Source organism: Chlamydotis macqueenii, chromosome 1 (assembly GCF_036417535.1).
Source record: "Chlamydotis macqueenii isolate bChlMac1 chromosome 1, bChlMac1.mat, whole genome shotgun sequence".
In the NCBI taxonomy this organism is placed as follows: Eukaryota; Metazoa; Chordata; class Aves; order Otidiformes; family Otididae; genus Chlamydotis; species Chlamydotis macqueenii.
The window spans coordinates 11751022-12039379 of NC_141556.1; the positions used below are offsets into that span (position 1 = coordinate 11751022).

The 288358-nt window shown below is 39.0% G+C and overlaps 2 protein-coding genes across 3 annotated transcripts; one reads left to right on the plus strand and one right to left on the minus strand.

Annotated features, from left to right (window-relative positions):
- Positions 1–71841: 71841 nt before the first annotated feature.
- Positions 71842–197257, plus strand: SEMA3C (semaphorin 3C). The gene is made up of 18 exons (XM_086745740.1): positions 71842–72213; positions 75315–75455; positions 140708–140868; positions 143310–143372; positions 148954–149073; positions 152810–152900; positions 156726–156845; positions 159208–159350; positions 161395–161509; positions 164526–164595; positions 167369–167513; positions 173071–173293; positions 182936–183024; positions 185196–185237; positions 186493–186650; positions 189584–189651; positions 192800–192930; positions 195350–197257. Exons 2-18 carry the CDS (start codon positions 75353–75355, stop codon positions 195761–195763), a joined length of 2256 nt encoding a protein of 751 aa, XP_086601866.1. The 5' UTR covers positions 71842–72213; positions 75315–75352; the 3' UTR covers positions 195764–197257.
- A 22394-nt stretch (positions 197258–219651) lies between these two features.
- On the minus strand, positions 219652–251198 carry CD36 (CD36 molecule (CD36 blood group)). 2 transcript variants are annotated; one of them, XM_086745720.1, is made up of 14 exons: positions 251042–251198; positions 246878–247096; positions 238194–238354; positions 235379–235523; positions 232526–232705; positions 232285–232376; positions 231801–231847; positions 228247–228316; positions 226384–226571; positions 225464–225582; positions 224065–224138; positions 223246–223300; positions 222885–223049; positions 219652–222137 (listed from the first exon to the last, which is right to left on the minus strand). In XM_086745720.1, the coding sequence occupies exons 2-13, from the start codon at positions 246995–246997 to the stop codon at positions 222885–222887; spliced, it is 1416 nt and encodes a 471-aa protein (XP_086601846.1). In that variant the 5' UTR covers positions 246998–247096; positions 251042–251198; the 3' UTR covers positions 219652–222137. The 2 variants fall into 2 exon arrangements, with proteins under 2 accessions (XP_086601846.1, XP_086601855.1); XM_086745729.1 differs by lacking the exon at positions 251042–251198 and adding an exon at positions 247254–247393.
- Between the last annotated feature and the right edge of the window lie 37160 nt (positions 251199–288358).

The following is a 288358-nucleotide window of genomic DNA, read 5'->3' on the forward strand; positions in this document are numbered from 1 at the left end:
GTACTTAGTGGCATGTGGCTTCAGTTCTTTCACTGGATTACCAGAAGCTTCAAAATTGTCTTAATCTTCTTTGAAAGGCAATTTAATTCTGTGGAAAAGCAGACTTTCTGATGCTGAGTTTCATACAGTAAAAACGCAGAATAATACAATGTTTTCATTGTAGAAGTGGAAAAGGAGAGAATACTTCTGATCTAGCTAAGCTACATTTTCATCCAAGGCAAAAATCAAATGTAGACTTCCCATTAGATATATGTCCAAAATAAGAAATTCAGATTTGAAACCTAGACTTCATCTATTAAATGCCAAGGCTTTCAGGACTATATCTAAATCTCCCAGACATTAGGGAGAAAAAATTAGATTTTTACTTGGGTCTATCTCCTTCTTGCAGAGCTTTTGGGGAAAAACAAATTAGCCTTTTCTTCTTTGTCTGTTGTTTCTTCAATTTTTTCCTTTTTTTTTTTTTTTTGCATATCTTCGCATTTGCTGCAGTAAGGACTGGAGAATGAGAACATGGAGGCCTGGAATCATACCGTGGATGCAATCTCTTTCCGTGGGATTTCCAGACCAAAGGAAAAATGTTATTTCTTCTAACTGAGCCCTCAAACTCATTAAGCTTTTACTTAGTTTCAAAACATTTCAATTAGTTCTCAACAGAGAATGAGAAATCATATTGCATTTCAGATCTTGCATTGCAGAAGATCTCAAGGACAGATCACATCTAGGTAGAACAGGAAATTAAAGTAGGTGAAATCTCTACGGAACACGTCTGTTTTAGGCACAGCCCAAGTTATTTAAGTTTTCTTACTTTCTAAGCATACATACTAATTTCCTTCACTCCACTTCATTCTTTTGGTGTTTGACTCTTTTACAGTAAAGCCCTTTATAAGAGACAGAAATAGCCATATAATCAGTTTCTGAAGGGGACTTATCTGCCAAGCCCAGCTTCTGTTAGCTGCTGCTCATTTGTTTCCACTTTTTCCTCTTTTCTGTCTTGTTTATTTAAATATATTAATGAGCTTGATTTTAGGATCTACATACTGCCATGTGTGGCAATAAGCTAGAATTACTCCTCAGGTCATGCACCAAAGAGTTTGGACTACAGAGTATGGTGGTTAATGTCTCTGAAATCTAACTCCACTTTTGTTCTGTCAAGTCTTGCATGGCTGACAGCAACTCAGCAGTAACGAAAGGTCAATTTGGAAGTCAAAGACTTACAACCTCTAAATCTCATTTGTCTGGAGACCACGGAAGTCTTATTTCTTTCCCAACACTTAAAAATGAGAAGGTCTATTCAAGAACCACCTGCTTTACAAAAGACCCATATTCATTTCCCTGTAAAAATACAATTTTGAATAAAAATAGAAATAAATTAAATGGGCTCAAGAGATAAGTTAGAGCTAACAGCCAAAACTTTTGCTACTGTGAGCAGACACAATGTCTTCCAGGATAGCGCTCAATGGAGTTAGATCAGTACTCAATAGCCTTTCCATGGCTTGACGTGAATTCCTTTACATTGCACTGCACTAGTGGTGGTCTATGTGCTTATTTTGCCTTAGAGAAATAAACTTACTGTATCATTCCTGCTCTGAACTGCATTAACAGGAAATTACAGCGCTTTTAGTCACTGGCTTCATTTTGGTAGCGAGTGCCTTTTGAGATGGAGTTGAGACTCCTCTCATTCCCCATCTTTTTCACCCATTTGCTTGAACAGAAATTGTAGGGTCAGAGAAACCTGAAAAATAATATATTGGGATGGGTATGTGACAGAAACAGATGTAAGAGCCATTGTTTCTCATTACACTCATATATATGAACATAATTCACCTCCCTATACAATTTAGGACAGTATCAGCTTTTCTGAAACTAGATGTTATCCTAGTTTGCACCAATAGATATTTGGGGGATTTTGATAGGTTTTAGACTTTGTACTTTAATCCTGAGGATTCATAAATCTCTATGGAGAACCAGTGAGATAAAACAAGGGATGAACATGTTCCTCCTGCTGATTACCCTGGAAGCTGTGCACACACCTGAGGACAGATATTGCACAGCGATTGTTTCTGTAGGGTCTTTCATAACAGGTTTGTTTTCTCTGCAGTATATGGAAGCTGGCTTTAATTCCCAAGATTTATTACAAAAGGTTTTGTATCTGCACTCCGGGTTTTGGCAGAACAACATATTTCTAAATAGCTTGAAATAAACAAATAGATAAAATAGATGGCCTTGTATTTTGCTGTTACTCTGTTGTTTGCACAGAATACTCAGAACAATACATCCTTTCCCATTTTCATTTATATTTCTTTCACACTATATTTTAAAGCATGAGGGAGGGAAAGAATAGAAGTTTGAAAACTGAAACAGCTGCACTAGAATCAGGACAATGCCATGGTTCATTTCTGTCTTTCTTTCAGAAAAAAAATACTAACACTCTTCCCCTCCTCTTATGGCTGTTTAATTTGGAAATTATTTAATTTAATTATTATAAATGATCCTGTCAAATAGAGAAAATCACCATGGCCCAAACAAGTAATGATGGCATTACAGATTCTTAATTAGAACAAATCACTAATCTCCATTAAAAATGAATGTCTGTATCAAGAATCAAACAAGATTTTAATCCTCCTCATCTTTACATTTGGGAATGCATCTGGTCTGTTTTAAATGCATTTTCAGTGCTAAAAAGGGTGGAATCTTGTTATTAAGGTCTTTAAGTTCTCAGTCTGACAGTATTTCGCTACAGGCTCTGACACAAGCCATGATCCTGTAGCGAACTTCATGGGAGAAGACTCCTACAGAGGTGCCATTAAAGGAATAGGCAAGGGACAGACATCCACAGAGTGGGTGCAAGGATGCTGCCAAAATAAGAACATGCTGTGTCCATTACACTACTTTGCAATGAGAAGACCCTGCAGCTCTTCTCACCTTGCTAGATTTGGCCTCAGGTTTGTGTGCTACGAGGCCATTTATAAGACAATTTCCTTTCAATCCGTTCAGCGCAGAAGAGCCTTATGGCTTGCCAGAAGTACACTTGAAGCAGATAGGATTTTTTTTTAGCACAGGACATAATTTGAATGCTTCTTCTGCTTCTTCTGAAGCAGAAGACTGTAAAGAAAATTAAGGCCTCAGAAAGAATCTTTTAACAGCTAAGAACCTTAAGGTGGTGAAAAGATGCCACACAATCATAGTAACAGGGATTTTGAGGCAGCTGACAGATATGGACAATGAAGTATTTTCCTGAAAGAACATGACTAAACTGAAGATAACATGTGAAAACAACCTGACATTGCATGAGTGTGTTTTCGAAGTCGAGTAAGGCAATTACTCTATGACAACATATATTTATACCTCCTCTAACAACAAAAGAGTCTTAAAAACTGAGGTAATAGGAGCAGAGGGAGAGAGCTTGTGACTGAATAGCAACACACAGGGGTGGTACATTTACAGAAGGAAGAGAAGAAACAACAAGAAGCAGACAAAGTCACGTAGTGGAAGCTGACTAAGTACAAAATTAGGGCAAAAGAAACCGCGCCGAACCCTCTCCCTTTTTTGAGTGGGAAACTATCTGTCAAAAGGCTTAAAAGTATGGGAGTGGATAGATACTTTCATACATACATACACAGACAAAGAGGTAGGCAGATGGAATGCCTCTATTCTTTTATTTTCAATCACTACGAATACTTCTTCAATAAGGAACTCATGGAGTAATTTTTTTCATGGGAAACTATATGCGTGTAAAATGGAACAGACTAATTTACATTAAAAGAGATGCAATGATGTTTATTTAACTAAAATAGAAAAAATGTGTCATTTTATTCCTGAAAGATATGGACTTTCCTGAATAAAACTTCATTAAATCCTTCCCTTGAGGTAATCAGTATAAACTACAAGTCCTCATATAAATACACAAAGGTTTACCACAAATCGTTCCCCTCAAATATTTTAAACTAAATGGTTCTTCTACTAGAAACACTCATTCATCTATTCCTAGTTTGATCCTAAACTCCAGTAGGGAAGACTTTATGGCTAAAAGCAAAGCTTACCTAGTTAAATAGGAAAGAGGTCATACTATATCTAATCTATATCGTATTTGGAGTAACCAGAGGAAAAAAAAAATCTGTATAATGTAAACAATGGGCAGAAAGAAGAAATATGCAAGAAATATGCAAGAAATATGCAGGAAATATGCAGGACCACACACATGAATAAAATGAACAGATTAATCCTTGATATTTTAAGTGATATACCTTTGTTCTAGGCCACACAGCTTGATCACTTGTCTTTTTAAAGGTGGCTCTGATCATCCAAAGCAGCCTGGGCCAACTGCTTACAAACCTTATTGCAACAAAGGAGGCATGGTGGAAAGAAAGATGTGTAAGGAACGCTAATCCTGAAATGTTACGTTACTTATTCAGAGTTTGCATATACTCTTATAGACAAATATAATTTGAGAGTCAAAGCTATAGATTCCATCCAATTAAGTAGCAAGATAGGACTGTGCCTTTAGTGCTTTGTTACTTTTTACCAACAGGTTAAAATTGGGAAGCCATTAGAAATTGAGGGGGAAAAAATACAGAAATGTAAAATGAGAATTTAATATATTAAGGGAGGTTCTTACATTTTCCTGTGCATAAAACTCTCTCGGAAAATAGACTTATTAAAATTGTACTTTAGCTAGTTGAAGTGTTATGCATCTATTGCATCTATAATTCTTATACTGACAGCTAAAGTTCATCCTACCCTGAGGATAGTATGGGTTTTTGGAAGTTTTGAAAAGTGCAGGACATTCAGTGGACCTCATTTCCCTTACCAAAGATTATGCATATATTTATAGATCTATTTATATTTCATTGCAGAACTCTACTATGTCTACAAATTCCAAATGCTCAATGACAAAGCAAAAAAAACTGTATGTACTGCCTTCTGTATACAGACAACTTCTACCAGTATCTTGTAGGCAATTGAGGAAAATATGTATCAGCTATGATGATAAAAAAAAGTTTTTTTTCTCATTGGCTGACATATACTGGAGGTTATAATTTGATCTAGAATCAGAAATCATCAGCTCTCTTAAAATCTTTAATCAATTCTTTCCTTATTGGAATGCCTGGATCTGATTTTAACTAGTTTCCTTTCTGATATATTCTACCATAAAAATTAATCTCCTTTCAAATTATACACTCAGTCTCTGCCATGAATAGGTCCATTTTGCTTAAACATTCAGTGGGCTCATAGTGCTGGGGAAGGAATAAATTACTTTTTGTGCTTTGCTTCTCAATGTGGAGGCTGAGAGGGCCATACTCTGACCTCTCACTAAACTATTACTTAAGAAATTAATGAGCTGTTTTCCAGGGCTTTTAGGTCCAAGGTCCTTCTAACATGAAAGCAAGCTGAGTAGGGAGTTGCATTCGGACCACGTACTGTGTGCGGCTGAGCCCCCTCCATCTCCCAGAAGTCAGGCTCTGGAAACCTTATGTAGCAGCTGAACTTAATCTAAAACACTTTCATATTCAGGGGCATCGCACGTGAATATGAGTCAACATACAACTAGCCTTACATCTCACCTTTACAGCCACTGCACGCTAGGGCACAGAGCTTACCCTGGCAAATGTCTGCAAAACAGGCAGAAAATTGTGAGATAGACATGACTGTGGGCAGAGCATCAGGCTCGCTGGAAAAGTTAAACCAGGTTGCACTGAATAAGAGAGATGTCCGGAAAGTTCATGCATTGGCCTTGAAACTGCAGGGTTTCTTTGCCCTTTGTCCACTTTCTGTGCTATAGCTTTCCCTGGTAAATAATGATACCTGCTTTAACAAGTGCCACAGTCAATCGCCGCAACATCAAGCAGATCAATAGCTATGTTGTAACTTTCTGTATCTTCTACAGATGTGCTCATAACCACTTGCAATGCATTGCTTGCATTGTATCACAGATAATAATCAGCTGTTAACCCTTCATAAACAACATATGAAAATAATATAAAGCATGAGGGATTTTTTAATAATAAACATAATCTAAAACAGAACAAGATCAGAATGCAACTGTGGAGATACGCAATTATTCCCATTCAGGGTAAGGATTCGGGGGTCTCTCTGAAGCTTTCAGATAACCAAACACTTCAAAATGAACCACCAACAGAAGCAAAGTACCACTTATTTAGATGGTTGCTTTGATCCCAACAGTCTCTGTTATTTTACCATCCTGAGCTTATTCCTCATCCTGAGCTTCATTTGAAGTAATTGGTTGAGGCTTATTGACTTCTTGATATAAATACTTTAATTTAGGCACTGCAGATCTCAACATATCAATTATCAGACCAACTTAGATAAAGCTCACACATTGTACTAAACTGGGGGTTGAGACCAGAGTTTGCTTTGGCATGATGGTTCAGAGTCAGCGTTGCCACGTACGTGGTGAACCACAAAGCTGAGCTGGGTTACGCTTGTCTTCTTTTCAATGTTTGATTACACAGAGCAGGACACATCGTGGTAGGTCTACGCGAGGAAGATTGGCAATGTGGAAAGAATGAAAAAACCCATCTTTACCCATGGTTCAGGATGTGTTCAGAAACTATTCATAGGCATAACAGAGTGTAATCTAAAGGGATACATCTATTATCAAAGGAAAGAAAAAAAACAAACAGTCAGAATCCTTAAATCCAGTGCATTCCAGTCCCTGAATCCCAGTCATATACGTCAACTCATGAGGACTTTCGGCCTTAGCCCAAGGAGTGAGGCTCCCAGAGTGGTGGTGCAGCACACAGAGTCCCTGACGGCTTTGCAGCCCTGGAGCTCAGACACATCCATAAGGGAGACTGTCAAATCTCATATACTGACTGTTCAGACCCCTCCTTGTGCTTCTTGCCAGTATGATACACTTTCATAGCAGGGTCAATCACTTTTCTGTCGCTCACGAACACAAATCTTACGTATGATCTTGGTCTAACAATCTCCTCGTCGTTCAGATGAGATACATGAGGTCAGGAAGTAAAACGGGGATGCAGCTTCCTCCAGCAAAGGCTGTGCCAAAGTCGGGCTCCATATCCAATTCCTCTGGGTGTATGGCTCCCAGCTGTATCCACCACATGAAGAGTCAAACTGCAAGCATTGTCCAATTTATGGCCTTTTTACTGGGAAAGCAGATACTCGTGAAAGGCACTTGTGCCTGAGTTGTTCTCAAAAGGCAGAAAGTCAAGAGACAGAACTGCATCAGTGCTCTGGTGACTGCATGACTGCATGTACATCGGGGAGCACAGCTTTAGGGGTGCTAACAGCAGGTCCCAGGGGCAGACGCTCCCAAGCATCACTGGCAGCTTTGAGGCGAAAGCTTTGCAGTGGCTTTGAAGAGGCACCCCCTGAAGGGATGCCCAGAGGCTGAAGGCAGATCTTTAGAAGCAGCTACAGGTAAATTAAAAATCCACCAGTTTGGGGCTGCAGTGTGGAGGAAAAAAAGTTTCCTTGAAGCTAAATCTCAATTTGGTTCTGGAAAATTGTGAAATCTCAAGGCAAGTTACACCTTTTAAGTCTGTTTTGGGGCAGCAGGCAGGAAGAAAAAATTACACTAAAGATAAAAAATGATCTGGAGGAAGAAAAGAACAGACAATCAGTACTGAAGAAATCCTTATAAAAGGTCATTTATTAGAGAGAGAGGGAAGAGTTGAGATCAGAAGCATGATCTTAACAAGATCCAGTCCAGGGTGGTATTTCTTAATGGAAAACTTCTGACAGATCGCAGGCGGAAACAGTCTGAAAACTCTGCTTCCCAAAGGCCCTCATGTGATTTTGATTTGAGAGCATGAACAGTGCTGAACCCAAATGGCAGGACATCTGCTGACTAAAACCTTAGAGAGTGCTTTCAGTTTCCAGTCATTTCTTAGTTGAAATTGATTTCTCCATAGTTTATATTGTTTCTGTTAACTGCCTCTTCTCCATTCTCTAAATATACTTGTTAATGTAAAGTTTTAGGAAAAAATTTCCTTTACTACAGGTGCCTATTTTTTACTAGATAATTGCAGCTTTTGCAGCATCTTGTATCCAGGTTAGCAGTGTTGTGAAGCAATGTCTACATCCTGATAACTTACAAAATGCCTCACATTTCTGTGACAAAATTTGCTATTTCCTTACATCATGTACAGCATAAAAATATGTGCTGACAGGTGACCAGGCAGTTAAATTTTATTCAGTATTGTGGTTCCAGAAGTGATGAAATGAAGTAGGCTGTCACGTTCATTTCAGCATTTAACTTGTGCTTTAGCCCAGGCACAAAAGGAAACTTGAAGGAAAATTAAAGGAAAGAAACCCAGCATTAATCTTCACCTTTGGTATCTTCTGATGAACTTAAAACTGAGGAACGGCAGCATTCCTCCTCACTGCAAACTTGGGCAGATCTGAGACATCTACCAACAGGTGGTTTTGCTCTGCAGACCCATGGTACTTGTACAGACCCCCTCTTCTGTCCCTGTGCTGTCCCTCCCCGTCACTGCATCCTCTGCTTTTATTACTTTGGGACCAGACACCTACAGAAATGACAATTCACAAAGGTATCATTTAACAAGAGAAACAAACAGTGTGTGTCTGTGAAGCCAACAGATGGATCTTATTTGCACTGGCATAAATCAGTGATGTGCCACGAGGTGAGTGGAGAAAGTGGGAACATAGGAAGCCACAGGAGAACCCAGCTCAGTGTATCCGTGGCTGTGTTTGCTTAACAGCCAACGACTGGTGACTACCAGAGACTGTAAATTTTCTGAGACAATCTAATTAAGGCAAGCCTGGATAAGGTCCATGAAAAAACAAATCAAACAACAACCCCTCCACCTCCAACCTTCTCCCCCTCCAAATAACAAGGTGTGGGGAGGGAGAAAGGGAGTGAAAAAGACTCAGACTTGCTGCCCATCCATCTCTAGAGAAAGCCCATACGTGTGCAGCTTCACCATCTTCCTGAAAGGCAGTTTGGTATATGTAGTTAAACACCTTCTGAACTAAATGTGGAGCTGATTCTGAGTGATGGGAGCCCATTCTGCATCTTTCCAGGAGGGCAAAAGCAGCTTTTGCAGCAGACATTGTGATTTCCTTGCAAAAATTGCAAAAGTATGCCTGTCTCCTGGTCAGATGCACATAACTGGTAGGAAGGAGTACTCACAGGACCTGCTTGGTGCTTCGGGGAATTACTGCAACATAAATCATAAAGGACACTTTTCCTACAGGGTTGTTACAAAAACCCACAATAATGACTACTGTAGCAATGGTGGAGTGGTGCAGCTCAGATAAATCTTTTGCACATTTTGAGTTCATTATTTTTATATGTTTTCAACTTATTATTAACTATAGTAATATATTTTTTTTCTGCTTAAAAGTTTCAAACAGAAAAATAAAGAAAATACAAGGCTGTGTTTATCAGAATTCTTGCATCAACCACAATCAAGGCATTTGGCCTGATTTATTCTAAACCATCAACTTACAAGAAAGCATCTGTTTACCAGCTGACTTGGTAGCTCTGCCCAAACTAATCAGAATGACCTCAGCTGAAACAGGCTGACCTCCATCAAGTTGAAGAGTCAATTCTTCCTGTGCATACGGATTCTGCAGTGGTTTTGAACTACAGCCTAGAAACCCGTCTTCTGCCTTCTGTCCCATATTAGTTCCATACATTATTTAGGAATGTTGCTACTTTTCTTTCTTTTTAAGCCTACATTTTTAGGCACAGTAAAATTGGCTATTTTTCTTGTTGGGAAAGTCATGTTCCTATAACATGTTCCTCTGTGGAGGGGGAAAAAAAAAAAAGCATCTAACCTTATCCTTCACTTACTATTGCCACAGTATATAGATCTTTTAATTATAGCAATAAACATGATACTAGTGGCAAGGGAGAGAGAAGCTTTCACGGCATCTGCCTTGGGATTTATAACAGTTGTGTTTTGTTCTGTCTAACTGCTCTTTGAGTAGCAGGGGAGGTTTGCATTCCAGGTGTAGGTTATTTCCTCCTTGACAGAGAAATGAATGGAAATGAAAACAGGACAATGTCCACCTTTGTGCTAATGTATAAATTCCTGCATTCTTGTACAGCGATAATAAATGGGAAAAGAGTGACTGGGAAATTTAGAGTTTTAAGTATGTTTAAGACTCTAACTTCAGCTCCTATTCAGGCACTTTCTTCATGGTGGCTGCTTCCAGACACTAATCCAATTACTCACAGTTGTGAAAACTTTCGGTCTTAAAGACATGTTAGCACAGGGCCCTTTATCCTGAAAACACTGCCCAAATATTTTATTAGGTTCTGGGGGCTGATCCAGTTATGAGTAACCTCATAACTCCCTCTTTCTCCCTCCATTGCACATGTGATTGGGTGTTTTGCAATGGTAAATGACCTCAAAAGTCACAGAGTCACTATTTCCCTTCATACACGTGAAGTGTACATGAAGTTAAAAAATTGCAAATTTGCCTTCCAGTTCCTTTAGACACTTGCCTCAGTGGAAAAAATTACAAAAGTCACTACAAAAAAAAAAATGCTGCAAATCAGAATTACAATAGTTTCAACCCATTTTAGACAGGCAACTCTTACTCTACAAGGTGTAAAAGAGAGAAGAGTCCCACAATGTGCTCGTTTCAGTTAGCACCATGATGTGGAAACTGCTGCAATATGTAAGACAGTCAAATGCAGACCACTTGGGTTTGGTTTGTGGTGGGTTTTTTAATTTTTCTTTTGGGTTTTGCTGTTGCTGTTTTTTACATGGAAGGGTTAGAAGAATGGAGTGATGGAAGGAAGGGGGGGGGGAGGAAGAGGAGAGAAGAAGAAAGGAAGAGGGAGAGAGACAAGGAAGAAGAGAAGGAGACAAGGAAAGGTAAGGCAAAGCTAGTTTCAAGGAATATGTCTTGTTTCAAACAGTGCCTACTTTATTAGCTGGAAACAAACTACAACAGTTAAAAGCATCCTGCAACAGGAGATTCAAATAAGATAAGTAACCCAAAATGCAGAAAATGAAAACCAGAAGAAAGTTCAGCACTAAAACCTTTGTTGGCTTTAGCTGGACATGAAGTGATTTCTTACATTTGTTCTTTCAGCTAATCCTGACTCCCCAAAGATTCAGTAGGCTTCACGGGATAGAGGTTCAGCCACTCAATGACTTAATACTGAATCCTGCAGTATGTTGTCATGGTTAGAAAATCTCCACTAGTGGAAAATGCTTCTAAACAAGGGCAACTCCTTTTTTATTTATTGTTTGAATCTAATCATATGGTTTTCTGCCTTGCACATCTGGTCTTAGATAGTCAGATCTGGAAACGATAGCTTTTTACATTGTTAACCCCACCCTGTAGTGTTAGTAAGGTCTTGATCCAAATCCCAGTCAGAGTCTTTTCTACTGACTACAGTGGAACTGGATCAGGCCCCCACTGAATTGCTGCCTCCAGTGAATTGGAGATTAAGAAGAAAAGATTTAGGGAAAAAGATTGTGCTTTCTTGTGCCGGTAAGAAACCAGACATTCTTTAGTTGAAGCAATAGTACTACTATTTCTGTGTCACAGAAATCTCCATTTGTCTCTTGGTATTCATTAACCTATCTCGGCATACTGAGGTTCTCATTTGCTGTTAAAATATGATTAATTTAGGTTATAAACAATAGACTTGGTGCTTTTATTATGTAGCATTCTGTATTTAACTTGTTTGTCTCATGCACAGATTTATCTTATCAATGTATTCCCTTTTAAAATACTCCAAAGTCTCGTCATAGTTAAGTGAGTTTCTTAAAGGGAAAAAAACAAGAATCATGATTCTTGATGCTATCAGTTGTAGAAAATGACTGTAATAATATAGTATTATTTTAGGATAGATTTAGATTGAGACCCTGAGTCTATGTTCATTCAGAAGAAGAGTGAGAGCTGCAGAGTGCTACAGTTTCCATTTGTTCCTCTGTCGTGACACCACGAGCAATGTCCCGTGGTGGTTAAGGGATCAGGATTGGCTGGATTTCTGGGTAATTTATTTTCCTAGGACCAGTATATTCAGGATTTCGTAAAGGAATAAGGGAGAGAAAGTGCTGCATCCCTCTAGAATTTTGTTCATGAACAACAGATACAGGCAACATCCCTGAATGAATATAAGCACAGGGTAGGAGACAAGCATGAGGTTAGCACTATTCCCCAGTCATCTAAATAGAAAGAAAAAAAAAAAGATGAAAAAAGTTGAATTTTCTTGTGCAATAATTTGACCCAGTTTTTTTTTTTTAAAAAAAAAAGTTCTATGTTTTTATATTGCAGAGACCACATATGTCCCATTTGTAAACCATTCAGCATGGCAGTATCTTGTACTATGGAACAAAAATTATTTTAATGTTTACCTGGGCTATGTTTCAACAAGACACAAAATATGGCTTTGAGGCTCTTTCTATCAGATCCAAAACTCTGTGGCCACATGCCACAAAGCACTGATCCAGTATAAACCCATTCTGCTGGTTCAGATTTGTTCAAAATATTTTGAAGTGTTACCCGGGGGGCTGTGCACTGGACCAGGGAGCATCTGTTCTCAAACAGCCAGTAAAAAACTGCCATAAAAGCATAAAATGCCAGCTAATGCAGTTCTAGCTGGTTTGGTTCACACATGTTCTGGATTATGTTTGTGTGTGGAGTGCACTAGCATTGTCCCACAGCGCAATCAGGGATTGTGGTGTCGGAGTAGTGAACAAGCTTATCACTACATGGCACTGTTATCTCTGAACAGCTTTGCTTCTTCACCACCACCACCAAGTTATACTCTGTATTCCCTCTCCAACAAACACCTCATGCAGACAAAGTGTATCAGAAGTGGGACAACCAGTTCATAATGGCATTTGACCAAATGCTCCCCAAAGACATATAGCAAGGGAGATGACACCTCTAAGACTTCTGAGATTTGTGACTTCATAAATTTACTTTTTTTCTACTTTAAGGATGTCTATCACTTGATCCTGATAACTGAATTGTAAATATTTGGAATAATTCATATACTCCTTTATCCCCAGTCCATATTAAAAAATTCAGTCCCATCATTTGCCACATATCCACCCACCTCTTATCTTTGACTTGAATGAAGAGGTACAATTTTCTTCTATGTTAAAAGAACGAGAAATATGGGATACTTTCCAAAACTCACTTAAATCACCAAACATCTTCTTACTGATGTTAGTGAGCTTAGCTTACAGAGGCTGGCAGCTAGTGAACAGAGAGGAGTACCCAATACCTTCCACATATAAATCTCAAATGGAAGGGATGTTAGCAAATGTAAACTCAACCCACTGTGCCTGTGAGGGACCAGTAAAGGGGGAAATGGGTTTAATTGCATGAGATTAGTTTGTTTTGCTGAGATTTTTCTTTTTTTTTTCTTTTTTTTAAAAAAAAACTCTTCAGGATTATTAAAATTCCTTCTTGGGAACCCAGAAAGAATGTTCAGTTGTTTTTGTAACAGTATTCAAGACTTCACAGAAACTACTGACTCACATTTACACCAGTAAAATGTTTTTAAATATTTCACCAGGGGATAAGCAGGAAAAATATGTTGTACTTCTGGTGATTCAACATAGGATTTCATAGCTACACATCATTAACACTATAAAATGATCTGTTTCATTTATTTTTTCATTTCTATTTCTCTCATGTCTCCTTTGTGGGATCTCCAGAGATTTTTCTTACTATTCCCTTGTATTCTTAAAGCTGGAAAAAGATTTTGTAGTTATTACTTTATTCACCTGAATGCAAGTTTTAGTACTTTGAAAAGTGAAAAATTTTAAGTGAGCTTTTTTCCCCTCATGCTTATCTCAATCTATTTTCTGGAAAAAAAAAATCATAGTTATTTAGTAATACTAATATTAATGCTAATATTAATATTAATAATGGTTATTGTTATTATTCCTGTTGAGAACAAGATGACTGTTGTGGAGGAAAACTAAGCAATTCTGAATCAACACTGTAACACCATAAGTAATGCATAAAAGAGGTTGAAAATTATATGGACTCTTTAACATGCCAAAATTTTATTTCAGTACCCAGCTCTTATTATTTTACAGGCTTTCCTTTATTCTTACAATTCATATGCATATTTACTACATAAAATGGTGTGTTACAGAGAAAGTATTATCATAGCAGCTCTCAAACAAGAAGTAATGTACATGTGACACTGTTTCTATGATAACAACAGCCAGAGTTTATTCATTCAGGAAAAGCATTCCTCTCATGTGGTACTACTATTTTGGGACTAAGCTGAGATTGTTCTGGGATACACAGTGTGGTGTCTGTTCCTTTTGCCCTACTGACTTGATTTGTTTGGGTGTCTCTGGAGCACACTGCATGTGCCCAGAGCAGAAATTTCAAGTTATATTAGCAGGTAAACCGAGATTCTTCAATATATTTTATCCAGAAGAAAAACATATGTGGAACACAGAGCCCCCATGTAAGCAATTACCCTAGATTCCCACTCTCTTTAAAGAGAAAAAAAAAAAAAAGTAGTTTTCCACATAATTTTTTTTCCGTGTAGGTCACACAGGTTCCTGTTTCCTCATCTGCTTTCATGCGCTGTTACAGTTTTCCCTTTACCATCTCTTCTTCTCCAAGGAAATTCTTGGAAACTGAGTGATTCCAAGTGATTTGTTTAGGCTCACAGCTCTACTGATGATGCAGAAGTCTCTACTCTGTTGAGCATCTGAAGTGCAAGGAAAATATATATAACACCATTGTCTTTGCAAAACAGCATTTTTTACTATCGTAATGTTAGCTACTACTGTCTCCTCTCTGTATATTTGTCCATTAGAGCATTGATCTTAAAGCAACAAGCACCTCTCTGTGTGGAAGTTGCACTATGTAAACAGGAGTTGCAGGACGTCCAATAACAAAATCATCCAGTGTGGTCAAATCAGCTCAATGGTAATTTCCAAAAGCCTGAACTGTAACTGCTTTACAGCTTGGGAACCAGGCACTTCCTTTGAAGAGACTATTGGAGCTCTTGTGTACTTAGTTGGAAAATGTCTATCTTGCTCATTTTAGGTAAATAGAGATCCACTTAATAACCTCTGGTTATTGTTTCATGATGGCTTTGGAGACAAAATCATTGTAAGCCCCTCTCTTTTCTACCTCCAGATGCTTGTTCCCATTTTCAAATCACACCCTTCCAGCTGATCCAGCTGATGCAACTGTTTGTATGGCTGTGCTGGAATTTGGATTACTTAAATAATCCAGGTTAAAAATAACTCCAGCCTGAATAAAGAACTACTTTAAACTTTCTTTGCTGCTGAAGCCAGACTATTATGAAAATACGTCTTTTGTGAGCAATAGCTTGACCTTTATGCTTTCCATAGAGGCCACACGAAGTCCAACCTGTTTCTGAATTACTTTTTTCTGCTTAAGGAAATACATTAATAACTCACTTTTTCAATACTCTGAACTTTAATACCCTCAGAGTCTTGGAAAGAAAAACAACAACCTTGTGGAGAAACAATTTGGTTCACATTGATACCACTGTAGACCACATAAGAGTCAGAGGATCATGAGGAATAAGCATACATCCATATTCCACCTTCTTTGAAAAAGTAGCTTATTGTCTACAAGCCCTCCATAAATCATGATCAGAAAAAGACTCATTAGTGAATAGATTGCAAAACAAATATGCAGGGTAGGCTGCCTTTGAATACACGCCAGAGTGAACATGCCCTTCTGGGGACATAGAGTGCTGAAGCTTCAGTCACTGCCTGTGGTACGGTGAGGCTGGTAACCAGCATCTTGGTTAGCACGGCTGAGACTGCACAGGCCAAGAAGGGAGACCACAGACCTGTTACCCAGCACCTAGGACTTCATCATCAGGGACGGTATGCTGTTGTTCTGTCTGTTTAAAAGGTTAAAGTTGAAAAATCAGTGCTAGAAACCGTTATGCACTTCTACAGTGGCTGACAAATGGAGAGCAAAGGGTCCCGATCATTGTGTTCCTCGAGTCTGCAATCTGCTGCGTGGATTCAGCCATATGACTGATTTTGTGCATGTTACATGCAGCACCTGCTGCTCTCTGTAGTAATCTGGAGAAAGCCAGGCACAATGAATACACATTTTTTCCTCATGACTTCATATTAACTAAAAGCCTGTGACATACAAAACTTCATGTTGTTACAAGCACTGCTTCTGAGTAATGACCTCTCCCTCCCTCAAGGGGGGATAAAAGTTTGAGCTGGAAACTTGGGCTCCAAATATCTCCTAATCTGTTTTTTTTTTTTTCACAGACCTATGCAGAAAGTAATGTCTGTTTGCAGTATATCAGAATTGCTACATTAATGCGTGGAAATTTTTTTTTCATATCAGCAACTATACGTTGCTCAACACTTAGGGTAGCATCTAGAAATAGTGGCTGGAAATACTCCTCATAACAGCAAACATTTTGACAATCTCTAAGTGTTCTGCAGATAATAATTATGTTTAATTTTTATTTTGTTTATGCTGACAAAATTAATAATAACAGGAAATAAATAAAGTAATAAATCATGCCTTTGTTATATAGACAAGAAAGAACATTATAGTTTTATTATCTGGCCTTTCAAAGACAAGCGTAATACTGTTTGCAATCAGAAACATGTGTCTCATCAGCATCTTTGCAGTCAGATTAGAAAAGTTGCAATGTCCAATTTGTAAAGCCACAAATCAGCATGCATAAATATTCTAGCGCAAAAAAAAAAACCAGCTGCAGTAGTAAAGCTTAAGGAAAAATTATCCTCTTGGATTCACAAAGCCTATGTGGACATCCATTTTTCTTTCTTTTTCTTATACATACATAAAAACTAGTTTTCATCAACAGAGGTTAAACAAATCGTCAGAAGGCTAAGCTGCTACAGTCTCATGAATAAAGAGAAAAAATATTTTATTCCCCTTCTCTTCCTTTCTGGCCAAAGCATATGGCTACTCCTGCTGATCTCTGCAGCTGTGTATGTATAGTTTTATATACACGCTCTCAAGTCTTGAAGTTATGGAGTTTCAAATGAGTGTATGGGTATGATGGGGGAGAAAGACAGATGATGAACCACCAAGTCATTACAAGTTCAATGCGACAACTGGATGTAAGAGTGTGCAATAAATCTACTAAGTCAGGAATCAGAAAAAATGCATGGATTTGCCCTTTGACAAAAAGTAAATGTGTTAAGTGACTAATTTATAGGTATCTGAAATTATGAAAGCCCTGTTGTCCTTTAGCAAGCCTCAAAAAAAAGTAAACAACTTTCTAAAACAAACCCATATTGTCAAGGAGATAGGTTGGATAACTCAGCTAGCGTTTTATACGACCTTATACGACCACGGCAGAGCAACTGTGCAATATGGGGCCAAAGGTTCACTTAACAAGCAGTGGACACCATAAAGGTATAAGAAAAGGGCATTCATGTAACAGCGCTCCAATACAGTGCCATAGACGGTCTCTTTGTGTTTAATAATAAAAATACCATTGTATACCTAATCATTTTGAACTCTCAAATAGTTTTGGGTTCCTCTGCACTTTGCCTGCTAACGTCAAACTGTCATGGAAGAGCAGCTCTTTTGGACTGCACCTCCATTAGCTTTCATAAACTATGAAAGCCACTGACTCGGCTATGGTTTGAGTTCATTTCTCTCATGAGAACTTTTGCTAAAATGCCCTTCTGTCAGTGAGCCTGGAGCGTAGCCTGGGCAGGGGTGTGATGGGGCCCTTTTCTAGCTAATGGCAGTGGTCCATGCTCTCCCCACGTCTGGGGACAGGAGCCTGGACAGTTCCAGTGCTAGAATCCCAGTAAAGTTCTACCTACTAGATATGTGTAGGTAGGCCACTGACTCTGCCCCAGGCAACCTGCATGCAGCATCACTGAAATGAGGCAGTACCCCTTCCATCTGTGTTAGTAACACTGCTCCTTCTCACAGCAGAATTAGTAAGAAGTCTGAGTCTGGATTAACAGCATGGTACATCACATAAATTGCAATATTTGACTCCAAGAAATTACAACCAAATGCATAACAAAATGCAACGAGGTTACAACAGATGTTCAGGTATCACTAAGTAATTCCTCAGGATAACAAATCCAGTGGCCAGAATATCCTGCCTGGCTGTCAGCTTCTTCTCCCTCTTCTTAAATTCTGCACCGCATTTCTAATTGTACTGCCCTACATCTCTGCATACACAACAATCACCATTACAAAGTCAGCGTTTCTCAGTAATGCCACCCAAGAGTATCTGATATATCATCTTCCTGTCTGTGAGAGGATATAATTGCTGAATCTCTAAACTAAAGATTTTTTTTTATGGCAGCTACTGCAATTTGAATTCTATCCTTGATGTGGTTTAAAAGGCCTAGTACAGACAAGTATTTTATGTGTTAAACATATTTTTTAATTTACCAAGTTAATAGTAAGTCTAATTTATAGGAGAGATAATTGAAGTATTGCATCCAAGAGACTAATAAAATCTCCGTATTTGTTTTCTAAACTACAGTATTTACACCAAAATACCCTTCAATGAAAACAGACAACTCCAGATAAAAACATGTTTCTGTGCATACAGTTAACCAGTGCCTTTCTTTGGAGTGCTGCTCTACGTTGAACTGGCCATAATGCAGGTTCTTTGTGCCATCCACAAAAATATTTGTCTCAAAAAGGATTCACCATACAGTTTTATGCCTAGGCAGTTTCAGTTTCAGAGGGATTGGTATTGGGACTGGCCCTGTTTAACATCTTTTTCAGCAATATGGACAGTGGCATTGAGTGCAAGTGGCATTGTCAGCAAGTTTGCTGACAACACCAAGCTGTGTGGTGTGGTGGACACGCTGGAGGGAAGGGATACCATCCAGAGGGACCTTGACAGGCTGAAGAGGTGGGCCCATCAGAGCCTCTTGAAGTTCAGCCAGGCCAAGTGCAAGGTCCTGCACCTGCGTCAGGGCAATCCGAGGCACAAATACAGGCTGGGCGGGGAATGGATCAAGAGCAGCCCCAAGGAGAAGGACTTGTGAGTGCTGGTGGGCAAGACGCTCAACATGAGCTGGCAATGTGCGCTTGCAGCCCAGAGAGCCAACTGCATCCTGGGCTGCATCAAGAGGAGCGTGGCCAGCAGGTCGAGGGAGGTGATTCTCCCCCTCTACTCTGCCCTGGTGAGACCCCATCTGGAGTACTGTGTCCAGTTCTGGAGCCCCCAACATAAGAAGGATGTGGACCTGTTGGAGTGAATCCAGAGGAGGGCCACGAAGATGATAAGAGGGCTGGAGCACTTTTCCTATGAGGACAGGCTGAGAGAGTTGGAGCTGTTCAGCCTGGAGAAGAGGAGGCTCCGGGGAGACCTTATAGCGGTCTTCCAGTACCTCAAGGGGGCCTACAGGAAAGATGGGGAAAAACTCTTCAGTAGGGCCTGTTGTAGTAAAACAAGGGGTAATGGCTTTTAAAACAGAGGGAGGTAGATTTAGATTGGATATCGGGAAAAAAAATTTGCAATGAGTGTGGTAGAACACTGGAACAGGTTGCCCAGAGAGGTGGTGGATGCTCTATCCCTGGAAACATTCAAGGCCAGATTGGATGGTGCTCTGAGCAATCTGATTTAGTTGGAGATGTTCCTGGTCCTTGCAGGGAGGTTGGACTAGATGACCTTTGAAGGTCCCTTCCAACCCAAACCATTCTATGATTCTATGATTCTAAGACAGTTCCTCTAACACACACACAAAAAAAAATTAATGCTTTGGAGCAAATAATCACATCTAAAACTATGTTCAAAACTTATTTATTATGAAAGACTCTATCAAAAGGTTGGTAATTCAGCTATTACGTGTAAGCACAGTTGTCGTAGTTCAGCCCTGATCGGGACCAGACTATGCAGTCTCTCTCTCACTCCCCCCACCTTCCGAGAGAACAGGGAGAGAAAATATAAGGAAAAGCGGCTCGAGGTTTGAGATAAGGACAGGGAGAAATCCTTAAAGTTACCGTCACGGGCAAAACAGACTCGACTTGGGGAAAACTATTCGTTTATTACTACAAACAGCAGGATAATGAGACAGAGAACAAGATAACCTCCCCTCACCCCTCCCTCTTCCCAAGCTTAACATCTCTACTACCTTCCCCTCCCTGAGCGGCACAGGGGGGAAGAGGGAATGGGGGTTGCGGTCAGTTCATCATATGTTGTTTCATGCCGCTGCTTCATGGTTTGGGGAAGAACTCCTCACATTCCTCCCCTGTTCCGTTGTGGGGTCCCACCCCTACGCCACAGTCCTTTGTGGAACTGCTCCGGTGTGGGTCATCTCTTCCACGGAGTTCAGTCCCTTCATTACAGCTGTCCCAGCGGGCCCTCCACGAGCCACAGCTGCCTTCAGGCATCCACCTCCCCCGGTACGGGGTCCTTCACGGGCTCCAAGTGGATCTCTGCTCCTCTGTGGACCTCCATGGGCTGCAGGGGGACAACCTGCTCCACCATGGTCGTCACCACAGGCTGCAGGGGAATCTTGGCCAGGAGCCGCATTACTCCTCCCCCTCCTTCTGAACTGACCTTGGCGTCTGCAGCCGTTCCTCACAACAGGCTGGTAGATGTCTCTCAGGATCTTTTTTACATCTTATTCACTTCTCATCTCCTTTCCACTTCTTGCAGCTGGGCTGGACCGAGTCGGGCCCAGTCGGCTGCCTGGCGAGAGGCCAGAGGGTGAGGCCTGCAAGGCCCATGAGGCCTGCGCCTCCCCCTCTGCACCTCTGCCCCCGCTCAGCTTCTTCACATCTTCTCTCCTCTTTTTTTTTTCTGTTTTCCCCTTCTTAAATATGTTATCGCAGAGGCGTTATCACGGAACATTCTGCTACCAATCGGCTCGGCCTTGGCCAGCAGCAGGTCCGCCCTAGGCCCGGCCGAGTCCACTGGACAAAGGGGAGCGACTTCTAGCAGTTTCCTACAAAAGCTACCACCTTAGGCCCCCCCCACTAAACAAAACCACGACAACAGTTTTCAAAAGTTTATGTATTTTAATGATAGATTTGGACTTCAAAACATTTAGGGAAGAAATATCAGATTGGAAAATCTTTTCTAGACCCCTTGGTGCTCCCCTGGTTATACAGCCCACACAAACAAGAAAATAATATTATTTTTAAAAGTTTTTAATATATAGGCTGTCGTTTTGATTTGTAAGAATAAATAAGTAATAAATAATTTAAAGATACAGAAGCTGAAACCTGCAAGACATCCTTTGTCCACCTCTGAGTAAAAAGCAAGACTTAACTCTAAATGTTAAGTCTAACATCAGGAGAAGAAAAAAACCCCAAGATAGTTACATGAAATCTACATAGAAAGCCCTACACTTGCATGGAAAGGCCTCACAAATTGGTGCAGATGCCTCAGGATGAAATGATTAATTGCACAATCATATGCAAAAATAGATTACAGGCAAATGTCCTGATGGTTTACCCAAAAAGGCCTGCTCCCCAGGGAAATAATTTTATTTGTTCAGTGTCACTTTATATGACCCATCCATCATTTGGTCATCAATTTCAGCTATTCACTCAGTGCCAAATCTATTTCCAAGTTTCCACATTCCTTCTGTGTCATTGCATCTTCCCTTTCTCCTGCAATGTGCTGGCTCTGCGTCTGCTGTCTCTCCAGGCTGGATAGAATGTGCAGTGTGGTTGGGGTCTTGAGAGCATGTTTTGGTTTCTTGGGGTATTTTTCACCCATATTTTTCTACCTTTTGTGCTTGCATAGCTGCTTTGTTAGTTCACCCAAGAAAAGCTGGTGTTATTGAACAGCAGTGTGGAGAAATATCTGTGTAGACCTTGGGTCCTTGGGTGGGATGGTACTAAATAATGTTACCTTCTCCCGGTTTATTTCCTTACAGTAGGGTACAAGTATTATTTCTTTTTTTTCCATTAAAAGGAAATATTTTCTGTCCTACAGTTTCTGATAACCTCTGGCCAAAATCTTGTTCCAAAGTACTGTCATATGAATCTGGATTTTTTCCACTGAGTTGAAACAAAATGTAACTTTCTGCTCTGCTCTCCTCAGAAAGCTCCGTTTCAAAATTCTGTGCAATATTATTATAGCTGGGGTGCTATTTTCTGGGAGAGTAATTTGTGTTGTGTTACCTGCAGGAGAAGCACAATGTAAATTTACTTTTTAAAGGTAACATTCAGAACTGGGCTTACATCTACTTTTCCTACTGACCAGCTATACCCATTTCACAGAGTTCTTCAAATGTTTTTTCCTGTGCAATTGGGGAACACACAGCACACTTTCTGTTCACTGAGTGCCGCCTTAACTGCTTCTGTGCTTTTCTTTCTACTTTCTCATGGCTTGGTATCCTAAGAATATGATAACCAGAAATGAGGTGGTATTAAAAATTGTATCAAAAAGTTGTCCCAGTCCAGTTGCACTAGAAAAGAGGTTTTCCATAGCTCAGATAAGTGCCAGGGCATACATCTAAGCTTTGCATTCTTACCCCAGCTGTGGCCGCAGGACATATATTTATAGGTCCAGTCATCATTCTCAGTAATCTTGGTTGAAAAAAGGTACATAGGTAAATAAATACTATTGGAGGGGAGAAAAGCTTTATTTTGATTTATTTTATTTGTTTGTTTACTCTCTAGTAAATTCAGCTCCTTATCAGCCTTATTCAGTGCAGCGGTCAATCTTTCAGAAACAGAATTGTCCCCCACTAACTAATGCTCCCTTTAAAGGAGCATTTTCAAAAGGAACTGAGATCCAGGGCATAGTAAGTTATTTATTAAGAATGAGTAAGAAAACTGTGGTTTTTCCAGAAAATTAACTGTTGAAAGTTAAAAAAAAAAAAAAAATCAATCGGTGCTTTATCACTTCTGTGCCCATACCCAAGCCATTGTCAGCAGGATGACCTTCAGCCACCAGAAAAAGCATCTTCTCTGCACTGCTCATCTAGGATCCCTATTCTGGTGATTCTCACCACTAAACCAAATGAAAATAAAGATGATTCTGACTTCATTTAGTAGAACAATTTTAGCATGAAAGCACAGCTCTGTTGTGTCATCATCTGTATTACTGACTTATTACCCCTGACTTGGTTTTCGCCTGGACCAATTAGCATAATGACTTACACTCTAAGTGCAAGTTTTGAAGATTATTTTGTATCAATAGCATGCCCAAAAGGCAGCTTTGATGAAGCTACCATGACTTTGGTAATAAGAGTTTAACACATAAATGCAGTCTATGTCATGACAATCAGTCTCAGAGCGAGAACAGTCATTCATTTGATTTATTAGTAAAGGAACTGTCAAAAGAAATTATAACTCACCAGAAAACAACCAAGACTGCTCCATTTCTTGCCACAGTATTTGGATGTTTCCTCTTCAGACTTTGACTACATGAAGAATATGCCATGTCTTAGGAAAAGTTGTCTCTCAGACTCCTACAAAAATTCTGAAAATAAAACCCAAGGTTCAAAACTCTTCTGGATACAGAGTCAGGCAGTAAACCGGGAGTGGGCATCAGCCCTCACTTGGAGGACAGTGCACCTTAGAGAAGTAAATTTGTCTGTGTGAATGTGTGTAGCACATGTGTATATAAGTGTGTATAGGGGGTTGGTGGGAGATGGGCAAATTCTTTGATTTCTGGTAAAAAACAATCTGACATCACAGTCCTTGGTGTAGTTGCTGGCCCAGAAAGATGTGTCCTTTTGTTTGATCACTGTTTTGCTAAACCATTTCTTCTAATGTCTTAGTTCTTCCATATTATTATGTATATTTCTATGATATATAGGAAGGATTCAATAATAGCACTTGAATGTAACTCTTAATAATATTATTGATACCTGTGGTTTAGTGAAACAGATTTCTTTCAGATCTTTTATACCGAGAAAGAAGAAATCCTTTTAGTTTTAGTTGGCTGATTAGGATTTTTACTGGCTTTATTCCCTGCAATGCTCCCTATAAACTCTGCTTCCAGATACAAACTTTTATCTCCCTTCTTTTATCTCGGATAAAAAAAATAAATCAGACATAACAAGGAACACACAATAGAAACATATGAAGAAGGATCTCACAGAACTCGAAACACTGGAAGGCTTGATTGCTTCCCAGGCAAAGACCAGTCATCTTGATTTCTTAGAACTTGAGTAATTGTCTTCTGGAGGCAGAGTCAATAAGAAGTGAAAGCAAATGCCTACATTATCTAATTTCACTATATTTATATTTAGTACAAAAGAGCTGATATATACTGAATTTCTTAAAAGGGTGGGTCTCTGAAATGGAATGCTGCTTCTTTATCTATTCAGTGGAAAAGTGAATCCAGAGCTTTTCCTTATTTGCCAAGACAGTCTTACACAGATCTTGACACACTTTTTTTTTTTTTTTTCTCTCTTCTGCACCAGTTGGGTGGATTTTTTTTTTTTTTTTTTTTTGGAATCACATAGCAATTTTTTTTCTGAGCCCACTTCCTGTTGGCTTTTTAAAAGAGATACATTTGGCAATTGTGTTGTGACATTTTGTTATTCCTAGTATTTGGTGGAAAAGAAACAAGATTCAAGTACTTCCCTCAATGAAACTTCAGCAATGATGGTGTTTTCATTATTGTTTCCACTGACAGCAGAAACATAAAATTTTAACTGCAACATACAGTCCTGGCTCAGTGTTTCACATCAGCATCAGTAAAAATGTACTACTGTCCCACAGGATTTTTTTTTAATCCTTATGGTATTAACATGCAATTTTGTGGCTTGGCAAAACGACCAGGAGAAGGTGTTGGCTGCAGCAACAAGCAAGCAGCTGAAATCATGCTGCCCATGTGCCTGGCCAAGCTCACTGCTTGCTTTTTCTTCTTCCCTTCTTGCCAGAGCTGAAGAGAAGCAACCAAATCAGTTATAACAATACAGCCACAGCTATACCTGTATCACTGTAGGGCTAGCACTCAGGAAACAGGTGCAGAGGAGAAAACAGATTGCCTTCACTTTATCCACTTTTTCCTTATGCCTGGGGTACTCCCAGACAGCCTCTTCTCCCAGAAACCAGGGAAACATAAAGCCTAGTTTTTCCCTGCCTAAGGAACTGTGTGATTTCTCTTTGCCTGAAGGCTGCTCTGGGAATATATAACCATTGGAATATGGATCCATATGAGGGATGTTTGTGTTTTTTTTTTTTCTTGAACTGAAGAGAAGTAATATGGCTTCCTGATAACTGTGCTATTGATCTTGTTCCTGTGTCAATTATACTTCTATAAACAAGTTGCCTCAATTGCCCTGTTACCAGCTTTCACACTTGCCCCTTTACTCTGCAACTTGTCTTAAGTTGGACCACAACTGGCTCTAGTCTCTGGGCTAAATCTAGATGATTTTAGTAAAAAAAACCCTCTTTCTGTTTTCAAAAGTAAATAATCAGAACCAACCAACTAACAAGTCCCATTGCTTGGGCTCATTCTCTCAATTCTGATCCTTGCTACCATCGTCTGGTTCTCTCCTTCACTTCTCTGATCTTTATGTCTTTCTCTATGGGTCACTTGTCTCCTGACTTTCTTTTTATCTTCTTCACTCAACACCTTTACCCTACTACCTGTTGTTAATTTTATGTTCAGAGCATTGCAACCATTTATTTCAATTTCTAACCATAATAAAACCTTTCCATCCAAATTAATCTGGATGCTTTTGAACAACTGCAATCCACAATGACAGGCAACATTAATTAAGCCATTAAGCTATCCTAGAAACTTACTACCCAAAGAAATTAAGCTGCTATGAGCATTGACTTCCACCTCCCTAAATGTCAACGCTACATTTATTTATTTTCTTTTTTTTTCTATTTATTAATGGAGAAGATATTAAATACAAAACATTCATTTATTACCTCTGCTCTACTTGAGTCATTGTACAAAAACACTTCACCTGTTTGATACTTCCATCCATCATTTGGACAGTGAGGAATAACCCCTCAACCCCTAAGGTGGTTGTTGAACACAACTGGAATTCACAATGTAGGGAATGTTCATTGTCTCAACCAGCCCTGATCTGGTTTACAATATTGCCAACAGTTTCTGCTGTATTTATTGAGTGCATGTGAGAAGCAACTGATGGTCAACAAAAGGGAAGGAATATGCAATTTTTTATAGCTGATTCATTGAATCATACAATCCAGGAAAAAAAAAAAAAGGAAAAACTATCAAACCCAACAACTGAATGTTGCTTTATGTTGCATATGGGCTGATTCAATCCTCACTGACCTTAGATGGGAGGAGAAAATTTCTGCTCTATAGCCTGCACTACGTACAACCACAATCCTCAACTGCACTAATTTAGGCAAATGTGAAGTTTAAAGTAGAGCTTCAGTAATGCTCTGTAGCTTGGATAAAACTTATTTTTGTTCTGACAGCCAAATTAAGAAAGCTCCAGTTCGATCAGTGAGTTTTCAAGATCTGTTCTTTCCAATGTCAAGAAACAGAAACAGCAGGATAGGCTGAATACTAATTTGAAATTTGTGCCTGTATAAATTCAGAGCAGAAATTACAGCACTTATTTTAATGCCCAAATATAAAGTCAGGTTTGGTAAGAATGAGAAAAAAAAACACCACTAGGGTAAGCTTGACTGAAATGGAGGAGTGATTCAACGTTAATTTCAGACTTTACTTTCTGTCTTTCATTTTTTCCAGGTATTACTTTTCTTTTTTAACATCTTTGTGTGTATCTCCTGAATTTCTCTATCCTCCTCTCCTTCCCCCTCTATTTCTCTAAGATTTGATGATGAAGAAGCCACATAAAGTTAATGAAATGTATAATTTTCATTATTTTTGCCATGCTGGTCCAGAACTCATGTTGTAACCCTAGAAATTTGTGTTGTCATTTCACTCTTTATTCATTTTTTACAAACTTTGAACACAATTTTTATTCTGGATTTCTGATATAAAAACTGAAAAAAAAATATGTATGTACATATGTTTTTACAAGAAAATTTGTATTAGATCTAATTTTTGAGACATTCTGGAGAAAAATAATGAAGCACAAGAGAGTATGCTTTTGAAACAAGGACCACTGATGTAGCACAGAGAAAGAAGAGTAAGGCAACAGTGAAAGCAGATGGCATACAGTCCACAGACCAAAATCATAATTTGTTAACCCATAATTCAGGAAGAAGATGAAGAAAGGAATAAAATACGTGGTTCATGACTAGCAGTCTATGTGAGTCAAGAGGCAGCTGAGTACATCCTTACGCAATAAATGCCATATTTATCAATTCTGTGCAGGTATAAGACTTTTTTTTCTCCTTTATTTTTCCCCTCCAGTAGGCAAATTGAATAAGCACAAGCAGATCATTGCTAGTGAGTCTATTACCTCTTCTGTATATTTATAAAACTGCTATTCTAATCTTCACAGTTGTATTTATTGTTTAGTATAACATGATCCATACGTAGGGAAATAGCACTTTCTCATATGTACATCATTGGCAGACTTCATCCACCTAAAGCTGTTTCCAACACAAATAAGGAAAATGCTATATTAGAGATGCATTTGTTTTCAGTTTCTTTCAAAAGTACCTGAAGATTAAATTTGAAATCACACTGTTTATTTTCTATTTGTTAGTTTATAACAAATTATATTTTCAAATACTTTTGCAATGAAAAAATAACCCTGGAGATAATAGATTCTATGTGCCACAACAGAAAAGATAATAAAATTAATTTTAACTGCAGGCTTAGGAGTGGAAATTTAAAACACAACATTTTTTTTAAAGTAGGTTAATATATCAAAATTTGATTGTAACGGCATACAAATGTATCATATGAGGTATTTCCACTACTTGGGAAAATGTCCAAAGGCTTATTACCAGGAAAGCAAATTCTTTCCTGGACCAACCCACACCTCGGGGGAAATGTTACACAAACAGAGATCATCTGCCTAAACATCATCTCCAGAGCACCTTGAATCCTCTCTGTAAAAAAAAAAAAGTATTTTTCTGTGGCATTCATCCATCTTTGAAAAATCAATATTGCAACCAGATAATCTACAACCAAGGGTAAAAATAATGTTTTTTACCTATTCTCTGATTAAATCAGAGAAGATCAGCCAGTCAAGAAGCAAGAATCAATATTTAACTTAACCAGAAACCCCTCAAATCAGGCAACACAAAAGCACCAAAAAGAAGCTCTAAGAAAAGAAATGTGCGAAAAGAAATACATAATAAAATCATAGTGAACTAATATTTTTTTCACAGAAGATGGAGCAAAGATCTTAATGCCTGTGATGGTCTTTTTGCATTTTCAAGCTCAAAAAATTGAATCTCTATTACTCCGTTTTATATTTTTTTTTCTTTTGATGCTTATATTTTCATGTGGCAAAGGCAATAACCATTCTGTGTTTAAGATCACACAAGATTTTTATTGGTGCCTCAATTTTTTGAAACCATTTATTACATTCAGATAATAATTAATAAATTAATAAATTAATAAATTAAATTTAATTTTTAAAAATCTTTCAATTTTACATGATTGTGAAAATCAGGAAAATAGTAAAAAAATAAAATTGAAAACCTATAGATAAATATAAGTATTTCAGAAGGGTGTTTGTGGTTTTGTTGTTGTTGTTGTTTTCTGTATGCATTTATGGACTAATGGGCCAATCATGATTTTAGAAGAGGAAAATAATTTTTACAACTGAAAGTGATAATGCTGGTTAAATTCATAAGCATGGAATTGGATCAGTCTGTGTGAATCTTATTGCAGGATTATGATCTAGAGTTTGTCTATAGAGAGAAGTTAAAGTAGAATACCTACTCCTTATTAACCCCTCTATTTAGACACACACTGGTTCTGTGATAAAGATGTCATATTTAGGACTAGCTTAATCTACTGAGATGGCCATTACAAGGAAACCTACAAACAAGTCTCTTTTCTGGGCTTATGAGATAGAGCCTTCTTCAATGCCTCACCCTCAGTGGTGATCCAGTTTTCTGGGCAGAACATAAGCTAATGGAATTAATTTAGGTTTTTATTATTTCTTTGAATAAATGTTTTTTTCTGGACAGTAAACAACCAAAAGAAGTAACAATGACAACTGTTATTACTTTTACTAGTCACTACGGTTATATTGTATATGAAATCTGTTTCTAATTCATGCTTAGGGATCTGGGAGACATAGCGAGAGGTGCTTAAGAAAATTATTTATAAATAAGTGTTCTTAATCTTCCAAGCAAATTCACTGATAATAGAAAGATATATAAACCAATGCAACAGGCAATCAAAAGAATACTGCTGCAAATGCCGTTTTCAAAGACTTTTGGGCTTTGTTGCCTTGAGAATTCTTTTTATAATACCATTGTATATAATACCAATTAGTAAGCATTTTTTTATTTTTATATAAAAAACAATTATCATTACAGTCTGTGTAATTATTCCTTTCCCTTACCAATTAACCTTGGAAGTCCCTATGAAGAGACTGTTACAGGTCTTTTTCCTACTGAACTGCCTTATTTGCCCCTGCCTTCTGTGCACCTGTGATGCCATAAATTAGTCACAGATGTCCTGCAAAGATATAACCACTGTCATTTGTCATGAACTTGATAGCTGTATCAATTTCTCTTGCTCTGCAGAATCTGCTTCTTGACAGGTCAAAATTTCTACCTCTATAAATTCTATTAAGAAAAAAAAAAATTAAGGGTCAAGCCCAGACAGGACTCCAGCCCCTTGAAATGGAGTAACAAACCTCATTTTAGATCCTAGAATCTCTCTGTGCTAGATGTGGAGATTTTGATACCACACAGTGAGAGCCAAAACAGTGAGCACCATGACATCTCCAACTTAATGCTGTCTTGGAGTTACCTAGAGAAAAGTAAAAGACAAAAGAGGGAGTATTTTTTAGATCACAGAGCCACAGTGAAGTGTCTCTTTCCCCCCACTGTCCCTACTTGCAGATTTACTTTAACAGCAGTCAGATGAAGCTTGGTACCAGAAACCAGGGACAGGTCTTTCAAGAGTGCAACAGCTAACTTTTGGTTGCTCACTTCAGAATATTTCCCAGGGAGGAATGTCTGAAAATCATAAAACTTTAAAATCTGAGCCTAGATGCCTTGGTTTTCACTGCTAGATCATGCTCGTGTGTGTTAGTTTTATTTCGTGGGGGGGGGGGAGGGTGACGGCAACAGCATCTGTAAGAAGCTGCTAGAAGTTTCCCCTTTGTCCAGTGGACTCAGACAGGCCTAGGGCGGACCTGCTGCTGGCCAGGGCTGAGCAGAATGTTCCCTGATAACACCTCTGCCATAGCGTATTTAAGAAGGGGAAAACCAGAAAAAAAATAAAGAAGAGAGGATGTTAAGCTGGAGTGGGGGCAGAGGGGAGGAGGTGTGAGCCTTGTGGACCTTGCAGGCCTCGCCCTCTGGCCTCCTGCCGGGCAGCCGACCGGGTCTGACTCGGCCCAGCCCGGCTGCAAGAAGTGGAGATGAGATGTGGAGAGAACCTGAGAGGTATCTGCCTAAGCCAGTTGTGAAGAATTTCTTGTGAGAGGAGTGGCTGCAGACACCAAGGCCAGTGAAGAAGGAGGGGGAGGAGTAATGCTGCTCCTGGCCGAGATTCCCCTGCAGCCTGTGGTGCAGCCCATGGTGGAGCAGGTTGTCCCCCTGCAGCTCATGGAGGCCCACGGAGGAACAGAGATCCATCTGGAGCCCGTGGAGGACCCCATGCCGGTGCAGCCTGAAGGCAGCCTGAAGGAGGCTGTGGCCTGTGGAGGGCCTGTGCTGGGGCAGCCATTCCAGAGGGAATGCACCCTGTGGAAGAAATGACCCACGTTCGAGCAGTTCATGAAGGACTGTAGCCCATGGGAGGGAACCCACGCTGGAGCAGGGGAGGAATGTGAAGAGTTCCTTCCCCGAGAAGGAAGCATCAATGTAAAGCGATGAGTGATGAACTGACCATAACTTCCATTCCCTTTTCCCTCCTTGCAGCTTGGGACGAGAGAAGGAGGTAGAGATAATGTTAAGCCCGGGAAGAGGGAGGGGTCGGGGGAAGTTATCTTGTTCTCTTTCTCATTATCGTGCTTTGGTTTTAATAATAAACAAATAGTTTTCTCCAAGTCGAGTCTGTTTTGCCTGTAATGGGATCTTTAAGCATCTCTCCTTGTCCTTATCTCAAACCTTGAGCCTTTTTTTCTTATATTATCTCTCCCTATTCTCTCGGAGGGTGAGGAGAGTGAGAGAAAGACTGCTTAGTTTGGCCCCAAGTGAGGCTAAACCGTGACATTGTGCTGTTACCTTTGCCTCTCAATGCTGAATCTCAAATGCTTTAGAAAAAAAGTTGCAATATATTCACCTATGAGCCAAATCAAATAAACTACATCCAAATAAATGAGAACTTGACCTGAAACCAGTACAAAATTGACATAAGGAGGTTGTGGGACCTGAAGATGTCACACTTTGTCCTTGTGAAGTCTAACATTAACGCAAAAGAATTGATAGCAGCTGGTGCTTATTTACAAGCAGCTTGTTCTATGGGTGGTACTGTGTTATGTAGCTGAAGAAAGGTCACTTCATGATTCCCCTACAGTAACCTCTACTGAAACATTTCTGTTTTTTCATGAAAATTTTAATTGTTTGAAAATGTTTTGCTTTGCTACAGTTATACTTTGTACAAACACACATATTTTCCTAAACTAAAGGAAGGAAGCCAGATTCCTGTGCACTGTATCAGTGTCCAAACCACTGTCAAGTAACAAAATAATTATGTTACATATTTCTGTGTTCTACTGAGTATTTAAATACTTGATACAAAAAAAAAACCAAAAAACAAAAATTCTGTCAGCTCCACTGCTGTATACACTGTGATATGGTGAAAAGAGACCTTCCTCAGAAAATGGAAGCTATTTGTCTGTGGAAATACTTTCAGACAAATTTAGGAATGTTGTGACCATTCTGAAGTCTGACTTAGAGAATAAAGAGGATTTTCTTCCTTTCCTAGCTCGCTCTTTCCCTCTTCTCCTTCTCTCCATCTTTTCCTACACAAAACTATTTGGAAGTGTTAGTTTGTGAATAGGGCTGAACTGTTTTAAATCATATTTTACAGCAAATTACCTTCAGAGTGACCAAATTCACACAACTCTTAAGAACAATCTTGTTGCAGTTGAGTTTGTTGGTAACAAATTACAGTTCTGTTCCAGGACATGGACCCAGTGTCAGCCCAGTGTTGTGCTCCTCTTAGATTCTACCTTTATTGTGCATGTAGAAAGATTCTTGTCTATTACTTATATCTTGCTGTAGCTTTGTCTTCTTAGGAGTTTATTGGCCTGTTCCCAGAGCCATGACTTCAAACAAAACAGTGATGATTCATTTTGATGAGGTTCCAAGTAGGTGAATTTAAATGTAATTTTTTTTTGTCAGCATAAACTGAAGTAGAACAAACAGAAATATGAACGCATTTAATCACAGAGCACTGTCGTGCTGCTGAGGAAAGTCATAAACAGTCGATTCCAAGCTGGGAACACTGTGCCAAACATTTGTATCTGGGACAGGACTGTATGTTCCACCAGTGTGCTGCAACAGGGAGAGTATTAACACAGGGAGTTCAGTACAAGTAGAAAACCTTTCAAAAATGAAGGAGGTCAGGGTAGAGGGGTGGAAAGTACCTAGTGGGTGTTGTACGTCCAGAAAAGAAGAAAGGATTATGTCTCCTAATCTGGGACAACACTGAGTACAATTATTTCCTATACAATCCATTCAGAAAAGCAGCAAGGCAAAGAATTCCCAAGGGACATTTATTTTTTCATGATGCTTAAAATAAGTAATTTTGAGTGACAGACAACGGAGTTCACTACAATTAGCACACATCTTCCATACTGGCAACAAAACCAAACTGAGGGCTGTATGAAGACTGTATATCCATCACGTTACTGAAAGTTTTGCTAAGCATAGGAAGGAAATGATACTGCTTGGATGTTACTTTTGGCTTTCAAACTCAGGACTTGAATGAAAAAAGACTGTAATAATATTTTAACCTTTTTATACGGATTCAAACCCATATCTCTTAGCAGAGTGCCCTAATCACTCTGTGGTTCAGGGAAGGAAGCACACTTCACATGCCTACTGCTGAAATTGCTCCAGGATTCACTGGTGGAGGGAGAAGAGGTCAGAGAGGCAGATGGGAAACAGATTGTATGCCCGTGGTAAGGCATTAACCTTGGAGAAGCACAGTCCCTCTCCTAATGTTTGCGCTATGGCAGGATGCGGGTGGAATGCACATCCCCCTCCAGGCTGCAGTCCCAACATCTGGGATCGCAGCCCAGATCAGTTCAGTACCATAACTATGAAAGTTTTGTATTGAGTTAAACTACCAAGTTCAGCACCTTAAACACCAAGTACAGAGTCACACTTTCTTGTAGGCTGTCTGTCTGTCACTACATTTTGATCTTTCACTTTCCCCAGGTGGGATGAAGTCTGTTCTAAACATTGCCTTTACCATATAAGCTATCAGAAGATTTGGGCCCCTCTGTGCTGAGCAGACAGAAAAGTCTGGATCTGGATCTCCAGAGATGAACCAAGAGTGCAGATGCAGCTCTGCACTTAATACATTTTTGCTTAAGTGCAAGTTTTGGGTCATCTTACTGGTATTTCTAATATTCTCATGTGGTGACTGGAGAGTCAGTGAGCTTTATTCAGGATTTTGGCTTGTTTTGGGGCCAGGCTGACACTCTTCAGGGCACCATGCTGTCTTACTCGTAGATGCCTGCATCTGTGCCCTATGCCTTGTGCTTTAGTTCAGCACAGCATTTATGTATAATTCCCGATTAAACAGTTCCTGTGTCATGAACTTCATTTTTCTCTAGTCTGCAGGTCTTCACGGGTTCATTTGTACTACTAAAGTTCATCTTATTTCTAGCTCTACAACAGGACTTTCCCTCTCTTGAGTTGCTTCTGCTGCTATTCTGGTCTTTGGCCAACTCCTAGTCAAATATGCTTAAATTTATGCAGGTGGCTTAAAATCTATTTAAATTAGTAAATGAATGAAAAGTAAAGCAAAATCAACAGACACTTCCCCTTAGCATACGGTATACTTTCTGTTATCAGACTGTTTAAATTATAGAATGTCTGGTCTATGTCTTCTTCTATTCCTTGAACAGCATTTAGTTCAAGTAAACAGGGGCATTCAGCAAAAACTAATCTAAACAGACCACTCCTTGATTTACTCCAAAACTACAAATTAGAATAAAGACAAGTCTATATTTTCTTAAGTCTCTGTTTTGACTGGTAAACAATGACTCTGTGGGCCAAATTCCCCTTCCTTCAATTAGAGATGCATATTGTTTTTGCATTCAGATGACCACACACAAATTGCTCTGGTCTAGTGCCCAGATAGTACATAGATTTCTTGTAGCAATTCCTTTAAGAAATTTAATGTCTACATTTTCTATCATGCCTGTTATTTAAAAAATTAGCTATGCCTTTTCTTTATGTAGAATGCATTTTTCTAAGGGGATAATCTTACTTCAAACTTCTACATAAAAAGATATTTCTTTTGCTTTTGTTTGCCTTAAGGGCTATTTAATATAATCCTGTACTTTCAGTGTCTCAGATTTTTGGTTGTTGGATTTTTTTCACCAAAACTTTGTCCTCTTTGAGACCAAACCTCTAGATAGCTGAACACTACCATTCATCAACATGAGCAGGAGCAAGAATCCTAAAATTAATGTCAAATCAGGTACCTTTTGTGATCATTTCAAATTTACCCAGTTAGAAAACTGCCTGCTAAATACCTACCAGTACATTCAAAATCCCATCTATTTTAACTTCAGCCAATCTATGTTACGTGAATTTAAAAGTCTAATAGTTTTGCTTGGAAAAATGGCACCACTTCATAGGTAATCTATAGGTCAATGTACAGTAGTGTAAGGCTTCCATTTCTTTGTATGTTAACATTTGCATATACTCTAGGACACAACACCCTTAATCCTCAACACTGGTTCTGTTTTGTCCCTGACTGTATGATGCTGACCTAGACATCCCATGGCTTTTAGCCACATTTCTTTGTTTATAATTCCTCTTCTTTGCTTGGTTACTCCCTAGCTGGTTCATCAGCCAACACAGTTAGAATTGCCATTCTAGTTTAGTGCAAATGATAAAGTAAATGGTAATTTATCCATCCAAATAAATGAGAAAAAAACATCCTTACAATTTATTGGTACAGGTTTGTAGTATATGTTTACATGTCTTCTTGCTGTTGTTTGATTTTCATCTTGTTAGTTCTTAGAAACCCTATATAACTCACATGTGACTCTAAAAAATGGGGGATGTTGCCTAGGATTTGCAGGGTAAATAATTCTTAATCTACACAGTGTTTTTCCCTGCTGTACATACCCTGTAACTTAACTATATCCCAAATATGCTACAGTCATTCGAAGAACATGTGTCTCGGCTTTCATTCAACAACTTTTTTGGCTTGATTTTATTATACATCTGTAAATCTGAATTAGAACCACTTTTTACCTATTTTATTGAGACAATAGGGGAGACAGCATGGCAACAATTATTTAATGCTACCCTTGCTGACCTCAGTGGAATCAGTGGGAGTTTTCTCACTGACTTCATGCAGCCAAGCTTCTGACCTGTGTTAAGTCCAGCTGCTGAAGAGAACAGAGTGAGCAGCACCCACAGTTTCTTTTACTGACTGGGTGTGTTAGGATATGGGGAAAATCAATATTTTTCCCAAAATAAAAGCTCATCTATGGCATCCTTCTTTAGGTACCCTTATAATTCACATAGAAAAAGATACCAGAATTACCCCCAAAACAATGTAAGGAATGAGATACAGAAATAGTTACAGCAGTCTGGTGTGTTTTACTTCATTTAATGTCACTCACAACTGAACCACGATGAGAAATACCACTCATCACCCTGTGGAATTATTAGCTTCCAAAACAAAGTGATGCAGAGGACCTTTTCTGCAAGATTTTCTGTATATTTCTTTCTGTGTCTTCCTGAAAGAAACCACCATGATGTAGACAACAAAATGATATAATTATGCCAACAAAGTCCACTGAAGTTGGTGGCTGTGATTTCAGTTCATTCCCACAGGGTGTGGTACACACTGCTATGAATGATGGTTAATGCCCAAGAGCAAATTTTAGAGGATAAAATGCAAAATAAAATCACATTGAATATTTTAAAATATTTTCTCCTCCCTCACCCTTTCTCCTCTCTCTTTCTGTACAACAAGACAAGTCTAATGGCTTTATTATCTTTCCCTTCTGCTCCACTGGTACCAACTGCCTTTCTATCCCATTGAATAAAGTAATTAAATAAAACCCAGATCAATCATTCTCTACACATATCTATGTGCATATATATACATATGTATATATACATATACGTATGTGTATATATGGACACGTACATATTTGAAACTATTTTTACATATATATATGCATGCTTATGCAGCAAAGTGCCACTACTGTTGTGTAAAGCAATACATATGTCCTCTGTTGTTGAGCATGAAAACATGTTTTCTGCAAAGGAGAAAACAAAGGCCTGGGCATATTATCTTTCCTCCATTAGCACACATTGTGTACAAGTGAATCTGTTTACAAATACCAATTTGTAGCTTGAACTCAGAATGTCATTGAAAGTTTGAGAAACTACTCAAATCACAGGCTGGAGATGGAATATTGTTTGCTAAGCACAATTCTACAAAACAAAGTAATTTCATTTTTTAATTTATTTAAATTCCCCTTTTCAATGCTTAACCCTGTGACTTATCTGTACTTCGTAGCTTTTAGTTGTGCAGCATGAACGAGACACAGAAGCTCCAGTAACTCACTTGAAATTTCAAATTGAAAACAAAACCACCTCAACGATATTGGCAACACTTCATTTCCCCCTTACGTTGTTAAAGACGTAGTATGCGTGTCCATTACCTACTATCATTAGAAGGAATCTATGGCCAACCTTGTCTGTATTCTAGCTGTGTGAACCAACCACCTTTCGCCTCCCTGGACTTTTATAGCTCTACTATTGTGGAAAGTATTTCCCTTTCCTCTCTTCTCACTTAGAGTGTGCATCCATGTGTTACTTTCACACTTTTCTATACAGCAAGAAGACATGAAATTATATTGGTATTCCACATCTATTTCTTAAGTGGATAATGAAACTCTTCACAAAAGGCATCTGTAAGGTTTACAATGTACCGTGGATGTGAACTACAGTATTCTGCCAAAAATAATTTTTGCTGTGAAACTGAGGTGTCCATACATGGGAGGCTGGAAAAGAGCTGCTGTTTCACTGTAACATCCCACATAACCTTGAAAACATTGAACTCTTGAAGTCTATTCCAATGATGAGGTCCTCCAGCCTGAGGTCACAATTAAGCAGTGTTTCAAATAGGCTTTCCATATCACACTGGCATGGATTAAAACCCTGTTACTCTTCTTGAGCTGTACCAAGTATTTAATACTTCACATCTTGGCATGTTATTTGCAGGATTTACTTTTAATGTCTCTGTTGTTTGCTTTCCTCTGAGTATAACATAGAACTTGTAATACTCTCCTCCACGGCCAAGTCTATAGGCAGCTTCTGCAGAGTTGTATGGACCACTGAACAAAGAATGTGTAGTGTAAAATGATAGTTTTCTTCCTGTAACAACTTATGTTTTTACTCCTCTTCACCTTCTTAACTCTGTCATCCCCTGGTACATAAATACACATTTTGAGGTCTGGAAATCTCATATTTGTCTCAAATTCTAGATGCTTTGACCAAATTTGGAAGATCTTTTAGCTGGCATTGAGCCTATAGGTTTCCCAACTGCTTTCATACTCAGTTCAGCAGGAATGCTCTTCTCCTTTAACATATTTTCATATGTCTCTCATTAATTTATTGGAAGACAAAAATCTAAGAATTTGGAATTGAGATTCAGCTAAAAAAAACAGAGTTTGGGTTCAGTTTGGTTTTATACCCAAAATTATCCCTATTTGAATCTAAATTGACAATGACAACCTACCACAGCTTTTAGTTATAATAGTAAAATTAGTATATCCATTCAAATGAATTACTATATTTAAGGGGGAAAAGGAAAATTAAGTTTTGCTTCTTGAACTCTTTGAGTAAAGCAGATATTCTGTAACTATGCTCAGACCAAAGAAACTGAAAATCTGTAACTCAGACTTCAAGGTTGTATTCTTTATTCCACCACTTAAACACTTAAGACAAAACTCATAGTCCTAATCTTTTACTGCATCAGAGATTTAGGAAGCCCAGGAGTAAAGTATTTTACATTAGACTCTTCAAGTTAAGTATGAGACACAGTCTAGCTTAGCTTCACCACACCAAGTAGTTCTGGGATACTGCTCATCATATCAGGTTTTTCAGGAGATAACCTCACAACTATGTTCTCCATTTTTTGTACCAAGTAAAAGTACTTCAGACTTCTCTGATGTAGGCTTTTCTCAAGTCTGGATTCAAATTTGGATCTAAAGTTGAACTGTATGGAACCATTGATGCAAGGGAACATAGATATTATTATTTTCAAAATCCCAAATACAGTAAATATGTTCAGAGAAGTGAAAATAAAAAATAGTGCCTGGAAATCCAACAGTATAATGAACAGAGCAATGGAAAATTAATAATTTAAAATGACATTCATCTTATTTGCCAATGTAAACCAAAACTAAATTTTTAAAAATTCATGTCATTTTTCTTTTTTATTTTAATGTATTTTTTCATTGCTAGCCAGAAGTTGCAGTATAGTTAACATTTCTAAGTTTTGGAAATTACATTATACGTTTCTCTCTTTGGAAAACTTCTAAGAGGCTTTTGCAGATGCAAAAGACTCAAAGAGTTCTAATAGAGTGCTAAAAGCCATCTTAACTTTGAGAATTTTTTTTTTATTAAAAAACTGTAAAGTTTTGTCTCTTACCAATGATATTGGAAAGAACTGTACCAACTGCAAGAAAACACTATTAAACTTCTTTGTTCTTTTAAAGAAGGAAGATGCAATCAAGAAATGAAATCCTTTCCCTTTTGGCAATGCAATGCCTTTCTTGCAATCTCTCATTTATTAAAAATTAATGAAGGCTTGCAGCCTTGTGATTTCTAATAACACTTACAGAGAGGTATGTCACTATGCCGAACTGACACTCCAGTTCTGCACTCCAGTTCATTCAGAGTGGTGAAGCATCTGGAAAAAAACAACTAAGGGTCCATTTACCAGCCATTCCCCTTCCTTCTCTATTTCAAAAACAAACACATGAAACTTTATAAAAGCTTGGAATGTTCTTAATTTCCTTTAAAATATATATAATTTTGCCTATTTCCACCTCTGAAAGATCTATAAGAAAACAACTGGAAAAACAGCCTGAAGAAAGACATGTTTGAGGTATTTTTGGTTCAGCTGTAGGCAACAAAGAGCTGAAAATCTAAGATGCATGGGAGATAAGGACAAGGTCAAGGACAAGGACAGTGATACTCATCCCACATATCCTTGGAGGTATATAATATGGTCTACATCTGATCTAGTCATCCTTCCCACAGGATGGGAAACAGGTAGGATGCAGGCCATCTGACTTACATTATCTTTTTACTTTATGAGGAGATTAATTGTTCCCTAAGTTTCTGGTCTTCAAAAACTACAAACAGACCTTAGTTAGCAATCTCAAGTGTTGGGTAGGAAGGCGCAGCTATTAAGATGAATCCCATTCAGGCTATCTACATTACTAGCTCAAGCACCAACATATGTGTTGGCTTCTATGTCGCTGTAGCAAGACTGAGCCTACTAACTTAATGACAGCTTTGAAATTACATTGCTCTGCAATGTATAATATGTATAAACAATTTCCAAGCTGTGCTGTATAGTTTAAATCAGCTTCAGTTTGAGTATTCTGTCTTTATTGGATGAAACTTGATCCCAATGATATATTTTCACTGACTTTAGGGAACTGAAGATGCCACCCATAACTCTCCTGAGCAATTTTTTAATATATTCCTATTGAACAGTAGCTTGCAAGTGTAATTAAGGAAAAAAAAAAAAAAGAAATCAGTAAGTTGCAGCAGACTGTAAGCAAATACCAAAATCAATCATCCCAGTTTTCACGTGGGTTAAACCTAAACAGACCAATGTTTATCTTTCCAACCTCTCTCAATAAGATCTTTCCCTTCAGATGGATTGTGCAATTGTTGCTTTTTTCTGTCAACTGACAATCCAGTCCTCTCGCTCCTTTAAAATTAAGTCTGAAACAGGATTACTTTTGTTTGTTTAAAAGGAGAGGGAGAGGTAAAGCTTGAGCTGAAATAAATATTTCACTTGGATCTCCATTACGTTTACAAGGGTGACTCAGACTAATTTTTTCTTTTGAGTGCTGAGCTACATTTCCTACCTTCCAGGAAAGTGCCACAACAGTTAGATCACAGGTATTCTGTCATTCAGTGTTGTTAATGTCTTCTTCTAACATGTTTTCTCTTGTACAAATTATGAAATATTTAGAAAGATAAACCATTTTTAGGGAATGCAGTAACATTTAAGCCAACAAAAAATTCTTATTGGTTTTGCATTTTGTTGAAAATCAAACAGCGGAAACATGAGAAGCAGAAGAAGAAGCAGCTCAAGAAAATCAGTAGCATAAAGGATAAGGGATTTTTTCTGAAAGACTGAAAATTCCTGTTCTAATTTCTGTAGGAGAGTGGAAGTACCTGTAAGTGGTGGATGAATGGCTTGTGCAGACAATAAAAGTGAAAGCATGCAATGCACTGCTTCCATAACCTCACTTCCAAATCTGGCCCTGACTTTTTCCAGAAGAAAACAGTTAGTAAACTCGAGGTCTGAATAGCTTTGGGACTAATGGCATTACATTTTTCAAGGAATAAAGTATTTACAGATCCATAGATGTGTGTTCACATTTCTACATACTGTTTCCAGCTTTCATTTGATATTCAGTTGCTGAAATGTGCTACTTCTTAGGCAGATGCTTGACATCCAAAGCTTCCCTTGAGACCTATATTTCATAGTACCTCGGTTTTTGGCTGGGTCAACTGAGATTTCAGAGACTCTGTTCTGAAGTGTAGAGCTCCCTTTCTAAATACAGGTAGCCAGAGTGGAGTAACCTGAATTAAAGGTGTTTTTTACAACTCCATCTTAAATATATTACTGCTGTACTTGCTGTGCTAAATGCTTCTGCCAGGCAGCGGTCCCTGATTCTCCAAGTCAAATGAAGCTGAGTGGCTTGTGAACGTGCTAATACTTTCCTTAAAGCACACTGGTGAAACCACACTACACAGCACTGGAGAGACACTTGAATCTCTGGCTCCATATGTTCCTTCTGTTCTCTCAATACATAGTTACTATATGTGTGTGTTTTTTTCAGTACAGAGTGTGTGAAATGACATTAGAGCTGTGCTGGTGGAAGCATGTAGGGATGGAGGCTTGCTGGGGTAGTAAGAAAAGTCTACATAGCATAAAGGGATCCAAATCTGGCATAGTTATATCTATGTCATTTATTGGAACAGCCCTGGAGCATGTCCTCTTCAGAATAAAGGAGGAAAATTAACTGACAGCCTTACAGACTTACCTCAGTTTCCTGTCCCAAATCATAACTTTGGGGGAATTACTTTGCTTTATCTGGTACTGTGGATCAAGATAGTTCATTCTTTCAACTTAAATTTATTTAGGATGATATATAGATGATGCACATTTTTATTGGGGTTTTTTTTTGTAACAAAAAAAAACCCAACTATGTGACTTCAGGAATCTTATACAAATTCACATTCTTCCCCATCTTACTCCACATACATCTTTCAACAAGATGTCATCTGACTGTTATCTGGCACTCCTAGGCACTATTGATATAATTACAGTACAATTAGTTCCTCTTTCTAATGGTATGCTTTTGTCTGACATCTATTCTTTCTACGCTTATTAATCTCCGAAGTAGGGGGGCTTAAATACAGCATCAAATACCACACTGTAGGGACCCACCTAAAGCATAGCTGTTGATATCTGCACTAAACATCTGAACTGCCATATAGATCCATGAGACACATCCTGAATAATCTAAAGGAGCTTTATTAAATTTGTCTGTTCTACGTTGTTAGTTGTTAAAGACGATATCAATGTCAAATGAAATAAAACACAGTTTTCCATTGATTAAATAAGTACCGTGGTCCTTAATCTCTCTTATAGCCATTTTAGGGCTAGCTTAACCCTTCACTGCTTGAAGTTCAAATAGTAGGGAAATGAAAGTATGCATAGGAGGCTTCCCTTCATTTCCATTTTTTTTTCCCCTTGTGCAACAGTGGGATAAAGATGTAGACACAGATTGGAAGTACATCCATACACACTCTATGGAGATTATGATTTGGCCAGACTCAACCCTTATCTAATCTCTGAAACTATGAAGATGCATGAGAGTGTCATTGCACCTCAGCGATAACTGCAGAGTCTCAGCAGAGCTCAGCAGGTTCAGTACAGCACTGTGCTAACATAGCCAGCTCAGTGACAGATTGGAGCTGGCTCACATCCACCTACCCTGGAGTACAGACAAAACAAGTTCAAGTCTATCTGCACGTGTTCATAAAAGCAAACGCACAGCTGCACAGCCTAAAAGAGGAAGGGAGTGGCTCTGGCTAGAAGCTCACCCCACTTCCTACACATTCACTGCCTAAAAAAGGAAAGGAAACTGAATATTTGGAGGAGAAAAAAAAAAAAAAAACAAAAAAAAAACCCCTCTGTCTTGGCTTGTTTAATGAAACAATACACAGAAAGTTGTGCAAGAAGTTTGCCTTTCAGAGTGGTATGGAGCTGCGCTTCCCCGTGCGGAGAGCCAGTGCTAAATGGCACTGTTAATCCTTCAGGGTACAATTCCTACACTAGCCTTTGAGTCTCCATCAGGTCAGCCAGCTGGGAGAAGAAGGAGAAAATATTTGGCGGGAGGGGAAAGAAAAGCAAGGCAATGTGCATATGTATTTGACTCCACATTTCACCCACATGGACACTACAATTTAATTTCTTTCAGGTAGGAAGGAAAATCTGTTAACAATTTAGCTTTGTGTGCTTCAACTTTGTGAATCCATTTTCATTCCCTGTAATAGCAGAATTTATAATAAACATGTTTTAATGAATTTCAGGTCACCTTCTTCATTTCAGCTTAAAATTTTCCAGCCAATTTAAACTAAATTAATGGGGAAAAAAAAATGTTATCAATATTTCCAAGACAAAGACAAACAAAATCATATATTTGGAAGAAACATATACTAAATTATTCTTGCTTGGCTTATGTAAAAGTTATGCTAGTTTTAGTAAGTGTGAATGCACAGAAATTTTATGAAGATCATCTTCTGAAGGACCAAAAATTACTGGAAGAGCCTAATGTTTATCAAAGCATCCAAAAGTTTGTCATCTTTGCAATTAAAATATAATCACACAGAAAGATAGAAATATTAGAATAGTAGACAGATAACATGGAATAAATCTTTATGTTTTCACTCTGATTTCATGTTTAGCATTTCTTACCTTATGTTCTCACAACATCAGTACACATGAACAGTAATCTCCTCCAAAACTTGCCTGAGCCAAATGCCAAATGCATACTAGGAACCACATATTTTTCTAATGGTGTAGTAATTCTTGTAGCCAGCTGAGATACATGGTACCTGCATGGTACCTGTATGGGACAAGACTTCTCTTACTGGAAAGATCAATGCAAACTGTTTATAATTTAGGCAAATGTATTAAAATGCATATGATGTTATTAGTTGCCCCTTGCCTCACCTATTTTGTCATTTTACAACACTAAAATTATCATTTTGGAGAACAAAAATCGTATTTAGCAAGAGAACTAAGGACTAATTTCTCCTGCATGTGCATTTATAATTTTTCAGTAATACAAACTAGATTTGCATTAGTCTGCTGGATTAAAATTGGTCAAATTTAAAATTAGAATAATTCTTTCCTCCTCAGAGTTTTCTTTTAACATAAAAATGTGACCATAGTCAAAGCCATTTTAAGTAAAATATTTTCTTGAAAAAATTATCTTGAAATCTATGTGTTATTGTTTCACAAAGGATGAAACAAACCCCAAACCACCACCAAAAAATCCTGTAACCGAGAAAAGTTTCCCAGTCCATAAAATTGTAACTAAAACCATCTCACCTTTTTTCCAAGTTCAGAATTTTAAAAAGCTGTGTGAAAATGCCAGGATTAGCAAAGTCAGAAGTCACCTGCAGATGGTCAGAGAAAGTATCTGTTTTCAAAGGCAGAGAAGCTAAATATAAAAGTAATGTTTCCCTTCTGCTCGCAGTGGTGGAGGTAAGATGAAAAATCTATTCTTGCCTAAAACCAGAAACTTAAACCTCCCCTGAATTAAGTAATTCACTTTCCATTACCTTTTGGAAGTACCACTAGACAAAAATGCCACCTGGGCTGACTGGAAAAGATGGATTCATCTTTGTGTTGAGCCAGCAGGCCTGGAAAAAATTTAGAAGATAATTTGCTATTTAGCTCAGAGGTGGATGTAACTTCACCCATTACTTCAAAAGGGTAATAAGGAGGACTCTGGGAACAACCAGCCAGTCAGCCTTACCTCAGTGCCCAGAAAGATCATGGAACAGATCCTCCTGGAAGTTATGTTGAAGCACATGGAACGCAGGGAGGTGATTAGAGACAGCCAACATGGCTTCATAAAGTACAAATAATGCCTGACTGATCTAGAGGCCTTCTACAATGGGCTGTACTGCATCAGGGGACAAGGGAAGAGCAAATCATGTCTACCTGGACTTCTGAAAGGCCTTTGATATGTTCTCTCACAACATTCTTACTTCTAAATTGAGAAGATATGTGTTTGATGAATGGATGGAAAAGAATGGATGTAAGACAGAAGAATGGATGGATAAGGAATTAGGTGGATGGCCATATCCAAGGAGTTGCAGTCAATGGCTCTGTGTCCAAATGCAGTAAAAAGTGGTATCCCTCAAAGGTCCATACTGGGACCAAAACTATTTAATATCTTCATCTGTGACATAGACAGTGGGATCGAGTGCACCCTCAGCAAATTTGCAGATGACACTGAGCTGAGTGATGCAGCTGACACACTTCAAGGAAGGGATGCCATCCAGAGGGATCTTGACAGGCTTCAGGAGTGGGCCTCATGAAGTCCAAGACCAAAAGAAAGGTCGTGCACCTGGGTCAGAGCACTATGCAGGCAGAAAAGGACTTGGGGATGCTCATGGGTGAAAAAATTTGACATAAGCTAGCAATGTCCACTTGCAGCCCAGAAAGCCAACTGCATCCTGCATAAAATAAAAATAGATGACCAGCAGGTCAAGTGAGGTGACCTGTTCTCGTGAGACCCCATCTAGAGTACTACATCCAGTTGTGGAGTCCCCAGTACGAGAAAGACTTGGACCTGTTGGAGCAGGTCCAGACAAGGGCCACAAAAATGACCAAAGTGCTGGAGCACCTCTCCTATGAGGACAGGCTGAGAGAGTTGGGGCTGTTCAGCCTGGAGAAGTGAAGGAGGGAAGCCTTTAATGCAGCTTTTAAGAAAGATGGAGAGAGACTTTTTACCAGGGTCTGTAGTGGCAGAACAAGGCACAATAGTTTTTAATGGAAAAAGGATAGATTTAGATTGGACATAAGGAACATATTTTTTACAATGAGGATGGTGAAGTACTAGAGCAGGTTGCCCAGAGAGACTGTGGGTCCATCACTGGAAACACTCAAGGTCAGGTTGGATGGGGCTTTCAGCAGCCTGACCTAGTGAAAGATGTCCCTCCCCATGGCAGGGGGGGTTGGACTAGATGACCTTTAAAGTTCCCTTCCAACCCTAACCATTCTATGATTCTACGATAAATGTAGCTCATTGTGGGCTGACTTAATACAGCAGCTCTTGCTCTTCAGTGCAGGTTTTGCTCTCAGGAACAGGCAATTAAAATTGTTGTCTTGCCAGGTTTGCAAGTATGCATCATTAGAACTATATAGAATCATAGAATCATAGAATGGTTAGGGTTGGAAGGGACCTTCAAAGGTCATCTAGTCCAAACCCCCAGCAAGCAGCAGGGACATCCCTGACTAGATCAGGTTGCTCAGAGCCTCATCCAGCCTGGCCTTGAATGTTTCCAGGGATGGGGCCTCCACCACCTTTCTGGGCAACCTGTTCCAGTGTTCTATAACTTGCATCGTAAAAAATTTTTTCCTAATTTCTAATCTAAATCTACCCCCCTCTATTTTAAAACCATTACCTCTCGTCCTATTGCAACAGGCCCTACTAAACAGCCTTTCCCCATCTTTCTTGTAGGCCCCCTTGAGGTACTGGAAGACCGCTATCAGGTCTCCCCGGAGCCTCCTCTTCTGCAGGCTGAACAGCCCCAACTCTCTCAGCCTGTCCTCATAAGAGAGGTGCTCCAGCCCTTTTATCATCTTCGTGGCCCTCCTCTGGACCTTCTCCAACTGGTCCATGTCCTTCTTGTGTTGGGGGCTCCAGAACTGGACACAGTACTCCAGGTGGGGTCTCACCAGGGCAGAGTAGAGGGGGAGAATCACCTCCCTCGACCTGCTGGCCATGCTCCTCTTGATGCAGCCCAGGATGCGGTTGGCCTTCTGGGCCGCAAGGGTGCATTGCCTGCTCATGTTAAGCTTCTTGTCCACCAGCACTCCCAAGTCCTTCTCCTCAGGGCTGCTCTCAATCCATTCCCCGCCCAGCCCCAGCCTGTATTTGTGCCTGGGATTGCCCTGACCCAGGTGCAGGACCTTGCACTTGGCCTGGTTGAACTTCATGAGGTTGGCACGGGCCCACCTCTCCAGCCTGTCAAGGTCCCTCTGGATGGCATCCCTCCCTTCCAGCATGTCGACGGCACCACACAACTTGGTGTCATCGGCGAACTTGCTGAGGGTGCACTGTATCCCACTGTCCATGTCACCGACAAAGATGTTGAACAGGGCCGGGCCCAGCACGGACCCCTGAGGGACGCCACTCGTGACCGGTCTTCACATGGACACTGAGCCGTTGACCACCACTCTCTGAGTGCGGCCATCCAGCCAACTCCTTATTCACCGAGTGGTCCATCCATCAAACCCATGTCTCTCTAGTTTAGAGAGAAGGATGTCATGCGGGACAGTGTCAAAAGCTTTGCACAAGTCCAGGTAGATGATGTCAGTTGCTTGTCCCTTGTCCACCGATGCTGTCACCCCATCATAGAAGGCCACCAAATTGGTCAGGCACGATCTGCCCTTGGTGAAGCCATGTTGGCTGTCACCAACCACCTCCTTGCTCTCCATGTGCCTTAGCATGGTTTCCAGGAGAATCTGCTCCATGACCTTGCCAGGCACAGAGGTGAGGCTGACCGGCCTGTAGTTACCTGGGTCTTCTTTATTCCCCTTTTTAAAAATTGGGGTTATGTTCCCTCTCTTCCAGTCATCGGGGACCTCACCAGACCACCACGACTTCTCAAATACGATAGCCAGTGGCTTGGCAAGTTCATCCACCAGTTCCCTCAGGACCTGCAGATGGATCTCATCAGGTCCCATGGACTTGTGCACCTTTAGGTTCCTCAGATGATCCCGAACCTGCTCTTCGAGTACAATGGGCAGTTCTTCATTCTCGCAGTCCCTGCTTGCACCTTCTGCAGCTTGGGTGATGGGACAGGAACTCTTGTCGGTGAAGACTGAGACAAAAAAGTCATTGAGAACCTCAGCCTTCTCCATGTCCTGGGTAACCAGGACACCAGTTCCCTTTCGGAGGGGGCCTACATTTTCCCTGGACTTTCTTTTGTCCCCTACGTACCTATAAAAGCTCTTCTTGTTACATTTTATATCCCTGGCCAGATTCAGTTCTGCCAGGGCTTTGGCCTTCCTTACCTTATCCCTGGCCACTCGCGCAGCCTCTTTGTAGTCCTCCCAGGCTACCTGTCCCCACTTCCACCCTCTATAGGCTTCCTTTTTCACTTTCAGTTGGTCCAGGAGCTCCTTGCTCATCCACGCCGGCCTCCTGGCCTTTTTGCCTGACTTGTTTTTCATCGGGATGCACCTCTGCTGAGCTTGGAGGAGGTGCTCCTTGAATATAGACCAACTTTCCTGGGCCCCTCTTCCCTCCAGGGCCGCCTCCCATGGCACTTGGCCCATCAGGTCCCTGAAGAGGCCGAAGTCCGCCTTCCTGAAGTCTAGGGCAGAGAGCTTGCCATGTAGTTTCCTTGCTGCCCCGTGGATCTTGAACTCCACCATGTCATAGTCGCTGCAGCCAAGGCTGTCCTTTAGTTTCACATCCCCCACCAGCCCCTCCCTGTTGGTGAGCACAAGGTTGAGCATGGCACCCCTCCTTGTTGGCTCCTCTATCGCCTGCAGGAGGAAGTTGTCATCCACGCATTCCAGGAACCTCCTGGACTGCCTGTGCCCTGCCGTGTTGTCTCTCCAACAGATGTCAGGGTGGTTGAAGTCCCCCAATGTATATACTATACATTGTATAAAGGAGCATTTATAAAAAGTGGAATCAACACTACTTCTCTTTTGTCACTCCCGGAGGAAAAAGCTTAAATATCCATCAAAGGCACAGAGCATATCTAAAAGACTTCTTTGTCAGAACAGTTTCTAAAGGCAATTTCTTAAGAAAAAAAAAAATTAGCCACTCACAACCTTGTGTAAAAGGGTAATGATAAATCTAAAAAGTCATTTTCAAAGACACTGGTTACACAAAGAGTTGCCTGTTATTTCTTGTTATGTCTGTGATCATCAAGGCAGGTTTTGCTTCTTGTTTTTGGTTAAGATTTCAATCAGCTATTTTTTTATTGTATATATCATACACACAATTATAATAAGCTCCAGACCTCTGACTTGGCAATAGTTTTCTACACAACACAAACAAAAGACAACACCATTGCAAAACACTTAGTAAGTCTGGAATTATTTAGATCCAGCTACTCTACTGAACTATTATGGGTTGTCTTTATAACCTAGCTGGAGAGTAGCTACTTTATTTTCTACTATGAATTCTTCATAATCAGGAATCCTTGCGTGGACATTTCTGAACTTTTACACTAGCTGTCCTCTGTAATAGGTTCTAACAACAATTCTACATATTAATGTTCAAAGTCTTTGATTAGTGCTTTTGTTGGAAATTAGGCCATCTTATACTTAGTCTTAATGCTACAGCACATCACTGACAAATCACATCATTGATGTAAATACTGAAAAGAGAAGAATACTGAAGAGTATTTAAACTGCTGCTAAAAGGTAAAAAACAACCAGGAATGAAATCTAGAAAACAACTATTAGATCAAAAAGAAAAAAAAAAAACCTGAACTTTTGTTTTTATTTTCAACTGTGAGGGTTTTTCCTTCCTGCCAGTTTACATTACAACTTGCATACATCTCAGTGCTATTTTTTTATTCTTGTTGCAACTTCCTCCACTTGAATAATAACACACAAGGACGGCTCGACTTACGGTTCAATCCTATGAGATACTGAGCTTGCTACAGATTATGTTGGGAGGCAGACACATCTCTTCTAGTATTTATCAACAATGAGCTGAGGGAGGACTTTAGATACTGAATACCCATGAAAAATCAGGGTCTTGAGCATGTCATTAAAGGTATGGAGAATCTTCAGGATTTAGTCTTAAAGTTATATTTTGGAATTAGTTCTTGTAACAAAACATGAACTGTAGCAGAGGGCTTTTTTTTTTTTTTTTTCTGTTTTTCCTTTCTGTGGTACATTGGTGCCACTAAGTAGCTCAAAGCAGCCTAGCAACAGTTAGTACACATTGTATGTGTGACAGAAACACTACATTCCAGTTCTTATGATTTCTGGGATATGGCCATGAGAAAGAAAATATGCCCAGATCACTGCTGAGTGAATCTGAACTGGCTGCTCACAGCTGGGTATTTCAAAAGAGCCAGAAGAACCTCTGCTGTCTTGTCAGCTGCTTTACAATAACAGGAAAAGCTCCATATCAGCACCCTTTCCTCACTCTTAATCACCCTGCCACCATCTTCTGTGAGGGAGGCAGCAGAGTAATTGAACCAAACTTTGTAGACGTCAGCGTATATTTGCATATGATGAATTAGAAATTGTGAAGATAAAGGATAAGCTTTGATTGGAGCAATCGATATGGCTGCAGGAGCACAACTCAAAGGGCAAATAAAAATAAAATTCCTCTACCACAAGAATGCATTACACATCTACAATAGCACTTCCCCAGTAAAGCTGCAGGTACTTGGAAGCACAGCATACCTCCACGGGAGAAGCCCTCAGACAGGCTTTGAGAGGGCTGAGGCATTCAAAGAGTTTCTGAGCACATCCCCAATTAGCAGACCTGCAGAGAGGAGTGGAGGTAGAAATCCATACCTCTGTTTTAAAGAAGACTCTTTCTCTTTTGCAGTCTGCTCAGAGGTGGGTATACTAGTGTGAAGTAGGTGGAGTGGGTCTGTGGGCGGAGAGGCAGGAAGATCTTTGTCACCTCCACCTACACAGTACATGATCACCATATATAGGTGCAATTCCTCAGATGCTAGAGCATTTCTCGACTTGGTCCTCTGAAAAATGCCTAGATGAGCTCTTCTGCCTCCTCCTTGATGAGGTTAAGGGGACTTAACATGTTAGCTTTTGATCTTCCTCTGCTGGGAAGGGCCCGAGGGATCACTCTTATCACCTTCCCTTATCGCTTATCTGGAAAGGGCAAGGCAAAGGGCAATTAGAGTCAGAGAGAGAAAGAAGATACTTCTGTGGGATTTGACCTAGAATTGTTAGCAGGCTCAGTAGTCACTAATAATCCAGGAAAGAGCACATGGAGGAAAAATACAGAAATATGAAGCATAAATTAAATAATAGGCTCCCAAGAGAGAGATTTGATCCAAACTCCATGTGCAATAGTGTATAAATATAATGAGATTAAATACTTACAGTAGTAAGGATCAAAGGCCAGATTTATAACACTTTTTTGGCAGGGCTATGCAGAAACAAATCAATGCCTGGTTGCCAACAGATGCCTAGTAGGATGGTTCTGTCTCCCAGAAAAATCAGGATAGGTCAGAAACTCCTGAAAATCCCATCAAGTGCCTTAGTGGCAGCTCTATGTGTCTACATACCTTTTGAAAAATCTAACTCGCAGCTAAACCATCAATTCAAAAGTAGAAGATCATATGCGACAAAGGATTACAGTTCTCATCACGGTTTCTATCTCACACAGGAAAAAGGAAAGAGCAGAAATATGAAAAACAAACTATTGCAATTTTATGAGTTTGTAATTACATTGTTTTACATATGTGTTTTGGATACAAATTGATGCACTGTATCACAAAAAGCAGATATGATCCAAAATGAGAACACCAAAACATCGAAGAACTTCTAATTTTTTAACAAGTCTGATTAATATTCATTAAACTTAGCTGACATGACAAAGTTCAACACAGTAACAGAAACCTATTGTGATGCTATATGCTACTAGAAAAAGCAACATGGCATTTTTCCAGTTTGGCTTAGAAGAAGTGGAAAGTTTCAGCATAGATGTCACTGGTCTTTCCTATGTGTGTCATGGCCAGTATCCCTATGCATTGACTGGACGCCCAGTTTGATGCTGTGCTCATTCATTTACCCTTCAAAATTCCCAGCCCAAACAAAAAGGCACCACTTGCATCATAAGCTCAGTGACTCATACCATAAAATCAGGCTTCCTCTTTATTTGGACCTTGAACAACTGGCTTGACCCAAGATGCAACAACTGTTTGCAGAGGGAAAAAAAAGCTGCATTTTCCCTTAAGCATAAGCAGAGCTGGTAATAACAGACGTCAGCTTAAGTGGGTTAATGGTGTCATAGAACCATTTACGTTTTGTTTGGCGTATGAGTTTTTGAAGTTCTGTGTAGCTTTAAACAAATGCAATTATTGTGCTAGAAAAGGAGGGGAGAAAACCTCAGCAGCAATTGTACAAATAATGGATCTGCTAGCTAAGAGAGTTCAAAAAATCTCACTCCTTTGTGTTGGAAACTGTGTTACTGACTACAAATAAATATGCTGTCAAAAGCACAGGGAGCAAACAATTTAGAATACATTGCAGACATAACAATTAGTACTCTTTTTAAGCTGAGCAGATACCAATGCTTGAGATATTAAATCTTAATTTTAATTACTATTTTTAGTTAAAAATTCAATTTTATTTTAACTTGTGAAGGTCTTCATTGTTGCAAAATCAGATTTCCCAGCTATTTCTCCCTCTCTTGTCCCTAGACTCAGCTAATGCTCTGCATGTTTGTGCATTACCAATATTCATAAATATTCTGCAGACACATTTCTCTTCCTGTATTACCCTTATATTTTTCCTTTGCTTACACCTGTACAACCCCATTGCCTTCATATTATATCTTCAGATACCTCTGTATAAAGTTACTGAGAATAATGGCCATGCTATGCCAACTTATATAAAAAACTCCATTTTATTTATTAAAAAAAAAAACCAGACATGTAAGTCATTCTCCTTGGAAAATACTAAAATTTCCATCTCAAAGACATGAGAACAGAAAAATCTAATGCCAACAAAAGAATGGAAGTATTACATAGTTTATTCACATCAACACAACAGAATTAAACTATGCTCCCAATCATAAAATGCTGCAGAGACATAGTACAAAGGGATAACGGTTTGTTCTCTATCAATCAGAGATAAGCACAAGTTACCTAGGTGGGGTTTCACTAGAATTACTAATTGATCTCTGGAGTAGAAGGGGATTCAGTGAGAATTAAATCCTTAGCAAAATAAAACACACAAACTGTCAATAGCATTTATGCTTCAAGTTATTGTTGTGATTTGTCACAGTGATCCAAACACAACCACCAAGCAGAAACAGGGTTTAGGCAATCCACACTTTGCCGCCAAATGTTTTTGAGAATTCACATGGTCAAGCACACAAAATATGAAAAAAACATCCTGAAATCTTTCGCCCCTCTGCCAGATAGGTGGGAATTAACTATGTAGAATTATAATTTGTTTTCTTTTTTCTTTTCCCTACCCCAAGAGCTGCCTGGTACAGAGAACTTTCTGTTAATGAAAACAACTCAAGCTTGAAAGTTCAAATTTATATCAATACTTGCTGCCAATGCACTGAAGTGAGGAACATAAGAGTTAGTCACAGCAGCAGAGTAAGGGGGTAATGTAAAACTGCTCCTTTTTGTTCCCCCCCCACCAGCATTCCCCGCATTGGAGCCCAGACTGCCATGGAAACACGTGCTGAGTCAGACAGGGGAAAGCTGCCGGGCTGCTCTCCAGCCTGCATGGGCAAGGCCCTTTTCTCCTACACCAGCAGAAATTCACCTTCATTCCTCTGTCTTTGATGCAATAATCAGCCCCGTATCTGAGCTTGCTGAGAGATTTTTGCCTGAAAGATCTTAGACTTTATTTCAGTAGTTAAAGGATTCCAGACATGGCTTCTAAAAAAAGGGTACATTTTTTAATAACTGCAGCCATCTCCTAATATTTTATTATATCATAGCAGTGTCTCATCCAGAAGAGCTTTTTAAGTTATCCAGATGTCATGTGAAATATATGTCTGTGTCCATGGTCCAGACAGATTACGAAGGCTCCAAAAATCATACCCAGACTTCATCAGGAGTAAACTGACATCATCCTATTGAATTTGCTGACTGCACTGTCCACAGTCAAGATGCTCAGAGCCGCCAACATAGGAGATATATTGCATCATCTGCAAATTTTATACCTCCTTTTATAAGCATATAGAAAAAAAATCTGCCAGTGCGTAGGAGGAAAAAAAAAGTTATTTAATTATTTTTCTCCTTGAACTATAGGAAAGTTCAATAAAAGATCTTCATTATGCTGTGAAGATTCCTCCTCCTTCATAAATGCTCTTTGTTCTGACATTCCCTCACCAAAGGGACATGAAGTATTTTTATGAGCTGTATAAGAAAAGGTTGTTCTTATATTTCCATACTCAAAATACACAATACCTATTGTCACAGGCTATGATTTTAAGCCATTCAGTGGAGTCTGTTTATCTGTCTATCTATTAGACACGTGACAAAAAAAAAAAAAAATTATGTTTGGATCCCTTATGTAAAGCCAGTGCATTACACTTCATAGTTATCTAGTAGAGCTGAGTTCTGCAATACTTTCATTCAATCATTCTCAGGATTTCTGTTTTACTGGAATACATCCGCATATAGGGTATGAAACATGAATCATTCTGATTTAGTCAGCACATTACTTTCCTGGGAGGAGGCTTGAAAAATATTGTATCCCTACAAAACCAGAGGGAAAATGTAAGCACCACTATAAACAGTACTTTCACTTAGTTGTAATTTGCCAGGACTGTAGGGCTAACATCTCTATACTTGCTAATCACCAATTTGGATAATGCTAAGCCCTGCAATTTTGCAAGTCTTCAGCTGTTACAGGAGTGTTTTCACTTCTTGAGATCAGACCTTAAATAAATTATGGGGTACTTAATAATGGTAAATTATCAGCTTTATGTCTCATCCAGCTTTATGGATCATCATCAAACTACCAGAAGAGAGTAAGATCAATTTAATTACAAAGTTTGAAGAAAACTTACTTATTATTTCTCATGTTCAGATCTTCTATATGTCTGTCTGCTGTATGAGTCAATATCCCCAAGCATATTATGCTAGACTTCTGCATTAAATTGGTCCTCTTAAGATAACAAAATGAAATGCAAGAAAAGTGATCCCCTTACAGACTTTCTTTGTGGATAACTTTCTGGTTATACATGTTTAAACACAAAATATTATGCCAAATTTGCACCTCCTCTTTTTCTTTACATTCCAGACAACTGGGAAACCAACATTCTTTGACGGCAACATCATTGTTGAGAGGCCATCTAGCCTATTTCTACAGAAGTGTCCATCTCTGGATATATAAGGAAAAAGAGGATCAGAGTAAGCATATATATATATATTTTTTTTTTCACCTATAATACTCTGTTTTTCTCCAGCTGCTTTCTGATTTATTTTCTAAGTTCTCATTCAATCTGTCTGTTAACCCATATAAATGCTTTGCAAACAAAGCATCTTTTGGCAAAGAACTCCACACTCATAAAACCTGTTGCATGAAGAATCACTTCTTTTTGTTTATTTGGACATTCTCTACGACTTGATAGCAGTAGAGGGGGATCATATTATGGATCTTGTACTGGAAAAAAAAAAAACCTGAATAGATCCCTATCTACCCTCTCTATGGTAATCATTATTTTGCAGATCTTTATCATATGCCTAAGCTTTCTCTTTTGTAGGCTGAGGAGGTCCAACGTCCTCAGTTGTTGCTTGTATGAAAGCTGCTCTATATCTTCGTTCAACTTTATTGCCCATGTTCCTTTCTTTTGACATAGCAAAGTACACAGATTACAAAACAAGGAATCATACACTAGCTTAATTATGGGATTTTGTTTCTCTTTCTATTCCTTTCCTAACAATTAATTGTATTTTATTTGCTTTTTTGACCACTGCAACACTCTGAGCTCGTTTCTGTAGAACCATTGTATCAGTGAGGTTAAAAGAATTATAAAACTAGTTCAGTGTATTTCAAACCTGTGAGTTTACTCAAAGTAGTGATGTGCTAAGTAATTTTGATAATAAATATATCACTACATAGTAGAGCTTTCATTGTTGAATTTAGCTGTCATCTTTCAGTGATGAGAGAGAGATGCTCAGCTGACAAAGAAGTTACTCCCTGCAGCAGCTCTGATACTGGACTAATCATGGCTGGCTACATTCAGGTGTGGTATTATGAAAAGGATAAGGCAGCATTAGACTTCTCTGTAAATAATGGCTAGTAAATTGTAGGTTTCTATAACACATTTGTACAGTTATGTGGCATTCACATTTATAACTGCCCTAGCTATATTTTCTATTAAAAGTCCCAAGACCTAAGTTCTACCTCTTTATCTTGAGACATCTGTAGAAAACAACAGCACTCCCAGCATTTTGAAATTCTTGCAGGTTCCTTGTCTGTTGTAATAAAAACTCAGTCAACAATTGGGAAAGAGGCTTAGGAACTTGATGAAAAAGTTTTAAGTGTCTTCTTTTGTGCTAAAAAAAAAAAAATGTAGTAAAACAAGCTACACTGCCACAATAACAAGGCACGGGATATTTTGATGTGACTTATTTTCTGGGTGTTGCAGAACCACTTTGGTTGTCACTGGCTTCCTATGCGCTACAAATGTTGGTTTCTTTGTTAGTTAAAATATGTGCTTATTCCAGAAACTTTCTAACCCACTGCTGAAACACTATACCTGAACGCAACATTACATTGCACCAAACAGCAGACACATTGCCAATATCTCCCATTTTGTGCTCTCATTTTTTTTTTTTTTAGATAATGGAGGTGTAATTTTATGCTGTTTCCTAGAGACATTGATCTTGTTCTTTCTTATATGAATTAGAATTGAGGAGAAAGGGTAAATGCTTGTGCTTGCTGTAAGAATGGAGATAAGACCTGAACTATCTGAATATTTCACTACCGTGCTTTTAGTTTCTTTTGATACAGCTCCTCCAAAGCCCCAACAAGAGCTTTTGACAGGGATTCCTCTCCCCATGCATATTAAATGCAATGTTATGACTCCTCATTAGGTCCTGTTCATTCACTTTGGTTTTAAAGGAACCCAGGATGGATACTTGACCGCTTAAAGCGAGATCAGTGATATATTTTCAACTTTTACAAGCAATTGTGTAACTATTATAATACACAGTGTAAAGGCTTTTATTCAGGGACGGAGAATATAGTCCTGAGAATATGAAATGTGAAGAGGCAAAATAGAGATGAAGGAGGAAAAGTTTCAGAGTACTGTAAAAATAAAACAGCTGCAAAGAGCAATTGATATATTCCTTGTTAAAGCCAGCATTTCAACTGGGGACGACTGCTTTTAAAGCACTGTAAGAAAGAGCAAGGATGCCAGGTTGGATAGCTAGCTCTAGATAGAAAGTCAGAATAAGGTGTAGTTGGAGGAGAAGATCAAAGAGAGGAACTTATACCAATTGCTTGGTGTGCTGGCTACCAGCACAGGAAGCGACAGTCAAGGCAACCAAGTCAAAGACACAGCGCAGTTATTTAAAAAAGCAAATGAATACAGCATGTCCCTGCTTGGCATTCAGATCTGCCTGTAATCCTGTAACTTGGGCTGGAAGTGAACTCCTATTAGCAGGAAAAGTAAGGAGAGAAACCAGAAAATGCTTTGCAGATCTGGTTGTCTTTATCTTCATTAGTGAATCTTGCCAACCCAGTGGATTTATTCCAGTGCGTAAATGGTTGAGCAAACCTTACAGAAAATGGAGCAGAAGCACGTGATATTGCGGAAAAATCCGGTGACTGCTTCACTGCTTAAGAAATACTTTTTTTCTCCAGTTGTTTCAACATGTTAGTGGCAAGGTCTCTCGCATTGTGGAATAATTGTTCTCTCCACAATAAACTTTTAGATCAGTACGTCCAAGGAATGAAAGGCCTGGAGGATTCAGCCTGCCAGGCTACCCTGACCTTCTGCAGGATACAATGGGCCTTAGGATTTTTCTTAAACCGACTTGTATTTAAACACTGTGTGCAGACTCATAAAGCCAGGACTATAATTTTAATTTCACAATATATTGAAACAAAACTGGATTTCAATTATTTATGAACTTCATGATTGCATTGATTGCATATACAGATATTCCTGATAAGTAAACAGCAAACAAACAGCAGAGAATGAGTCACACAATCTTCAAGCAATGATACTACCCTGATCAGCATATACATGACAGTAAAGACAGAGGCTGTATCTTCACCTACTTTCTCCTGGAGTTACAATGAGTCTCGGGATCCTGATCCATCAGCTATTCAAGCTGGCACACAATCAGACACACACTGTCTGCCTTTTATGCCAAGTACCCAACTTTCTTTTGCATGGAAATAGGAAACCATTCGTGGGTGCTACAGTATAGACATAGCAACAGCAAACTTCGTACGTGTTAGTTTGTACCGAAAAGACGTTTGCCTGGTTAGATTGTTGCCAGCGGTATCATTCATTTTCTGATTATCCCAGAAGATTTGTTTGCAAACACTGCTGTAAAAGTCAGCCAAGTTAGTACACTGTATAGTCTCCTAATGAAATAAAATATATCATCACGACAACTAGTTCTTTCATGCCTAATTAGTATGCCCTCATGGACTTTAAAATCTTGCCAGTGTCGTTAAGTAATTAACGGTTTGATCCTCACAACTCTTTCCTTCCTGCACAGGGCTCAGGTTATGTGAGCCCTCCCATTGACTTCAGGGAGATCGCTGGAATCATTCACCACAAATCAGGACTTTATCATGGGCATCTGTCATTAATCATGTCAGTATTTGCAGGAAGCCCAGTATTTCCTACGATGGCTGTAAGTACTGAACTCAAATCTGAAGAAAAGTCAACTTTCTTTTGGTAAACTAGTGCACCCTTAAGATACCAGTGCTGTAGACGGTGCAGTTACTCGTGTATTTTGGCAGCAGGCAGGTGTGCAGTGTACAAGGTTTCAGGTACACCCGTTATCCTGTCATATTTCACTGTTTCAGGTTCCATATATCCTTCTTTCCATTTCCTTATTTTCTGCCTTGGAAGACTTCTTGTACAGCTAGGATATATGAACGCCTGTTTGTTCCAAAGGCTCAGAAATGCCATGTTCACTTCCAAACCTAAGTCTCTTCTCAGACAGCAGTGCAGTGCGACGCTGCCAAATCCAAACTTGTGGGCTAGATGCCTTGTTTAACAAAAGTAACCTGAAACTCTGTAAGCTTTGTATAATGCTAACATATGCATTTATTCAGCTGCCAATTATACGCACGAGGCCAGCTCCTCGTTGGTGTAAACAAGGACAGCTCCTCTGAAGTCACTGAGGATTGCCTCCACTTACACAATCTAAACATATGGTATATATTCATCAGCTCACTTCCCTTACACAAAGTTGGTCAGATTGCCAGTAAGGTATTCATTCATAGACTACTCGTAAATACTCTTCCGCTACAAATTACAGCCCTCAATTATAAATTCAAATGTATATCATTGCTCAGATCAAGGATGTGCTGAGCCAGTTTCAACTGGTATAAACAGTTCTTGAAACCAACATTGATTAGTAATTTTTCCATTTAAAAATGAATCTCATAAAGCTTAATTCTCTGCTGCAACTGTCTTTTTGTGCATGGACTGGGCAACCGTCTTGGCTCCTTCTCTCCTGCTCCATGCCTGCTTAGTTGTGGATGCAGAAATACCCACTTGCCGTGTGTATATGGAACAGAAAGCCTTGTTTTCCTCCTGCCCCACAGCCTTACCTCACAGCCACTAGCCCATGCCCAGAATCAACTGAAGTCTGACATCCAGCTCCTGGCTCAAAGGCAAGGAAGAGCAAACAGAACTAGAAAACAGGACAGACAAAGGGGGAATCAAATAGCAGTCTTGTCTACATGAAAGGGAGTGGCAAAGAGTGAGGCAGATTCTCCTTGCAGGAGTACAGTGAAAGGACAGGGGGGTAAGGAAGGAAAAGAAGGGCCAAAATCAATGCAAGAAAACTCCACTTAGACAGAAGGAAAAATTCTTTGCTATGAGAGTGCCCATGTGCAGGAGCAGGCTGCTCAAGGAGGGGGCAGAACATCAGTCCTTGGAAATTTTCAAGACCTGATGGGATAAGGAGCAATGTGATCTGACTATGAGGCTGGATTTAACTCCAGAGTTAGTCCTGCTTTGAGAGGGGATTCAATGAGAATCCCCCTGAGAATTCAATGAGAATTTTCCCTGTAAATCTAAAGCGTTCTGTGATTCTGTGGTTTAGTTAAATTTATTTTTCAGGTGACGAAAGTGTCAACAAGAGACAGTTCCAGTGACTGCAGGTGAGTAACACTGTGCTAACATGAATATAATTTACAATGAAACGTATGCACTCCTTTATGACTGGGATTACATTACATATCATATATTCTAATAATATATGAGATGATGATATAATATATAGTATAATTTTTTAATTTAAGCTTCCTCATCCCCAACAGATGATAAGCTAATTTTTCCAACAGATAATAGTTTAATTTTTACAACAGATGATACCCTAATTTTTATGAGATGCCCTGATAAAATCTACAATTTAGGCAGACACAAAGAATAAGAAAACATTTTTAGCTATTTGCTATAGAGTAAAGGTTTCCTGACTAGCACACCCGCATTGATAACTTAGAAGATTTTGTTTCATCCTCAGAGAAAAATTTCTAAAGAAAATGTAGACTTTAAAGAACAGGGACATCAAACAGTATTATAAGAAATGAACATTTTAGTGCCTGGGATTTTCTGTATACATTAAATACCAAAGGATTTCAATTTCTTTTTATAATAAAGATTAAAAAAAAGGTTTTATTGGTCATTTTATCATGCTATGTTTTTTAAATCTGTAAATGCTAGTTAAACATACATTATTTCTAACTTCTCTACAGCTTACGATGATAACTAGATGTTATGATTGTGATTTTTGCAGAAAGTGAACTTTTCACTCTGAATTCCCTTCAATGCTATTATTTGCAGTTTATTTTTTACTAATACTATCTAAGATGCTATAACCCACAAAAAGAATCTAAGTGACAAAAAAAAAAAAGATCCAGAATGATTTTTTTTTTTGTTTCCCTCATATTAGTACCTCCTATATAAAAATTACTTTTATTTAGACTGTGTGCACAGGGGCAACTGCTCACTGAAAGCAGCTGATCTGTGTACAAATTCTGTGTTCCTGTGTCACAAGAAATTACTAACCCCTTATATGGAAATCATATGCTTTTCACTTATTGTAATTCTGCAAAAGGAACATAAAAATAAAAAATAAAATAATCATCTTGTAATTGCAATTTACATCACCTGGCACCTGTGTAAACCACCAAACAAGTGTGAGGTAGTCAGCAGCGAGGGCCAAAATACCTCTTCGCTAAAAAGATTCTTTAAAAAGATTACTGTCAGAAATAAGTTTCTATGATAGGAAAAGAAAATTAGCATCTTTAAATATTTACAAAGTGAATGTGTATTTTAAAACCAACTAGGAAATCAACATCCTCTCTAATATGTAAATAGAGTCTGACAAACTATTCAGAATGAAAAATGTATTCAACAACTCAAGCTCCATTTTCTTTTCATGCTTCTTCTGTGAATAGACTTGATTTTTGATAATACCCTCATTATTCAAAAATATTTTAACCAGTCATCACCAAAAGATGAAGACAAGCAGAAGTAAGTCCTGAAGCTGTTTGAGGTGGCTCACAAATATTCATTTGCACTTTAAAAGATTCTTTTTTTCTTTTTTTTTTTTTTTTTGCATATCAGAATTGTTCTTCGAGACTGAGTTTGAAAGTTGATAGAAAATACTCTTGGTAAATGTTCTTTTTTCTGCAGTGACTCCTTTCAGATTTAGCTAAGTTGCTATCTTCATGCCTTTTTTGGTTGGAAAAGATGTCTCATATGAATAAAGCAAATATGTGATGCTATCTCAGACAAAATCGATTTGTACAACATCAAAAAAACATGGGTATGTTCTGGCGTTACTTCGTAAAAGCTCTTCAGTGTTTGCTCTGAGTCATAATGGATTAGTTTTAAGAATCCACCTAAAGGCAATATAGCATTAGGTGAAGAACACATTGACAAACAAATCCTTTCTGAAAAGTTTCCTATTCAAACAGAGAAGCTAGAGAAAGAATCTGGTGAGGGAGTTTTCTTGCCGTCTTTTCCGTGGGAGGTGAAGTTACGGCATATAGGTGAAATCGTGATACACAGGAATCAAGATCACAGAAGAAACTTAAAGTTCTATATTTATTTCAGGTTTTAGCTGAGGGGAGAAATAAAAAACAAACCCTTTGGTTGGTTGGTTGGTTTTAATCCAAAACCTACAGCAGTGGAGAGAAAATACTTCTTTATAATCTCATTTGGTTTTTGACCAGGCTCAACTTGAATAAATATTGTCCCAAAAACCAGGCAGAAATAGGAGAAGGGGATACCTCAGTACAAGTCTGAACCATGTAGAAGGCTGTAGCTTTCCTTCCGAGTGATGCCACAAAAGAGGTGAAAGGAAAGTGTACCTGCTGGCCTATGGACGCCAAAGCCTCTTGAAGTGATAACAGATATTTTCTTCTAAGAGAGGAAAAGTAACAGCTCTTTCATACCTGACTACCCTCCCTGTTTTCAAAACAGTTCTAATGAACTGCCTAAAATAGCATTTCATGAAGCAGTTGTGTGTTTAAACGTACTGGAAAAATACTAAAAAACCTTGAAACCTGTAGCTAATGTGTGTTCCCAGGATGCATAATGTTTCTGCTAAAGACAGAACTAAAACAACAGAGGAGGTACACTGTCTTTTTATTCCTACTATTATTACTAAAAGATAACCTAAGTCTGCTTGTGATATAAAGGAGAAAATTGCCTGGCAGAAGGCTCCTTGCTCCCAAATAGGTACAGACACTACTGCACGTCCATCTCCAGCTGAGCCTGAAGGATGTGTAAGATGCTCTCGACGGAAGTCCCTGCCTTTCCAGCAGCCGTAAGACTTTGCCGCACCTAAAAGGCCCAACAGCCATCAGTATAATTCCCTGTGAGTGACTATAATCTTCCAATTATTTACAGGTAACTGCAAACTTCTGTTGCTTGATGTCTCCAGGTATGTAGGTAATAATTATAAACACAGCAATAATGACAGAAAACCAGGAAGAATTTCGGAGCAGCAGTAGCTTGTATGTTTGTGTGCCGGTTTCAGCTGGGATAGTTAATTTTCTTCCTCATAGCTGGTATAGTGCTGTGTTTTGGATTTCAGATGAGAATAATGTTAATAACACACTGATGTTTTAGGTGTTGCTAAGTAGTGCTTACACCAAGTCAAGGACTTTTCAGCTTCTCATGTCCTGCCAGCGAGAAGGCTGGAAGTACAGAAGGAGTTGGGAGGGGCCACAGCCAGGACAGCTCACCCAAACTGGCCAAAGGGCTGTTCCACACCGTAGGACGTCATGCTCAGCATATAAACTGAGGGGAGTTGTCCGACATGCGGTGATCACTGGTTGGGGACTGGCTAGGCGCTGGTCGGCGAGTGGTGAGCAGTTGCATCACTTGTTTTTCTATGGTTTTGTTTCTCTCTCTTGTTGTTTTACTTTTAATTACACTTTATTATTATTATTATTACTATTATTATAATAATATTTTATTTTATTTCAATTATTAAACTGTTCTTATCTCAACCCACAAGTTTTTTTACTTACCAGATGATAAAAGGACCAAATTCAGCTCTTCATTTCAACTATAAATTTCTGCAAATAACAGATTACTGCTGGATCTCTGTGCTTTACTGGTATATGCCAATGGAAAAAAAAAGATCTGACAAGCTGGAGAATATACAAAACATATCTGAAAGCAATTCATATTCTGCTTGTCAAATTGTTTTTCCCTATAGTTGTTAGTGAAAGTGATTTAGAGGTAGAGATCATGTGATAAATGACACAATTCTGGGAAACATAAGAATGAAATATATCATTGTTATATGCTAAATAATACTGTCAGAAAATGATGTTCTGAGAGACTGAGAACTAAAAGAATCAGTTACTTGTGGTGGTGGACAAGAATAATGCAAGCAAATACTTTCTAAAGTCATTTGCAATACCTGACAAAACAGGCACATAGGGTAAAGCAGAGACGATCTCTGCCCAAGACACCCAGTATGTGTGGTCCTGAGCCTACCTCTGTTCATGGAAAGGAGAACTGCAGCTTACATGGTAACAGTCTTTCAGGGCTCTGAAAGCCCCACATAGTGCATTTTTTTTTTTTTTTGTTAACAACTTTTCTTGTTCCAGAATGAAGAATTTTCTGTCTTTCTGGGAAACAATCCAACATTCAGCGACATTAGCAGAAGTCATTACAGTATGTTCTGGGATCTAACTTCAACTCTGAATTTTTTTTGGTGGGAAGAGGAGAAGAGACAACTCTTTTCCATCCCAAAGGTTTCTCAGGTCCATATTTTGACATGGTACATCTCTGTATTCCTCCCATTCTCACAAGCTGTATCACTCAAAAAAATATCACAAGCTCAGGTTTAAGCTCTTTTTCTTTGGTTATTTTTGATTCACAACAGGAACTGAAGAATTCATGTCCTTTTTCTCATACATGCTCTAATTTTTCTTCAGTCCTTTTTTCACACTAAAGCTTCAAGGGTCTCATTTTTGCTGTCTTGCTGCTTGTTTCAAGGGAAGTACTCAAATGTATCTTTAACTTCCATTTGCACAGGGTGATAAACAAGTGCTTAATGTTAACTCTGCCTAGGCATACTTTCTGAATTACGTCCATAGGTCAAACCACCAACTTCTGGCTTTGTCTTCTTCTGTGGTAATTTCTAAACTGCAAACGCAGTACTTTGCCTCTTCTTTGGTCTTCCCTTGTATTTTCAGACTATCCAGTAAGAAAACCCAAGATAGTGAACTATGCCTGTCTCAGTAACTCATTTAACATATTCCTAATTACAGAAGTATTCATCTTTTTCACTCCTTTGGTGCATGAGTGTAGAGAATTGCCATTTATTAAAATATAGGTGCTTATGTTGAGATGCATTTTCTAATCTAAGTGCATGTATAATGCCCTCTTATGGCAAAATGTAGGGATTCTCCAGAATTCATCTGGGCTAATATAACTTACATTATGAATTTATGTTTAGGAAAAAAAAAACCACTTATCCTGGAAGGGAAAAATAAGAAAAAAGAAAAATATGCTGTGTATTATATTATAGTCACAATGAGTTATACTAACTATTTTTTTTCTTTCGACTTCTTCCACTTCTGTGATATTTGAGAGGAAAATCCAGTTTTAGAAGAATTTTTTTTAACAATTAGCATAAGAAACTAATTTTTAGAACATTTTAATGAATGTTCTTTTTCCATTGCTAAATTTAAATGAGTGTATATAAAGCAAAGAAGCTTATATTATGCATATGTTTATTGATATTTACAACAAAGGATTTAACTGATTCTGGAAGCATTTGTAATGTAAGTAAACTGTAAGGAATAAACAGGCAAGATTGTGGTGAAATATTACTGAAAATGCTTATCTCCAATTTCATAATACTTTCTAAGTACATTAAGACAAACTTGCATGAAGTAATACAAGTTAAGTGTTTTAAATGTTAGCAATAGCGAAGTAGCAAATAATAAAGTTCTTAAGAAACATTTTGTATATATTCTGTTTTCCTTTTGCCTTTTCTTCCTCCTGATTGACTTTGAATAACTGACAATTATAAATTGATTTTAAGTTATAAAAGTGTAATTGTGGAGAAGATACTGTGTTCTGGCTGCCATCCAAAGCATAGTTTTTTTTTTCCTTGTTGGCTTAAAACAAACTACTGCTAATAGATTCAAATAACGATTCAATTAACAGATGTTCTAGAGAGTATCAGATTAAAAACCAGATAAATATTTAGTGGAATATTTATGTTGTTTGAGACAGAATTAAATGTAGACTCACTTTAAATTGTGGTTCTTTCAATAAGAAGCCAAGAAACAAGTTAAAGCAAGCAAAACTTTTCAGTATGATGGAAAATTCTGAGACTTAATTCACAATGTTAGATGATCTCAGGCTGTATTTCTCATGCATCAGGTGCCTCCATGAAGGCTGGGCTAACTTGGAGTGGGCAATTAATAAAATAACAGGCAGAAAGTGTATTTTTAATCCATAATGGCCAATAAATAGCTAGGTCAGATTCTATGCTTATTTTTTAACTAATAAAATTTTATTTTAAGCTGATGACTTAATGTTATTTTAAATTAACCCATATCCTGATTGTCCTGAGGCCTCAAAATATACAGAGAAGTCAGCAGACTCTTAAACTCCACTGAACATACATTGACTTCATAGGCTTTCACTATCCAGGCCAAGTGTTTGCTCACGCTTTTTTATGCAACACATTCTAATGAATACAATGGGTTGGCTTTCAAGAAGGGTTTTGATGACTGAAACACAAGAACTTTTAAGAGCCTTTCAAAACATCTATTGCACTGACAGTGAAAAAAAGGAAGGCAGAGGCTCCTGTCCTCATGAATCACAAGCATTTGGAGGCACTGCATGAACACCTCTGACAAAGGAAGAAGAGAGTTCACATGATCAAGAATACAGCACAGAACACAATAAAGACCAGAGCTTCAATTTTATCTTCTCTAAGATCTCCAAAGAATGCAGTGGTATCTATATAACAAAGCACTAAAACAATCAGTATTACAGCTAAAACATCAGTACAACACCATCTATACCATTCTGATTCCAGAGACAAACGTTGGTTCATAGTAGACAACATAACAGCCTCTTTAAGAAATAGAAAAGAATACTTTGCTGGAAGCAAGGATGTCTTCCTTACTGCTGAGATAATAATATGGCAAAGAATTATAGGACTTGAACCCTATAGCATCTCAATGTTTTCCACCTTGGGGGAATTACAGGGTACTTTGGATTTTCATTAAAATTGTCACTGGTAATTCAGTCTCCTAAAGAAAAGGTAAGACTGGTCATAGAGGGTCATGTGACAGATGTAGTTTAAAATCCCAACTCCAGTGCTAGCAAAAGGATCAGGCTTGATGAGTAGGAGAGGAGACATCTCCGGGGCCTGTTCCATTCCTCAGTGTCCTCTGGCCCAAATGCACAGATCCTTGACATCTCCAGGGGACAGTGGCCATTATCCAGGTTGTTATGCATACTTAGCATGCATAGTTTAAATTATTACCTTTTTCATAATTTTTTTTTTTCTTCCTTCATCTGGAGACACAAGCTCTTTAAGTGTTATTTCTTCTGCATGAGAAAAACTTCCTTAGGGAAAGTAATAGGGACACTGGCCAACAGGACAAGTTTAGAAAAGGACAAGGCATATGCAGAGCCATCCTTCTGCTCCTCTTCTAAAGTAACAGCTTGCAGAATGCAAACAATATGCAGTATTAGCAATTTGTTAGCAATTAGCTAACAAATACCATTGGTGAAGCTGAGAACAAAACAAATCCAAGACTGCAAGGTATGCAGCCACGACTCTTCACTTGAAGATGAAGGACAGCAGGAAATAGGACTGGGCTGGTGTATTACCTAGGACCAGACTGATGGTGAATAGTTTTATATAACCAGGCCTCTAGGAGTGTTTTTCAAAACTAAGATGAGTGCGAAAAAATCATAAGTGTTTTTTTTCTTTTTTCCCCCAAACCAATGATTCACACAATACTCTATAAACACTGAAGTAGCTGAATCAATGGCACAAAGCTACCTTTCCAAAACCTCCTTCAAACAGAGTGAGAAGATTCTCGAGTGCTGTGAGCCATGTAGCATATAGCAACGGATCAAGCAGCAGGCTGGAGGGTGGCATGTCAGGCTGGGAACTGCTGTGACATCCAGGGATATGTTGCTTCCCCCCTCTATCCTGCAGTAACCTTCTCCCCTCTCTTCCTATCTCTATTTGCCTGTTTGGATAAAAAGCTTCTCCATAACCAACTACTGCTTTACTTCCCTGTGTGTTTCTAGAGCTCCTTGCACCACAGGAACCTTCATTCCAGGTACTTCCAATACACAGATTACACATGGTTGCATCCTCTATGTCCTTGTGCTTTCTTGTATTTATAGCTCGCTTGGCCTGAAGTTGTCCTTGGTGCGTCAATGACCCATTCCTTCTCATTCAAGTCTTCTTAACACATATTCTTATTAATCAACTTGCAAAATAATGATTACTGGTTTGATTTGTTAAAAACCCAAACCCAGCTTTGTGCAAGCACGATGACTCTGGTTATATCACTGACCTCATTGAGTCATAGTTGCTAAAAGGTGGAAAATCTGACCAAACACTGTATTTCTCCTAGAAACAGCAATGATGTGGTTGCCTCACTGAAAAGGGGAGGCATGAAGGCCTGGTAGCAGGCCAGGAATCAGCTTACATCTTTTGTACAGATACAGAAGTACTTATTTGATGATAACCTTAGAGAAATTACAGTCTATTCAATGACATAAGTCACTATGAAGTGCTGGCTCACTGGCTTCCAGAGAAGCCACTCAGACCTGGGTCTATCTGACTGGAGACAACTGGAGTTTTATCAAACTACTGTATACACAATTCCTTGATTTTTAAGGAAGGAATGGCTTACATTTCATGGTCACTTTATCATGCCTTTACTACATTTTTCTTTATAATAGTTAGCATTTGATCTTGTCTGAATTGTAAGTCTGTGCTTGTGTTCAAAATAGAAACTGATTATTGAGCCTGTCGATCTTAGTGGCTAGCTGTTACCTATTGAGTGAAATTACTTGATTCTCTTCCACTGTGCTACCTTTAAGCATCGAAATGTGTCTCAGGAGGTTCCTGTCTTCCATCTCTGCCATCTTGTTCTTAGTTTCTTGCCTCTGTCTTCCGTCTTTTAAACCTGTGTTTCTTCTGGTCCTACTGCCTCCTGTAAGCTGTTCACTTTTCCAGGAGCTTAAAATCTAAGTGGGAAGAAACAAAGCAAAGCAAAGCAAACCAAAACAAGAAAGCCAAACCCCAAAACAAAATGTTAAGTAAACGCCCAAATCCACTCTTGTCTTTCTCATTCTTGGCTTCAGTTAGTGTTTAGGTCTAAAACTAGGCCTGGGTCCATTAGGATGATTTGTTTGGGTAAGAAGCAAACACCATGCACAGATACAACAAAATCGCATCTGTTTGTTTTGGCCGTGAGGCTTTGCCTGCTCAGATCACTCTGCGAGAATCAGAGCTGCTCCGATGCCGATGCTGCGAGCGAGGGCTTGACTGTCCTGACTCGTGATGCAACCTGGAGTAACTGCACATGTTTATAAATCTCACATGCACCAAGGCAGAATGAGAAGCAAACTGTACACCACCTTGTATGCTTTGTGTAGCACAGGAATTATTAAAAATCAGCTGCAATGCAGAGTCCAACTTATTTGCCCTCATCCCTGTGTCGGTCCGTAAAACACACAGCCTGGAAAGCAAGTGTCTTGCATACTTTTCATTTCACTCACAGGGCTGATTCATGCCAGTAAATACTGAAACCCCACCTCATAGTTTGGAGAAGTAATTTCCATTACATGAGTTTTGCTCGAAGCTAATACAGGCTATTACAAAACATCTAAAGTGAAACTTTAACCATTTCACCCAGCCCAGCTGTGAAGTTCAAACTGCTTTTTAAAGTTAATTATCATGCTCTGACTTGCACATATGCACATGGTAAATACAAATAAATCAATATGGCATGCTTATTCTTGTTTCAATTTGCTTTTTGTTTTTAAAATTAGCATACTCTTGCTTTGCCTATCAGATATATGAGTGCGATGGTATCTCACAGATTAAAGTTTTGCGTTTGTCTCTTTGTAGTTCATTTGCTAGTTTATAAACCCAAAGTCCTTGAGGGAGGGAGTGTCGGAAAGTCCCATAATTTTCCTCAGTGTTCCATTTTACCTTTTTATCTCTGCTCTAGCTAGCACATGTGAAAAAGAAATGCAGATAGCCAGATGGCTCCCCCGTGTCCATACATACAAAAGCACTGACAAACACAAATGACTTTAACTAATGCTGATGTTGATTCATGCTTGAGCATATTCTTTTTGCTGTCTTTTTCTATTGCTATATTATTAGGAACATGTGTTTGTGATCTTACCTAGAAGATTCTTATTCTGAATTTTAAGAAGAAAAAGTAGAATCATCATACTTTTTTTTTTTTTATTAAGGCAAAAATATTTGGGGAGGACAGTTAGAATCATCATAATTTTTAGTGTGGGTATTTCACGGTAAAATTCTCATTTTCTCCTGACTGCTATTGCCACCTATTACGCATCTCCCAAAAATCTCCTAAAACAGAGGTTATTTCATGTTTGCTTTGTGGTTTTCTGTGCTCTCTCCTCTGAATCACCCTGCATAGACCACAGCAAGAGGGAGAATACTGAATTAGCTGATTCACTTCTGTTGCTTGGTGTGGTGATCTCTAATTGCACTTAGTTGTGGGGATTTTCCAAAGCAGACAAGTGACTTCTCCTTCTGCCAGGGTGTTGCTGTCAGACTGATGCATTTGAACATCATCACATTTCAAGGATGAGCAGCATCATGTTCACAGCCACACTGCCTGCCCATTGAGAGAACAAGCTCTCTGATGGCTTAGTTTAATTGCTCTGTAGGACAGCAAATGTTCATGCATTTCTGCATAGCTTATTTGTGTTAAGGAGGAAAACTGGAAGAGCATCAATATTTTTAAGGACTTACAACCTGGAGAGTTTAGTTCATCTGATGGCATCAGTTAATTTGGCCTCAAGATACGATCCAGAATAGGTCAAGATTTTCAAAATTCTGGATCCACTTCTTTTCTGGCATCAGTTTCAAATTGTATGTTTCATTTCAGAGGAACGAGCATCCCATACTTTCATATTCTCTGGGATTATAAGCACCTTAAAATACTGGAATTTATTGCTTGAAGAAAGCACTAACTTTGCTAGGCTGGTACTGAAACCTAGGGGAGAAACCGTCTTTGAAATGTATGTGACCCTAACTCATGCAGATGAGCTTTTACACAAACTAGCCTACAGACACAGGCCATAAAGACATCCACAGGTATAGACAAAATTTGTTTAGTAAGGGCACTGTATTCATGCTACTCCCTGCTCCCCAGCCATATTATATTACTACTAGTGACTACTTTGGTTAGTATGGCCAGAGCATGTAAGACTGGAAAACAAAATTGTAACTTGGGTGTGTGCACTGATTCATTGTGGGTACTTCTTAGCACACTTCTGCCTGTGGGACACGGCTGCAAGAGCATCATGAGATGCGCTCCTTCGAAGTACTGCTGCGACGGTACCCTGCCGTGCAACCTGCACCACCTCCGCCGGATCTCAGACCACCTCTCTCTGCAAATGTGGAAATCTTGATTCAAAAGAAGTTTGCAGCCAGCATGTCAGACCAGTACAGAATACACTTGCAAGACAACTTAGGAAAACCTAATTCAGAAGCCAAATACTGTTTGGAAAATCCTAGTGGCTTTAATGGAGCTATGCCACAGGCCACATTTTCAAGACACCTTGGGTAAAATTTTCAATGCTGTCCTACTGCCACGAGAGCATAAATCTAACCAAAATCGAAAAGTCTGCAACAACTAATAGCTCAGTACCTTGGGAAAAAAAAAAAAAAAAAAAAAAAAAGAGCTTGAGCAAATGCAGCTCCCGTTCTCCTGAACTGTGAACGAGATTCTGAAAGCTTGTGGTTCAAACTCCTGGAGCGATCAGGAGACTGAGCTGCCAACCCGACTGCTGCTCTAACGCTCCTCATTCACACTTCTTCGTGCATTTAAAGTTCCAAATAGAGGAAATAATTCAGGGGAAATAACGAGCCCCCCCCGGCCGCGGCTGGACCCGACCCCGCCGCCCCCTCCCCACCGCCCTGCCCCGTGCCCTCCGCACAGCGACACCTACCGGCCGCCCTCGACAGCTCCCCGCCGCCCCGCCCCGCGCCGCTCCCCGGGGCCTGGGCCGGCCCCGCTCCCCTCCCGGGTCCCTGCGCCCCGCGGGGCCGCTCTCCCCCGGGACCCCGCTGCCGGTCTAGGACCCTGCTCCCCGGCCGGGGCTCCGCTGCCCCATTCCCCGCCCAGGGCTCGCCCAGCAGCCCCGGCGCTGCCGTCGGGGCGCGCTGGGAGCCCTGGGATGGCCCCGCACGGAGGGGCAGCAACTTTCCCCGCGAGTTTCGCTCCCTCCTCCAGCGAACTGCACAGGTGGGGGCCGGAGGCTACCTGCCGCCGGCCCCTCCTCCCCCCTCTGGGGCCAAGCCAGGGGGGGCTGTTCCCCTCAAAAAAACCCAAAACCTTTGATCGCGCTGTGCCCGCGCAGGGAAGCGCCCTGCGCGCCCGCGGACACTCCGCGCTGCCTGGGGCGGGCCGGGCCGGCGGGGTGTGGCCTCGCCATTATTTATGAGCTCCGGCCCCTGTTTGCTCAGCTAATGATGCACCGGGGGCCGCCGTGTCTCGCCTCGCTAGCGCGGCGGCGGGGAGGGCCGGGAACTGCGAACTGGAAACCGGAGCCGTCACCGGCACCGCCCGGCCGCTTCCCAGCCACTCCTGGGCGCTTAATTGCGGGCGGGGGAGAAGCGCTCCCCGCGCCTTAGGAGTCCGGCTATAAGGATTATTTTACAAAGGAGCCGGGTGTACCTTTGCAGCCAGCGGGAAGAGAGACTTTTTTTTCTTCTTCTTCTTTTTTTTTTTTTTTTTTTTTTAAATTTCACTCCTGCTTACAATGAGCCAGGTTTGGAGTTAAAATGTTCTGGTAGCGGGAGTGGAGTCCATAAACTGATAGAAACCAGACAGAAATCTGTGTTACTGGTTCATCCAATAGCTGGGTAAGCATAATTGAAAGTTCTTTCTTTGCTGTAATAGATGTGAAATGTGTTTGACGGTTGAATTTTCCTACTGTTCACAGATAGTTAAAGCAATATTTTCCAGATTAGCATAGTCTGTATTTGGCGGTGTTTTTTGGTTGTTGTTTTTTTTTTTTCCTTTCTTTTATTCTTTTCTTCTGCTGAATGACTTTCCGTACAGGCTTTAAGGGTAGGACTCAGCCTGGAGCAGATGACACCTGCACTGCACTTTACAGTAAAGCTGTACAATACTTTCCAAAAGCAATAGAGCATGCTGAAAGCAACCTCTGTGGCAGGAAAACTTCTCCACTTTACTTTAGTCGTGGTTTGCTGGTCTGTTTACAGTTGGAATAGGGTATAAGAGCAGAAATGTAATTAGGCATTGCCTTTTGTCTGTCCTAAAAGATTCTTTAAAAGTACTCACAAGGCTTTAGGTCTGTCAGCAGAGATCATGTGCACAGGACACGCTGAATATAGTATCATGACTTACTGAGATAAATTCAGAACTGGGATATAAGCCCAAACCGAGGTTCAGACCTGCAATGAGTTTGTGTTCAGTTAGAAGGTATGTAAATCTCTGGAATTAAACTATTTTCATTAGGTAACTCACTTGTCAGACACCCTGAGGTATCTTTCTGGCACCATATGCATTCATTATTTATGTGTCTAACAGCTGGGTAGGAACCATGCAGCTCAGAATTTGAATCTTGTATTTGCCTGTCACTTCTGTGGTAACGGTGCAGATCTGCAATTTGAGCAATGAAATGTAGCAATGTTTCACTCCTGTTACTGATTGCACTGGCAATTGCAGAAGAATTGGCAGGAGGCACGTGAGTGGGAGGGAAAGAGTGCTGAAAGGGTTTTTATTATTATTTCCTACAATATCATTTCAAGGAAGAGAGAAAGCCACACACTTGTTCCTCTTTGACTTTTTATCTCTGTTGCAAAGAAAGCATAGTGCTACTACTGTAAAATACTAATCCCATTGCATCTGTTAAATCACATGTTCTGTATGATTGACTATTTGTTTTGGCCTGACAAAGAAATTTTATCAGGATTTAATGGCATTTCTCTCTTAGAAGAGGGGTAAGTTAAAGGATCTCCCATGAGCTAGTCATAAGGTTTCAAATTTAAAGCCCACAAAGCAGCATTAATGCTGGAGTTCGTGCAGCCTGTTTAAATTTTTTTCTTGGCGAAAACTCTGCAACTATCATTTAATTAGTTAACAGACCCTTAGAGATAATTTGGAACTTTGCCAGAATGGATATGTTTCTCCTGTAGAGCAGATCTGTAGCTGGCAAATATCTGACACTGGTGTTTTTGTCAATTAGTAGAGTTACACCATTACTGGATCTTCATGCATTTCTCAGTACTCCAGAGCAAATTGTGAAGGAGTGTTCAGAGTGTGGGCTACAGAGCTGTGCGCTTGCTCATGTACTCTCCATCCCACCCTCAACTTAGTATGAAGTTCTCATGCAGAGCTAAGCCTTTAAAAATGATTTACAGTGAGTGGACAGGGAATGAGAGTGGTAGTAACGAGATACGGGGCTTTTACCGCTAAGTCAGTGGTGTGGATCCAGCCCAAATTGGTGTTGACCTAAAGTCATCCCTGCTTGACAGCTGGTTCCTGCCATGCTGTGGTGGTTACAGACAGTTTTTTTAGGACAGGTGTGAATCTCGGAGGGACCGAAGGAACAAGCATGTAGAAATGCTCTCTTCCACTGGAGGGACTGTAGTGCTAGAGCAGAGCTGAGGTAAAAAAGTTAAAGATGATTGCACAGGTACCAAAACTCTTCATGAAATAAATGTATAACCTTTAATGCTGTCTTCTAGCTGTAGGGGTTGTATCCTTCAAAATGCTTCCAGTTACCATAGAATCAAGTACATCACTTGATTAACTGATAAGTGGTGTCTAATAGAAGGGCTGTTGGCGCCAAAAAAAGTTTACAAGCAGGGAAGAAGAAATAGGGCTAAAATAGGGTATGTTTTATTCTCACTTTTGCAGCTGAACTGAAGAATGAAGTTCTTACCATAGGTGAAATGAAATTTGGACTTCACAGTTTTTTGAGAGCTAAGGAGCATTATAAATATGCAATATTCAGCTTCTAATGTCTGCTGACTTTTCTGAGTCTCATCCAAAGATGACTGGAATCGATAGGAAAGTGCCACTGACTCCAGTGACCTCAAGCCCTTTGAGCTAAGAAAAGATGCAGATTTGTTTTGGGGTGTTTTCTGATTCTCTGAGGAGCTCAGTCTTCTCAGCAGCTAAACCCTATAAAATGAATGTAGATTCAGCAGATGTGCAGGAGTAGGAGATCTAACAGGTGCAATGCACTGTCCAACACTGGGTATTCTTAGGCCTCTTTAGAAGTCTGTGAGAGCGGGTAAGTATCCCAAAAGGAACTAGCCCAAAAAAGCAAATGTTGACTGACAGTTTCAAGCATGTTGAAATACTTCTGATTTCAATGGTTTTGAAATTAGTGACATACATAGTCAGGATTTCATCTTAAAAGAAGATGTAGAGGGCTGTTAGAGAACTCAACTTACTGAAACTTAAAGCTGATTTCCAAGAACCTTTTATTTCAAGTGTTAAAAGAAAAGAAAAAAACTAAACAACCAACAACCTAAAACCTGCCCCCTTGCCAAAACACAAGAGGGTGAGTAAATATGATGTAAAGTAAGGAGAGACATCTAAAAATATCAGCAAGCTTTTTATTTGTGAAACTTTATCTCCTGTCCTTGCTTTGCTCTGCCTTGACATTTAGTATAATTATTTTTCCAGCAGGTGGAATTGTCCTTATTTAAATAAACTCGAATCTGATGCTGTAGTCTGCCTTAGCCAAAACTCGGGCTCTGTTGGTTCATACTGACAGGCAGAGAGCTCCTTTTGTGCCAGCTCAGAAGACTGCCGAGGAAAACAGTTTCCAGATCTACAAAGAAAAAACAGAACTGCTGTACCTCCTTCGCACTATCATGTATTATGACTTCAGCTGGAAGAGCTTTCTAACACAGATCTTTCTGTAGTATTGCTTTTGCTCCGCGGAATTGTGTAACGACAGTAATGTGATATCTCTGTCTTTCAGGTTTCGTTTCTTGGATATTAAGTTGCAAATCTGAAGAGATGGCGTTTCTGGCACTGCACATGTTGATTGGGATATTTATTTACTTTAGCAGTGTAAAAGGATCTTCCCAGCCTCAAGCAAGGGTGTTTTTGACATTCAATGGTAAGAACGAAGATAAACATTCTTAAGCAAATGTTATGATTGAACATTTTTTTTCTTCCCCTTAAATTCAATAACTGAGTGCAAGTTGGCTTTTTGATCTGCGTCCACAATTATTATTTTTGGTTTGTGTTGCTGAGATACCTGTCAGCCTTAAGTTTAATATATATATATATATATATTTTTTTTTTTTTTACCTGGAGTTCGCTGCTACTGTAGCTATAGGTAAAAAATTAGTAATACCTTGTCTTTATTTTGAAAGTTATTATGACTTACTAACAATTAAAGGTTTTATTTCTTATCCTTAATTTTATTTGGGAAAGATGATAGCACATGGCGCGTAGTGGAAGCTATTAATGATTTGAGTTGCTTTGATGTGGTGCCCAACTGAGACACTTTATACTCTGAAAATCAGGCTGTGAGAAGGTTTACCAAGATATTTTGCCAAAGGACTCTGGGTGTTGCTAACTATCATTCCTTGCGCATGTTGTATGATGTGTTGGATGTACAGAGCATGTAGCAATCGCTGATACCAGCATACTGTGAGCAAGCAATCAAAATTATTATTTGGAAAAGAAAGATGCATTTAGTTCTGAAGAGATGAGTAGTACCTTATTACTCAGTATCAGTTTAATAGTAAGGTAGCTTATTCTTGTCTTAAATGCTGGCTTTAGCCACTGCTTCAGATTAAGTGTTCTTTGGCCTTACTAGTTCTGTGAAATTTGAGCAGAAAGTCTCTGTCCCTTTAGATAGGGCCTTTAGCTTTGCTCAGCCCTCTGCCTTTTCAGTGATTGTCTTTGAGGCATGAGGGCTTGCTACTCCCTGCACCAATGCTGTCTGCTTTAGGATGGTTTGTACGGTTCGCAAGTGCAGGGATGCTCTGCAACTGCCACGTCCTCCCATCGGAATATGTGTGCTCTGAATAGTCTTTAAAAAAAAAAATAACTTTAAAGATAACAATAGCTAGTAAGTATGTCAAACTGCTCTTTGCAGCCATGATCATAACTGTAATCTTGAGTCTGAGACATCCAGAAGGAGACATGCCATGTTAGACCTTCTACAAATATCAGACAGCAGACTGAACTGAAGAATACTGTATATTTTGGAGTACAAGGCTCTAAACTTACCTTATAAGTGTGATACTTAATAGGTGTAAATTGGCATGGTTCCAGTAAAAGCAATAATAGAAACTGCATTCCAAGAGGGAATTGCCAAATGAAGAAGTAGGTGAGAATTTCTTGTCCTTGCTTAAGTAATACTGACTTGGTGCAGGTGGTACTGATCCAACACAACTCACTGCAGAAGCAAATTTGGCTGTGGCTGTGCATTACACCTACAGGTCTGTCACAGTTACACAGAACAGGCTGATTCAAATTTCCACGTCGTGTCCATGGTGGCCTTGAATGTAGCATAGGCTTCTATTGATCTCTGGTATGAGCATGAAGGAAGAAGTGACCTACTGAAGTTTTGCAGTATTCAGCCTTGTGAGTGGGAAACAATCACAGTCAGGGGCAAATGGTTTTAACCGAGACTCAGGAGATTTGTTTTGTTCCTTGGTTTGTCACAGATATCCTGCAAGTCTGAAATACAGAACCACTAAAAGACCCAACCCAGTTACTTAGAAAAAAATTAAAAGGCTGGATGAATTGAAGCCTTAGTTTTGCTGTCCCTTTCTGAAAGGTGTTTGTCCCTCCTTCCTTTATAAAGGGTTATGACCGCTTTATGTCACAGCAGCCCATTCCTCTGGTGAGGTTCTTGGGCCCCAAGAGCTCTGCCACCCTGCCTCAGCCCTGGGGACACAGCCTCAGCTCTCCAGTTCCTGACTGTAACCCTGCTGGGCTGCCTCAATGACGGCTTGCTTCTGCAGCGTTGTGTACCGTAGCCGCGTGTCCTGTGTCCTCTCCTTGAGTTTTGAAGTAATGCTTTGCATGGGTAAAACGGAGTCTCTAGCCTCACTGAAAGTTAGGGGAAAGTAAGTGTCACCAGAGCCTTCCAATACTATCTAATTATAACTAAGTGGATGTTTTACTTTCTCTAATACTTAACTCAACATTGAACCTTAAAAAAAATAAATTGGATTTTGAAGTCCTTGATTTTTTTTTTTTTAATTGACCTTCCAAAGTCATAAAAGCAAGAAATTAATTATGCATTTTTAGCATGTTACAAATAATGGCTGAAATAAAAAGGCTGAGCTTTCCATACAATATAAACCAAGTAAATTTATTTTTAACCTTGATTTCTGGATGTTAAGAAACAGCTTTCATTATGTGAAAAGAGTTTGCAGCTTGTTGTGTATAACAAGGTAATGGCTCCACCCATAGTATGAATGTGTGTTCTATTAATCTTCACTTATTTTCATGAGTACTGATATAAGAGAAAATAAGTGGAACTTTGTATTGTTCTCTTGACAAGTGTGATAACTTACTCGTTCTGCATAAGTTGCTTGGTAGCTTGTTGTTTTTAAATCATGTAGAAATATCAAGTTATTGGCTGTCTCCATGCTCTCAGAAGTTGTCAGTTTTTATGGAGAATTGTCACCCTTTTAAAGTGCATAGTCTAAAAAAAACTATAATTAGGACTCCTTATGTTTTGAATTACATTAGACAATAAAGACAAGTCATTCAAACTTAGGATACTTACATGATATTTTAAAGTTCTGAATTGGATTTGGCTTGGTGTCTATAATTACACTGCATAAGTTTTGAGGGTAGAGTGTATACAGGAGGAGAAAATGAGTGATGCTTTTCAAAGCTAACCTGCTCCTTCAGGATCAAGTCAATTGAGCTTATTCACATTGCGGCATTTCTCATGGGAAAATCCAGCAAGTATCTTGACCTATTCTGTTGTTCATCAGGAAAGATAAAAATGCGAATCGTTTGAATCATGGGCTGCTTTTCTTTTTGCCATCTACTTCATTAAGAATCAAATGTAATTAAAAAGTAAGCCTGGGTAATACCTCAAGAGCCTGATAATAGGGATTTTGCAATTAACTTCAATGGATGAAGGACTGCAACTCTAATTTCTATTTTTGAAATCAAAAGCCTGGCCCCTGGTCTAATTAAAATGTAGTTCATGACTTCGCTGAGATTGTTAAATGTGCATCTGACGTTGAGTGTGGAACTTACTGCTGTCTGCACCCCGAGTATCTTGAAAATTGCAGTGCCATACAGAACCCCGAGGCCCAATCTCTGTTGTTTTGCGCCTTGTATAGCCATTTACTCGGATGAAAGAAAAGGCCAGGCTGGAGCTGAACTGCATGCTTTGCACAGGTGTACATGGTTATACAGAGCACTAGGCCTACGGGTAATCAGGCAAAGGAGTTCTCAGTTTGCTTGGAATGACTTGTCATAATCATTAGATTGATGACAAATTTGATTGCTTGTCCTGTTCAACTGTGATGGCTTGGACCATTGATATTTGTACAACATCTGTACTTGAAGAGCGGCTGCAGTTGAAGAAAGGTGGCTGCAGCTTTTTTCTGATTCTGAAATTTTGAAGATGTGAAGGCTGTGGTGCAGAAGATGCTGTAGTGTTGGAGAAGAGAATCATCTTCTGTGTTACCGTGGAGCATGCGAGAGCGAGGGAACCTGGGATGGGGGAAGCAAAAGACCTGACACATCTCCCTGCAGTATTAGCATACCATTCCCTCTCCTCTTACCTCTTCTGGCTCCTTGTCCCTGGAACAGATCTTCCTTAATCTACTTAAATCACCCATCATAATTTAAAGCACCATAGTTTATTTTCTCCCCATAGTAAAAGACTTACCTTATCTGTTTATGAACTATCAAGGATAGCGTCTGCTGTTTCTCAAGCTACACACATTCCTCCTTGTTACTGCACGTTCCTGAAAATATAATTGAGAGCTGCATCCTTCAGTCTTTCCAGGGGCAAAACATTCTCAAATGAGTGGAAGTATTATCAAAATAAGAAAGGAATTATTCGACTCCAGGATAGTGTCAGACTTTCATTCCATTCTAACTCATATTTATATTTTGGCCTTCATTACAACTCTAAAATATTTGGCCATACCCTTTTAAGAACAGATTCTGAATCAGACACAGCAGTTCCAGTACTTACTTTTAAAAATACACTCAAACAAATCTTTGAGCTTTGAATTTGTATGGAGATGTACAACCAAGTGATAATTTCACAATTTACTGGGAACATTTCATGCATTCCTACCTAAAATGTCTGGTCAAGCAGATATTTCCCATGCAGATTCTCCCATTGTCTCCAGTGAAAATTCCATATGAGAAGTGGATCAAGGCTAATTTGCAGACAGTTTTGTTTCTCTTTTTGTTGTAAAATTACTAGAACATGTAAAGAACTTTTAAGAAAGTATCAGTCAGCTTCATTAATGACAATTAAAAAGCATAAAATGTCACCAGAGCAACAGCAGCACTTATTCAACTGTCAACATATTTTAAAAGATTTAATGCAACCCCTGTGGTTACCCTCAAGGAAAAATAAAGGAATTGAGAACCATTTTCTTTGAGCTCTTGAGCAACAGCAGTACAACTTGTTTTTAAACAATCCCTCATTGTAATGTTAATGTTACCACAGTTAATAAAAAGTTCATTTATTATTTGGGAGACTTTGTGCTGATGACAGTCTAGTAGGCAACGGTTTATGCTCAAATAGTTGATTGGATCTTTGGTGGTGTCCATGGAATGAAAGCTACTTGTGAAATGAAATAGAGGTAAAGTTCTTTTTTTGTTTTTTTTTGTTTTGTTTTTGGTTTTTTTTTTAAAGGGGGAGGGAGGGAGGGGAAGAAAAGAAAAGGAGAGAGAGAGAAAAGAGAACTATGGTTTTATTTTTGTTTATATGGACATCTCAGATAGAAATCTCGAGTGTTTATATGGTTGTGTAATTTTCAGCAAGTTGTGGGTCAGATTTTCTCAAAACTAACTGATTTGTGGCTTTCACAGCTTCATGGATCTTAGGTAATATTAATTCATAAAGCATTGAACACCAACCGTGTGAAAATTATTCCACTTCAATTGTCTCTCACTAGAGATCTAAAAACTTAACTTGCTTTTGAATATTGTCAACTAAAAATAAAATTCTTATCTCTAGTAGTGAAGCTGGTATTTTTACCTTTTGTCAAATTTACAACTTTGGTTGTTCTTAAAGACAAATACCTAACTTACAAATTGAAGAATTTGGGGATCATTTTTAGACTTTATCTTCTCTGTATATGGAGTTTTTTTCTTGCCTTGTCTTTTTTTTTTCCCTCTTGTTAAAATAAACAGAGACATAACACAATAAATCTTGCTTGTATAGAAATTGAATTACTTGAATAAACTATCAGTTAAATGTAAAAGACCAAACCCAACAAACAGATACTAAAGGAAGCATTACGTAAAAAGCTCAATATTCTTTATAAAATTCCCTGAGTAGCGGTCCCACATGCCAAAAGACATTGAATCTGCTTATTTTCATGCTAAATCTTGTTCAGTGGCAGCGTCACTGACTTGGCTTCACTGTCATTATTGTTGACGTGAGTGTACGAGAGAAGAATTTCATGTATTGTTTCTGTATTTAGATTGTGCCATGTGCTGTGACTTCAGTTATGAAAACGATCATGCAATAAAGCTGAAGTCACAGGCGATGTTTGGTTCAGTTCTTTGTTCTCTGAAGTTACCACAAGAGGTACATTTGTAGGAAAGCACAAGTAAGTACATGACTTTCAAGATAGTTAATTATCAGGCCCCAAATTAAGGGAAAAGCTTATAAATATAATACTACTTTTGGATGAAGAGCTCATCCAAATCTTACAAAGTTTTAGAAGACTTGAGTGTTTCTTGCATGATAAACAGTAAATCTCCTATCTAAGATATCACTTACTTCAATTTTTTTCTGTTCCCCAAGTCAGTCTATTTGACCTGTGTCTGAACCATCTAATTTTTTTTTTTTTTAATGGAAAAATCAAACTCTATCTTAGAAAATTTTGACAGATTCAACACATCTTAGCTCTCTGTACTTGTCATAGAAGAAAGCAACTTATCTTGGCTGTTTCCACTGCTCTCGTTACAATTGTCCCTTGTGTTGCCTGTCCCAGCAAATGCTGAAGTCCCTACATAGGCAGTTGTATAGCCATTATTGTACAACACATCATCTTTTATGTTTAAAAAACTGTGATGAGAGAAAAATGGCATAGACATTTCTCATACCCTATCTTTTTCACGACTATTCGAGTACCCGTAACAAGAGCTCCTCTGTGAACCGTTTCCATACTGGATCAGTTCACAGCACACTTTGATATGTGGTGCTGCACAAGCCTTTTTGTGTATCAGATGTAATTAGTGACGTGACTCACAATAATCACTCGTTTTATTGAAGTGCGTTGACTGAGATCCTGCCATGAATAAATACGTAGACCAAGACCTTATCCTGTCATTTGAACCAGCTGTTTCTTCAACATGTGTATTTTGTTCTTTCTGGTGCTGACTTTCCAGTCTTCTCAATAACACTCCTTAATAAAAAGACTAGGCGCTCTTTCTCAGGGAAAGGTCTTTGTCATAGGGACACAGTTTGCTGATTCACAGCGTGCCTTCTCCTCTCATCTTACATTCAGACTGCCATGGCTGCAGCAGACACCAGGTTAAAAGAAGGCTGGGTGTTTTCTCCTGTTGGTCCGATTACAGAGTTGGGTGAAGGTCTCAGGGATGCAACTGAGGAGTAAATAATACTCTACTACGTGCGTGAATCAGTGTGATGTCGGATCTTCTTACTGTGAAGTGTGCAAATCAAGATAAGTGTGTGTTTCCAGTAATGAAGTGAACTATGTGATTAATGGAGGGTTTACACTATCTGTCCTTCTTTCCTTCCCTTCATACCGCCATCCTTATTCAATGCAAACTCGGTACAACTGCATTTGCATCATTACTTCATCCGCCATTGATATGGCTTCTTCCTGGAAGCAGAAATCCTGCTTACTGGTTTACTGAGGCTAAGACTCTGGTATCCCAACAGAAGGAAGATAAGGAATGATAGCTTTGCCTCTTCCATGAAACTATCCTTTCTCTGGAGCTGGGACTATCGTGCCCTTTAGAGAATTTAGTTTTCCTTCTTATCCTTGTGAATATAAGGGTAACTATCTCTGTCTCTCGCTTCTTGTGTGGATAAGGCTGACAGAGGTTGTTTCCTGTCCCTTCGTACAGCAGCTAGTATTTGGGATATTGCCAACTGCTACACTCACCTAGCAAAGGAGTTATGTAAAAGTGAGTGCTACAAAGGCTCCTCAGTTACCGCAGTTAATACCCCAGATTATACCTGGTTCATTTTCAGTAACACAGTATAAATATTTTTAACTAGTGATCTTAAAATAATTATTTTTTTTATTCCAAGACAGTGATACGAACAGGAGACATTTTTAAGAAATGTCCTGCTGCCATCTTACATCTTATCAACAAGAAACTGTAGCCCGTGGTATCTCATCATTATGTGACAAAAAACCTTTTTTTTTTTTTTTTCTGGAACCCTCCGTCAAACCATCTCGATAGAAAAAAATATCCCTGGAACAGCATTTCACCAGTACACAACTCCAGTGAGTTCAATCAGGGAGTGTCCAGAAAAGCAGGATCTGTTAGGAACTCTGTGTGGTGTTAGGGAGAGAAAGGGGATTTCAGACTTGGTCTGTGAATGCCCTCAAATCACTACGAGCTTAAGAGTTTGGTCTGTGAGCACCTTTCAGGACTGAGCTCTTAATTCTTAATTTGGCCAAACCTTTATTTGGCCACCATCTCAGGAGTGTAATATGACAATTTCAGTAACATTGGTGATCCTCAGGAAGGAAGAATGGTTTTGGTTTGGGGTTTTAAAAAAAAAAATCATTTGGGGACTGTAAGTAAATACTTCATATAAAACACACTCTATTTTTATGAGAAAGTTTTACTTCTAGTACAAATTTCAAATGCAAATATGATTTAGTAAAATGCAACATTTAGAAATAGTTTGGAATGAACGCCCAGACTTTGAACTGTTCGGCTTAATCTTACTCACTGCTCTTATATAAATGATTGCCTCACCAAAATTATCTTCTAGAATGTGGCAAAGTAGACATCACAATCACCTTGGATTGCCAAGTTATTTAATGGGAAAAAATGTGTCTTGGCAGTTAATTTAATTTTAAAAACCTCCAAGAAAACAAAATTAAGCTGAAGCCAAATTCTTTAATTAAAGACATCACCTTCAGCCATTAAGAGGGTCAGACTGGCATTCTGAAATGATGAAAAAGTACTTTGCTTTAAAGTTACACAGTAAATGTGGAACGTACTAAAATTCACTTTCAACTATCTATTGTCTTAACTATTGTCACCTTTTAGTATTTCGTTTGCAATTTCATAGTTTCTATATAGCTTTGCAAATGCAACTGAAAAAAAACCAAGGTCTTGTAAATCCTTTCCGGAGTGTAACAGGCTTTCCCAGTCACCTGTTTTTCTGATCATTTGTTGTTGTTTCTTACAGTTTTTTTCTTTTGCTTAATACAGTTTCCCTTTACCATTCTGTATGAAAAAAATACATTTGCTTTTAAAAGCTTCGAGTTATGCAGAATAAATCAATTTCTGTCAGCTCAGAATCAATTAAATTGGGCAAATATTTGGCTTCTTTTAACATCTGTATAAATCAGTCTCCCAGCTTAAAGGAGCTGCAGAGTTAGATTTACAGGGATAAGGGAAATATGTGAGGCAAGTGTCTGATCGCGCATTCAGGTTCATGGCTGGGAATGACGAGGTTCGTTTTCTTTCCTTCTCATGTAACAGACCAAGAATGCAAAGATTTGAACAGCAGAAGAAGAAGATTAATATCATGGTACATATGCACACAAAAATTAATAGTGTAACAGGAAACAAAGAGGGAGGGATAATAGGATGGCTGTATTCATAATCCTACAGTAATTTATTTTTAATGCAGAAAGGCATGTGTATCCAAAACAGTCAGAAGTCAACAAGAAGACAAAAAGAGTTTCCTTCTCCGCTACTGAGCCACAGCCAGCTGAGGAATGAAACACGGTGTTTTCCTTGGGGCAAACACTGTCACACACTTCTTTGGCCTTTCTGGTGCACTTCAATGGCACAGGGTAGTTCATAACACCTTTAATTTCTACAGTTCTTAGAAATTCCTCCTTGTATGCAATAACCAGCCTGCATGCCTGTCATTGCAGTTTTCTGAGATAGTCTCTGTGTTAATATGTTGAGTGCTCTTACGAGGCACGATATCAAATCAGTATACAAAAATGTGAGCATTTGCATCTTCAGAATGGCACTTTCTAGCTTTTTAATATCAGCCAATTAAGATGTTATTTTCAAGGAGAGGCTTGGCATTGTTTCAAAAATTTACTTCTTGAGGCCTGAAAAGGATTTAGTTGGCATGGAGAGCTGATCCTGGGCTTAGACTTTTTGATGGCTTCAACGTTAACACAGCTGGAATTTTTTAAGCTGATTTGGCTAAAAACCCACTTCCTGCCACTGTTGAAAATAATGCACCATCATTTTATGTTTTTTTTTTTCTCCCTAATGCAGATCAACCTACAGCAAAGACAAAAGAGTTTGGAGCCCTCGTGAGGTGTTTTATTGTGGTTTGCGTTAGGGAAATAAAGCTGTGCATATATGGCTATAAAATATAAAAATGAATATGCCTGTAAAGCCATTACCTCTGATTTAATAACTTATCGTCTTTATAGCTTTGTTAAGTCCCTTTAAAATGAGAAGACTGTCAACCATTCATTTCTCCAGTATAAACTTTTCTTTTCTTATGGAAACTTGCAGACATAAGACTTTTTCAAACATAATTGTCAAAAGCAGAGTAGGAGAAGCAAATGTCAGTGCTTTTCCTTTCATTGGATGTTTCTTCAAACTCCCTCTCTACTATTTCCTGATCTCAGCTCTTAAGCTCACAGAAGCAGCTGAAAAATCTCTTCCTAGAGTGGCAAAACTGCATACAATTGTAAAAATAGTTTGAAACTTTAAGAATGGCCTGCCCAGGGAGGTGGTGGAGTCGCCGTCCCTGGCAGTGTTCAAGAGGCGGCTTGATGAGAAGCTACAAGATATGGTTTAGTAGCTGTGGCAGCAATGGTAGTGGGAAGACGGTTGGACTAGATGATCTTATAGGTCCCATCCAACCATGTGATTCTATGATTCTATGATTCTATGTGGTCAAGTATGCCACTATCTGCACCAACACTGTTCAAATAGAGAAGCAAGGAGAAGACTTACAAACTTGGTCAGCATGGTTTGGCCCACCAGCCAGGTCCAACGAATGACAGGCTTTTATCTGGTCCATCTTTTCCTTGAAGACACGGGAGAATCTTTGCTTGCACAATATGTGCTTCCTCAGCTGATGAGTTCTTCCTCCTACCCCAGCACCCTGAGGATGAGCAGTGAGTTCATGAAACACTAGCATGGTGCTTGTAGAAGAGAAAAAACATGGATCTTGCTGCGTTTGTGTGTATATATGTGACTGGACTAGTTAAAGCTGCTGGTGTGTCTGCTTCAATAAAAGCAGGCACTGGGGGAAAGGGGCAAGCTCAGGAATTTAGCATCTCCCCAGCAGCTGGGGAGAGCAGACCACCCTGATGCAGGGGCTCTGAAGAGGGTTTTTATAGAGGAAGGGTGTGCCAGCTGAATCAATACTGGGGCAGGTTTCATACCTACCGTGGTAACTTACATAGATGTGTCTGGGGGGGCTGATCTAATAGAATTTAATCTTAAAAAAATAAAAAAAAAACAACCAACCTTTCTTCAATTGGATTTGTTTCCTGATACAGGAATCTGCCACAGGTGATGACTTAATAGCAATTAATAATTGCTATTAAAAAAAAAACACATTTAATTCCAGATTCTCAGGGTGTTTCCCTGAGAAATTTCCCTCATAAGAACACTCCAGGTACATCCAGCACTGCTGTACAGTGATGAGAACTCTCTCCATTATTATTATCTTTGTGCTTCTATTGAGTGGGTTTTAATTGGTATTGGTGTTATTTTGGTACTGATATTGGAGCCAGATGCTTAATGCTGGTTATGAGACAGCCTGTCCTTGTATACTCAGTTCCTCTCTTGTCATTAAAGAGGGGACAGAAGTCTGCCTGGACTTGTCCAAAAGGCAAGAAGCTGAGTTTTGTTCTTTTCACTCTGCGTGGTGACTGTGAAGGACCTTTGCTTTAAGGTTATTTTCTTTCTACACGTGAGGGCACAATGGCATCGTGAGGGGTTTATGGCTTGCTTATGGCTGTTGAAAGCGAGCTGGAGAAAACTCCCTTTCAGATCAGGTTGGATGTGAGAGAAAACACCTAACATCTAAGATCAACTAAACTTGAGATTGTGTGTAACATCAATAAACCACAGCACTCTGAATAAACAAGGTGGCCACTCACTGTTTACTGTTCTTTGCTTATTTTTCCTGCCCTGTGTCTGTGATAGCCCCAACCTGTTTGCTGAGCAGCTGAAAACGAGTTTTGTTCAAAGTGGGTCTGATTCTTGGTTGATAGGTGAGTCCTACATGGAAACGTGTGAAAGAGAAATAGCAGACTGTGGGACATTTTTTCTCTAAAAGGCCCTTTCAAGAAAGCAATTGTTTCTCTGTGGAGAGTGAGAGGGTGACATAGCAGTCACCAAGAGGTGAAAGGGTCTTGTGGAGCTTACTTGCAGGCACAAGACATTGGGATGAACTTACTCCACTCCAGCTCACAGTGTATGAGAACATCCCGCCATAAAGTCTGCTCTAGAGGTCATCTTCAGCTGCATTGAAGCTGACTTCTGATCTGATACTAGATCTTCTCATGCTGAAGAAAGTACATATGTGTATTCTCTTTAGGCTCAGTTAGAAGGCAAAATACTGATTTCCTACACAGGAGTTGAGCATTGTTGTGACTTACGGTGTCATTTATATGTTAAAGTTTTCTGCATCATGACAATTTATTTGTTTTGATTTGTGGAGAGGAGAGATCAATGAGATTGTTGTGTGCATTTTCAGACCGTCCCAGCGTAAGAGGTTCTGGGGAAACAGGGTGAGCCCAGTGAGGAGCCACTAAGCTGTTGTGGGTGCTGGAGCACATGGCGAACGAGATGAGGCTGAAGCAGCTGAGTTTCTTCAGCCTGGAGAAAAGAAGGCCAAGGGGCATCTTGTGGCTGTCTTCAACTGTCTGATGGGGAGATTATAGAGAAGACATAGGCAGTCTCTTCTCAGAGGTGTGCAGTGACTTTTAGCTTCTGTTTAGCAAAAGAAATTCCGTTAGATAGTGGGACTGCTTTTTTTTTTTTTTTTCCCCCCCTGTGATCGTGACTGAACATTGAAGGAGATCGTCCAGGGAGGCTATGGACTCTCCATCATTCCAGGTACTCAGAACCCAGCTAGTCGAGGTCCTATGCAAGCCTGTCTCACTTCAGTAGCTAGGCCTGTTTTGAGCAGGATTTTGGCTGACATAACCTTCAGATGTCCTTTCCAACCTCTGTGCTTTGTGGTCTTGTGATTTTATCAGCGATCAGCAGGTGTGAGTATTAAGACTTTGGTATCTATTTTGGCAGTGTTTCCAGCAGAGCTTATCTACTAAAGCAGTTCTGAAGAAGAAAGTTAGCTTTTCTCAAAAAGGTCAGAAATCTAACCCAAATGACCTGGCAGCCTGTGCCCACAATGGAAGCTATAAACACTCAACATCAGGGATTTTTATTTAGGCGCCTACTGCAAATTATTGTGCCTAGAGTGTGGGTTTCCAAGTTTGAAACTTTGCATATTGTGTAAGTTTTTTTCTTACAGTTTAATACAATAGATTTCCCTGGTGTAGAAGAGAAAAATGTCAATCTGTCTGTAGCTGCACAGTAAAATACAATAATTCTTCTTCTAAGGAATGGCAGAAATCCTAGATATGCAGCATTATGTGAAATGATATGAAAGCAATGTCAGATGATCCTATTTGTATTTTCTGTACATAATCTCCTTAGTTCTCTTGTTTAAGAAAAGGAGATTACCTTCTTGTTAAACTGAGCTCATTCATAATATGATAAGCAAATCATTACAGGTTATGATGGAGTATGCAGAATGTAACTATATTTACAGGTGGAGAATTTACTTATTTTTAACATTTTATTGAACTCCTTTAATACCAAATTAAAATTAAGATTAAATTAAATAAGTGACATTTCTGACCAAATTTCACAGTATACGTTTGGCATCAGAACAGGTATTAGATATTTACTTACAGTAGCATCTGGTTCTAGTTTATTTTCAAAGTTTGTATCTGTACATGTGTATAATGTTACATAGAAAGGATAAAGCAGACTTCTACAGTACATAATGTGTTTGTGGAGGTATATGTGTCTACTTCTGGGCAGGTTTTATGTTGTCTGATGTATGGCAGATGTATAGCAAAAAAAAAAAATTGCAAAAATGATGCTAAAATGGCAAAGTCCAGAGTAAAAAACTGTAAACTACCTGGCCACATCCTGTTTCATATCCATATCATCCTAAACTTACCCAAGCTATGGTATTTTCTTTCTTTTCAGTGGCTGCGTTTGCAAGCTTGAGCTCTGTTCTTTAATGATAAATGTGCACACACACACACGCATGCATGCACAACCAGCATACAAAAAGCTAGTAACATGATATGTGCTTCTGAGTTTATTCATTTCAGACATGGGATTGATACTGTGTTATTTTGAATATTTGAAAAAGCCATAAAAAGTGTATTGATTGCTAGGCTATACAGACTTAGGGAAACTTTCATTAACCTCTCTGAAAGGCTGTAATGGTCTCTTACTGACGCTGTTTAACAAAAACACTGTATTTTTCCTATATTCCATAGGATCATGTGGGTTGGAAGGGACCTCCAGCCAACATCCTGCTCAAAGCAGGTCTGTTGAGATCAGGTTGCTCTGAGACATGTCCACTTCAGTCTTGAATAACTCCAAGGGTGGAAATCCCACCCTTTAATGCCAGCATTCCAGTAGCCTCCCAGTAGGTCCCTGTACACAACAGTAAGATTTCTCCTTTTCCTTTGCTTCTTAAAACTGATCAAACCCACTTCTCTCATCTGTCCGTGTATGCCATGTGCTCCAGAGACTTTACTTGTTCTTTGGCTTATTTTTAGTCTTGGAAGGTGATTCTTCCAGTCTAATGGTGAACTGCTCACGTCAGTAACTGCTCACCATCTCTTCACCCCCATCCAGGCTCATCGCTGCATGGAATATGAACAGAGTCTGTCTCCATTTGTGTTACAATAGCTCATCGTTCAGCCACTTTAAAACTGAGTAAGATCGGAATCAGGACCATATATCCGTCTGTGTATGTACTTAATGACTATTAAGTTTTTTGGTGTCCAGCTGGGAAAGAAGAAGGAGGATTTTGTTGGCTCCAGTGGGGTTAGAATCAACAGTTGAGGTTTTTTCCCAGAGAGTGTGAACAAATGTGAGTGTTGTGTCCCATGGCAGTTGTGTATTTCTTGGATATCATGAGGAACTCACCTGCCAGCCATTTTTAGAGAAGTTGCTCTATAACTTTCTGAGGATACCTTTTGATTCCTGCCCATAACTCAGTTCATAAAAGCAATTTAAAAGGAAAAACCTGTGTATCCGTTACTGGTTCCCTATTTACATTTTGGGCATTAATTACTGTCACTGGGGGAAGCCAAAGTATTCTATCATTTTTGTAATACCAAAATAGAAGCAAAATACCTTGTATATGAATTATAAAATAGAAAATATCTCAGTTCACTGCCTTAGACTCTACTTTGTGCAGACAAATTCGTTCTCTCTGTGGTAAAGGATAGGTGGATTTTGTCTGTAAAGAGGTATTCATTTTCATTTGATCTGCCTTAATCCTGAGGATATGGGTTCAGATCCCAGAGCCATTGAAAATATTAGCTTGATGCTTCCATCAGCCTTCAAAAGCACTGTGATTGAAGGCTCTCAGCAGCTGTTATCTGCTATAATAAATGCCAATGATAAAAAAGACTAGATGAGATGAAGATTTTTTTTTTTGAAGAACAAATAAAACTATTTTCTTTCTAAATTAAGTTAGAAAAAAAAATCCTTTGATGATTTCTTTATTGATAGAAAATACCAACAAGGTTGTTCTGGGATAAAGCTATTTCTTTTCCGCAAATATTGCTTAGGATTTGGAGGTCACAGTTCATAGCAAAATATGCCGCCTCTGTTTGCCCAGCTGCCACACCTTCTCTGCCCTGTCTCCTCCTGCACGTGAAAAAAGAGGCTGAAAGCAAGGTAAAGGGAATAACAGATTTAGTGCTGCTCTCCTTGTAGACCATAATTAATGTAAATGCTGTTACAGGATTAAGACTTTTTGCTTCCATGTGCATATCCCACTCCACAGGAATTCTACCCTGGTGTTTAGCACAGGGACGAGGGCATTGTCTCTCGGTGTGGTTTTGGCTAGATGAGACATGCAACGGTGATCCAGAATGCAGAAATACATCTTGCAAATTTTTTTAATTATGTTTTTTTTGTTTTTTTTTTTTTACTGTTAAGTTAGGATTGCAACAAAAGAAAACTGTTCCTCCAGCATAAACAGGATGTTCTAGATAGAGTGAGCCCTCAGAAAGAAGCAAGCCAAAATGTTAAAACAAAAGGAAACTCTTAGGGAAAAAAAATGACACGGAAAGGTTGTTTCTTCCAGCTTTCATTCTGAGTTCATTTTTATGGATGTTACACACAAATTAAAGTAAGATTATGTTACAGAACTTTGTGTTACAAAGCCTTATGGTACAAAACATTTAAAAAAAAAAAAAGTGTATTCATGTCTGTGTCTCCACACACTTTGAGCAGATGCATTTTTATTTCAAAATAGTCTGCAGAGGTTTATCCACAGCATATAGCTTCCACTGCAGCAGTCTTTCTCTGCCTTACATGTTTTCATTTGGTTTTGGGTACACAAAAGGAAACAACAACTAAAAAGAAATTTAATTTTGTGGGGGAGGAAAAAAACCAAAACAAAGCATAAATCCTTCTGAAGTCCAGTGATGTTACTGGCCTTCAGATCTTGATCATATTTTCCAGTGGGTTCAGTATTTCAATTAGAAATCTACATTTAATCACTCTCCACTCTAAAAGGTGTGCAGTTATGAACACAGTGACGCATGACAGTGGTTAATATTTTTTTTCACTCTAAGAGAGTACTCAATTTTCTAATGAAAGTTAGAATGAAACAAAAAAAAAAAAAGATTGGAATAAGTTTCTGTGTTTTTACAATTTTTCCTTCTGTCCCAGTTTCAGCGTGAAGCGTTTATGCAGTTCAGAGGTTTCAAAGCCCGCAGAAGTGGGGATGCGTTAACAGGGTGGCACTTGCACATCTCAGGACAGGCCTGGTGCTCCCTTGGCAGTGTTGAGAAGGGTACACGTGTGTTGCTGTCCCTTCTTCACTGCCCATACCCATAATTGCCACTTCGTATTATTTATAGAGGCAGAGTTGATTTGCAGGTTTGTTTTTTTCCTTCTTTTCTCTTTAGCCACTACCCCACACGACTGCACCCAAGCTTTTTGTTGAGGTTTGTGTGGTGGAAGCAGAATGAAGGATTTTTGTGTACTTTGCCATCTTATGACAACTGGCAGCAACTGAAATGAGGCATGTCAAGCAACTACCACAAAAAGAAATTGGTAATTTACAAGTTCAGACAAAGGTTAGAGGAACAGACCTTCTCTGTAATTATGCTGTCTCATACAGTTAATATTTTCACATTTGAGAATATTTAATTTTCCTAATTGAGCGAATGTTACACTGCAGAAGAGAAGGTGAAATTAAAAGCAAAATACTCTTGTTTTTCTGCAGAGCAGAGCTAACGCTTGTGTTAGCCAGTGGGAATACTACGGAGATGGATGGGAAGCAATAATTCATTACTGTCTCTCCTGCAGTCAATTAAATATGTCTCATACCTAATGGATTAAGGCTGCCTTTTTTCCATTATGATAATAATAATAAGATTCTTCTGAAGCAGACTGACAGTAGGACCGTTTCTCCCAGCATCTCGAATCTTTGGAGAAAGGGGAAAAGTAAAACCCAAATGCCAGCCCTACTGATTTGAGTTTGATTATGCAGAGACAAAAATCTAATAAAGATTTTTCAAAATGAAAAGAAGAACAAAACCCTCAGTGTCTTTAATGAAAACAATTGCAATACTTCAAGTTTTCATAAGAAACATGAGATACCTAGAAATATTTTTAAACTTTTAAATACTACTAGTATATATGTGGCCATTTGTGCTAATGCTACTTCCTTATTCACAGGGATGTTGGAAAAATAAAATTTATTAATGACTTTGAGACTTGCAAATAACTGAGTTGTGAGGACTGAGGGGGTAATTACATCCTCTACAAATACAAATTCATATTTCTATAATTGCAAAGTTTTTTTTTCCTACTCTGATGTTGACTCCTGTTAATAGCTAGACCCATGTCGTGGGTTAACCCCAGCTGGCAGCTGGGGTTGCACCACACAGCTGCTTGCTCACTTCTGCCTGCTGGGATGGGTAAGAGACTCAGAAGAGTAAAAGCGAGAAAACTTGTCGGTCTAGATAAAGGCAGTTTAACAGGTAAAGCAAAAGCCCCGCATGCAAGCAAAGCAAAGCAAGGAATAAATTCACTACTTCTCATCAGCAAGCAGGTGTTGAGCCATCTCCAGGAAAGCAGGGCTCCATCACATGTAACGGTTACTTGGGAAGACAAACACCCTAACTCTAAATATCCTCCCTTCCTCCTTCTTCCCCCAGCTTTTATTGGTGAGCGCAATATCATATGGTATGGGATATGCCTTTGGTGGGGCATATGGGATACAGCTCGGGTGGGCACAGCTGGGATACCAATCCATATCCCAGCTGTGTCCCCTCCCAACTTCTTGTGCATTTGCAGCCTACTCACTGGTGGGGTGGTGTGAGAGGCAGAAAAGACCTTGACTGTGTGTAAGCACTGCTCAACAGTAACTAAAACATCTCTGTATTATCAACACTGTTTCCAGCACAAATCCAAAACATAGTCCCATGGTAGCTACTGTGAAGAAAATTAACTCTATCCTAGCCAAAACCAGCACAATCCACTGAATCTTAAACAGAGCAACGCATTAAAGAAATTTTCACATTTTATAAAACCATGGATCAGAAAGCTGATGATCTGCTGTGTAGCTACAAGTTTAATAGATGAAGATCCTTTGTGGAATCATAGGTTGTCTCACATAGTGAAGAAAGAGTTACTGCTTTCTGTACCCTTCCCCCATCCCCAATTTGGCTGCCTTTCAAATATTACAATTATAGAAGCATTTCATAAAGCTGATATCTTTAATGTCCTCCTCTTTCTATTAAATCTATTGTTATTTATTTCTAAGCTCCTTCTTTCTATTAAATCTACTGTTATTTATTTCTAAGCTCCTTAAAAGACTGTGTACTGTTTTGCTAGGCTAAAATGTTCATTGCCTGACAATTCTTCACACTTACTATCTCCTCCAATTTGATTCACATTTGCTTCCTTCTGTAGCTAGTCCTCTGCCCAAGTTAAAAAGTAAAATAAAGTAGAAGAGATGTTTGGGCCTCTGAACACATTGCTGAAAGGTTCCTTTTTCTACAGACATGTGTTCAGAGTATTTCTCACAGAAGAATAGCATAAATTATGGAGATTGCGTTCACAGAACAGTGAATGGTATTGTCAGTTTGCGTAGGAAAAACTAATGGAGTTGTAAAGAAATACTATCTACTTTATTAGAGTAAAATTTGACAGCTGGAAAAACAAGGGCAATAGGCTGGCTTCCATTTTCCATTGATTTTAGCCCCTGACATTCAGAAGACTTCCTTTTCTGTGAAACCACATTCACACTGCCTACACATGAACACACAATGCTCCTTTGCTTCAAGCCAGAGGCAGATTAAACTTCATTAGGAGAGTAAAGCTTAAGGAAAGTTCAAACTGTAACAGATAGTAATTTGACAAATAAAGAATTAGAATTTACTAAAGCAAAAAATAAAGGCTAGAGTGAGGTTCGCATGGTTCTTTTGTGCCTTTACCCATTGGGTAGGAATACCGTCGCTTTTCACAGTCTGGTTTACATACCATATAAGCCTTGTAGCCACAGACCATGGCTTTTTTAATGCACTTCAGCACCGAGTGGAAGCACACGTATCTCTCATTAAATAAACAAAAATATGCCTATAAAGTATTTACCTTAGAGTAAGAAATAAGAACTGGAACAAGAGTATATGTTCAAAGAATTCCTGGGCAGATGCAGTAGTAGCTCACCTGAAGAGCAACAAGAATGAATGCATTTTATGTCTGGATAGATTGGATTAGCTTTCTGTGGCAATATTAAATTCTCGCCTAGGCATCCTCATAGTTACACACTTTCCCAGACCTTGCTAGCTCTAGGATAAAGGATGGATCATGGCAGTTGAGTGACAGGTACCTGTGATAGCTGATGAGCTGTGATTTGAGAATTTAACTTGTTTTCCCTCCGCTAGCAAACTGGCTAACATGCTGTGGCACAAATATGTACAAAGGTCTCTAACATTAATACCTGAAAACTTTTTATTAATTTATAGTGGCTGAGCTTCAACAGACACCAGTGAATGACGGTACTTGCTGTATGTTATATGCTGGAATGCACAACATACTAAATAGTGACTACAGACAAACAATATTACAAAGTGAGGGCTAATATAACAAAGGAATAATGTGCAGGAGTCTGGCAAAAACATTATCTGCCTGGCTTCTGGATGGGATTCAAAGCCGGTGTTAGGTGTCTGCGCTTGCTCTTGAGCCCGTGGGGAGAGTTAGGCGCCTCAGATTGGGAGCTGCAGCAACCCTGTCAAATAAACAAATGCTGTCAAAATCATCAAGCTTCTTTAAACATTATCTATAAGTAGCTAGGGGAGAATCTTTGAGGACACGAATAGGACAAAAATCTTGGTATTTAGTTGTCTTATTCAGGTCTGCAGGGAGGTACCTGCATCAGCCTGGAATCCACACGAAGGGCCATTGCCTGAGGAGAAATGTTTGCATAGCTTACATTCAAAGAACTGAGCAGAGATTATTTTCTGCATTGTATATAATAAAGAGTGAGGAAAAAAAATGTTTTAATTTCCATCTTAATTTAGAAGCAAAGAGGCAGAAGTTCCAATTCCAGCCCATGTGTCCTAAGTAACTGTTTTAAGTAGGAGGCGTAAAGCAAGGTAATCAATGAAGTGGGCTTTTCACCCCTCTCTTTAAGCTCTGCCACTATACTCGAAAAATAATGCAGAATTAACTGAACTACACTGAGAAGCATAAACAACAGTAGATTACATCTGAGTCCTAGCTGCAGTTTCTTGTTTTCATAATTGCAACTTTATTTTATACTAACTGGTAGCTCTGTAAAACAGAGAAACTATCCATTAGGAGCAGCCTTTGGGATGGTGGAAGACCAGATCTGTGGCCAGCCACTGTTCCATTCTTCACATCCACCAGATGATTCCAGTAGCCCACTGAAGAGGGACATCAGCCATCAGGCCCCCAAATCTTCTCTTTGACTGTCCTCTGCACAGATTAGGCCTCAAAGATTAACTGTTGGCTTTCATCTCCAAGGCTGGCTGTAGGGAAACATCTGATTTTGCAAGGCTGCTGACACTTTGGCCTGACTTTCGGCTGGCTCACAGATCCCAAAACTGGGTTAATTTTGTGTATGACACCATAAGATACGCCTGCGCATGCAGGTGTTCTTACTGTTATGAGTGAATAAATCCATCATTTCTATCTGCTAGTGATCCCTAAATTCTGCAGACAGATACACAGAGGTGCCTATGTTCTGGAATGGATATAAGCCCTGGTAGTACATCTTTTAAAACCTTGATAATGTTAGTTAAATTGTTGTTTGGTGCTTTGTAAGAACAATTTACTATATGACTTGAAGGAAACTACTGCACCGAAAGCAACTATAAAATGATGAAGACTGTTAATTTAGTTGTTTTATAAATTATTTTTACAAAAGTAAAGGAAAAAAAAGGGATAAAACAAGATTCGGGGTGGAAAGAGTACTTTTCTTTTATAAAAACCATACTTTGTCGTCAATACCTGTATCAGAAGAATCCTGAAGATACTCATTTAAAAACTGAAATGCAGGGCAATACATACTCATAAGTTAATTCTGAAGTATGTAATTAATAAAAATTGCCCTATGCTGCAATTACAGTTTGTGCTGACAGTGAAAAATACAATTTGAAACCACACATTTAGGCTGACTCCCTCTTCTCTATTCATCATTCAAGCAGCCTTCTCAGCTATGTATGTGGGGGCAGCTGCTTTTACCTCTAATGAAGTTATGCCAGCAGAGAATTTGGCACAGTTTCATTAACTCTGCTTGTTTCTTGGAGCTTTTATGTCTCATTCCCTCAAGCAACAGGGTAGATATCTATTCAAGATACTTGTGAATTCAGAACACTTTATAATTTTGACCTCAAGTAAGAAAGGTATCTGAATCTCTCTCTTTTCCTAATATGTACGCATGTACACACACTTCTCTATCCCTTTGTCTACGTGTACACACATACACATAGGCACAAAATACCATTGTGAGACCCCTGTCTTAAGAAATAGACCCAATCAATATATAAATTGAGCCTTAATGAAAAGACATGTCTTGTAAATATAGGAATCTTGAAAATCAGAAATGTTAGAAATTTTTAACACCTCTAATCCACCTCATTTTAGTGAAAAAGTGTTTGCTCCAGCACATTTTTGTAGTGCTTTCTCTTGTTCTGTAGTGAATGTCCTAAGCACAGAAACTTTTTTCTCAGCTGCTATTTCAGGAAGAAGAATTATTTTCTAACTATGAGCCTTTGTTTTCTATTTTATAACTGTTTGTAACAGTGAATTATACTTTTGTGCACCATCCTAATCCTATCCCGTCTGAGCCCAGAGCACTCAGAACTGGTGTTATGTTGTTTTACAATAATTTTTTTGGCTTTGCTGGCCATGCTTTGGTTAGTCTGTTCATGTTTTCTTGATCTTCCTTCATAATTTGGTCTCTTCAGTCTCTTGAGTACTTCTGGCATTCCAAGCTCGTGCCAGTTTTCCTTCACATTACTAATAATGAAGAGTTTAGCAAGGGAGTTCATTATTCCATGGATAATCTCAGGGTGGTAAAGGGCTGTTCTATGATGAGATTCCTCCAGGTGGGGTTCAAAGTAATGCTAAATACAATTCAGTGCATTTTTAATTTATTTCTTGCAGGTGCATACACTTCCATTGCTCTAATGGTAATTTAATGTGTGCAAATCCAGCCTAACTCCCTTGAAGTCAGTGAATATGCATCACCTTCCTAATTGTGTATTAAGGTATTAGATTTAAAATAGTAAAAATACAGAGAGCCAAGTCTGTAGGCACTAACATATCACCAGTGACACAGTATTAGTGACAAAACAGAGCCAAGACTTTGGACAACTCTATTTACATGCTTATGTGCACGCTGTTTCCTGAAGCTTGTCATTTTGCCATTGACTCACCAGCTGTACAAATGCGTAGGGCTGCACTCTCAGCTTTTTAATGTATTCAGGCACGTGTTTGTTCTTGCCCTCTAAAGACCACATGTGCAGTAGGACAGAAGTGTATGTTGTTCCAGAGGTTTTCAGACTAATTCATCCTACATTTTGCCATTCACTTGGACTGGAGATGGAAATCTCAGGTTTTACCTGCAAAAGGAAATGATACCTGAAGTCATGCCCCTGAAGGTCACTCAGGTAATTTCATTATTAATGCCTGAGACAGGATTACTTTGGCAGGTGTAATGGGGGTGACCCATACTAAGTTGAGTTGCTGGTAAAAGGAGGCAGCGATGCTGCATTAGGCTGGTTTCATCTCGGAGATTTGTCTCCGCCCAGTACTTTGTGACTCCCCTTTTGGGTGTCAAGGCAGTCTGCTGGGCTTGGTGTACGCAGATGAGAAGCAGAGAGACCCAGATTACGGTGCTGTAGTACTGGAGTAGGGGCCTCATGATGTAGGAACCAGTTACCTGTTTCTCACACCGTGACTGGTATTGTCAGTGTTGTTACCAGTGTTGGAATATTCCAGTGAAATCAAATTTCATCAGATTTCTTCATAACAGACACTTGCTGCCAGCTGTGAACCCTTTCTCTGTATATCCTTCATGCCTATGGGTTCATCTTTTCTGCTAAGGGCTTCCGTCAAAAGCAGGGTTTTTACTTGACCCTATAGACTTGTGCTCTGAACGGCCTCGTACTTAACCAACAAAGGTATTTAGGTCTGAAGTTTGGTGTGAGCCTCAGGATTGGTGTAGTACTGTTATCACAGTTATCACGGATGCCAGCACTCCTTATTGCACAAGTCAGAAATCTGCTGCCTCCTTGGCCTCCCTTACAGCATCAAGGCATATTCCACAGAAAGCAACCTCCATATCTGCTCATCCTCTCTGCATGGCCCAAAAGATAGAGATGGAAAGGAGATGGAAACGTAGTTGAGATGTGGAGTCTTTACTGCTGTTGTGCAATGTGCATGTAAAAGCATCTCCTTATGCCTGTTGTTTACTGTGTAACAAAAAAGAAGTTGCACTGCTGAGGAATTTGCACTCTTCAGAAGAAAAAGTTCAGCTGATCCATCAGTTTTTCCTGCTGGAGTTAAAAGGGGCAGAGAGAAACAAGCATTTGAGGGGAGTGAATGGCTTTTAAAGAACAACAGAAACCAAGAAAGACTCACCAAGATGCTCAGGAAAAGTTTATGTTTACTTAAGATACATTTTTCTGATACTTAAGATACATTTTGCTAGCGAATGTATCCTTGCAAAATAGGACTCAGGTAAATCAAACTAACCAAATAAATTAGACTTATATGGTTTTGTTTTGTAGTTTGGTTGGTTGCTTTTTTTTTTTTTTCGTTTTAGGTGCATAAGATGCCTGAAGGCAGTTTTAGCTTGCATAGGTTTCAAAGGATTGTAAAATCAGTTGTATGGTATATGCAAAATAAGAATTTCTGGTTTGTTCGTTTGCTTTATTTATGGTTAAGTGTCTGTATGCCATGCAGCAGGCAGGATTAAAGAGCAGAAGTGTTGAGGTATGCAGTAGGGAATGGTGTTTAATTAATGGTGTTTAATTAATTTGCTGCTGCTGTTCTTTAAGTAGAGTAAATTAATGTAGGCTGTAACTTTTGCGTCCATTTGCTTTATCGCTTCCTTGAAGGTATGAAAAATTTTGGAAGAAGCATTAGAACAAGTATGAAATCAAATAAAAAATGTTTATATTTTCATTGGAATCATTTGAATTTGTGCTTGGATTTTAAAGTTTTTCACTACCTACTGTGAAGAGTTTTTGCATGGATGAGAACATTGTGCAATATCAAGCATATCAGAAGGCTCTGCATGGGAGAGGCACTAAGTAAGCTACAAAAATGGCATCAAGATCTGTAAGACTGTAGGAAAAAAGACTCTACTATCACTTTACAATGTGGATTAGACATTAGAACTGAAAATAAGATAGAGGAAATCAATCCTTCTAATCTTCAGTTGCATTTTATGTCATTTTCTCTCCTGCCTCTCTCCATTATTACTTTCCAGAATTAGAGAGTTTTGTGTAATAATGCTACAGCAGCTGTAAAGATCATTCTTCCTGAGGCTGGTTGGATCCTTTCCTCCTCACACTTTACACATACCTGTGTCTCAACAGGGAATTTGATTTTACTGCGGCGGTGAATGTAGGGATCAGTCTGACCGTCCCTGCCCACTGTCTGTCACCCCATGAGAGCAGCATAGCTTCCCACCGGCCGCAGTGGCTCTGCGGTGCCACTGCCCATGCCAGGGCTCAGCTCTCTTGACTCTTTGCCCAGACAGCAGAGCTGCCCTGCCAGCGGGTCTGGGGTCACAGCCACGCCCCCATGCCCACGGCGCGGTGCAAGGCAGCCTTTCCGGCCAGAGATGCTGTGCCAGTGGGCAGCTGCGTCTCATGTGGTGTATTTTTGGAAGGGTCTGAACTTTACAGTTAGACATGTGCCAGAAGTAGTTAGGAAAAGTTCAGGAGGCACTGAGCACTTGAGTGCTTGCTTTCTGACCCACTGGTCTGACAGTGTTAATAAAACCTGGTTTGAGAGTCCTTAAGCGAATCAAGTGGATCAGGCTCAATACTGCAGGTTAGTTTGACTCAATTGCCTCATGTCCAGAAATTACCTCTGCTCATTAGAGACTCACCATTTGTTAAAAGTGATTAAAATACATTTTCAAGTTTCTAATAAAGGAGAGCTTTTAAGAATATAATTTTTCCAGGGACTAGAGACTTGTGATATGTCCTGGAATAACGTGGGCTGAGCACGTGCTCAGCACCGCTGGTGGGTGTGCTGCAGCGGCAGGTGAAGCGTGGCAGCAGAGGTGGAGGGATGAGTGGAGGCTGGAGAGGAAGAGTGGGGAATGATGGCAGGAGGAAGGCAGAAGTGGACTCTGCTTCCAAATGAGCAGACCAGCTTTTTTTTTTTTTTTTTTCCAGAAAAGGAGTAATGAAAAACTTTGGTTAGTCTGTCATGGAGTGTATTTTAGTTAACCTCAGTGGGCCAGTTATTGGCTTTCAGGGAAGGAAGAACTGTATCCATTAAATAATGTTCAAGAATAATAAAAATTTCCTGTTGCTTCAAGTGTTCCACCTTTTCCTTTTGTAATGCTCCTAAGTATTTCCCACGAGGGACTCATTTGCTTCTTAAGGGATTTAGCATTCATGTAACAGTCCAGAAATATAATTGTCGCATGATTTGGTATTACAGGAGTATTTGAAGAGATTTATGGGAGGAGAGAGTTGTGAGGAACAACACAGTGCCTGCTGTCTTCTCACAACAGGTTTCTGCTGCTCCTCCGATGCACTTTGGCACCTGCGACGGGCTCAGTGTCTGCTGCCCTTTCCCTGTACCTGTTCCTGCTCTGCCTCCCACCTCTGTGCCTGCTCTCTACTACTTGGTACTGCCTTTACTAGCTTCATTCTCTGTGCTCATTAAATAGAAGCTCAAAAGTCATTAAATCACTAAAATCACTAAAACAATATAATGCAATGTTTTGCTTCTGCAACCATTGAACACTTGTAATGAACGCTGCGTAGAGCAGAGCTTCTAAAGCATCTTGGAGCAGTGATTTGTGATCACCTGTACATACCCACATCAAATAAATGTATTCTTTTTTGTTGTTGCTAATATTTGGCTCTCTAAAACATAAATGAGTGTAATTTTTCTTTTGTTAGTTTATTCTCTTTTCCAACATAAGCAGGTCTTTGTCTAGAACAAACAAGTAAAATGATTTGGGGTAGTCTTTGGGTAAAAATCATGTTCAGTCTAAATATTAAAAGTATTGGTGGGACCAGATTGGATTGCAACTGGTCCAGGCTGCTACTAGGCTGATTCCTGAAGAAAAGATGAGTATGGAAGCAAAATAGTTTACTGTGAGAATCTCCTGCACTGCGAATCTAATTTAGGGACAGAACTTCCCTACTGTGGTCATGTGTAAGCTCCTGTTCCTTTCAGGGGTCACTTTGCACATTTAACTGTCCTTAATAATTACTAAAACAGGAGTACTTAATAAATTCTGAATGTTTTTCCAATCATGTGATCTTCTGAGCTGGGACTATGCGGCACTTTAACCACTACAGACTACAGCCTAGTCCATGGATGTACCGTGTAGGAAAAGGCTCTTCACATTTTCTGCCTGATAACTGTATTTTTGCTTTCTGTCTTTGTGTTGATTTTAAAGTTGCCCGAACAACTTTGAACCTTGTACTGAGTGCTGTTTTCACTAAGTAGTAAAGCTCCAATACACTTAGAGCTGAGGAGACTGGATCTTGCATCCATGGAGCCAATGCATGACTAGTGATTTGATATCACTATTGATTGTAACTCCAGTGCTTATGAATTTCTATCTGTGTAATAAACACAGTGGAAGACCCAGTCTGAAGTTCATTTGGTCTAAAAAAGGCAGTTACAAAGACTGCCTTAATGGTAGTGATTAAAAAAAATCACACAGACTCACACCTACTTTTTCCATCTTTTCGTTTTAGCCACCACCATGTTTTACCCAGCAGGTCTAACAAACAGCCATATGCTCTCTGGTCTCAAGGGAAGTAGTTCCAGCTTGAAAATCAATATGTCACTACCAGGCTGTGCAAATGGATGCTTACGGCAGCGGGTTTATATAAGCTAATGGTACACCATGCAGCAGCAACTCATTTAGATGAAAGGGTTGCCTAGTCTCATTCAAATGTTTGGGGCAGCAAAAGATGAATGTTTGTAAAAGCTAATCAAAATGGTAATTTGTTCACTGAAGGCTGTCTATAGTTGCTACACTGGAGATCCTTCCAAGGAATATGTCCAATACACTAGTCCTAGCTTTTTTTTTTCTGCAAGATGTTTTGCTATTTGTGGAGTAGACTGGCACTACCCTATGAGCCGGAGTAAAACAGCATAGCTTAAACTGGGGCTTTTTCTTGCGCAAGCATCAACCCCTCTGGACTTGGATAAGCTGGAAGAAATCTGCAGAAAACCAAAGTTGTAAATATGTGTGTGAAATTTGGATAGATTTTAAAAAAAATACCCACAAATCATCATGACCTGGATTTACGTATGCTTTGAAAAGAAAAAGCCTCAGTGAAAGGCCTAAAGCCTAAAGGGGATTTTTAAAAGAATACTACCTTTATTTTTTTGTTGTTGTTGTTGTGGAGAATAACAATGACATATCATATGGATCAAAATCTGTTGAAACAAACAATTTTTATGCTGTGTGCCATTGGAAAGCCATTCACAGTGCCGCCAGTGACATCCTGCTTGCTTCCACAGAAGGGTCATTTCATCCACTGCTGCTAATACATTGTACCCTAGTGTCTTTCAGAAGAGTTAACAAACTTCCCGTACAGGCTATCACTACCTCTTTCAGAGCAGTGGAAAGTGGTCTCCAGTGCCAAGTGCAAAAGAAGCTGTAGACATGTAAGCTCTTAAAGATGAGTATAGTTTTCATTTATTTTCCTTATGCTATATGGTAATACTCAGAGTCTCACTGTTTCTTTCTGTTGCTTGGGACAACCATAATGCATTTTTTCACTTGAAGTACATGTTCTAGTTAGCAAGGACAAGAGCAGGCTTTTGGCCAGAAAAGACACATTCATCAAGTCAAGCAAGATTTCTGTCCCCTAATCAGGAATGGTGGCCAACAAGACATCCAGACCTCCAGGTTAAGCTGACTTCTATTTAGATTCTCACTTAGTGTGTAGTACGTAGCACATTTTACAGAACCCACTTCTCATTTCCATCAATACCTTGTCAAGATAAGGTGCCTCTCTAGATTTGCCTCCATCTATTACAACAAGAAGTCTCAAGGCAGTCCCTTCCAGTCTTTTTCCATTATCTAGGATAATATAGCATGTCTGAGTATTTCATATCCACACATTAAATTTTGTTTGAGTTCAGCTCTAGAAATGAGTGAAATTGCATGCAGGAGAAAGAGCTGTCATTCCTAATTGTGTCTGTTTAATTCTAATGTGCATAGCTTGTAGGGGTTTGTTTAAAAAGTGCTGAAACACATAGCCGGTGTGTATCTTAATCTCCTGTTCAGACATGGTGTTCTTAGTTTAAATAACTAGTTAAAAAGAGCTATTTAAACAACCCTTTGTAACTTGTGGGAGCCAAAGCTTGCCTTGTTGAGCTTTTAAATTTGAACTAAGCAGTGTTTTCGTCATGTATGTCTAACTCTTTCTGTTTGTTTATTTCAAACTCTTCCAAACTCTTCCAGCAGCTTCTTTTACATATGTTTACAACTGAAGTTTCATTGAAAGGACATGTGGCCTCTTGTTTGCAAATTTGCAGGGAGCATCAAAGGACATTTTAAATACACTGAAATTTTCCTCTAGCAAGAAACAAAACCACCAGGTTATTTGTGCACTGTGTATGTTGATAGCCTACTTCAAAGGTTCTGGTTACCTTAGCTCTGAGCTGTGGAATCTCTCTTGCAATGTATGAGCAGGTCAAGAACTCCTACATACACACATCAGCCTGATGGCCTAGGCCCCATGTTGTCACGTCTCAGTGTACACACTTGTGTTGTCTGAATGATGATTTGAAGCGTTCCTAGCCCTGTGAAATGCAGAGAAACACCCACTTTTGGGTGATCCACTGTCTGCTAAAGTCAGTTGAAATATTCCCATGACCTAAAGGTTGCTGTGGAGCCTCTCTTCTCAGAGGGAGCCTGTCAGCATTTTCCGATAGGATCCCAGGTTGGATAAAAAGTGAAAAACTGACAAACTGTATTATCAAAGATCAGAAAGCATAAAAGCTTGTGAAATGTGAAGCCTTTTAGTATATTAGGTCAGCTATTCACAGAGCTCTCCCTTCACATCAGCCTGGAAATAGAACTGATGAGTGAGCACGGGTGAGAATTAGACTCATTACAAAAGTCTTCCAAAACCCAGCCGTGTGAAGAGAACATTACTGAAGGAGAAGGATCAAGTAAGTCACTAAAAGATGAGAAAATAGCTGGCCTAAATTTAGCTCAGCTGCTTTGTGACCATGTATTGTGAAATTATCATGCCATTTTTTGTAAGCTACCTCTTCTTTGGAATTAATCATGGCCTGAGATACGATTCCTGGCTGTGAACCTCTGCTGTCATTTATTTGCAGAAGGTACAAAGTGGAAGAGAAAAATTTCAACTCAACATTTCTGAGGGAATTGAGTCCTCTTCTTGTCTGTTCCACAGTTTTCATTTACGATGCTAGACCAGTCCATTAAGTGGTGTTTTCAGCTTGTCACGAAGTGCTTTCAGCAGGGATAAAACTCCTGTTTGATTGCAGAAGTGAGAAATATTTAAACTTGAGGCTTGATAATAAGCAACATACAACTGGACGTATAAAGTGCTATGCAATATTAAAGTCTACAAAGAAATATATCTTTATGTCTTCAGTTACATGTCCCAATTTTTCTTAAATTCGATTCTCCATCTATAAATTAATAGACACATTATAATAGTAGTTTAGTTAATGATTCTGAAGGCACTCAGATACTACACTGAGCAGCATTGAAAAAAACCCAGAGGTATTAAAAAATTATCTTCAAAAGTGGTTGAATGATTCCTATCACTGAGGAATTAAGAAGAAAAAAATGTTGAATTATGTCAAGGTTATTCAGTATTCCATGCACTGAATGAGTTAATTGGAGTACTAAGGAAAAATGTGCTGATGTAATTAAGAAGTATATTGTAATTCATAATATTATAATTCACAATAACATAGAGGTCAAATTCAATTTTATTCAGGCAGTTTCCATCTCCTGAGTGCTTAAAGTTGCAACGTTAGTTTTCTTTCAAAGTAAAGCTGAATGAATGATTAAAAAACTCCATAAAGTTAGTGTGAAGTTACTGGAAAAACAAAACACAGCAGTGCTTCAGAAAGCACTCTGAGTGCCTCCTTCCTTTTCTACTGAAATTCTACCATCATCCTAATGCTCATAAAAATCATAAGCCATATTTCATTTTTGAGGTCATTCAATCCTCTGCCACCTAAGTAGCAAAAGCAGTAAGATGACCAAAGCAGTAAGGTTGACCAAACCTACAGGAGAAGTCACTTGTGACTGTAGGCCAGCCTCCCTCCTGCTGTTACCCATTGTATTTGGTTGAAGGGGTTACCTCCTGTCATAGTTCAGCCCTGATCGGGACCAGCCTACGCAGTTTCTCTCTTACTCCCCCCACCCTCTGAGAGAATAGGGGGAGATGATATAAGAAAAACGGCTCGAGGTTTGAGATAAGGACAGGGAGAAAATCCTTAAAGTTCCCGTTACGGGCAAAACAGACTCGACTTGGGGAAAACTATTCATTTATTACTAAAACCAGCAGGATAATGAGACAGAGAACAAGATAACCTCCCCTCACATCTCCCTCTTCCCAAGCTTAACATTATCTCTACTACTTTCCGCCCCAAGCGGCACAGGGGGGAAGAGGGAATGGGGGTTGCGGTCAGTTCATCACACGTTGTTTCACACCACTGCTTCATCGTCGGGGGAAGAACTCCTCACATTCCTCCCCTGCTCTGTTGTGGGATCCCACCCATATGCCACAGTCCTTCATGAAACTGCTCCGGCGTGGGTCATCTCTTCCACGGAGTTCAGTCTCTCCAGAACGGCTGTCCCAGCGGGCCCTCCACGGGCCACAGCCGCCTTCAGGCATCCACCTCCCCCGGTACAGGGTCCTTCACGGGCTCCAGGTGGATCTCTGCTCCTCCGTGGACCTCCATGGGCTGCAGGGGGACAACTTGTTCCACCATGGTCATCACCACAGGCTGCAGGGGAATCTTGGCCAGGAGCCGCATTACTCCTCCCCCTCCTTCTGAAATGACCTTGGTGTCTGCAGCCGTTCCGCTCACAAGAAAAGTTCTTCACAACAGGCTGGCAGACGCCTCTCAGAATGTCTTCACATCATCCAGCTCATCTCCTCTCCACTTCTTGCAGCCAGGCAGAGGTTTTATCATGCAACATTCTGCTACCAATCAGCTTGACCTTGGCCAGCAGCAGGTCCGTCCTAGGCCCGGCTGAGTCCACTGAACAAAGGGGAGCAACTTCTAGCAGTTTCCTACAGAAGCTGCCACCTTAGGGCCCCCCTCACTAAACAAAACCACAACACCTCCATATCCTGCCTGACCTCGTGTTGGAATGGCAGAAAGGGTGTAAGACTGAGGTTGTGGAAAGAGTTCATCTGAGACAAATGTCTTTCTTTTTGGTCTGGTGTCTTGGCCTGACATGCAGCAGTTGATCTGGGCTGGAACTTGTCTCTGCTGGACACAGGCAAATTGTCACTTCTCAAAGGTGCACATTTTGGGGCCACATGGATGCTTTTTCCACAAGACAGAAGAGGACACCTCTGTATAAAATTTCGGAATAGTCATTTAAGGGATGTTCAAACCTTTTATATGAAAAGTTATTGATATTAACATCATCAAGATTATATATTATCCCAACCTCCCTTTTTAGAGGAGTGGAAATGTGTGGCTGAAAATTTCCAGGGTTTCAGCCCAAGGCAGACAGCCAACATGGAAAAATTTAGCCCAAACAATTTCAGTTAAGCAATTGAAAACCAGAGTGTTGAGTAACCTTTGTATGATCTAAAAACCATGTAAGACTCTGATAGAGTGGTCATTTTTGGCTACTAAACTGCTAGAAAAGTCTGATTAACTACATAATTTAGGAAAGATCTTCAAATAAATTGACCAAGAGTACAAATGAATGCTAGTATCAGAGATCTGAAATAGAAGTTTCTATAATGATACAAAACTATTTGTGTTTTAATAATAAATCCACTAAAAGTTAACTTTGGCTTAGAAACACTCTTGTTAATTGGTGAGTCAGTGAAGAATGGAGGAACTGCTCTTATTCAAAATATTACTTTAGAGCAGGTTGACAATTTACTAGAAGCCTGATTCTGAATTATGCATGTACTGCGAAATTTTTTTTTATCCTGCAGTTCTTGATAAGAGTAGAAATGCAAAAGAAAATAAGAAATCCGTAGCTGACTAAAAAGAGAGCAAATAAACATATTGTGGTTACAAGTTTAACAGTTTATTTTAGTGGAGAGGTAGACACACTAATCGTAATACAAGAAGAACAAGTTAAAGCATGTTTAGACAAGCTAGATATTTTCAAGTTTGAGAGGCTGATTAAGTTTATGCTAGACAAATTTAAGGGAAGCATAAAGAATCCTTCAGTTCCAAGGCTACGCTTGTAATAGTAAATATGACTTACCGGTACTATGGGGCATGAAACAGCCCAGGTCTCCACTAAAAGTTTTCTTTGCCTCCAAAACAAAGCATCTGCATCATAACCATTTGCTGGGAATCATCCCTGGTAGTTTCCATACCCCACCCAATATCAATATTTGGTTGGGACAGAGCTATCTGGCACCAACCCAAACAATGCCAGGTTCCTGTTCGCACAGTTTAATGCTGTAGGCTTGTGTCTATTTTTAATCATGTAATAGAGGCCTTTTTTCCTTACTCGCCAAGTGCAGCATTAGGGAGTCTTTTCAAGTGTCCTTGGAGGACGGTAATGTTCAAGTGGATCAGAGCATGGTGAGTCAGCAAGGTGAGGTGCTCTTTACGAAGAGGTAAACAGAGGGCCTAATAACGTACAGACCTGTCAATAACACAGGAACCAATAAAAATCCCAAATTAACTAAAATGCTGTAACACTCGGTTTAAATGCATTGGAAGGATAATGAGGTTAACAGAATCAAAGCAAATAGATTTATAAGAATTAAAGTAGATTTTAGTCTAATCCAAATTCCTTCTTTGATAGAGTTCTGCTTTTATGGATATGAGGAAGTGCATCTATCACAGCTTGATTTAACATTCCTGCATTCCAAATTCATTAAAGCAACCTACAGAATTAAGGTCTAGATTAATTTAAGATATGGTAAGTGGGTGGAAAATAATTTAAGAATACTGTTTTGCTGTCATACTGGAAAGACTTCTCTAGAGTGACTGCAAAGTGTCTGTCTGGAATCTATTGCTATTGCACATTTTGCAGCAGCTTGGATGATGGAGTAGGCTTTCCACATTTGAACAAGACACCAATCTTAGAAGAGCTTCAGGATTTTTGGAAGATAAGGTCAGAGCTCCAAATAATCTCACTGAATTGAGAAATAGTCTGAAATCAATAAATTGAAATTCAGTAAGAGGAAATACACAGTCTGTGTGTGCCGTTAGGGAGAAGAAATGGAATGCTCGAATGAAAAATGGAAGAAAATCGGGCAGCAATATCACAGAACTGGACTTAGGTGTACTCCTTTGCAGACATAGTAAGTAATAACATAAATGTGTGAGATAAATTCATGGAAATGTCCATCTCAGGCACAGGAGGCAATTACTCTACTGCACACTGACGAGTGCAGTTTTGGTCGCCACACTTAGAAAAGATGTAGGCAAAGTGAAGGCAGTCTGGAGGACAGCAACAGGACTGATAAGAGGTAAAAAAGATATGACCTGAAAGGAAAGCTTGAAATAACTGAGTTTGTTTAGTCTGGAAAGGAGAAGACTCATAGTGTGGGAGAAGGGAACTTGATAACAGTCTTCAAAACTGTTACAGCCACAGGGGTTATCAGTTGTTCCCCACATCCACAGAGGATGAGGCAGGGAGTAACTGACTTGATTTGTAGTAGAGATTCTTGGGAGAAACTTCAGCTGTGCAGACTTAAACAGGTTGTGTGGAAGAATGGGAATGATGAGAACTACACATTTATCATGAAATGATAATGGGAATGATGAGAACTACACATTTATCAGAAAAAAAAGCATTGTAAGCATATCTACATATATTTATATATATTGATATTGATATATTGATATGTAAGCATATCTACATATATTTATCCTTCTTCAACTTAGCAGGATGGTACAACAGTGTAATAGAATGTATGTATACATATAATAACATAATAACCAACTCTGCTTCTCCATTTTGATTTGGTGCATTACATTATCTTCAAAGTGAGTGGTATAATAAATAAAATTTCTTGCCTTTGCTGAAATATAAATGAGTCAAATAATTGGAAGAGAACCATATCCTCTAACATTTTTTTTTAATCAAAACTATTATTTCTCCAGTTGTTTTGTAGGAGGACAAGATATTGGTGTTATTACATATTTTCCATATATCAGAAATAAATAATACTAATATATTCCATACATTTCCATTTATTCCATGTATTCCCTATATTTCCATAATACATGTATTGTAAAAGTTATCTCATTTTCATGGTCTTTCCACTACAGTCTACGCTAGGGCTGTATGGACTGCTTATTAAAAAGTGAAATGTCTAGAAGTGAGCATCTACACAAACTTAAAAATGAAATCTTTCTTCCAAAAATGTATTACTGATCATAATTTTTGTCTCTAATGTGGATCCCTTCTCAAAGTGAAAATGAGCAAATCTAAACCTACTGTCTCAGATCCATAAAATCAAACAATATTTTGCCACCAACTTCAGTGGAAATAAGACAGAGATTTTTAATGAGCTAAAAGTGCCTTCAAAATTAACTTTTCATTTGCTTTTGCAAAATTGCATATTTCCTAATACAGGTCTGGGATGACTGCCATCTATGAACAATGCCATGGTTTGTGTTGTGCATAGTATTGCAAGCCTGGCAATTTCCACATTTTTCATTCAGCTTTCATAATTTGTTCTCCTCTTTTTTATTTTTTTTCCATATCATACGGTGCTGAGTTGAGTTTCCTGTACTGAAAATGTCTATTAACATTTCTGGAATCCCTCTAGGGATGTCCCATGCTCTTACCCTGGCTTTAACTGAGCCGGAAATCTAAACAGAGCAGTACAGTATGCCCAAAGAAAATACAACTGGTGCTACTGGAATGAATCATATACCAGAAAAGAAAAATGTAAATTTTGTTACTGCCAGTAAGTTCTACCATTCTACTAGTTTTGTAACTTGATTTTGTGCATTAGAGTATTCTTTATGATCTCAAGTGTTTGCTCACCTTTAATTGCTGCTCTCTGCTTCTTGAGGGGCTTTGGTGATCAATATTAAATTAACATGAATATTGAACTCCTGCACATTCATTTGTAAAAGTGTGCCAGTCCGCCTTCAATATTGGAAGTGAAGCATAGTGTGGAGCAGAGTCCAGACCTGTAAGCTCCCTGGGCACATTAGGAAAAGACTTCAATATGGTGCAGCAGAGACCAGCGCCCTGAGAGAAAAGGAAGAAAGCAAAGGCTGGTGAGGATGCAGCAGCAGGGCTTTGAGGGTGAATAAAGATGCAGTGACACAAGGCAGGAGAGGAAGAGAGGGCAGTATATTTAAAGACCAGCTGCTAAAAGGTTAAAAAGCAATCTACTAAAGGAAGAAATAGAAATTTTGCATCCTGGCTTAAGCTGAAGTTCAATAAATCCTGTGGATTCTACCATCCTTCCTAAACTGAATCAGATTATCAGATTTTGGATCCTACCCAGTGTACTTTCAGTATTCTGCAAATGAGTAAATAAGTAGCCTCCCTTTCCTTCATAATGAATATGCTCTTCTGTAAAGTGTGCAATAAATTAAGTGGATTGATCACATTTTCAGTCTGGGAAGTTCAAAGAAAAATAGCTTAATTTTGTGTTATTTGTCCCTTTCAATCTTAAATGTGATTATTGCAATAGCTAGTTAGCTGGAACTACACCAGAAAATTCTTCTCCTGCCAGCATGGTCTGCTCATGTGAAATTAAGTTTTTGACTTCATGTACTAGGTCCTCAAATGAATAAATGAACAAACAAATTATAAGCAATGAAATCCTCAAAAATAATTCTTTCTTGCTATAACAGCAGTAGTGGCATTTTGGTACTATCTCAAAGGGCTTCACCTCTACAGAAAGTTAGTAATAACTGTAAGCAATGTTACTATACAAGTTTCTGAAATAGGCTATATCTCTAATATTTACCATTTGTGAAATCAGACTTCATATTTGCGTCATATTTATGGACACACAATAAAAATTGAATTACTTGATTCAATGAATTTGTCTTGAAAGGGCATAGAAGTTGGGTTGGTGTTTACCAACTGCTTGAATATGATTTCTTTATGTCTACACGTAGTGCCTAAGTGACCACCCCACCAAGAACTGAGCCAGGCTAGATCTGCGGAGATTTGAAGATAAGCACTACAAGAGGCATATAGTCACCCTAATTCACATACACACAAAATATATTTGTGTGGAAAGCAGTATAACTGACCCTGTATGCAATTGTTCAGGCCAAGATTGGTCTGAATTAGTGATATCACACGCAGAGATGCAGAGGAGTGAATAAATAACAGATTATGCTGATTTTGAAAGAATGAGCCAAGATGAGCCCCCATCTCTCATGGAGCAGCAATGTTTTTTCTCAAGGTTGTACCTTCTGGCTGAGGTCAGGACTTGGTCTTTTGATGCTTTGTAGCTGGGTTTTATTTTTTATTTGAGGTTCAACACAAAGGTTTTACTTGGACTGACCTCTCCATGCTGCCACCCCTGAGGTAAGCACAGCAGAACTGGAAGCTAGATGCATTTGTCATGTTGGATTGATGTGATTCATTATGCTGATAAAGAATAATAAAGGCCACAGGGAACTAATAATAATGAGATGGGTTTGGCTACTGGAAGTGTAAGGTAAATGCTGCGCCTGGATAAAACATTACTGATGTAAAACAATTACTGGATCTGCAGAAAGGGGAGGCATCCCCAATGTAAGCTGTAAATGCATCAGATTGGGGTTTTTCCATCAATCACATTTTTGTGAGGGTCAGCCTTTCCATCATGCATATGCCAAATCCACTTGCCTGTTAGCATTTCTTATCAGCTGCTCCCACAAGGAATGATGAATACTTAATGTGCTGTATACAGGATCTACTTGCTGGTGGGATTCCAGCTGGAAAATCACTTAATATTTCCATTATTAAATACTAGGGACCTAGGGGGAACATATTTATTTGACTGTCTGAAACTGCTATAGCTACTCTGAAAGCCTTCGTTCAGATGACATTATGACTCTTACGTACAGTTTGGCTTCAGGATGCCTCCCTGGAACTGAGAATCGAGTGCACCTCTAAAAAGCACTGCAATATGGGGAAGCTCCAAACCAGGTTTGCAGTTCTGCATGTAGGTGCTAGACTGAAGTTATCCATATGGAGGAAAGGGAGAGACTTAATCCAGGGGCTTCTGTGGTGAGAGTGTTCAGCTATTTAAGCAGCATAGTTTCTGAGATCTCAGCCCTCTCCTGTGCTCCAAGAAAATGCCAGGTTTTACCATTAATAATTAAAGGCTGATATCAGAAATTATTGCACCAGAAATGCAACAGGGTACAGGCCTTGCACTTTCAGGTGGGTTAATGCTTTTAAAAAGAATGTAAACATCAAAACATAGTGACATACTCACAGTGTACTTTTAGGGATAGGATAGGAGATGTCTTCTGTCTCATTGACTTTTAAGTGCAGAGATATGTACAAAAGTCTATCAACATAGTATTTAGAATATCAACATAATATTTTGGAAGGGAAAATTACTCTGTAGAACTGCAGTGTGGAAGGAGATGGTACAATGGGCAGGTACTGACACAGAGCCCATCTTCTGATTGTGCAGGCATTTGAAACTGATGTACTGGATAGCAGCACTGGCCTTAAGGATTCTTAACTTTTAATTACAGTGGGTTTAATCATATGTCTACAACATTTGTGTGCATAGCTGTTCTGTTCTGCGGCTATAGGAGGAAAACTTTCTGAGATACAGCTGTGACTGTAGGTGCACTCCTGGTCTGCCACACCGACCCCTCTGCTATCTAAATGACTCAATACAGCTCAGTAACTGTACGGAACAATCTTCATACACTTTAATGGAAAATTATCCCTTTAAAAAACCCAAAGCATTGTATTTGGATTGTAATTGAAAACGTTGGTATCGGCAAGGTACGTAAGCCCCACCTGCTGAGACAGTAAAACCTTTGATGACACAGTGTCTCAGCAGGCGGGTGCTGGGGGAGAAATGTTTGCTGCACTTGAGAGACTGTGGCTTTCTTCACAGCCTGCTCGTTTGGACTGGAATCAGAGATGAGTTTCCAAGTCAGCATGTACAGCACCCTGCCAGAGTTGGAGCTGCTGCTGCTTTGTAAAATGCAAAGGAAAAAAAAAAAAAATTAAAAAAAAAAAAAGGAATGGCTACTGGCAGCTTTTCACTCCTGTGTTTAGGATGTTGTAGAGACAACAAGCAATACTGTCTGGACTTCGCTGAGGCGAATGCTGGGTGGGCAGTGCGGTTTCTCACTCTCGGTAGATTTTGTTGTTAGTACAGCAGTGTTAGAAAAGAAAGGAGAGCTTTCACTGAGACGAGCAGCACTAGCAGCATGTATTTAGTATTCAATGAAGCAATAGTTCTAGCTTTTATGAAAAACAGTGGATAGTTTATTATATGTTTTGCGAGTTCATATTTACCCTCAAAAGGAAAACATTGTTTTGGAAACTATAAAATGCATTTTCCCCCAAGTAACTGAAAGTTTTCCAGTTTCTGTAAAGAAGGGTGAACCAAACCATTACATTTACAGGGATTTATCCAGCCTACACTACAAAAGTATGTAAAAAATTTCAACAGTGGTTATTTGTAAGATGTTCAGACCTGTTCTGCTGACTCAAAAACTTGAATGGTAGCAGCAATAACAATATCTGTCATTTTTATAATGTTTTTTGAGAAAGAAGCATCCAAAGTTTTGCAGGGGACATTATCCGATAAGTAAACTGAAACAGAGAAGTCATCTCAGTTGTCCGAGTTTGAGAGAGCCTACATTGTTCCTTTAGACACAGGCATGAGCGTGATACAGCACCACGTCTGCTCCTCTGAATGTGTTACATATCCTGATCAAGGCTCTGATGTTTAAGGAAGCAAAATTACATTTCTGCCAGTTTTGACTGGACATATTTTGGCAGAAGGCTGACCAAGCAGCTGCGGTGCCTCCTACGGATGAACTTCACCTCCCTACTGCTTAACAGCTTTGCCATGGTGCTTTGAGCACATACCTTAGTTCTCTGCATGGAATTTCCCATCAGTGAAACTGTATTGATGCTACAACACAGATATACTATGAGAATAAAGATATTTATAAATTTGGCAGGTATGATGGTAAATACAGGCACTTAAGACAAAAGAAGAACAGCATTTATTATTGCCTATGCTGGGACTCCATCTGAGTTGCCTCAGCAGGGACTGGGTAATGTAAAGTCTGGGTCAGTGCAGTCCACAGAGAGTCCATAATCAAGACTTAATTTCCATTATTTACTTTTATCTTAAGGTGTATCTATTTATGCTTTACATAAACATCTAACAGGAATTCCAGCTCCTGAACCTTCACTTTGCTGATCAGTAATCATGCAAGTTCCCATATACTTATGCAGAAGTTGTTTAGAGCTACTCAGAGTGCATTGGAAGAGAGGGATAGTTTACAGTTTATTTAATTAGTCTTTCATATAATTGTACCAAAATAGCATGTAGAGAAAGCATTCTAAAAAATTACTAACTGTAGAGCAACTGTTTTGATACTATCTCTGTATTCCTTGTTATTTAAAACCTCTTCTTTAAAAAATGAAAAAGCATGAAAAGAAAACATTACTCATTCAGCTTCGTTACTCTTGCACTCTTCTTCGTGAGTTCTGCATCCTCAGTTTGTAACCTTAAATGGAATTACTGCATTTGCTAATTGTAAACTAACGGTATGATTAAAACAAAGTTCCTTTGCCTCATTTGGAATTGCTTCTTATCTTTTTTATTTTATGAATTTTGGCAGAGACCACAGGACCATACATATTTGTGAAATACAGTATGCTGTATGCCTGTGTTATGAAATGACATTATCTTTTTTTCCTGAAAGTTAGGACAGGGTGGGGCTCTCAGAAGCAATTATGGCCTGACAGGACAAATCTTACTGAAAGTGAGTTGTATTGCTAAACCTCTTAGATGGAAAAGTCCTCTCATACTTTTCATGTTACAGCAATGAAATCTGTATAATTTATTCTAATCAGCAGACATGGAATGTGAATCACAAAGAAAACAAGATCATAATAATGTAAAGCTGTAAACATATTGAAAGGGGTACTTTAGCATCTTTTTGCTTACACCAAACATTTTTTTTTCTTGGAAGCAGCAGAAAGAAAAGCAGTGGGGTTGTTAATGTCACCTGACTGTGCTCTCTGAAGTCCTTGGAGGTGCTACCAATTTCCTTAGCAGGCACAGTGATGAGGAAGATTAAATCCAGTTTGATAGTAAGAGGGAGATGTTCCTTAAATCAGAAACCTTTTCCTAGCTCACCTGGGTGATGAAGCTACCTTTGGGAATGTTCTCTCTTGCATTTTGGGTGAGATTTCTTCTCTCGCAGAATAACTTTACTCAAAGGCAGAGGTGCTTGCTGGCAGCTACCTGGGCAGAGGGACCAGCTGGTTTCCTTGCTCAGAGGTCCGTGTTGTGCCCCTGTGTCACGGGGCGGGGGGGCCTTAGAGGAGGATAAACTTAGAGGACAGATGTGATTTGTTTATAAGAACAAATTTTCCTGGCAGAGAGTGTTAGCTGCCTTGGAGTGGAGGCTATCAGATCTTTTAGTGTTGTGTTAGCTTTCCTCTATCTGGTGGATTGCAGTGCCTTCTGCTGTGCCATGACATGAACACCATTTTCTTCAGGCCTCGTTGTAGCTGTAGAAAGGTTATTGTAACGTCGCATTTTTTGACTTGGTTAACTAACCTGGTAATGAAGCTTTTTGTGCCATCTGCATCATGTCAGCAAAGTAATCTTCAGATTAGACAGCAGCTGGGCATGGTTTTTCCTGACAGATGGTATCCTGTCATCTCTTTAGCAGCTGTTTGGACATGGCTGCATGTCAACGCCACCATGATATAATCATTGTAGTGCTGTGAAGCAAGCCCAGCATGACCCGTAAGGCACTTGGCATCATGCTGGTGGTGGCATATTTTGCAAGAATATTTTGAAGAAAGGGTACAGAAACAAGAAATCTGAGCACATGTCGCATATGTCCTTTCTTTGCACACTTCTATGGGGAGCAACAAATGTGTTCAAGCATTTTAACAGTAAGTCTTTTGCTGGTTGCAAACCTAAATTTTGGATTTAGAAAGCCATATAGAGTTACTGTGAAACGGTGCCAGTTTTGCAGCAATGTTACTTTGTTCTGGCTTTATTCCACTGATATTGAAGATGTAGTCTTTTATATTTAGCATTTAATTAAAGTTGCAGGCCTCGTCAACCGGCAAAATTTAAAATCAGGGAGAGAATATTAGTGTAAATGGTGGAAAGCCCCTTTGAGAACATACTTAAATCTTTTTTCTCACTTGATATCTGTGGTCCTGGCAATTCTGAGTCAGGATGGGGATACAGGAGTTAACAGAAGTCAAAGTTCTGAAGAAAATGAGCAACAGAATAATTTTCCATGTTGGAATTTAAATGTTTAACCTGGCTAGCATAATGAGATTCTTTACATTTTTAGACTCTTGTACTGTAAATTACAAGCCTTAGCCATGTGTTTTACATCTGAAAGCTCAGTACTCTTCTCTGTTTAATGTGTCCTCAAAGAAGACAGTGTCCTTTTTTCCTTTCTTCTCCATGTATGCATCTTACACTTAATCACATTACGTGCTTTTTCTCTGCCTATGGTTGAAGTACTGAGTGTAACATTAACAGATGTGACACAGATTCTCATATGTCTTGGTGATTGGCCCTACAGAAAACTTGGTTGGCAGTCTTTTTGAGTCGTGTGCGTCTGTGTTTATATATATGCACACACATATATTTGCATCCAAGCCACTTTGGCCACTATCTCAGAGTTCAAAGACTCTGCAGTATGAGTGCTAATTTTGTCCAGATGTAAGTTGTTTTGGTCAAACCAAGTTGGACGTAGGACCTCACCACAGGAATCTCATTTCCGATGCCTCCTTCCTTGACCTTTTCTGTGTAGTTAATTAGCAAGTATTGTGACTATCAGTGAGGACTGGCAGGTGATGATTAGATTCTCGATTTCTATGGGGGATATTATGCTTGATTTTACCACCAGGCAACACAGCTTTGGTCAGTAATATGCACATGAGAGAAAAAAATCTCACATGGTCATTAAATCATTCAGTATTCCTCAGTGTTGGTTAAGTTTTAAAGAAGTTTGACACACAAACAGAACATATTCACCATGCAGTCAAGTGTACAACAATAGACTTCTTAGTGTCTTTGGGGAGTTTCCTCTTTGCTTGTTTGCTTGTCTTTTTCTGCTGACACTGAGAAATAACCAAAATATTCCAAGATTTTTGTGGGTCCTCTGTGCTCGGTAGCTATGGAGGCTTAACATGCTATTTTTGGTCAAATTCTCCCTTACAAAGGAGCAATAAATAATAAAAAATATGCTACTTCTCTGTCATCATTATTTCCGAAAGATGGTTTTAAAAGGTTTCCAAGGACATGACATTTTTCAGGGGTGATGAGTGGTCTTTGTTTTACAGAAATACAACATTAAAAGACCAAAACACTTTTTCCAAATATCCAAAGCTCTGATTTTCTGAAGATTTTACTGTTATTTTGAGCATGAGAAGCAGTAGATATTGGTTTATGGTTACTAGTTGTGCCACTGAAATAGAAATCTGTGTCCGCATGCCCATGTTACGCCATTTAAAACTCTTCTGCCCGAAGTTGTGCTTGTTGATAATCTGCCATGCTGTCAGTGTATAAATATACATTTCGACATGAATGCTGTGCAGCCAATGTACCTTTTACAAATCCAAGCAATAGAAAAGAACAAATGAGGAAAAATCTGAATGTCCAGAGCATTAGCATGTTAAAATTGATCCATTGATATGGAAAGCATTTCACTTTTAACATTTCATTTTTCCTAGGGGGAAAAAAAAAACAAAACACCCTCATTTTGCTTATGTGTAGCATACATGTTTTCTGAAGTATTTTGAGAGCTAATTAGTGTTCATCATGAAGACTGATCCGTAATGCTTATTTTCAGTCTTGGCAAGTACTGCTGAGAGCACTAGCCAAGATTTTCCAAATCTGTATACCTAGGTATCTTTCTTTATCTACATCTGGATAGGTAGAGGATGACATGAACTGTAAACCAGTATCACTGACAAGTTTCCAAGTAGATACTCAAAAGCCATAGAACTCTGTCTTCAATGTCAAAACACAGCTTTTTTAGATTTTGAACTGTAGATATTACACAGTATATTTTTCCACACTTAGCAAATTAATGTGCATTACAGACAGCTTGAGACATCACTCCACCTAGGTTTTGCAGCTGCTCTGGTTCACAGGAGGATCCTGCCAGCTCTCCAGCCTGTGGAGTTAATTGGAGCTGGATCCACACCCAGGCACACCCAGCTGCTGCTGCAGGTTGGCTCGTGGTTCAGGGGTTGACCGTCTCCTAAATCAGAAGAGCCAGAGTAGAGTTTGATGGTTTTATGCTGCTGGAGGTGCTGTCCTTTAGGTGAAGTGTTAAACAGAAGTCGGGTTACTAGAGTTTGAAGACTCAGACCTGCAGTATGAGCCCGTATATAGCTGTGTAAAATCTAAGCCTCCAATTTTTGTGTTTGACCTACCATCTGCACCTTTGTTTGGCTTCAGTATTCACTTTTATTCTTATCCCCATGCTTGTGGTCTGGAACAGCTATTCCCTTTAACCTGGAGCTGGTTGTCGAGAGATGTGTTCTCTATACGGTGTTCACTCTTCTCTGCGCTGTTTTAAGACTTACTTTAAGTGGTTTGGGATCCTTGGGGAAGTGTTACTGCATGCTGATGTTTTATTACCTGCTGCAACATAAATGTTGGTTGTTATTTTTTTAAATTGCTTTGTATACATGACCTAAATTTGTAAATCTAATACTCAAAATAGCATGTAAGAAAGTTGAGAGCACTAACTTGATTATTTGGAGACAATGATCCAATTTCTTGCCTTCCACCAAGTTTCCTTAAGGAAGCTACTAAAAATAAATGAACAGTATCCATATGAATAGTTCACATCCTGTTCTCCTCCTACATGAAATTCAAAAGAAAGGATACTGAGTTTCATGCTGAAGCAGCTGATCTGGTCACAGAAAGGTACTTCAGTCTGGTCAAGTAGGCCATTCCTACCTACTCAGGAGGAAAACTTCAAAAAATTAAGCAAATCAATTCCATTGCTTTTTCCCTGGACATATGTAGTGAGCAGGATTAGAGCTCTTCCTGGACACCGGCTGGGAGGCTGCCTGCTTCCCTAGAGGGAGAAGGAAATAATTTTGAAAGACAAAATATTTATTTATCAAGTGCAACAATGCATGCATTTTATTATTTTTACATACTATTTTCTATGACTTTTTTGTGCTATGAACACTTGCTTTATTAGTTTTAACATATTAACTAATTGCTACATAGAAGTTTTTCCTATTTGAATGCTTGCATTGTCTCATAGCTAGATTTGCTGTTAGGTAATTATTGGTATTCAGTCAGCCTGGATGAATAGAATTGTTGTGCTTAGAAAGCTGAATACTTTATATGGCTTTAACAAATTAATTAAACCTGCTATTATTTAGCCTGCAGGTCTAGCTGTATACAGCTTAATCCTAGTTGTAACAGATACAAATGTATTATGAGTCCATAAAGACCTATATATTTTTAACTAGTATTTATGATTTCCCTATGCAGTGTTAGGCAACAAATGAAGCTTCTGTGGAACATTTGTGCTGGGAAACGTTATCTAAAACCTCATTATTATGTGGCCTATTTTAACAGCTCAGTCAGTTGCACTGACACAAAGTCAAGATTTAGTTTGCTGCTGATAAACATAAGGAGTTTGAAGGCCAACTTTCATTCCATCTGTACTCAGTCCTTTCTCAGACTTACTTCTGCCTAGCTTTAGGGTCACCTTGTTTGGCAAAGTGTGCATTGGTTCACAGTCTCCCTGACAATATTTTCTATTGCATTTCTGTTTTTTCTATAAAGTTTTTCTATTGCCACTAATACTATACATGGTAAGTCACGTGTTTTATACAGAAGATTCATTCATATGGTCACCTTCACATCAATTCCTTCCATGTCATAGTTTTCTGTTGCTTCTGGAGTGGTGTGTGCTAGGACTCACTGACTGGCCTGCTGCACCAAGAAAATGAGCTTGCAGAGCAGAGAGACCAGGGTGCTGCACCCAAGGAAGAGCTCAGGCGTGCTTTCGGGAAAGCACGATCCCTTGCAGAAGTCCTTGGCTTCAGCCCCTGGCCGGCATGCCCTGCCTGCCTCTGCAAGTGCCCTGATGTGGGGGATGTAACCGTTCACATGACCCCGCGTGTGGAGCCTGATGTATTCAGCAACAAAAACTTGGGAGGTCTCTAATGGGCTTGGACCAAGCCCTGTGTAAGACTCAGCGTTGATAATTGACTATCTCTTTGTCTGAAATCATGCTTCAGTTCCTGTCAGAGGAAAGACTCTGAAAAAAAGTAACTTTGAAAATTACAGAACTTCAGGAAATGGCAAACCACTCCTGTTCCAAACAAACTGGAGGTGCTACCACATTTCCCGAGAGAGTTAGTCCTTCTAGCTGAGCCATAGAAGAATAGTGGGAATCAACATTCACAATAAGATTTCAAGGAAGAAATTACCAGATTTCTTTGAATCTTTGTAACAGGCCTCATTTTGGCGGAATAGAGAAAGTGTTATTGTTTTATTTCACAGAGACTGAGTCATCATCTTCTATTTTGTTCTCATTATAAGACAAAATAATTTGCTAGTTTCCATCATTGCTTTATATTCTTTGTAGTACCAGTAACTTTGTTTGCTTAAATCTTCAATTCCTGATCTCCTTTAGCAGAAATGGTCTTGAATTAGACTTAGTCACGCTTCTGCTCGTTCCTATCAGTGTAGGCTAATGTTTGGCAAAAATTACTTTATTTGTCTCACTATTCAGATGGCTCCGAACACTTCTCTTTCTCTGCCAAGTGTATTTGTTTGTTTGTTAAAAAATGCATTTATCTGAACTTTTGACTTGTATAGTATTCCTCAAGGCAGTGATATTTATAAGACTAATGAAAATTTTCACCTTTCTTTGATGACATGAAAGAGGATGGGAGGGTTAACTGGAGACCAGCATATCCTGCTGCTTCTCTCTGAGCACACAGGGGCAAACATACATTCTTCGCTTTCTGAATTTTTCTTTGAAGCACATCTCTGCTATTGGACATGTCAGTGGCTGTTTCAAAAATTCTTCTACTTTTTGGCCCAAATCCCTTACATTTTACATTTGGGATATTGACTTGCCAAGATATACATACATGGCTGAAATATCTATATTTTTAGGGGACTTTAGAACTTTTTTCTCTCCTGATGTGCATCTGGGTTTTCTTTTTCTTTTCTTCCTATTCTTCCTGTTGTTTTTGTTTTCAGGGTGGTGATGAGTTTATTCATTGTAATAGCATTCTAATGCAGTGACATAAATCCTCTGCTAATAGGAAACAGAAATAACTAATAGCTTCATATGCATTCAGTGCAAAGCATATTAAGTATAGCAAGAGTAACAAATGTCAAATAAAATAAGCCAGAAAATCTAAGAGTTGCCAGTGGACTTTGATGTCAATGACAAGGTGGAGGTAACAAGCCTTTGCCATTTCATGTGCTGTATTTGGAGGCTGTTGTGTGCCAAAAATTGGACTGCTAGATTGCATGCTTATTTCTCTGTGGAATATCTGTGTTCGGGCGGATTTTTTTTTCTTTAGGTTTACAAGAGAAAAGATACTTCTTTTTGCCCACATCAAACTTTCCCTTGTTCTTCAAACATTGTGAAATATATACCATTAAAAGACAAGGGAGGCATGTTTAGGAGGTAAGAGAGGCAGATGGGCTGAGTGATGTCTTAGCTCAATTTTCTGTAATGTGGGAGGCTGGGAGTGAAGTGTATTAGCGTGGGCTTTGTAAAAGCCTACTTCCTTCTGACAGGTTTTCTGGGGATATAGAACCAACCTAACCTCCAAGGACAGTAAAACTGGAATCTCTTTGGACTGAATCTCAAGAAATGTCTCAGTCACTGCAGAGCATAATTTGAACCCATAAAGAAAAAAAAAGAAATTCAGATTGTGTTTCCAGCAGTTGTTATTTTTAGTTAAGCCACAAACCATTAATGGCTGTTTAAAGTAGGGGGTTCCGCATTTTTCTCCACAAGCATGTGCTATTTATTTGCTACCCATGCAAGTACGCAGCCAGTGTACTTGGTCCCTCCAAGGACATTGGAAAGGCTTCAGAGGAGCCAGCTAGCACTGGGGCTCTAAGAAGGGATTCTGGCACTGGGGCATACAGCCTCCTTGGGGATGACTGTTCCCAAATGATTTCTCCCTTCACTTAAGGAGAGGCCAAGATGCTACCCTTGATCTTACAGGACATGAAAGAGGGACGTGGCAGTAAGTGTCCTTCCCAGTTATGGTCTTGGATGACCATAACATGGATGACCATAACATGGATGACCATGCAGGTTATTTGCACTCATGTTTCTGATTTCTCTTCTTTGACTCATCTACAAAGGTACAACAGTTTCTGACAGAGATTGCCTTATGTTTGTGTGGCACAGAGAGTTGCAAATGTACTTGGAATCGGAAATAAATTAATGCTGTCTGACAAATAAATTATCAGATAGATATACTAGCATCTTGGATGTATTAGGAGTATCCTTCCACCATCATACTTTATTTCCTTAACCTAGAAGGACTCTTGAAAATGGCTGTTCTTAAATGCATCCAAGCAAGATTGCATTGAGCCAGGAGGAAGAAAACTGTGTGCAAACCAATTTCCAGCTGTATTGACAATCTTATTTTGAGTGGTATTTTCTCTTCTTCTTGCTGTCTTCCCTCCGCCCCCCCCCAACCCTCTTATTTCTTGTTGATTATTTCCTCTGCTGGGATAGCAATACATAATTGCAGCAGCCCAGTGTTTATTTACAACTTCCAATTGAAATTTAACTTCCTATCATTCAGTAAGACACTGCTGTGCATTTTAAAACACTGACATCACTGTTCCCATTTGTAATAACTAACCCAATATTTTCATTTCCTTGCTTGTTTTCTTTCTTTTCCCTCATATGTGATTATCTTTCTTCACTTTCTTTTTTACCTGAAATTAAAAAAATTGTCCAACAGAACATTTAAAGATGCTTAGCTTGTGTTCCTGACGAGTCCTAGTGGAACTTCTTGTAGGTTTTCAGTTAAACTCTTAAGTGCTTAATATTTCACTGGAATTGACTGCATTACAGCTGTAGCAGATGAAAATGTACCCCTATTTTCTTCTTGTACCTTGGCTGAATTCTTTAGAAGTTCATGGTTTATTTCAACCTTTTAGCGTTGTCCTACTGAAAATACAGCCACCAGTCTTAGAGTGGAATCCTGTGAATCCCTTTGATGGCAAAAGGAATGAGCACAGGGGAAAAGATCTACAGAGGCTGGATCAGCTCTGGAAGTGTTTAATCTCTTCAGAAGGGCATAAAGGGAAGAGGGAAGTTTTATTAATTAAATTTACAATTTGCTGCTCTCATGTTGCTAATAATTCCTGTAAGAGACATGCATGACACTGCAGCATTTTAAAATACTTGCTAGAAAGTTTACATAACCACTGACCTGTGGGTCTGGTGTTTTAAAAAATGTCTATGATATTTTATTCAAGGAGGTATACTTTCCACCTGTTCTGAGATCTCCTGGGGAATTGGCAGCATTACGTTTGTCCTTGTGCAGATAAGTAAACTGAGAAATATTAGTAAATTGGAGTTAGAGCCTCATCTCTTTAGGCCCTGTTTCAATTCAATAAATCAAGGCAGGTTCCTTCAGAGGGAGCTTCAGAGAATCTAAGCTACTTCCCTGCTCTGTTTGACCATCTAATTTTTCTCTCAGTGAGAATATACTGAGCTTCTAGAAACTGGGCTCTTAAATTCAGTACTTCAAACTAGATGCCTGCAGCAGACTGTTTGACTTTCTACAGCCTGCCCAATGAGCGTATAGACAGTCACATCTTCTTGGGATTTGACTTTATTAAGAAAAATAAAGACTAGTGCAAGCCATGTCCCTACCCTCAGATAACCTGGAATTCTTAAAATGGACCTTCTGAGCCCCCTATTAATTGCTTGTATATTCACTGAGCCAGAAAGGGTGATGGAGCTATTGGATTTTGGAAGAATGCCCTTGCTTTTCCTCCTTTTATAATGTTTGCAGGTCTGTTGTAACTTAGCGGCAATCCTGACTTTGGGCCTGTGGTTTGTGCTGCCATACAAAATATTTTTGGCCATCTACTGGCCTGCCTTGTTTAATATTCAAAGGCAATTGTTATATAGCACTTTCCTGTGTGTTTCTTGCCTGTTTATTTGCTCCAGAAAATGATGCTTAGATTGCTTGTAATTCTAAGGGCCACAGAGGGTTCGGCTCTGGTTTGAGCTGTTAGTATGGCTGAATGACTCAATAGCAATGGTAATGTATTTATCCTGGATCTCTCAACACGGTGAAGCAGACAGAAGGCAACCTGAAGGAAAATTTCAACAAGACAGACCAAAGCCAGAAGGAGAAATAGAGAAATGAAATGATGTGCCCATAGATATGCAGCTGGCCAGTAGCAGAGCTCAGGTTAACCTAAAAGGTCCTTGTCACCAGAAATACATGCTTTTTCAATAAGAAAAGCTTGGGTAATGCCAGCTGAAAACCACGTCAATTGGCTTTCAGCAACTACTCGCTATAATTTTAAAAGCAAGACATAGGCAAAAAATGTGTCAACTTAATGAATTCACAAACTGAGACAAAAGATGTAAAAGTGTTGTCTCCTGTGTCACAAAATGGAATCAGGAATAACACATCCCTTATCACAGTGTGGTATTCTGACATACACACCCGCAATAATTAAGTGCTTTTTACCTTGACATACAGCAAAAGAGACAAGATTTGGGGAATATTTCAATACTTTGTCTTTTCCGGAATGATAATGCATATTTTTAATATCCTCATATGTTCATCATCAGCAATTCTTTTATGCCTTTTCTTTTTTTTTTTTCTGGTGTAGAGGCAAGCTTGTTTAAATACTTGCTCATTTCTGATTAGAATGTTTTTCCCAAGGCTATTGACATAGTTTCCTTTATTCTATTCAATCTAGCCAAGTACTAATATCTCCTGAGTAACAGCAGAAAAAACAGTTCAAACAAATTACACTCTATATTCACTTGTTAGGCACATATCCACACACTACACTATTAATTAATATAATTGATAGGTCTTATTTTAATTAAAACAATACAATAGTTATAAATAACCTTGTCAGATATTTAAAATATCATATTTGAATGACTGTATGGATTTTTGATGTCAGCTACTTAAAGCAGAGTTTTTGCAGGGTGTTAATAATTTGGGCACCAAGGCATAGCACAAAAATTGTCTTTTAGCAACTGCATTCTGTAATTTTAAAAATGAAATGTTAACCAATGTTTGGAAGTGTACTATAGTTCATGCTTGGACCTGGACTGTCTGTCCTCTCAATTGGTGCACACAAGTTCATCCCAGCTAAAAACAGTCCCTTGCCTTATTAGAGAGCTGAAGAAAGGAAAGCAGAACTGAAGGAGAAAAACTGTATTAATTATATGATCTGCAGAGTGCTCTTTGTGTGAACAGCATCTAAATATCAGTAACAATTTATTCACATGATTTTTTTTTTGCACCTATGAAAGTCAGATTCTGATTGCTTCTATAAATAGTGTTTTCAGGACCTTTGGTTTGCATTGGTTTAGCGTGTGAGGGGCGGGGGATATTAGGTAGCATTTAATGTTGTCAGGAAATGAATGTAAATGTATTCAAATTGCAGCTATTGTGTTATCGTCCCTTCCTTCCTCTCCTCATGTGTCACTTGCTTTCTAAGAAGATAAATCCAACAAGTTAATTTATCACACTCCTGTCTGTGATTTTTGTCCTACTTGGAGGTTTTTGATGCAATTATATTTGAGTTATATATATTTATAAAGAATTAGATCCTTTTTTTTTTCTTTCAGTTACTCAAAGTTAACCATTGAAACATACAAATATAACCCTTAGTTAAATGTTTTCAGATTATTCTTTTTACTGTCACTATTACTCTTGTCCCTTGAGGTACAGGTGAGCCAAAGTTGTATTTTTATCATATTGAGGAAATTCACCTACTTCTAATGTTGTCATCTAAATATTAGATGTCTAGTCTGAGTTAATCATCCAGACTTCTTTTCTAATCATTACAGTAAAACAAAATAAAACAAAACACCACCACCAACAACAACAAAAAAAAAACCCAAAAAACCCCAAGAACCTACAGAAGAAGGCAAGTTAGGTTTTTGTGTCACTGTCCTTCGTTTCAGAAAACACCTGAAAACAACTTTGTTTCTCCCTCCTTCAGCAGAATATTTCTTCCCAGAATAGTCATTGAGTGTTAAGGTTTCCCTTTTCTCCTATCCAAGCCTAAACCACACTGCCTTCATTGTCTTGTCATGTTTTAAGCCTGAAGAAGGTGATGGATTTTCTGGCAGTGCAGGATTTGTGACCATTTCATTCAGCATGAGGAACACTGATGGATGAACTTCTTTGTGTGTATTTTATCTTGCAAGTTGTAAATCATGAATCGTTCTATTTCTGGACTACCGTGCATTGATTTGACATGATAAAGGGACAGGTTATCTGATAGGTAGTGACAAGTCTGGGGCAGCCTGCTTTGCCTCTTGTATTTAGGCTCAGGAGTCGGAGTTCTGAGCGTAGCAGTATGGTATCTGCACAGTCATTTGAGTGTAGTGCGTGTAAAAGAATGAAGTACAAAAGGGAAAATGTACTTCACCAGGCTCTAGAATGTTTTCTTTGTTATGAAATTACATGGTATTGCTGAATTCTTTTTTTGGTCATATTTTGGAATATAAAGTGCTTTACTGAGTTTAGCTGTAGGAGAGATGACCGTAGTTGTAACATGCCTAAAGTTGGTGTAAGGGAAGTTCAGTATAGCAAGGAAGTATAACCAGGAACATATTCAATACACCAGTTATGCACCTAAACTGGTATCTAGGTGGGAATTAAGAGCCTAAATTCAGAATATTAATTCAGGCAAATCCAACCAAATCGGAAATCTTCGTAGATGAAAGCTGTACTACTGGGTACGCCCAGCACAGTGTTTCTCTTTGCATTGGTTGCTGAAGGAGGTGGCTGCCTAAGGTTTACTGGCATTCAGAACAAAATCATTTCTCTGCCTAAATTCTTCGGTGAGCCTAATACCCATGGTCAGACCTTACTAACCTGCACCAAATGGTCTGTGGTTGCCATTAAAAAAAGGCAGGAGTTTAATGCCTGAAATATTCCTGCAAGTAGCTGGATACCTGTGCTGTCCTCAGTTGCCACTAGAGAGTATATTTGATAACTTTTGTAGCACAAATGAGGAAGATGGGACAATCTCTAGATTGTAGTGTCTTCACTAGATAATAAGGTTTACAATAGATTGCCACCAAAAATACATAAAAATAAGTTGAAAATATTTATTTTACACTCAGTATGTATCTGATGTAAAAGACTTGTGCTTCTAGGAACTTTCAGTGCCGGTAAACCACCCAATAACCCAGCATTGAACAGTACGCAGAGCCAAGGAAAAGCAGCAGCTATTACGGTTGCTTTTTGTTTTTCATAACCAATAAGCAGTTGAAGTATACCATGAATGAAGGTGAACCTATTTAAGGGAACTAGTCAAACTAAGTCTCATACAATAGTGAAAGCAATATTAAATAAACACCAGCTGAAGGATTTGAACCTGTTAAATATATTTTGCATTCAGGCTAAGAGTTCAGAAGTTCACTGTTTGCCATTCCTCCTCATGGGCAAATCTAGTGAAGTTAACATGGATTTAGTAAACAAATTCTGCTTAGAAGCTATTCAGAACTGTCTCTGTTTACTCTGTCACAATCACATGGTAGAGATTTTGTTTCTACTGCAATAGAATTCATGACATTATCTGTTTAATGCAGATTAAATGGATTGTGCATTAAGTGGCATTACTTTATGCGACCCAGACACACTAAAGCATGTGAACCTGTAAAATCAAGTGATTTAAATGTATCATGCAATAAGCCTAGATGGTTAGCAAAAACATGAATTAGAATAATACTTTGAACATAAAAATGCCTTTCATTTGGTTTTTTTTAGCGAACATATATTAAATGAACTTGATAATAATTCTGAAAGACAGGTAAGTGTTGTTATAAACATACAGCAGATGGTTAAACTGACATAAATGGAGGGTGAGAGATTTGTTCAAGGTCAGAGAGCAAGTGCCCAGGAGTTCTGGCTTAGAGTTCCCTGTTCTGATCATGAAACAAATCTCCTTTGTTCTTTATATTGGTACATTATGCTTTAAATGTCTAGCCATGTTATTTCACTTGTGCTTCTGAAATATGAGTACAGGGCACACAAAAAAGGGCACAATCTAGGAATTTTGCCTTTAAAGTTAACACAATTTTTATTTTGTCTCAGAATGAAGGACACAGTCATGTGCTGAGGGCACTTGCATCATCCTCTGCTACAGTTAGTGGTTTGCTACAGAGATAAGTGTTCATTGTGGTTGACTGCTATGCCATGCTGTCCACTACTGTGTCCTATCCTATGTCTACAATGTGCCAGTTTTAATCTGTCAGGAATCTAAATACCCTTCAGTTTTGGATTGCTGTTCGAGTCCTTCCTTCCTTCCTTTACCTTGCTCTTTCTATGATGAACCTATAAGAGGTCCGTGTAGTACTTCAGCCAAGTACATTACTCTTCTTGGCTCTTCTGCCTTTTACCTGGAAGCAATGATTTATCTTCCTTTTTCTCTTTGTTGGTGTTCAGCACATCCAAATGAACCAATGTTAGAGCCTATCATTATTTAAAAGTGGTAGTGTTGTGATCATGAGATGCTTCATAACTGAGAGTTAAATATAAACAAGTAGGTTTTCTTATACTTTTTTTCCTTCTTTTGGCCAAATACTAGATGGTCATCCTGCTGAATAAATATGGCAAGGCTAGTTTAAACATGGCGTGAGTGACTGCAGGTTTTTTTTTTTTTATTAAAATGGCTTCTCATTCAGATGAAATCTAAACAGAAAAGCATAAAAGTTATCACTTAAATCCAAAACAGAGTTTTGGCTGAGCTTATTAAGCCTGAAGAGTCTGGACTTACAAAAAGAGAGATTTTGTTTGTTTGTTTATGTGAAATACACTTGAAATAACTTCTTCCAGCTATTTCATTTTAATTTCAAAGGCTTTTTTGTACATTACCAAGTGCAACCCAAAAACAATCCAGTGATATAAATACCAAACTATTACCTTGACTTTACATATGTAACACAGATAGTTTCTGTGACATGCCTGAAGTCAAAAAGCAAAGTACCAGCAGAACAGGATTCTAATCCACCAGGCTATGCTCAGCCCACTAAACATGACTTTTATTGTGCGCCCAAATACCAGCTGGTGATCACTTCAAGATTGATAGTAGCATGCAGCTCTGGAATGTGCTCCTAAACTCCCTCTTTGTGTCAGTCTTCGTGGTGCGAAAAAGAGTGAAATATGGTTGCGTTCTGTGTGTTTAAACAGCAAGCGCGCTGCCCACTGAATGCGTCTCCCCATGGGGCTTGAGCACAGCGCTGCTGAGCCAGCAGCACGGACAGCCACATCTCATAAATGACACCTAACGGTGACAGACCCACTTCTAGCTTCTAGATCCATATAGGAAGCTTGGAAGTATTTTGATTTTGAAGTTAGCATTAAAAAAAAAATCCCCAACTCTTAATTAATTTAGTATTGACATGACTCATAACAATCCCAGGTGTTCAGCAACACAAACAGTAAACATTGTTGATTAAATTAATAATTTCTAGTTGTGTCCAACCTCTAAAGTCCTCTGAGGGACATGACCAATCTCTGTGTCCAATGAAGCAGGTTATGGCATTACAGTAATTTGGAAAAAAAAAAAATCTTAATGTACAGTCTGATGAAACCACATGGCTATTCCTCTGATGGGAGTGAATGCATTTAATATACCAAAAAAAAATTATTTCAAGGGGAAAAAACAACAAGAAAACATTTAAGGATAGGCTTGACCTTTGCTCTTCTCACAAACCAAACTTTCTTTGGCTTCAGGAGGCATCCCAAACACCCACGTCCAGAAAACAGCTTGTTTCCTATTGATGGAAAAGGCTGGGTGGCGTCTTGGATGCAAAATCAAATTTAATAAAAGAGCTCAAATTAGGCAGAAAGGCTAATTTAATCATACAGAGCAACAAAGAAATATAGGAAAAAGAATGAAGAATATTGTGGAGAAGTATTCTAATATTTGTATTCTAGGAGTAGAAATGTAAAGAGGAGATTTGGATAAATACAGTTGTGAAAGAGTGGCTGTGTCTTTTGGTAAAGTTCACTGTCTTCAATATAATGACCCTTCTGGCATCATGTTGGACTAGGGGTTCACTGAGGGTTCACTGAAGGGGAGATGCCATTTGTTGACCTCCAGCTGCTTTGTTTTCTCACGTAGTGGAGCAAGAAGGAGTGTTTCTTTTATCCTTCCCAGATGTAAAGCAGAGCTTGCTAACTTTCTGGGCTTGGTATATAGAGATGATGATCTGATATATAGACAAGAGTGTATAGACACCAGGTATATGTATACCATTGACTGACGTACTGATAGGAAACAAGAAAACACACTAAAAAATTAAGCAGTAGTTTCCCTAGTTGTATGTGATACCCACCATCCTACATACCTGTTTCCTTATTTTTGCTATAGGCAACTTGACTTATTTTATGAGCATCTCTCTGTATTCGGAATTGTCTGTGTCTAAAAATACCACTCTTTAATTCACCAAGCCATTGATATGAATTTATTAATTAAATTATTTTGAATGTGAAATACTGCCCTCCAAGCCTTCTTCAAGTCATGGCTGAGTAAATTTTACATTATTTTACTGAAGAATGAATAAAAGCTAAGCCCTTGGGATTTATTTTGATCTCTTTATGCCTGATGTTTGCCTGATAGATAATCCTAATTTGATTAAAATTATAATAATAATAATAATAATAATGAAACTGTAATCAAGCCTGCATATACAAAGTTACCCTTTTTATACAGAGCAGGAGTGAAAAGTGACTGCCGAAGAAAAGGCCAGCATGTTTTAAGGAGATCTGTGGATAAAGTGTCATGGCTGAAATTGCAGCTGAAGTTGGTAACATCAATAAAGGCAAGGATTACTGCAGCAAGGGCAGTAATGCCAATCCTAGGTATACAGAGATTGGCTGAATCTCTGGGGAGATTGCCCTTTGAAGGAGAGAAAGGAATATAATGAAAAGGGTTCCTCTGAGTCACCACAGAGAAGTGGGTTTTTACTTTATTACAAAAACCATAATTAAATATTTTGGTGGTTGAGCTGTGTTTTTTTTTCTCAATGAGTTTTTATTAGCTCTGGCAACAATTCTGCAGCATAGTGACAATATGCTCAGGGAAAAAAAGAAAGACTCTGCGTGTGAGTTGATGTGAAGAACTTCTTTGGTCAGAAATTAAGTTAAGGGACTACTATCTGCTTACTTCTTTAAGGTGTGGATTATTTTGCAATATTTGATAGTTCTTCACTACGGTTCAGAGGCATGGTTGTCAGTACATCAATGAAAAAGTATTAACACCTCAAAACTGCAGATTTGGGGAGTAGCTGCCTCTGTCAGTCAATTTTGCAAAAGACAAATTATGTCTTCACTGTCTACAGACTACCTCAGTTAACCTGCGAAGTGCACTCTTACACTGAAACAGAAAGGTAAACTTACAAAACCAGACAATTCTAGCAGAAAAACAACCTACCTTTCAGTCAACCTTACTTACAGTATCCTTGCTCCTCTCACTCCCTCCCCAGTATTCAAAAACATCCCAGCTGAAATCATCTGTCACATCAGTTTGTGGGGAGTAAAGAGTCAGATACTCAAACCTAAGCCTAAAAAGGTTTGCTTTTATCACAAAAATAACAGCCTGAATGAGATTCAAAACTAATGAGAAGTCCACTCAGACCTCGTTCTCCTCTCAGAGGTCAACCTGCTATGGCAAACGGGATGAAGATGAATTAATTGGGAGAACAGCTCACAAGTCTCATGCTGTTGCCCAGTTCTGAGTCAGAGAATAGCACTAAGTTCAGTTTTAATTCATTTTTCAGACAGACAATTACAATAATTCACTTTCTCCCATTTCACATCTCTTTCTTTAAATTTTCATCAAAGTGTTTTGGTGTCTGCGTACAGTCATGGCTTCAGATGGGCTGTTAATCTGTTAGCTACTTGGAACATTTCTCTGTGTGACTGAGCATGGAGGAGGAAGCACAGCTGTAATGACGTGATTACTGGTCCACTAGAAAAAAAAAGAGCAAGAGTGAAAAAACAACAGAGTACAATGAAAAGGTATTCTGCTCCCAGAAGTAAAATAATGTGGAATTTGTCTAAGTTCTCCATGGGTGTGGCTTTTTTTTTTGCTTCATCTCAAAAATAATGTCATACTTGGCAACCGAAAGCTTCTCACTCCTGCATCTGGGAAACAAAAAGATCTCGACTGCCAATAGCAAAGCCTCTGTGTGCACTCAAGCTAGTGGGTGAGACAGGTTGAGTTTGTGCAGCCGTAGGCAATGAGGTAAGGACCCTCTCCATGTCTTTTGGAAAGAAAAAAAAAAGGGTAAACTCTGTGTAACTGTGCAGACTTTGAAGTATGCAGCTTACTCTTGGAGAGCAGTTTATGCGCTGCAGAGCTGTTATACACAAGCTCTTTATACACAAGACACAGAAAAGACTGGCTCCCATCCTACAGCTAACTCAGCTGCCATAATCTTAAACGCACTTGGCCTGTCTTTATGGCTCTCCACGCTTGCCAAAGTTATTTCTTTGGTTTTGGGACCAAAAATGAGAATAAAGTCTGAACAGGTTAATGATGTGCAGAAATGAGCAAGGTAATATTTGAGAAATCAGATATCTTCTGGAAAGTTCTATAGAGTGGCAGTATTTGTGACATCTTCTGAAATAAAACACAGAAATTGCAATTAAATAAAGGGATAAGATTGATGACTGGTAAAATTATAACTGCGTGCTACTTATTAAAAAATAAAAAGCCTACTTTTCAATATTTTTATTGAAATACCTGTGCAGACTTCAGAGGAGATATTCCAGGTTTACAGCGAGGTAAGTGGAGGAATAATCTGAAAATTATGCCAAGAAGTGTCTACAGCCTAGCGAGACTGGCTGACTGGAGAGTGTGGGTGGTCTTGCATAATTCTCAATGAAGGAATCTCAATACTGGAATATTTGGCATGACTTGGAATAGCTATGCAACTACAGTTTGGGAAAAACTGACATTTTTTCCTCTTTGTTTCGGAGTGGGGCTTCTGCTGTGGAATGTAGTATGATTTCATCATTACAATATCTGTGTAAGTTAAAAAAAATTGACATTTTGATAGTGTCTGTTCCTCATAATGTAAAGCTTCAATAAGAATGCATTTAACCTTGTGGGGTGCATTGGGTTGATGAATGTGCCACAGAGCCATAATACATGTTGCCACATACAAGTAAGTGACTTTCTCTTGTCGTGTATATGCCTTTGCTTAGAAAGCACACTCCTCCCACACAAAACTGGCAGCTGCCCACACCTCGGTGGATCTGCCCCTCCTTCTTCGTTCTTCAAAGCAGCAAATCAAAGATGAAAAATTCTCTGATAGTTTTTGATAGTTTTAATTAAACAGCATTCTGTTACAAGTGATTCCACTTTCAGTACAACTTTTAAAAAGCCCCAAGATCAAAAAGCCAGTTAGTACTCCATTGTGATCTTTTTAAAGTCTGCAAGTTACCAGGATTTTAGGACTTCTGTGTGCCTTGTGATTTGTGAAAAAAGGACTTATCTACTGACATATGTGAATGCTCTGCTTAAGGTCAACTATTAACTGGTATGTCTTTTCCTATCAACACATGGTCCCCTTCACAAAGAGCTATTGAGTGTTTTACTGCTCCTAATGTGTATGTTGAGCTGCTCAAGGTGACAGATTGCTCCTCAGACATGCTAAAGCTACCTCTGGGCCTGACTCTCCAAAGACTTCACCTTGGTGCTGTTATTTCTATTTATAAAAGAGTGCACTATCTCAATCCAGTAATGTTTAAATTCCATTTTCAACCAATTAAGCGAATATACCAACAAGTATTCAAGGTGTATATTTAAACTAGGTGTATATTTAAACTAGTTGAATATCGTTGACATTTCCATGTTACTTACTCTTTTTCCAAATACAGCAATTACATTTCCTTCTGGCAACTTATACATTTTAGCTCTGGGCAAAGAGGGCTCCTGTTTCAGCCTGTACTGTCTGAACTCCCTTCTTCCCTGTCCTCCAAGTGATCTTGTTAATTAGTTAGCCAGTGATTTTATGAGCACTTGTAAATCTGTTTTCTCCCCTCCCACTCATTCTTTTTTTTTTCAGTAAAAATGTAATTAAAATCCTTTCAGACAGATTCAGAAGCTAGAAAGTGTGCACATCTGTGATTTCCAGTCTTTATAAACCTATTACCTCCTTATACAAAAAGCCAAATTTAATTCTAACAGCATTAAAAAAAAAAAACAGTGCAAAGACTTCTCATGCGTGAAGAAGAGATAAAGAGATAAAGAAAAGGTCAAAGGTCCATCTGAACTTTTTGGGCCCCGTGTGGTTAAGGCACACAAGGGACTGACTAGTAGCACATCTGGCTGCTTATGGCTCTTTGGCCAAATGACTGCACTCCCATTTATAATCAGCCTCACTTGAGAGCTGGCTGAGGGTTGGGTTGTAGTTGGAGCACTGCATAAGCAGTGGCAAAACGCTTTAACAGCTCTCTTCCCTCACTCTCTTAAGTAGAAGGAATCGATATAGATTTCTTCAAAGAGAAGGAATATCGACAGTGCGAAGGTGACTTGTTCTGAAATTTTGAAAGGAAATAGTCAGCCTTTCCTTGTTCTATCTCCATACATAAAATTCAACAAATAGTCACATTGTATACCCACAGGGTTGAAAAGCAGTCTTACAAATAGCATACTTTTTCCACGGGTGCTATGTAAACTATGAAAATAATACATTTCTTTTGTCTTTACACTAAACAATCAGAAATAAGGCCAAGAAAACAATAGTTATAATTTTTAGATTCTTATGAAATCTGATACTTTAAAACTTTTTTACTTGAATATTTATTTATAGGGGGTAAAATAAATAGTTTCATTCCAGTTCCTGGAAGGGGAGATTTTACATTGCACTATCACATTTGGCATGAGCTGGCATAGTTGTTGGCACAAACTGAAGGTTTAATGAGGCTTAAGAGAGTCTTACAGTCTCCTTAACTAGAAGCTAATGTTGTTGAGCCTCCTGCTAGATGTACACAAGGTTGTCATTTGTGGACCCCATACCCCCTGAGGGAATAAAAGGAAACAGCATTGTATTGCTCACTTCCAAGTCACTAAGATTACATAAAACCCATTACAATTGGGGCAGCAGAGGGTCCCTGGGGAGATGTAGCCCATCTTTCTGGAAAGCCGTGTTTGTCCCCTTCACTGTGGTGCTGTGTGTGAAACTGGATTGCTGTGCTTTCCTCCCTGCTTTTTTTTTGAGGCGTGTGCTCCAAATCTCTGGCTCTGCTCTGAACTTCCCCATAACCAGCCTTCTGAGACTGAATCCTGATGCCAGGAGGAAAGAGGAGGAAAACATATTATTTCTTGTACTTACCACAGGGGATCCTAAATTAAAAGCTTGACAGAGCATCCTAGATTTGCTCAAAGAAGCCCTACCAGGCTGGAAACCGGGGGATGGTGTAGTGCAGAGATGACTGTGTGCACTCTCTCACGTATCGTAGTTTATCCACAGCTTATCTGTGGATAAACTCAGTGCTTTGAACTTGGGCTGGGGATGCCTACATACCACAGCTGTAGCTTACCAACTCTGTAATATAATTTCTTGTTTATGTTGAACTTCTCAGTAACAAGTAGTTATATGGGTCTGTGAATAGGAAATATTCATATTCGGGAAAGCCCTGCTAAAAATTGTATTAGTTTCAGTAACATAGGTATCAAACATCCATATGAGTATGAGACATCTACCAAGGAAGTCATTTACGTTGGGGTCTTATCTTACATATTAGGGATTATTACATTCCTTACCTTAGGAAAGTCAGGCTATATTTTCAGCATTGTGACACCAGTGAATTTGAATTAAGGAGCAACGAAAGTTTGATGTTGAGTGATTAAATAATATATTCAGAGGACAACCTGATGAGTGGATCTAGCTCGTATACCCCTATGCAGGTTGGCCAATTTGAGTATAACAGGCTATATTTGTCAGCGGGGCAGATATCTCCACCTTTCTCGATTTTCAGTCTCCGATAGCTGTGATTTGTCTTGTTCTGGCCAACACAATGAGTTGTGAGTGTTACAAAGGCTTTTGTGATGTTAATAATAGTTATTACATAAAATATTTGTTGTTTCTCCCACGACAACAGAACTTATTTAAAAATAATACTCACATTAACTTTTTTGTTGTGGATTAGAAGGATAATTAAAGCATAGGTGTTAAACTGCCTAATTGTCAGTAAGCTGTACATTGTCTACAGAGAAAACTCCCAGTCATTAGGATCTCCAAAATGTGCAGTTCAATAATAATAATAGTTCTGGGGAGAGAGATCGCTAAAGGTTTTGTTTTTCATTAAAAGAGACAAGAGCTATATAACCTGTCCTCTAAGATCAGATTTTTAACACTAGGAATCAAGTTAGCGATGGCTTCACCATTGAGGAAAGCCAGAACTACATTCAATGGCTGATGAAAAAAGGGTGAACAAAGATTATTCTTATGTCATTAAAGATGACAGTTATTTGCATATGGAATATATATAGGGTTTTTTTTTTCTGCCAAACAAAATTGTTAATATTCAAAGAGAGCTGTCTGTAACGTTATTCTCCATGCAGTGTTTACTGCCTTGACTGTTTGGTTAAATTCTCAAAGCATGGAATAGAATTTGCTTTGAAGGTCAGTGAATGCTTACATCCTTTTTTTACAGAAACTTTTGGAGATGAAAAGGAATGTGGAAGACCTTACAGCATCTTTCCAGCCACTGCTCTTTCCAAGTAATAACACTCAGATAGTAAATCTTTAAAAAATCAAATTTTCTTGGGTGATCGAGTGGCAATTTTTTTTTTTAATGAAAAGAAAAATTTGGTCAATTATAAATTCCCTCCCCATTTGTTTAAGTAGCCCTAAGAGGCTAATAAACTGTAAGCTTCAGCACTAAAAGAAATAAAACTAATAAATCTGTATGACAGTATTTGTTTCAGGGCTTTCCTTCCTTCTTATGAATGGTGTTGAGTTTCCATGCCTAGTAGCATGTCATAAGGTGTTCTCCTCATCAACAGCTTGCTGGAGAAAGATTATCTTTCAGGGGCCTTAGGAAGAATAATACCATTGCAAAGAGGTTAAAAATCCAGGAAAAGAGTGTATTTTAATAAATGAAAGTTGTGGAACATATATCTGTTGCTATTTTTGTCTCTTGCTTAAAAACAATCATAATGATCTTGATCATCTTTTGTGTCAATCATGGTGTGTTCATTGTCAGTCGTAGTCAATCACTGCAGCATTAAGAAGGAACATTATATTGTGCAATCATTGTGCTCATATTTACCCGGTGTTGTGTGGGAAACTGCTGCCACTACCAGCTCATATGTGCTTTCCTGGGATATCAAATATACAGTTATGAGAAGCTTCAGTTTCACCTTACAGCTTCCAAATATTACAGTAAAGTTAATAAGGCCACCAGGAAAAGAGATGAGCAGTAGCTTCTCAGGCTTGTTAGGAAAGGTCAGTCAGAATTTTAGAGAGAGAAAGGGACTGCATTTTATGGCACTACACTGGTGAGTCTCCCAGGTGCCTTTGAAAATCCTAGCTAAAAGCTTACAGGGAGGATTCTTTAAGTAAAGTAAAACAATTGGTTTTCCAAGCACTGAAGAAAGACTTCTGAAAATGATGTGGACAATTTTTGTATATATTTAATGACTGCTGTTTCAGTTTAAGCTTTTAGGTGCACTGTAAGCCTTGATTGTATTTTTACCATTTCTTGAGAGATATATTAAATAGAAATACTATATGTTAATTTTTGTTTAGTATTACCATAAATAGATGCATGTAGACAACTCTTAGCTGCCCAAAGCTGTCACACATCTGAGTGAATCAAACATCATACATTTCAGTAATTTAAGATATTTTTCATCTTCCATTGAAACTATTTAGCAATCATGATTAAAATCAGGTGGAGTTATGCATCATATTTATCAATGCAAATTGTATTCTGTAAAGTGTTCTTTCAATCATTAGATCTCTAGTAGACAGGCCTTTGCCTGTATGTTGTCTACCACTTGTCAAAAATTGCTCTCCAAGCAGTTTTCAAAGAAAAATTTATGCTTCCAGCTAAACACGCATTTTACAGACAGTGCAAGAAAGTGCATACTTTAGACGCACTTTTTTTTTTTTTTAACAAAGCAAATATCCAAAAATATTTTTGTTTTGAGAGCTTTGTTTTCCAAAATATCATTAGGTCACGTTAATCTAGTCATCTAAGAGGCATAGATTATTAATTTGGGATAAGACATCTACTGTTTTCTACAGGGAACTAATGAGCAAAAACTACTTTTAGTAAAAAATAGACTTTAGCAACAGTGACAAACTATGTTGTCCAAGACAAACAGTTTGCAAAAGGGATGTGGACTCAGTTCTTAGCTTTATTAATAAACATTACAGCATGGTATCATTTTCCTATGTACTGTGTATTTGCCACTCTTTTAGAGTTCCAGGGCATTATCCAATAATAATGCTCATGAGGTAAGAAAGCATAATTATATGTTAAATATTTGAATAAGGAGAAATTTATTATTAAAGTTTTATTTCTCCATTCTCAGCTCTTGAGAAATATCCCTTCTGTTGTTACTGAAAAGGAAAATAATCTGAGTGGGGGCCAAAACATACTGGCCAAGCAAAGACAGGAAGGCTGAGCTTTCTCAAGGGCAGCAAGTAATACTTATATTGCAGAAGCTTGTGCTATTCCTGTAACAGGCCTGATTCCGCACTACTGAGATCAAAGGATGTTTTTCACTTCCCTTCATTGAAGAAAGTTTTGTGTGGAAAAATAGAGCTCGTTCTACAGTTCTGATAGTTTGGTCCAAATCCCATACACAAGTGAATAAATGGACACATTTAGGCTTGACTGAACACGTATTTTTTTTCCCTTTTAAATAAGCTGTGCATGGTAATGAAGAACTAAAAAAATATTTTACCTTGAAAATGATAAAAACCTGTTCTCAGTGAAGCCCCTTGTTAGGAAAAGAAAGTAAACTCTTCTTATGTAGTTATCATTGATCTTGTGGATTTTCTGCTGTCATAAACTTCAAAATGTATTGAACACATTGATTAATTTAATATATGATCTTCCTTAAAAGCCAAGGCTGTAAGTAATCATATCCATTAACATAAGAATTAATTAGGTTAATGAATAACAGCAATGCCTGATTTTTATGAGACATGTCTGGCTACTTAATGTACAAAAAAAAAATTATATTCAAATGGAGAAAGGAAAATTTGTTTAAACTTAACCATTGCATTATTACCAAGTATCTGGTGAGGGTTTTTCTTCTCTTATTGACCCCACTGGTATTCAAAGAAAGAAATGCAGTTGTGAAGCAAGAAAGGCAATGGAACTGCTTTACTAACTTGTTGTATTTACTGTTTCAGAGCTGCAAGAAACTAAGACTGCCGAGTATCACAGAACATCGCACAGTCCCCTGGATTACAGGATATTATTAATGGATGAAGATCAGGATCGGATCTACGTGGGCAGCAAAGATCATATTCTGTCTCTGAATATTAATAATATAAGCCAGGACCCTCTCACTGTAAGTTCAAAATTTATTTTGAGAATCCAAGGTTGCTTTACTATATGCCTTTCTTTTTAAGACAAAAAATGTGTATTTTGTTTCTTTGCAGCAGACAAAAGTCCTGGACCACACCTGTTTGAACTATTAGTCCTTGGTTTGTGTGTAGTACAAGATGAAAAAACTATTAGCATGGCTGCTTCTCAAACACTGTTTAAAAACTGACCTATTTACTCATTTTGAAGCAACATTCAGCATGGCTTGGCCTCATAAGGAAAATTTGTATGATTTGATGGTTTCCACTCCTTTCCAAGATTTAAGGTGGTTCAGAGATACACTTATAAAATAAGCCTGTAAGGAAGAATAAGATACATTCTATCATTTTCAGGCCATAGGGAAAAAAAAAACCTATGGGGACAGAGTTGCCTTTACCCTTTGAATATATTTATTTTTTGTTTGTACTCTGATGCCTAATCACTGAACTGTTTTTCAGTCTTTGTTATGTCTGTGTCAGCCCTCGCCCTTCAGTTGGGTAGCTGTGACACCTCATGTTTGGGGTTTTTTGGACACTGTGACCCTCATCTCCTTTTTGATGCCCACCTCTTTTCTGACTGTTTCTCTCACTTGTTCAAATGCCTTTTTCTAAGGACTCTCTGTATCCCATGTTCCCAAACTGTAGTAAGCAGCCTATATATGAAAGAATCAAATTATAAAATGTTTAAACTAGTTTCACAGATTTCTCTCCTGTCTGCAGAGCTAGTTCAAATCCAGCTTCTCTGCTTTTAAAATAGGTGGCCTGCAGAAGTACTTGTGTGCCCAGAAGCCTGGCTGTTAAGATATGACCTCTCTACAAACTTTGCCTTGACTGTCTTTAGATTATCGCAGCTACAACACCACTTTAAAGTGTATTGTATAGGCCTCCCTTTACCAAATTCATCCTATCCTTTAATCTATGGGCTTTATTACTGTATCTCAGGAGTATCCAGGGGCAGAGATATCCAGCTTTCAGCAGCGAAGTTAAACACCTTCCTTAAGAGGCAAGGCTTTTAATGTGTCAGGAGAAGGGGCAGGCGCTGCTGGAGGGTGATTAAGAGCAGTTCAATTAGGCTTTGCACTGAATCACCCTCTGGACATCCTTGTCTACCTGAATTGATTGTGTAGGGAGTCCAGGGAGGCTAACTCTAACTTGCAGATTTAAATTAAATGCCTCTCATGTGACGGCGTGAACGTGCCCTTCGGCCTCCTATTGACACTGAAAACTTCCTCTGAAATGAGACCGCCTTTTCTGATCTGAAATACCTTGTGTGACCTTGTTGCTAATCGCGTTCTCACCAGTGATCCGGCCCACCTTGTCTGGGAGCTGCTGTGCTCCCGCACGGCATCAGCCTTCCCTTAGCCGGTTGCTTTTCATTCTGTGCGGAGTTCGGCTAGATAGGAAGGCTTCTTTAGCATGAAATATATTCTGCAGTATAAAGCTGTGAGGCATTTCAACAATCTATTTAGACATGGAAAAATAAGAATTAAAAAAAATCAACAGAAAGCAAAGACGCGCTCAATTTTCTGGCAGTGAGTGTGATCATCAAGTATTAGGCTGACAATTCATCTCTGCAGTTCCACATGTTCTTTCATTTGTTTGTTTATTTTTATAACAGATTCACTTTGTTAATCTTATGCCATTATAGAAACCCTATATACTTATGCATACATATCTAGAATTCTCTGCATATATATGTATGTATATATATACACAGAGATTTTTAATGTTATTGTTTATGTTCTCTTGAGGTTAAATGTTACCAGGCTTTGTCACCTACTACATTTCTAGGGAGAGATTTCTAATGGATGTCTTTTCTATTTCAAAATCAAAATAAATAATGGAAGAAGCTCAATAACTTTAGAGTTTGAGTATAGACCTAATAAATATTTGGACATTGAGGTGTTTGTCAGAAAATTATCTATAGTGCAAGATATCTTGGAAGGAAATGAAGAAGTCAGTCTGAAATCTTAAGTTTTTAAGCAGGTTTTGTCATAAGATTACAAATTTTTACTGTTAAAATAGAAAACTTTTTACAAGAACTCTTCTTTCAATATTTTAGTCTTCTGGTTTTTATTGTGAACACTTTCTAGAAATTCAGTTGAAGTGAAAAATAAAGACAGACAGTAATTTAGACTTATGATGAAAATACCTCTTATTTAGAAGAAAGAAGTTTAAGTAAGTTGATTAACTTACCTTAAAAATATTTTAAAAAATTAATTTATATCAGCCAAAGACCTAGGCCTTTATTTTGTTTATTGCATGCTAAGACAGAAAGTTCTTTTCATTTATGAGTGAAAATCCTTTTTTTCCGTATAAACAAGGTGTAATACTAAATATTAACTTATTAGTTTAAGTTAGGCAGGGAAATGTTTTGTTTAAATTATGTAATAAGTATGTTACTTAAAAGATATTTCTTTCCTTCTAGATTTTCTGGCCAGCGTCAGCAAACAAGGTTGAGGAGTGCAAAATGGCTGGCAAAGATCCTACAGTAAGTTACAGTCCACATGCACATGCAGACACATACACAAATTAGATGCTTGGCAATAATGTAAGAGCACCTTGAGTGCAGCCAAAAACGAAATGAAAGAAGTGTTTGTTTTGCTTTTTAAATACTCTCAAGGCCAAGTGACAAAGTGAATTTATGAAAAAAAAAGTTATGTAAATAGAGTGCACCTTCAAACTCTGACAGATGGAAAAAGATATGAACTGTCCACTCTCTTGCCTTTTTTCCTGTTACTGGTCAAATTAGGTAATAGTACTTTTCCAGATACGTCCTGGGGATGATGCTGAACAGCCTGCTGAGCCATTGTTTGCTGTGGGGAAGCGCTCTGGTTGTCTGCTCGCCCCAGGAACGGACTCCACAGGCGGGTGATACCCACTGCCTGCAGCCCGAAGACCCCAGGCTCAGGAACACCCCGAAAACCTCTTTCCATTACTGCCACAAAACAATGCTCAAATAAGTGTCTGGAAATCAGTTAGCTTTATTAGAAAGATATAAAGATGATCTCTGGAATCACGGGAAACACAGACTATGGAGTAGTTATGTTGAGTCATTTTGCACCACAGCTGATTATTCTCCCATCTGAATGCAGACACTTCCCAAAGGACCTAAATCAGCTGGTAATTTCCCTATACACTCTTTATAGGCAGTAGATAGAAATTAATTATTTTGAAAGACCCAGTGAGTGGTACAATACAGCAGAGCCTGTCTTCGGCACAGATGTAGGTTAATGTGGTTATCTTCCTAAAGTAATTTGCATTTACAGCCTGTATATTTGCAGAAGACAGCCAAATTGTAAAAAAAAAAAAAAAAAAAAAAGCAGAAAGTCACAGTTCAATTCTGTTCAGCTGCCTTTTGATGTTTTACCAGTTCAGTAGCAGCTAAAGGTCTTTATCCTGGTTTTCTTTTCAGCTCTTTAGATACAGCTGGTTTACAATTATTTTAGTATTACAATTCAGAATCTAATCTGAGCTAGAAAATTGCAATTTCTCACTACTAAATTTATAAGAAAAAAAAACATTTGCTTATATTTTGATTTGAGAAAAAAACTATGGAAATCAGAAGCCTTCACATTAGGTATAATTGTCTTCGGAACATACTTCTCAGCGTATATCTGGGATTATAATTAATGAAATGATTGAACGACGTAAGCAAATGTATATAAACATAGCTTCTAATTTCAGAAAAAAATAAGATTAATGCAAAAGTCCACTGAATTTAGTATAAAAACTGTTATTTATTTCAAAGGTCTCTATATCGTGCCTGATATGGAATCACAGAATCATAGAATCATATGTCTATTCATTTTAGCTACACATTTTGTATTGTTAACTAGGCCTACAGATGACATGCAATTCAGTTATTACAATGTTACAACAATTCACCTGAGACCCCAGGGTGGGCTTTGTTTTGAAAATTTATTGCAAATGCTGATGAATGTAAGGAAACCAGAAGGCTGACCTAGTAGAGTGTTGCTGTAATAATTGCTTTTTCAAAACTGTGGAGAGCAATTCACTGTATTGCTGCAGAGCAACAGAATTGTATTATGGTTTGTATGGCAGCTTATCTACTTTCTTTCCCGATAGCTATGGTAGTGAAAAATAAGTGTTTTTCCTATTGAATGTCCTATGTGTCTATACATCTTTACATTGTTCTGCCTACTGCAATGTGCAGTAAATTCTCCAGCTAGTGGCCTGTTGAGTTGCACTAAATGTGAAAATCAAACAGGTACCTTTGTTAATGGTGGTTGTTGTTGGCCCTAGTTACTAACTATGTTGACTGCATCACCTACTTGTGATAGACTGGTTAAGGAATTTTCTTTTCTTTGAAATATGGAAGTTCATTAGTCTTAGTCATGTTTCCAACGTATGATGACACTCTTCTAGGGCAAAAATAGGAAAAATGTAGATGATCCAAGAGAAGCATGGCCAGCAGGTTGAGGGAGCTGATTCTGCCCCTCTACTCTGCTCTTGTGAGACCCCACCTGGAGCACTGTGTCCAGCTCTGCAGTCTTCAACATAAGAAGGATGTGGACCTATTGGAGCAGGTCCAGAGGAGGGTCACGAAGATGATCAGAGGGCTGGAGGACTTCTCCTATGAGGACAGACTGAGACAGTTTGGGGCTGTTCAGCCTGGAGCTGAGGAGGCTCCAGGGACACCTTACAGTGGTCTTCCAGTGCCTCAAGGGGGCCTACAAGAAAGATGTGGAGAAACTCTTTACCAGGGCCCATTGTGATAGGACGAAAGGTAATGGTAGATTCAGGTAGAGGTAGATTCAGACTGAACATAAGGAATTTTATTTTTTTTTAAAATGAGGGTGGTGAAACACTGGAACAGATTGCCCAGAGAGGTGGTTGATGCCCCATCCCTGGAAACATTCAAGGTCAGGCTGGATGAGGCTCTGAGCAACCTGATCTGGCTGGAAATGTCCCTGCTCCTTGCAGGGGGGTTGGACTAGATGACCTTTAAAGGTCCCTTCCAACCCAAACTATTCTACGGTTCTATGATTCTAGTAACTACTGAACTCTCTAGAGAACTTTTAATCTTGGATATTTAGTGGTGAGACTTCCCTAGCTTTTAATCATAGAATCATAGAATAGTTAGGGTTGGAAGGGACCTTTAGACGTCTGTTGCTGGATTAATGGATAGATTTCTGGACAGAACCTCTGTTTTGACAACAGTTCAGTTGTGGGCACAGCTAATATCCTATAACGTTGTTAATTAAGAATGTCCATTTGCATCAACTTTATCTGATTTTTTAATCCCAGCTGTGCAATGCAGAAAAAAAATTAAGTTCCAAAAATAGAAGTTCACATTGTTTCTTATTATTTGTCCTCAAGAGTTTAAAAGAGAGAATAAAAAGTTACTATAAAGCAAGTGTTGCTCCCACTGAAATCAATGATGTGTCTTATTGAAAGATCACTTAAATAATGAGAAAAAGAGAACCCAATGCTAAATCACTGTTTGCAACTTAAAATTTTTAGTTTGATTTTAATAGCATTCTTGTGAGTTTCATTCCTGATAATAATGGGAGAAGCAGAGAATGGATTCAGAAGAATTAAGAGTTTCAAATGAAAAAAAAAAAAAAGGAGGAAGGGGAGTGAAAGCATGATAACATTTGGCCTATCAGAGAATAGTGATTATCACAAGATAAAAGCATAATAGATAGACTTGGAGCAGCCAGTGAAGGACTTTATGCAATCAGCAAATTCTTTTCCAAGGAGATTTGAAGGGGAAGGTTCATTTGCCCTGTCGTTAGACAAACATTGGTATCTGAATTTGTCTTCTTTGACTGCCTTTTTCATTACCAAAATGAAATTGTCACCTCTAAATAGTATGTTCATCAGGCTAACTCGAATGCTTAGAGAGGTATGACATCTATTTCTCTCCATTTACTGTGGTGCGATCCCAGGGCATAGGTGTCTGACTTTCAGATGTCTAAGTAAGGCAATTCCCCAGACACTGTTACTGAGTAGGTTTTGGTATTAGCTCCAAGAGAAGCACCAGTGGTGTGTGAGTATCTAGAGCTTAGCCATCACTTTTGACAAACATCCATCCTGAAGACAAATATTTCATGTCACCTCACATCAGACTGATTTAAAAGCACAAATTACTCCAATATCAAGGAAAGGGAAATAAACTGAAGCATAGGTGCTCTTGAATGGCAGTCCTACAGAATATATTCTGAAATAACAATTTTCTGCTTTCTTGAGTTGTGGAGTCACAGTGTAGTACCCGGATTAATCATGTAGCGTATTGCAAATGGAGTTCAGTGGTTCAACACTAGAGAGATGGGCAAAGGCTCAGAGAAGATCTTCCTGCCAGAGAGCACTAAAATATGAGAATGTTGGTATTGAGCCAACTTGTGTTACTTATCTGTAAATCACAGAATCACAGAACAGAATTAGAGAATCATAGAATAGTTTGACTTGGATCTTTAAGGGTCATCTAGTCCAGCCTCCCTGTCAGGGACATCTTCCACTAGACCAGGTCACTCAGAGCCCTGTTCAACCTGATCCTCAATATTGAAATCAGCAGTGAAGAGAGATGAGGACACAGTATATGTCAGATGGTTACCTCAGAAGGCTGTCCTTAAGGGAAAGAGTCATTCATCTAATCACCCTGTGTTCTGGCCAAAGACACTTTGGAAAGCGCATGGCATGGTACTGAAGCAGAGTAGCAGGTGCCACATACCAGTGCTGTTCATGCAGACATTGTTGCCTGGTCCTAATCTCCGAAGACTTTCATTGTGAGATTTCTCAGCATGTAATTCTTTATCTAGGAGTCTTCTAGAAAAGTTTTCTGCAAACAGCAAGAAAAGAAAGCATCAGCTTACACTCATGGTATACCTTCACCTGTCCTTCCTCCAGTTCCACAGCCATAATGTGGATTTGTAGTATTGCTGAGAAAAACCCAGCTTTCATAGCAAGACATTAGTAAAGCCATCTTTGAGCAAAACTAAGATAGTTAGATATGAGAAAATGGAAACTTCTAGGAACAGCCCTCAGCTTTAGAGAAACAATACGTTTTGAAGGGGTTAAAGGATATTTCTGATATAGCTAGAGCTAACACTTCACTGAAGAAATGCAATGTTCCCTGTAGAGAAACTCCTAAGAACTCTGAATTACCTACAGTTATGAACCAGTTTTCAGATGTTGTAGTGCAGTACCAGCTCCTGCTGAAGCAAAAATGTGAATGCCTTTAAATATAAATAAACTGTTCAGTCTGCTGTACAAGGATTAACTCCACTGATTTTCATGAAGATGACTGATGACACGGTTTCCAATCCTGTGCTCACAAAACACATGCAATTCTCACTGTCTTTAGTGAAGGTTTGTATGATTGAAGATGAAGGTAGTTCTGAGATCTCAGTAAGAAAAATATTCAGTTTTTCAACCTAAAATGCATTAACATTTGATCATAGTCAAAAAAGAAAAGTGCAAGAGAAGAAAGGGGTATGCTGGAAGGAGAAAACTGTAAATCCAGTAGCGTGAAACTGTGTGCCATTTAGCATTCTGTCTTAATTTTCATGCCAATTTGAAGATGTTACCGTTGATCTTCAATATGAAGCAACAATTCACTGCAAACTTGCTTTGTGTTGTTCAGAATTTTAATGTTTTTGAAAGAAATTGTTTACACAAATTATGGGACCTGAGATTTGGGCTTGCTTTGTTTTTTAATTAGCTCCAGCTATGATGAAAAAATTAGAGGAAAAAAAGAGACTGTTTTGGAGATATCCATAAAGAAACTTCATACGGTTACTTCTTGTTTTCCTGCAGAGACCCTGCTTCTTTCTGTGCAGGTCTGTGGATGAAAATTAGATCGCTGTGTGGAAATAGGAATGTGACATGCACTCTTCTATGACTCCCCTGTAGTGCTCTATCAATGCCTAGTTCCCAGACTAGACAAAATAGTGTGAAAAGAAAACCAAAGTCTATAGCTGTTCAAAATCTAGAGACTGCCAAACTCAGTGGTCCACAAAAATTATAAACCGTGTATATTACCTAGAGTTCCCAACATCTAATAACATTTGCCAATGTGATATTATTTTTTTCTGTTTTCCTGGCAGCATGGCTGTGGAAATTTTGTGCGTGTGATACAGTCGTACAATCGCACACACCTGTACGTCTGCGGCAGCGGCGCCTTCAGCCCCGTGTGTGTGTATGTCAACAGAGGGCGCAGGTCCGAGGTAAGTCTCTTTTAATTCCATCCACTCATTCTGTGGTGCTTCTTACTAGTGTTACGTAAAACTCAAATTTTTGAAAATGCAAAAATCAGTGATCTGAATAGGTTCCTTCACCCATGTTAAACAGAAGAAGAACAAAGATCTATAGATTTCTGTCCTGTTACCATCAAAAAGCAAAGCCATGATCAAAAGCCATACCTCAAATATGAAAGTCATCCGAAATTCCACAGTCATACCAAATGCAGGGCTACATTTGATAATACTTTTTGTTTGACATTTTCTGGTGAATTCATTCCTACTATTTGTTGGAAAAACTGCCAAGAAATACTTGAAAGGAAATAGCCAGTCAGATAAAAAGTAAAATATGCAGTCCACTTTTTATAACTTCCATGTGTTACTGGTTCCTGGGAGAAGCCTTTATGTGGGCTAACTATTCAAGTATGTGAAGGTTTGCTGGACTTCAGCTTAATACCCACTAGATGCGATCCCAGTACAGGTAGCTTTCATCTACTACTCACGTTTTGCCCCGGTAGATTCTGCTGGGATGAAGTCAGTAAGTTTTCTCATCACTGAGATTTTTTCAGTTTCACTGTATATTTTCAATATACAAAGTACCAGATGTTTCAGAAGTATATTGTCCAAGTTTCCTGATTTGAAAGTGAAATGTTTGTTTATGTGCAACTGTAATAGGTAATAAATTAAGCAACCAGAAGGAGAAAGAAAAGCACTTAACCGAGACCCAGCACCTCAGTAGCTTTTGGGTCAGATTCGTGTCTACAGGCACAGGGGTGTGCAATATATTTTTCTGTACAGTATGGAAGCAGATGTGTTGGGGAGGAAGATCAGAGAGTGCTACCTGGAGTTTTGCCATGTGAGGGCAGCTTTAAAAGCTGGGTTGGCTCCTAGGCAAGACACTGGGAAATTCATCACTGGTTTCATTGGAAGTGGGATGGGAATTCTGGCCAAGACCCAAGACTACTGCAGAGGTTTCCAGGGCGGTGATAAATCCTTATTTTTCCAGGTACATTTGCATGGGATGATCTCAGTGACTTTTGGTAGATCCCTACCTGGCTCCAGCCGACTTAACAGAGTATATAGTCTAAATCATTGCATCTTCAGTCCTAATGGAAGATCTGAAAGTAGAGGTTCATAGGCCTGGATTTAAAAGCACAAGCGAGCAGAACTTAATAAGTAAATACATCCTTCTGGTTAACAGAGTCTTCATTAATTTATTTTATTTATTTTGAAACTGAGGTCAGCTTTCCTCAGCATTATCCTGTTTTTGACAGATTATTTAAAATATGGAAAGTGATCTCATTTGTCTCCAATTAATGCAATATTCCTTTATTAGCTTAAGTAGTAGTACTGTAGCCCAGATATCTTTGTATCTTATTATTTTGGAGTTTTTTGTAAATGAGATTGGGAGGGAGGGGAAGAGCAGGAAATGACATCTACAGATGATGCAAGATGTTAAATTTCTTAAGTTAAAAATAAAGAGACATGTCTTGGAAGAGTAGAATTGGCTTCACTTAGCCTGTCTTTATAGCTGCATGCCTATGATCAATTGATTAAATAAACTGCTGTTTCAGACGTCTGGAGTCTGTCAGACAGTGGACTGTAGGCATCACATGCTCAAAGCCATTACTGTACAGGCCAACAATAGCATAACAGTTTTAAACCAAGCATTTCCTTCTGAACTCATTGCATATATCAGTGCATGACTAATTAATAGAACAGAATGAAGAACTATGCAGTGCTGATGGGACTAGTGAGAACTCATTTTTTCCCCTGCTTTTATCATTTTACCTTTAATTTAGCACAGTTTTCCATGCACAGAAGGCTGTTCTTGCATGTGTAAAATGGATATTTTAGAAAGCACACGTGTTTTTCTCTAAAAGCTACAAACCTGACAGAGTCGTATCCAACAGTCCTAAGAACTGGGCCTGTTTTGCTCTTTTGTCTCCAGGATTCCACATAATCTCACAAAAAAAAAGGTGGCCTCATTGATGAGGCAGAATGTTGCTCTTTTCCCTGAAACAGAGGTTGAAAAATAATGAATTTTCTTGCTTGGCAAACTTGATACTTTGGTCTTTGTTAATGTCTCTCTCAGTCAGTCATATTCTAATGTCAAAGTAAACATAAACAGAAGGAAATGTAATCACTAAATGAATTAATTATAGGCTAAAAAGCAGTTTAATATATATGAAAATCAAGTGTAATGCTGGAACTAGTTTAATAGTGCAGTAACAGGCATTTTGAATTGTAAATTGTGGTATAACGTAGTAAATATGAACTAACATCAAGCTGCATATTAATCTAGAATTAAAATAACAACAAAACCCCCTAAGATCATATTAGAAACTTCATACTTATGTTCTAACATTGTTTAGACAACTTATTACAAAAGGAATAGATAAGATCTCTGTAATTAAAGTAGGCAAAACAGAAGAGGGGGAAAAGCAATAGGGGATAATGGATATGGAAACTTCCTGCTGTAGCTGAGCGTTTCAGGTTGGAGTCTCCAGTTCGCTGTCACCAGATGGCTGCTCAGTGATCTGTGTGGCATCCCCGTTCCCCTGGGATTTGCAGTAATTGTGAAAGGTGAAAGGGAAAGGGAATATAAGGAGCTGCCCTTAGTTGAGTAAGTAATATGTTGTCATCTATATCACAGAAGGTTTTCCTCGTAATTTTTGTCAGCTACCTTTTCCTGCTGAAACAGAGATATTTTAAGTTTGTCTGTTTTTTTCCCTTTGTGATTCTGTCTTTTGGCCTTCTATTAAAGATTAGAAGTTTGTTATAGGAGGCCAGGAACAAGTTGTTTGTTTGGTATACAATGGTATGCGAGGAGGTGTGATGGATGGATGTTTCTGCCAGTACTGACTACAGTTTTTAAGGAACAGACTTGGACCTGGAAGTCCCTTCTTGCTCAGCATACTGTGCTTTTCAGTATCACTGGGAACCAAGAGGTGAAGAGGTGAACAAAGATGGTTGAATTTTCTGAAGACATTTAGACTGTTTGCATTTCAAACTGTAGTCCAGGTTGCTTCTACTTTGCCAAATAGATTCACTATTTATAAATCACATAAAATATGAACAAAGCCTCATACTAAGATCCCTAAATAGCAAAAAATTTCCAAGAGATTTCAGACTATGGCAAGAGATGTTGATAAATAATCTATCACTGTGGAATTGAAGCTCTACACATAATCCAAGAGATTATATTGAAAAAAATAAGCATGATTTAGGGGATTTTTGGAGGTTTGATAGCTCAGTGAAAAGCATATTATTTATACTATCACCAAATGACAGTTTTCATAAGAGATTTTTATTTAATATATATTATTCTTTTAGTAGCTTTATTATAGTGCCCTAGATTAGTATAAGCACCAGCATGTATTCAGCAAATAAATGATAAATAACTTCAAAAACGCAGAAGTAATCTCCACAGATGTTATTACAGACTTCAGTCATCCTCTCCAAAATGTATTGAGCTAGAGGAAAAATTCTCGGTTTCTGTGTCTTGACTTTATAACAAGAGTATTGAAAATAACTGGGTACCAATGAAAAAGTTGTCTAAAAAGATTATGAAATTCTAGATTGGAAAGCTAAACTGCTGATAGTACAGCAAAAGTGCCCAGCGGTGCTGAGCATTGTTAATGGTGGAAATGGCCAAGCATGAAAATCACTTTACATCTGATGGTTTCTGAAATGAGAAGTGACACACAAATCTGTATTGCAGGAACAAATCTTCAAGATCGACTCCAAGTGTGAATCAGGGAAGGGACGTTGTTCTTTCAACCCTAATGTGAACACGGTGTCTGTTATGATCAGTAAGTAAAGATACTCCAAGTTGCTGAGGTCTAAACCTGTATGATCATGCGTGGTGTGGATGACAGGATGCCTGAAATGAGCTGGACACAGAATTCAGCCTCCAAGGAGTGGTACCTCATGTCTGGCTGATGGGCACAAGGGCTGGGTCCATCCTTGTTTCAAGGTTTACGTGAAGGTAAAGCTGGGTGTACAGATGAAATGCAGAATTAAGATGCTGAAAGGGAGAGAGAGAGAAACAGAAAACAAAAGATTGTACCTTTTCCAGCTTACACATTTTTTCCCAGGGTTAGTTTCAACTTTGCATTACCCTGTCTAGCATTTTATGTTTGAACAGTTTCTGACCCTGTTCATCCTAGACAGCACTTGTGTCTCATTGAATTATTTGTAAAATCTCAGAGTATCCAGGAAAAGAAAGCCTGAAGACTTCAGTTACTCTGAATTTCATTTTTGTTGTCATCTCTGCTGTAGAGCCCACCAGCTATTGCAAGACTCTTTTCATTCTTCAGTTGGCTTTATACCCAACCAATTTTACAATTTTCTTCCAGTTGAAAGGCCAGAAAGTGATACAACCGACACATCTCAAATACTCTTGTGAATTGGTGGTGACTGTACTCAGTGACTGTGAGATATACCCCGTACAAAGAATTACTGCAGTGCCTATTGCACACCTAACTGAAAACTCAAAGGGGGCATATGCTTTGTACAAGCTAAGTCATCAGTAAAATAAACTTTTTTTTTTCAACCAAGAGACGTGTTATATATACTTAGTATAACCTGACCTTTCACATTTGCAGCATGTTCACAGACTTCTAGTGCCAAAGCCTTGATTTTTCAACATGTGCCTACTCCTTGCTATATTTTTGGCTATGGAGGGAACAGCAGTTGCACAGATTTTTCAGACTTTCTTAGCAAAAAAAAACTTAATGCACACAGACACTGTGTATTTCACCCAAGGTTTACAAGGGAACAGTGTGTGGTGTTTCTACCATTTGACTTCCACTGAAATAAATGGCAATTACATATTGTGCCAGATATTTCCTTTAAAGTTTGAGTCTTATGGAGCTTAAGAGAAGTGTCATGGTCTGTTAAAAATCTAAATTAACTTTTTTTTTTTATTACTCATTGCAAATATATTTAGTACAAAGGACAAGTAATTTTATTTACAGATACCTTTAGAAGACAGACAAATGCTACTTAGATGCCTCTCTGAACCTTGGCTGCACTTGTATCTTTATCTCATTACTCATCTATGCTCGGTGTTTGCAGACACTCACTGTGTGAAGAAAATGTTTGTTCAAAGTCAATGATGGATTAATCCACTGCTACTCATCGCTGTTCTGGTACTACTAAGTGAATCAACAGTCATTAATAGATAAGGTTTCCTTTCCTTGTTCCTTCTGGATTTTATGAAACACCATTGAAGTACATTGTTTCTGAATTACTGTATATACAGTAAGCTGATTTTCTTTTTCTGCAGTAGATCTATGGCAGCTTTGTTCATCTTAGTAGACTATGTTATCTTCCTTGATGTCTCAGTTATGTGACTGAAAAGACCTTTGCTAGTGTTTGACTTATCTTACATGACATAATTAATCTACAAAGTTTAAATTATTCCACAAAGGTCACATTCTCTTTCAAAAGAATCCCACAGATTGAGTTTTATACTTTCTCCCTGGTACTACAAAGTCCAGTTACTTCAAAAACATTAAGCATGAATGAATTTAGCATCAATACCCATGCCAGAAAAGGGAAGATTTTGTAAATCACAGCTTGAGTTAAAGTGCAAGGACTGAGCCCATGTGCTGGACTCTCCTTTGAGCATTCTTCTGCGGGAGGAATTCCTTCCCCTCACTTCAGAAGATGGGAAATACTGGGTAACTCTTCCACAACAAAAGAACCATTTTAAAATATAGCTGCTATTTCTTGACAATTTTGGGCATCACCAGCCTAGAATAAAGCAGGAAAGTTGATTCATCCTTCAGAGGAAAAGTGATGCTATAAAACCAAATTTGAACTTGGAACAATTTACCGTTGTACAAAGAAACCTTTTCATCAAAGCAGTGAAAAATGTGCTTTGAAGAAGTTTGGCATAACTAGTATGAGGGATGCATGTCTGTCTCCACACCAAGATTTTGAGATATTTATAAAAGCAGACATACCTCATCAATTTAGTAATTCTACTGATAAAGAAGTATGAACTAGTTATGCTGTGCAGACCAAGTGCTGTGCGGAATTTAAGAATCTGACCAAACGAAAGTGGAGCTGAAAGGTATCATCTGATATATGATTACCAAGTAGATGCTAGGAGTGCTTAAGACATAACTAATAGCATTGATATGTAATAGGATTAAAAATACATAGTGTAGTACAATTGTTGAAGTGTGTGCCTATGTGTATATGCATGGGAGTGTACATAACATTGTGAGAACCATAAGCCTAATTTCTTTCAGCCGTAGTAAGAGTAAAGCTCTGATGGACCGAGGCAATGAAGCCAATATATAAAATCAGTTATACATTGATATAGGTCTAACATAATTCTGTCAATAACATGCTCAGGAAGTAAATTCTTCGCAAACATACAATGAATGCATTGTTTAAATCCCCTGTGTATGAATCTTGTCATCACTGGAAGAGATGAGAGCAGAAGAGTGGCTGCTGGCTGTTCTGCAGGGGTTCAGTTCAGGCTGTAGCCAGCAGAAAAAGAAACCAAACCAAATCTCCAGAGTTTTAATTCTCTCATGAGCCAATAGTCTTCCATATTAATGCACACACACGCACACAGAGCACAAAAATAGCCTCAAGCGTTTCTGAAGCTGTGACTCTTGCCAGCTTGACCACACTCTCTGGGTAGTCCAGGAATTCAGACAAAAACATCAATCAAAGGACCCAGCTGTACTGGAATGTATTCAGCCACCACTCCCACTCTGAGAATTAGAGTTTATTTTAGCTACTGTTTTCTACTCTGGGGTTTCATTGTCATTAGTCAGTGGAAATTGCTTGGTTATTCATGGAGTAGAAAATAATAGTATATGTAATTAGATTTATAATTATATATACATATATTTATGCACACACACACAGACTCACACAAACACAGATATACATCCTGACTGATGGACTGAGTTTTCAGCCCTGCACAGGGAGCAGAAGTTCATAGTTCTGTTAATGTGTTGCGTGTCTAATTCTGTTAGAGCAGAATGGCACTATACTTAGAATCAAGTACATAAAAGGGGACAATTGTTGCTCCTATTACTCTGTAAAGTTCAATAATATGATTGTCTGGCCTCTGCAATACTGAAGTCAGCTTGAGGCTGCCTGGAGCAGCCTTGACAATACGGTTGGTAAAAACTGGCACTGATCCATTGACTGCAATAGATCTTGTGCCAGTTTACACCAGCAATAAATTCAGCCCAGTCATTTTGTTCCATAATCAAAAAAAGCTTTTGGAAGTACGTACTTATAAAATTGAGTGTGATTCTTTTTGATAACCCTAGCCTGATTTTCCAGTGATCCTTAGCACTGAAAGTTGAGCAACTAAACTTCATACCAAAGAAGGGTTCACCACATATGCAGTTCTGCTGTTGCATTTAATTATGCAGTTCCCTAAATTCTTTAAGAAAAATCTGATTATTCGCATGCATTCTAGATTGTGTCTTTGTAAATCAGAGGGAAACCCCATTCCCATGACCCAGTATTTATCTGTATAGACTCCTGTGTAAATAAGTAGCTGACGAGTTTAAAATAAAAATAGATCGGTAAATACAGATTTCCCAAAAGCCATAACAATGCATTTGCTTTTTCCCCTCTATTTCAAATCTTTGCAGATGAAGAGCTTTTTTCAGGAATGTATATTGATTTCATGGGGACGGATGCGGCCATTTTTCGGAGTCTGACCAGGAGGAATGCAGTGCGAACCGACCAGCACAATTCCAAGTGGCTGAGTGGTGAGATGCCTTGGTTTTACCAGAGCTTTTAATGGATTTCACAGAGATTCTGTTTTGTTTTGTTTAAAACAAAGAGCTTGTCTTTTAAAGACCTTTTCTCTGAATTTAATTTATGAAGTTGAACCATGAATATATGTGTAAATACATATTGTAAACAATCCACAGACGCATGACTCAACCTCTTTGGCCACCCCACCTGATGGCCTTTTTTGCATTAAGACTGAACCAAACTGTTCAGAGGAAAGTGTATAAAAACTTTTTAAATGGCAAGTGGTCAAACAAACTGACTTATAGGGAAGTACTTTCTCCACCTCTAATGCATCAGACATTGCCTTAAATTGGAGTGCTACATTCTAAGGTTTTTTCCTAATGAATTATCAACTTCAGCTAATTCAGGCTGATTGACCTCTGTACAGAAGACTCACCACCACTTGTATGGGCTCATGTGAATAGAAAAATGATGCAGTCTAAAGTGAGTTTTCTGTCAGAGATCCAACCTTTCCATCAAATTGCTTCAAGATTTATACTGGATTTCAACCGAGCAAGTAATCTTGCATGACCATTGAAAAGATATAACCTTCATGCAGGAAGAGGATGTGCTTCAGACAAAGGAGGAGGTCTTCTGAGGACCTGAGGAATAAATTATTTTGCTCCCTCACTAGTGCTCCTTTGCAGCATTTTACATATACACTTGTTTATCAGCCTCTGATGTAAACTCAAATGCTATTCAAGCATTTGTGTACCCTGTTTTCCTTTTCTGTGTTCCACGAGTTATTTTCCTCTGTTATTTATGTACCTTATTTGTTCTTTTCCTAATGAGCCTTTGCTGTAGTTTAGCCCTGCGCAGGACCAAGCTACACAGTCTCTCACTTACTTCCCCAACCCTCTAAGGGAATGGGGGAGAGATAATATGACAGAAAGCTCAAGGCTTGAGATAAGGACAGGCAGAGATCATTGAAGTTACCTTTATAGGCAAAACAGACTTGACATGGAGAAAAGTATTTATTTATTGTTATTATTAAAACCAAAGCACGATAGTGAGAAAGAGAACAAAAACAACTTCCCCCCCTACCTCTCCCTCTCGCTGGGCTTGACTTCATTTCAATTATCTCTATCCCCTTCCCCCTTGAGCAGCACAGGAGGGGAAATAGGGAATGGGGATTATGGTCAGTTCATCACACGTCACTTTACGCTGCTCCTTCCTCCTCCTCTCATTCCTCCCCTGCTCCAGCCTGTTGAGTCCCTCCCACAGGCAACAGTCATTCGTGAACTGCTTCGGTGTAGGGTCTTTTTCCATGGGGTGCATTCCCTCAGGAACGGCTGCCCCAGCGTGGGCCCTCCATGGGCCACAGCCTCCTTCAGACATCCGCCTGCCTCAGCGTGGGGTCCTCCACGGGCTGCAGGGGGATCTCTGCTCCTTCGTGGGCCTCCATGGCTGCAGGGGGATCTCTGCTCCTCCATGGACCTCCATGGGCTGCAGGGGGACATCCTGCTCCACCATGGGCTGCACCATGGGCTGCAGGGGAATCTCGGCCAGGAGCAGCATTAGTCCTCCCCCTCCTTCTTCACTGGCCTTGGCGTCTGCAGCCGTTCCTCTCACAAGAAATTCTTCACAGTTGGCTCAGGCAGACACCTCTCAGGTTCTCTTCACATCTCATCTCCTCTCCACTTCTTGCAGCCAGTCCAGGCTGAGTTGAGCCCAGATGGCCGCCTGGTGGGTGGCCAGAGGGTGAGGGCCGCAAGGCCCACGAGGCTCGTGCCTCCGCCTCTCTGCGCCCCACTTCTGCTTTTTCACATCTTCTTTTAAGTTTTTCCCATTCTTAAATACGTTATCACAGAGGTGTTATCAAGGAACATTCTGTCACCAGTTGGCTTGGTCCTGGCCAGTGTTGCGTCTGTCCTAGGCCCAGCCAACTCCACCAGAGAAAGGAGACACTTCTAGCAGCTTCTTACAGAAGCTGCCACTGTAGCTCCCCCCTCACTAAACAAAACCAACACAGTCTTTCAGCAGCTTACTTTTATGTTTTGCCTCAAGGAGTCTTTCCTTAAGTGCCCCTGGTAACACACTGATTTTCCCCTCTTCTTCCTCCAAGTCTTTCATTCTCTGCAGTAATGTAATGCTACTGCTTCTGCATTTGAATCACTTTTCTGAAAAACTGCTGCAGGATAAAATGTGAGGACACAGAAACTTAAGGCTGGTGATATCTGGTATATACAGACATGAGGCTAGAACATATACCTTAACCTGCCTCTGTATGCATTACATAGCATTTCCTTGAAGGAATTAGTAACTGTCAAGTCATTAATTGCTTATACTGATACATCTGTTGGTTTCATCTTTTGGTATATTGTTTCATTTCAGAGCCTATTTTTGTGGATGCTCACGTTATCCCAGATGGCACTGACCCCAATGATGCCAAAATCTACTTTTTCTTCAAAGAGAGACTCACAGACAACAGCGGCAGCACAAAGCAAATTCATTCAATGATTGCAAGAATATGCCCAGTAAGAACTATTTTGTATGCCAGGTTGTTGGAACAGCTGCTAGTGTGACATGATAAGCTAAAGACTAAATGATTAAAAAGCCTTTGATTTATATTGGAAACAAATTTCCTCTTTCAGCTTCCACATTCAGAAGTAAGAAGAGCTGTTACTGAACATACAACCAGGGTCTGAACATGCTATGTATATGTGGCTATGCCTATAACGATATGGAAATTCAGAGATTTGGGAATTTATTTATTTCTCTGGCTGAGTCAGAATAGTTACCAGTGTTTTATTTCCAAACTTCCTGTCCTTTGCACAAATGAGATACATTCTTTGTCTAGAAAAACTGAATTATAAGACAGTGAAGTTGTACACACACACACTCAAAATCTTTGAAACATACTGGAAATACCAGAGCCAAGCTTTTAAATGGATTGATTTAGCTTTCAAATATTGTTTTCATTTTTACAATATCTGTCCTATCTGAGTTCTTGCATTGATGTATATGTGAACCTAACTTTTAAAATGTGTACAGGAAAATTAAATTCAGGAGTTATGGCTACTCCTGTGCAGTAATTAATTTACAATCACAGTGCTCCTTATTGTCTCAATTTCCTTTTTCATATCTGTAATCAACTATAGATGAAAAAAAAAGATTGAAGCAGCTATTAATATCTCTGGTAAAACGGATTTTTTTTTTTTAATGAGAGAAAAATTATAAATGCACAATTACTGCTAGCTTTTTCATTCCTTCTTTCGGAAAGGCTTAGGTAGATAATTGTAAGTGTTTGTGTATTCCCTGTCTTTGATCTGGGTCTTCTTTAGAATTTGGTGCTTTGTGATGTTGGTCTGCATGGGTGTGAGGTCATGTTTGGAATTGTGTTAAACTCCTTCTCTGGCAGTATGATGAGGCATATGATCTCTTTTATAATCTCAGTTTTCTATATTTTTGTGAGGGTGCCCAAAGGCCTTTTTTGGGTATTTTGCAAGAAGACCTTTCACACAATTATAGCTATATTTGTTATTGTTGCTGTTATAATGAAGCACAGATGATTTCTGAAAGCCTTGGCCTGTTTAGACTTACACTAAAGTCAGTGGCAGAATCCAAAAGCCAATGAAAATAAATCTAAGCCAGTCATACTTGCATACTTGTATACTATCATATTCATATATCAACACCTTTGAGACTGGCCAAATATATTAGTGCAGTGACACCAAGAAAGACCTCCCCAAAACGCCCTTTATGGGTCACCCAAAAGTCACCCAAAAAGTCAAATTTTCAGCTCCAGGAGCACCAGTGAAACACGCACAGCATTTCATCAAAATCACATTTGCCTAGCCTCTATGATTCCTTTTTCCCTTTCCTTGGGTGACATTGTGCTATGCAGTTTGGAAGATGCTGCTCTTATCTAAGGTGTTCACCAGCAGAATGAGGCAGGAGCTATCACCTCTGTGCTGCACCATCTGGTTTAGCAGTTATGGTTTCCACCTTGCACCAGGGAGAGATGGAAAGATCCCAGAGCGAACTGTGACAAAGCTAGCTCTGAATCAAGCTAGCAGGACTTGCAACAGTGCAAAACTAGCTTAACCGGTGATAGCCATCATTTTTTAATTTAGTTCAGAGCATCCACCTCATGGGCCAGCATAGCTTACTAGGTCAGATGCAGCTATACTGCTGTCAGGACTAGAAGAAATGTCCCTGCACAGGACTATTAGACTTTTAGTGATAGCATAGACTTCTCCACACTAGGTGTCAGTGAGTGATATAGACATCCACAGTCCTTTCCAATCATACCTACACACACTGCTGCTGCACAAAATCTACTGCCCAACTCTCCCAAGCCTGCTAGCCCAGCACAGAAAGTCTACTCAGAAAACTAGTTGTTTTTCCTGTACCTGGAGTGTTTAGATGAGGGGATTTGGGCCTATCTATTTTTTATATTGAATTTACGAGCATAATTGTCTAGATGATGCGTCAAATTAACCTGTGGAAAATGTGTGAAAGCCCAGTAAAATGTTAGCTGTGTGGTATTTTTATTCTGAAAATATTATTCCTTTCCAGAATGACACAGGTGGTCAGCGCAGTCTTGTGAACAAATGGACGACATTCTTGAAAGCAAGACTTGTGTGCTCAGTAATGGATGAAGATGGAACAGAAACATACTTTGATGAATTAGGTATGGCAAAAAAATCCGTTAAAAGTTCTATATAAATCTTGCACACTGTGCGTATTTAATTATTGATGTTCGTACAGCTGCTTAGTCAAGTTGTTGACAGTGAAATCTTGGCTCCTTAGAAATCCATGACAAAATTCCCCTTGCAGTTTTATGACAGGAAATGAAAAAATTCTTCATAAATCTCTCTGGGTAATTATCATTATCTTTGAAATAAGGGTAATTAATCTTGACTATGTCAAGGAATTATGAATGGAGAGAATTAATATTTGGAAGGGAACATGTAAGTGAAATCTATTGTTCTTTTGCTCCTAGTTAGGATTATGACAGAGGTTGTTAAACATGCTTGTCTTTGAAACTGTTCCTTATACCACTGTGTAATACCCAGCTTTTCTGCAATACAGTTTTTCTTTTTTTATCACTGGATAGAGGCCTTAATTTGGTAGTTCAAGGTAATACTAATAAGTCTTGTTACTGGCACCAGCAATAATACTCTGAATAAATATAATTTCTCAGGATTCATTCAAGCACTTAGATTTTCAGTTCAACATGTGAAACACTGCAGATATTCAGTGAATAATCTGTACACAGTCACAAGAGGTTTCTTTTCACTAAGGAATTAATAGATGCATAACTTGATACTTAAGTGCTGGACAACATTATCAGAAAGTTTCAAATCGTATATTATCCACAGCTGTGATGTACAAAATTATAGTTCTAAATTCAGGTATTGGAAGATTTGGCATGTGTATTCTTAAATATAAAGATAAATATAAATAATATGAATAACTAATGGGCCCCACACTGGCACTGCATCTGATTCTGACCTTCTCTTTGTTATAATCTCTCTCTTTCTCTGTTATTATTCTGATTTTCATCATAGCAAATGGGATTTGGCATCTTTTTTACTTTATATGTTTACAGCTATTTGGTTTACTTGCTTTGGTTCAAGGTTTTGGTGGAACGTGATGGGCCTAGGAGCAGATCCTAACTTGCTATAACTCAGAATATTCAGGGTGCTTGGCGGACTGACTTTTGGAAGTTCCCAGTGCCTCTTAGTACTGCCACAGCAATTTGTATTTCAGAACTGTGATTTACCAGCCCACTTTTCTTCAACAAAGCAGTAGGATAACTGCTTTTAGTTTTCTATATGATGATGAAATGTAGGTCCATACAGAACAGGAAACAGTGTTCTCAGCCTGGGCTCCCAGCACAATCCTCTAGCAAAGCAGAAGAATATAACCACAGCCAGAAATGCAGAAAACTGGGAGAGAGCAAGCACATGCGTCATGTTTTCATGTATAATGCAGCGCTTAATGTATAATGTATATGTGCAACACTTCCAGTTCTGCATGGTGAAGTCTTTTGCTTTTGACATATTTAAAAGAATATTTTAAAAACTCAGAGGGTTAAATAAAGGAGCCACATAAGTTAATGGAAAGCTAAAGAATGTATTCTATGATAAAAGCTCAAACAGTTCAGCTTTTTGTGTGTTGTAAAATAAGTTTACAAGGTAGTTACTAAAAACATTTATAAGGAGAAATTGTCAGAGATTAAAGTATTTTTCACTGAAGTGTTAAAAAAACTAAATATATCAGAGGTAATCATGGGTAAATTCAGTTCAGTAAATGGGAACAGTTTTGCATAGTGCAGTCAATAAATCCCTAACAATGGGAGCTGGGAGGTTTACATCTCATAGAATCATAGAATAGTTTGGGTTGGAAGGGACCTTTAAAGGTCATGTAGTTCAACCTCCCTGCAAGGACCAAGGACATCTTCAACCAGATCAGGTTGCTTAGAGTCCTCTTCATCCTGGCCTTGAATGTTCCCAGGGAGGGGGCATCTACCACCTCTCTGGGCAACCTGTGCCAGTGTTCCACCACCCTCACTGTAAAAAATTTTTGACTAACATCTAATCTGAATCTACCTCCCTCTATTTTAAAACCATTAATCCTTGTACTATCACAACAGGCCCTGCTGAAGAGTTTCTCCTCATGTTTCCTGTAGACCTCCTTTAGGTATTGGAAGGCCACTATAAGGTCTCCCTGGAGCCTTCTCCTCTCCAGGCTGAACAGCCCAAACTCTCTCAGCCTGTCTTCATAGGAGAGGTGCTCCAGCCCTCTGATCATCTTCCTGGCCCTCCTCTGGGCCCTCTCCAGCTGATCCATGTCCTTCTTGTGTTGGGGACTCCAAAGCTGGACACAGTACTCCAGGTGGAGTCTCACGAGAGCAGAGTAGAGGGGGAGAATCACCTCTCTCGACCTGCTGGCCACGCTCCTTTTGATGCAGCCCAGGATATGGTTGGCTTTCTGGGCAGCAAGTGCACATTGCTGGCTCATGTTGAGCTTCTCGTCCACCAGCACTCCCAAGTCCTTCTCCTCAGGGCTGCTCACAATCCATTCTTCGCCCAGCCTGTATGTGTGCTTGGGATTGTCCCAACCCATGTGCAGGACCTTACATGTGGCTTGTTGAACTTCATGAGGTTTGCATGGGCCCACCTCTCCAGCCTGTCAAGGTTCTTCTGGATGGCATCCCTTCCCAGTGTCGTCACTGTAAAGCAGTGTGTCATTCATATAATGTTGAAAATGAACTAGTGACGGCATCTGGAGTGCGTATGGGATGATAAAACACCTAATTGTCCTGCTTTCGATTATATCCATCTATGAGAACTCTTTGTCTTTGAACTACTGTATCTTAAATGTTTGCCTACTGTTAAACAGCCTACCGAAATGAGATCCAGCTGAGAGAAATGTGCAACATGGATCCTGAACATATTTGAAAATCTTTGCCTTCTGTCTTCATAAGACTAGATGGCGTGGAGTTAATTTCCAAATCTGTTTCTGAATGTTCAAATGCTAGATTTGTGCATATGGTCCATTCATACGATAAGTCTGCTTTTTTCTATTCAAGTCTGAGGCAAAACTACTGTTAACTTCAGCAGGAATAAAGTAATAAATTAAACTGGAAAATAAAGTTTGTATGTGTTGAAAATGTTTTTCTTTTCTTTTCTTTCTTCCAGAGGATGTGTTTCTTTTAGAGACAGACAACCCCAGAACAACGCTTGTGTATGGAATTTTTACAACATCAAGGTAAATGGGGAGATGTGAAAAAAAAGTTACCTTTTGGAACTGGCAGATTTTCTGTATGAAAATTGAAAGTGATGGTTTGGGGTCAAAGCTGTTCTGTGCAATTATGTATGTCTGCTGTGGCCATTGTTTGCATGCAGGAGTAACAGTCTCAGTATGATTCCTCTTGGTATCCATGTTAGAGCTATGCTGCTTGGAGCAAACTGCTCCCTGACTTACTGTCAGCTGGCACTGGGAAAACATTTCTGTGGGGGGCCACTTGTTACCATTCAGCAATGGAGAGCTGAACGACTTCAACGCAGTGAACTTATGTGGCATCTGAGAGCGCTTAACACCTCCTGAAGGACATCCAGCACCCTGAAGGATCAAACCGGGAATTCTCACATGTATTCATACAAGACATTTCCAGTCTCTCAGCTGGCATATGACTGCACAGATGGCAAATAACCCGTGCCGGCTTCAGTTGGCTACAAAAAGACAAGCTTACATGGCATTTGATCACCTTCTTGCAGCCTTAAGCTCCCAGTTATCAGTCAGTAGTATTCGCTTACCGTCCAATTTAGAAAGCATTCAGTGAGCTCCCAAGGGCAGCGGAAGTACTACATATGGCTTAGTATGCTGAAACACTCCACAAACATAGACCAACACGTGGACCAACAGATTCTGCCATCTCTACTTTGATTTTTTTCACTTTTTTCTTGCCCTCTCCACATAGTGCTAGTATGCAGAGTAGAAATAGTTACTGCTTACTGATTTCTGATATGCTATCCTGTATTATTTAGCTCTTATTATTTAACTTGAAAGAGTTTTTTGCTTATATTTTATTTCCTTTAATTTATTTGATTATATTAGCAAATGATGTAACTTATTACTAGTAATTCCTTTAATGGCAATTTCTACTAAGAAAATGCTTGCAAGAAAAAATTTTTTTTCCAGATACACTTTTCTTTTTTCATGTGGATCCATGGATCTGCTTTCTCAAATGTGTGAAATAGCCAGGAAAATATTATTTTATTATGTTGAACTGGGAAGGAAAGAATCCCGTAGCTTGTAAACGTCTGAAGCTATCTACATTTTATGATTCCTACTGCACAGAAAGAGAAAATGCTGAGGTTATGTTTAGTAGTAAAACCACACTTATGATTAGGTTGTGGATGCAATGTGCCTGAACTGGAAACACTTTTACCTAATTCTCCTGGTATTCTTGCAGTGGAAATGAGGTTTGACTCACAGGATCATATAAGGTGCAACAAAGAGAAAACATCACTTTTTCCTGGCTCTCAAGTTGTTTTCTCTCTCTGTTTAAGTTTTTGCACTCATGCATTTCTGTTATCATGAACCACATGTTCTATGCTTTCTTTCTCTTTGTTTGACTATAGATTGGATGTGTTACCTAGTTAAATACAGCAATCATAATAATTTTTACTCCTTGGTAGTTCCTTTATTTTCACCTCTGTAGACTTCCAACTCATAACAGTAGCAAGAGAAAGAAAGATACCACCAAATAATAAATGTTAGTACTTTTATCTAAACCATACAGAGGGAAACCAAGCAATATTGAAGCAAATTATTTCAGTGGCATAATCTGCTGTAAATCTAACATAAAACATCTGGAAGGACTGAATACATTTTTTAAAACCTATTAATACCTACTAAAATTTCCACAAATATCATAATCCATCTAAAGAGTTCCTCCTGCTAATACGTATGTAGCTGAGAGACATGTGGATTGCACTTTTCTTGTTTAGACACTATGTGTAATGTTTTCAGGTTTATTCTGGAGGGTTGGTTTTTTTTCAATTGAAAACAGAGGGTTACTTGGATTGTCTTCATCCTACAGTTAACATCAGGCAGATTTCAGACTGTCCAGAGTTTCTATTTTGTTAAGATAAATATCTCAAACCTTATATGCATTGAGAGAAAAAAAATAATGAGTTAATTCACTTCAATCAACCTGAGCATCACACTGGAAATTTTTCCCCTAGCGTCCTCCGTCATTGCAGGGTGATGCAGGCCATTCAGGGCTTGTGTTGGCAGAGGAGACATCTGAGATCATTGTTGAACCCAGAGCAGTGGAAAAATATGCCCTTAGCATAGGTTACTCCCCAGATTCAGGAAGCATCAAGCTTCAACCCTCTTGAAGGAATCTTTGTAAGACCAGTTTTGTGGGAGGATTTGAGGACTGTATAGGAGTAATTCTTTTACAGCCACAACCTGTCCCCATTTTGCTTAGAAAAGCTAGCAACTGATTGTAATAATCTAACCAAGTAGTAATTGTAATAATCTAACCACTGGATGTTTTAATTAACGTTTTAGCCATGTGTTTTAGGAGACTCATGGAAGTCTTGTGGTGAATATACTGGTAGGGAGTTGAGGAAACCTGTGCTGAGCTTGGCAGTACAAAGTTTATAAAAATTTTGTCTCACTGAAGTCAGCAATATTTTTGCCAATGATTTAACTGGGGCCAGATTATATTTCTTTTATATTCAACATTAGGAAATTTTCTTATTCCACCAGTAGTACCTTGGGTAGTACCTGCCTCCCTCTTTTTTCAGTTCACTGTTCAAAAAGGTGCTGCATCTTAAGAAGTAATGGTATATATTGGAAAGCTAGATTAGTTGATTTTAAATTTATTAAATCTATGCTATAGGTGCATTGAATTGTACTACATGTATCATTGTAGAGTTATTTTTCATCATTAGACCATGCAAAATGATGGAAAAGCTATACAAAAGTCGCTAGATTGCAATACTAACTTTTTCCTACTGTCTTCCAGCTCCATATTTAAAGGCTCAGCGGTGTGTGTGTATCATCTGTCTGACATCCAGACTGTGTTCAATGGGCCATTTGCACACAAGGAGGGCCCAAACCACCAGCTGATTCCATATCAGGGCAGAATTCCATACCCACGACCTGGCACTGTAAGTACAAAAATGTTTATGCAGGCTTGCCAATTACTTGTCTTTGTTTAATACATAAATAAATATTATTTATTCCAGGAGAATAGACTGTATGTGAATATGACACTTAGTTACAGTTCAGAACAATTTTATTTGCTTCTCAGCTTGCCATACAAATCACGTAGTATCTGGAAATCTTCTAGAGAATTAAAAGTCATGCAAAAAGCTAATCGCTCTTGCTCTGCTCAACAGGTGGTAAGAATTGTTCCATTACATGGCAGTCATATTGTTTATCTGTACATTTATGTTTTGTGTGTATGTTAAAGATAGCTAAATAAATAAGTGTACAAACACAATGTTGTGTCTGTTCCACAGTCTGGATGCAAATGTCTGTAAGTCTGTCTTCAGTCTGTATGAATTTTCTGTAGTTCCCTGAAGTTTTGCAGCTCTACTGGGATGCTTAGGAGATGTAGTAGGAGAACAGGCCTTCTGGAACTTGTCATTTGACTAGGTCTGATACTGTGTCAGGTACTGAATCTTAGAAAAGAGACCTAGAAATAGATAAGTTTTCATGCCAATCAGTTCATTCATAGTAGTCCTCCTTGTTAAGAATGCTTTTTGTATGCCTTGAAAATTTTTCAGGACTTTTTTTCACTGTATCAGAGATAGTAATAATCATCCAACAAATTCTGTACACAATTAGAGCTAGCTCTGTTTCCAAGTCTTAAAAAAGTGTCCCATGAAAGATTTTTTTTAAAAATTGTTATTTTTTCTCTGTTCACCTGTATGGTTTATAAAAATTGCTGTTGATGCAGCTTTGTCTTTATTTATTTATTTACTTATTTGCACTATTTTAAATTTAGATTTAACAGAAGTATGAAGTCTAATATTTTCAGGTTTAATAAAGAATATATTAACTTTTTCTAGAATCTTCTCTAAATCCATATTTGCTAAATGAAGTAGGGCAGTGTGGACTCCTGTTGACTCTTATGAAGACTTCTTAAAATTTCTTAAGTATCAGAATTAAATAAGTATGCATAGAATCGTAAGTAATATTTTTCAGATGAACACTTTGTTAGTTTTCCATTTATCACAGGAAATTAAATTTTATTTTAATTTTACAAGTCACAGCAAGGACCTTTAACCATATCACTATTTCACTGATGTTCATCTTTGAGCTGTAGATCTTGTTCTTTCTCCCTCTTTGTCTCTCGTACACTAATGCTCAGATATATGGAATAGCTCTCCCTGTTCATACAATCCTTCATGACATTTCAGTGCAGTTACTACTGGCTGTAAGATTTAGAACTTCATATTCCCAGCTCTCTAGAATTATCTAATCGATACCTGGTATTCCACTAACGTCTAATGCTAGCATTATTCTTTCTTTGCAATTAATTCATACAGCTCAAATCTGATGAGTTCACTGAGGCTTTAAGCTTAAATTTTACAAAAAAAAAAAAAAAAGAAAATACATGGCCCATTTAAACAGGAAGTTTCAGACTCCTGTGATTAGTCACATTTTAGAGTTTCTTGCTGCTTCAGAATATTGTATTTCTATGTGTTTCCTCAACCACTGCCATGTTATTCTTGGTTCACCTCATGGAGGCTTCTGAGAGATTCCAGATGGGCCCGAAGAAATTGGGCAGCACAATGGAAAGGGATAAAGAAAATTCAAATTTGCATTTAACATGGTGACAGAAACTATCTACATTTTTCAGATGTGCCGATGAGCTCTGAATTTGAAGATAAATTCCTAGATCATAGCTCACAGGAAAAATGAAGCCAAAAGAGATTCTTTTAAGATGATCATTGCTGGTTTTCTGATCAGTGGCTTTTCAGCCACAACACAGTATCTTAACTATGTATTTTCTAAGCTGGGACTTGTTTGACTTTGCTTTTATTTCACTGCCAAAAAGTTCCACTTTTAAATGCATGCCACAAACTATTTTTTCACTGATGTCAAAGCATCTGTAAAAATGATGACATGGGGATTTTTTGATGCTCAGAATTTGTGTTCAAAGGGTTAACTTTGAATATCTATGCTTGCAGACTATGGACCATGAGTTTCTTTCCTCTGGAACATAGGTTTTTGGCAACTTCTGGGATGCTGGACTAGACAGGGATGCCTTTTTATGAGACATGGAAAATCTTACTTTACAGTTGCCTGAAAAGATATTCATCCTAAACCTCTGAACAGAAATGAATGTTCATTGTGTCACACTACCTTGGATAAACAATGAAAAGGCTTTGGTATAGCTTCAGTAGTATTAAGTAAAGCAATACGTTCATTTGACCATAATCAACTCTGCAGCATTTGGCTGCCCTTAACTAAATACCAATGGTTTCTTCTTTCTTCACAAGCAAGACTTACTTATGGAAAAAGAAAGGAAAAGGAATTACATAATTGGCATCTTGCTACTAAATTCAGTTATGTTTGAGGATAATTTCCATTTTTCAGAGTTTACAGAAATAGGTTTTGTACCTACAACATGTTGGGGAATATGCTGTAAACTAAAGAAATTAAAGAATTCTGTTTCTCTCTGCAATCTAACTGCATCAACTGTGATCAACTGTGAACATAATTATCGTGTAGCTAAGTCCATGAATGAAGTGTGAAGGATACACATTCAATCCCTCCAGGAAAGGGAGAGCTTATAGGATTCTTCAGTAATATCTTTTGCTTATCATTGCTTTATAAAGGGGATAGCAAAAGAATTAATTGATTGAAGATGTTTGTTAAGGCTTTGCTCAGAACAACAATATAAAGTAAATGTTTAGGGTCATACTGAGGTGAACCATAGCACAGACATTTTTGCAAGAAGTCACAGACAAAGGTCTTATGATCTCCAAGTCAAGAATGGAATGATAGAAGGTATCAGAGAAAGTCTTCTTTTAACTGAGCTGTGCAGGACAGGAAATTTGAATTGGAACTGCTTGTGAAACAGAATCTCTCTGGAGAGGAACTGGGGTCTGACAGATTATTACCAAGTAGAATAATCTTGCGAATAGCCTACAAATTTGTGAAGACAGTTATTTTTTCTCATTTGTTGCTAATCTTAGCAGATAGCTCCATACATTTCCTGGAAGACGTGGATGGAAGTGTCACAGAGGGAAAGAGCAGAACGAACAAGATAATCAGAATTCAGTTTTGTGAGGACTTAGAGGGCTAGCATGTCGTAGTGTCATTCCTAATGAGAACCAAACCAAAACCCTCAGGATAAATAAGAGTCCAGAAGAATCAATTGTCAAGGATGTCAGATGGGAAGACACCTATATCTGAGCTAAATTCTGGGTTCTGGTTCTTCTTTGTGAATGTAACTGATGCACGAGCAGCTTATTTTAAAGAATTCCTACCAGAGCTTTTCTACTTTGTGTAAATAATTAAATCCTAATTGAGCCAGAAGATTATTCTAAAGCCTGAGATTAGGCTGCAGTCCCCTCTCTACTTTCTTCCTGGCATTGCCCGATGAATAGTTTATTATGTGCACAAGATGGAACAGCTTTTAGCAGTGAGGGTAGAATGGGCACTCCTGCCTGGTGGTTAGAGGGATCCCCTGGGAGGTGAAGACCCAGATTCTGACATTTGTTCACATCAGGTGGGTTGGACACATGACTCATATAACCTCAGCGAGTTTCCTAGTCTCTCAGAGTATGATTCATTTTATGTAATTTTAGCCATCTAAAAGCAGGGCATCTAGACTGAATTACTGACTACAGAGGAAACCTAGATGGCTAAGAATAAATGTTTGACTGAGACAGTAGAAGTCAGGTGAGGTAAATCTCTCCTTAAGCTACTGGCTATTTTTGTGTCTGTGGTTTTGACCAGAAATTCCATCCTAGGTCTAGAAATTATTCTCATCAAAATAAACAAGTTTCCATGAAAGGCTTCATGTTGAACAAATCAACATTTTCCAACTGGAAAATTATTGTGTTGAAATATTTCTGAATAGCTCCAATACTGCTGCCCTGGTTTCAGCTGGGATGGAGCTGATTTTCTTCCCAGTAGCTGCTGTGTTTTGGATTTAGTATGGGATTTGGTATGTGAAGAACGTTGATACTACACTGATGTTATTAGTTGTTGCTCAGAGATCAAGTACTTTTTCCAGGTTCCTAGGTTTTGCTAATGTGCAGGTGCAAGAAGTTGGGAGAGGCAGAGCCAGTACAGTTGACCTAAACTGGCCAGAGGAACTATTACATACCACAGATGTCATGCTCAGTATAGAAGTGGGGGTTGGCCAGTGGGCTAGTGGGCAATTCCCTCTCTCACTCTGTCTTGGGAAATTACAGTTCTGAGATCACTGCTCAGGAAACCACTGTTCCAGGATCTCTGCTCAGGATTATTCCAAGATCGCTCTTGGTTCTGTTCTGTGAGCACTGCTCGGAATGGGCTCTATTGGTCATCAGGTTGTCAGGCAGTGAGAAATTGGGCATAGTTCATTATCATAGTATTTTATTATTATCATTCTTTTTATATATATACAAAATTATTATATTTTTATTTATATATTATTTATTATATTTTCCTTTGCTGTTCTAGTAAATTGTCTCAATCCACGAGTTTTCCTTTCTTTCCTATTCTCTCCCCTATCCCACCTCGGGGTGGAGGGTGAGCAGATAGCTGCGTGGTACTTAATTGCTGGCTGGGATTAAACTGTGACAACTCCAAGGAGAGTTTCACAGCTCTGAAATCTGGTAAGGGGTAAAATGAAAGCTCAGGAGCAGCAATAAGAACTGCAGTAATGGTGGCTGAAAAAAAAAGTAATGTAAATTAGCATATATCCAGACTGTTCTCCCAGTTACTGACATAACTCCTGATTTCTTCCCACAGTCTTCTTTTAGTTTTACTCTCAGCAAATACTTGAGCTTTCTGAGATTGCTTTTATTTCCTCATGAGGTCCAGAATGCCCTAAGGCTGATTATTTGGATGGTTCTTCATTACATTTAAAGAAGCATCCAGAGTATTCATGCACCTCTGTTATTACTCGGGCATAGGGGAAAGTATAGACAAGATCCTGTGAATGGTCAGCTTTCTCAGGTGTAAATGAGTTGTCATGGGACCTCCTCATCAACTCCATATTATTATTTTTTCAAATGAAGATGAGTTACAGGCCCTTTCACTATCTCATAATCAATGTCATGACTAGAGGCATATTGACCAAATCACAGTTAATATCAGATTTTACCTTTTGCCTTTGTACTAAAACTACAAGAAACCATCTGCGAAAGTTTGGTATCTTCCCATACCAATCGCTTGGATTTTTTTTTTCAACAGGCAGTTTGGAAGCATAAAGAATGTGGAAATAAGTCAATAAGTATGGATCTTTGCCATAAAGCTGAGTTTTGAAAGTGCACAAATATGTTTGTGTTTGCTTTATCTGAATTGATGGGAGTTCAAAGCATAGCTGTTCGAGCACTTCATTCCTGTTACTGGAACATAATTACTTTTAGAGTCTGAAGTGCTCTTTCGGGAACCTACTTCATCAACTATCTGTCAATATTTGTAAATGATTTGGAGATGAAAACTGTGTGAAAGATGGTAAGTATTGTTAAGCATTGCTGTGCATGTTTCTTACAGTGCCCAGGAGGAGCCTTCACACCGAATATGCGGACAACCAAAGAGTTTCCAGACGATGTTGTGACCTTCATCAGAAATCACCCTTTGATGTTTAATCCCATTTACCCAATACACAAGAGGCCATTAATCATCCGAATAGGAGCTGACTACAAGTATACAAAGATTGCTGTGGATCGAGTGAATGCTGCTGACGGAAGATATCACGTCTTGTTTCTTGGAACAGGTAAGACAAAATGTCCTTCATTGAATTATAATTTGCAATCAACTCCAATATGTACAACTTACAGCTTTCAGAAATGTTTCTTTAAATATATTTGCTACCTACAAAAATGTGTATAGAAATCTATAAATTATCCTCTTTTTACTTTCTGTGCATTTTTGCGTTTACTGTAGATGTTAATTATGTGCAAGAGATACCATATATTGGTATGAATTTTATTTGAGACAGAAATCAACACTAGTGTGTATTGTATTTGATCTAAATTATAATACTTCTCTTGAATATGGCTTGTCTGCAACATAATTCCATGTTAAAATTTGATGTTTTCTAACATGAGTGAAAATACCAAAATCTGGCTTTGTATACTCTCTTCATCATTATTTAGTGTATGCTGTGTAAGCTACTTCTGAAGAAAAACACAATTTGATCAGGATGTTACAAAGGCAGAAATAAGAGCTTCACCAAAAAAAAAAAGTAAAAATATGGAAGTATTTAGCAGATAAAAAGAAACAAATAGTTGGAGTCCTAGGAATAGTGAACACAGAATTTGATCCAAATATTCTAAAATAATTTTTCTCTAATACAACCTACATTTTGGTTTTAGCTATGTCAGATTTGAATCTGGGGTTATGCTTCTGAAGTCTGCAGGGAGCAGGTCAAGTGATTCTCATACTGATCAATTTTGATTTTTTAAAATATTCAGATATGAATCACACTTTCCTGATTGACAAGCGGAGTGGTACTCTGGCTAGACGCTAGGATTCATTCACATCTGAAACTCCCGCTGGCTTAACAGGGCATTATATGTTGATAGGCACAAAGGCTAATCTTTTTTTTTACTACAGATGGTTTCAAGTAGAACAAAGGAAAAGAACTCCAGGAGAACAAGTATATCTCTGAACATCAGAAAATAATTACAGAGATGGCTTGCATTGCTTTTATGGTTCATATATTATTGGGTTCTTGGTTGTTTTTTGCTTGTAGAATAACTGTGTCTGCCAGCAAACTCACATGGGGCTAGGAATAACCATCCTGTTGTAATAGATTTAGGAAGCTGATGCTAAAAAGGTCTCTCAAGAATGTCAGGCTTCTATAGGGGCAGGATTGAAAGGAACTCTCTGCACTCTTCTTAGAAAAACATCCCCAGCTAGCAAAATCAGCAGGGTGCTCTTGTGCCAAAGGAGGCCAGCTGCATATTGTGCCATATTAGCAGAAGCGTATCCAGCCAACGGGTTGCTGGAAGGGGTTCCTCCACTGTATTCGGCTCCTGTCGGGAATACCATGTCCAGTTGTGGGCACCTCAGTACAAGGAAAACGTTGACCTAATGGAAGATCATTGAGGGACTGTAGCGTGTGATGCATAAGAGGCTGAGATAATTGGTTTTATTCAGAGAAAGCTAAGGTGAGACCTTATTGCTGTTGACAACTATCTAATGGGAGGGTACAACTATGTAATGGGAAAAAAAAAAAAAACGGATCTGGACTCTTCTCAAGGTGCTGGGTGTCAGCGTGATATGCAATGGACACAAGTTGCAATGTGGGACATCACAATTCAATATAAGGGAAAAGCTTTCACTGTCAGTGTGGTAAAGTATTAGAACAAGGGCCCAGAGGGGTTTTGAATTCTCCTTCCTGAGACATTCAAATCATGCAAAACCCAACCTAACACAGTCCCAAGCAACGTGCTCTAAGTGGACATGCTTTTGAGTTGAGGACTGGACCAGATGACTTCTACAGGCCACCTTCCAGCCTACAGGCTTCTGCAGTTCAATGAGAGGAAATAGGAAAACAGAAACGCTTCATTCATTTTCTTGTGTCAAACCTTTACAAGGTCACCATCCACCGTACTGTGAATGTGTAGTATACTATAAGGCACAACCAGGATAGAAGCAGCTCTGGGTAATGAATTACATTAGGAATTTAATCAAGTTTTGATCTGGATATTTTTGTTTTCTTGGTTGGCAGTTGATAAATGAGTTTTAAGGTGTTCTTGAAGATCTCTTTGGTCCTACTTGCAGAGTCATTGGAAACTACCAAATTAAGCTAATTAGGACAGGGCTTTCTTCTTGAGGTGAAGTTTTTCCCCCTCTCCCTAACATGAAACCACATTTTCTTTTTAGTTTAATTAATGCCACTATAGTTCTTGACTTTGGGATCCTTTAGGGTCATTTTCCTCCTTTCCTACAGAAGTAAAGAAAGGAGTCTTTGTACACTATTGTAGAAATATCAGAAGTGTTAATAGATATTGTCCCTACTACAGTTATACAACTCCGCAAGAACTCTTAGTAAAATAGAAAGTTTAGTTATTTATTAGCTTTATTCCGGGCAAAATCACTATGTTTAGCCAAAGTAATAGCTTAGTAGGCAGATCTTTCAAGTGAACATTTTATGCATTTTTTTTTATATAGTGGTACCATTGTTTTAAGATGCTCTATAAATGTGTGATGTTAATTGGAGGACAATTCTACTAAAGATTACTGGAAAACATAAGACATATAAGTTTCCAACCAATATAGGATTCTTAATGGAGCAGTACTAGTTAATACTGGAAATGTATTGAAAATTTGAAATGTGCATGAAAATGCACAATACTGATATTCAGCACTTACATAATTCTACAAGAGATAAATACAGTTCGTTTAATTTTATCGTTTAATTAGCTTCTGACTGTTTTTAGTCATCACACATACACCTGTGATTCATTAAAAAGATTAACGTACCTCAGCTTGTTCTTATGTTTTGTTAATTCCCTTCTCTGTTTCAGCACAGGGTCCATTATGGGACAAATACGTAAACCACAGCTCTTGATACTTTATATTCATTGCTTTATCTTCTGCAGTACACTGGAGATGAGGATCATTGTCTGCTTTCTAGTTAGTTGGAGGGGAGGCATTATTCTTCCTGAGTAGGGCACAGGACATTAATAGCTTCCAAGGTCTTCCTCAGAAGACACTGGTGCAGTGTAAGTTACTGTGTTTCTCAGCTCTTTTAAATAAAAGTGATCAAGTTTCTGAGAGAAAAAACTTCTGAGAGAAGAAACTTGTTTTCTTTATTCTCTGCTTTCTGTGAGACTCAGGAGGATTCGACAGAGATATTAACTGTCAAAAGGAATGCAGAGGGGATTTGCTTTGGTGTCATTTCGTCCCAGCAAATGCAAAAACCACATTGTATAGGAGAATTTCATGTGATAATTTCCTTGGGAGCCTGGAGCCCCGCAGCTGGAGACAATGGGACTTGACACCTGGTGACAATTACACTCAGCTTGGATGATGAGTTACTGCTGCTGAACTGAGATGTTGCCAGCCGTGTCTGTCACTGTCAGTGACCTGTCTCATGCTTGAAATTGGAGTGTTTTATGTCTTGCCAGATGCAGAGCATGTAAAATGTTCGACTTTTCCTCTCTTCCTCCTCTATAGCCTCAGTAATAAATCAGTTCTTGAATGCGAGTGAAGAATAACAGAAGTATAAAGCTCCAAGAACCCCAGTGGTTTTCATCATGTAACCATGGCATGGGAAGGTATAGGCAACTGTGTCATTTTTTTCACATTAATGTGAACTAAATTTAGTGTTTCCTTAGCATCCTCAGACAAAAGTGCTGAGCTCACAGGGGCTCCTCATCCATGCCCAGAGTTAATATGTTGCTTTTCTCCCTCTCTTGCCTACATAGGTAACAAAATAAATCCCAGGGACAGACATTGTTCTCGCAGCGTTACACCCACTTTTCAAATGGTAACAGTCTCCTATTTTCCCTGTGCTTTTCAACATGAAGACTCCCAAAGCACTTAACAAAACTTGCTAGTTTCGTTAAGTCCACCCAAAGGGATCTCTTCACACTCCTCTGAAATGAGTTGATTTAGAGTAAGGAGCAAGTCTTTAATGATGGAGAGCAGTGCTACAGGAGACAAGTGCTGTATACCTCATCTTCCCAAACAGAAACTGGAGGGAGAATTTACTTGGATATAACGTAATCATTCATTTGCGTATTTGACAAGGGCGATGCTGATGATACTTTTTCCCCACGCAATGACTAATAACATAAGCAGTTCAGGAATTTGCAGTTAGAGTTCTGCTTTGATTATCCCATTTTTGTGGTAGGCCAGGACTCAGTCCTGAAGTTTTTGATTAATCCTAAAGTTTTACTGTAATTACTTTACTTCTCTCAGTTATATCTAAAGAACCCATGCTTTCAACATTTTCTGTTTATCCTTTGGTAGATTGTTTTCCATCTGAGTTTTAAGAACAGCAGTAAAACAGCATGAGAACATTTTCCTGAGATTAATATTTATTTTTTAAGCATGCCACCTACTGCTTGCAGTACGAAAGCCTTCAGTCAAAGTACACGCAGATTGCACAACAAAAAGATTACGCATGGGGTTTTTTATTGCTCTTGGTGTTATGAAAATATTTAAATGTCTGGGTGAAACTTGGGTACATTAAACAGCCATGGGCACCAACAGGATTTTTTTCAGCTCCTTGCTATCAAGACAGGATGTATTTTTGTGGAAAGAGATCTAGGTTACTGTCATGAAAAGGCACTTCTGACTTCAATGTGTCTTATCCAGATAATTAATGTGGGCCACATGCATCTGATGTGGCATGAGGTTGATCGATGTTTCTTATTATTCTTTCTTCTCTGATGCAACACTTGTTTTCAAAGTCTGGGTGCCGTAAGTGCCTTCAGAGCATAAGGTTGTAATAGTCATTTTCATGGTGTTACATGATGCCTGTCTTTTTGGAAAACTAATGCCTGCTGACAACGGTAGCCTCCAGTAATGCAATAGCCAAAATCATGTAATGAGCTACAGATTGTAACGGAGAGAGATAATCTGGTCAGAAGAGCAAGCTTGCCTCCCGTAGATTTGCTGGCTGCAGCTTCGTGACCATGAGCTTGGGAACATGATGTTGCACAACAGTGGCACAACAGGCGACAGGCAGAGTTTCCTTCTTCCTCTTGGTCGTACTGCCTGAGTCATTCAAAATTTTTCATTGACCTACTCATCCAAAGCTTTTTCACAGCCTTTTACGAATATATATATGTTAAGAGGGTGTTCCTTCACCTGTTTCATTTTCCCTGGTCAATTTTTGTTCAAACAAGATCACAATGTGTCCCACAGGATTGACCAAGCAGGGGCTATGTGAAAGTTTTGCCCTCAAGTGTGAGCTTGTTAGACATTTGTTTCTGTCTTTTTGTTCTTTGGTGCAGCGTGAAATGACTTTACAAAGTTTCACAACAATATTATGAGCTGGAAAAAAATTACACCCATTTGACAGATCAGTGAACTAAAGCACAGAGAGGTTAGGTGGCTGTGGTGGGAGCCCTGACTTACAGCAGACACCGAAGGACAACAAAGAGCATGGGGACCTGGCTCTCGGCCCTAACTGCTCACCTGCCACCATCTCAGGTGCTCTGCAGAGACTCAGCATTTTCTCAAACAGAGAGACTTTAAGCATTCTGCAAACTCTTAGCTTTCATGTTTTTTTTCATAATGTTACTTGTTTGCCTCACATCCAACTCAGATTAGAGACCAAAAATAAATAAACTGCCATCAGGCTGACAGGTATAACACAGAGAAAAGTTTTCAGAGGGTCTTCAGCAATCTCTGACACATTAGGAAGGGGGATTACCACAGGAGGCCTCTCTGTGAAACTCCTGGCAGGGTAGCAGTTGGTGTCCATTGCAGTCGTTTTTTGTGATGTGGAAAAGACAGGTTTTTTACTTGTTGTTCAATTTGTGCGTGCAATGTGGCTCAGGGGTGGATGGGTCTTGACTCTACTTGAGGTCACAATATTGACCACTACAGTGCTCACTTAGGACTGGGTAGAAATTCAGAGAATGAGATTTAAACTCAGACCTGCATATTCAACTTCTGGAATAGAGATTCCAGCCAAACACCTGTGTATTTTTCATTGCTGTTCATTAAGCTTTGCCTTTTCCATTGCCCATGGCCAGTCAGACCAGGAATTAGTGTAATCAGGTGTAGTCCAACTGGTATCAGTTAAGCTGAGCTGATTAATACCAGTCCAGAATCATGCCCTGCATTTCAAGGAAGTTTTTTTTCTTGTTTTTCAATAATTAATAATAATCATAATTTCTCCTTCCTTCCTTGGACCATTTATTGGACTGTCTTCCTTCTCCATTTATTTCTCACTCTGCATACTCTGTATGCCATGTTTTAGCCTGCAGGATGTTAGCACTTTCCTCCCTTGCTGTCCCTCTTTCTTGGTCCTTTCAGAGGGAACATGGTCTCAGTAACACTGTCTTCCATGTCAAGCTGGGAGACCTGCAGTTGTTCAAGCAGTTTTGAAACAGAAAAACAGTCATTATGAGTTACCCTTGTCCTCTTGCTGTCAGCTTGAGGGAGATTCTTCTCATTTATTTGTCTGCCCTTGACTCGCAGGCTGCTGGGCTGATGCGAGGCTGCAAACAGCTCCCGGTGAAAAGTCAGGGAAGTCATGAGCATAAATCTGCCTCTCCACTTCATCTGTTCTAGTGGTGGATTGATATTCTGGAGACACAATAGTTTTTTTCATGACTATGTGAAATCATAACAACATAGAACTGTTTGCAAGTGGATTTCTGGAAGTAACAAGTAATCAGAGAAGGAAACCATCCTGTTCACTTCTATGATTTTTACAGAATTAGCTTATAATTTCATAAGTTGACCTAAATGTGAAAAAAATTGACTTAAACTTGTCTGATGATCTTTCATGTTTGGCTCACAACACGGAAGATTATCTATTGTGAAATACACTGGGAAAGAGTTCAGGCACTGCTGCTTTGTGTGTATCTCCTGCAGTGCACAGTGCTGCATCCTTTCCAACCTTCCTTCTGACCCAGGGAATTTAGTTTGCTGCCTTGCCATTAAAGGAAATAAGCAAAACTCAGATGTACCATAAGCTTTCTGACATGAACGCGTATAAGTGACTTGATTTGTCCACTACCGTGTTTATAGTGGAGACCTCAGTTAGGAATAAGAATAAATAAATATTTGCTTTTCATTTAGTAAGGAACAGGCTGAGAAACAGTATAAAAACTCTTTAGAAGAGGTAGAGGGCTATAGCCTACAAGCCATGTATCCTTGGAAGAATGTATATATACATATATAAATATATATATAAAGACTATTGGAATTCCTTGCTTTGAGTGGTTTCATTTAGTGAATAGCTTTTTAGTGTCTACTTTCCTTAACATGAATATTTATCTTAAATGTTGTATTAAGTTTACTAATTCCTTTAAAACAATGGAACATTCCTTTCTGCAATGATCTGTCCCTCATGATACAATGAGTCAAAGTGAATGGTAAAATATTGAGTCAAAGGGAATGAATACCAAGGTAAACAGTCCTTAACTCTGTGTATTTTTCTGGGGTGTGACAAAAAGGCAGATAGGAACCTAGTTTTCAAATAGGAAAGGTTATTAGGACACAGACGTGGCGTCAGGCATTATCAGTATTTTCTGTGCCAATGCCCAGGATAAAATCTCCCTTCAGGTTCTGATTTCAGTTTGGGGCAATGTTTGAGGACTAAGGACAATTTAGGAATTTTAAATGCATGGCATGTGCTAATGGATCATTGAAATAAACCGGTTCTTCAGAGGCTGAGCAGTCTCACATTCTTTTGCAGGTAAGGTCACTGTCAACATGCTTAGTGCCCTGTATGTCAGGGTTAGAGGTAGTTGACACTTTGCAGGCAGCTGAAAAAAATCACAAGAAGCTGCAACTCCTTCCTGCACTTCTGATACAGTATTTTATATGGTATCATTTAATGTTAGAGAGAGGACATTGATAAAAGGATGCAAAGAGGCAGAGGTAGACTGGGCTTAAGCTGTGTATATTTGTGAGTGGGTTATTCCCTTTAGCAGGAGCAGAAGTACGCACACACACACATGCAGATGCACACGCACATGCTTCTCCTTACTTCCAGCAAGGGATGCATCTGCAGCAGTTTAAAGCTTCGGTGGGCCCTGGCAGTTAGTAAATCTCTCTCAGGTTCTCATAGCTTTGCTAATACTGGCACCCAATCTAGACCACAGCTGTGCTATCACAAGATTTAGTTTCAGTAAAGTTTCTTTGGAAGGAACTGGTTTATTGTACCATTGTATAATGAGAATAAATGTTCTTCATAGAAAATTCTCATGAAAAATTCATGCCTAATGTGCCCCAAGCATGTACGACTGATAGCTACACATTTTTAAGTCTTGTCAACTTTCAATTTATCTTTTTTTTTAAATGACAAAATACTGCAATATGCTCTCTGTGTGTGGTCAGGTCACTACATATCAATATTCTAGGTTTAAGCTTTATTTTTTAAAAAATAAAATATATTATTTTTTGCTGGCTTCCTCCAGGGAAATAAGAAGATGTAAGTTATTTACTGCAACCAACTTGCCCTGTGGCTTCAGCTATAGAATTTAGTGACTGACCTTAAAAGCAAAAGTAAAATTGCCCTTTTTTCACTTTATGCTGTCTACATCACGAATTGCCAAACAGGAAGCTGAGATTTCCTTTCCTCAGTCACAAATTCATAAAAATACAGAGATACTTACCTATATTGTGCTGTACTAATGTTTTACAAACTGCACAAGTTTATATTGCTCATAAAACTTTTGAAGGCCAAACAGAATCTATACCATGTGGTCTCATTCCTTAGAATCAATATTGAGCAAATAAATTTATTTTACTCGGACTAATTTCCAGGGCTTTCAGGTAAGAGGAATTCTATGTGCTGTGCTTTTTCCAAGTAAAAATACCCCATACTTGTCCTTGTGATTCTCCCACAGTCTGCCTTTTCTGCCACTTCAGAAATACTTCAGTGTCTTTTTCAGCCTTTAAGAGCCTTCACAGATGGATTCCTCCATGTCGTATGTTCTTTCCACATAACAAATTTGAAAAACTAATCACAAATATCCCTTTGGTCTCACTCATCACATCTACCCTGCAAAAACACTGCCATTGCCCCATCCTTCTTACTTCTTACTCCTTTGACCTGAATGGATTTGGGAGGCTTGGAACGGTATTTTAAGAGGGCAGTCATGATAAAGTAGCTACAGTATCTTCACCTTGCTTTTCCTTTTTTCCTTATGGACCAAAATGTTAACTCCTACCAATACGTAACAGACTTGATTATTTTTTTACTTTCCTGGAAAAAAATAAATGTTCATCTTATTTTGTTTTGGTTTAGCTAGAGTTATTCTTTGGAAGGTTAACCTTTCATATCATCAGTTGTTGTTACATTTTATTAATGAATACAAATATATATTAAATTCTGAAGTAGCTCCCTTTTACCTGTTTATATTGCTGTGGTTTTACTTTAAGATTGTTAGGATAGATACTGCCTCTGTCTATATGTCTGTACAGCAACTAGTACAGAAAATACTGACTCTGATTGATTTTTCTTGTAGAACGGTAACAGTAATAGTAGTAAATAAAGTTTTACCATGACTTCTTCATGTTCATATATGAGAATAATACTGTATGTAGTATTCCTATGTAAGGAATCATCTCGGGGTTCCTTCTGACTCTAAACCCTAGAAATTACTGAACAATTCTTACCTTTCTCTATGTCACGGTGCTTGCTTTGATGGTTTCTTTTCATAATTGATAATTCTCTCTGTCACATGGTCTCACTTTTTCTCATCTTTTCCAGATCAAGGAACTGTACAAAAAGTTGTTGTCCTACCCACCAACTTCTCTGCAAGTGGAGAACTCATTTTAGAAGAACTGGAGGTTTTTCAGGTTTGACTTGCTCCTACTTTTACTCTTCCAATGTTCACACAAACACTTTGTTCTAAAAGCCTTTGGCAACGGCTACTGTGAGTTGATAAAAGATCGAGTAAATGTGCGTACTGTCAGCTTGACATCCACCCAAAGAGAAATATAAAATGTCCACTGTTATGAAGGCTCTATCTAGCTTAAGGTTTTTTCTTTCCCTATATTTAAGTTGCTTATTTTTTATATCGTTATATTGGCTAGAAGGATTTTGATAATCACGTTTTTACAAGGTCACATTATAGTGGCTGCCAGAAGGCAACTTTTATCATTGGCATCATGTTATTGACACTGTTGCTATTTACAGATGGAATCTAAGATTTTTGTGCTTCTTTGATTATCTGATAATCTTCCTGATTCTGAGCTGCAGAATGGAAGCAGACTAGTGTTGTTTTTTGCTTAACTCCAGTTCTTCAAAGCCACATGCCTCTGGAGTCAAGAAAGCTGCAAGCTTAGCACAACATAAGCTGAAAAGAAACACAAACAACTACAGGGAGAAATAAGAGAATAGCCTCTGTCAATCACTCTGGCATGTAGCAGCTTGTAATAACCTGGAGAAAATGTCCACCCTCATGTTGAAAAATCTGTTTCAAAATTTTGAATGTGTTATTCTTTAAAATAGGTAGTCTCAGGGCAAATGGTAGTATGTATCTGTAAACTTAGTTAAGAGTTTTGTCATGGGCTTTTCTGTATTTCATTGAGGGGATACAAAAAGGAAAACTTAAGTTTTTTTTTTATCTAGACAGACAGCATTAACAATTTCTTTAAGAAAAGGAATACACTCAGTGTTAACCCCCATAAAGGCATCATTAGGCTTCATAGCCTTTTGTTGAAGACTTCTCTTTAAAAAAGATATATGTGAGTAATACTACCTAAAGAGTAACCTTCACCCAAGTATTACTAATTCCATCTACTGAAAGGTAAATTAATACAGCAAGCAGATATGCAGGCGGAGAGGAATTCTGACTCTAAACCTTGTTTCTGGGCCTCTATGAACAGGCTTTTTTATCTTGGACCCTAAAAATTATGATGTCATAACCTCTGCCATTGCAATCTGTGCAGGCAGCACAGCAGTATTTTGATGAGTCTCTCCGAGAGAGGGGCAGTGGGATCACTGGCTGTGTGCTAGTAAATATTGAGAATAAGCAAATCATTGATTCCTTTCCAGAGTATAAGCAAGGAAAAGAGAATGTGGCATCAGATCCAATGTTGCATTTGACCTTGAGTCTCCAGACAGTTAATGAAATACTACAACAGCTCTCAACTCCTTAAAACCTTTGCCAATTCACATGATTCGCAGCCAGATTTTCTAGTCCTGGCCTCCCTGCTCTGCTTGTAGTCCACTGCAATTAATCCTGGCCCACCGTTGCGGCTTTCTTTTGTGACTGAGCAAAGGCTAAATTAAAAAAAAAATGCTGAACATTTTTGTTACTATCAATTTTATCAGTTTTTTTGGATGAGAATAATGAATTGCTTCACTTGCTTAAGGCAATGAATGTGATAATTGCCTTTCCAGCTCTTTAACGTTTGGTTTGGACACAAACAGTAATAGACTGTGGTGCTGACACACAGTAGTATACAGTGCTGTCTCTGGGAAAGAAACCTTCAGTAACACACATGCCATTTTTAATATTCTGGTCATTGATAATCTGAAAGTATATGTTGGACAGTAACCAGACTGTATGCACTGTAGATAATGTAGGAGAAATATGACATATTCTTATCTGGATCATGTGGTAAATATGCATGAGCTATTGTATGATTTTTCTTTATCACGAAGGAACAAACATTGTTTTGTGTTACAAAGTGCAAGTAATGGCTTCCAAACACATTGCTCCTATATTGCTGAGGTAACGCAGATGCAGGTGAACTAGAAGTGTACAGAAACTTATTGATGCACATGAGTAATAATGATGCAGTTGAGTTTAGCCAATACATTTAGTGAGACATTACTTGTGTTTATGTCATTTGTTTACTTCTGAAAATAGCAAAAATTACTAGGAGTGATGCTTTTCTCAGATATGAAAACTCATAGTTTTCTTAGAAATTACTTAGGTTTTATTGAATTTTAAATTTCAATGTTGAGACAATATATAATGAGAGTCCTTGAAAATGTGGTTTGGAATTTTGTCTTTCAGAGTAATTCTCCTGTAACAACAATGAAGATTTCATCAAAAAAGGTAAAGGATAGTGCGTATTAACTGAGAAATAAATTGACTTAAAGATGTTAGAATATCAGTTGTTGTGCAGCATACTAAATATAGGCAGGAGATTTTCCATGATGACTGTGGAGAAACTTGGCTGAAGTTTGCATGAGCTGTTTATATGCCCCAGAGCCACTAAGATAAAACAATTTCTATTCATTATGTATAATTTCTAATTCACTGAAAGTGTCAATTTTTTGTGTGTTTTATTTGATGATTACAGAAAAAAAAAAAAAAAGTACTGAAAGAGGAAATTTGCCCTCCTCTTTTTTTCTATAAATCTCAAATAGAAATTTTCCCTTGGAAGTCTGGTCAATGCAAAAAGGCAGTGCTGGGGCTGTTAAGTCCATGGTGCAATTGTGCATGTTTGTTTATTAGTAATAAACAATGTCAATAAAAATGATGAAAACAGCTGAGAGGATTTCTGCTGAAATGTTAAACACCCAAACTAAAAATATGTATTCCACAATTTTGCAAGCAACATGTTGCTCAATTTTTTACAAAGCTGTTAATAAGTAAATATTATTCACTAAATTGAATTCAGTATAATTTTTAGTTTTATGAATAAAAAGACCAGGGAAGTTTCAAGTTTTTTATTAAATATTAATTTTATATTTTAAGAATAATTGATTAATTGTTTCTGAGAAAAACAGTCATTTTGGCATAGAATTTGATGATGACCTATTCACTTTGAACTTCTTTTGCAAAAGCTCTCATTTATTATAAAAGTTCTTTTGGCCTATTTTCCAGGTATATAAGTCTATCAGAATCTAACCCTAAGCCTTAACATAATCTCTAGGTTTTATGTCTTGGAAATCTATGCACTGGAGAATCCAACTAGGAACTCTGCATAATATTTATTAAATTGACTATACACAGAGAAAATACTCAGTTCAAACACTTGAGCCAATAATCCTCACTGAATAAGAACCAAGTCCTCAAATCTGAGCAATATTAACTCAACCTGTCTGCCCCAGAACAATGGCACTCAGTGTCCAAAAAACATTAACATTCCCCAGTGTTTCTATGTGTTTTCTACCAGGAAGGTGGAAATATTATAGGCCTGTTCACCTGGGAGATTTCTGTTGATCTTGGCTTTATATATATTAGTGGCTCCCCTCTTGGTCTTGAGTTAATTCCAGAATTAACTGAAAAGATTTTAGGTGTATTATCCAAGTCTCAGGTGAAGCTCCTCCACATCTGAAATAAATCTTTCCATTTCCTTCTACAGCAACAGTTGTACGTGAGCTCAGACGAAGGGGTCACCCAGGTATCTTTGCATCGCTGCCACATCTATGGGACTGCCTGCGCTGACTGCTGCCTAGCCCGAGATCCATACTGTGCCTGGGATGGCAACTCCTGCTCCAGGTTTTATCCTACAGGGAAAAGGTGAGCAGCATTTAGCGACCCAGTGAAGTCTGTGAGGAAGGAAGGCTTTTGTTCTGCTAGGTAGCCTGGGGTGTTATAATGTGGTGGAGAAGTGGAAAGTTATTCCTTTCAGGAGCATGTACAAACAATACCTCTATAGCTATTGTGCTTGGCATTGTTCACCACCTAGGAGTGTATGCTGCCAAGGTGTATGATAAAGAGCTTGCCTTTTCATATTTAAAGCGATGGACTGAAAAAAAGAAAAAAACCTCTCCGTTTCTAATCATAAATATTAATCCTTCTGCCTCATGCACACAAAATCAGTGAAACATTTGTTCCCTTTGCTTAAATTCAGTTGCTCACTATGGATGTAATTATGATAGCCCTAAATACTGTAAAATATCTTTCGGGCTGTCTAAGGAATAAAGTAATTTTTTTTTTGTTCCTCATTTGCTCCTAAGTAAGAAGAATTATTTCCAGAGAAATTTTAGGCAAATGTAATTTCCGTGTAATGCCTGCAGATTTGGGGTTTTTGACATAAGATTTATTAAAGCAGACAGGGAAAGCAATTTTTCTTTAATTTACAACAGAGCTAAAAGTCCATCTCATAATTCTTATGCAAAACAGGAGCCGCTTTCCTCCTCCCAAGGGAAATATTTAATAGCAGGAGGCTGTACTGAGCTCTTGTATTACTAAGATTTCACTTCATATACAAACAAAGCTACAGAATACACAATGAGGTATTACTGCAGAGGAACAAACCTTTCAGATGTACGCTAGAGCTTTACCCGCTGTGTGCCACTCTGCTCTCTGCCTGCACCTGAGCTGCAGATGCAGAAGACCAGATACAGTTAATGGTCTTCCCTCCTTTACCTACTGGAAGGGAAGCGGCAGACAGAAACAGGCAAAGTTTGGCTCTGCTCCAGTGACCCAACCAGCTGATGACAATGTCATCCCTGAGGATTAAAGACAATTACTTTTGTTATTGCAAAGTTTTCTTGACTCATTCCTTATTTGACATTAAAAGGTAAAGCCCAACCTGACCATGTAGCAATTGATAAGGTACCTGCGGTTTTTACTGCTTTCACTCAGCATATTCAGCCTTCAGTCTGCAAACTGATTGTTTTCTTCCAAGGAACAAAGGTCAAAAGACGGAGCGGGAGCGGAGGAAAGAAAAGAAAAATCCCCGAGTCTCAGGCCTCCTGACTCCTACACTAACATAGCTGTCAAAAGATATAATGAACAGTCAGGTATAGCCAGTCTGTGCAGTTTCCAGTGGATTCCTTGCCATCCCCATTATGTGCACTCAGGGTTATTTCCACTAGGGCTTGCTTTCATGCTGACATTTTGTTTGCAATTTGCTTTTTATATCAAACCAAAATAATAATTCTAAAACTGTATGGAAAAAAATATGTTTTTCATATGTGAAGGAAATGAGTTGTCCTTTATCTAACAAGAGAGATTATGAAGGAGAAAACATTGGCAATTAGAGTCAAATCCCATAGTCTAGACAGTAATATCTGCTGGACACATTTCCTTATTTGCTTCTTTGCTTCTTTTGACACTGGATTATTGTGGTTCCTCATCCAACATTGATTTACCTCAAAACACCTGACAGTATTATTTTTATTTTCTAAGCACCATCTTCTCACGTTTTTTTTATAAATATCAAACCACAAGTTTACATTCTCAGAGCTGCTTAATGCAAGCAGCATGCCTTTTGTGACTGTGGAGCACCTCACGGTAGCACAGGAATCTTGTAATGTACTCAGAAATTCTTCGTTGTCTCCTTTGAATCACATAAATAGTTCACAAAGGTTAAGATCCCAAGGCATAATTTGAAATATTTTTGATGGTAAACATCAAAAATATACTTGGAATGTCAGAAATTACTCCATTGAAATATCACTTTTCAAATATTTCTTTTTAAAACAATGCAGTGAAGGATCAGGTGACACAGGATTGATTATAAACACTGTCTCTGGGTGTTTGTGGAGTACCTGGAATAATGTGGCCATAGAGGCATTACCCTCCAGTCAGCAGTACTGGAGCTCCAGGGGTTTTTTATGGTTTCTGATCTTGCAAGTCATTAGTGCATAGCTCAGAGTACAGCTGTTACATATCCCAACCGCATCTATTTGCAACAATCTATCCCCAATATATGTTTTACTGAACTTGAAAAATATTGAGCTAATTTACAGAATATTCATCAAAGTTATATATCTTAATAAAAAAAAAAAACCTGAATACCAGATTTTCATGCACTGAATTCTGTGAACTATGACCTCCTAGCTGAAGAGGACTGAAATTATTCCCAATCCCAGTATGCTCCATAGCTAATTTAATACAGAATTATGATTTTGCATCTGGCATCCAAATAATATAACAAAGTCCCATTTGGAAGTATTCTGAGACTTGGTGAGTTTGAGTATCTTTTGGAAATAGTCACATACCCTCAAGTAGAGGACAGAAATGACTCTTAGCTCTCCACCGTTCTATATGAATACTTCAGTCACTCTGCTACCAAGGTGGCTGCCAAAATGAGGTGCCTGCCAAAATCAAGGAGGGAACATGCCTTGTATCATAATTTTCTGTTGGTGCATTAGTCATGAACACTGTGACTTTTCTGCATCTCATTCTTAGGTGCTTGCTTTTATGAAGAGATCCAGCTGGGGCTTCTGGCTTTGAAAAAACTACTTTACCTACCAAAAGTACAACCTTTACCTACCAAAAGTACATTTTATAAACTTCAGCAAACTGATTATTCACTTAAACCATATATTCACTCTGGCAAGCCTGGCAAGAGTAAAGCACACTCACAGTAGGTCATGAACTATCCATAACGGTTAATCTAGTAAAAAAAAAAAAAAAAAAAACAAATCCACAAATAAAAAAGTGTTTATTTGCAGTGTAGTTATCTTGGAATAACATTTTGTTTTTACAAAATATTTCAGGAGGAGTCGTAGGCAAGACGTGAGACATGGAAACCCTCTGACTCAGTGCCGAGGTTTCAACCTGAAAGGTACTATAATTTAGAGATCCTCATGCTATATAAAAAACACATGGCTTTCCTTTATGTGATTCATCATAACTCACATTATCTGTGTGGTTTACTGGTAAAGCATAATTATTTTCCAAGTCTGAGTTTTGTTTTGATTTGATTTTAACTTCTTTCCTTGCAATTACATGAAACTTGCATATATACGATAAAATGATAAACATGAAATACATTTCAGTGTACGTGAAAAAAGAAGTTGACTAGAAATTAGTACAGTTAGTTTGAGGACTTTTCTTCTTCTAAATCCCTTCAGTTTTTATTGACACCTCTTCATGCATTTAAGTCTTGAATCTCAGAATTATTCTGAATATTTGATGCCATATTTAGTTTTGGAGCATATCTTTCAGCAAAAAGCAGGTTCTAGGCCTGTCTTTGGAGTTATGATTATTCCTTTCTCCCTTCATATGGGCAAATAAACCATTCCAAATCTCTTTATGAAGTCTCTTATTTTCAGCTGGGCAACTGTTTAGTCAGCCTGGCATGGAATAAGTGGACAGGGGAGCCAATGCTCTGCCCTCCCAGCTAACACTTTCTGCAGATTGGTAACACCAGTCAAATATGGCCATAGCAAGAGTACATAAAGGCAGCTTAATCCTCTTCTATCCCATGCATGTCTGAGCTAGGCAGTGGCAGTGTATGCTGTCAAACCAAGGGCATACATTAGAGAATAATGCTCCTTTCACCTCTGTTCCTGAGCCTGCATTTTGAAGTGTATTCTAATCTGTACCATGTGGAAAACAAATAATAGACCTGATTGTAAATTTTTGAATTTTTTTAATAAAAGAACAGTGCTTTAAGAGTTACATGTGAAAGGTTCAGCTAATAATAATTCCACTGAAATTGTCTCCCCTGTCCCTCGGAAGCACCTCCTGGATCAAAACAGATAACAACAGTCAGTTGGATGTGGATCCCTCAGCCCAAATGCGGCTAATTGTGCTCTAGCTAGCAGTCTACAGCGCCAGCGGGTCTTTCCCCATGGCTCAGTATTAGGTCATTTATATGAAGTGGGATAGGTTGAACAGGTAATTACAAAAGATGACCCCACCATTAGAGTATGCACCTGAGCTCTGAGAGATCCACAGTAAAGCTTAGACTCTGAATCATGAAGTACCTTGAGCTGCGTGTCCTACCTTGCAGGCATGTGCTGTGACCGCTCACCCATTGTCTGTCCTAGGGGTGGGTGTCTCCTCTTTCGACATGGAAAATGTGAGAATGTCAAGTGTCTGCTTTCTGGGCTGAGGGGAAACAAGTATTTAAACCTTGACAGTCTTGTGGAACAGGTTTCTTGTTTTCCAAACTTTTTTTAATGTGGATGTATTTATAGGTTTATGTGTTTTAGCAGCTTTATAAAAGATGTTTTGGTGGCAGCCGTGGGATATAGCTTAGTAGGATATAGGGCAGTTGTTTCCCCAGTGGAGAAAAAAAAAAAAAAGATGAAAAGAAACAGCAACATAGAGCCTTTCAAAATATAATTAAAGCCATTTATAGCAAAACTATGTTTGGGGAAAAAATGAAATCTGCCTAAAGGACAAAAGAGCTGAGAGTCAGGCGACAGCAAGAAATCTTCCAGGTTCATAGAGAACCATGATCTCGAAACAAAGTCTTTAACATGATAGGTTGCATACTTTAGACCTCTCAGCATGTATAAACTCAACATTTTAGCCATATTGCAATTTTTAAATAGATCACCGAGAACCAAAGGGCTTGTATGATTGCTTTTCAAATGTTCTGTTTCATATTGTTATGCTTGTGTTAGCCCTTATTGCCCTTAGAGAAAAGCATTTGTATTCTCTCTATCTTTTTCTTATCATGTATAAGTAGTAGTAGTATGGAGTAGGTAACAAGTTAGAAATTGATCAATTAAACAGACAAAAAGGCTTTTCTGTGATATGCCTAGTTCCAGTGTACATAAAAATAATAATGTGTTACAGCTCTGATTCTCACTATTCCACAGCTACAGATAGGTCAGCCCACAGATAAGCTCTTTGCTAGCTTATGGTCTTTGAATGCAAAGTATTTCCACAGTATTCTCATTAAAGAATGTGCTAAAAACTTTGAAAGATTAGGACCAAGCAAAGTCTCCTTCCTTTAGTAGAACAGATTACAATTTCACGTATCAGTTGATGAAAGAAGCTGAAAAGAATGGGAGATAGCGTCTGAGGAAAACCAGTCTTAGTGCTGTGCAAAAACAGAGTCTGATTTCAGACATGTAGACTCTAGGTATTTGCATTTCTCTATTATTTGGTATCCATTGCTCCTTTCTCAAAAAAAAAAAAAAAAAGAAGTCTTTCATATATTTCATATATGAAGTAAGCTTTTAAATCTGGAATTGTATTGTTTTCAGGAAAAATATTATGATTTGGGCCAAGCAATGAGCATCTAAAAGTTCGTATCGGCAGCTGCCAGTTGTTTGTCTGTCAAGACTTTAAAGGGGCACCACAAGCCTAAGCGATGACGTACACTCAGCACTTGCCCAGGTGTTACTGGAGTGCTGTAAATCTGTCCTGCTCTCTGTTGCTGGCCTGTCTATGTATTCATTGCATTTCAGATTCAGAGGCAAGTCCCTTCCTTGCTTTGTAAGAGAAGCGGAGGAGCGGGAGCCAGGTCTGCCCTCTCTCGCCTCCCTGGGATACTGCACGCAGCTGGGATAGAGGGGCACGCTGCTGTATTTTGAGTTGTACAACCACATTTTCCTAACTCATAAACGGTGAAGTGTGAAAAAAAAATATTAAATGCTTCATTCTCCCTTGGATACTTCTAGACAGGCGTTTTTGTAGCAGCAGAGAATGAGATCATTTCAGGGAACAGTGTCTCTGAGCTCAGTTATCCCATCAGCAAAGTTTACCAGCCCACAGGTATCTGCTTTCTCAGAACAGACCGTGTTGCATTGAAAACAGTGGTATTTGGAAGTGGATGTGCTTCTTCACATTTCATTTCATTTCATTGAAAGTTTTGTGCTCTAAATTACTTATTATTGGCCAATATCAGGATCAGATATACTTCATTTTACCTTTATTGCAGACATTTTACCTGTATTGCAAATGGTTATTTACTTTCTATATCAAATCACCATTCACAGTAGCTTGACCTGTTTTCTTTTTTTTATTTCTAGCATACAGAAACGCTGCAGAAGTAGTTCAATATGGAGTGAAAAACAACACCACCTTTCTCGAATGCACACCCAAATCTCCTCAGGCCTCTATTAAATGGCTGCTACAGAAAGACAATGACAGGAGGAAAGAGGTGAGTAATTTGAGCAGGAGCTCTGAAAGACACCTCAGTTAGCATCTTATCCACTCCCTAGACCAAGGCAAGGGAGCGTTTGTATTTTGATCAGACAATCTGGTTACAGTGAAGCTGGAGAATTTGTGTGGATGCAGGACAGTAACTAGCACTTTACTCATATAAATAAGGGCACACTCTTTGGTATAGCTGGGACTTGACTCCTGAGCCTCAGTGATCTCTATCAGAGCAGAACAGCTATCAGAAAATTCCTATCAGCCCCTAAAGTCAGGGAACTAGTTAATGAATTTTTCCTTCACACCATACTAATTGCAAACTGAAGGTTTGCAGCACTCAGGACTTCTTATTGATCTGAGGAAATAGGCATAAAAGCAATAACCTGTATAAAGTTCAGGAAGAAGTCAGCATGCAGTAGCCCTTCTGTGCTATTGAAGAGATAAAAGGCAAAAGTGGGAGAAATGTGAAAGGTTTCTTTAGCAAGAAACTAGTCCAGGCTAAGAACATGTATTGACAAAAGCATTTCCCCACCATGGTGCAATCACATTTTCCATTACTGCGCTCTCTAAGGCTCTCGAGTTTCAGCACTGTAATATACAGTATGATTGTTTATGGGGAATGTACCTTCCTTAAGTAATAAAGGGGAGAAAATCAATTTCAAATCCAAGTCAGTTACTATATGAATAAAAAGGAACATCTTTTGAAAGGAAATATTAAGTAATACGGTGTCTGTTGATAGATTATAAATACTGAAAAGCATTATTCTCATATCAGGCCATTTTCCAAAATCAGAAAGGACTTACAAGCCTTTCACTAAGTCTTTAATGCTATTTTTCTCATGGACTCTTCAAGGACTCAAGCCATGTCCTGACAATCTAGGTGCAATTTTTTAACCCTTTGTTTCAGCAGAACATTTCCCCTTTCTGTACTTATGTTTAGTAAATATATTAGAATCAATGCAGTTTTAAATAACAACAGACAAACTAAAGCATTCAAAGGGTTGAATTCATTTCAAGCTCTCAGATTTCTGAAAATCTAACTTCCACAATGTCTACAAAAGTTTACAGTAACAGAATAGCAGAATAAAGAAATGAATTCCCAAGACAATCAGGTATATAAGTGCAGTGGAAAAACAGAAAAATCACTCATAAAAGTACCAGCACTGGTATTCTTTCATTACAGGTTGAATTAGGGATTTTTGCTTCACAACTGATATGCAAAGGGACATGTGCACAGTTGTTTATAATCAGATGATAACTGAACAAGCTGTGGTAACTTGCTTCTTCGGATGATGTGACCATCTCGTGAGACTGTCCAGAGTCTGAAGCCAGAAAGGAAATAAGAGAGTAGGAAAATTGCTCTTGGTTTCCAGTGAGCTAAGTCCCAGCTGAGGCCACTGCGATGAAAACTTTTATACCAAGCTATAGACTTTGCAGTGTGGATAGAGTTCTTCAGAAGTTAGCCCCAGGAATCTGCTCAAAGTCAAAATACTTAACAAGAAGCCACCTTGTGTTCAATGTCAGATCAATCCCCAATTCTGCACCTTTCTTCCATTGAGTCTTAGCAGCAATCAGGCGTTAGAAGAGACAATGTCAGGGGTGTAACTCTAGAAAAAGACAACTCATTTCCTCAGCTCTGCTATTTGAACATGATGAAAACCCATCTTTCATGTAGTCTCCAAATTTGTATCTTTGTCTTCATCCTGATCAACTCTATTGTAAAATAAAGAATGAAAATATTGAGGTAATTTTTCTTTAACAACACTTAACCTACCTTGAGGTAAGTTCTTTCCTAAAAGTAGCAATATCAGTGGTATCTGGGAGATGTGATAAAGGAAAATGTAGTACCTTTAAGAAAGAAAGAGGTGTTTGAAGTGAGACTTATCAACAGGTCCAATGCTGTGTGGTTCCATAACATGGACCAGTTGGAGAAGGTCCAGAGGAGGGCCACGAAGATGATCAAAGGGCTGGAGCACCTCTCCTATGAGGACAGGCTGAGAGAGTTGGGGCTGTTCAGCCTGCAGAAGAGGAGGCTCCGGGGAGACCTGATAGCGGTCTTCCAGTACATCAAGGGGGCCTACAAGAAAGATGGGCAAAGGCTGTTTAGTAGGGCCTGTTGCGATTGGACAAGAGGTAATGGTTTTAAAATAGAGGGGGGTAGATTTAGATTAGAAATTAGGAAAAATTTTTTTACGATGCGAGTTATAGAACACTGGAACAGGTTGCCCAGAGAGGTGGTGGAGGCCCCATCTCTGGAAACGTTCAAGGCCAGGCTGGATGAGGCTCTGAGCAACCTGATCTAGTTGGGGATGTCCCTGCTCCTTGCAGGGGGGTTGGACTAGATGACCTTTGAAGGTCCCTTCCAACCCTAACCATTCTATGATTCTATGATTCTAAGTTCTTTCTGCCTTTTTGCCCTTTAGGTCAAGCTGAATGAGAGGATCATAGCTACTGAGCAAGGACTCCTCATTCGCTCAGTCCAAGACAGCGACCGGGGGCTTTACCACTGCATCGCAACAGAGAACAGCTTCAAGCAGACCTTAGCAAAGATCAATTTCAAAGTGTTGGATTCAGAGATGGTGGCCTTCATGACTGACAAGTGGTCCCCTTGGACCTGGGCCAGCTCCGTGCGAGCGCTGCAGTTCCACCCAAAGGACTTTGTGGGAGCTTTCAGCCACTCAGAAATGCAGATGATTAACCAGTACTGCAAAGACAGTAGACAGCAAGGTCAGCAGAGGGAAGAATCCCAGAAGATGAGAGGGGACTACAGCAAACTAAAGGCGCTTATCAATAGCAGGAAAAGTAGAAATAGAAGGAATCAATTACCTGGATCTTAATTTTATGTTGTAGTAATAGCTATCTTTGTCCTCACTGTAGGGGGCTTATATTTGTCTATTGAGAACAAATTTGAGCAAATCTGATAAAAAATTAAGTGAAAATCCAACAAGCCTCAGAAAAGATCCTTCTCCCAGTAAAATGCAGTGTAACTTAACTAAAGAAAATAATTCAGAGCATTTTCTTTCCTAGATGCTTACTGACACTAGGGTGGGCTCTGTCCTAGAAGCAGAACTGGGTATTCATCTTAAACCAGATTCACCTTTAACACCTCAATATTTAATTACAGCTGAATAGAAAGTTTTACCAAATCAATGCACTACCATGTAACTCTGGAACTGTACCAGCCAGACTGGTGGTGAAAGAATCTGGGTTAAGATGCACGCTCAAAGTGGGATGGTACTAAGATTTCCTTGCACTGCAGAACATGAGTTTCTTCTTGTTTACTGTTAAATATCGGGTTTACAGCTTTCACGTATTCAAATCATGTGGATGCATGCTGATAGGAAGCAAGTAAATGTTTCATGAATTCAGAGGTCAAATGAAGGAACAAGTAGAAGAAAAACCAAAAAAAAATATACTTCATCAGAGGAAACACTGATTATTGTGCATAGTATGAGTTGTAATAAATTCATGAGTTCTGGAATGTAACTTAAAATATCTCTGCTCATATTGATTTTTATTGAAATAGGGTGTCCTATAACACTACATAGCTTTATAAGTGGCACAAAGTTAACATGAGAATGCTGATTATACATACAATTTTGAAAACTACCTAAGTGACTTAGGTATTTTAGCTATTTGTCAAAGAATTACACTCCAATTTTTTTCAAAGGACAGAATGTGCATATACCACATAGATTATCTTTAGTCTGTTCTGTGATTAAATTGGAACTGGTCTGCAATGTGGAAACAAGTCATGAGTGTCTCTGAAAATTTTAAAACATTATTTTTTTGACTGTTTTCTCAAAGTTGCAAATATTTTAACTAGAATTTTAAAATTAAACCCTATCCATTTTCCAGTCTTCATATGCTTTTTCTTTTCCATGTTAATTTCACAATTTCCTCTTATTTTTAGTTTTCTGCTGAAAAGAACATCAGGAAAAGGAAAAAAAAAGAATGAGGGAAAAATGGAACTGAAAAATGGATTTGGGACAAAACCAAAAAAAACTTGAGAGGCATGTTTAAAGAGAAATACTTTTGTTTAAGAAGCAGCTATCAGATAATGAAGTATGTTTCATTGAAAATTGGGTAAATGTGCGTCAAGCCATCCTGGGAAAAACTATCACTTTTTTATTTGAGCAACACTAATGCCAAAAAATAAGAACAAATCTTCATCATTTTACTATGTAAGAGTGTTCCAAAAGCCGCTTAGGCTGTTCAAGGGAGACAGATAACGGGGATTAAAAATGTATGAGTTCCTTAGAAAAATTGTGGTTTATTCTATCATATTTTATCATAGTATATAAAAATAAAAGCTAATGTTCAATTCAAAACTGAGCTATGTTCAGCTCAAAAAAAAAAAAAAAAAAGAAGGTAGATTTCTGGAAAAAAAAAAAAGTGAAAATAATTTCTGAACTCAGAGAAGATTAAAAAAAAATTTTTTAAAGTTATTAGTTCCAGGTGGTAACAGATGGAGACTGTATTTTTAAAAATAATTTAAACATTTTAATGGGTCTTTGTTGAAACTCTTTGGGCATTATTTTGATTCTGCTTCTATTAGATAATTCTGGGAGTAACTCTACAGGGTGTAGGAGAACATCTCTGGGTTTTTGCCAGTGTGAGTTAAGATCTAGTGCAATGGAGATAAGTCTGGTATTTACCTGAGATCAGTTAGATGTGTCACTTTATCACCACCTGATGCAGAATAGCTGGGAAATGGGCCCTGGTTGATCAAACCACTTAAACACTGTCTCCAGGTCCCTCTGATGCTGGTGGGAGCTCTTTGAATTTAATTGTGTGCTTACTGCTTGCTTCAAAGGGGATGGCAGTGCCAGCCTGCTCATGTATTGCTATCTAGTTAAGTGCTTTCTTAATCAAGGCGTAAATGCATGTTTCTGCAATATGTAGCCAATGGTATCTAAGGCCCTTCTTATGGAAACCATCGAGAAACTGTCTTCAGTGAGCTTGGATCTGGCCCCAACAGCTGGCAAAGCAGACTCTGGAGGAAAAAAAAAAAAAAAAAGGAAACATGATAGGTAAGGGAAAAGGAGTTGTTGGTTTGGTTTTTTTTTCCCCTAGCTGACCTTCAGTGCAGCAAACTACTTTTTTTTTTTTTTTTTTTTCCTGAGGATGACTGACTTCTGAAGTGTGTAAGTGACAAACCAAAAATGGAGTGCCACAAGCTAGAACTACCTCCTGGCGTGACATTAGTGCATATACTCTGTGTGCTGCCATGCTCTCCCTGTTTCCCCAGCAGATTCACTGCAGAGTTAGTGTGATATTAATGTCTATTGTGATGATCATAATTGCTTCCAGATGGAATACAGTGATTAATAGGTATTAAAGGGTACAATTTACTCTTTAAGTGGTTAGGTACGGTGATATTTTCATAGGCCCCCATTAGGCCTCAGAAATTATAGTTACACTGTTTTCTAATAGAATATTGGCAATAAGGGGTTCCGTTAAAACAATCAGCATAGCTCAGTTTCATATGATTATAAAATAATATTTTTAAAGCTGCTTCATATACCATTATTATGGTATGACTGTTTAAGGGATTATACTTAAACTAACATTTTTCCTGCTGCATGAAAACTTGAGCATATATATAATAAGCTTCTGTCAGTGAGTAACCAGTCAAGCTTCCACGCTTTAGCAGCATTCCGCTGTGTATAGAGAAGTCAGGAGCCGGATGCTCAGCTGGCATAAACTCCTGTACCTGCCTTGCTGTCCGTTCAGCTGCTGTGGTTTGTACCAGCTGAGCGTTTGGCCCTGAGTGTACAGAATGGACAAACTGCAATTTTTATTTGTTTAAAGTAGCCCCTCTACTGTAGGTACCACCAAAACCTAAGACTGTAATATTGTTTGTGCTATTTAATACTTCCTATTTTGAGGATTACTAAATAATGTATATAATTTTATTCCTTGAAAAATACAAAAGCAAAATGACTTCTAGGCATAACTTCACCAAATGTAAAGATATGTTCTCTGCTAAGAACTTCACTATGTACGGATATTTTTTTGGCTATTTTTATTTTGTGTAGTTTGTAAAGTTTGCTGAAATCTTGACTTAACAATGTGTTCTTTGCAATTGTTGTTACTGTAGATATGCGTGTTTTATTAAGAAAAATCCTGTTTTTAAAAGTGTAGGTATGTGTATAAGTTCCTAGCATGATGAAACTGTCATTACAGTGAATATGCATTATATAGTGTGTAAGAAAGAACAAAATGTAGTTTAACATAGTGCTATTTAATTGAATATCTAAAATACTATTTGCCTGATAAAATAAAGTGTGTTGCAACATCTTACAGATTTGTTGTTTTCCCCTTTATAGATGTGTGTTAAATATGAGGAACTTTATTTTTTATTTGAAAAGCAATCCCACGGATTTTCTTAAACAAGAAGTCCAAGAAAATACTTGCAGTGTCAGATATTGCAGATGATCAGTTTTGAGTCCTGCGCTGGGCTGAATACTCAGTCCAAGATTTCCAGGAATTCATGAGGAGTCAGAGATTAATTTGTTCAGAAATTATCCCATACAGAGATCTTGCATATACGCAGGTTAACATTAACTCATTGGGCAAATAAATAAATAAATAAATAAATTGTTTTCTACTAGAAGTGTAAAGTCAATCAGAAATGTCTGACTGAAAAAGGGGAGTGTAGAATGCTTTCTGCTTTTATCAGACTGAGAAAAAAAAATCACAAAAAAAAACCCTCAACAAACAAAAAGCTAAGCGCGTTCTGTGAAATCCTGCCAATGAAACAAATAGTGTTCTTCAGCTTCTTCTTTCAGCAGGGACGCAGGAGTTCTCCAGGCAGCTCTGAAGGGGAGATGGGCTGGTGGGGCTGCGCCGCAGGGACCCGCAGCTCTCTCCCATTTCCTGGCTTGTCCTCAGAGCGAAATAACCTGCCTGACACCTACAGCACGCGCCTTTTTCCTGCATCTGTCATCCAAGCAGTGTTATTACTGCTCTTCTTAGCGTCTGTTTTTCCAGATGGATTTTAACAAGAAAGCATAGGGCCTCCTCAGTTCTTTGGGATAATAATTAAAAATTAAATGTCACAAATACTGACCCTCACAACAAGGTTCTGGATCGTTAAACCTGGATTTTGAGTTCCCAGATAGATAGATTCCTGCAAGGCTTTATGAGGTGTGAGTGGATAAGATTACCTCACTCCAGGATTTCCGTACTGGCTGGTTCCTAGATGTGCTGACACGGGATAGTTACCTGCTCAGCACTCAGGCCAGTTTGGGTCAGAAGCTGAGGTTACGAGCACTCCCACATGCTGTAGGACATGTTTGGATTAGAGTCCAAAAAAGCTGGGCATTTACAGAGTTTTACAGTCTGAGGAACCTTTCCCAGATCTGATCCTCTGTCTTTAAATCCTGCTCAGTTGCCTTTTGCTGATCCTACAGAATCATAGAATGGTTTGGGTTGGAAGGGACCTTTAAAGGTCATCTAGTCCAACCCCCCTTGCAAGGAGCAGGGACATCTCCAACCAGATCAGGTTGCTCTGAGCCCTGTCCAACCTGGCCTTGAATATTTCCAGGGATGGGGCATCCACCAGCTCTCTGGGCAACCTGTTCCAGTGCCTTACCACCCTCACTGTAAAAAAAAATTTCCTGATGTATAATCTGAATCTACCTCCTTCTATTTTAAAACCATTACCTTTTGTCCTATCACAACAGGTCCTCCTAAAGAGTTTCTCCTCATCTTTCTTATAAGTCCCCTTTAGGTACTGGAAGGCCATTATAAGGTCTCTCCCTTCTCTTTTTTTCTTTTCCCCTCTTGAAGGGTGGCAGCGTGATTCAACACTTACTGCTTCGATTCTTTAGCTTCAAGCAGTGGCAAAACAAGACATGGAACTTCTCAGAACATCAGATGTGAGATTTTCAAAGAACTAAGCTTTCTCCTTTGTGTTTCAAATGTCTGTTGGAATTGTTGGTTTTTTTCCATCAAGGAGCTATTGCTTTTTCTAAGCTGTCTTCTGGTGACAAGACCTTTCTAAGCTCTCTCTCCAACTGAAAGCAGGATGCAAAACCCACACACTTAGGCCATCTGTTGTAATGCACGTGCCCATGCAGGATCCCCACGGGACAGAGCAGTGGCAAGTGCAGCCTTCTCTATGCAGCCGCAGAAGCCAAGAGGCAACCAGTGAAAAATGTGGCCTGCACAGGAGGCACCGCTAAGAACGGGGTAGCTCCCAGTGCTACAGGATGATTGTTGCCTCTGGAATTAATTGTTGCCTCCAGAATTAAGTCAGCAGCTGTAATTCTGTGAGGCAGGCCATAAAAGCAGGCTGAGGCATTGTGGCTTTTGCCTGAAGGAACGGACTAGGTCTCAGGAGACCTATACTTCTTTATCCTTTGCACTGCAGCTGGCTTGCTAAGCCCTTCTCATGCACCCCAAGGTGGTCTGGGGAGCAGTGACTTCATGTGATATGAGCCCAAGTAAAACTACACACAGATACTCACCAGCAGGTTCCAGATAGGTACGTGCACACATACAACTACCTGCATACAGAGGAGCTTTCCTTTCCATGCAGTATTTGCTGACCCATTTAGCTTCCTTTTACATTAGTGTAAGTCCTTCTCCTGTTTCAACATGGGCAGAATCAGATCTCAGGGTCCCAAGACATCAATAGCTTGTGGGTAGAGCAGTTACCATCTCTGAAATCACTTTAAAAAGACAAGTAATCGATTGACAAAAGCCCTGTCTTCTAATCACTCCCCTTTCTAACCTACCTTCCTCTGCGCCATCTCAACAAGAATCTCCTTTTAGCATCAGAAGACTAGAACAGTGTAAGAAATAAAAAATGTGCTGTCGTTTAACATGTTTAATCTAAACTAAAAACTGAGATTTAAAGATGCTTTGGCATTCTGAACACTCCAAGACGCAAATTCAACACAGCTGGCTCAGCAGTCAACAAATAATTACTTTAGAGTGATAGACTGTCCTGTATCCCAGGACTCATTATTGGATTTTATACACAGCTTTACAAAGCAAACAGCATTCATGTATTCTTAGCACTGTATCAGCTTCATTACTCCTGATTTGAATGCCAGCCTTATAAACGAACCCAAATGTTTGCTGGGCTCCACATTCAAGACAGTTTAGGCCAAGGCATTTCAAACTATCCAACATTATAAAAGGCCCTAAAATTTTTCCAAAAGATTTTAGAAAAAGCAAATTAAAAAACTACCAGTATTGTTGTCCATAGGAAATAAGAGTCAGTAAGAAAGACTATTTTCTAGCTGACCAATGTGTACAGCAACATGTAGCATGGGGAAAGAGTAAGAAAAATACGTTCACTTAACCTTCAGTTCACAATTCTTTTGGATAGTTCTTGTTCCTTGGCTCTTTGCAGTAGGTTTTTTTGTTTGTTTGTTTGTTTTTTCCAGTATCTGCTCTCTCTGTCTCCATTTCAAAGGTCCCTAAGAGACATAGGGTTTATACTTGCTTTCAAGTTGGCATCTTAGGACATGATGTCCAGGGCATCTTTTCAGGCCTTTTGTCTAATAAGACCTCAGTAAAAACAGTATGACATATAGTATTGCCTATGATATATGCCTAAATAGTTTTAGCAATTGATACAATATTTGGAAAATAAATTACAATATTTTTAAGACTTTGCTCCAACTGACAGACAGAGAGGAACAGAACCCCAGGAAAAAAAAAAAAAACAGAGCAGTGCAACGTGCCATGGTCCTTACATCAACACCATGAACATTGACTTGCTACTGCATGCTGTTATATGATGGAAAAACATGATTCTTTCAGCCTTGAAGGTCCAATTTTTCTATTGGTCAGAGCTCACAAAGATTAATGTCCTTTCACTGCTCACAACGAGGACTCAGTTGAGCCCCTTCAAGAGCTTTTATACCACCCTTAAGTTTTGTTAAAAATTCAACCATTTCCTCTTTCAAAAGCTCCTCTTCCTCCAGGGTTCTACTCCTCCTTTTCTGTATGGAGTCTTCTTTATTCCCACTCCTTTCCTCAGCTGAACTCAGGCTACTAATCCCAGAGGGGTTACTTTAATTTAGCTGTTTTAATTACAAACCCTGTTCACTCCAGTACTCTGAAATATATTACCTATTATAATCTTCAATATATGCCCCACGTTATTGGCTTCATCAAGCTTGTCTGCTTCATAGTGTCAGTTAACAAACAAAATATGAAGAAGTACTTCAAGATGTTTGCAACCTTTGAGCTTAAGAAAAACATGAGAACCAGAGTACTTAGTTGAACATATATGTTCACACTCAAAAGAAATTTGGATAATATCTTGTTCTGTTTCAGCACTATATTCATATTGCAGCCTATTCTTTATTTCATGCCTGACAGTACAAGTACCCTAGCTCAAGGATTTTGTTTTGAGGAATTTGAGATAAGTAAAGGATGGAGAGAAAAAATATCAATAGATTATATTATATAGATCTCTGTGTCAAATTGCCAGTCACAAATACATTCCGTTAAGTTACCTGCAGGAGAAATTATTTTGTAACTCAGAAAGGTGAATAATCAAAATAATTGATCCAAGCTATCCAAAACAATGAGCACCAAAAAAATGTTCCTAAGACTGTTTTCTTTGAGGGTGCAGGGGGGAAGATCAAAGGCCTTTGGCGTGGAAAAGAAAGATCACCTCTATTATCACAAATAAGCAACAAATTCAGATGCCTCCTTCCCATATATAGGACAAAAGGAGCTCACAAGTTTTCTTCCCTTTCAAAGATTTCTAAAGATTAGAAAGATTTGTGATTTTTACCTATATATGGATTTGTCCTATGTATGGAACGGTCCTGTGCTGTGTCCTCCACCTAGCGATGTCTGGAGCTGTCTATCAGGAAATGGTTAAAGCAGAGAATAGCATCCCTGGTTGGTTATCCAGGGCTCCAGAAGCAGGGAATAATGTTTGCTGCCATTTGGTAACCACCTGGCCCTCTGGAACACGCTCGTCGTCTCCCGGCACAGGGGCAGTCGTGGTGCGGTGCACACTGGCCAAGGAGCCCTAAATGGAGTTAGAGATGGTTCATTTTGTAGTGCTGCTGGAGATCAGTTAGAGATTAACAAAGAAAGAAGTGCCTTGCCAGTTTATTCATTCCTGTCAAGAAGGCAAGCTGTTATTTTGAAAGGAGCTAACGACACGATGGCGAAAACCATATAAGCTGAACAGAAACTTCCCCTGCATCCTCCAGCCAACTGTAAAGTCAGCCAGCAGAAATCTTGGAAATGGTACAAGTCTTCCTGCATTGAGAGCACTCAGGTTTGGATGCCAAGAATAAATCTCACTGAGGGAAACCTCTGAAGTAACTGCTGTCGACTGAGCTGTTCCTGGCTGTGAAGGCAGAGCTGAGTGTGGCAGACAGTGTCATGCCATACCAGATGCTGCATCCCCTCGGCCCCACTTACACCAGATTCTGCCTCACTTGTCAGTGTGGGAAGAGGAGGAGATGGTGCAGTTCCCTTTCCTTTGGCTCAGCCTGGCAACTCTGGGCCACTCCTTTGGTTCACTCCAGCTACTCCATGCTGCCCCAGAAAGCTGAAACAGCCATAAACACCATTTAACTGGTTGATTAAGTCAGTTCACAGCTGCTTTTCATCACCAGAATTTTGCAAAGCAACCACTGGGTCTAGGCCATTATTTTAAGTCACTTTACCAGGACAAAGCACTAAGCTGTGCTTAGAAAACTTTGGGACCCATTGGAAACCAAAAGAAGGACACAGCACTGAGAGGGTCGGTGCCATAACTAGGAAAGGTCTGATTTGCAAGTAATGCTTGGTAGTGGCCTCTTTAAGATGTAAGATGGGAGAAGAGTTTCTGTAAAGCTTTCTACATCCTGCATACCTGTATTTCACTAAATAAGACAGTCCTGAAGATACATCATATCTTGAACTTGAAATTTGGCTACTGGAAAAGAGCAGGAAACACATAATTCATGAAGGAGCCAGAATTCAAGACAGTTCATGCTAAAAGTCTTGTGCAATATCATAAACTCCTTGGCTAACGCACACATTATCTAGCAATTCCCATCCCCAGATCCTAGGAAAGATCTAGCCAGTATTTCCTTGAAGACATATTAAAGTGCAGCCCAGTGCAATGTACTCCCTTTCCTGGTTTCTTAAGCCAGGTTCCTAGTGAAAACTTCTACTGACGTTAGTTACTCATCTTGGATGTGTGGATGAGTGAGGGCTGAATAAGGCCTTTGGGATTTGGCTTTCTGAGAATCATGCTCAGCCTCCTTTTTCCTGTGTCCAGGGTCTTCTACATTGGAAATCTTTCTCACCACCTGATCGTGGGTGCTCTATATCCTCTCCTCATCAATTCATTCCAAGTCACTGAGAAGAACATTTTATTTTCTGTATTATTTATTTTAGGTTACTATGGCCATAGTAACCATATACAAAGTCAGGATATTGCAAACACAGTCATGAAAAATTATTCAGAACACATATTTTTGAAAAATAAATAATCATAGAAAATGGGCTCAGTACTATTGATAAAATATCAACACAAACAACAACAAAAAAATCTCGTATAGATTCTGGCATTATGCAGTAAAAGAGAAAATAAAATGCTCCCTGCTGTTGATTTTATTTGACAAATCTCAGTCATAACTGTGACGATTTTATTCCTTTCCATCATCTCCATTCCCCAAACCACTAAGATCTCCAAATAACTGTATTATTCCATTCAAACTGACTAATAAGTAAGATAGCTAAACAGTTTCTTCACTGGAGGTTCTCTCATGTAGAAAGAACCATATTTTTTCATGAGTGGATGCAGCCTGGAACCAAACTGGGAGACATGCATGCCTTTGCAACCCTGGCCGTCCTGTGACTATGTTGTTTAGTCCACCAACTCTACCAACACCATTAATTGCCAGTTGGATAAATTGTGACAGTGAGGCCTGTTTGCTGACTTGAAGTTGCCTTTGAAGTTGGCTAGATGGTGCTAGATATGCTTCTGTGTTACATTAATGAGCATGTGGCTCATATTCTTCTTATTGTTGATCAGAGAGTACTTAAAACTTGGCTTTACAGTGTGCCTCCACACTTAAAAATTTTAAAATGAGTCAGTTCTACAGTCCAGCCGTGGACCAGAAACTATTAACAGTGCCTCACTAACTAAATATTTAGTTGATTTTAAGGATAGAAATTTTTAAAAACAATTAAAATTTAAAAATCTCTTCCATTGTCATAGGGTACAGCTGCTTGACAATATACCAATGCTTTGTATCTCTGAAGGTTATTTTGTCTTCCTCAATATAGGAATTTGTACCAGTTGTGCAGTTTAATTTTCCTTGCTGCCACAGATCTTGACAGTTGTTCTCCCTAGCTGTCTTTGCAGGGTGGTTCCATGTTTTTGTTTGTTTGTTTGTAACTCACTTGGGTCCACTGACTGGAAGAAACAAGTGATGTAATTAATATGGGAGAGCTGCAGAGACGCTTGAGTGAAGCCTGAATATATATTTTCATTTGACTGGTCAGAAAATTGGTTGCAATTCAAAATGAACGTGTCATCCCAGATCTCACACTCTGTTCTGTGGACAGCTACACACGCACAGTAACAGCTGAAATGAAAATGCGAGTCTCAGAGGATATTTAACCTCTGATATTTTCAACTTCTCTTACCACCACTGACCTCAAATTGCATACTGACCTTTCCACAAAAATAAAATAAAAGGTCTTGAACTTCTAGAAAATGAGTAAATGAGCAAATAAACACAATATGTATCAATACAGTCCTCACAGTCTATCTGTAAGCAAAAAAATTGCTGGTATTTTATAACTACTCTCGGGAAGATGAGTTGAACCTTTGCTGATAGGTGCTAGCTGACTGCTGCAAAGCCTGCAGCATGCCTACCACCGCACAGAGACTTCCAGCAACACAAGAAAGCTGATAGCAGCCCAGCCATTGCCATAAATGTGGTTGCATGTTTGTAAAATAGCAGGAGGTTCCCTTTTCCTTCCAATTTGAAAACTGAAGAAACAAAGACATGGGTTTTTTTGCAGCCCACAGACTGGAGAAAACACACACACAAAAAGAAGAAGAGAACTGATACAGAAAAAACTTTTTTCTGTTAAGGTAAATATTGATGCAGCTGTTTATTTATTGCCCTATCTACTGAGAAAAACAATACCTCTGTAAGGTCAAAGGGTTTTCAAATAAACATTAACACACTTTCTGGAGGAGTAAGTTTCAAATTATTGCAGAAGGACCTGTCATGTGAATGGAGAGCTTGTTGATTCATGCAGGTAGGATTTGCTGCTGTCAATCCTCCCTCTTGAGCAAGAGAGATGTTGAGCAAGTCTCAGGCCACAACGCTGAGCTGCTCCATGTAGTAGGAAATAGAAGGCAGCTCTGGGGTGTACAAAAGGGAGGTTTCAATGCTCAAAGGGAGCAGATTTCTCTGCCAGGTGACAATCCTGAGCACTGTGTTCTTGAGGCTTGTGAGATTTCTTTTTTCTTTCTTCTCTTTTCCATGCAAAGCCATGCAACCAGCCTCAGCAAGAGAGACATAGATCCCCCTGCCCAAGATGCAACAAGGAAGCTAGCCTCAAGCTGGTTGAGAGAAGCAAATTAAAATCTCTTCTGATTGGGAAGGGACTGGCAATTTGAGTTAGCCCCATGACCTGTGACTGAAAAGGGAGAAGGGGAGGAGTCTTGCTCTGCATGTGTTGGACTGGGGTTGCACATAGTCTGAGAACAGGCTCATGCTTTGTAATTGGAATATCTGCTGTGGAAATCTTCAAAACACCCAAGAGCTTAGGGAACCAGTGTACTCACATGTGAGCAGATGAAGCTTAGCTGATTGTGGCCACGAAGTGTCAATTAGGTCAAGAAGTTTTGATTTAGGAATCCAGCCAGATGCAACCTATTGAAGGGGCAGTTAGATCCGATGGCATACACAGCAACTGGAAAGATTAATTCCAAAATAAAATGTAAAACCTTCTCTCTAGTGCTGGGCAACCCTAAATGCACCAAATATTGTGAGGGGAGGCATTGACATGAGCTACTTCTTTCAATTCCTTTGTCAAAGGGTTAGAAAGAAGCCTTTGTCATTTGTGGTATATCTCATCACAAGCCATAAGCTTAGAGGAATCATGACTCACAAGTGCCTATTTTTGTCCATTAGCTACAAAAAGGCTGTAATATACTGGTATAACAGCTATGGTAAGGACATGTAACACTAGGTGAGATAAGCCTCAGCATAGCTGCCTCCTGGGATGACTGAAGAGTCAGGTGCGGGAATGGAGGAAGAGCAGTAACACGGACACCATGGATCAGCTGAAAGACTTCATATGTGCCAGCTCACTCAGGGGCATGCACTGGGATGTGTGCACAGCAATTGTTCATTCCTCTCTTCCCTTGTCTTTGAGTTAAAGGCAACATACTCTAACTGAAGAGTATCAACCTCCTCCATATTGCACTTAGAGGTCCCAGTTCACAGCAGCAGTCCTTTGTTCTTGGCCCTGTTCAAATGCATAAATGTTGGCCTCTATTTAGGTCAGCAAGGCAGATAAGAGGCAGAAGGAGTCACAGAGCAGGATGGTTGAAAGGCTGCAGTGAGGACCGAGTTGCTTGACTGTGGTGGAGCTGCTCCCAGGAGCTGCTCCCAGGAGCTGCTCCCAGGAGCTGCCTCCTCCACCCTTTCCAGCTTCCAGACCACTACAAGCAGAAGAGATGTACAAACTTAATGTTCTTTCTGCCAAAGTAACTCAGACTGCCCAGCACACCTCTATGACCACAGCAATCCACCTGATCCAACTTGATTTTAAATTATCTAATTTAGTTGTAGGAAATGGCCTTTGGCCTTATGCCTCTGCTTTTAAGAGGATTGCTTCAGCTCCAGTCATTATATTTATGCATGAACCACCCACTTTGATAGGGAAGCTGTTGCAGCCAAAGGGGATTTCATTAAGTAATTAGGGAGGAGGGCATGTAATGTCATTTGCTGTAACTGGATCTATTGAGTCAATCAATAAGCGACCATATGTGCGTGAGCCAGGAGCATTTCAATGCCCTTAGCGTCTCTGTGAAAAAAAAATAATTCAAGAAGGAGCTCCTTTATCTGTGACACAATCTTGTGGTCTCAGGCATATTTTCATTGCTTGAAAGAATCGCACGAGCCATGCTGTCATATCAAACTGCACAAAGCAGGCAGATTTATCGTCTGCCTGGAAAAGCATGGCAACCAAAGAGCTTTGCAGTTCCAAGCTGAGGACTTGACAAGCACTTAAGAATAAAACCTGCTTTATATCAGAGCATTCATAATCAGGCCATGATTTGCATTTATATTCCAAGTTTGCTACTCTTAAAGGTCAGTTTTGTTCTGAGTCTGAAAGAAGTTAATGGCATTAAGTGCTAATGCAGCTGTAAATACAGCTTTCTAGCTTTTTCTTTATTATTTTTTTCTCCTATTCTTTTGGCTAAAACCCTAAACAGCTGGTGTTTGCTATATTGCATTCTTAGGGTGAAGGGTTTGTCCTACACACACAGAATGTGTTCATTCCTCAGGAATCAAGTGACCACACCAGAGCTAAACAATATGTAAAGAATACAATTTATTTTGAACTATGATTTCCCCAGATGCTGAAAGCTGGTACATGTATTAACTTTTGACTACAAACCACCGATTTGCAGTAGGAAAATGCATAGAAGAAAGAGCAAAAACTTCTACTGGGAGGCTTAATTTGGAACTTCGCTAATGCTTGCTGCTTTCATACCTTCTGGTTTGCAACACTCAATGTCTGAACACAGAAATGAGATAAAGCAGACAAGGTTTTATTTGCAAGAAACCTTTCATTAAAGTAAAGTGACTTGAACCGACACTGACTGCACTAATGGAAAAATTTTCCTTGAATTTGAAGGCAGACCACGTCACCATTTGCAGTAGCTGACACATGGTTTGCAGTGCAAACCTGTGCTATTTAAATGGCATCCATTATAGTCTAGCTTTGGGTTATACTTATCAGCTGCTCTTTTGGTTAGGTGGGTATCGGTAGGGCTCATCATTGATCACCCTAGGGTCACATTTTCAGGGCTCTTTACAACCAGATCAATCTGAGCCTTGCCCTAAAGATCCAGGGGTAGCTGACACTGTTATTTAAGACCCACTGAAATGAATAGGAGCCATAGATGTAAGCAGTACTTCAGTGATCAGGGCTCTTGTAACATTTGGGTTTTGTACGCGAAGCTTTAAGCTCTGGAAGACAGGATTGCTGGCTGAGGGAAGTGCAGGTCCAAGGCCTGCCTGCAACCACAAAGGGCTGGGACCGTGGCTTGGAAAATGAGTAAAGGATTTTTATCCTTTGATATCACAGTCGTTAAAATGCCCTAGTCCTGCCAAGAAATTCATGACTCCTTTCAAATCCTTTTCCTAATCCTGTAAAGCTCAAAAACTGATGGCACTTGAAAATGCCTGTGCCCTTCCCCAGTGGAGGGCCGGGCCCCACCAGGCTGCCAGCACATCAAGGCCGCTGGCCTCAGGCCGTGCAGCTCTCCACACCGACACGCTGCTCCTGTGCTCTGACCAAACTGTTGGCACACACTGAGTAAATCATTAATATCCCATGTGGAAAAGCCCTGGACACACAGTTTTTGTGTTGAAGGCGTCCCTGCTCCTTGCAGGGGGGTTGGACTAGATAACATTTAAAAGTCCCTTCCAACCAGAACTGTTCTATGATTCTATGATTCTTCAAGCAAAGGGGCTGGCAAGTACTTAGAGACATTAACAGTCATGTACACAAGGCTGAGTTACACAGAAGAAAATGATAGAGTAGTCCAAGACATTTTTGTACATCTTTTCCCCTATTGCGTTCACATTCATTTTGTTGAGTTATGATGGAAATGTTGGTCATGAGCATGGAGTCATGCCAAGCTGAAGGGCCATGGTACGTGTTATCTCCTCAAATGCATTTCTGTTGCCTCACTACCAGTTATCTGACTTTACTACCCTAACTAGTTCAGGGTTTCAGGTAGGGTTGTGCATGGAGTTGGAAAACAGTCATTATCAAATAAATGGGTAGCTATCAAGGCAGAAAAAATGGGTGAGGAGGGTGTGCTGTAGTATAAAATGTCATGGGTATGTTTGCAGATGATGTAATGGAGAGTTCCAGCCTTCCTAGGTGGTGAAATTTTACTTTTTGTTCTTATTTATGTGGGTATACGATAATGATGTCGTGTGTGTAGCGTCTGCTTCACAATATGGCTTTTTGATGTTTGCTAGTTGTCAATGTCAGTCTGGAGGAATCATCAGCAACCACTGCTGAGGGCTGGAGGAAGCAGATTGGTGGGGACAGAAGTAGCCAAAGTCAATATTTTATATATCAGCAGCTGTGTGTACTCCCTGGTGAGTCAGCAGCTGGAGATGAATTCATGAGATGGCAGCTGCCTATGAAGTCTTCTTTGGCAAAGCCAGTAATGGAGAAAGTTTAATACACATTGCATATCTGTCATTTTAACACGCCTCCACCACCTACTCAGAACTGGAAAAGCTCTCCCTGCCCTTCAGGCACTCAGCGTGAAGCCTTAGTCTTCAGCAAGGATGCCAAGCTACCACGCGCTGAGCTTCAATCAGGCAGAACTTACTGCAAAGCTAATTTGGGTAATGGATACAAATTTCCAAATTATTTAAAATGCAACAACACAAAAGCCTTCACTATGGTACCAGCTCCCTGCATGATCATCTCCGTTCAGTTTGTTTGGGTAAACCTGTTTAAAACTCATTTTTCTTCAGCGAAAGACAGGTGTGCCAAAAGTAATTTCAGTCAGTAGTTAAAGGTAAAGATTTCTTATTTAAAATATATGAAAAGACCAATCTGATAATTATATATATGAAAAAGCCGTAAGAAAAATTGTATACTAAATTACTGTAAAATTTAGGATTAAATCCTCATCCTAAAATTGTTACCAGAAACTTACATAACCTACAGTGATGACTGGACACACTTACATTCAATATCCTCCTCATACCAGATGTAGGCCAGTCAACTGAAACCGTACCTTCAGGATGTCCACACATGGATGTTGCAAATAGAAACAGAGAGGGAAACTTGAACAAGTGCAGCACTTGGCACCTTGTCTGCTTAGCAACACAGATAACTTCTGACATAACATCTTGGTCCTTATTTCTCTGAGGAATAACTTAAGAGTCTAGCTCTGACTCTCTGTCCATATAACTCAAGCTATCTGATTTTGAAAAATAAACTGATCATTCATCATTGTGAAGGGTCTCTTGAGTGATACAAGTGCTTTCACCTAGGTATTAGGATGTCATCTTGCTGAGATGAGAGATCGTAGCTCACAACTTGTCAGGCACAGACTCCAACATTTCTCTTTTGGTCAGTAATTATGTATAAAAACATACATACATATATATGTATCATCTGTCCCACACATACACAAATAATCAGGCCTGGAAATTGAAAACTTATTTTTCCTTCTCCAATTTTAATGTGATTGAATTTCAGAAGGGACTCAAAATATCTCATCTCTTCCCTGAATTATATCAATATAAAAAAAAATTATTTTAAATCATCATTAAAAATATTTTGAGCAAAACCTATTTTTGAGAAATCATTTCAATAGTTTTCTCAAAGATCTTTCATACTAGTAGTTTTAACTTTAAAAACATGATCATGTAAGGAAAAACATATAACTTTTTTAACAAGTCTGATTTTCTAAATAAAAGAGAGACTGCTATCCAATCTTCATAACTCATAACATATGTTATGGTTAAAGGCAAAAAAAACCAGACTTGTAAACACAGAGATGGATAAATACTTTATTTCCATAAATAATGGCCACAGGTGAATAATGGTCTAACCATAATTTCATGTAGACCTGACCAACTTGCTGAGGTGCTGGTTCTCAGCAGGGCTTGCACTATTAGCTTGACAATGGGGACCAGAAGTGGCTCAAAGAGATCATGGTCAGATGTCCTCATAGCCTCAGGAAGCAGAGAGAATCAGAGAAGGTGAGTTTTCTGAATGGAGAATGGGGATATTAAAAAGGAGGAGTCTTGGAAGGTGGAAGTTGTTGTTCTGATGATATGGTGAGGGGCAGCAATTTGGTTTGCTGAGCATGAAAGCTTATGTTCTTCATGGCTTTCCAAGCAGGCACCAGGGTCTGCAGCAGCTGGCAAACGGCAAGTGGAGCATCTTTTACATTGTGCACAGGCCTGAGAGTATGTGATCTCTCCAAGTTCAGATATTTCATCATTTCTTCACAAGCTAAAACTCAACTTTGCAAAAGAAAACCTTTCGCTATACTATCTGTTTCTTGTGGAAGCCATACACTGACATATATGAATGAATTAGGTAACTATTGCAACACTACCACACTGTGTGAGGCGGTGATGCAGTGCTTATTTTATGCTCCGGATTAATGCAAAAAAAGGGGCCTCAGCTGAAGTCTCACCACGTCCAAGTGTATCCACCCAAACCCGAGTGCAGGGTGAGCCGCTCTGGACAGGACATTTGGAGACCTTGGGACTGTCAGCCTAGATATTGCATTGCCATCTAGTGCATGTCGCAGAAACTGCCTGGTGAGGCCTGGAAGACAAGATGCACAGCACTAAACATGTATAAAAGTAAGGAGGCTTTTCAGAAGCATTTGGAGGGTTATTACATAAAGGCAGTAGGAAATTCTTAATAGAAATCTCCAGTCTCACTCTTTCTTTTTCTGAAGGAGCAAGAATCAATGTTGTGAGGGAACAGCAAGAGAAATTTGAAATCCTCAGCCCTTCCATTTCCCTTTTTTGGATGTAGGAGAACTCGGTACACCCTCCCTGTAAATACAGAAAGGACAAGCTGCAGATAAGCTTTGCACAGTGTTTCCTCTTTCAGCTAAGCATTTAGTTGCAAATAGAATGCAAATACATAACTCTCATTTCTCATTCAAAATTATTCACTGTTTGCTTTTGGGATTGCTCCATGGCTTGCACATTACTCCTACACTGCAGTCAGTGACTCAATGAGTTGTAAATGCTGATCTCTGCCACTTCTAGCAGGTGTGTTTCATTCCCAAGTTTTGCTGCATGGGTGCAAGTGCACTAAAAAATTAAATATTGTCATAACAGTAAAATACTCATTTTTATATCTAAACATGCCATTCAGGCTTTCAGGCTGCAAGAGAGCGTTTCTTCCTAAATAGTATTTTGAAACATACAAGAAGCGACTGTAAAAAAAACTTAGAAGAGATTAGCAAGAGAAGCTAATAGAAGTCTGCTCCTGAATTATTTATCTCTGTGTTCTTTTCATTCATTTCTCTCTTATGCCTACATAGAGGTTTAAGGGAGGTTCCATAAAAGGGCTCAGGTGTGAAGCAAGAACAGCAAAGGATTTAAGTTTTAAGTACCTGGTCCCATATCTATTAATAAGGTAACTTGGCTGCTCAGCAAGGGAGGACTGAGTAGCTGAGATGGGGATATGCAAAGGCCAGCAGTCTCAGAGGGACTCTGCCAAAGCTGGCCAAAAAGTCTTGGTGACTAGCCTCCTATATGAATTTTGTGGCCTCCTGTGCTCATGACCTCTCTTTCTGCCTTTTTTTTTTCAGCCCAGAAACTGTGTTAAAGAGCTCAGTCCTTAAAAATGCAACTATGGAAAGAGATTATAAAAGGTTCTAGCAAGACTTCTTACATGACATACTCAGGGATATTTGAGATATCCATGAGGAACGAGTGTTATGATATTGACTCTAAGGGAGACCCAGGCCTTCCTAAAATAGCTGCTAATAAAAAAAAAATTAGGTGTCCTGAGATACATGCACTTATACAGTTAGAAAACTGAGAATGTTCATGGCATTCCTGCTTTCCCTGGTTTACTTGCAGCTGTGCATGGCACATACCCATATTTGGTAGGGTATCAGTAATTAACAGTCTGGGGGCTGGTGGGCAACAAACTTACTAGTGATATGGCGTTCCTGGTGCCCCAGACTGTGCAATGCCCAGGGCCTGCCATGTTCAGCCTTGTGGAGCACCACAACTTGCCTGTCACTTTATAGCCATCCGCCTGCACATCCCTACCTGCATCTGTGGCTGTTCTCCCGGTCCCAGTCTTCCAGAGTGCTCTTATCCTTATTTTCTTGCACAGGGGCACTCAAAAATTGTTGTTATGGCTGTTCAGTTGGGTTTTGTCAAAAGTTGTTGCCATTACCATCTGAGTTGCACTTCCTTACTCCCTCCACATTTCATTCCTCATTCATAAATTTTACTTCAAAGCATATATTACGGAGCAAGTAGAGCACAGTAGGTAAGAGTTGTTTAGACAGACACATACACAAGGCTCAGTAGCCAATTAGAGCTGCAAAATCTGTTCCAGACTGAAGCACGTGTCAGTCAGCTCCATTAGAGCAATGAGGGATGGAAAGCAATGATCAAGAAGTAACTGTGGTTACTTTGAAAATTATATTTGCAGGCAATGCTTCACTGGAGAGGGTGCCCTGAAGAGGGTGCTCCTCTGGAGGGACCCCTACCACTTCTCATCCAGTTTGGTCACTTGGGAGATCTTTCCCTTTTTTACCCCTTCTTTCTTTTCCCCTTCCTTCCCTTGTATATTTGTTTGTTGGTTTTTTTTTTTATTTTACTTAAATGGAAGAGTTACTGTTACAGTTGCTATATACTGTGAGTTATGGACCTCACAAATAAATCTTTGTGCCTGTAAACCCATTTCACCATCCTTTGTGCAATAGTGAGAACTTCTGATCTCTTTCAGATGAAGACCAAATAAGTGAATTTAACCGCTTGTCAAATATTTTAAAATTCATAAAACTATTTAATAGGTCTTGGTTCAGATATGATTGATCAGAGATAGTTGCTTCAACTGTCTTCTGTGTGCGCTACATCAGAGAGGATGAAATGTGAAGTCAAATGTATTGGTTTAAGATAGTATCACCACGATTGGTTTAAACTTATTTGTTTGACCTCTTCTGTCTCAGTCAAATGAGAGAACTTTAAGAAGATTCAGTTTTCAGCTATTAGTGAATAAACAGATATTAGGTATTACTGAATAACAGCTATCACCTGCTACCCGGGAGGCTTTGATGTGGTGTGATCTGCCTTCCACCACCACAGCCAGGGCCACTGGCCACTCTCGTGTTTGTGAAGCCATGAAGCATAGACTGCAGGACTGACACTCTTAGCAGATGACTTTGAGCTAAATACACTCTTGAAAGTTTTCCACAGGGCTATGAGGCAGTGTTATGCTAAACCATCTGCGCAGACTTGCCTTTCTTGATGTTTGTGTAAAACTTGGCCTGACTTGAGGGACCTTCAGCCTCTTCACTCAGGTATTCCAGACAGAGCAGCACCTTCAGGGTCAAACCAGCATTAAACAGAAGTACCTAAATGTTTTCATAGTTGGTGCTGCAATGCCTAAGGAGTGCTCGGCCCCAGGAAGGAAGTCAGGTGAAACACAGGGTAAAATCTGGCTCTTCATCTGGATTCATAAAAGCTGATGTGCTAAGAAATAGACCATTTAAACTCCCAAAAGGGAGTCATCTGTCCCCTTCCTTAAGGAGAAGATGCATTTAGCACTTGTGTTATATTTCCTGCGCCTGGCTAAAAAGGGAGATCAAGACATTCTGGTCCATGATTTTTTTTAATACTTCTGGTTTTAACTTAGTAAGAATAAAAAGTCCTCTATCTCTCAACCAGCATTCAAAGCAGAGTCAAGATCCACTTCATCTTTCTGGATTAGCAACCATCTTCCTCTAGGACTTCAGCTTCATTTGAAGGCATAACCTGAATCATGGGATATTCTCTTTATGCGAAGTAGTGTAATCTAAATGGATTCACATAAGAACAGGAGCTTTTGGAACCCACATATTCCACATTCTGGCTGATAACTCCAGTCATTAACTTATTTTTACTGCTAGAAACATTGTGTACCTCTATCAGATATGGCTCCTTCAGGATTGTACAGAAGTGCCAAATGATTTTATGCAGGAGAAATGTATGTAAATCCATTCAGCAAAGTGTATGATGCTCCTGGCTGCTCAAGGAAGTCTTTGTCTTCTGCCTGGAAGATTAGATGGTGGCTGGAATAGATTTTCTGAATTAACATCTTAACTGCACTGACTTGTCATTGAATTAAAGTATATGCTTTGCCAAAAGTTCTTTCTTAGTCCTTTTTCCCCTTGCTCATAGAAAAAAAAAAAAAAAAAGAAATAATTAGAGGATCCTGGTTCCCCTTTTGTCCTTGTTTTTTTTGTCAGTGTAAGTCTGTGAATGTCAACAGTGTTCTTCAATTTCTTGTGCTGAAGACAACCAGGCTGAGGTTGTCAAGACTGCAGAATAAAATGCAGCTGTTGCCACATCACAGACTGTGTGTGTCTGTGTGCATGCGCGCGCACATGCGTGTATGTGTGTGTGCATTAATTGTAGTGATAACTCCTGATTTCGCAAAGCAGGCCCAGTGTTTGACCAGTGCCAAGATAAATAGTTAGCATTTGTAGAGTGAATGCACAGATAAGGATATGCTTCCACTTTTGTGGTAACAACAAAGGAAAAGTCTGGATTTATATGCCAGTACCCAAAAGTACCTGCACCTCCAGCAGCCTTTTACCTTCTGCTGCTGGTTTGAGGTGTCAATCATGTTTTAGCTCCTATCATGAAAGAAAGTGGAGACATTTACCTTTAGAAGCATTCACTTATGCAGGCTTTCCATTTGGAAAAAGTAAGGGCAAAACTGTGACTTTCCCAGTCCTATGTGCAAGTATTCTAGTGGGGCTGAAATTACAAATGTGCTTAAGGTGCATCCAAAACCCATGTTACATAAAAGAGCACACATATGATTATACGTGAGTCCTAATTTGTCCACAAATCCTTGGTGTTACACAAGTGACGCTGGGTAAGAAATAGAGTCCTGAAAGTTATGGGTGTGCCTGGTCACATGAAATACCTATTTCGTAAAACACCAATTCACAGAACTCAAGGGAAATTATGGCTTTAGCAAAACACCCCATAATATTAATGGGCACCAAAATTTCTGTCTTAGTTCTACATCCGACAATCTGTCATTCAGCTGACACTTAGGATATGTTTTTTTCTTATGCTGCTTTTAAAGGAGTGTGGCTATTTCTGGTGATGTCAACTGGCAGAGGAAGCAAGAGCACTTCTTTTGACCGCCTATGCTGAAATGAAGCAGGAGAACTTGTGAAAAACTGTATGCCCTTTGGGTGGCGCCTACTGCAAAGCATTTGGTTTATTTTCTTACACAGTAGAGCTGAGAAAGGTCCCAGCCTGGCGCTGGCTGGATGGGCATTAAGTCCCTGGCTCCTTTGGGTACTGCTGGGAGAGAGTGCGACCACAGAGCATCAGGGATATCTGGTATGCAAAGAGGGAACAGAGAATTAAAATGAATAGCATCTATTTATAAATGCAGTTTGCATTTGGTAAGTGTGAGTTGTTTTCTTAAAATACTGTTGATGTATACATCCATTAATAAAACAAGTCCCTGTCCAGTCTCATAATTAAAATAACAGAGCAAATAATGATTTTATTTCTTTTTCAAGAAGTAGTAGCATGTTTACATTACCTTAACAGACACTGGTAGGCTAGGTGGGAAGAACAAGTTTTAAGAAAGGCTTTGAAAGGATAATTGCAGTCAGAGATCAAGAGCTGGCACACCTGCTCAGGGGTGTAAGTATGTGGGCTGTTAGATCTTGGGTCAGATCTGATTTTCAACAGTGATTTTCACTCATAATCACTGTGGGGAAGGAACCTGAGGCGTGAACCTAACTGGGCTCCCCTCCCATTCTGACCTGCCTGGCCAGCAGAGCCAGCAAAGGATGTTGTAATGTGCTGCTGGATGTGCTAGCACCATGCTGCCAACACCTCCAGCTCAAGGGAGTTCAAAGTAGATCTCACTCCGAGCTTGGTTTCCTGGGCTTGTTTTAGAATTGCTTCAGTTTAGACATGCTGGTGCTCAGCTCTCCCCACAGTCTCCTCCTTTTTGTAATTCAGAGCACAAATGTTGTATGTCACTGGTAGTTATAACATATTGTGCCACAACATAAAAGGTGATCATAGAATCATAGAATAGTCTGGGTTGGAAGGGATGTTTAAAGGTCATCTAGTCCAACAACCCTGGAAGAAGCAGGGACATTTCCACCCAGATCAGGTTGCTCAGAGGCCCATCCAGCCTGGCCTTGAATGTTTCCAGGGATGGGCCATCCACCACCTCTCTGGGCAACCTGTTCCAGTGTTCCATCACCGTCAGTGTAAAAAATGTTTTCCTTATGTCCAGTCAGAATCTACCCCCCTCTATTTTAAAGCCATTACCCCTTGTCCTGTCACAACAGGCCCTGCTGAAGAGTTTTTCCCCATCTTTTCTATAAGCCCCTGTTAAGTATTGAAAGGTTGCAATAAGGTGTCCCCAGAGCCTCCTCTGCTCCAGCCTGAACAGCCCCAACTCTCTCAGCCTGTCCTCATAGGAGAGGTGCTCCAGCCCTCTGATCATCTTCCTGGCCCTTCTCTGGACCCATTCCAACAGGTCCACATCCTTCTTACGCTGGGGGCTCCAGAGCTGGACGCAGTGCTCCAGGTGGGGTCTCATGAGAGCAGAATAAAGGGGAAGAATCACTTCCAAGCAGCTGTGATGTTCCAGAGCACAAAGGCATAACAAGCTTATCCATAAGCTCCCTTATTCATCAACTCACAAAGTCAATCTCCAGGAAAAGAAAATACACTCAAAATACGACAAAAAGGAAAACAAGGACTTCATTATTCAACACAAAAGACTTTATTTACAATTATACATAAGGATCTTAGAAAGAAGAGTTTGACCTTGTATTGAGTTCATTAACATTTCTAATACACATTTTTCCTGCACTGTTTGAACAAAGGTAAATGCTTAATATTAGCCTTAACATTATGAATTAACAATAACGGTAACTGATGCTTTGGACAAAATAACTGCTAATTGTAAACCAGATTCAGTTTAGGTGCTGAACACAGTTTAAAAGTCCAAACCTGCATTGAGATCCATGAGATTATACACACGAACAAATGTGTTTGTGTGCATGCAAAATTGGGCCCTGAGACGTTTAAAATCATGGCCTGACTTGCTGGATCACTGCTGCTGGAACACCACATGGCACTAACCAACACCTGTAGAGCAAAGGCTAACGTGCTGACAATGAACTTGAAGCCTAAGAAAATGAAGCTGAAATGCTAGTGTAAACAAATAGCAGGAGCATTGTTGTTCTTCCTTTAGTGAAAAGATCTCACTTTTAGATTCTGGAACAAAAGTCTAGTTTTATTATAAAAACTTGGTGTCAGATCTTGAACCACAGCAGAGCTGTGTATGTTTTAGAGGAGAAGGAGACTTTATGACTTCATCCATTTTGACCAGGCCATAGAAGTCTAGGGATGCCTTCAGTTGTGTTAAACTGCTCCCAGGCTAATATGAGAGCAGAGCATCACATATGACACCAGCAATAATGTAGAAATAAGAGAAAGGTCTTATTTTTCATTGACTAGCAAGCACCATTAGTAATCAAATGCCTTGGCTCTCTAAGTGAGAGCAGAGCTTCCCTTGAATGTCATGTCTCTTTCACATCTCCTACCCTGTTACCTTGCACTTCCAGCTCATGGCTGGAAAAAGAGAGTGTAGCCATGTACTACAAAGACCTTGCCTTCAAGAACAATTTATTGGGATTTCTGTGATTCATCAGCTCTATTGATAGCTACACAACTTTGTCCCCAAGGAACATGGGATTTAAAAATCCAGCATTTTAGCTTGTTGGGTTTTCCCCTTTATTTCCAAAGGGTGAAAACACCTTACTAACAATACCTGGCAAAAGATATTATCCTTTACCAGGCAAATAAAACTTTCTGGTTTAAAGTCCATTGTAGCACTATTTCGAAACACCTGGTTATGAGAGGCTGGCCATTTTTTATCTTCCTTTTCCTTTACATCTTTTTTTAAGGGGACAAAAGAGCCAAGAAGAAATCTTTGAAAATGCTGAACTTAGGCCCTTGTTCTGAATTCAGTGAATCCACAGGAACAGAAGAGACCCCAGAACACTCAGTATCTGCCTCATTGACTCTCATGTCTAAGGTATGGCATTCAGCATAAATGAAAAAGTAAACCATTTATGCAGATGGCATACATGTTTGTTACCTATCTACAGGCTGATGCACCTCATTAAACAAATGGTTGCACAAATTTCCTTGTGGCAGAAGGCTTATCAGTAAAGAATTGGGGCTACCTCTTTTCATTTATATTCTTCTATAGCAAGGAAGCAGAAACCTCTGATGTTAGATCAAAATCATTATCTCAGTCTTTCCTGTGTCGGGAGCATTCTGGACTATTTTCTCTCAACCCTAAATGTGACATATGAGACCATTCCCTAAGGGAGGCCTTGGGTGAAGTGGGGTTAGGCAGAGCAGAGGATGCTGTTCAAGCAAGAGCCAGAAAGAAAAGCACACAGGAGGCAACAGAAGAGCAGTGGAGCAAGCTGGGAGTTGGGGAGTAGCTCAGATTACTAAACAGCTGTGGAGCCAAATGTTGATGAGTTCCATCAACGTATGAATGACTGTGGTGTGTATGAGCCATCTCCATATAAAATGTATAAACCATGTATTTTTGTAAGTCTTTTATTAACTTCATGTATTACAGTTAGTAACTTTACATAATAAACTTCACATTAGACGCAATTCACATCCCTGAATAGATGATAGAGAGCAGTTCCATTGCAGCAGCTTCCATTCCTTGAAGGAACAGAAAGAAACATTGCAATGAGAGCATCTAGAGCACAGCATGAGCTCAAAGGTGTCATCATTCCCAGCCTGTGCTTAAAGACAGAAACATCAGCAAATGGCTTTCATTTGTGTTGCAAATCCCAGAAGAAAAAAGGTAGCAAGTTGCATAAATGGCAGAAGGTGGACTAAAATCCAACTGCATCTCAACTTCAGTCTGCTTGAATGTAATTTAAAATTTGTGACAAAGTTCAAATAATCAACGTTATTTGAAAGCACAGTTTCCATGACAGCCTCTTTAGTGATGTCAGAAGGGTGGACCTTTGGAAACGTCAGCTTACTTGGGTTAGTGAGTTGATCTTCTCAAAATGGAAAGGCATGTTGAATTCCATAGCATGTGGACTGACTGAGCCTTGAATGATACCTTTTGTCTCCGAATTTTAACATGCTGCTTGGCTGAAATTTCAATTAAACATTGCCTGCCTCTGAAGTCTTTTGTTACCTGCAGTGAAATAAAATCAGAATTCAGCATGTGATGAGGTAAGGCTGCTTCTTAAAAAAGTTTCTTTACTACAGCATACCTTTCACCATAACATTCATGTCTCTGCACTTCTTTAAAATCACAAACACAAAAATGTGTTTGTTTCCCTAGATGTTAGTGTACTAATCCACCACTTGGTTATTCTACCCATGATGGGGGTATAATTAATCTCAGTGGGCTAGGTATGTTCAAGAGATGTTTAGAGTAACACAACAGTGATGCAAGACTGAGAGATAGAAGTGAGAAACCCTATCCAACACTCAATAAAAAATGTAATTTACAGTGGGTTCTCTGAACCCCAGACTGGAGTATGTCCTGGAAGAGAACAGGAATCTGCAGTTGTGTGGCCTCTGTCCCAGGGAAGTACTAAAAGGCACTCCTGAACTGTTTAGTAGTCTTGGATAGAATATCTTTTTTCATAAACTCGCAACAATCATGTTGTATTTTGACATTTAAAAAAAAAAAAAAGTTGGTCTTCTGATATAGTTCCCAATACCATCTCCTGGTATTGGGAGCATCCTGAAATATTAAGGCTGAGAACAGAATTTGAAAACATTAGCTAAATTATCTGGATGATTTCTCACAGAAGAACTGCTGAATTTACTAGCACTTAAAAAATGAGAACAGCTAAATAGGTAATGATTCTGAACTTCTTGAAACTCTGAGGAAAAGTTACTACTGAGGACGGAGCCATTAGTGCTTACTTACTTATTTTAATTTCTTGGATCTGCATATGAAATAGGAACCCATGAATGCGAGGAACAGCACAGAACCTGCAATCATTAATGCCATCTGCAGGACACCCAGCATCTGGACTCGACTGGTGACTTTATTTCTGAACATTTCTGCTTTCTCATCTCCAATAACAGCAGACTGAAATAGTGCAAGAAAAACATCAGTGAAAGTTAAGTATGCAAGCCCTCACTTGCTGAATATATTGTTTATGTGTGCAAACCAGAGCGTGACTTTAATTGCCCAATTTCAGGGCACCAAGACTGGAAAAGCTAGATTGTTTTTGTTTCGTTTTTTTTTTAAACAGTGAAGATTAATAGACAGAAAATATACTAACCTCATTTAGCCAAAGAAGAGGAAAAATATAAGGTTTTTGAACTTTTGATAAAGCTCTGAAAGGAGAAAATGAAATAAGTACAGCATGTTACTTTTAGATTAATGTATAAACACAGTCTCTACTCAAACACTCTTTTTCTCCTCTAACTGCATTTTTACCTGCTAGATTTACCTTTATAGTATAGTTTTGGACCAAAAAAAAATCTCTATGATTAATAACAGCCATTTTACATATCAGGCAAACAGCTCTTTCTGTCTAGTCTTCCGTATATGGGTAGTCAGAAAGAAGAGAGATTGGATGCTGCTAAGTGTTGCTGGGAGGGTCTGAAGATCTATGTGGTGTTCACCTGTCAGATGTACAGGATCCCAAAATGCATGTCAGTACATGAACATTTTGGTTAATGGAAAGAAAAGAAACAGCTAGAGACCCATCAGTCCTTATGATAAAATCCATCTAGTGGCAGAGCACACATAAATTCTCCTTCTTATTGGATTTATTACAGAAAATACATTTTGCCTTCTAGTTGATCATGACCCCCATTTGTGTTTTGTAAGAATATGTTGCCTTGCAACCTTCTGTGGGGAAATCAAATGTGTGTTAAAATACTTGGGCAATGCCTTGCTCAAGAAGGCTTGCTCTTTTGCTGAAATCTATGTTCTCTGAAAAGTCATGACTGAAATTTTTGCAAGAAAGACGAAAAGGCGATGGGAAAGTATTTTTATTCCTTCTTTTCTCAGACTATTCCACTGACAATCTCATAGACCAATCAGCCCTCTTGAAAAAAAGTCTTTAAAAACAAAATAATGAAGTAGTACTTACTCAATTTTTGGTGCAGGCTTCACAAGGAGGTTTACTTGCAGTCTTTTCGCAAACTGTAGTGTAAAACCAGTGATCTACAAAGGGAAAAAAAGCCACACGTTAATTTAAATTTTTTAATTGGGTGCCTAAGGCTAGAATATATACTGTGTCAAGAAACACTTTGGTATTGTTTTATCCTTATATTTTGAAGGATTCAATTTTTATTAAATTTGTATATTTCTAAGGGCCTCTCATTTCTCATAGGAGTTCTGATTTTGTGGCTTTACTTAGTTACTTTTGTAATTTGCAATTAAAACTGAGGGTTAAAAAAAAATAAAAATACTAAATCAGTCATTAAATGTTTAATATTAAATTTTGGGTTTGTTGTTTTTTTTTTTTCCCACCAGAAATTATCTGAATTTTCTTGGTCAATAAGAAGAATGTTTAACTTTCATAGGGCTGAAAACAAACATTTCATATCAGAACAAACATATCAAAACAAAGGTCAGATCTTTTCTTCATCTCCTTCTTTTCCCCTTTGTCCTCCACAAAAACAAGACAGTTTGATTCTTGAAAATTTTGTATCAGATTTAGGAAATTCTGGTTGATGTCTCAATTGCAAAGAAGGTGAAAAAAAAAGGTTTAACTCTAGATCTCCTCATTGAAGTTAGAGAGCTTAACTGTCGAATTACATAACTAAAAATATTTTAGTGAAAAATCCTGAATTTTACCTTTTCATCCAAATTCAGAGCAAAATAAAATTTTGAAACCTTAGAATTCATCATACAATCTAGCAAACTTTGCTAAATACACTTAAAGTTAGGAATCTGAATCACTGGAACAGAGGTAAAGGTAAAATTGGATGCAATTAAAATCAGAGCTGTCGTAAATTCATTCAATTTGGGAGTTCTGTTGAACAATTCATGTCACAAAGGCTATATTTGGTCTGTTCTAGACTAGTCTGTTCATATTTCTGGCAATTTTCTTGGAAATAAACTGATCTATAGTTATTTAATTTCAATAGAGATAGTAATTATATAAAAATGGCTAGTTATAGAAAATGAAAAAAAAAAAGTATAGTGGGAACAGAAGAACTTCCACAGAAAAGAATTTTCTCAAAGGACTTGAAGTGTAGAGAAAAGCTATAGCATACTTCAAAGTTTACAGAATCTATTTAATCCCATTCCCAATAAGGAAAAGTCAAAACTTATTTACCAAACTTTGAAGGTCAGAATAAGACAAAGTTCTGCTCTAAATTTCCCCTGCTAAAACCATAACATTTTTGTGAGCAGATTTTGCAAAAGCAAGTATGAAAACACTGTATCTTCCATTTCTCCCTGTGGTAAAAGCCTACTCTACTACAATTAAATTTAAACATAGCAAGTTTACTGAGTTACAATCATTAAATGGTTGAACTTACAGGTTCTACATCTAGAAACGTTTCATGCTCCTTCTCATCTGGGTTCAGGCCTTCAACATCATGCAATATAGAATCACTTGCATGAAGAAAATGCGGAAGAGAGATAAATACTGGTCTTCCTATTGGAAAAAAACAAACTCACTTGAATCATTAATATTTTTTCAGTGCTCAACTTCTGAGGCCATATTCCATGCAAACATATTTTTTTATATAGCCACACAATCTTGATAAAAATGTTAATAGTCCCATGCCCCTTCAAATAATTGAGCATTTCTGTGATTCTACTGACATTAGGAAAATTTGTTTGGTGAAATAAGTTGTAGTTATAAACTCTGCTTGTCTGTGTCCACACTGGGGGGCTGGCAGAGCTCCCAGCTTCATGCTGAGATAAAAACTTGACTGTCACTGTTTCCTACTACTCTCATGATTTTGTTTTAGTAGAAAGAAAGCCTGAAGGGAAACTATACTGTCCACTCTATATCAAATGCAGATTCTGTAAATATTTATTTTATTAAACCAATACTAACCTTAGCCAATAGTGTCTCTCAGTCTCTACATGTGTATATAGTTGTGTACATACACACACAGTGTGTGTGAATTATCACAAAGACAAGGACTGTGACTATCTCTGGCTTTTATATGGTGTCTATAGAATCCTCTTCTTTCCTTTCTGTATATGCATTCCTGTAGTTTCAGTATACAATCTATAGCATTATGATTTTGCACAGCACTGTGCAAAATATAGAAATACTATAGTCCTCATTTTGGGAAATGAGGCTACAGAAAAGTGAAAGGTGTCACAGGCAATCTCTGGAAGAATTCACGAATGGCCGGGTTTTCAGAGTAACACCTCAGTTATAGAACACGTGCTTTCTCCCCAGTTAAATGGCTTGTTTGGCAGTACCGTGTCATTACGATACCTGCTTTGCAGGCGCTAATGTCTAGGACTCCAGCTAATGTGCAGTTCTGTGATATGACTTGATCTGTACAGAAGCAATAATTATCTCCAACTTCAGTAGGCGATGCAAATGCTTCGCGAGGAACTGTGAAGCGATAGAGTGAGATTCCCTTCACATTCTGCTTGCCCTGGAAAACTCCATAGATTGATCTAAATACAAAAGAGAAGAAATGTTTCAGTCATTTGGATTAAAAACCAAATTTATTGAAATACTCCTTAAGGATCCCCCAACTGTCTTTCTCTTAAAAGAAATGAGTAGTCCTGAGAGCCAACATCCAGGCTCCCTTCACACTGTTCAGCAGTTTGTAGGGGTGTTCCTCTGTAATGAAGAATATTCCATGCTTTCACAAAAGGAAAGAGATGACAATACACAAAAAGATAGATAAAAATACTAATACTACTAATAAACAATATACACAAAACTAACAAATTAATTAAGAGCTCTTTTCCCTACACACTTCTACATCAACTGTTATTATGAAATTTTTGAAGGTTTTGCAAGTTTTTGGACTACAATAGAGATACTTGTCAATATAAATCAGCTCAGTGATAGGGTTTTGCTAACCTGGTGATACTAATCTAAGCTTTATGATGCAAGCAACGTTCTGCATATAAACTTATTCCATTGCATATGAATCAGAATACCACTCAAGCGTCTTTTTGATGATACATTATCAAGTGACACAGAGATATGGTTGTTACACAGTAATGTAACCAGGGCAGCAACACTTTGTAATGCAGCCAAACAAAAGAAGGGTTCTGGGTTTTGCAACATGGACAGAATCACTTTCCATGACCCCGTTTCAGCACAACCTTTGGGCGATTGCTACTGTCCTTCTTCACTATTCATTAATTGTGAGAATTAAATGGCCAGAGGGATCTCTCAAATTGTGTGCAATCAATCCAAAGAATTTTATCATCTCTCCTCTGCACAGAATTCCCCTTTCCATTACTTGTGAAATGCTTTCTAGTTTGGGAAGTCAATTACTTCACAAAAAAAAAAAACACCCTTTAACTTCATATGAAAACACTGATCTTTAAAAACAAACAGTGTGCAAAGTAAATGGCCCACTTTAGACCTAGTTGAAAGGAAGCAGCTGTTTCCAGGAAGCAAAATAAATAAAGGGATCAAACCTCTGAAAGTAAATACACTGTGATGTACTGTAAATCTTTTAACATCACTTTCAGCAATCCCACTGGAGAGCTCAGGGACACTGGATAGCCACAGCAAAAGAAGCAGGGTGAAAAGCCATCAGTGTGGGATGTATTAAGCAGTTGTGTTTGTTTCTTTAAAAATATATAAAAATAAAATACGTAAAAATACCCTGTGAGAAAACAATTTTAAATATCTAGTGGATGACAGTAAATCCTGTTCTCCATAGATAATCTCCTGCAGAAATGCCAAAGATGGGCCTAACTGGCCCCTGCTCTATCTGTGCAGAGAAGTAAATTGCCTTTAGGCAGGTTATAGGCTGGGTCCTGGTCTTAGAAGATGTTCAAGACTTTGAACCCTGTGGCCTCCAACGTCTTTCACAGATCTGTAACAGCTCACAACAGTGTCAGATATTACTGAATTTTACACTGTAACTGGTTGAAATAAAATATATCATAAACAGCTTGCTACTTGACATAAAGAAAAGTGTAGAATCAGGTTCTGAATCATGAGCACAGCTCATTAATTTATTCATGTTTAGGTGAAACATTTATGTTGAATTGCCTTAGTGACCTGAGCCCAAGCAGAGCCACTGCAGCCGCCACCCGAACCGAAAGAGCAGGTGGGTGGCACACGCAGGTGTGTGTGCACACCAGGGAGGGACCAGCCTACCTGCAAATATCAGAGGAGAAGAAGCGCAGTACCTGATCCTTCTTTACAAATGGTGGGAATGATGCCCCATCTGCGAATAAAATAAAATAAGATCTTGAAAGCAATTCCACTTAGAAGACATGATTTAATTTCTAGCTCAATACTCGGTTGTTACTTTCCTATAAAGCTGTGAAACAGGCAAACAAAAGGAGTCATTTATGGGGAAAATATTTATGTAAGTTATTGCACAGTGACAGGCACTCCACAGATAAGATTGTATTGTTTTTGAAAGTGAGCCAAATTATGGCAGTTGTTTAGTTGTTTTTTTTTTTTCTCACAGATGTGAAGCTATATGATCAAGCTCGTTAAAAGCAGAAGATACAAAAAACAATCCTACTTGATACGAATCCCGATACCTGTGTGTTGGTTTTCTTTAGTGGGTGGGGGCTGCAGCGGCAGCTTCTGTAAGAAGCTGCTAGAAGTTTCCCCTTTGTCCAGTGAAGTCAGCCAAGCCTAGGGCGGACCCGCTGCTGGCCAAGGCCAAGTCAATTGATTGCAGAGTGTTTGTGATAACGCCTCTGCGATAATGTATTTAAGAAGGGGAAAAAAAAATTTTTTTAAAATAAGATTTGAAGAAGCAGAAGCAGGGCGCAAAGAGGGGGAGGCGCGAGCCTTGTGGGCCTTGCGGCCCTCACCCTCTGGCCTCCCTCCGGGCGGTCGTCTGGGCCCAACTCAGCCCGGCCCGGCTGCAAGAAGTGGAGAGGAGATGAGATGTGAAGAGAACCTGAGAGGCGTCTGCCTGAGCCGACTGTGAAGAATTTCTTGTGAGAGGAACGGCTGCAGATGCTAAGATCAGTGAAGAAAGAGGAGGAGGAGTAATGCTGCTCCTGATAGAGATTCCCCTGCAGCCCGTGGTGACGACCATAGTGGAGCAGGTTGTCCCCCTGCAGCCCATGGAGGCTCACGGAGGAGCAGAGATCCACTTGCAGCCCGCGGAGGACCCCACACCAGGGCAGGTGGAGGCCTGAAGGAGGCTGTGGCCCGTGGAAGGCCCACTGGGCCAGCTGTTCTGGAGGGACTGCACCCCATGGAAGAGATGACCCAGATCACAGCAGTTTCACAAAGGACTGTGGCCCGTGGGAGGGACCCCACGCTGGAGCAGCAGAGGAATGTGAGGAGTTCTTCCCCCAAGGAGGAAGGAGTGGCGTAAAGTGATGAACTGACCATAACCCCCATTTCCTCTTCCCCCCTGTGCCACTCAGGGGGGAAAGGAGGTAGAGATAATTGAATATAAAGTTAAACCTGGGAAGCGGGAGGGGTAGTTGGAGCTGTTTTGTTCTCTTCCACATTATCCTGGTTTGTTTTTAATAATAAACAAATAGTTTTTGCCAAGTCAAGTCTGTTTTGCCCATAACTGTAACTTCACTTATCTCTCTCTGTCCTCATCTCAAACCTCAAGCCTTTTTTCTTATCTTATCTCTGTCTGTTCCCTTAGAGGATGGGTGGAGTGAGAGAGAGACTGCGTAGCTTGGTCTCTAGCGGGGCTAAACTGTGACAACCTGTTGCCATTGCTTGAGGGTTTATGCAATCTAAAGACCTAAACCTTTCTAGAGATGCTTGGTTCATGTGCAGTTATAGCACTCAGCGCTTACAAGAAACACAGCTTTAGACTTCAAAACTGCCTATGTAATAAACAGCGCTAAACCTTTTTCCACCAAAGGTTGCTCAAGCAGACCTCTTCTTTGTAAGCTGAGATCCTCTCTGTAGCTAGGGGACTTCTAGGGCACAATTCCTCTCACTCCAAGATAGACATGCAAAAAGGTCAGAGAAGTATCACTTCAGTAATGTCTTTTTCTCCACTTGTTATAAAAAAGAACACAGACAGCCAGTTCAGATGCATTTTTCTGCATTGCAAGCCTGTTGAGTTAAGTAAGAGGTCTCTCTGCCATTTTCCCAAACAAACCTTTAACCAGTACATTTGTTACTACTACTTGCTACAATTTCAGTTTAGTTTTAGTCAGCGGCCATAATCAAGGGATTGAAAACATCTGTGATATCTTTGAATCTAGTTGGAAGACCGAGAAAGCTAAATTACATACTGCCACTTGCCCACTGCTGACAGAAGCACTTTTTCCTAGAGAAGATCCAAGATCATCCTAGACACAAACTCTATTTGTAAACCTTGGCAGTCCTGGAGAGTTTGCAAACATAGACTCATTTCAAGCCCCATAGAAGAATACTTCTTAATATTTTTATCTAGGTATTTACTTATACTGTACATGCTGCTTGGTGTAGAAGCTTATAATATAAGAAGGAATTCTCACACTTATAAGACTTTTTAAACCTGCTGCTTCTCTACAAATGTGGTCTCTCCTGAGCAGTCACACTGAATGCTCTTGTAAACTGCAATGACCTTTGCTAACAAGGAGAATCTCCACATTTTCACTGTACTGAAGCACTTAGTCTAGTTAAGTGAGCTAAGTATGTTTTTTCCATCAGCTGTGGAAGAAGGAAAAACAAAAAGCTGACCCTGGGAAAAAAAAGAGTTCAGGCTCCATAAAAAACAAAGGAAAGTCCCAGAACCTATGAAAATATTGCCTCTTATAAAATTAATTACATAATTTAAAAAGGAACTAATCCTTCTGATTCACAGACTTTTGGAAAGTCTGATTCTTGTGATGTATTTGAAATACTTCAAAATAACTTGCCATATTCTCTGGCTTATAAGGAAAATTATCTGTTAGGTAAAGCAGCACAGAAAAGGGAAAACTAAACCAACCCCAAACTCTGCTTCTTTTGATATTTGCTCACTGAAGGCCTACAGCTCTTTGCAAAAGCCTCCAACATGATATTTGTCAGCCCCAACTCAACAAATTCTGGTATCCTCACAGCGATGCTTTCACTCATCAGAAGAAAAATATCATCTTGAACAAATATATCCTTAAAGAACACAACTGTTTTCATATGCATTCCAAAAGCAAATTAAAAAATATTCCTCTCTAGTTTACTCATCCCAAACTAAACTTCTTCTCTTCTTCATCCCTCTTTACCTGCTAGTGGCCTCCAAACCACTTGTTTGAGAGCCTTCTCCCTTGCCACCTCAATTTATTTTCATATCTCAGTTTAAAAAAATAATTAATAAAAAAATAATTAATAAAAAATAATTAATTTTAATTTTCAACACTGTAAATGAATGTACAGTATTAGAATGCAAATATAATTGTCAATTGCTATATGAAAGAAAAAGAATCTTAATTACTTTGTACTATAAAGATAATTAGTAGAAACAGAAAGCTGGATTCTTTTCTTGTGTCTCTTCCACATCTACTCTAGCTGCAGAGGATATTTGTACATGTGTATATAAAATAATGTACAATAATATATATTATATATTATAATAAATACCCACATATGCATGTATAGTAGTAGCAGTATACATTTGTATTCATATAGACATGAATATAGAGAATACAGAACTCTAAAATTCAGGGGAATTAACTTAAATACCATCTCTCATTATTTCCTTGCAAGATCAAGAAATGTGTTGAAGTTTTTAAAAGCTTTAACAGGCTCACCTGTGCCATTAACCATATCACAGTGACCCTCCCAGTATGAAAGGTTCCTTTAAGATAAAAAAAAAAAGAAGTCATGCTGCATGTAGCATATTATAACACGTAACTCACTTCATTACCTGTATTGCTAAATACAACTTCTCCAGTATAAGTCTGATTCATCAGCAAAGTCAAAGGATAGAAATGTCTGTTCACTTATTCAGACAAACTATATGATGCATTGGAACAGGATAAAAGGGATCTAGCTGCTTAAGTATGCAAACCAAAAGTAACTACTTGTATGAAAAAAATCAGTAATTGTCTTAAATCCAAGCTCCTAATAGAGTCATTAATAGCTGAGAGAGGTGAGTTTGCTAAGACCAGGACTTGATCCACCTTTCCTTGAATTGTTGAAGATTGTCCATTTGTCTATAGCTGTTAGTGAATCAAGCCTTAAAAGCCACACCTTGAAAATATGTATGATTTTGATTATACAATGCTATGATACCTTTTGTTTTTATAGCTTTCAATTATTGCAGTTTTTTCAATATCTTCTTTCCCAGTATAGACTTTGTAAAGCCCATCCAATGTCCCGTTATACTGTAACAGACACAAGAAGGAGGAATTACAGTTAGAAGTACTGAACCAGATTGTAGCATTGTCACACTTTTCTTCCTCACAGCAGTTGCCTTAATGTTTATTCACAGATTGATAGCCGAAGGCTTTGCCTCCTCATTGGTTTCACTTACCGGGTAGAAGACTCCCAGAACTGGGTCCAAGGGGAAGGGGACCTTGTTTAAGAAGGGATCTTTGTATCCCCACAGTAATTCTTTCACTGTTCTATTCTGCAGCATGGATGACTTAGAAGATTTAATCCAAGTATTTAATAGTAGTTGTATAAAAGTGTTTGTATACAAGGCAGGTGCAGCCTACAACAGGAATAAAATTAATGTTTAGCATAAAATTCTATTAATGCTTTGGATCAAGACTACAAAGACTGACTCCAAGAAATCTCTGGCAAAGCAGGTTTCCAGATTTGCAGCTCACCATACGTTAAGTTTCTACTTAAAACTGACACTCCTCAACAAAAAAAAATTACTGAGCATAAATTATACAAAGGCAGACAATTTGTCTTTACTACTTACATGAGTTCACTAGATCATCCCCAATCACAGAATAATGAAACAGTTGAGGTTGGAAGGGACCTCGGGAAGTCATCTGGTCCAACTTCCCTGCTCAAGTAGGGCCACCAAAAGCCAGTTGCCCAGGACCATGTCCAAACAGCTTTGGAATATCCCTAATTAATAATCTCAAATCCCTACTTGTATAACACAGGTTGTACCACTTTCATATTTCTGCCTCTTTTCTATCATCTCCATACGTCACATACTTCAGACTCACTCACACTGTAGACATGTATGTAAAAATAGACAAGCCTTGGTTCTTATTGGCTTAGATAAGTGGTTTAGATTTGCTGCTACACTAGCAGCAATACAACTGTATGCTGCATAAAACTGAACAAGTGCTGAATCTCCATTATTTCTTTACTTAGAAGGAACACATATTTGCATCAAACAAGTCCTTTCTGAACAGCTTTAATTCTAAATAATGGATAACCTTTCCTAAATCAAGGAAGAATAATGTAGATTTACCAGCAGTAAATGTAATGAATGTTCCCTGAGGCATAAACACGAAGTCAAGTCCCTAAAGACATTGAATAACTTGTGGAAAGCAAACAGAAATGATTTATGTTGGCCTATCTGGTAAAGCAGAAAATTGTAACAATTGTTGTAAGTACATCTGTGTACTTGTCTTAGAGCAAGTACTCAGCCTGCTCTCATCTCTTTGTACTGAACGCTACGGGGATAGCAGTGGAAGAGTCTCTTTTGCTTTCATTTCTTCCCCCTCAAACCCATGAACCCTTTGCTTTTGTCTGAACTTGAATGCAGAGTAAGCAGAAAGCATGGATATGACAAGATTATGAGATAGAGGAGATGTGGCTTCAATCCCCTCAGGGTTAAGAAAGTGTGAAAAACATCTCCCTGAATTCCCTTGTGAGTATTTTGATTACAAGTTTGAGATATAAAAGGTGGGCTCCACTGGACTGAAGTCAGTGCTGTCAAACAAAACGGGTAGAGACTCTCTGGGAATTTAGACTTAAACCAATTTGTTTGTGAACAGCAAAATGGGGCTTGGATCCTCTGTTTCCATCTCCTCTGACACAGTTGCTTCCAGGCATGAGCCTATGCTAAGACCCATAAAAAGCTCCATGGTCCCAAGTGTGGGAGCTGAGCAGTGTTAGTTAATACCATGATGTGAAGGACATGACGTACAGGAAACAAGAACAGCTTTTCAAAAGAGATTCTGGCCTAAATTAGGACACAGGCAGAACATATCTGGTCTGGATAAGGTTGTTTGCCGTCTTTTCTCCCTAGAGAAAAGGTGGCTCACGTGGACTTCATTGCAATATTAGAGTACTTAAAGGGCAGCTAGAAAGAGGATGGAGGCTCCTTCTTCACAAGGAGTGACATGGAGAAGACAAGGGGCAACAGGTACAAGTTGCACCAGGAAAGGTTTCATCTTGATAGAAGAAAGAAATTTTTTACAGTGAGCAATCACTGCAATGTTGTACAGTCACTATCACTCTGTTCAAGGTGCAATTGGACAGCATTCTAGAAAAACTTGTCTAGGGTTCCTTTCTCAGAAAAGATTGGATCAGAGGATCTTTTGAGGTGTCTTCCAACATGGGCTCTTCTCTGATTGTGTGAATGATTCTGTGATTCTATATCGTGTTAGCACCAAGTATCTCTTCACTCTGCCCCTAGCACCCATCCTCCCACAGTGATGCTGAACTCTCAGAGTTAGTGCAAGACAATCAGGCAACACAATCAGGGCTGAATATAAATATGAAAACTGTAAACATCAGTCAAGGGCAAACATCCTCAGCCTGTGATAAAACAAAAACATCCGGACTGACAAGGCTCTAGCACTATTCTATGTGGGGACATCTGTGCTTTTCTTTGAAGGACTAAGGTCTCAGTAGGACAGGAGAGCGCAGGGGATACCGTTGCTGAGGGGCACCATGGGGAGCAAGCAGCTGGGGTAGCAAGGCCATGCATACACTGAGCATGAGATTTAAGACAACCTCCCCTGCAATGCAGGACTGGGGATATTATGGAAAGAGCATGGCAGATCTGTCTTGTACTGTTCATGCTGTGCCTCACACAGAAAAGGGATCCATCCACAAACTCTTGATTCATTCCCACACTAAAATTGACTAGGAGGATGCTTTTGATACATCCCATCCAAACAGATGACTTTCCTTCCATTGACAAGAACAAGTCAATTTTCATTTACCATTAAGATTATCCTGGAAATATAATGAAATCTTAATATATATATATATATATATGCAATATATCCTCTGAATTTCTTTAAAGACAGTAATAGAGCTATCCTCAGTGTAGTTGACGCTCATGTCATCTGAATTCATAGAGAGGAGATTGTGGCAGTTTCAGTATTAATAATGCTGACTTCTCCCCTACTTCCTCCAGTATCTCAACATTTGAATGTGAACATTATGTTCTTGTTTCTTTACTTACAACAACAGCAAGGTTGACGCACGTGATGGTATCATTTTCGGTCCCAACGGACATATCAGGTTCAAAACGAGCAACATTAGGCAACATGTAGGATATTGTGCCATCAGAGTTTTCCGTGATATTTTCTTTGGGTAAATATCGCACCCTTGAAATACAAAATAAAAACACAGAATATTTTTAATGTTTGATTTTCAAGATTACACATAACCACGCTCAACTTAAGTTCTTTGAAAAGTTGATTAATATTTTTACAGATTAATATTGAACATTTTATAGCCACTAAAAGGATTCTGAACTTTTCATGTGCATATATGTAAAAATTCAATTTTCTGTAAAATATTTTTCTTCTGAAAAGTGTTTCCTTTGTTCATAATGACATTTTTTTCTTGATACTAAAATGAAAACAAACATTTCTTTTTAATTTTTATTTCAATAATGAACCTTGTATTTTTTAATATTTTGTTTTAAAGTAATTCTATTTTGTCACATTTTTTCCTAAGCTTTCTCATGGTTACAAGTAATTAAAAGGGCATGACTCAGAATGGTTAATAAACACTCTTAAGTTTTGATTTGATATGTATGTGTTGCAACAAAACAGATTATAAGTTAAATCCATAATGAGAGTTACTTTGATAATATTTTATACGCATGTGGAGATTTATAAGCAGTCTTTGAGCTCCACTGAGATTCTCATAAGCCTCTCAAGCATGTCCTGTCAGCAGATCACTGAGGTACAAATCTCTGAGCTTCTGCACTTCTACCTTTGGTTCAGCTCTTCAGACCCCCATCCTCTTGCTGACCCCTCTGCAGGGCAGCATCCAACAAGCACCATATGACTTAGTCTATGCTGTGGGTCCACAAAGCCTGTCCCAGCTCCATCCCAGAAGGGATCTTCAGGGTACTCCATCAGATCTTACAGCTTGGGTGTGGGGGGGGGGGCAGAAAGTTCAGAGAGCATTTCCCCATGGTACAGATGTAGCCAGTGCAGGTGGGCCTTACTCCAAAAGCAGCTGGATCTTGGCTTCTCAAGATTAGTTTGTGTGTATGTCATTTTAATTAATAGCCTAATGTGTAGAACACCTAGATGGAAGTTGGGAGTTTTGGGGTTTTTTTCTAATTAATGTTACTTCTAACTGGAAATAAAAGACCTAAAACAAGGTTGCCTAACAGAAACGTGTTTTGTTTTCAAGGCCAGTTGTTCTACATTGTAATAAATAATTAAATATTTAAAGGAGGATGGAAAGAGGGAGACTCGGTGTCACAGCAATTCAGGCAGACCCAATATCCCAGGTGAGCATGACCACAGCAGTAAGAAGAGCTATAGCCATCATTTCTTACATCACCTCATCTAGGCTTCTGGTAGAGATTTGTCCCTGAGAAAACAGGTGCCATCACCACCACCAGAGTAAAACATTTCTGTTTGGTGGGAATTCACCTTCTGCAGTATTTCTTAACTGTTTAGTTTTCTGATTCCTGTGTACCCATTTAGAATCATAGAATCATAGAATCATAGAATGGTTAGAGTTGGAAGGGACCTTCAAAGGTCATCTAGTCCAACCCCCCTGCAAGGAGCAGGGACATCCCCAACTAGATCAAGTTGCTCAGAGCCTCATCCAGCCTGGCCTTGAACGTTTCCAGGAATGGGGCCTCCACCACCTTTCTGGGCAACCTGTTCCAGTGTTCTATAACTCGCATCGTAAAAATTTTTTTCCTAATTTCCAGTCTAAATCTACCCCCCAGTATTTTAAAACCATTACCCCTTGTCCTATTGCAACAGGCCCTACTAAACAGCCTTTCCCCATCTTTCTTGTAGGCCCCCTTGAGGTACTGGAAGACCGCTATCAGGTCTCCCCGGAGCCTCCTCTTCTCCAAGCTGAACAGCCCCAACTCTCTCAGCCTGTCCTCATAGGAGAGGTGCTCCAGCCCTTTTATCATCTTTGTGGCCCTCCTCTGGACCTTCTCCAACTGGTCCATGTCCTTCTTTGTGTCTTCCCTGGTACTCTATGAACCAAGAGTTCTCTGTTTCCAACGAGAAATAAATAATCTTTTAGGCATCAAAGCACCTCAGCTACAGATGCTGCAATTCAAACTATCTTGCAAATATAATATATATCCTCAGAGATATCAAGAAAGAAACATCCTATCATTTTAGGAAAGCAATTTCATAACAAGGGTGCCAGTGATAACTGGGTATTAGGCTTAATGACTCAGGAAGCATCAACTAGTCCTATGTCAACATCACATTTAAAATTAAGTAAATGATTAAAACCCTCCCTGAATGGGGATGGACTGCTGCATCTAGACCCTAGCTAGTGTTTTTAGAAAAAGGAATGCTTTTCAAAGGAAAAATTGAAAAAGGAAAAGTTATAGATTAAAAATAAGCTATAAAGGAGCAAAAAACCAAAACATCATTAAAATAAATATGAGTGACAGATGAGTAATAAGATAATCTCTTGGGTTTACGGCATCTGGTATATTTTCTTCTATGTAAAAAGTTGGCAAGAACTGAACAGCAACAAATGCAACGTGCCCCTGTGTTGTTGTGGCAAACACCTTGCTAATGAGCAATCATTTCTCACAAGAGTAAACAGCTTCGCACCCAATTAGCTATTTCGATATGTGTTTTCCCAATATGAGATCCAATACAGAAAGTGTTTGTGATTGCTGTGTATAGCTGCAGTTTAGGCATTTTTGTCACTATTTTGCCAAAATACAATGATGGAATTTCAGAAATAAATTTTAACTTAGCAGAACTTTCTCTGCTTTAACAAAACTTCTGATGTGACATGTCACATATTCAGGGGGCTTTGCTTACCTGTATGTGTAAGGTCCTCTTTGTTCAAGTTTTGGACGTGCTCCTTGCTCTAACACTTCTGAAGGATTTTGCACGTGGAAAACCCAAAATTGCCTGTAAACTGAACTTCCTGGCACAAGCCAATTTTCAAAAGCAATGGTACCATTTGCAATGACAGTTTCCTAAAAGGACAAAAATCAAAGCCAAAATTAACCACAAAAAAAAAAAAAAGCTGCATTTACTTTTCAGATGATTGTAGAACATTCCCAAACAAACAGAAAAAAAAAGCTATTTTGTCACCAAGATGAGGCATACAGCACATATTTCTGGCCAGCATTTGAAGGCAGCATGACATTCCTGCTCAGTGAGAGCAAAAGTGAGTCCCCCAAAATCAAATGATCACAAAGCTGATATAATTGCTGCTGTAGCCAGTAGCAAAACTTTCCTACTGCTGTGGTCAGGCATTGCCTTAGTTCCCAAATACTGACTATCTCTGATTTATTACTGATTATTCACTGATTATCTCTGAAAAGAAAATATTTGACTGACTGAATGATACCCAGCAGTTTTTAGAATCCATAACTACTTTTCACATATTTGCAAACAGCCTAGGGGAGGAAACGAGAGATTTCTGAGCATCACTCGGGTACTACGTAATTTCGCACCCAGTGAAAGTAAATGGTGTTCCTGCAAGATAGAATTTTTTTCGTCAGAAAATTCTTTTCGCCAAAACTGAGACTTTCTAAGAAATCTCTCTAGTTTTGATAACGTTTTGTTAGGAAGGTTTCCCAGGTACAGGGAAGGAGGGATAAATACGGATATAAGGACAAGACAGGATGTAAGGACATCAGGAACCACTCCAGAGTAACCAACAGCAGCTTTATGTCTGTGGCACTCAGCTATAATATGGTAATTGCCTATTCAGCCCTTGGGGAAAAGGATACAGGGAAAAGGAGAGCTTGAAGGTATGTGTTATGTTTCCTGTATTGTCAGCGGAGTGCCTGCTCTGCCTGGTCTACATTAGGCCTCTTTCTATGATTTTCACAAAGTCCTGGGATAATGCTTTTCCTGTTGGTGGTAAAAATTTAGAAAATATTTCTCAATAAGAAAAATCTAGGCTGACTATCTCCAACATATATAATATTTTTAAATTGAAGTTGTGCAATATTAATTAGTTAATTTGCACAGCTCACAGAGTCTCAGGCAGCAAAAGGCTGGGGTCCCTCCAGAAAGCAAGAAAAGACACTTTAAATTGCAAGTTGCAGGATTTTCTTTCTACCTTAATTTTCTGCCTCTGGAGTTTGCTTACCAAGTGTCATCAAAAAAAAAAAAAAAAAAAGGATACTACCAATTAAGAACCATTGCAGTTAGAAATTAGTACCATGCCTTGGAGAATTCGTGACGCAGGAGGGGCTTTGTCTGTGGAAAGCCCGTATGGTGGAGTTGCAAATGCCTTGCTGGTGCTGCAAAGCACTGGGCTTGCTGAATATCTGCTCTAATTTATGTGCATTTATGTGAGAGGGGAAGGAAACCTTGCCACAGCAAATTTGTTATTAGCTTGAGGTCTTGCACTCAGACACAACAGCTAAAATTCTCTTCGGCCTGGTTTTGCAAACCTCAGGAGGTCAAAGAATCTATCACAGCTGTGATCCAGCGTGGGGTAGATAATTTCGTTGGCAAAGAGAGAAAAGCTTACACAATTTGGAAATCACCGCTTCAGTTTCGACAGAATTGCTTCAAGGATCGGGGAGAAGCAGGCTGATATAAAGAAAGGCACAACTCAGTCTGCTCAGAGTCTGCCTGTGATCTGTACTCAGCAGGGTCCTGGGATGGGGGCAGCTGCCAGGATTTGACCTCCTGCATCTGTGTAACTGGGAGAGGGAAATAGTTACAGATTTCTGGCAGCTTTGTGGTCTCTTTTTGGTCAAGAGGACCAACTAATAGCTCTAGAAGTCAACAACACAGAGGCATAGAGGTGAATAGAGAAGGTTCAACCTTGTGACAATAGATTTTGAACTAGTGTTACCTACTTCTTAAAAGCTTTACGTTTTCCCCTCCATCCATTCCTCCCTCTTCTTATAACACTTCGCTAGTGGTTATAATAGCACAGGATGATATGTGCCACTGCAAAGATTGCTCAGAGTGCCTGAGCCACAGGACCTCTCCTCCCATCCTTGAGAGGCACAGAAATAGTCCCCAAGCTGCCTCTAGCTTTAGACATTTTGGACACTTTGAAAAACATTCATTCTGCAATGATCACATCTTATGACTTTGTGTTGACTTGGAAGAATATAAGGAACATGCTTCTTCACAGCTTTCTCCATGTAAATGATCTTATTTTTTCCAAAAGGTGGGTCTTTGCCTCTAATCCTGTCTCTGCTATTGCAGGGAAAGCTAAGAGTGTGCAGGACTTCATCCTAGCATTTTAGTACAACCAGGACAACTTTCCATGTAAACTGAGACTGCAGGCTATGTGATGAGCCTTTTCATGTACTTTCTGTACTTCTCCTTACTGCACTTTACTATACTATGTACTTTCTTATCAATCTAGAACAAATTTGCTGTCCACCTAAAGAGACGGGGTGACTCTCCTCTACTTATCATGCAAGAATAACTACTATGTCCATATTATACCCTTAGGAAATGCCAACAGAGAAAAATTACTTTGAGCATTGTACAAAGGGGTCTCTGGTACTGAACTACATGGGACAGTCAGGTCACAATGACTTACTGTGTGGATTTGCAGCCCACCATTTACTCTGTGCTAATGCCACTGTGGACACTCTTGGGGGATGCTTCAAGGGAACAACTGATCCGACTCAACAGTGCTACAGCCAAAGGGGCAAGTCAGCTCCCACAGCCCCCAGTACCTGATCCATATGCCTCTCCCTTCCATTGTGTCAGCTCTCAATCCTCAGGGAGCTGATTCTGCCTGTTGGACTGGAGGAAGATTATTTCTTTTTTTTTTCTTTTTTTTTTTTATGGGCTACCTTTCTACCAGTAAGACACTTGTTTTGGTGGTGTAAGTAGGGGGAAGGATTAGATAAGAACCAGAGTTAAAACAAGGGAAGCAGCAGGACAAAAGAGGGAGGAGGAGGAAGGTAGCAAGACCATTATTTTTTGTGGCATTCGGCCATTATTGTTATTAACATTTCTCCCACAAAGGAAGTGTGTATGATTCCCTGTCACATACTTCAAGAAGGCAAATGGTGGGTTAAAGTGGAAGAAAATCTAGAGTTCTGTGTTTATTCATATCTTCATTTAATAAAACTATTACCCTCACAGCAGCAAACCCTTGGGTTTTGTCTGTCTAATCACTGGTGAGGCTAGCCCTAAATATTACCTCTCTCTATATATTACCCCTCTCTATGGCTGATCACTTGTCTATTCCCCTAGTAACTCTGCCATGCTTTGTGAAATGATGAAAGGTAGGGTAATTTGGGAAACTACGAATTTGCAGTTGACAATATGTAACATTTCTCAACTCCCTAGTCAACCTACATCAGCTCTAATATCTTATGCAATCGTTAACTGTTGTAAGCAAAAGTAGCTATACCTATGTAATTGCTGCACAGCCAAGTTCATCTCATGATCTAACTCTGCAAGACTGAGCAAAATCAATGGGAACTTTAACCCCTTTTGTTTCTGACACAATTTTTACACCACTTGTGGTGGCTCAAGTGGCAATACATAAATTCAAGAAATGCTGAGCAGTCGCCTAAAGAAGCTTACTGTATTTTGTTTCTTTATGTTAAATTCAGCCATCATAATTTCTGATTAAGAAATACAAAATGTAAGACAAAGTTGCTGTTTCGAAAAAGAATCTAGCCAGATGGACAAAAGATGCCATTTTCTGGGAACTGAGAGATACTATGAATACTTTAGATGGTAACCAAATTATTACTAGCTTATCTCTACATGTTGTATGTGTTGGGCTGCATATATAAGCTGGAGTTAATTCCTTAACTTAGTAAGTTAAGTTAAGGAATCATAGAGTCATAGAATCTTAAGGTTGAAAGAGACCTCCAAGATCATCGAGTCCAACCGTCAACCTAACACCACCATGCCTACCAAACCATGTCCTGAAGTGCCACATCTATACTTTCTTTAAACACCTCCAGTGATGGTGACTCCACCACTTCCTTGGGCAGCCTGTTCCAGTGCCTGACCACTCTTTCAGTAAAGAAGTGTTTCCTAATACGAATAATCTTCCATTTTGCAGCTGAAAGTACAACCAACCACTTATTGCTTTTAAAGTTATGATTATTAGCCTGATTATTAGCCTTTCTATTCAAGCTTTGTTGTGTCAAAAATTCTGGTTTTTTCAGTTCTCGATCATAAAAAATTATGGAAGCCAATCAAGTTTATCATTTATAAGACTGGAATACATATGATTAGATCACTTATGTCCTGCTGAGAGACAGCGGTTGCTTTAGCTTCATTAGTTTAGATAAAGAAGTGGCATATGAATGTTACAAATATAGTTTTAAATTAGAAGTGTTTCCTATACCTCCAGTAGCTAAGGACATATAATCTGGCCAATCATAGATAACAGATATGGAGAGAGACAGATGGCTAAACATAATAATAGTTAAAATTAATAGCTTTATTTCTAAAAATAGCAGAGACTAACCCTGAGGACTCTACAGAAAGAGTGCAGCACTGAGGTATTGTGGCAATACACCATTCTGTATTATCAATTCATCAGGAATTCAATATATTAAGTAACATTATGTGGCTTGTGTTAACCTCCTGAGCTCATGCGCTCAGCTAGAAAGCAAAAGCTCTTAGAGAAGTGGTGATATAGACTTTTTCTGGCAAATTAAGCAGCTAGCGTTTGGCTTGAGTGGTTAGATCTAGCTGAAAAAGAAAAGCTGATCAGCTGAAAAGAAAAAAGTTTTATCATAACTGAAATGATGGGAACTTTGCCTAAATAAATAATATCGTTTTAAGGGAGGGAAAAGCAAAAAGCAGAACTAAGCCATGCCAAAATATCTCCTTTCAACAATATCAGATGCAAGCTTTCTGATTTGTTGCTTTGAATTCACCTTTGCTTTTGATTTTTTTTTTGTTAAACATGATAATATATAATAATAATAATACTAGACATGATAATGTGCAAGGGAAATGTGTGAAGTCAGTTGAAAAGGTACATTTGATAGCCTCAAACAAAATATCTTTTTTGTAAAGAACTCTGAAATTTTCATGTCTCACTCTTAACAAGGACAGTTTTCTAAACCCCAAAGGCCTTCATGGAAAGGCAAGTCTCCCCTCTGGACAGATTCAGTGTTGGGGAAATGAGTTTTTGCCCTTTGGTACTGAAATCAAAGACACCTTTTAAGGGCGAAGTCTCCTTTCCCTGAATAGTATCAGAGCTGAAATAGCTTAGTACTAATCTTGTTCAGTGGATCCCTGCCAAGATGCTACTGGTGAGCTCTTCAAGTGACAGTGTCTTTAAAGAGCCTCTAAAAAGATTCAGAAAATATATGTAATGTTGAAATTCTTTAACTTGCTGGAGGCAGGAGTAGAAATAGCTTATCCCAAAAAGATCTGAGACAGAGGTAGAGCAGTCTGGGGTTAGAGAAGATAGCAATGTGTTTTGTGTTGAAGCACAGATGTATATTAATAAACTGGAACATATGAAGAGGTGACATCTTGGTGTTACATGTTAATAGACTTTGCTTGAGTTGTCCACCCGTGGACTGTTCGTGAGTGGGAAACAGCACCTGCCTGCTAGGAGATAAAAGTCTATACTCTGAGAGTCTCTGTGAAATTTCTAAGGGCACCTGAGATTGTCTATACACTTGCAGACGCTTTTTCTTTGCCAAAACAACAGCATGCAGCCTTCCAGCAAAATATGTCCTGCAGTGTTTACTCAGGCTAATCTCTCAATGACTGCAATAAAGAAGACATGAGGCTGGTAAAGCTTGGTAAACTGCAAAGACGTGTGCTTAACGGAAGCATGATCAGGCTTCTGCTGCTAGCAGAATAAGAATGGTAAGAATCATAGAATCATAGAATAGTTTGGGTTGGAAGGGACATTTAAAGGCTATCTAGTCCAATCCCCCTGCAAGAAGTAGGGACATCTCCAACCAGATCAGGTTGCTCAGAGCCCGCCAAACCTGACCTTGAATGTTTCCAGGGATGGAGCATCTACCACCTCTCTGGGCAACCTGTTCCAGTGTTTCACCAGCCTCATCGTAAAAAATGTCTTCCTTATGTTCAGTCTGAATCTGCTTCCTTCTATTTTAAAACTATTAACCCTTGTCCTATCAAAACAGGCCTTGCTGAAGAGTTTAATGCTCTTAATGATTACAGGTCATATCTGAGAGAATATCACACTCACTAGATTTTTTCCTGTCCTAGAGTCTCGATTCTTGAGAAATTCTAAATAAAATAGTCATTGAAACCAGGGAGAAACTCTTTAGCAGGGCCTGTTGTCCCTACTCCTTGCAGGGGGGTTGGACTAGATGACCTTTAAAAGTTCCTTCCAACCCAAAGTGTTCTATGATTCTATGATTCTATGACTCTATGATTCTATGATCTGTTTCTACCAAACCTTTCCTTAAAAAATGACACTTCCAACAGTGAAAGATTTCAGAAAAAAAAAGTATTTTCCATATGGTTCGCTCAGCAGACCTGTTTCCTTTGCAGTCAGCTCTATATTTATCTTAAATATAACTGCAGTGAATAACAAATATTATTTTCTCTTACTAGCCCTTTCATCAACACAGGTAAATCAGAATTAGTTAGATTCAAAACCCTTTTGAGCATCTGCTGAACTGATGACATATTTCAGCTGTTGCACCTTGGCGTATCTTTTTTGAAAATGAATTGCCTTGGAGTCTCATGGTCTCACTAAATACTCAGCATGATAAATAGCAAAAAAAAATAATCTAGTATGACTTGTGCTTGTGAAGAAATGTATCCATTTACTTAAATAAATAAAGCCTCTACAAATTTAGTTTATGTTATAAATGAATACTGGTACAAAATTTCCTTTATATATATATCAAACAAGCTGACTTGAAATAGGTTCAAGCATCTGAAACATGATCACAATGTAGAAAATTATAAAGAGGTTGAGGAAAAAAATTACTCCGTTTAAAACTTTACCACTAAGAACTCATGGAGGTATAATTTCATATGTAGACATTTGCAAACCATGCTGTATAACTAGTTCATTATTATAAGTAAACAGATGAACACATAACTCGGCTAACGTGTAATTTGCTTTGAAAACACTTAATGGTATAAGACAACACTCTGGACTAACTCAAAGTAAATATTTAATGTAAGGAGATATAGATTTTTAAAACTATGTTCTTTCTAAAGAACCTGCCATTTCCTCAATATGTCAATCAATTAAAATTATTTGCAAATATAAAGAGTATGATCTTTTTGTAAAATGTTCCAAGATGAGTGACAAATTATCTAGTGATAATTATTTTTTTATTCTCTATAAATTTGAAAATTTAATGAAAAATACAGTAAGAATTGGAAAATTCCTCTATAGTTCGGTTTTCACTGAGTTTGCTGTTAAAATCAAAATGTTATGTAGAAGTCATTTTTTTCTCAATTTTTTTTTAAAGTAATGGCAGAATCTAAGCAGGGCCTCAACAGACAGTTTAATATTTCCTGACAGCTCGTATATCCACCTCCTCAATTGACTTCAATAGCTGTTGAGTTAAGGGCAGTCTTGTAGAAGGGCTTTTGAATAAGCATCTCCAAGATATCCAATGTTTTCAACACCACAGCAGATCATGAGAAGGACTAACCATCAGCCAAAGACCTTAAGGTTTCTGGGAAACAGCACCTGCCTGTTAGGAGATAAAAGCCTATACCCTGAGAGTCTCTGTCAAATCTCTAAGGCCACCTGTAGGAGAGCCCACCTTGGCTGCAGCGGCCCCAGGGAGACTCCTTGTCTCCATGGTGGACTGTCCAGGACTTCCATGGTCTTTCACTCCAAATTATTCCACAATTTAGATCCTCAGTTATACACTCTTTTCACCAAGGATTTAATAAATTAACTTTCCATTTTTCTTTAAAGACGAAACTAGATTTTAAAGAAATAAAATAATTAAAATAATTTAAAAAAACAGAAAAAAATTGTGTCTGCCAGGTCTGTAACACTCTACTTCAATAATTTCACACTCCAATCAAGGAGATGTATATGATCAGATCCTGTAGACTTGTGGAGCACATTGGCTTGGATCATATAGTCACAGAATATGTAAGTGTAGAATTAGATTCTGCATCAGAAATTTGGTTAGATTATTTGTGGTACATAAATATACGTGCATGATGTGAGTACCAAAACAAGAAAAAAAATCCAGAAAAATAAGTGGACTATCATGGGGAAAAAATAAAGAAACTAGAAAGAAACATAATTTAAATAAAAATTTTAAAATGCTTACTTCTAAATTACATTACTGAAAATACACCTTGAAAACAACCTTTGACTTCTCATATCATGTACAAAAAAAAAGTAAGCAAGTAAACACGACAATGTAATTAATATATTTTAAAAAATATTGCTGCAGCACCTATTCCCTATAAAGTTTTGATTGTATATATTACAAAAACTGTTTAATAAAGGAGGAAAAAAAGAAAAAAGCAGAAACAGAACACAAGATTTAGAAATAATGACTATTCAATAAACTCAAACCATATGGATTGGAAACAAAAAGAAAAAAAAAATGTACCTTTTTTATTGCTTTGCCTATAAGGTTATCTCCAACTGGTATCAGAACTCCTCCGAAGATAGCCAGCACAGCACCGATGACAGCCCCAGTGAGGAGCCCACAGTTTCTGTTACAGCCCATTCCTCTCCTTTATCAGCGTGCAGACAATGTAAAATATCCTTGCTGTAAGGCTTGATGTTTTTTTCTCACTTCTTGGTCCCAACAGACTCACTGATCTTCCTGAGAGAAGCTGCCAATATAAGGAGAGAGTGAACAAAAGTTACATTCCAAAGCTCAAAGTACAAAGTGCATGAGGTGAAGCAGATAGGAAGATATGATGTCAAAACTAGCTAGACAGTGGCAGCCAGCATCAAAAAAAAAAAAAAGTTGGACATACTTTTGGCAAGCTAGTCGCTTGTTACAGATAATTGTCTTTTTTTAAATTCCAATTCCTAAAAGACCAATAAGTTCTTTCATTATTATTATTTTTTAAGCTCTGTTGCATTAGGTCAAACTGACATCATTATTATTCAGCTGACACTCTTCCTCAGACAAACACCTTCTTTCAAATCTCCCTGTGCCAAAGGAGGAAGCTACAGCCCTCTGCTTTTATCACAGCCTGCCATGCTCACGGCTCCCACTTCAGGCAAAACGAGGAATTTGCACCACTGGTGTGAGCTACTCAGACTGTTTCCTCACCAGGCTGGTAAGGAAGTCCTCAAGGTCCATCAGCACCTTGCTGGAATGGCAGCCTCTAATGGGAGGCACCTACAAGAAACCTGTCTTTCCAGATCTCTGTCAGTCCACAGTCTGCTACTGAAGGGATAAAACTTTCTTTCAGCAACTTTGCAACAAAAGCATGACTGGATTTTGCTTTTAGCATGACCTAGTTTCATCAATTCTAATTGCCTCACAGAAAGCCAGACTTCTTAAAGTGAGTGTAGATTTTGATCTTTGAAGGATGCAACACCTTATATTTCAAGATCATTCCATCTCAGAAAAGAAACGCTGCAATTACTCATTGGAAAACATCAGTTGCTGGTAATATGTGCTAACACATCTTAAGCTCTGGCCCCGAGTGAAAGGTGTTGTAAAGAAAATCAGAACGGTACTAGTGCTGAGAGACATGGTAAAACACAAGCTCCTAGTCATATTTGCTATTTGTTACTCTTTACGAATAACCGACACAAAGAGCTGCCTAATTCTCAATTTATTCTTGCTCAGGAGTTAATGGCATCCACAGAATTTTCAAGTTTGTTATTTGCTTTAGAACTCCAGCTAACAGAAAAACTGCTGTTTTCTACTTTAGATGTCATTGTCCATATCCTTTTTATTCTTACCAATTTCTGTTTGTTAACATGTTGTGATCACCTCTAAATCAATTCCAAAGCAGTTATTATTTGCGGAGTTAATTACACTTCCAAGGCCAAACACAGAGAGCAAAGGAAAATGAAAAGACAGAGTGGATGAGCAACTTGACCTGAATTCCCAGTTCAGTCATTAAGATTAAAGGGCTAAAAAATCTTCATGGATTTCTAAATAGTAAAGCAGGTGTAGGAACAGCATGTGTTTTACTTTTGTAAATGCCGTTATGAGGTCCTTTTATTAAAAAAAAAAAAGGATACATACACTGACATGTAAGGTACCATGGTCAGCAGGCTAATGGGTGTGTCCTCCCGTGTCCTCCCAAACTCACAGTTATGTCATGTGAGCTCAGACTGCGCCTTCTGCCTGCATTGGAAACCCACCTTTTGCCTGCTCTTGCACTAGCAGCAGTTTATGGCTCCCGTACCATTAACAATGACTATTTCTGTCCATTTGAGCTCAGTTAGTATTTTAACTCTTTTTTTTTCTTGTATACTTGCAAGCAGAATAACCAAGACTACTTGCAATCTCAGAAAAATACCCTTCCTGTAAAAGTCAGTCAGTCCGTCCACCTTCCACCAGGTCATACCTTGTGGTTCTCACATCAAAACTTTACCCTTCAGTTGTTTTACATGCACATACAAGGCATCAGTAAAGAAACCAGGCTGAGAAGAATCTCTTTACAGCTGTAAACCTGACTTTTCTGCTGGAGGAGGTACACTTTATTTGAATCACAGGTTTACTGAGCTGCTTTCGTGTCTACCAGTTCTGATACTCTGTGCCTTTGCACAGAACAGCAATAGAAACTCATCAAAGGGTAACCAGAAAAAAAAAAATCAAAACCCCAATTTTCCCAAACTTTTCATGCAACTTGTTGCACTTCTCACAAAGATAACTGAAAGATGACTTGACTGAATTACAAAAACACCAAGTTTGTAAAGGCTTTTTGAATAGTGGATGAATGCATAATGTGGCTACCAGCAATCTTCAAAGCAAACTCAAATTAGACATTCACTAGACCTGAAGAACTTTTAAGTGAAAGTCACTAGGACCAATGCTCATATTATTATAGATATGCTCAAATCAGGATCTTTAGTCTGGCGAAAGTAGAACAGTAATATGGCTGTGCACCTCACTGGATAAGTGGTGTGGAGATTTAAAGATCTAATTACTGTTACACATTGCAGTAAATCTAAGGAGAAGCATAAATTCTCAATGAAATCAAATTCTGAAAAGTACATATTTCAAGTTGTTTTTTTCCCAATGCTACATATTTTAGCAGTTTTTTGTTTAAAGTGTGGAAATTTTAAATTTTAAAATGGAAATTGTCTCTTCCGTAAATGTTTAAAGAGGGCTTTTAGACATTGTCAGACTTTTTTTCTTGGTGTACATACTGAAGATTTTCCAATTCAACAGAAATACACCTTCCAGCGAAATACATTTCCATCTAAGCTTCTGCAAGCTGTTCCAATGGATTTTTTTTTTTTATTAGCCTTCCTAGGTATGTCATAAGCAGTAGCAATAAACAGCTGGAAAGCAGCTAATAACTTATCTATTCCAAACTTTCACAAACTGTGTAAAATATTCACCCTTTTCCCACCAAACACAATGCAATAGCAGTCTAGACATATCTCAATTTATGCAATTCAAATTATCCATTACACAATTGCAATGAAGAGCATAACACTCAATTTCACATAGAAGTCACAAAGCTGTTCCCATCTATCACAACTGAACGTAAAACATGAAAATTAAAGTAGAAAGTATTCATATTTAAGTGAAAATTATTTACCTTAACCAGAATAGAAAGTACCAGAACAAAATTAGATATAGTCTATGAGACTATAGTATCATTGAAACTTAGACTTGACTATAGGATTAATACAATATTCACCCCATTCTAGAGTGCTGGGTATGTGCTTTTAAATATTGCTTTAAATGTCCTTAATACAATATTGGCAATGGAAATAGTCCATTCAAATCCCTGAAAAGACAATTTATTAGCAACTAATAGGAGGAAAGATGCAAAAAGTTATTAAATTTTTTCTTCCCTACTTAACTTATACTTCTGTACACGTCAGTTTAAAGCAAGCACCTATAAAAATCAAAGAATATTATTTGTATTTTCCTAATGATTTCTCCAGCTGTAATAGTCATTTTTAAACATTGCTTGACATGGCACTACTTCAGTTCTGACAGAGAATCAGACTTACTACCCCAAATGAGAGCAACTACATGGGGAAGAAGCAGTGTGTACAGTGAAAATTAAAATGGGTTTTAAAAACTCCTATTAAGAGTTTCAACCCAAAACCATCATTTTTCCTTAAACATGATTGCAGATTTTCCAAGGTCAGATGGTGGGATTAAAAAGTTTGAAATTATTGAGATACATTTGCAGGGAAGAGGTTATTTCCAGTTTTGGTTGTCTTTTTTTTTTTTTTTAATCTTTAATATACTTTGAAATTATAGTTTTGAGCTTTGTATCTGCAATAGTAAATGCTACAAAAGTCACCTTATAAAGATGCATTTCTTATAAATTTACGACTCCAAAACTGTAGTTTCAAGAATATTACATATCAAAAGACAAAATGCAGTTGGGAGAGCCAGCAGTACTGAACATAAAATACCATTGCTAACATAGTAACAAAGGAGTTCACCAATACTTGTAAAATGTCACTGTTTCTTGCAAAAAGCCTTGCAAAATCCTATCCTTTTATTTTATATTACAAATAAACATTTTCAAGAGCTATCCACCAATGGATTTTAAAAGTACTTCTGAGGAAAACGCTCCAATTTTAAACGTTTTATCATATGACTCACCTTGAATAAGGACAACAGACTTTTCAGCTGAACGTACAAGTAATTAACACGACTTGTATCACGTTACAAGAAGACAAGCAGCTAAATCTCCCCACCAAGCACATTGCCTCTAAACTCCGAGGGAGTGTTTATATATTCCAAGGGACGTCAGTTCCCTCTTTATCATTTTGCCAGAAGAAAAAGTTAAGTTGTATTGGTGCTTGCGGGGGGGGGGTTATTTTTACAGTCTGACTAAAAGCCACTACCTACATCTCGTGGTAATATACTTAGCAGCTGCAATCTTCTGTCAAATTTTGATCCAAGTGAGTCAAAGGTCAAGGAGACAAAAGGGTAACTTACTTATTTGGTTCCTCATCACTTCTTCTCTATTTGCTTTAAAACTGCTTATATTAGGAGTTATTAGGAGAAGCCTGACAGCTTCTTTAAGACACGGAATATTTTCAAATATTCTTTGCTATATAGCATGCTCTGCTATATAAATAAAGCCTTCACTTACAAGTACTTACTAAATACTACTTACTACTACAGTCATTCTCTGTCAAAATACAGGGTGAACACCTTTGCAGCATAATCATCATGATAGTGTGTTTTAAAGTAATAAAAATCAGGAAATGTAAGAATATTTTTAAAGGGATTTTTTTTTTCACAGGTTGGATTACAACATTTCCTCACAAAGTGCTAAGGCTCTTCCTCTTTTACTGCAAGTTCAATGAACTTTATCCTAGAAGCTTCTTTTTCTTAATTTATCTAAACATCAGTTATTTTTACACTGACATCTGTGTAGACCAAAGTGTCACCACAACACAGTGTCTAGTAATAAGTAACAATAATCAGTTTGGCCAGCTTTCGCACAAATATTTTTTAAATTCCTCCTCATCCCAGGTGAATTAAATGAAGGGATTGTTTTAAAAGATTCTTCTGGCAACAGCAAGCGGAAGTGATTTATATTTGGCTTATTTAATTCTAAGAGAAAAAATATTCCTAAAAAATAGATTCTTAGGTCCAGACTTTCTGAATAGTTTGTGATCCACATGTTTAGTTCTTGCTATGTGTTTTGACTGATTGTTTACTGTTCTGTTTTTGATATTTCCCTATTTGAAAGTTAAGCTTTTGTGGAAGAAGCTCTCTTCTTCTAACCTACTTCTGCTAAGGACATCTAAGGTAGATGAAGATTAATTAATTTGAGGTTTTATCTCCTAGTAGCAAAAGCAGGAGTGAAAGTGAGCTTGGTCCTTTGAAAGCAACCTGTAGGACCATCTCTGTACAAGGCTCGCTGCCAGGGAAAGTTGGTGACCCTGACTAACTTCAGTTTAACATCCTTGAACAGTGGAGTAAACTTGCTTCCCTCTATTCTCTAACTAAAGTATGGAGTTTAACTGCTGAAAGCTGCAGTCCTCCACACTGTGGTTCCCATGCATTGCTTCTGTGAATATTAACTATTTCTGTTGAGCACTCCTCCTCCGTATGATGCTCTCCTAAGGATGCTCTTGTTCAGGATCCCCCAGCTTTCCTCCCAGGATGCACTGCCTTCTCCACTGCTATTCTAAGAGGAGATAACTCCAGTGACTCCTGCCTGTAGACATGTTCCCTGCCATGGTCATTTTCTCCATTTGCAGTGTATGGGATTCACTGTGCACCATTGGTAAGGGAGGAAACTATCTACTGTTGTCTTTTTTTGTTGAAATCCTAAACATACTAAAGCAGATGTAATGAAGCTTTGTTTTCAACATATACATGCTGAGTCGTTGTTGTGGTTTTGTTTAGTGAGAGGGGGCCTAAGGTGTTAGCTTCTGTAGGAAACTGCTAGAAGTTGCTCCCCTTTGTTCAGTGGACTCGGCCGGGCCTAGGGCGGATCTGCTGCTGGCCAAGGCCGAGCCGATAGGTAGGAGAGTGTTCCGTGATAACGCCTCTGCAATAACGTATTTAAGAATGGGAAAACAGAAAAAAAAAGAGAAAAGAGAAGATGTGAAGAAGCTGAGTGGGGGCAGAGGCACAGAGGGGCAGGCGCAGGCCTCATGGGCCTTGCAGGCCTCACCCTCTGGCCTCTCGCCAGGCAGCCGACTGGGCCCAACTCAGCCCAGCCTGGCTGCAAGTGGAGAGAGGAGAGGAGATGGATGATGTGAAGAGATTCTGAGTGGCGTCTTCCAGCCTGTTGTGAAGAACTTTTCTTGTGAGAGAAACAGCTGCAGACGCCAAGGTCAGTTCAGAAGGAGGGGGAGGAGTAATGCAGCTCCTGGCCAAAATTCCCCTGCAGCCTGTGGTGACGACCATGGTGGAGCAGGTTGTCCCCCTGCAGCCCATGGAGGTCCACGGAGGGGCAGAGATCCACCTGCAGCCCGTGAAGGACCCCACATCAGGGGAGGTGGATGCCTGAAGGCAGCTGTGGCCCATGGAGGGCCTGCTGGGGCAGCCGTTCTGGAGAGACTGCACCCATGGAAGAGATGACCCGCACTGGAGCAGTTTCAGGAAGGACTGTGGCGCATGGGTGGGACTGCACAACAGAGCAGGGGAGGAATGTGAGGAGTTCTTCCCCTGACCATGAAGCAGTGGCGTAAAACAACACGTGATGAACTGACCACAACCCCCATTCCCTCTTCCCCCCGTGCCGCTCGGGTGGGGGGAAGCAGCAGAGAGAATGTTAAGCTTGGGAAGAGGGAGATGTGAGGGGAGGTTATCTTGTTCTCTGTCTCATTATCCCGCTGGTTTTAGTAATAAATGAATAGTTTTCCCCAAGTCGAGTCTGTTTTGCCCGTAACGGGAACTTTAAGGATTTTCTCCCTGTCCTTATCTCAAACCTCGAGCCGTTTTTCTTACATTGTCTCCCCCTATTCTCTCAGAGGGTGGGGGGGGTGAGAGAGAGACTGCGTAGTCTGGTCCCGATCGGGCCTGAACTATGACAGACGTATTAGCTAATTTTATGACTTCTGATATCTTATTATTGTCCTATATAAGCAAAACCTCTTCTAGCAGGTAGTGCTGGGCAGTGAAATGAGAACTGCAACATTCAACTGCAGAAACTAGCTAAAAGGATTTGAAGCTAAGAGAGAAGCTGTGCACTTTCAGATATAAGTAATTTTTGTTTCTTAAAAACAAAACAAAACAAAACAAAACAAACCATAAGTACTTAATGGTCCTTCTGTGTTCTCTGGCTTCATATGAGAGTTCAGAGGTTATAGGGGAGAAAACACAGACACAGAGCAACAGAGCAACGACAGAAAAAGCAAAAAAAAATGTGTACATCGTCAGGGTCCCCAGAGGTGGAACAACAAACTACCTCACAAGGAGAAACTGTCAAGAAAGAGAAATAGAGTAAATGACACTCAGATGCTTGGTGAAGACACAGAAAACTGCAGGAAGCAGAAAAAGACAAATGCAGTTCTTAACTCCAAAGGAAGTCCACCCACATTTTCTGGAATAAACATACTACTGACAAGAAAATGCTGAATAAATGAGTGTGATTCCTGTCTTTTCTAGACATCTCAGAATTACAGAATTCACAGAATCACAGAATTATTATCAAGATTGGAAAAGACCTAAAAGATCATCCAGTCCAACCATCACCAATATTTCTCAGCTAAATCATATCCCTCAACACATCTCATAATGGGATCTTTTGGAAATCACTTTCTTTGGGGTGCTTTCTAAACACAGAGGGAACAAATGGGGAGTTATCATATTTCTAGAAACTCAACATGAGCAGGCAATGCGCCCTTGCGGCCCAGAAGGCCAACCGCATCCTGGGTTGCATCAAGAGGAGCGTGGCCAGCAGGTCAAGGGAGGTGATTCTCCCCCTCTACTCTGCCCTGGTGAGACCCCACCTGCAGTACTGTGTCCAGTTCTGGAGCCCCCAACACAAGAAGGACATGGACCTGTTGGAGAAGATCCAGAGGAGAGCCACGAAGATGATAAAAGGGCTGGAGCACCTCTCGTATGAGGACAGGCTGAGACAGTTGGGGCTGTTCAGCCTGGAGAAGAGGAGGCTCCGGGGAGACCTGATATACCTTAAGGGGGCCTACAAGAAAGATGGGAAGAGGCTGTTCAGTAGCGCCTGTTGCGATAGGACAATGGGTAATGGTTTTAAAATAGAGTGAGGTAGATTTAGATTGGATGTTAGGAAAAAATTTTTTACAGTGAGGGTTGTAGAGCACCTGAACAGGTTGCCCAGAGAGGCGGTGGAAGCCCCATCCCTGGAAATGTTCAAGGCCAGGCTGGCTGAGGCTCTGAGCAACCTGATCTAGTTGGGGATGTCCCTGCTCCTTGCAGGGGGGTTGGACTAGATCACCTTTGAAGGTCCATTCCAACTCGAACCATTCTATGATTCTATGATTCCAAATGCCCTGAGATTCCTAAACACTCAATGCTCGCCCTCCCCTGCCCTTTTTTTTTTCTTTCCATGAAAGATCCCTTCCATCGGGGGATGAAATACCTTTACGGTACATACATTTTGAATTTTGAGGATGATCACATAAACATTCTCACACCTCTGTGGGGATTCTCTGATGTACGGTCCAGCAGAGCTGTATATCCCCATGTTTCCACAGTCATGGCGCTTGCAGAGATTTTCTTCCAATGCCTATTACAAAACTTGTAAAAACTAATCTTAACATTAATCTCTTGTCAGATGAGGAGATGTTAGCAGATGTTAGCTGAGGTTAGCAAGCAAATTAGAAAACTCCAGGAAAGTCCTGCCTATACTTTTGTACTCTCTGAATTTTACAGAGGACACTAACCTTTACAAAACCCCAAACCAGCCTTATAGTTGTTAGGTAAAGCGCCAATCCCTGTGGCAGAAAATGAGGTTAATGTTCTCAGCATTCGAAACATTATTTTCTATAATCTTTTGATTAGTCTTCCTATTTTGAAATAAAGGTGTGAGGAATTATGTTTACCTCCTTTCTACACTAAGTAAAAGCATGGATTTATTGTGTAGCTGGCTTATTCTATTAGCATCGTCTCATATGGCTTCTACAGTCCCTACCCAAAATCCTGTTGTTACCACTCAGTGGTCCTCTGGCTTTTCCACACTTATTAAGTCCCACAAGAAGTCTTGCATCTTGCTCAGTAGTGAAAGATTTAAAGCATTCAAAAAACCCACAAAAAATAGGAACATGTGGCTCCTGGCCCAAATAAGCTCTTTCTGATTCAACACACCCATGTTCACTCATGTTCTACTGAGGAGAATGATGAAGATGAATCATCTACAGAAGAAAATGTGCAATATGCCACCAGCTGGACGAAACTTCTGCCCCTCTGCATCTATTGGAGATACTAGGAGGTGTTCCTTTATAGGGAGTGAAATTTTGTGTTCATGAAAAGTAGTTTGATTTCCTACAGAAATTAAAACCTTCTGTGTACCACATGATCACATAGTATATAGAAGCAGTACATGAGCTATCCATCTAGATGAACCTCAACAATTTACTTCACTTCTGTTGCACAAGAACATCCCCTAGAGTCAACATGGGCTATCTTCAAGTACTGCCTATAAAGAACTTGAATATATAACACCCAAATTCTAAAAATAATAATATAGAACTAATATTTTTTCCTAAATTATATGTTCACTATTTTACTCTCAGTGACTCTTACTGTGGCTGCTATTTTATAGAATCATAGAATCATAGAATGGTTAAGGTTGGAAGGGACCTTCAAAGGTCATCTAGTCCAACCCCCCTGCAAGAAGCAGGAACACGATTTTGTAGCACCTCATTTTCTAAAAGCCATGAGACAGAACAGAGTTATATGGCAGGAGTAGTCAACTCACTTTAAAAGAAAGTAGTATCAAGATATTTCAGTCATTTTGGTTTTGCTATTAATATCTTATCTCTAAGGACCTAAAAGAAAAGAAAGACATAGTTTCATATCAGTAATTATTTTTTTCTTTAAGGTTAATGACAAATATTTTTGCAGACAAAAGTATGAGCACATCCATGGCCTCATCCCATCTACCTTAAATGCTTATCTTACACAAGGATCATATCGTTTAGAAGTATTGATGTCTCTCCTTTGACTGCAGAAGATCTAAACAACTCACTTAAATTAGACATCTAACTTCTAGAAGGTCAATGTTAGAACAATTTCAAACTCCCCGTAGAGGTCTTTCAGTTCCTCTTCTCACCAGTGCACCCTACCAACAATACCAGGACAGCTACACAAGGTTCTGGTAAGTGCAAACAAGTTATGAAGCAAGAAGAAAATTCAATGAGAAAGCTTTAAAATATTTACCACATGATATTAACAGAAAGTTTGGTCAAAGATTGCAGACGTGCTGTGGCATATTTTTGCCCACCTCACATCACAGACTTACTGCAGATGTGTTGGCCTTCAAGGCTTTCCAGTGTATGACCATGCTTCAACCACTCATATTAAGCAGTGTTCAGCCCCCTGAAAAAAATATCCTCCCAAACATGCATTAGTACCTGATTTCTCATCACAAGAGCTTGGAAGATTCATTCAAAAGTGCTGTGTGGCTCCTTCATTATCCACTAAAGACTCCCAGATTAGTGGATAATGTAGTTTTCCCAGCTCTGTGAAGTGTAATGTAGTTTTCCCAGCTCTGTGAAGTGTTAAGACCTCAGGTGCTGTCCCTTATGATTCTCAATGTGTTCTGACGGTACGGAAAACATCCTAAAATACCATTGGCTAAAGCCAACTTGGCAGTAGTACAGTGGAAAAAGCGTGATATATTTGACTCTTGCCAGTGATGAGTTTCTCTGTCAAACTGTAACTAAGTTCTTTAAGGGGAAAAATGATTGATGGAAGACCCAGCATCTGCTTTGGTTCATTTTTTCACCAGAGATATTGATTCTGATCTCTTCTTCATTGATTGTGGCATGCGTAAACTGCTGCCTTTCTCAGTCCTCAAAATCACTTTTCAAATTTATGTTCAAGTGTTTTAGCAGGGGAATCAGGTAAAGAAAGCATGACAGAGGCAGAGATATACAGGACTTTGATTCTTCCACTCCTGTGGGTTCATGTGAGAGTCACTTAGAACACAGACAGGAAGGAACTTCATAGAACTGAACCCAATACAGAAACTGTAATATAATAACTTAGGCTTGTGAGTGAGTCTGAAGGAGCAAAGAGCTATAAAAATCTTTTACCTAAAGGGCTGGGTCAATCTATTAATGCTAGAGACGTTTCTCACTGAGACCTAAGGAGGACACAGAGAGGAGACTTCAATGGTAGGGGAGAAAGAATTTAAAAGTAGATATCTTTTGAAAATCAAGAGAAATTTAATAAATGTTGTCCCTACTTGGCTATATTCTACTTCTTGCAAAACTCTTCTCCTTGGCTCAGAAGTCTCAGAATAATGGAGTAATTCAAAACTCCTTAATTGATGCAATAGCTGATTGAGAAATAGTCACCATAATGAATCATCCCAGACAATGGCAGAGGCTTTGATGAATGACTAGGTAATCCTTATGTTAGCTTTTGCCTACCAGCTACACCATCATTTTGTCTGTGTAATAATTAAAAACAACATACATACAGGTGATTTTTCCAATTAATGAAGAGGTAAGTTTAAGGTCAACTTTTTGGTGACTTCTCAAGAGATGGAGACCTGTCAAATAATTGACACCCTTTTCTTTCAGTTCACATGTTCCAGATCTGGAGACACATCCTTGGTCTAAGCAAGAAGCAGAAGATCTTCCCCACAACTGTTTGTAGCCTCAAACACAAGGCATTAAAGACAAACTATGAGCCTACTTCTGGAAAAAAAAAAACCCTGCTCTTCATCAGGCCAACAAGAAGAAAGCTTTACTTAACTAACCCCATGTTCCCAGCTCTATTTTGAGAATCAGAATTGGTGGCTGGGATAGTATCAGGAGATCCAAGCCTCTGCCAGTGAGACATATGTTTTCTGCCAAAAGTAAGGGAAACATAGAAAATAATCTGGAGAACTAATATAAACCAAAGCTCTTATTGATTAAGCTTTTTCCATTACACGGAAAACTCATAGACTACAACAGTAGCACCATGAAGTTAATGCAAGCATTAACTGTGACTGCAAGTCACAGAAAAGCAGATTTTCCCCTCCAGCTCCCAGCAGAGGTACAGACTGTGTGGGTCTTGCCTACAAGTCTGGGTGAGGAAGCCAATACTCAGACAGTTTCAAGAAAACTTGTGCCGATGCCATGGAGTTTTTCACCTTTTATAGCCTTTCCCTACAGATCTGGTGAGCTAGGCTTTATTTATACTACTTTATTATAGAAAAACTTTATTATACACATTTTATTATACCATACGATGCTTTTTCTCTTTTTTATTCTAACTGCTAAAGCACTACTCTTGTATGCATAACAAAAAAGGCATTTTTCCTTTTTTTATATTTTTTAGAAGCTATTTAATTGCTACAATGAAAGTATAAAACATTGATAATGCACACACAAAAAAAAAACCCTAACTGAAAAATAAAATCACCCTTCCCATAAGAGATACCTTGGCAGCAGCTGAAGGTCTCGAGAGGTGAGGAAACCTTGTATAGCATTATTGCATATTAAGAAATAGTGACAACTATGAAGAACAGAGCAGCAGAAAAAAACGTACTAATGGTGATTTCTGTGCACTAGAAGTGAATGAAGCAGGCAGCTAACAGATACCCTGAACTTCTCAGATTATGTTGTTTTCTGATGCAGTTATGGCATTATTCTTTCAAATGAAACCATGTTACAGAAATATGCATGTAACTATCAGTTACACAAAAGTAGTTCCAAAATATAATAATTTAACTGAAAAGCTACATTTCTGATCATTTTCCTGCTCGTGCCAATTATATAAATGCTTCTGAAGTATAATTTGAGGACAGAAAATAATCCCCCAAACTAAACAACTACAGATGACATATTTTTTTATGAACAGGACATTTTTGCCAAGTAAAAAAAAAAAAAATCACTGTGTTAATATTTTAGTTATTGTGTCAGCTGTTAAAGAAAATCTGATCACTAAAATAGCACAAGTTATTAGTATTTACATGACTATGCTATATTTATTGAGTTGATATCAGGACTTACATATGATATTTAATTTAAGATATGTTACATCAGCATCTTAATTGGACATGAATTATAATTTTAAATCTATAAAGAAATGCACATATATGTCTTTTCCTGTAATTAATAATTACTACAGTACTTTCAGATGTTCATTTATGACACACTTATAAAACATGCATTTCATGATCAGCCATAACCTTGATACTTCTCTTCATTCATATTTATTTTTAATAATAAATGTACATAATCCTTTACATGATAGACCTTTATATATAAGATACTGAGTCACAAATTATTACACTTACATTATTTTAAATTTGGATATATTAATTTTAATTTAAATGTACAGTGAAATATTAGAAAGATATTAATTAATATCAAGATATTAATATGCATGTGAAATAATTTTATTATAAGTATATTTAGTCTTTCTAGAGTTATAAACATATGAGAAATAGAGGCTGAATGACATCTGACTTTGCTTTTAATAGTTCTAGCATGTCAGAACATTTTGCAAGCAATCGGATGCAATAGTATGCTCACAAGAAACAAATACAATGTCCAACTGCATGCTGAGAAACTGCTTTTATTTCAGGAGCAGGGTCACATACCTGTATGGAGGGAGAGCTGCTCTCACTACTCTTCCCCTCAGGAACTGGAGAGCTGCAGAAGAGCCTGCTGAGTTACCTCCTTATTCACAGAAAATCAAGTTGCTGTAGCAACCCTATAGCAACCCTGGCTGCCCAGTGTCCTACGATTCAGTTGGTCTTTCACCAGCCACAAAGAGAAATAGAAAGTTGCAGAGACCTTTTAAACTCTTTGGCAGCTAAGCTGTCTCAAGTGATAAGGAATTATAAGACAAAGATAGCGTTCTTTGACACTTACACTTTCCAGGAAAGATCAGCTCTAAGAAATCCTTTCAAAACCAGCCTCTGCCCCTGATCTCCTTACCCTCTGCAATAGCCAGCACTTGGAGGCAATGTAACAGCTCCCTGTTGCCAATCCAGAACCCACTTAATTGACTTTGCTCTTTGCAATAGCTCTTTGCAAACATAGTCTAATCCCAGTTAATCCTCACAACACACTGGAAGCCAGGTAAGGAGTTTCATACTAGAGCTAACTCTTCAGATTTGGGCTTACTATGCATATTTGCACAGCACAGAGACAGCTCAGAATGAGGGATCACAGCTGTGAATACAGCTGTTCAAATTCTTGGGACTCTTTCTAACAGTTTCCACAGGCTTTGGTTCAGAACTTTGTTGCCTAAACGAACATTTGAGTCAAGCAACAGTGCTATATCTTCTTCTGCCTGTATTTTTGGATCCTCACTAGATCCTTTTATCATAGCAGTTTAAATTGTGTTTAAAGTACTTTAAAAAAAATATATTAAAATATTAACCTTTTAAGCACTGTATTATCTTTTTATTTGAAAATCAGATTGAGGCACATCCTTCCATATAGATACAGCAAATGGCAACAGTGAGTAGCCTGTCTGCCAAGGTCTTTCATAATTAAGATGAAAGCTGTCCCAGAGCACTAATAGGACCCCGAGGTGAGTCAGTATGACAGCAGCTATAAAGCTATGTTCCACATGTTCTATCCCAAGAGGCATTCCATGGCATAAGTCTCTTTGCCTGACTTTTTATGAAGTTTCTCCTTCTTTAAAGTTAATCAGAAAATGAACCGACAAAAAAAAGGAAGGAAACAAAAATATTCCTGCAATTTCCATTAACGTGGATATTTTCTGACCTATCCTTTTATGTAAATGTTGTTGTTCTACCTTTGGTCTTCTTAGAGTCCTGTTGATTGCTTCCTGTGTGGCTTTCGCAGCTACAGCCTCCAGCTTGTTACCAGACTTCCCTTCTGTCTTCCTTTCTACATGTGCTTCCTTTTACTCCCATTTCCTTCCCCAAGAATCTCCTCCCTCCTCAGCTCCCTGTATATTTCTCCCACTTTCCACCCTATCATCTTAGTAGTCACTCCTCCACCAAGCATCTCCTCTGGTCTGTCTCCACCCCCATTAGATTATCCTCTAGGTTTTTTCCCCATTTCAAGAATTTACACCTTTCCATCAATTCTGTCCTTCTCCACTGACATTAACATTTATGTTTTCCCAAATCTCCCATGATACTTTTTCTTTCTTCTCCTGCTTCCTTTCTTCTCCCTCTGCCTGAAGTCATGGTATATAACCTCACACTATCAGTTAATCAAAAAGCTGGTTGCAACTGAAAGCCATTTTTATCCATGCTCTTTGGTACACAGACGGATCTTACCTGAAAATGTTAATTATAAATACTAATTTAAGTTTGGTAACTTAATCCTGTAATGTGTTCTTGTTTGTGTTCCTTCCTAAAGCCTCAGTAGATTAAAGCCTATGATACTCCTGCCCATTCTCTTTTCCCTGCCCAGCTGCCATTCAGCCCTCTTTTTGAAGTCCTCCTACTCCTACGAAAATGAATACTGAATAGCTTCACCCATACACAAAGAAGCAGACGTGCCAGATAAGGAAAAGTAAACCTTGTCTTTGACTTACCTGCACCAGAACTGAGAGACGATCTGAGATTAGGCTGTGAACAACTCAGACTTCTCTGAACACAGAGGCAGACAGGTTCAGTGGTGGAGCCGTCATATTGGACTAGCCAAACCAGTGCTGTGCCCTTCCTTCCACCCCACAACAGCTAGAAAGGATATGGGATGTAGCCTTCACCTCTTTCTTATGCTTTGAGAATTCAGGGCACTCATTAGTGTTTTGCGTTTAAAAACAATCCTTAAAATTACATAGGATAAAGATTACAGAATTGTAAACATGCCATCACAACATGAAACACCCCAGGCATGTTTGTGGTGGAGTGCACACCCTTCGTCATAATTATACTCCAGGTTCTCTGTGTTAGACAAAAAAGTAACAATAGTCACTTATCAGATTCCCAAAATGGTATTGGAGAGGATTCAACAGGACACTCCCAAGACTTTCTGGGTAGTAACAGCCACAGGATTACAGACATGTAAGTGCTCAGTCCCTACAGCTTCTGGCAACCATATTTTCTATGCTGCACTCTGCTCTGTCAGTGGTTTTCCAGTTAGTTCTTTGCCAGTCTTTCTTTCAGAATTCCTTTTCTCAATTGCCAGATTCTAACATGAACTTCTCCCCATTTCTCTAAGCCTTGCTATCAGGCTGTCTGCCCATATCCTCTCAGAGGATAAATCTTGACCATATCAGAACAGTTTTGGATGTGCAGACTGAAATGCTCATCTCAGCATTGCACCATCACACAAGAGGGAAGTTTTTTCCACTGTACTTCTGTGTGCGAGAACTGTTTTAGCAACAGTTACACATTCCAGGTCTTACTAAACATTGTATTTTCCAAAGTCCTTGTAGTCAGCAGAGCACGCCAACATCTTGATAGAACACCGTGGACACCTATCATCTGATATCTGTGGGTTTGCCTACCATGCCTCTGTCCATAGTTTTAGTGTGTCAGTGATTGTAACCTACACGTCCCTGAATAGTGTCTATGCACACATTCAAGTAATGTGTACAAATCTCCTTACAACAAACAGAAACAACTGCAGTGGAGATTATTTTTTATGGCCTCCCAACAGCTTTCCCGGCAGACAGCTCTCATCCGCTAGGCTTATAAAAAACCTAGTAAAAGACAACTTCTTTGGCATTTGGAGACAGCAGATCCTATTATTTTGATTCTTCATCCGCATGTAATGAGAAGAATCAAGGATCTTCATCTTGGTATGACAGGCATATGTTGCCTCAAGAATTGGTGAGGCTTGTGAGAGGGTCTTTTAGCAGAGCAGAGCAGAGCAGAGCAGAGCAGAGCATAGAATAGAATCATTATTGTGGGAAAAGACCTCTAAGATCATCAGGTTCAACTGTCAACCAAACACCACCATGCCTACTAAGCCATGTCCTGGAGTGCCACATTTACGCCTTTTTTTTTATATCTCCAGGGAGGGTGACTCCACCACATCCTTTGGCAGCCTGTTCCAGTGCCTGACCACTCTCAGTAAAGAAATATTTCCTAATACCCAATCTAAACCTTCCCTGACAAAACTTTATGCCTCTCGTCCTATTGCTAGTTACTTTGGAGAAGAGACCAACACCCACCTCCCTACAACCTCCTTTCAGGCAGTTGTAGAGAGCAATGAGGCCTGGCCTCATCCAGACTAAACAATCCCAGTTCCCTCAGACGCTCCTCATAAGACTTGTGCTTAAGACCATTCACCAGCTTCGTTGCCCTTCTCTGGATGTGCTCCAGCAACTCAGTGTCCTTCTTGTACTGAGTCCCCAAAACTGCACACAGTATTTAAGGTGCAGCCTCACCAGTGCTGAGTACAGGGGGATGATCACTTCCCTACTCCTGCTGGCCACACTGTTTCTGATACAAGCCAGGATGCTGTTGGCCTTCTTGGATACCTGGGCACACTGCTGGCTCATGTTCAGCCAGGCAGATTTCCAGCCACTCTTCCGCAAGCCTGCAGTGTTACATGGGGTTTTTGTGACCAAAGTGCATGACCTGACACGTGGCCGACCTCAGCCCATCAATCCAGCCTGTCCGGATCTCTCTGCAGAGCCTTCCTACCCTTAAGCAGATTGACACACCCGCCCAATTTGGCGTCATCTGCAAACTTACTGAGGAGCACTCAATCCCCTCATCCAGATCATTGATAAAGATATTAAACAAGACTGGCCCCAAAACTGAGTCCTGAGGAACACTGCTTGTGACTAGCCACAAGCATAGTAAACATGAGAACATATTTACCTGTGGATATTTTATTTTCCTGTGCTCAAGTAAAATGCAAAGTCTCTTTTCCCTAAGGGCAATAAAATTCCATTTTTGACCCAACAAATACATTAGCATTTATACATGCTTGCATGTGCACAGGAACACACATGCAACACACATGCAACACATGTGCCTTGTTGTAAATTCAAAGAACGTCTCCTGAGACTTAGTGTGCAGCTGAGCTCTTTCGCCTCTTGAAACCTTGCCTATTGCCATTTTCCATCATGCCAACACCCTGAGAAATACCACTTTTCCCTGGAAACTTCCATGTGTGTCGCACTGAAATCCATGTGGCTGGGAGGACTTGTCCTTACCTAGACCTTTGAAATTGTGTTATGATTCCCTGCACAGCCTTAACCAAATCATACTTTTCATGCCATTCATGTTCCTCACTTGAAGAATGGGGCAGTAATATAGACCTATTTCTTTGGCATGTTGCCGTGCTTAGTGTATTGCTTAAACTGAGGTGCTTTCTGGGATGCTATAGCCCTCTTTAATGTGGCTACCGTATTTCTATGTAGCCTTACTTTTCTTATGATGAAATTAATCCATGAATGGATTCCCACTTTTACAACTATGCCAAATCTAAATAGCATTTTGATACTTCATATTTAATCCACCTTCCATAGACGGGACATGACCCATTTCCAAAGTATAGACCAAATGCAAATGTGTTGACTCAACATATCACCTAATTTCACTTCCAGATCTTTCTAGATCACCTGAAAATGTATCTTGTCTGGATCTTACAACTTTAAGGATCAAAATCCAGCATAAGCCTATCTTTAACTATATGTGTGACATCTTACACTTTACTACAGAAAATCTTCATACTGTTGTTATTCCCTGTTGTGAATGCGATGTGCAGCCCTCAAGCATCCTAGGAGAACTGAGCTCGTGCATTGTTTCCTGTGTGTGAGCTTCAGTAAATTTTTTCAGGACTCAAAGTTAACAGATCTTAATTAAAAAAAAAAAAACATAAACCAATGAAAATTATGCAGCAGAACATATATATGTATATTTTTCTGAAAAATTTTTAGTACATTCTGAATCAATATGCATTTTGTGGAATGAAATAAATGAACTGCCATTCTGGATAGGATTCATCTTTCCACATTTCATTGTCTACATTGTAGACATCTGAATGTCTGTCCAAATCCCTTCATTGTAGACAATGACAGAGAAAAATGCGCCATCCTAGGATTTGAGTCCTCTCATCTTTACTATAGGATAAACTAAAAGTATTTCTCATGAACTACCTGCCACGAGTGTCTGTTCATCTGCAAAAATAGCTCAGAATATTTGCCAGTGTGAAATGAAGTTTCTCCTTACTTTCCAACTAAAAAAAAAAAGTATCATTCTGCGTAATACCCCCAAAAGGCATGCAAAGATGCACTCCAAAGATCTTGAAGAAATTTCAGAATTTCAGAAATCATAGAATCATAGTATTATAGAATGGTTTGGGTTGGAAGGGACCTTCAAAGGCCATCTAGTCCAACCCCCCTGCAAGGAGTAGGGACATCTCCAACCAGATCAGGTTGCTTAGAGCCTCATCCAACCTGGCCTTGAATGTTTACAGGCATGGGGCATCAACCACCTCTCTGAGCAACTTGTTCCAGTGTTCTACTACCCTCATTGTAAAAAATTATTTCCTAATATCTAATATGAATCTAGCTCTCTCTATTTTGAAACCATTACCCCTAGTCCCATCACACGAGGCCCTACTGAAGAGTCTCTCCCCATCTTTCTTGTAGGCCTCCTTTAAGTACTGGAAGATCAGTATAAAGTCTCCCTGGAGCAAATAACCTGTACTCAACTTCATAAGGCATTAGAAGGAAGAAGAAAAAAAAAAGTATAATATACGCTTTATCTGAGCTGGTCTCACCCTCATTTTGTAATTGTGACTTTGACTCTGAAATTTACTTACTATGGGGTGAATTTCACCCTGAAAAAGTGACTGCAGTTAGTGAGACTTGATATAATGACATCACTTGAATTTAAACAGCCTATGGACATCGCTCCTAGGTTTTGCTCAGGGTGAGTTTCATTACAGTTGAAAGAGCTCATATACCTCTTTATTAAATAATTGCAACATGAAATTGTCCTATTCTGTCTGATTCAGTAAGTTTTTAATTCTCATTTATCATTATATTCTTTATTCCACCATATTGTAACTAGTAAAAAATTATGTAATACACAATTAATTAACAATTAAAAATTGTCAAACGCTCTGTGCTTGCAATGCATGAAGTCTAAGCTTCATGAAATGCTGATTGAATCCCAGTCTGGTTTTCTTCAAGCAGTTTTAGAGGAACATAAAGGAGCCATCCCATGAATTACATAATTATGGCTTCTAATTAATTAGATATTAAGGTAGCAATTAGTTCAATATTAAGGTTTAGCAAGGGCATGCTAATCTAGACACACAATGCAATGCTGAGTGATATTTATGAAAAAGTATTACACTGACAAACATTTGACACCTATGTCTTTCAGTATGGCATCTCTAATAACAAGAAAAGACGTGGGATATTGCAGTATGCTGCATTTCTGTTCAGAAACTACAACAGCAAACAGCACTGAACTTGTCTTTGTTGTACATTGCATGAGTAATTGACACTTAAAAAAAAAAAAACAGTAGGACAGTAAGATTTTTTTTAAATGAATTATCAGAGTAGCTCCTGAAGAGCTCAGTGGCTCAGTCCCTGACATGAGAAATGGACTTCTGTAGAGTTTATAAAGATTCAGACCTCTTGAAAGTAAGGTTCTACCTGCTTTTTGTTAATAAAGAGCTTAACAGTCTCTAAAGTCATGAATAAAAATACAAAGACAAATCTTTTTATGCATGTTCAAGAGTTAAAAGTTAGTCTGCATTTAGAAACTACAAAGTGGTGTAGCTCCTTGTTTAATGACAACCCATCCCTGCTGCATTTACTCATGTAATTGAGCGTTCACAGCAAATCCCCGCAGAGCCTGCAGGGAAGCTGGGAGAGCTGGCATTGGTGCCAAGTCTAGGCAGCGAGACTGGAAACTCCCGTGTCTCAAAGTAAAATGTCAGAGTCGGAATTTTTCCTAGTCCAATTGCCTAGACCTGCTGCCTACATGCCCAGAATTGGTGACAGCAACTGTCCTCTTCTCCGACTGAGTCTGCATGTGTTCGGAGCCATCCAGAAATAGGGGCCAGACCAAGTTACAGGTCATAGAAATCCAAAAGGAGTTATATCAGAGAAGTAATGAAGTTAAATGAATAAAAGGAAGTGGAAAATCAGAAGTTTTGTGATATTGTTCAGTTTCAGTTTTTCAGAGATAAAGCCCATTTATTTCCATGTATTTTCTTTAAGTCTCGGCATGGCTGAAAACAGTGTTTCTGCTTTATTTCCATAAACTAAACACTGCAATATACATGAATCCTAAAAATATTATTTTCAGAAGTCACAAATTATACTGGATTCTTTCAAATTTTCATAGCTGATTTATGAAGATTGCTAATTGTCCTTTGGAAAATCAGGTCCCTTTTAGTTGAAATTACGATGTTCCCCAAAACAGAGAGATTAGGATTGCCAAAAGCCTTCTAAAATAAAAAATTGCTAGTTACTTAAAAAATGGAAATGGCATGTTTGTTTATACAGTGTCTACACAGTGAAAAATAAAGCTGTTCTTTTAGATTTTTTCAGTCTTTACAAATAGCAGTTGTTTTTAATAATAAAAAATATAAATCTCAGATCTAGATTGCTCAGATGAATAGTTCTCTGCTATCTCTTAAAACAGAAGCAAAAAGTCTTTTTGTTATTTTTTTAGCCATATAGCCCAGAATATTGCCATCAAAGTCAACTGGGTGTTCCCAACAGGATGCTTGCAGTGCTTATATCCTCTCCTACTTGAAAAATTCTAAATATTCGTTTTTCATCTCAGCAGATCTTAATTAGCTTTCATTTCTTTGGCCTCTCTTTTGTATTTTCCAAACACAAATGTCATGTCTCTAAAAAACTTTTTGATGAAAATGTAAATTTAAGCATGCTTTATGTCTTTTGAATTATCATTGACTTCCAGTATATCCCATGTGTGTTTCAGCATATCCTTTCTTGGAACACCTCTGTCTGGGAGTTCTTGATTTACAAAATATAATTTCAAGGGCATAGGCAAGTGCAGCAAGTAAAGCCATAGGTTTTACAAGGGACTGACAAAAAGTTCCTTTCTACATTAGCAAGCACAAGTCATGTACACTGCTAGATGAAGGAAGGCATGACATCACAATTCAGGCAACAGGCTGAAACTTACCTTTGTTTTTTGCCAAAAATGAGAAAGCAATGTCAAATTCAGGAAACTAAATTTTTCATAGAGCTCTTATTGAATAGCTTATGACCAACTCCCCAGATTTTGTGTCTGCAGCTAGACTCAGTAGAAGACATACTCTAAATAAATAAAGTCACTCAAAATACATTGTTTTAAAAATCAGGTCACAGATATATCATTAGAGGATAGCATTAACATTAACATTTTAATATGTGAATGTACTATTTACAACTTTTCAGCTTTTCTAGACAAGCTGTAAGCTTCACCGATCTGGCCATTATGTTTCTGAAATAAAGGCTCCTTTAACAAGGTACACAAAATGCCTGGACTGTTCTTACTTCCTTGAGGAAGCATTCCCCTGTGAATTGACCAGCATTAAGAGTCTGATCTACTTGTAGCTTGAATAAACATTCTTTTATTTCAATGTTTGCAAACTTAAACAGCTAAATGAACCTTTCCTTTATGAATACGCAGACGTTCTAATTAATGAGAAGTCCAAATAATAACTTGCATTCAAAATCCTGATATTTGAATTTTTATCAAGATCAGAATGCAGACTCTGGTGAGAAGAATGGCAATGTCTGTATCTTGTGCTCAAAGACTATCTGCCCTACTGGGCAGACACTGATCCTTCTTGAATTAGGAAATACTGAACAAAATGTCACAAGACTACTTCTTGCACTTTGTGAGGCCTTGGAACCACACATGCACTTTGTGTCCCTAACGGCTCTGGCAGTAATTGTGGGAAGAATAGCAGCCAATGTGATGCCGGAAAATAAGAAGTCAAGAGCAAGAAACATAGTGGGATTGAGATAGATCTTGACATTGCACAAGTCACACTTAAACAAGTGCCAAGAATTCAGAGGCCAGTAGCCCAAAGATACTTGGCTTCTCTTTTCATTTTTAATCATTTTGTTCCAGGCACGTATAAACAATACCTAATTGTAGGAAAGCTGGGAGGCAATTTTCAGCTCCAAAGAGTATGTAAAAGGGAAAGGAAACTGATGTTGGTAAGGGAGAACCAGACTTAACTACTATCTGAGCAGCCTCAAGGGACTTTACAGCAAATAGACTAACAGTCCTCCAGCATGACTGTGTTGTGGAAGGAAATTAGGAGAAAAGTAAAGATTCAAAAAAGAAATGGAAAATACCAAAGAAAATAAAAAACTAAGCAAGTGCAGTGTGTTGACCTTGGCTGGCTGCCAGGTGCCCACCAAGCTGCTCTGTCACTCGCCCTCCTCAGCTGGCCAGGGGAAGAAAACACAATTAAAAACTCATGGGTTGAAACAAGGACATGGAGATCAGTTACCAATTATTCATTGGCAAAATATGCTTATCTTAGGGAAATTAATTTAATTTATTGCCAATTAAGCAGAGTAGAATAATGAGAAATAAGAACAAATCTAAAATCAACTTCCTCCCCTGCTTCTTCCTGAGCTCAACTTCACTCCCAACTCTTCTACCTCCTCCCTCTGAGAAGCACAGGGGAGTGGGGAATGGGCATTGTGGTCCATTCACAGCACTTCATCTCTGCCACTAATTCCTCCTCACACTCTTCCCCTTCTCCATTGTGCAGTCCCTCCCATGGGCTACAGTCCTTCATGAGCTTCTCCAATGTGGGTCCTTTGCCCATAGGCTGCAGTTCTTCACAAACTGTGTCAGCGTGGGTCCTTTCCATGGGGTGCAGATCTTCAGGAACAGACTGCTCTAGTGTGGATCTCCCCTGGGGTCACAAGTCCTGCCAGCAAACCTGCTGCAGCCTGGGCTCCTCTCTCCATGGGTCCACAGGTCCTGTCAGGAACCTGCTCCAGCACGGGCCCTCCACGGGCCACAGCCTCCTTCAAGCATCTGCCTGCCCCGGTGTGGGGTCCTCCACAGGCTGCAAGTGGATCTCTGCTCCTCCACGGGCCTCCACGGGCTGCAGGGGGACAACCTGCTTCACCATGGGCTGCACCACAGGCTGCAGGGGAATCTCTGCTCCAGCGCCTGAAGCACCTCCTTCCCCTCCTTCTGCACTGACCTTGGTGTCTGCAGAGTTATTTCTCTCATATATTCTCACTGCCCTCTCTCACAGCCGTTGCACAGCTTTTTTTTTTACCCTTGCTTATATATGTTGACACAGCTACCGATGTTGCTGACTGGCTCAGATTTGACCAGCAACAAGTTCGTCTTGGAGCCAGCTGCAACTGGCTCTGTTGGGACATGGGTACAGCTTCTGGTGTCTTCTCACAGAAGCCACCACTGCAGCCTTGTCATGTAAACTCAATATAGAACTCCTCCCCCACAAAAAACAAAACAAAACAACAACAACAAAAAAAAACAAAAAAAACCCCAACTATAGTGGATATATGAAACAGTAAACCAACAGAAATACTTCAGGTAACCTGAACTTCTATGAAATCAGCTTTACCCAATAGCATCATCATTTTACTGTGGATCTTACAATGTTTGGCATGGTTAAACGCTTATTTATGGAATCAAGTGTAAGTGCTAGTATTTTGGCTTTACTTTCTGAAAAAAAAAAGTTTCTAGCTATTATAGCTATAGCAAAAAAAAACTGAAGAAAAAAAAATTATTTTTGCAGTGAATTCAGTCTCCTAATTCTAGCAAGGTTAACTTATTAATCCTGAGAGGGTGTGGTGGGGGGGTGTGTGTTGAAAATTTCCAGTTTCTGCAAGATGCTATCAACATTCGTGGGAACGCTAGTAACTATGTTTTAAATATTAAAATGTATTATTATTATTACATAATACTTGAGAGCAAATAATGTTTAACTAGATTTCATCTTTTCCATAATTTTAACAGAGTGGCAATAATTTGAGAACTATAAACAGAAAGGAATCCGACTTTAACAGTTTGTTTGCAAAGAAATGAAAAAGGAATGACAAGAGTCAGTGCTGTCTTAGCAGTTCTTAAAAAAGCATATATTTTTACTTAAAATAGACTATTACAGACTTTCATAAAGTGCCTGGAGAGGCAGATTCCCTCTTTTGGTTTCACTGAAGTTCTGTTACATTTCAGTGGGGGATTCTGTGTTTCAACTTTTTTTTTTTTAACTGGGAAAACAATTGGACAGCACTTCTGAATGTCCTTGAAAATGAACTCTTTTTCCTACAGATTTTTAACTACACAAATGAAGGAAACTGTTATCATAAATGTTCTATAAACAGCCTTGTTTTGATGGATTAGCATTTATGATTCTTCTAACCTTGCATTGATTTTCTGGCAATAATCTAACTAAAAAAATATGAAGATGTTCTGGAGATTGCATCTTTTTCAGTAGCATCTAATAAAATAGTTATTCTTTTAAATTGTTCTGAATAAAAGTAAGTGAATTAAATCCAACTAAAAAAAAAAAAATTGCTTATGAGTAAAATGTTCTGTTGGTGATTCCCCAGTGTCACAGGGTTTCTCTGCAATGACAAGCACATGAACAAAACAAGGAAGACAGTCCTTAATCATGAAGCATGACTTGGGCTAAATTATATCCAAGTAACCTATTTGTATAGACCCTGTTTGTATAGACCAAATCAGTGCAATAAAAGCAGTTACATTTTCAGAAATATACCAATATGACCTTGTTTCTGTTTTGTGTAGAAAAATATCTTATTTTTGGTTGGGGCAGAAGCTTCAATCCACAATAGTTAGGTCTAACACCTAGTGCAGTGAGTAACTGAAATGGGATTTCTCCAATTCAGTCACGGTATCAAATTAATACACTTAAAGAGATCCTCACCTTATTTATTTAAAAGACCAATTGTAAAGCAAAGTCCTGAAATCCTCTCTGGCAACAGCAGCTTGTATAAGAAAGGATACAATAAAAAGCGTTCAAAGTCTCTCAGAATTGAAACATAGTCTGGGAAATACATGATCAGAAATGATTAACAGAATAATTCTCTATCTGAGCTGGGAGAGATAGGTGTTATCCTACATTATTCCATGTCATTGTAAAGAGTTTTTAGCTTATTATGCTTCAGGTGGAGTAGAAGGTATTAAAAATACAGTGCAGAAAAGCTCTGAAACATTTATTTTTTAGAATTCTGGTCTTAGAAATAAATTGAAATAGTAGAGTACTAATCCATTGCTTAGAATTCAGTCCAAATTATACAGGTACAGGATTAAGACAATATAGTTCTATTTTAAATCACTGAGATACAATGATTATAGTAATTTTACCAACAACAGAAGGCATGCAGAAGAAACAAATCATAACTTCAGAGCTGCAATTCGAGTCACTGAGCAGAGCCCTTCTGGTTGGTGGTGTCTGCCAGGTTCCCAGTTTCCTCGTGGAGATAAGTAATTTTCTGGGAAAGTGCAGCAGTACCACTTGCAATCCAGGGCACATTTTAAACCATAGTAAGTGCTGCTGGGCAGCAGTCCAGCCAGGCAGGCAGAAGGGAGGAGGGAAAGAGGAAAAGGTGCGGAGGAGAGGCCCAGCTACAAAACAAGACATAACGAATTCTACTGCAAATTACTACACTTTACCATTATTAGAGTAACACAGACACGCAAGCATGAACCTTAATAAAACCTGAATAAAAAAAATACAAGAATCCTCAACCTTAACATGTAAGCACAGTGGTTTTACAGCCAAAGGAGACAGCTGCTATGAGCAAAGATCTGAAAGGGAAGGGCTGCACAGAAAAGTTAAGAGGGAAGGAAACCCACAGCAATGTGAAACTGGGAAAGTCTGATAAGACAGTAAAAATAAACAGTCATCTCCTATTAGTAAACATGTTTTCTTCTGCCAAGGTGAGCTTCTTCACAGCTATTCTAAACTCTTGGTTTCTTGTCTTTGGAATATTTTGATTTGGCTGTATGACGGTTAAGTTCCGGCTTCCCCTCTGCTGTTCTACTGCGTGGTGTTTTGGTTAGCAAAGATGTGAAAAGGGACAGGCTGAGAGAGAATCTGAACATTGATCTCCAGTCTCTAACATGACATCCTTACCCATCAGACTCCTGTACAAAAGGAAAGTACTTTTCCCAAGAGCACAACGACCTGGCACCTGGGCTAAGGTTCATCCCGTTCACTAAGACGTATACCCCAGCATAACGAATCCCACTCTGACAGTCTGTCCTGGAGTCTGAAAGCATCAAAATGTCATTTATAATCCAGTCCTATGTCAGAACAGGAAGTACTGCCTCTGGGACTACTTATGTTTCTTCTTCTTAGCTTCTTACTTAAAATATAAGTAGCTAAAGTTGAGAGGAATTCTATTTCAATTGTTTAATAGTTTGAATTATTTTTTAGAAGCCTGACCATGTTTTGGAATATCCAGTCTTCCAGGTCCATATGCAAAAATCTAACCCAGCAGTCTGATAGCAATCCTACTTGGTACTCAGAAAATGTCTTTGTTAATTTGAAGCTGGGAGATTATGTGAACTCTGTTCTAACATAACTCAAGGAAATAGGTAAATACCTCCCCTTTGCCAAGGAAAGTCATGCCTCAGAGCTTTCTTTGAAGAAGTAAGAAAAAGTGGACACAAAAAAATCCTGTGTATGCAGTCACTTCCTTTTGAAAAAAAATGTTCAACACAATCATCCATCAAATATTCCTGAAGAAACTTAAGTGGCAAAGCGTAAGAAGGAAAATCCTTAAATGAATTAAGAACTGCACAAAAGATCAGCAACAGACAGCAAGAGAAAGCAATCCATTTTAAAAATTATTTTAACAAAGTTGGGAGATCAGCAGGCGAATTCCACAGAGATTTGTGCTGGGGCTCCTGGAGGTCAGTAAAGTTTGAAAGATCAGATAAAAAGGAAGACTAATGAATTGACAAATTTAGTTATATTAAAAACTTATTCCGGTAGGAAATATGAAAACTCAGTGTGAAGAATTGCAGAAAAGTCTCATGACATTAAATGACTATGCAATAATTTTTCTGAAAATATAAGTGAAGTGATGTACATCAAAGAAAACAGTCTTAAAATTGCTGGAATTCTGAACTGTTACTAGTCAGGAATCTGAGTGATGAGAGACTTTGGACAGAATAGGCAGTTCCATGAGAACGTCTTCAGAACAGTAAACATAATGTTGGGAACTGTATTGAATTATTTATGCTGCAAGAGAGACTGCTGCGGTAAGACATGACAGAGTCCTGTAAGTGAATTGTTCTTTCTTCCAATACAGGAATGAAATCTATTACGCCTTAGAGTGGAATAAAAAAAAAAAAAAAAACAAAACAAAATAATGCAAAACAAAAGGAGGTGTGTCTTTACACAGTTAAGCTATAGAATTACTTGCTGCTTTTAATTTACGTGGGTTCAGAAAGTAATAGAAAAGGATTCTTAAAAAAAAAAGCTATTTAAAGCTATTTCGCACAAAAAGCTCTTTGTCAGGAAGCTATAGCCTGCTATAGGCTGGGGGATTTCTCATTCAAAATTTTCTCTCTTATACTCTTCTGTAAGCATTTCCTACTGTGTAGTGCTGAGTATACTGGGTCAGATGGACTTTTAGTTTGAATTCACTCTTTTGAAAATCTCATCCATAAGAAAATTAGGTATTTCACGTAATACCAAGAAGTCTGACTTTACATTTCATTTACTGAATCTTGATCACTGAAATTAAACAGAGTAAAATGAGCTTTCTGTTTCTCAGGTATGATCCTCTCCCAGCTATGACGAGTAAAACCTCACAGTTCAGCAGAATGGAGCAGCGGTTCTAGGAGTAAGCAGGAGAAAGCTGATAGCAAGATGATCTTTATGAATTATTTTTTTATCTCTCTTGCTTACTTGCCTCCCACTGCAGGGAATATGTTTCTTCTTCAGGCATCCTTTGGTCAGCTCAACTTATTTCACTTTGGAGTAGTCTGAAGAGTAGTTTGACTAAAGAAAATTACAAGATACAAATATTTGGCAGAGAAGGTTTGTATGCAGATGTTCTGATTGCCGCTAGGTGTTTGGCATTCCAATGTTTATTTGTTGTGTAGGTGTGCCTCTTTTCACGTATGTAGTGGACAAGGAATCTCTACCCCTGGAGACTGTGACAGGTGTATTCAAACTGAGTGGATTAATTAAAGAAATCATAAAGAGTTTCTTAATGAACACAGTTGAATTAAAGTTGAGTATGCTACTTGTTCCAATATCTCATTTGATTCTGAATTACAAAGCAGAACCACATGGGATGCTTAATAGGTAAAGTGAAGTTTTTCACTGTTTATAGGGTGGGTCTTTTTTTTCCAGAGGGACTCACAACTACAATTAGTCAAGAGTCTCAAGGCTCTGAAAGTGTGGCTTTTGTGATGAAATTTAAATTTCATTTCTTATTTAGATTTTCTTAGAAAGGGAAGAGAAAAATCCTACAAAAATGAGTGAGGTATTCAGGAAATATTCTGGTAGATTTCAAATGAGATATTAATATTTACAATAATTCCCATTAACTTTTTTTCCAATTTGTTGTTCTCTTTTCTACCATTATTCAACTCTTTGAAGTCAAAAGAGTTTTTATCTGATTTAAAATAAATCCTTCTATATGACCAATAGTTCTCTTTCTGTACCCCTTTACTCATGTTTTCTCTCTTACTCTTAGCCATTAATATTGTCTTTACCTATTATCCCCCAATTTTTAGGTTTCTTTCTACATAGAAATCTGTATTTCTACGAAGTAGTTCTTATTAATTTTTTGCACAATAGCATATTTTCCTTATATTTTCCTTATTCTGCTTTGGCCTCTTTACTGGACGATGTTTTGTTACTTATTTTCACAGACCTCAATGAATCACTCTGAGTTCACATAGTTGTGTTTCCCTTAATTTTAATTCATGAAAAGGATCTCAGGATTTCTGGCCAAGAAAACTGACTGCTATAACAGTCCCTGATGGGAAGAATGCTATAAATGTAATAAGGATATTAATAATGAAATATGCTGACAGGATCACCAGAAGCTCTTTCAGACCCTGGCTGCACAAAATATCCTCTGGACTTTTCCCACCAGAATATCTTCTCTTACTTGCTATCCTCTTTCCTTTGAGCTTTCCATCTGATGCTTGCTATTTCTGGGATTAGAGCTTCTTGGAAGAAGCACTAAAGAAGGAAGAAAGTGCCAGTGTGAGATACATCAGAAGGTACAGAATTGGTTCAGTTTGAGGAAGAAATGGAACAGGGAGTTAGGTTTTCCTATATTGCGGAAGATTCTATTAAATTCCAGCTTTTCTACAGATGTCCTGAGCGACATTTGCAAGTTGCTCAACTCCATACCTTCAAAGGCCCTTAAGTGTTGCAATTCTTCAAATTTGTATTTAACATCTCATGTAGTTCCTAGCATGAACTGTGTGTTCCTTGAGACAAGGGAACAGCTACATAAGCTATTCAAGCGAGGCAGGCAGAAGAAAGGCAGTGTAGGTTAGATACATGTCTCTTTCAACATAGGATGTTTAACCGTGAAATCTCACTTATGAGATGGACTCCTACAGACAGTTGTTCCTCATAAGTGGGACTGTAGTCAAGATCACCCCCATTTCAAGATCTGAATCAATTCACACATCCTCTGAATAACAGATGGTCTTTTATCATAGTACTGCTCAGGAGATACTGAAAGGCTTAGGTATTGGTTTCCTCCTACTTGATTCACCAAGTTTAAGACTCCACTTTAGAAGTCAGCAGCTTTGAGTATGTATACTCTGACAGAAGAAATTGAGGGACCAAAACATAGACCAGTGTGCTTATATAGATGTCGTAGTTCAGCCCCGATCGGGACCAGACTACGCAGTCTCTCTCTCGCTCCCCCCACCCTCCGAGAGAATAGGAGGAGATGATATAAGGAAAACGGCTCAAGGTTTGAGATAAGGACGGGGAAAAATTCTTAAAGTTACCGTCACGGGCAAAACAGACTCGACTTGGGGAAAAACACTCATTTATTTCTAAAACTAGCAGGAGAATGAGACAGGGAACAAGATAACCTCCCCCCACCCCTCCCTCTTCCTGGGCTTAACATTATCTCTGCTACCTCCCCTCCTGAGCGGCACAGGGTGGGGGGAAGGGAATGGGGGTCGTGGTCAGTTCATCACACGTTGTTTTACGCCGCTGTGTCATCGTCGGGGGAAGAACTCCTCGCATTCCTCCTCTGCTCCAGCGTGGGGTCCCTCCCATGGGCCACAGTCCTTCGTGAAACTGCTCCGGCGTGGGTCATCTCTTCCACGGGGTGCAGTCCCTCTAGAACAGCTGTCCCAGCGGGCCCTCCACGGGCCACAGCCTCCTTCAGGCCTCCACCTGCTCCGGCGTGGGGTCCTCCACGGGCTGCAGGTGGATCTTTGCCCCTCCGTGGACCTCCATGGGCTGCAGGGGGACGACCTGCTCCACCATGGTCTTCACCACGAGTCGCAGAGGAATCTTGGCCAGGAGCCGTGTTACTCCTCCCCCTCCTTCTTCACTGACCTTGGCGTCTGCAGCCGTTCCTCACAACAGGCTGGCAGACGCCTCTCAGGATCCTTTTTACATCTTATTCACTTCAACTTCTCATCTCCTCTCCACTTCTTGCAGCCGGGCCGGGCTGAGTTGGGCCCAGTCGGCTGCCCGGCGGGAGGCCAGAAGGTGAGGCCTGCAAGGCCCACAAGGCTCGCACCTCCCCCTCTTTGCCCCCCGCTCAGCTGCTTCACATCTTCCCTATTTTCTTCTGTTTTCCCCTTCTTAAATACGTTATCGCAGAGGCGTTATCACGGGACGTTCTGCTACCAATTGGCTCGGCCTTGGCCAGCAGTGGGTCCGCCCTAGGCCCGGCCGAGTCCACTAAACAAAGGGGAGCGACTTCTAGCAGTTTCCTACAGAAGCTACCACCTTAGGCCCCCCCTCACTAACAAAACCAGAACATTCCACCCCTCGCCTCTGCGAATTACGTATTTAAGTATTATAAGTAAAATACACACACATCAACAGAAGAAAAAGAATTCCCCGCACCAAAATCAAAATAATATCCTCACAACACCGACAGTGAGTAGACAATTAACAAACAATTCACCACTTATCCCTTCACCACAATCAGAACATAAATTCCCCGTAATCATTTCGCTCTTTTATCAAGTTCAATCCCTGTTTTGCCCGTTACCGCTCCCAATTAAATTCAATCCTTATCTCAAATTCCTCGAGCCCCACATTGGGCACCAAAATAACTGTTGTAGTTCAGCCCTGATCAGGACCAGACTACGCAGTCTCTGTCTCGCTCCCCCCACCCTCCGAGAGGGAGGAAGGGAAGTAAGGGAAGTCTGAATAGTGAGTGTGAGGACTGACTGTCCATATTTAGCACTGCTCAGTGCAGCAGTCCCTTAACTGTTTTGAATCACTCCAACTAGCTCTAGCACTACGCACTGTGGATGCAGGACCGTCAGTGATACTTGGCCTCACTTGGTTCTGATCCCTTTTTGTTGGCATTATCAATAGACTCCTAGAGGCCGTAGGTGAATGTAGTTTTTTAGGATGCTTGAGATGAATAAACAGTGGTTAAAGGTACCCCAGTCATTACTAGCTTAGCTAAATTAATCTCCCTCTCTGCTCTTTGGAGAAAGTTAGGAATCTGGAGAAGCAATTCAGATCTTTGGGACTTTAGTCCTCTTCTGTTTTCCATAAACTGCAGGGGGGAGCTGAAGTGACTAATCTAACCTCATTGAATTTGCTAAATGTCTGGATTTGGGCTTCAGATTCCTCTTGGGGCTAATTTCCTTCCTCGCACGAGCACAGATGATAAATGTATACGTAGGTATAAGAAGCAGAGTGACTGGGACCAGAGCGGAGAATTAATGCTGTGCATGTATTTAAGGATGAAATACTGTAACATTTGGCAATGAGGCCAGGGCTTTTACTCTGTGTCTTCACCAAGGAGAAAAGCCACTTGGATCTTTTTGACTATGTGAAAGCCTCATCATATTATTCCTTTTTAGAGTTTTCCACTTCATTTATTCCAGTGCTGAAACCTACTTCTTTTCCTTCACAGAGCTGGAACACAAGATCCAGGGTTTTTTTTAAAGCATGCGTGAACTAAATTGTTCTTACAAAATATACTAATAATATTTTTCTAAAAAGCAGTACATTCCTACTAATTAAGAATAAGTACTTATTATACTTATTAATTAAGAAAACAACCATAAATGTTCCCAGTAAGAACATTGCACAAAATATGGTTTAACTAACACAATGCTCCCTACCCAGAATTGCAGGGTGTGGACCAAATATCCCACACTACCCAGGCTGCATGTCCCGGACTTTTACCACATTCAAAGCATCATCTTGGCAAATAGTACAGAATATGCAATCCTGATTCAGCTCTTTTTAAGGACAGTGCTGAAGACTCTCATTGTTTCATTGGGTTTTGGGGAGTTTTGTTTTAATTTGAGTGTTTTTTCTTTTGCATGTTTCATAAGCTGTACCAATGCCTCCAGCTAAAGGTAGAAATGGCAACCTGCAACCTGGCACCTTCTAAAGCAGTCCTTAGCAATGAAAGCCTTGGAAGAACACAATAATCACCTGTGTTACTTTTTCCAAGGAGATGGCATCCCTAAACTCTCTTGTATGCAATAACTCTTTCATAAAGTTAATACTATTTAAAGCATGTAGATTCAACAGAGACAAATAAAATAATTAAAATCTTGCGCAGTGCAGGTCAACAGCTCCTCATGGACTGGGGCAGAGGCTGACAGGGCCAGGCTGGGCTGGAATGGGGACCAGGGCCATGGGCAGGGTGGGGAAGGCTCCAGGAGGAGGTGGACAGGGACAATAAAGCCTATTGTTGCCCTCAGGATTCTGACAAAAAAAAAAAAAAAAACAACTGCACACCTACAGATCTCCTCCTAGTTTTGTTCCAGGATTTAGAGCAGGCCCTCATCCTCTGTGCTGCATCAACATGCCTCTACGCTAAGTGACATACACCATTCCTCTCTCACCTAACATCTGGGAGCATCTCCCTTGTGTTCAAATGGACAAGGGAAGGGAAAAAAAGACTGAAACATCTTCTGAAAATGTCACAACCCTAACAGCAAGCATGAGGTGATTCTGTCCCTCTACTCTGCTCTTGTGAGACCCCACCTGGAGTACTGTGTCCAGCTCTGGAGCCCTCAACACAAGAAGGACATGGACCTGTTGGAGCAAGTCCAGAGGAGGGCCATGAAGATGATGAGAGGGCTGGAGCACTTCTCCTGTGAGAACAGGCTGAGAGACTTGGGGCTGTTCAGGCTGGAGAAGAGAAGGCTCCGGGGAGACCTTATAGCGACCCTCCTGTACCTAAAGGGAGCCTACAGGAAAGATGGGGACAGACTTCTTAGCAGAGTCAGTTGCAATAGGACAAGGGGTAATGCTGTTAAACTAAAGGAGAGTAGATTTAGATTAGATATAAGGAAGAATTTTTTTACACTGAGGGTGGTGAAACACTGGAACAGGTTGCCCGGAGAGATGGTAGACGACCCATCCCTGAAAACATTCAAGGCCAGGTTGGATGGAGCTCTGAGCAACCTGATCTGGTTGGAGATGTCCTTGCTCCTTGCAGGGAGGTTGGACTAGATGACCTTTAAAGGTCCCTTCCAACCCAAACTACTCTATGGTTCTATGAAAAAGGAACAGAAGTGAGTGCATAACTCTGAGTGAGGGAGTTCACCCTGCCTGAACTCAAACTCCAGTAAAATATCTGGCCTCATTTGACCTCTCTGCTTCAATCATCATTTAGTTGACAGAATGATGTTGTAACACATACAGAGTTTTACTAGCTCACTCCTCATATTCTCTAAAATTAGTTTCACACTGGAGACTTTACAGGTAGCATAATGTTCTGGTTTTGTTTAGTGAGGGGAGGCTATGGTGGCAGCTTCTGTAAGAAGCTGCTGGAATTTTCTTCCTTGTTCAGTGGACTTGGCTGAGCCTAGGGCAGACCCACTGCTGGCCAGGGCCGAGCCAATTGGTAGCTGAATGTTCCCTGATAATGCCTCTGCGATAGCATATTTAAGAAGGGGAAAAAAAAAAAAAAAAAAAGAAAGAAAAAATAAGAAGACATGAAAAAGCTGAGAAGGGGCAGAGAGGCAGAGGCGCAAGCCCTGTGGGCCTTGCAGCCTTCACCCTCTGGCCTCCCACTGGGCAGATGTCTGGGCCCAACTTGGACCAGCGGGGCTGCAAGAAGTGGAGAGGAAATGAGATGTGAAGAGAACCTGCGTCTGCCTGCCTGTTGTGAAGAATTTCTTGTGAGAAGAACGGCTGCAGACGCCAAGGTCAGTGAAGAAGGAGGGGGAGGAGTAATGCTGCTCCTGACAGATTCCCCTGCAGCCCACGGTGAAGACCATGGTGGAGCAGGTTGTCCCTCTGCAGCCCATGGAGGCTCATGGAGGAGCAGAGATCCACCTGCAGCCCGTGGGAGGGACCCCATGATGGAGCAGGGGAGGAATGTGAATAGTTGGCTCAGATGAACTGACTGTAACCCCCATTCCCTCTTCCCCCCTGTGCCACTCAAGGGAGGAGGGTGGTAGAGATAATGTTAAGCCCAGGAAGAGGGAGGGATGGGGGCAGGTTATCTTGTTCTCTTTCTCATTACCCTGCTTTGTTTTTAATAATAAACAAATTGTTTTCCCCAAGTTGAGTCTATTTTCCCGTAACAGTAACTTTAAGGATATCTTCCTGTCCTTATCTCAAACCTTGAGCCTTTTTTCTTGTATTATCTCTCCCTGTTCCCTTGGACGGTGGGGAGAGTGAGTGAGAGACTGCGTGGTCTGGTCGCGAGCAGGGCTAAACTATGACATATAATAATACACATCATTATTAAGTGTTTCTGGCATGAACTTGAAAGTTTCCAATTATCTCAAAATCACACCTCAGAGTTCATGCTAGTAATCTAATAAATACCAGCATTTTAGCAGCCACTCGTTAGCTTTGACAGCATTGTTTTTATATACTGACTGGGATGTTTGTCATTCTGCCACAGAGTTTTAAAAAAGAAAGTTGCATAAATCAAGGACCACTTTAAAACCACTGACACTGCAAATCTTCTACCTGCAGCAACAATACCACTGATTCTACTTGGACTTGACTTTGACAGTCAAAAGTATTTTTGCATAAAATTGACTGGTATTCATTAACAACACTGCCATATTTTGAGGAAGTTCAGCAAACTTGTCTGACTTGGCATAGCCACTGTGTAAAACCTTTCTGTTTTATAATTAGTTATCATCTTCTATTACCTATATACATAAACTGTAATACTTGTGATGCCCCTCCAACTACTTTGAATCACAACCAATGTAAGTTATTTTTCTCTACTTGTTTTAAAACATACTTTGGGTGGTTATGGATCATCCCATAGTTTCTGCTAGATCAAACAAATAAAACAAACTAAATCCTGTGCACTAGTGACTTGATTGTTTCACCTGTGCTGTTAACAAATATGGTACTTGAATGCCACAGTTAAAAAATAATAATTACAACATTTAAAGTACATCAAGCATGCAGCATGGCTTAAGCTGCATTCAAGTCCTGTTTTCAGGACACACAGACTTTCTCCTAAGTCTCTACAAAAGACTGACTGTATCTGTGACTTTCCAAATTTGATTTACAGTATCACAAAGACTTGAGGCACAGGAGAGGAGCTGTACCAACTACATCGTGGGGAGCTGGGGATCCTCAAGAGGCAGATTTGAGGTAAAGCTTTAGAAGCACATATAAGGAAATCTGCTCCAACAAAATGATCTCTAGGGTAAATGAACAATGAACAAATCATAAGAGGAAGTATCAGAAAAGGAACAAAATATAACTTGTGCATCATGAGTAAGACCCATGACAGGAAAGCCACCAGTAAATGGTTACTTACATACAAAACTACTTACAGATACAGTTAAGGAAATCCTTCATCACAGTTGATCATTTAGGCATCGTAGCTTAACTGCAAAAAAAACCAATATAAGCTTAAAGTCAAGCAGAAATTGCTTTTAGGGATCAAGTTATGCCTAGTGTTGGCTCTCAGTCAGATGGGCCCATGGCAGAAAGTACACAATGGTGGGCAGAAAGTACACAATGGTGGATAGTAGTTGTATTTAACATTTACTGACTCAGAGAAGAACAAAACCCCTCTGACACTTGTGCATCACAGCTAATTAGACACTGATGTACAAAGACAATAAAATGAATTATGTTGTTTTCACACCAGTGTCATCTAGAGACACTCTTTATGTCATCTTAATTACTACATAGAGAGGAACAAAACTACTTATACAGTCACGTATAACAACCTACTGCCCTGCTGCAATATGTCGGAATGCCAGAAGCTAAATTTCTTTACTTGCTTAGAAGCACAATTGCCTTGCCCAAAATGAATATGTGCCTGTCTGTTGCACACTGAGATCCTGAAAAGTCTTAGATTTGTATGCAGATCTAAAGAACACCTAAAATTAATTCAGCACTAATTTATCATAAATACTTTTCCTAATAAACGTGTGTAGGAGTGTCTATATAAGTGATCTCAGTACCCACAAAGGATGTGGTGATTGTGAACTTAGTTTAAATTCCCATCATCAAGAAAGGCTTAACTATCAGTTTGAAACCAAAGTTGCAAGCATGATTATGCTTATCTCACTGTTCCCCCACACCTCATTATTTAAGAGGTCCCAATGCAGTCATAGTGCTCTTTTACTTTGATTCTTATCTCTCTTTCTCTTTAAGTGGTTTGTTATTATGCCTTTAAGACTATTATTTGGTAATTAGTAGTTTTTCTCTTATACCATACTATAAGACAAAATCCAGCAGTTTCCTAAGTTGTTGGAAAACTGAGTTTTACAGTCTTCAATCTACACTATTCCAACTTCCGTCACAAATCAGGGATATAAATTGTCTTGCCTATCATTTTTAAGCTCCTGAAGCAATAAAACAGCAATAAGACAATGACCTTGCTGAGTAAGCAGTATGATGTTTTGAGGAGTTGTTATGCTGATAGTGTTTTATCTCTGTGTTCTCAGGGAGCACGTTTTTCAACAGAAGTAAATTGTACTGTCCATTTAGTCACTCGCTCAGCTATATGAAAGAAAAACTTGTTCCAAATGCACTCCGAGAACTTGCTGGACTACGTCATGGTCTACTATTTTCAAATAGTTTTGTGGATAATTAAGATGCCTTTAGGTTTCACCCTTGGAGAAGGCTATTAAACATGTAGATATACAGCGCCCTTCCAGAAAATCGACAGTTTGTAGAGAAAGTAATCTGTGTCAATATAGAAAGACTGTACCTTTCTACATAGATATTTGAGCTTCAAAGTTGTACCAACAAAATATCTTGATGAGAAGAAGATGAAATCGTAGTGAAAATGAAATAATTTTCAGCTCAGTGAAATCATGGTTTTGACATTCAAACTTCAATTTCTTCTTGCCTTTCTACATGGTCTTGGTATTTGAGCCTAGACATGTGAGATGCTCAGCATGAAGGAGCTGTAGTCTGCCTAATAAATAGATGTAAACTCAGGCAGACAGTCCCTTTTAGGTCATCTTCACTCCACACAGACACCTGTAAAGAACCGTTTGCAGCAGCTGCCTAAAAGCAGGTGCAGTGCAAGTGTCAAAGTTGAGAAGACTCAACTACACCTTTGGTAGCTCCATTAACCATTTGTCACTTCCAAAGCCCTATGTTGGCTTCCAGCTTTCAGCCAAATTTCTTTATTTGGGATCAGTCCAAACTCAGTGTAAATTCTCTTAATTATTTGGCAAATTGTTATTGTTGATGTTCTTCCTCATCATGCTCAGGACAGCAGCCCATGAATGCAGAAAGCAAAGTCTTCTTATCAGTACTTTTTACTCCATCATCAATATCCCTCCTGTATTCAGTTCTTCCTTCCTGGGCTTTTATCTTTGCTGAGAACTAAAAAAGAATAATTCCTGTCCTGTGGAAACCTTATATTTTTTTTCCTTAGTGTCTTGCAATACCAATGAATTATTGTAGCCTGACATGCTCCTTTTTCTTGCACATACTTTTTGTTATTTGTAAGTAGACATTTTTTTTAAAAAAAGCAATTTGTAAACTAGCAACAAATAGTAATTTATTTCCACTTCTATCCTAATTTTTCTAAATATTTTCTGTATATTAGTTATTTTTTAATTTGAAATTGCCATTTTTTTAAACAGAAATGCATCATCAGATATTATTGCAAATATCCACCCTGAATATCTTTTGCTAATAATTAGGCTAATTTCTTTTTTTTCCCCTTCAACTGACATGGAGAAAAACTGATCACCATCCATTTTCCTGCATCACATAGTACTATACTTTTATACCTTTCTTCGTCGTCTTAATCAAATAAAGTGCATTCAGCCTTTCCATTGTGATCATGCATTCTTGTATCAGTCTTGGTCTCTCCTCTAGACTTTCTTCAGTTTGTCTGCATTCTTCTTATCCTGCTTACAGTCTTCCTAGCTTCATTAACATCACATAAAAAGTATGTTACTTTCTTTGAAATACAACCTTGTTTTAAAAACATCCCAGAATAAAAATGAGTTGGGGTTTGTTTGCTTGTGGATTTTTTTTTACTTCTGTATAAAAGTCTCAGATTATGGAGCCATATTGAGATAATTAAATTATTCATAAATACTATACTTTACTGGCTTTTGAAAAATTCAGATAATTTCCGTAGTTTAGCAGGATTTTGCATTGCAATCCTCTTTACCATAGTATTTACAGTCCTCTTGAAGGTGAAGTGCAGTTATTCTGTTGGATAAGAGAGATAAAATTAATGTAGTTGTTTGCTGTGGTTTTAAGTTCATAGCCCTCTGTCTCTGTAGTGAACTGACCAGATATCCTCTGCTACTTATTTTATCTTTACTGTTCCTTCTCCATCCTCACACATATATCGCTGACTACCCTGCTGAATTTAGGGGCCATACGCTTTCATATCTGAGCCTTGGCTGAGTGAAATAGTAGTGAACAAGAGGACTACAGGGCCCCTTCACCTTACTTTAATTTCTCCTCCTTTCCTCAGTTTCTCAATCTGCTCAATGTTCTTGTTTAACCAAACACCTGCTGAATGTTCTTGTTTAACCAAAGAAAAGTCTTCTTGCTTCAGGAGTCATTTCAGTGTTTGCAGGTGCAGAAAGCTTGTTCTACAGCACATTTCTACCAGCAGAGGAGGTCAAACATTTCTAAATCTCTAAACTCACATTTGCAGAAAGATCACCTTGCAGTCAACATCTCCTCATGAGGAATACACTCCCCATATACTGTTACAGAGTGACTCAAAACACCTGAATTAAGAGCGTGATGGAATAATCACTCTAAAATAGGGTTGCCTTTGTTGCCCTTTGCACAATACTTCAGCTTTGTGCATTGCACAGTTCTACAGTTTTCGGTACTCAAGTAAGAATATAGCCTGCAGAGAAATACTTGAATGCATCTTTCCAAGTCTTTACTTAGGGTTCTAGTTTTCTAAAAAGTTATTATTAAAATATCAGCCAGCCCAACCAAAGTCTGGGAGAGTTTTTTTTTTCTACTGATATGAACACCAAATGGTTAAACTCATTGCTTCTGATGGAACTCCAAAACTCTACTCAGTCAGAATTTGTTTGTGGGCCTCGGACAAGGGAATTATTCTATAAGTTTAATATTCTTAATTAAAAAACCAAAATAATAGATCTTCCCCCAAATCATAGTGATGTTCTAAGGACTTATTTCTTAAAAGCTTTTGTAACCTTCTGTGAGATCTTTAGAAAGAGCACACTTAATTAATAATTCATTACTATTATCATCATATATTCACCTGAAGGCTCCATGGTGAAATTGTAAGTGCTTTTAAAAACAATCACTTCCTTTGAAGGGAACAAATTAAGAATGTTGACTTCTAAATACAAATTCTAAGGGATGATAGATATAAAGAGGCCACAGCATAAAAGATCTAAGAGGCAAGCGGTTGTACAGCATTGCAGCTGTGTGTTATAAGTGTTTAGATGGTGATGGCCACACATTTTTTAATCAAATGGTTAGACAATTTACGTCAGCTGGTCAGCTTGAACACCATTCCTGAGTGATGAGAGTGTCCCTTCAGCAGATGTACAGCTTGCTAATTGCTGCAATTCAGAACTGAAAAATGAGCTTTGCCTGAGCAGAAAAGGGTTTCTGCACAGGCAGGAGGACATTGAAGTGTCTCTTTTGTGACAGAAAACTGGTTCAGCATGTACATACAAAAAGAAGACTTGAGCATTCATTTCTTCATTTATTATGTGTTATTTTAAGCATTCCTCATGTGTAACCAGGTAGTTGTTGTCAGCGCTTAATCTCTCCCTTCTGCTAGGTCATTACA

Coding starts and splice junctions, on each gene's coding strand:
- SEMA3C (XM_086745740.1), top strand. CDS start 75,353: ATGGCGTTTCTGGCACTGCACATGTTGATTGGGATATTTATTTACTTT. Junction 149,074..152,809: donor ACAGAGGGCGCAGGTCCGAG/GTAAGTCTCTTT, acceptor TCTGTATTGCAG/GAACAAATCTTCAAGATCGA. Junction 189,652..192,799: donor CCGAGGTTTCAACCTGAAAG/GTACTATAATTT, acceptor TTTTATTTCTAG/CATACAGAAACGCTGCAGAA.
- CD36 (XM_086745720.1), bottom strand. CDS start 246,997: ATGGGCTGTAACAGAAACTGTGGGCTCCTCACTGGGGCTGTCATCGGT. Junction 238,355..246,877: donor TAGGCAAAGCAATAAAAAAG/GTACATTTTTTT, acceptor TTGTCCTTTTAG/GAAACTGTCATTGCAAATGG. Junction 231,848..232,284: donor GAAAGCTATAAAAACAAAAG/GTATCATAGCAT, acceptor TTTATCTTAAAG/GAACCTTTCATACTGGGAGG.